The sequence below is a fragment of the Cryptomeria japonica genome, chromosome 7 (genome assembly GCF_030272615.1).
Source record: "Cryptomeria japonica chromosome 7, Sugi_1.0, whole genome shotgun sequence".
Taxonomy (NCBI): domain Eukaryota; kingdom Viridiplantae; phylum Streptophyta; class Pinopsida; order Cupressales; family Cupressaceae; genus Cryptomeria; species Cryptomeria japonica.
This window is the reverse complement of record NC_081411.1, coordinates 114,020,248-114,308,605: the sequence shown is the minus strand read 5'-3', so window position 1 is coordinate 114,308,605 and position 288,358 is coordinate 114,020,248. Positions and strand designations below refer to the sequence as shown.

General features: G+C 37.9%; 1 protein-coding gene across 4 annotated transcripts; it reads left to right on the top strand.

Annotated features, from left to right (window-relative positions):
* Positions 1-89,641: 89,641 nt before the first annotated feature.
* Positions 89,642-255,490, top strand: LOC131061225 (magnesium/proton exchanger). 4 transcript variants are annotated; one of them, XR_009110518.2, is made up of 10 exons: positions 89,642-89,974; positions 90,101-90,380; positions 96,523-96,966; positions 133,808-133,983; positions 145,317-145,435; positions 145,684-145,841; positions 148,980-149,116; positions 217,694-217,824; positions 218,065-218,194; positions 254,942-254,960. XR_009110518.2 is itself a non-coding variant. In XM_057994762.2 (10 exons), the coding sequence occupies exons 3-10, from the start codon at positions 96,531-96,533 to the stop codon at positions 255,234-255,236; spliced, it is 1,668 nt and encodes a 555-aa protein (XP_057850745.2). In that variant the 5' UTR covers positions 89,655-89,974; positions 90,162-90,380; positions 96,523-96,530; the 3' UTR covers positions 255,237-255,490. The 4 variants fall into 4 exon arrangements, 3 of the variants coding, with proteins under 3 accessions (XP_057850745.2, XP_057850744.2, XP_057850746.2); XM_057994762.2 differs by having other exon boundaries at positions 89,655-89,974; positions 90,162-90,380; positions 217,694-217,910; positions 254,942-255,490; XM_057994761.2 differs by having other exon boundaries at positions 89,655-89,974; positions 217,694-217,910; positions 254,942-255,490.
* The last annotated feature ends 32,868 nt before the right edge of the window (positions 255,491-288,358 follow it).

The window sequence follows — 288,358 nt, the reverse complement described above, 5'->3', positions numbered from 1 at the left end:
CGTCTGTGAAGTACAGAATAGCGTCTGTGTTTTGATCAGCATCTATGTCAAACAGAGAGGCGTCTGTGTCAGAAAATTGCGTCTGTGAAGTATACAGAGGCGTCTGTGTCAGGATTTGAAAACTTTAACAGTCAAGCAAACAAAGAAAATCAGTTTCAGCATACTTGAGCTTCTTAGGTTGTCTCTTCAGGTTTCATCTAGCATTCAGCCTGTTCTAAGGTTTCACATAGTCCATCATTGCTTCACATCTCATTTTACATTCACAATTGTCTAAACTTGAGTCAAAAGGTCACTTGCTTGTCCTCATCATACTTTGTCAACACACTACATACAACTACACTTTGCTAAGTGGTCCCTCATCAAGGTTTCTTACCTTTGGGTCTCATTTGGTCTTACTTAGAGTCAAGGTCAGCTTACCTCATCAAGAGAAACTATCCTCTCTTTGGAAGTCACACCTACTCTACTACTTACATACTTGGTCTTACACTTTGGATATTGCAAGTACACCTCAAGATTCACTTACACTTCATACAACTCTTGGTCTTCCATACTTTTTCATTCTTCATCTAGTTTCTCACATCTTGGTCTAACACCTAGTTCATGGTTGAAACACGCCTTCAAAAATCTAGGAGAATAGCTAAAGAAGCTCAAGAATCCGTAAATATGAGTTCTTATGAGTATGACAATGATCTATTCTACAATCCTGAGCACACTACATTACCAGACATGAATGTTTATAGACACAATCCAAATGTGGAAAGCGCAAACACTATAAACAACAATGCTACACACAATGACATAGTGGACAACTCTTCAATATTATCAGCAGACATACAAGAATCCATAATGGATCCTCAATTCAATAGATTGGTTGAAGAGATAATGAGGAGAGATCATCAATACTTTTTAAACATGATGGCACAAAGTGGAGCTAAAATACCGCATGATTTTGACTTATCTCAACTTATGGAAAGTCGACCCTCACAACAAACTCAACCTAACATGGATCAAAGGAGACCAAATAGTGGAGGAAATAGAGGACCGAATAATATGATGCCTGAGTCACCATCAGTTTTGCTTCAAAAGCCAGCAATCCCACATACACAAGCTCAAACATATGATACTTACACTCAAGGACCATCATGGAGGCCTTATGCTCAATCACATGCTCAAGGTATGAATCAATCAAAACAAGTGGATACTCAAGGACATCCTCAAAATTTTGACACAAGGAGACCTCATGTCAAAATTGGGGGCAACACAATGGAAAATGAAAGGCCTATTGAATATGGTATATATGCACAAAATAGATATGGGGTCCCTCAACAAGAAGTTATGCCAAGTGCTCCATATATGTCGCAACAATATAGACCTCCATATGGACATGTCTACGATCAGTATCATCCATACATGCAACAAGCTCCTCCTCAAATGGGCATTTCAAACATGGGGTATGCTACAAGAAATCCATCTCCTCCCAAGAATAATTTGGAGCAACAAATTAGAGATCTACAAAAGAAAATGGAGGACATGAGTACACCAAAACCTACATACACTATGAGAGATATATGTCCTTATCCCTTCGATAAGAGCATTCCAATGCCTCCATTTCCTCCACACTTTGTAATGCCAAAATTTGACAAATATAGAGGGAGAGGAGACCCCAAGGCACACATAAGACAATTCTTCACAGCTTGCATTGAGGTAGCGGCAGAAGAAACATACTTAATGAGGTTGTTCCCACAGAGCTTAGGAGATCAAGCTATGGAATGGTTTTCTCAATTACCTCCTGGTATTAAGTCATGGGGCGACTTGGCAGAGGCATTCATTCAGCATTTCTCTTACAACATTGAAACAGATGTCTCAGTTACTACCTTGTGCAATACGAAACAAAAGGAAGGAGAATCTTTCGCAACATTTTTACAGAGATGGAGAAATTTAGCTAGCAGATGCTCTTGCGAAATCCCACAGAAACAAATGGTAGAAATGTTCACACAAAATGTTAACAAGGCTATTGGATATGATCTCAGGAAAGCTTGTTTGTCTACATTCAAGGACGTTATTGAAAAGGGCCTAGCAACAGAAAAGGTCTTAATTGAACAAGGAATTATCAAGCTATTCAAAGAAAACAAAGAGGACTTTAAAGGAAAGGACAAACCAAAATTTTGGAACAAGAACAAGAACACAGTTAATGATGGTGTTGTTGATGCCAACACAGTGAGACCCAAGTTCGTCTTTTCTGGATCAAGTTCTACCAACAATCAGGTGAACACTCAAACAACTTCTAGACCACGAAGGAAGTACACTCCATTGGGGGAACCACTTGAATCAGTATTCAAAAAGCTTGTAGCAAACAAAGTAATTACAGTTCCAGATTTTCCTCCTTATGAACCAAAGGTAAAACCAAATTGGTGGAATGATGATGAGTATTGTGAGTTTCATAAGAGCAAGGGTCACAAGACAGGTAATTGCCATCGATTGAAAAACATTGTGCAAGATCTCATTGACAGAGGAGATATAGAGATTGAGGGACATTCATCTAATCAAGAGCATGAGATGTTTAAGGAACCATTCCCAAAACATGACAAAGGAAAAGGCAAAGTCACAGATGATCAAGCCAATTATACTAGAGCACCTTACAATTATGATTCTACTATCAATCACATCTCAATGGACAATCATATCTCTACCATTACTATCAAAAACAAAAATCCTGAGAATCCTTCTCAGAGACCCAAAATTGTCCTAAAAGGTGTGGGATCTTCGTCCGAATCTACCTCTGAATGTCATGTTACAACCCGTCGAGGTAAGATCACGTTGCCAGGTGCCTCCACTAAGAATACCAATCTTTCATCAATCAAGCCTGAGTACGACCTTGTAGAACAACTAGGGAAGACACCTGCACTTATCTCTATTCTTGAGCTCTTACGTATATCTCCTGCACATAAAGCTATCCTTGACAAAATCTTGAGAGATACTGCCGTCCCTACTGATCTGAACGTGGACCAGTTTCAAGCCATGGTGGGATACCTATCCGTTCCACACTCCCTCACATTTACAGAAGCCGATGACGCCTCCATAAGTCAGCCACATAATGCACCTCTACATGTTGAAGCCTTCATACATAAACACCGAATAAAGCGAGTCCTGATAGATGGAGGAGCAGGTCTTAATATTTGTACATTGAGCACCATCAGACAATTGGGATATTCTGACAAGGCTGTGAATGCTACAAACCAAATCACCATTAAGGCTTATGATGATGAAGAGCGTTCGTCCAAGGGCACAGTCACCTTACCACTAAGAATAGGGCCAGTCACAAAGGATGTGGTTTGTCAAGTCCTAGATCTTGATCTCACATACAACATATTGCTAGGACGTCCTTGGATTCATGAAATGAGGGCAGTCCCATCAACATACCATCAATGCATAAAGTTCCCTCACAATGGAGTTGAGGTAACGGTCAATGGTGATCCAAATCCATTCATATATTGTATTAACTTGAGATCACATACTGAAACTATCATTCCCAGTAATCGTGAGGCTACTCCTTCTTTAGCATATATTGATCCTGAGTCATTAAAGCCCTCGACATCCAAACAAGGTGAACTTAGAGCCAAGTTTCAAGACAAAGGCATGGGAGAATACACTTTGAATCAAACAATGTTTTTACGACAAGTCATGACCTCTCCCAAGGAATATGGGAGGCCACATCCTAACAAGCAAATCTCCATCATGATGCTCAAATGGGATCCTACCATCTTTCAAAAATGGGGTGAACTAGAAGAAGAAAATTTATATAAAATGCTCTATAAGGACGTTGAAGAGGACACACATGATCAGATTATTATACCCTGTGAGAACTATGGCAAAGGCTTCAAAATTTTGCAAAGATTCGGGTATGATGGAAAAAGCCCTCTCGGACTACGCAAAGAAGGTGTCATGGAGCCCTTACAACCTGAGCTAACTACAAGAAGGGAATGCTCCAAGGGGCTTGGTTTTCTGAATCCCAGACTACATAATAAAAGAACAAAAGAGGTATGGCGAATAAAAGTTGCCGAAGTTCAACAAGAGGATTACTATTCCACAGACTCTAATGAGTGGGAATGGGGTTCAGACAAATCCTCCAGTGACTATGAGCTCACTGAAACATTCAGAGAGCCAGATGAACCCACAGAGGAGGAGGAATTTTACAAAAAGTTCAGAGTTGGTCAAGAACCAACCCATAAGGATCCCGCACAAGCTTCGTTTCAAGGTCCTAGGTCAAAATCACATAGGATGAGGACACCTGTCCCAGAAGGCTCTACTAGTGATGACAATTTGGATTCACTCACGATCGAAACTAATGAGGAGAGTGCCATCGATGACCTCGATGATTACCTTGACATACCTGAATATAACCACATCTTCACTATTAGTCCTGCAAACCCTGAAAGCACTAAAGACCTTCCCCTTGTTCACCCCCAACTCATTGACTGGGATCATGAAGGACCAGCACAATTTGATACATTTCAAAATGATGAAGCTATTGTCAACTACCTTGGCATTCGATATGATCTTCTCCCTGGAGACCACAAAGCAGGATACGCCATAGAGCTCAACAACATAGCATACTTTGGTGAGGGTGTCAGGCCTTCTAGTCGCAAAAATGTGAAAATAAAAACAAAACAAGGGTCTTATGGTGAAAACCACACTGTGGCGCTATCTGACTCCAAAAAAATAAAAAGAAAGGACGTATCTGAGGGTGAAAACCTCTCTGAGGCGCCCGAAGATGGAAGGCTCGACATTCTCCCAGCATCATACGAGGAAAAATCATCCATGTTGGTAGAGGAGACTATAAAGACAAACATTGGTACAACAGAGGTTCCACACAACATATTTTTGGCTCAATCATTGACAGAGGCCGAGAGAGCAAAATTCATAAGCTTCTTTAAGGGACGACAAATCAACTTCGCATGGTCTTATGCGGATATGCCTGGGCTAGACCCAGATTTGGTGATGCATCATTTAGCAGTCAAACCGGGGGCAAAACCAGTAAAGCAGAAATTAAGGAAAATGCATCCACAAGTGGCATTGCTAGTCAAGGCAGAGCTAGAGAAATTATTGGATGTCGGATTCATACGCCCAATTGATTATCCTGAATGGATTTCCAATTTAGTACCTGTCAGCAAACCGGATCGCAGCATCCGAATATGCACAGATTTCAGAGACATCAACAAAGCTTGTCCAAAGGATGACTTCCCATTACCAAATATTGACTTGATCGTTGATCTCATAGCAGGCCATGAAATGTTATCTTTAATGGACGGATTTTCTGGATATAATCAGATCAGGATTGCACCTGAAGATCAACATAAAACATCATTCACTTGTCCATGGGGAACCTTCTGTTGGAATGTCATGCCCTTTGGGCTGAAAAATGCAAGTGCCACATATCAAAGAGCTATGACTACTATCTTTCATGATCTAATGCACATAACCGTGGAAGATTATGTTGACGATCTTTTGGGAAAATCAATAGACAGAGACACACACTTGGACATCCTTTCAGTTGTCTTTGATAGGCTGGAAAAATACAAGGTAAGATTAAACCCAAAGAAATGTGTCTTTGGAGTAACCTCCGGGAAGCTCCTAGGATTCATTGTGTCTAAAAGAGGAATTGAAGCGGATCCAGCAAAATTCAAGGCTATCTTGGACATGCCGCCACCCAAGAATATCAGTCAACTTCGATCTTTACAAGGGAGACTCCAGTCCATACGAAGATTCATAGCACAACTTGCAGATAAATGTAACCCTTTCCAGCACCTGCTACACAAAAACATCAAGTTCAAATGGGATGAGAACTGTCAACAGGCTTTTCAGGCGCTCAAAGACTATCTTTTGAACCCACCAGTTTTGATGCCACCAATTCCAGATCAACTGTTGCTACTTTACATATCAGCTACTCCAACGGCACTGGGGGCACTCCTAGCACAGCAAATACCTGACGGCAAGGAAAAAGCAGTATACTATATCAGTCGCACATTGGTGGGATATGAGCTAAACTACACACCAATCGAGCGTGCATGTCTCGCTGTGGTCTTTGCTTCACAAAAATTACGACATTATATGCTCACTCACAAGACTAGGTTGATTGCTAGAATTGATCCACTAAAATATCTTCTCAACAAAGCTACGCTTACTGGGCGGCTGGCCAAGTGGGTAATGATTTTGAGAGAATTTGACATCGAATATGTAGATAGAAAAGCAATCAAAGGACAAGCAATTGCAGATCAACTGGCAGATGCTCCCATGATAGATGATGCTCCTCTACAGTCAGAATTTCCAAATGAGTCCATTCTAACAATATCACCTGCAAAGCCATGGCAATTATATTTTGACGGCTCATATACACAGCACGGGGCAGGAGCGGGTATACTCTTTATAACTCCCCAAGGCGATTCTATACCAAAGTCATACTGCTTATCATTTCCGTGCACTAACAATATAGCGGAATACGAGGCATTAACAATTGGGTTAAGAATTGCAGTTCAATGGAAGATCCAAGAACTTCGTGTTTTTGGGGATTCTCAACTTGTCATCTATCAAGCAACTGATGATTACCAAACAAAAGATGAAAAGCTAATGCCTTACAAACAACTGGTAGATGATCTGAAACAGCACTTTGCAAAGATAGAGTTTGAGCAGATACCAAGAGAACAGAAACAGCACGGGGCAGGAGCGGGTATACTCTTTATAACTCCCCAAGGCGATTCTATACCAAAGTCATACTGCTTATCATTTCCGTGCACTAACAATATAGCGGAATACGAGGCATTAACAATTGGGTTAAGAATTGCAGTTCAATGGAAGATCCAAGAACTTCGTGTTTTTGGGGATTCTCAACTTGTCATCCGTCAAGCAACTGATGATTACCAAACAAAAGATGAAAAGCTAATGCCTTACAAACAACTGGTAGATGATCTGAAACAGCACTTTGCAAAGATAGAGTTTGAGCAGATACCAAGAGAACAGAATCGCGCTGCTGATGCCATGGCTACAATTGCTTCACTCATTGATCTACCGCAAAATGAGACCTGTTATGAGTTCCTGGTAGACAACCTGCTGCTTCCGTCATATGAGATCACCCCTACGGAAATGATATGTGTTGTTGGTCCTGAATCCCAGTTATATGGTCCCATATTCACATACCTTCGCGACAATATCTTACCTCCTGATCTATCGAACAATCAACGCCGCACTTTCATTCGCCAATCCTCTCGATACGTCATTTTAGCAGATATCCTATACCGATGAGGTCTAGATGGCACCCTTCTTAGATGTTTAGAGAGTGACGAAGCTCAGATTGCGTTACGAAAAGTGCATGAAGGGATATGTGGCCCGCATACTAGTGGTCCTACCTTGGCCAAGAAACTCATCAAGACTGGATACTACTGGCCTACTATGGAAAAAGATGCATATCAGTTTGTCAAGAAGTGTAAGCAGTGTCAAATTCATGGAGACCTCATACATGCACCAGCACAAGAACTACAACCACTTGCATCTCCTTGGCCCTTTTGTCAGTGGGGACCCGATCCCATAGGCAAGATTCACCCTCCTTCTTCCAATGGACATAAATTCATTATTACAGCCACAGAGTATTTTACAAAGTGGATTGAAGCCGTGCCTCTCACACAAGTTACTGGGAAACAAATCGCTACCTTCATCCTGAACTACATCATTTGCCGATACGGGATTCCTACTTCCATTGTTACTGATAACGGGCGTCCCTTCAAAAATCAGGATGTTCGTGAACTCTGTGAGCGCTTCCATATTGCCCACCATTTCTCCACACCATATTACCCCCAAGGTAATGGCCAAGCTGAGGCGTCTAATAAAACAATTCTCAAAATCCTTAAAAAGACAGTCGACGACGCTGGCCGTAACTGGCATATCCAACTCAATCCTGCACTTTGGGCCTATCGCACAAGTGTCCGCACACCTACAGGAGCTACACCCTACTCACTTGTCTACGGCGCTGAAGCCATCTTGCCTATTGAGGTCGAGTTACCTTCTCTACGGGTCTCCTTGAGAAACATAATCAACAATGAAGACTACAGGGTCTCTCGCTTACAAGAACTAGAACGGCTGGAGGAACGAAGGCACACTGCTTTTAATCATCTCAAGGCTTACCAACAATGAATGAGTCACAGTTACAATCACAAAGTTAAGCCTCGCACATTTGAGGTAGGTGACTTAGTACTCAGAGAGAACCCCAAGAATCAGCAAGACAGAGATAAGAAGGGCAAGTTCGAACCAAACTGGCTTGGTCCTTACATTATTACAGCGGTATATGGATCTGGGGCATATCAGCTCTCAACTACAGAAGGTGAACCCTTAGAGGATCCTATCAATAGCATGCACCTTTGCAGGTTCTACACATAAGCTCTTCGGAACATCCTAATTCAAAAATACAAAAAAATCAAAAAATTCAAAAATACAAAAAAAAAAAAATTATAAAACAAAAAAATCGTTACTTGGTGAAAACCTGGCAAACAGGCGCCTTGTGACACAAAAAAATTGAAAAATCAAAAAAGTAAAGAGAAATAATTTCGTCCAACGGTGAAAACCACTTCGGTGGCGCCCTGGGCAAGTACCATGGTGAAAACTGGGTCACCAGTGCCATGCATAGAGACTTTGCTCCTCTCTCCTTCAGGATTCTCTTTCATCCTTTCACTTTGCACACACTCACAACCTATTCATCCATAATAAACTTACCCATTCCCATCATGGCTTGTTATTGATCTACCTAAGATTGGTTAGCCATTCATAATAAACCTCCCTTTTCACATCCCTTTCCATCCATAATAAATCAGATCCTATCTGTGGCTAAGGCAAAATCCTACGTCTAGTGATGGGTGTGGAAACTGAGAACATCACATGTTTTGAGGAGTACAGTTTCTTCCAGCTTTCTTCAATCTATCCGCGCACAATCCGCAATAAAGCAACGTTTGCATCACAGATCCGCAATAAAGTTTCATCTTCTCCGCAATAAAGTATCAGTTTCATGGATTCAGTCAGTTTCAAATGAGACACAGCAGCAACAATGGGCTTCAACAAAATCAAATCTTTCAACAGACTCAGACAACATATGGTTCAGTGTTATCTATCCTTTTTGTGAAAGTGAACATTGTGACCACAATCGAATAAGACTTAAACAAGTGACAAGAGACACTAAACTTGAGGACTACAGTGGATGTTGGTGTCGAGTCTTGGTTTTCTTTTGATTTTATCCTTTTGGTGACATGTCTTTTAGCTTTTCCAGGATGTCTTTAACTAGAGATGCTATCTCCAGGATGTCTTTGACTAGAAAGGCGAGGATGGGGTATCGTCACCTATTTGCATTTGTTGTCTGTGGATTGTCTCTTAGTAATGCTATGACTTGTCCAAGGATATGAGGACACTGTGAGTCTAGTATGAACTGGGGCATTCCTTGTTTGTGACTGTCTTATCTCCATGCAAATAGGTACAATGACTTTCTGGGCCGAACAGATGCCTCGATTGTCATAACCTACTTGCCATAATAAAGCTCAATGATGATAACGCACAAGAAGCTCTTTCACTTTCATATCTTCTATCTTCCATCCCCCTTTCTTGATTGACTTCCATCATCCTTCTCGAGTCCGCGTAGCCTGCTATCACATGACTGAGTATAATGACACACCAAAAACATTTGCATTTCATATAGTTACACCTGCATCACCACATATAAGCATTTCATACATACATATAGATATCACAATTGCATCACATCCTGCATACAACACATGTTAGCACATCTCACATTTTCATTATGTAAATAATCATTTGCATTATCATATTCATTTGCATTACATACATTCACATTTGCATCATGCATCACATATACAACATAAAAGAACAAAAATATATTGCATTGCATCATATAAGCATCCATATCAAAAAACATGCATCACATACGAATATCTCATCACATAAGGTACACATGCATATAGCTGCCGCAAAAATGGATCATCTCTCATATATATAATCAAAAGTGTCATGATACAATGATGTCAAAAGAATCATATGGCTACAAAATCACCCGCAGGTTTCTACAATACAAAAAAATGGTACAAATACTGATACAAGGGAGCCCTCTATGGCTATGATGAACTCCCTCCCTCGGAGCCGCCTGGCCTCGACGGAGTCTGAGCTCTAGATGGTCCCGCTCCAGGATTCCCCTGCCTGTCTGGTGGTGGTGGTGGAGGACCCATGACCCCACTGCTGGATGCCTGCCTCCTACGACTCCCTCCCGTAGCCGTCGTTGTGCGCGACGATCTATGGAAGCTCCTCGCCCGCTGATCCGCTGGCACGGCACCATAGTACAGATCCCTTCAGTAGGCGATCTCCTCTTCGGCTCGCAGCACATATGCGTAGCCTGCCCCTGCATCCTCTGCTGCCCGCCTCCCTACCCTCAGAGCTGTCTCGGCCTCAGTATATCTCTGGATGGCCTGGTCTCTCTCCCGCTCTATGTCCCTGAGCCTGATCCTGAGGCGATCCCTCTCCTGCTCCAAATCTGCAATCTCGTCTGCCTGGCCCTGGCAGATCTCTCTCAGCCCTAGCAGCTCATCCTCCTCAGGATCACCACCCTCAGCCTCTGCCTGTGGCTCCTCCTCTGCAGGTGCCTGCACCTGTGCCTCCGCCTGCACCTGTCTAGGTGCCTGAATAGGTACCTGTCCCTATGCATGTCCCTGTCCCTGCACCTGTCTAGGTCCCTGTGCTCTAGGACCCTGTGCTGCTGGTACCTGTAGGGGCAATCCACCTCGACCCCTCACCACCTAAGCTGCTCTCTCCTGTCCTCCCTCCCTCCGAGGTGCTACTCGCCTCTCTCCCACCACTCCCCTCCGCCTCCGTCGACCCCTGCCTCCATCTCCTCCACCATCATCATCATCATCCCCTCCAGCCTCTCCCTCCAATAGCTCTCCCGGATCTGTCAATCTCGGAAAGGGATGCTCTGCCCAATACGCAGAGTACTCTACGTCCATCCCTGCATCCTCTACCTTCGGCCACATGTCCCATGGTAATGGCATCATCTCTGCCAGCTGTGTCATGGCCTGATCATATGATAACAGCGGCCCGAACTGTACCTGATCTCTGACTGTACGGGCATACATGCCCGAGCCTCGTGGCATCCGCTGAATCCTGCCGAACTGTCTGCATACCCTGTCAACAAGCTGTCTCTCCAGAATATAGGGCGTCCGCCCAATCAGATACCTGCTCCTGAATGCATAGGGTAGCTCCACTACGTCGTCATCCCACTCCTCGCACCCCAGGTACGGCCTCTAGATAACCATATCAATATCATCTATGACGCGTCTCCAATGCTCCAATCGACCAATCCGAGGCTGTGATGTAATCATATCGTACAAATGCACAAAGCTCCATCCATGCCCTCTGCCTCTGAAGTGGATAGGTCATGTGATCGGCAGGTGCTCATATGCCCACACCTGTAGGAGAGTCACTCCGCAGCCCAAGCCCACTGATCCGTGGTAAACAAATTGATGCGGCTCATAGTATAAATGTGCCAGGACACATGGCCCCCATGCATATCTGGTGTGCTCTGTCATCAGTGTCTCCAATGCTCCTCCCCAGCCAACTGCCAATCCCCGTGTAGCCCTGTCTGGACATAAGAAACCACTGATGACTCCTCCGATAACAGCTGGCAACGCTAGCCCTGTCGCGGTCATGGTATCCCATGCCATGTGACCTGCTCTCATCTCCAACCCGGGATCCTGGAATACCCATCTCAGTGCCTCCCTGTCACCATCTTGATCATATGGAATCAACTCTCCATCGATCGGAATATGCAGAATCCTGTAGACGTCCTCCAGCGTCACTGTCATCTCCCCCATAGGCAAATGGAACGTGCAAGTCTCAGAGTGCCATCTCTCCGCCAGTGCAGTCAGCAAACCCATGTTTGCCCGAAACTCAGGCACATATAGCACATGTGTGAGACCCATCTCCTCAATAGAAATCATGTCCTGAATCGACAACTCTGGTCGCAACCTCTGAGTCGATGGGAATCTCTCCCGTGACTCCAACATAGGCAGATACTCCTGTAGTCAACCAATCAATCATGTCAGTTATCGTGGCATTCACTGTTTATCACAAAATGCTACTTGCTATCTAAATGCATACGCTTACCTATCCTAGTGACACTCACTGTTCATTACAAAGTGTTGCTATCTATCCTAGTAGTGCTCCCTGTTCATCACAAAGTACTACGTGTGTGACATTCCCTGTTCATCACAAAGTGTTACTCACATTCGCACTCCCTGTTCATCACAAAGTGCTGCTTATCTGGGTGCTCCCTGTTCATCACAAAGTGTCTTGATCTATCCTAGTCTTCCTAGAGGACCTGCTTGAGTGTATCCTCTCAGCAGCTTATCCAATCGACAGCGTATGTTCATCACAGAACTGCCGATTTGACCTACAAGACTCAACCTATGCATTTTGACACACAAACATGCCTATACCATGCACAAACGCGACCAGGGAACACAGACGTCCCTACATGACATAAACGCCCCTACAGGGCACAGACGCCTCTACATTTCACAAACGCGTCCGTATTCAGCACAAACGCGGTTCCAGGCACAGACGCGCCTGGACCCGACACAGACGCGGTTCCGCGTTTTTGCATATTTCAACTACCCTATTCCTAGTGCATTTATTGCTACTTAGCATGCATTAATGACAAAACTTGAAATGCGTGAAAGTACGAGGAGGTTTTCGGGTACTTACCGGCTCTCCTGCATCTGCTGGTCGCTGGAATCGGCTAACACGGTCAAATCTATGAATGAAAGCCATCGCTGCTGACTGCTGCTGCTCTTTTCTCGCTCTGCACTGTGATCTCGTAAATGTGTAGATGACAATGAGGATGTATTTTCCCCCGTGGTCTATCTTATAGACTACCCCTAGCCTTCATTTCCCGAGTCAGTCTTCCTTATCCCGTGACTTTGTCACTTTATCTGATCAGTCCATTCTATCCCGTCTTTCTTATCGAGAGATTGTCTGCAATTTTTTCAGACATTTTCATCCAATCTCTCGAGGGGGCATATCATTCCCATTCTGGGGCAACTTTGTATCAGTTCATCTTATCTTCTTTGAAACAACGCGACAAGCCGCATTGTCTCAAAGAGGGGCAAAATGTAGACACCCAAAATTGTCATGTCTAATTAAATAAATATTTTATTTATTTAATTATCTAAGCCTAATTCTTCTATTAATTAAATAAATCTTTATTTATTTAATTAATTCATTTATCCTCTTCTAGCCTTATTTTTCATTTAAATAAATACATTTATTTATTTAAATTATCCTTTTCCTAAATTAAATAAATATTTTATTTATTTAATTATCCTACTTCTTCTATTAATTAAATAAATCTTTATTTATTTAATTAATTCATTATCTTTTTCTACACATGACACATGTCATTCATCTCTTAATTCCTACACTACCTACCCCTTTCATTATTTTGGTATTTCTTATACCTACCCTCTAATCCTAGCCGACCTCTCTTTTTACACCTCTCAATCTTAACCCTCCATTTCTCATTGTGTCTTCTATTTAAGGAGATGCTTTCTTCATTGTCTAACCCTAACTACTTGATCAATTGACTACACTACGATCCTACTTGCAACCACATTCCGTTCTTTGTTGAGCTCTTGTGCATATAAAAATCTGAGAGCAAATATATCAAGCAAGATCAATGGAGATAGGAAGAATGGAGATCAAAAACCCTATTGGACATGTGATGGTATAATCTTTGTGATTTTGAGTTATTTGCATTGTCTTAGGTTATCTTCATATGTTATGGTGGATCTTTGTTCATTGTTAGGCTAGGGTTTGGTGGTTGAATTCATTTTAGCCTTTCAATGTTGTTATTATTGTTATCCATTTTCACCATATACACGTCTCTATCCTGAAATTCAATCTCCATAGTTTGTTTTCTTGGTAGCGGTGCTTCAGCTAGTTGATCTCCAATTGTTTGTCCTTTGATAGCTCTTTGTTCTGTGTAGTGGATATCAAATTCACTGAGAATCATGACCCATTTAGCCAATCGGCCTGTAAGAGTTGCCTTGCTGAGTAGATATTTGAAAGGATCAATTTTTGCCACTAGCATAATTGTGTGTGCTAGCATATAATATAGGAACTTTTGAGAAGTGAAGACTACTATTAGACAAGCCTTCTCAATGAATGTATAGTTGAGTTCATAGCCATTCAATGTCCTGCTGATGTAGTATATGGCTCGTTCCTTTCCTTGTTGATCTTCTTGTGCCAATAGTGCCCCCAGTGATATATCTATTGTTGAGATGTATAAAATGAGTGGCTTTCCTGCTATTGGTGGTACTAGAACTGGTGGGTTTATTAGACACTGTTTGATTTGATAAAAATATTCTGCACACTTGGCTTCCCATCTAAAAGGTACATTCTTATGTAGCAAGTGATTGAATGGTAGACTTTTATCGGCTGGTTGAGCGATGAATTGCCTAATTGATTGAAGTCATCCTTGTAGAGAGCGGAGCTGACTGATATTATTTGGTGGTGGCATCTCCATAATGGCTTGTACCTTTGTTGGATCCACTTCAATACCTTTAGCTGAGACTATGTAGCCTAGTAATTTGCCTGATGTAACCCCAAAGACACACTTCTTAGGGTTGACCCTGACTTGGAATTTTTCCAATCGATCAAAAATCTTTGTTAGGATGCTAAGGTGTTCTACTCTGGTGAAGGATTTAGCTAGTAAATCATCCACATAGTCTTCCATGAAGGTATGCATCATGTCATGAAAGATTGTTTTCATTGCTCATTGGTAAGTAGCTCTTGCATTCTTTAAGCCAAAAGGCATAACATTCCAATAGTACGTTCCCCAAGGACAGGTAAACGTTATTCTATCTTGATCTTCTGGGGCTATTTTTATTTGATTATAGCTTGAAAAACCATCCATCAGTGAGAGCATTGCAAGGCCCGCTATGAGGTCTACAATTATGTTGATACTGGGCAAAGGAAAGTCGTCCTTTGGACAGGCTTTGTTGACATCTTTGAAATCAATGCAGATTCTGATACTATTGTTTGGTTTTTATACTTGTACTATGTTGGAAATCCATTCTGCATAGTCGATGGGTCGATTGAATCCAACATCTAATAGTTTCTTTAGTTTAGCTTTGACCATGAGTGCCACCTTTGGATTCATCTTTCGTAGTTTTTGCTTGACTGGTTTAACTCCTGGAGAGATGGACAAGTGATGTATGATCAATTGTGGTTTGATCTCAGGCATATTTTCATATGACCAAGCAAAGTTAATTTGCTTTTCTTTAAAAAAAATCATAAATGCTGATCTTTCCTCTTCTGTCAGAGATTCTACCAGGTGTATGTTTTTGGCTGCTTCTGTAGTACCAATGTTGATTGATTGAGTGGGCTCAATCAATATGGGTGATCTCTCATGAAAATGTTCAGGAAGAGTGTCAAGTCTCCCATCTTTAGGTGACTTAAAAAGGTTTTCACCCTCAGATGCGTCCTTTATTTTTACTTTTTTATGATCTAGAGCTGTCATTGACTGGTTTTCAGCATCAGATCTTTTATTTAGTTTATTTTTGCGACTGAGAGACTTGGCACTCCCTTGGTTGCAGACATCGTTACTTTGTTCACTGGTAGAGCCTATTTCCGGGTTAACGGTACATAGGTAGTGGATAATAGATTCATCGTCTGGGAAAATTGGTATATCATGTATTTCAAGTTCATCCCAGTTAATGAGGTCGGGAAAGATAAGTGGTAAGGAATCGTTTGGTGGATCAAGTTCTACTACTGTAAGTGTCAAGACAGAGGTTTCATCGTGATTGGTTCGGGTGTTAAAGAAGTTCATGATTCCGTTGAGGTCTTCGATGGTATCATCCTCCGTATAGACTTGTTCATAATGTTTTTGCTCGCTTTCCTTAGCGTCATAGATATTCTGTGGTCCAAATTCGAGTAGTCTAATTTTTGCGTTATGCTCTTCATGAGAAAGGGATATGAAACTAGTATTTTCAGTGGTATCTTCAGTAGTATTTGAGCAGCTACCCTATTCATATTCATTGGAATCAGTCTCAGAGTTATCATCCCAGATATTTTTAGTCCTGTAAACAGGTATGTTGTATGGTGAAAATAGATCTTTGATAATTGATACTATTTTGCTAGCTTTTTTTAATTCTACATCAGATCCTGCTTATATTCTTTGCATTTGTTCGTAGACTGTTTCTTCCCGGGGAGGAATAATGATATCAGGAGGTAGTTCTCCTTTTTTAGATATTGGTGCTTGAATATGAGCTACTGCTACAGATATGGCCTTCTTGTGAATGAGGAGTTTCCCCTGATATTGCTTCTGTTCTTGACGTTCATGGTCTTTGCAGATTGTTTCGGCTGACTCAAATAGTGCTTCTTGCTAGGATTCTTCTTTGTACTTCTTCTTTGCTTTCCATTGAGGTTTTGGATTCTTGTGTGGTATCTTTCATGGTAGGAAAGTGAGTTTACAACCCAATCATGTTTTGTCCCTACTGAGCTGTGAAGGAAGGTCTATTGGTTCAGTGACTCCTTCTTTGCATTTTCCAATAGGTCCTTTACCATTATATCTCATTTGTTGCATGATTAAGTAGCCCTTTCCATATAGGTGTGTTGGTAGAACTATTTCCAGAGCAACTGCTCTGTTATCTTCTTCCTCATCTTTGTATAACCAGCTAAGGATGTCCTTTTCCTCTTATTCATGCGCTAGAGTGCCGAGTTGGATGAAGGTACCATCAAATTTGGTGATGGGCTGAGTTACCTGATGTGTTGATGTTGTAGGTAATCCATGAGATCTGGGTGATGTTGGTAAGTTGGCCAAACACATGGGTTCCAAAGAGTATTCCCCCATGCCTTGTTCTTTGATTTGCATTTTCTGCTTGAATTCTCCAGGTAATTATTCAGACTTTGCCTGTTGTAGATCTGATGTTGAGGATTCCTGTTTTTCCCTATTATGGGGAACCAAACTGTTCTGGGCTGCCCCCATTGCATTACAATGTTGAAATGGATTGTGATCAGCAGATATAGAGACCTGTTGTCCGTTATAGGGAAATTTGACACACTGGTGATATGTAGAAGCCACTGCTGACATTTCATGTATCCAGGGTCGACCTAATAAAATATTGTATGTGAGGTCTATGTCTAAGACCTGACACATAATATCTCTTTATATGGGGCCAACTTTAATTGGTAACAATACTGTCCCTTTAGAGGATCTTTCCTCATCATCACATACCTTTACAGTAATTTTTTTGCATGGATCAATAGACTCATCTGAGAAGCCTAATGCATGGATAAGTTTTAAGGTACATATATTAAGTCCAGTTCCTCCATCTATCAATACTCGTTTTACTCGGTGTTTATATACGATGACTTCAATATGGAGAGAAGTGTTATGCGGATGACTTAAGGAAGTATTATCATTCTCTGAGAAGGTGAGATTATGAGGCCCTATCATATGAGCGACCATGGCTTGGAATTTATCAGTATCCAGATCTTGAGGTACATTGGTTTCCAACAACGCTTGTTTCAATATGTCTTTGTGTTTTGGCGAAAATTTCAACAACTCTAGTATAGATATTTGAGCAGGAGTTTTGCGCAATTGGCTGATTAAATCATATTGGATTTTTGGTATAGTGTTTGTTGTTGGTGTATGGCCCTTCAAGACATATTTCTAAGCTCTGGTTGTTACATTGACAGATTCATGATTATGCTAGTCTCGGATTGTGATGACATTTACATGATTGTCTACAGCTGATATGTGATTGATGGTGTTATTGTAGATATGATTGATATGAGCCCCACGGACATCGTTTGAAGTGGAAGCTTCATCTTTGTTGTAGTTTGGAAGAGGATTTTTAAATCCTCCATGGTCACCATTTGTCTTGAGACCATCCACTGTTAAATCACCTCTATCGATCATGTCTTGAACAATGTTTTTCAATCTCATGCAATCCTTCGTTTGATGACCTTTGTTACGATGAAAATCACAAAAGTGTGAGTCATTCCACCAAGGTGGTTTGATTTGTGGTTCATAGTTGTTGATTGCGGGTAAAGAGATAATCTTGTTTGCTAGAAGTTCTCTGAATACTGACTCCAGTGATTGTCCCAGTGGTGTGAAGACATGTTTTTGGAAATTGTTGGTGTCGTCTCGTGAATTGTTATTAGGTCCCCGATTTGTGGTATTGTTTTGAGTATTGTTGGTGTTGTTTGTGTTGGGTTGACCTTGATTGGTATTCGGTGCATATGTGTTAGTGTCTGGGTTAGCACCTTTGGGGTTCTTTGTAGCTTGAGGATTTCCTGATAATGCGAGCACTGGTTGTTTAGATTTTGGATCATGTGATTCATTGCCTCCTTCGTTTCCATTATTTTTGTTTCGAGTCCAGAATCTAGATTTGTCTAAGTTGTTGTTCTTTTGGTTATTGTAGTTTGATGAACCTATTCCTTCTTTGAAGAATTTGAGTGTTCCTTTCTTGACAGATGCTTCTTATACTTGAATGTCATTTTCAATCAGTTTAGCGAAAGACAGTATGCATTGGAGTTTGAGCCTATAACTCATCTCACCATTCAAGTTGTCGACAAAAATTTCTATTCTCTTTTTCAGGAATATCTCAAGGATATCATGAAACCATACGTCACCAACGTTGAAGGAATACCATGAATGTTTCATTGTTTTTCTATTTGGTGTTACAAACGTTTAGCATGGTTATAGCATGTTGAATGTTATAGGAATACTGAGTGATGAATTTGTTGACTAGTTCATCAAATGATCTGACAGGAGGTGTGATTATGGATAACCATTCCATTGTTTGTCCTCCCAAACTTCTTGGGAATAACCTCATCAGATAGGTGTCGTCATGAGCGAATTCAAGGCTCATGGTACAGAATTCTCTAACGTGATCACGGGGATCACTTTTCCCATCGTACTTGTCAAATTTAGGTACGTCTGAATTCGAATGAAAAGGGATCATGTGCAATCTTCTGTCAAATGGATAAGGTCAAATTTCATTTAGTGAATACCATACTGTGGTCCCTTGTTGCATATCTTGCATTTGTCTTTGTAACATTTGCATTTGTTGAGTAAGGGCAACCAAAGGCACATTGTTTTGCTAAGGGAAGAGTTCTTCCCTTGCATTAATCCTGGGTTGAAATGGTGTATGGAATAGTATGTTTTGCTGGGGGATGTGTTGCTCAGGGATGTTTTGCCCTGGTGTATGTTGTTCTAGTATGTTTTGTTCAGGAATATCTTGTTCAAGGTCGCGTGCTTCCCCTTCTCGTTGTCATTCTTGATATTCGTAATGTTGAGATCTTGTTCTAAACATGTTTGTGTCAAAGTTTTCAAGTAGTTTAACCCCTTTGCTTGTAAGCATGAGTAGGTACTTTTCCTTGTCATTTTCCATGAGTCTTTCCACAAGTTTTTGGAATGAAGCACTTTCTTGGCATTCCTGAAGAAGTTCCTCAGAAATTTCAGTATCCTCTAGGTGTGGACCTTCAAAAGGATTTGATAACCTTCGATTCATACTAGATTCTGCTTGTGCCTCACTTTGTTTGTTTTGTTGAGAGCGAGTAACATGCATTTTAGTAGAAGCTTTCTGTGATAAAGGGGACAAAATCCTCTTTGATATGTTGCTCGGGGATCGGTGGTTCAAATCGGGGTGTGTTGTAAGTGATGCACTTGTCGGGAAAGAATGTTGGATTGATCTTTCCTCCACTATTTATGATTTGACTGAATGTGGATTTTTGACAATATGCCCTAGTCTTCAAAGGCTCCTTGTCAAATTCGTTGGATTTGTTCTAGATATAAAGTTTGACGTGATGAAGGAATGTTCGATGAGATTTGAAGAGTTGACGATTGATGTATAAAAATTTATTTCTTTTGACAAATTTGGAAAAACTTGGTTGTTGTTTCTTCAACGTGGTGTTACGATAAATATTCTTTCTTCTCAGAATATGGGGATTAGTCATGCATAAGTGATTTAATGGTTTCCTTTGAATTGTTTTGTATTTATTTGATCTTGTTTTGAAAACTCAATTTTTACTTTATCAAAGTGAAGGTTTAGATGCCCCCTCATGACAAAGCGTGTCAAATGATATGGATAAAGTTTTCCCAATATGGAAACTTGATTTGATAACCTGAGATTTTGAACAAGTTTTTTTGAGATATAATTTGTGAGATAATAAAGGACCTATTCGTCACTTGCGATGATGTTTCCCGATTTTGATAGGATAGATATGTTTATCGTGCGATCAGTTTTGGATTTTGGACAACTCTTGTTTTGACATGAAATTTGCTCAAGAAATAGTTTTTAAAGCTCTATTTTTGATACTCTGGTTTGACGAAAATGAAGCTGATGAAAGGATGTTTCCAAAAATACTTTCTAAATTTTCAAAATTTTCCACTGTTTTGCCCCTTGTGTTTCTGGGTTTGATCACGCGCTAAAATAGAGACCAAATGCGCTACAGAAATTTCTTGATGCGTTAGGGAAACGACCCCATGCGCTAGGCTGCCCCTGTCTACGCGCTAATTGGTTAAGACTGTTAAAATTTGTTTTCTATTTTTGCTTAAAAGATCATGCGCTAGTATGGGCCTTCCACACGTTAACTGATAAACCTAGTGCGCTAGAGATTGACTCCCACGCGCTAAGTTGATGCTTTGACGCGCTAGACTATTTTTTGGACACGCTAACTGTTTAACGTTGTTTCTGAATTTTGGTAAAGTGCTACTGTTAAAATTGGACATGCCAAAGTGAAGGTTTGATGCGCTAAAAGATGTATCACATGCGCTAAGAAGTTGCTCTTACACGTTAGACTACCCTCATTTTTTATTTTTTTTGGTTGTTGCAATTTTTGAAATTTGTTTTGAGTTATTTCAGTATTGATAGATGATTTTATGAAGTAATAAATGCAAACGTAGCACCAAAGAGACAACCATTTTGCTTAATCTAACAATAAGTGTATGTTCTACGAGGATGTGTTCAAATCCCCAATGTTTTAACAGGTTTGGATACAAATAATACACTTCAGAAAGACTCTTTATCAAGGGTCATAAATTATACCACAGCCCACTAGTCTCGATACTCTGTCAACTCAAACATTTGTGTCACCCCCTAGGGGGCGCCCATTTTTTTGCCTTTTGCCAAAAATTAACCCAAAGTGAATTGCTTCACAATTGAGTAGTTATTTTGGGAGATATATGGTGAGTGATCTTGAGGGAGGATTCTTCCCTACCCTTGCATTATGATATTACAAATGTTTGGTTACTGACTCGGCTCAAGGTTTCTACTTCTAAGATTCGTAATCAGGCTTCATGTTCGGTCGTCAGTGATAAACTCCCTCAAGAGGCTTCCCAACCTTTAGAACAAAGGTTTTACGTATCTCAAGGATACTGGGGGAAGGCTAATCGTTGCGCACAACCGTTGAAAAGGACTTTCGTCACTTTCCACTTTTGATTATAGTGGGTTGGAACACTTGGTGTCAAAGTCATTTCCCACTTAGGTCATTCCCTTCACACCGGCCATAAATGGCTTTAAGAGTTTTTCAACCCCTCGGGAAGGTAGCCCTGCTAAAGGTTTTTATTACTTGAAATACCGAAAGCATAAGAGTGGTTTGGCTTTTTGGTCACCCAGTTAAGGGGAGAGCATATACCTTCCACTTTCGAGACAAAGCAAACAAAGTTCTTTTTACCTTTCAAGTCAATGATTTTCTAAGATCTATATGGAGATGTTGCCCCACAAAACATGGTGTTCTTTTTATTTCCTTAAAGCAATGATTATCTAATCTAGCAAAAGAACCTGGTCAACAAAGCAAAATTTCGATTTGGTCAACAAAAGAAAATCGGAAAAGGGGAAGAACTTCCATCTTTTATTGTAAACAAAAACTTTTAAGTGTGGTTCTTTTCCTTGCAAAAATTTAAAATGAATCCATTTATACAGCAAAGGATGGTGAGGTTCTTTTTAAAGCTACTTTTGCAAAAAGGAAAGTTTGTTTTGTTCTTTTTATAGACCAAAATAAAGTTTTTCTCCTATGAAAGCAAGAATTTTTTTTATTGTGGTTCTTTTTATAGCTCAAAAATAAAGTGAGTTCAATTTTATCCAAACAAAAGTAAAAGAATCCCACGATTTAACTAACTTAACTAAGTTAGTAAAAAATAAAATTCTTTGCAATTTTGTCAATAAAATCTAAGCTCCCCCTGCAAGAAACTATTAAAACCCTGCAAAAGTCCGTCAAATTGTTAGAAACATTTTTGGATCTTGTGGATTTCTATAAATCTAAGTTTTGGTTTGGTTACAAATTTTGATTTTGTCTTGGTTTGTGATGCGCTACAGAACAAATTGTACGCGCTACAATATGGCAGTGATGCGCTACAAGATGACAGTGATGCACTAGGTTGTTCTCAAGACGCGCTAAAATGATTTCAGGATGCGCTACTCTGTTTTCCTCCCATGCCGAGACCTATAGGAAAATGTTAGGTGGATAATGTGCTATAGTAATAACTAGACATGCTATAAAATGGACCCAACACACTGAACAGTAAGCGGGATGCGCTACGCTGTTAACCAGATGTGCTAGGAAATGCTTCCCATGTGCTGATTCTTACTTCCCGCGTACCTGCAAAAGGGGTTAAATTCAAAAACCGATTTGATATATGGGGTCGTGCCCCACGGTGGGCGCCAGAAATGCATGTGGGAAAAGCGGGTCGATAGAATTTGAAATGTGAAAAATGAAGCCTAAGGAGCCTTGCTCCCACACCCACAGGACTTCTTGGTGCAAGCTATGGAGTCATGAAGTATGGCTCAACTTCCCAAGGTTGGTTCCATGGTTCTCTATCTCACAAGATTCCTCAAACCAATTTCTTTGCTCTCAGATCACTGAGCAAAGTGGTTTAGAGATGACAAATGCAAGAACGAGGGATGCTTTGGTTGATTTTAAGATGAAATGCATCCTAAGCTATGCATGATCCTATAAATGCAATAAACTAGATTATAAGATGACAAGATTAATAGCAAGACTATCCTAGCATGATATACTAGTCTATGATTAAGCTAAATGATAAGGAAAATACTCTAAACATGCATATTTAGATTAATTCCTATTGAAAAGAGAGGCTAAATGATGAGCACAAATGATATATTAAAGCTTGGATGGATTTTAGTATAAGTATGATGCTAAAGACTTGGATGATTAAAATGGAGGATGGAGAGCTCTATTTATAGCAAAAATAGGGCAATGAATGGCCAGGATTAAAAGAGGTGATCAAGGGTTGACTTTGAAAGTTGGGAATCCATGTTTGCAATTGGCACCAATGAAATGGTGACAAATGTTAACATAAGGCTGGTTGAGAGGAGATGTAAGAAGCATTAAATGCTTGAGAAGACCTCATGGTTATCTTAGGGGGTAAGGGTTATGGTTAAGTTAGGATTACCCATTGGATAAAGGTTTTATCCAAAGGATAAACTCTTGTGCAAAGGATTAAGGATAACCATGGTCAAAGCAATAAATGCTTGAGGGGACCCTTGGGTTAGATGGAGGTTGAGTTTAGAGAAAGTCTCTAATCATGCTAGAGGGTTGAGTTAACCATTAATGGTTTGGAAGAGAATGTTGTTGGAGACTTGAAGCCTTTAATGGTTATCAAAGACTTTAAGGGTTTGAGAAGTGACTTCCCCTTGCTTAGGGATGTGACAATATTTAGGAGATGGGTTAGGTTAATTTAGAAGTGATTAGAAGAGTCTAGAAGGGGTTAGGAATAGGGTTTAGGAAGCAAGTGGGGGATGTAGGATTTGCAAGTGGATGGAGGGATAATAGGATTTAATTGAATAAAATGAATTTAATTCAATTTGGTTGCAATTGGGGAAATTAAATAAATTAGATTTATTCAATTTAGGATAAACTATTTAATTAAATTTGAATTCAATTAAAAAGTGGATAGGGGATTTAATTGAATAAAATGATTTATCCTATTAAATGGTAAAAGAGGTCTAGTGAATTTAATTTAAATAAATGGAGTAATTTACTTAATTAAATAGAGGAATGTGAGTAATTCAATTAAATTGGATTTAACTAAATAGAGAAATGAACATAAGATATTCATTTAGGAATATGGTCATTTTTATACGTCTACAAACATAGTTGGAACCAGTTGAGACTTCAAGCTACATCTGAAATTTTCTAGATCTATCTTATTCCAAAAATAAAAAATAAAAGTGAAAAACTAGAAAATCCAAAAAGATTTTGAAAAACCAAAAAATTTGAAAAGGAAAGGTTTCTCAATGGAGTAGCAGCAACACTAAGGTGAGCAGGAAGTTGATATTCTTCAACTTTTGTGGAGATTGAATGTGCAACTTTATCCACACCGTTTGTTAAAATTTGCATCACCAATGCAGTGTAGAATCCATGAAACAAATGAACAACATGAAATGAATTGCTTGACATTGTTTTCAAGGATGGAATCAACAGTAAAAGGAAAGATCTTCTTTTGGGATGTCCCCAAGTCAAAAGAAAAGGAAGGTGTTTTTAGTTTCCTAATGAGTAATGATCCTCTTTCAAGAATATTAGGGATGATCAAAAGTTGGCTAGCTATCAAAGGTAAACCACACTTATAAAAAATATTGCTACCAACATGGTGTAGAATTCACACTGCACCCCACTCTGAGTTTACTTGCTCATTGTGCAAAATGGCCATCAACCAAGTTAGATATCAGTTTGGATTGCCAGACTTATCCAAGGAAGAGTGTATCATGAATAGATATTCAAGCGAATACCTTGTCGTTGAATTTAGAATGTGGATAACTTTATTTTGTTAGTAGTAATTGTATCGACTTAAGTTTTCACCTCAAAAACTGACCTGCAACTTGTTAGTCCATCATGAAAAATAAAAGCTACAGAAACTCAAGCTTCAACCAATGAAATAACATGAAATAAAATAAATTATACCTTCATGGATTATGTCTCATTGTGTCCTAACCCTATTGTTCTTGGTTGTAAATGATTTTCTCTTAGATAAGAATCAGTAGCTTCCAAGATGGCAAGTGTGGAATGGACTGATAGATGATATGCAAAAGCTATTCTATGAAAATGATTTATGCTAGTTTGATCAAAAACTCTAAAATGGTTAGACAAATGAACTCGAGGATGCAAAGATTAAGACTCCTAGCTAACTTAGACTATCGAGCATTGGGCTCAAAATGAACTAGAACTCCTCTATTTATAGATATTTTAGCACATAAGCTTAGGTAGCAGAGATCAACACTCATGATTAAATCTTTCTTTTTGAATGGCTATGAGCAAAAGGCTAAAGATTGGGAGAAAGGGGGAAGGAGAAGACAAGTGTCACTCATCTCACCTTGACTGAGAGGGAGACTGAGAGAATCTAGGATTTGTTGGAGAGTATTTAGGGAGGGAGGGACAAGTGGAGATGGACTATGGTTAGGTGGACAAAACCTCCTCCAATAATATAGGAGTGTTGAAGCAAAAATAGGGAGGTTTCAAAGATTATGTGCACGTACACATTTTATTCATGAATATGGGAGTTGGAGATAAGTGGCTCATAAATGATTTATTTTTATTTGATTTTATTGATTTAAATTAGCCATATGATGGATGAGTTGGAAAAGGTGGAGATGAAGGGTGAGTTGGAAAGTGGTAATTAAATAATTATGAAATTATTCAACTATAGGATAGTAAATAGTGCACAAATATGATAAGGGATGGTAATTAAATATTAAATATTTAAATACTTGGCTTAGAAGAAAGGGGGATAATGAATTAACTAATTAAATGTTTCAACTCAATTAATTAATAGAAGAATATTAAATACTAATGAATTAAATAATTAATCTTTTCAAATTAATTATTTAATAGAAGAATAATCATTAAATAAATATAAAATATGTATTTAATTACTCATAGCCAATTTTATGTGTATACATTTTGCCCCTCTTTGAAATGATGTTGAAACAACATTGTTTTAAAGATTAAATCAAGTCTCAATGATGCCCCTGATGATGATGATGAAAATCCTGATTGTGTGCCCCCTCAGGAGATTGATCATGAAATTATGAAAATTTTGATTGAGCGATTAATCTCACAATAATTGATTGAAAAGATTTGATTAAAAATAGGCCCTTCAATTAAATAAAATTGCCCCACTTTGAAAAATTAATTACCCATTCAAAAAATCAAATAGGTAATAATAAAATTAACCATGGGCTTTTTTCCTTATTTGCAATTTGAAAGCTTTTGAAGAGAAAAGAGAAATTATCTTGGAGTGTTGAGATGGCAAGATGGTGATCGTATATGAGAACCATAGATTTGAGTTTGTTCATCGATATCAGTGACCTATCGAGTACGGCCCACGGGTGAGTGACCTATCACAAGCTTAGTTTTTTAAATTACCGTACAAGTTTCCATGTTTTCTACATGATTGAAGGTTTTTTTGAAAAAAATTCATTTTGCCCGCTTTTGTTTCACGCTTTTGCTTCTTAGGTTAGCGCTTTCATTAATTATGTTAGTGCTTTTGGTCATTTAGCGCATGCATCTTGTATATTCACTCCTATGTCAGTTTAGTTAGCGCATTTGCTCGGTTAGCGCTTATGCTCGCTAGGGTTGCGCATTTGTTTGGTATGTTAGCGCTTATGCTTGAATTCATGTGTGTGCTTGTTTTGATCACGCATTTATGATGTGGGTTAGAACTTTCACTTTGTTTAGCACCTGTGTATATTATGTTACCATATTTGTGTTGTTGGACAACGTTTTTGTTGAAAAATGAACTTTTTGATTGATGCAATGTTTAAGTTCACTCTGGTGGATTTAATAGAATGTTTGATAGATTGATGGACAATTGATAATGATTGATAAGATTGATCAATGATTTGATTGATTGATGGTTTATAAACAATTTGATTGCTTTATAGATGTTTTGATCGATGGGATAGTTGTTTGTTTGTTGATAGATGGTTTGATAGGAGCTCTAAGAGATCGATTGAGTCTCTGATGAAGAGCGTGATATGTTGATTAGTTGATCGATAGCATGAGTTGCTTGGTAGATAAGATTTTCTTGAAATGTTTGATTGATAGGATAGATCATTGATGGACAAACTTGTCTACTTAAATAGGAGAAACTTGATGTTCTTCAATGTCGGGAGAAATTCTCGATGATGCGCCACTTAGTGTCAAAGTTGTCCGAGGTTGAGATTAGACACATTGATGCTTGTGGCCTACGTCATCTCATATATATGCCTAATATCACACATAAAAGAGGTCCTATTGATAGTGTTGGTTGAGAGATGGCACAGTGAGCATAATACATTTCACCTAGCCACTGGTGAGATCAATGTTAAACTCGAGGATGTGTATAGGATCTTACATATCCCTATTACAAGCGAGCTTATCCAATATGACTACCAAGATTTAGGAGGCACTGAGGCTTACATGAAAGTTTTTGGAGATGAGAGCATTGATGGTGGGGAGATCATATGGGAGGATATGATTATGCATTATGAGGCTCTCCCAGTTATACTTGTGGGTTTGATTGGTGGATTCATCTACCCAAATAGGAGATCACGAGGGTTTGTTGTTGGATGGGGAAACATTCTTTAAAGTATGGTGGAGCACCATACTCGATATGCGTGGGGTATTTGCATGCTCACACATCTTTATCATGATTTATACTAGGTTGTGTATGTTGGTGGGGTTAGTCTGCCTACTAGGTGCACACTCCTCTAGATCTGGTGTTGGGAGCACATAGTTGTCACATGACCAGTACATGATAGAGTTCGAGGAGATGGTCAGCCCTTTGTTTACTTGTACAAATATATCTTTATTTGTTGGATACAGTTATTTGGTGGCCATATGCATAGTGTGAGCCTTGGTTAGAGGATGCTCCTGTGTTACCATTGATCTTGTAGAGAATATATCTGATCAGTTGTACTCCTTTCATCATAGAGAGACAATTATTTGGTCAGATTTTGAGACAGTTCGGCTACATTCAACATATGCCTTTTGGTGTGGCCATGTATGTACGAGCATACAAGGACAAGCGAGATTGGGGTCCTTCCTTATCTTTTGAGGTAGCATACGCAAATTTTATGGTTGTTCCTATTGTTGATTATGATTTGAGACCTCATATTTTAGATGCAGGTATCATAGTTGATTATGCTCAGTATCTTCTTAGTCATCCATTCCTTTGTATTATTGATCTTGTGGACCCTCCTCCCAGCTCAGGAGGTGAGGAGTCAGATTATGATGATCCTATTGTGAGGAGGCAGAGATGGAGGCGAGAGCTTAGAGCTTCCCGAGAGGTTGGGGGAGATGACGGGGATGAGGGTGGTGATGGTCATGGAGGGAGGAAAGGATGGAGAGGAGGCAGGGCTAGAGTCTGAGGAGGACCTTATGGACAAATTGGTCAAATTGGCAGGATAGGGAGGCCACTTCCTATGGCAAGTAGAGATGCAGGTCGGTTTGGTGGGAGGGATGCAAGTAGTGATGCAGGGAGGGATATAGGAAGAGGCAATAGCAAGATAGGATCAGTGAGGCGACTACCTTCTCCTGGTTTGGGTAGAGACGGTGGATTGGACAAAGGTCGAGGGAGGGGGATTGATCTTAGTCAGATCTATTGAACATAATGTACCATTGAGAGGGGGGTGAATCAGTTGTTCCTAAAATCCTTTTCCTTTTTAAAACAACCTTATAATACTAGTTATTATCCTAAGCACTAAACAGTCAAATCAGTCAGACAAAAGAGGATACCAAAAGAGACAAACACACAAATGCAACTCCCAACACCACATATACGAGGAAAACCCAATATGGGAAAAACCTCAGTGAGAAATGTTGTTGGAGACTACTACTCCAATCCAGCCTCACAAGTGAAATAATAGATTACAAAGATTTAGGGCAACAACCCAATGAACACCAAGCTCCAACTTGGTGATCTATATTGAAATACAATTTTGGTACAGTTATAGCTTCTGGTTGCAAATGAGTTATGCAACACTTGATCAAATAGATTTGTGTCGGTTAACAACCTTCTCTACTTCTCTCTCAACCTCACAACACACTTAGTCACACTTGGATGTCTTCTTGACCAATCACACCTTACTTGTTAGCTCAATTGTTAGACCTTCAACAGTTTACCGGTACTCTGTCACTGCCGGCTAAACCCTCTCACCAGTTTTCTTGCTAACTCACTTTGCAACTTTCTAAGAATAAATTCTAATGAAGATGATCCTTCTCTGTGCTCAATCTCTCTTCACTCTCCTTCTTCACAACAAGCATCAACCATTTATGTCTTGAGCTCATACATTTATAATATAGGATTCCCACCAAAAATCACATTCAAACAATGTCGTGTTAGGTTTTGCCTTCTCCAACTCAATCCAAATATGATTTGATTTGATTCTACTTTTCCAGGGATCTGATCTTCATGTCATCAATCAACACCAACAAAGCTTCACATTCCAATGTGTTTTTTCTAAATCTGGAGGTTTGCACCATGCCTTTTTGCTTTTCTCTATCATATGCCATTAATGGCTTTGTTGTTTCTTTCAACAAATGGGTACGAAGATCAAATCTTCTTACAGGATCAGTTCAGTCATCTTCCAGCTTGCCTTCCTCGATCCCCAATCCTCTGGCATCATTTGTGACTTGCGGGTTCTTCATAAAAGTTGACCTGCTTGCTAACAAATTACGTTGATGCACACTCCATCGACCTGTGCAATATCACCATCTGGCATCCAACTATCATGATTGTCGACATCCACCTCTTCTTGGATCTCTATGTCGGTTTGACATTCTTTGTTGACCAAAGTTTACTACCGACTCAATTCACCTATATGACCAACAAACATCCTTTGTACCGACAGCATATCCTCTTGATAATTCATCTTGCCTTTTGGTATGTCTTCATGACATCCTCTCTGTTCTTCTCACCGGGTGTTGTTGTAATTCTTGTAACATTCTGCCTCTTCATTACAAACAAACAATCAACCTTCATCCTGGTTTGTGCCTTACCGGTAAGCCTACTAATCAGTAGATGACATAATTTATGTGTATTGGTAGCTTTCCTTCTGTCTGCTCACTCACATGTGCATTGCCATCATATGTCTTTCTCTTCTTATACCGGTCACCACTTCTTGCTTACCAGTGACCTTGTCAAACCAGTTGACATTAATGATAACTTAATGCCAATAATTCCAACAAGATCCGTCTAGATCCTGGGGTCACAATAGCACAAGGAGGCTTGGATAAGGAGGAGGACGATTTACAGGACCATGTTCCACTGATTCATCAATGGATCATGAGATCCACACAGGGTTAGACTCCAATTGGTGGAGAGGTAGGTGAGGTGGGTGGTGACAAGGCTATTCAGGATGCACCTCAGTAGGATGTGCCTCAGGAGGAGAGTATGGATGATCTCAGAGCATAGATTGATCAGTTGAGAGTGCAAGTACAGGCTCTCACCATTGAGAGAGATAGAGAATTGAGGAGATAATGAGATTTATAGGGTACACTTGATCATATATTGGAGGTTGGTTCTGGTACATTCCCAGTCAATACTATCAGAGCATTATTCTAAGATTTGAAGGAGACTACGCATTGGTGAAGATTATATGAGGATATGGTCTCAGAGAGCCAGAGAGCAGGTAGCTATGTGACCATAATCAGGATGGATACTAGTAGTGGTGGGGTTATGGAGCTGCCTTAGAGAGGCAGAGACAGGGATCCAGGAGCAAGTCCATCTGGTGGGTCTTCTCATCCACCTCCAAAGAGACAAATAGATTTGAGCGGCAGTGGCACCGGACACCCTTGATTTATATCTTTGGAGACTTGATTTGTATCAAGGGACATTATATTTTTGTGATATCATTGTATACTTGGACTTTTTTATTTTTTATGTTCATGATGGTATGCAGACATGAGCTTTATATGATGCTTTGATTCATGATTTAGTATGCATGTTACCATGATGATGATGACCTATATGCATTGATTACATGGATGATGCTATGATGATCATTTCTTTCCTTTATGTTTTATGATGTTATAATGATCTATATGCCTCTATGATATGATGATAATTCAATGATTCTTAATTTAAATGATTAAATGCAATTATCTATATAAAAAATGCTTATAATGATAACTTATGCAATGGATGTTTATTTCTATTTCATGATGTACATGCATATTGTTACCCCTATATTTTTGCTCGTGCCTAAAGCCTCATAATAAGCTAAAAACTAGCTATTGCTAATGTTTTAATGTTGAAAGTGTTGGTCAGCTTTATTCAAACTTTCAAGGACCCTCCTAGACATCCCCTACCTGTCAGTCACAAAGAAATCATCATTTTTCAAATTCTATGAAAGATGACACTGTTAGGATTCCCACAAATACTGAGAGGGGGGGTGAACTAGTATCTAACCAGTAATAAGATTTTCTTGACTTAAAACATGTAGAACATATTAATGTTGTATACCGGTAAACAGAAAGTAATGCAATAAACAGAGATAAAAGCAACCACATGAAAAACACACCACACAATAGTTTAACAAGGAAACCTGGTGTGGGAAAAACCTCAGTGGGATTTGTGACCCACAATATTCACTTACTGGCCAATAAGAGAATATTACTACTACAAGAGGGGCCTGCACATGCAGGAAGGCCAAGTGCCTAGACCTCACTGCTCAATTACAAAATGGGAAGTCTCACTGACTTACAAAATGGATTATATAAATCCAATGTCTTGTACTGCTTCAAAATAGCATCTACTATGTCAGATCCAGTACCGGTTTATATCTATGCTTCTTACATAAATCCTTAACCTATAATTTGCATAATAGGTCTGCCTTATTTCGCCTAATTACATTCCTCCATGCTTACCTAATTGTTCTACAATGATCTCTTATATATATGAGACATTTTACAATTTTCCAAGTCAACTTACAATAATTTTACAATAATAAACAAAATATAAAATAAAATTCATGTCGGCTTCTGTGCCGATATGCTTCCTTTCACTGCCGGTGCTGGTGGTCTGTGTGTCAGTGTAGAACCTAACTTTGCTGGTGCCAGTGGATTGCCTTGCCGGTGTCATAGGATTGTAAGGTTTCCATCAATGACAAAACCTTCAATCACCTACAATGTCTCATTGGAGTGTGTATTTGCCAACAATCTCCCCCTTTGGCATTGATGGCAACACTTATGAGAAAAATTCAAAAGTGTATCCAAAAATTGAAGTCCAAAAATTGTTACCAAAAATGTGTGCTCCCCCTAAGCAGATAAGCCAATTGCTGATTATTTTTCTCATACCACTACTCCCCCTTTGGCATCAATGACAAAGGTTGTCAAAGTGTCAATAGAGTGTAGTTTCCTATTTCAACCTTGTAACCAGTTGGTTACAATCTGAAAAAGATCCGCCAAAACTAGATTCAGGCTTTCAAGAAACTTTTTGCTATCTTTTATTGCGGCCTCTGTCCTCTGAACTGTACTGGTGAGGTGTTGCATTTGCTCTGCCAGTGTTTTCTATCCTTGAACCAAAGCATCTAATATTTCTTTCCTTAAGGAGGCGAGGTAGTCCAGTTTTGGACTTAGTCTCCATTTAAGATCCTTAGCCTTACTTTTTATTTTTTATTTTTCTCTTTCCATCTTTAATAGTTCTTCCTCAAAATATGTTATCTTCTGCTCAAAAACTGATAATGAATCAGATGAATTAATGAAATTGTCAACTAGTTGATTTATTTCCTCCTGTATCTTGCTAATATTTCTGTCTATATCAACTGTCAAAAAGTTAGTCGTACAAGTATCTCTGTACAAATTTTTGAATTTCTTTAATGTGCTACATAATTCCGGTAGAAGTGTGTCAAACTGCCTTGTACACTTCTTTATTTCTTCCTCAAAAATTTGTGTTTTTCCTTCTCTAATCTCTCCTTGAATGCTTCCTCTTTTATTTGTTCAACTGTCACAGTGTTGTCAGTAATATACTTAGACAAAGTGTCAAGTTGACTCAAAGAATCCTTATTATCTACATTACATTTTGGAGCTATCATTTTCAAAATTGGAATTGTATCATCTATGGCCTTGTATGCTTGTGAGCTACAATCTGTTATTTTCTTTATGGAGTCCAAAAGAACTTCTGTTACATTAGTTGATTTGAATCCTACAGTTGAAGGGCCAACACTCTGTATCCCGCCGGTGGGAGCAATATCCTTGCTTGTGGTGACCTCTGGTAGGTCTGTTTGTGTTTCCATTTCCTTAAGCAAAGGTTTGTCTTGCTCAGCTGTTACCGGTGGCACTGACTCTATATTAACCTTTTGTTGTGATGGAGCCTGTTGCTCTGCTTGTTTCTCTTTATCCTCTATCAGTTTACCTTTTGTGTTATCTATTACCGGTGCCTCACTAGCCATATTTGTCTTTCCAATTGTGTCCTTATCTACCATAATGTTAACTTTCTGAGTATCAATGTCAACTGTGTATAACACCTCAGAGTTTGGATTTGTGTCCTCTTGTGGTATATCCATACTCTCATTGGCCGGTTGATCTTCAGTTGTAACTACCGGTGGAGTATCCAGAGGCAGTGGAGGTAGATTATCTGTTATTTTTATGCTCGGAGATCCACCAACCATGCCTTTACCCTTATCCTTATCCCTCTGATATACTTTGAAAGGTTTGGGATTTCTATATTCTTCTTGCTTTTCTTTCTCAACAAGGAATATGTCCCATGCATTAGCAGTTTCCTCTGCAACCTCATTTACTCTACCAACCATAAGTGCTATATGTCGGTGTGTAGTTGAGAATACTAACCGGTTAGGCTCTGAGATCATATCATCTATCTCCTTTGGTGAGTTAACAGGATATACAACAAGTAGTTTCTCAATTTTTATTTTCTTGTCAAGCTCTACAATAGCTTGCCTTCTAGCTTCAAGTCTTTTAAACAGTTCTGCTGGTAATTCATCCACAACTTGCATCAAAAATTTATTATAGATATCCAAGTGTAGAATTACATTGTTTTCAACTTTCTCCTTGTCATCAACTGATAATGTATCATGTAATTTGTTGATGTTCTTAAGCTTTCCTTCCTCTGTTATTTCATCTAAAATTTTGTCAATTGGAGCAATATTTTGTTGAGCCTTTTTCTTTGGTGTTAACTTTTTCTTCTTTGGAGTTATCTTCTTAGCCGGGAGCCTTACTGCCTGTTGTTTTTGTCTGGTTCTTCTAGGCAAAGGTGTAGATACCGATGAAGGTTCTCTTTTCCTCACAACTCTTTTGAATGCAGTTGGCATATCACTCTCTGAAGAAGTTGCTACCGGTGAAAGGTGAGTTTCTGGCTGTAGTGCTTCTAACTCATCTTCAGTGATATCGGTTCTCTTGAGTACATCTTCCTTTATAGCCTTTGCTTGTCGGGATCCTCTTCTTACTATTGCTTCAACCTTTTTAACATTCTCCTTAGATTGAATTTGTTTTTCAATGGTCTTAGCACTACCAAATACCTCTTCCTTAGGTTCCTTGGGTGCTTCTAGGAGGGATTTTGCATATGTTTCAATTATGAGATCATCAGTTTCATAACCCATTTTAGTAACCCAAATTGTTATTGGGATAACTGCCTCCATCCAAATCTCATCCTTTTTAATAACAAAGCATATTTCATCCTTATACTTGTCTACAATTGCTTGTGATAATCTGACTCTAGTCTTCATCCAGGCCTTTAATGCCTGAAAGTACTCATTTATATTATTTTCTTTGTTTTCTCCCATGTTATTCAGTAAATCAGATAGTTGTTTGCCTACTGGTATATCAAAACCTAAATTTTTGTTACCGATATCGGGCACCTATTTTGTTATGTGTAGCATTAAATAGACAAGTAGGTTTCCAAATCTAAATGTCCCCTTTTTGTCTTTCTTCATCTTTCCGAGATTATCAATCAGTTCATCCTTCAACCATTCACACACATCTATTTTTGCATTATCCTTGATCATATCAAAAGCACTCTTTATGCATAAACTAGAAACTGAATTTAACCTATTTGATTGTGTTGTTTTGTAGCCTAGAATCATGCTAATGAATCTGACATTGATGTCGCTTACATCATTTACCCTCAAGGATCTTTTATCAGATGTTGCACCTGTAAGGTTAATCACTAGGTCATTTGAGACCTTCTTTGTCTTATCAGGTCTGTTATCGGTGGAGGGTAACCCTGTTACAACTTTTACTGCCTCTTTAGTGATTTTGTGGATTGAATCCAACCAAAAAAATTCACCATGTACCCTGCTTAAAACTATCCTTATCACTTCCTTAGGGAAATCCAGAATGCTGAGAATTTTAGTGAATCCTAGGGTTTCAACTATTTTGTGTTCAGATTTCACTTTACTGAAATCGTCACAAATTACAGTCTTATACATGTTCTTAATTCCCTCATCACCTAATTATTCTATGTGGCAATGAATGTACATTCTAGGGTCTTCTGCAAAAACTACTCCTTTGGGAATTTGAGAAAATGCACCAACATTATCATCCTTCTTAGCAATTTCAGGAACTAATTGAAATATGAGCCTAGGGCATTTGATTACTTCGACTACAGCAAGGTTTGCTATGAATTTAGGTACAGAAGAAGATGTCATGATTATAAATACCTTTCTCTGCCTTAGGAATGATTGATTGCTGAATTGCTTTGCTTCTTTGCTCGAAATGTCTTTGCTCGGAATTTTCGCACTCTTCGAATGTTTGAATGCTCGGTGAAGTAAAATGGAGCCAAAAACACTAATTTATAATGTTAATTTGCTAACCACCACATTCAATGCTTGTCGGTTAAGTAATCACTTAACTTATTTGCCGGTATAGAAGTAGTTTCAACTTCTTACCATCAACCGAGGGAATAATAGCATGTTTCACATTTGATTGCCAAACCCTCAAAGGAATTTTCTTCAATTAGATGAAGAGTCTCCTGTTGGTGGAGTGCTACTCTATTCTGCCGGTGGAGGCATATTCCTATCAACATTCAGTTCTAATTTCCTGATCCATTTTTTTGAGAATTCTTGCTTTACCTCTTCAACCTTTTCTTTACCTTTCAAACTAGGACCTTTGTTGTTTACTGGTGAGGACTTGCTTCTACAAAATTTAGCAATATGTCCAATCTTGTTACAGGCATAACAAGTCACATAGTTTTTGTAAATAGCTTTTCCATATCCTATGCCGGTTTGTATTTTGCATTGATTAGATAAGTGTCCAAATCTTCCACAAACATAACATCTTACATTCATTCTGCAATTTTCAGAATTATGACCAACTTTGTTTCATTTTGAACATTGACCAGTGGGTGTATTGGTATTCTGATAATTTCTATATCTACATTGATTTTCTCTATGACCATACTTATTACAATTAAAGCATTTGCCATTGAATTTGTAAGCAGTAGGTTGTCTTACCAGTTTGCTATGACCATGTGTATTTGCAGTACCAAAGCTTTCACCAACTTCAAAGCCAAGGCCATTTGTGTCACCATTTGGTTTTTGATTCTTCAGTAAGTCACCAAGTTCTTCTGAGATTTTCTTGAATTTCTCTTTATGTTGATTTGCAGCAGCCAGTTCTCCTTCCAAGATACCTTTCTGTTTCATGAGTTCATTTGAGTCATTCTATGCATGCATCAGATATGTCTTCAACATATCATTTTCATAACTAAGTCTTGTATTCTCATTTGCAGCATCATTCAGTCTTCTAGTCAAATCTTCTTCATTCTTCTTTCTATCTTCAATTTCTTTACAAAACCTCATAGTCATATCCTACATCTCATTCTTTGTTGTTATGTTTTCTTGTTTCAGCTTATTCATCGGATCACTAAGAGTTTCCTTTTCATCATTCTCATTTTGCATCTTTTCACAAAGTTCTCTTCTCTTGTTTCTTGCAATGGTAAGATTTTCTTGAAGTGCTTGAATAATATCCTGTGTTGCCTTTAGATCATCTTCAAGTTTGATATTTTTTAATTTTTTAGTATCATAGTCTGAGAGAGCTTCTTCTAATTGTTTCATCAAGTTTTTCATCTCTACCAGTGTCAAGATCTTCCTCAAGTTGTTAGGCTTCTGGAAATAGAGGACCAAGCTCTGATACCAATTGTTAGGATTCCCACAGATACTGAGAGGGGGGGTGAATCAATATCTAACCGGTAATAAGATTTTCTTAACTTAAAACATGTAGAACATATTAATGTTGTATACTGGTAAACAGAAAGTAATGCAATGAACAGAGATAAAAGCAACCACATGAAAAACACATCATAACACAATAGTTTAACGAGGAAACCCGGTGTGGGAAAAACCTCGGTGGGATTTGTGACCCACAATATTCACTTACTGGCCAATAAGAGAATATTACTGCTACAAGAGGGGCCTGCACATGCAGGAAGGCCAAGTGCCTAGAGCTCACTGCTCAATTACAAAATGGGAAGTCTCATTGACTTACAAAATGGATTATATAAATCCAATGTCTTGTACTGCTTCAAAATAGCATCTACTATGCCAGATCCAGTACCGGTTTATAGCTCTGCTTCTTACATAAATCCTTAGCCTATAATCCGCATAATAGGTCTGCCTTATTTCGCCTAATTACATTCCTCCATGCTTACCTAATTGTTCTACAATGATCTCTTATATATATGAGTCATTTTACAATTTACCAAGTCGGCTTATAGTGATTTTACAATAATAAACAAAATTATTGTCAGCTTTTGTGTCAGTATGCTTCCTTTCATTGCTAGTGCCAGTGGTCTATGTGCCGGTGTAGAATTTGACTTTGCTGGTGACGGTGGATTGCCTTGTCGGTGTCATAGGATTGTAAGGTTGCCATCAATGACAAAACCTTCAATCACCTACAATGTCTCATTGGAGTGTGCATTTGCCAATAGACACAAAATCCATTTGTAGAGATAATTTTCACCTCCTTTTCTCTAAAATGACCAATTTTTATGGCCAAACTCCATGTCGGCTAGGAGATTTTAATGATTTTATTTTTGGGTTACCCATATGCCCAAACAATTAAATCCAAAGTCTTATGTGTCCTATGTAGAAAATTATTTCTAGGTTATTCTCTACTTGGCTTATTTATTCTACAGTTAAATTTTCACAAGAAACAGAGCCCTCAATAAAAAGTTATGAAGGTTTTTGTATGGAAACCCAAAGGAACAATTGTCATTGAACTTGAACTATTGAATCTTTTCAAAAAGTTCAAAGTTCGGGTTCAAGTTCAAAGTTTGAGTTCAACCGGAGTGGGTTGTATCATAGCTTTAGTTTTTATGAGTGTAAGGTCTTTGTAATTTTTGGTCATTGAACTTGAACTTTGAACCTTCTTTGGCTCAAGGTTCAAGGTTCAAAGGTTCAATGCACAGCCAAATATGAAGACAAGATGATAAATGAAGCATATTGTGGGCAAAGTCTGTAATTTTGAACCTTTTGATTAAACCCCACATGTTCAAGGTTCAAGGTTCGTAGGTTCAACGTGCAGAAAAATGGAAAGACAAAGAAATCAATGAAGCATATTGTGGGTGCAGTCTGTGTTTTTGAACCTTCTAATTGAACCTCGCAGGTTCAAGGTTCAAAGTTCTGGTTCAAGTTTCAAATTTCAAAGTTTAGGTTCGCGGGTTCAATTTCAGAGGTTCGAATTTAGAGTTCAAAGATTCATCAAATTAAACAGATGCAGGTTCAGAGTGTGTGAGTTCAAAATTCAAAAAGTTCAATAATACAATAACATTGACATGTATATTGTTTGTAGTTTTCCATGCAACCTGTAACCATGAATTTTCTAAGACAGAAAAATTAGTCTCTATGCGGGGGGCATAACTCTCAATTGAATCGTTGGATCGCGCTGAATTTTTTATATGTTTTAGAAAACCTAGTTTTCTAAATCCTCACCAGAGAGATTGACAAAATATTATTGCGTTAAAAATTTATTAATCTCTGAGTATGAGTCTATAAAAAATTCTAAGAAAAAAGATTATTATGTGAAGCTTACGGTGGGGACTCTTTTGAAATGGAGATCTAGGTAATAATTTATCCTGGAGATATACAAAAATATGTCCACTTGTCAACTCATAATTAGATGTGTTTAATTTAAATTTTCTACAAATATTTATCAGAAAGGAATGGAAAATAAAAAATTTGAAGCTAAAAAAAGAGTTGTCGGGAAGAATATAAAAGATAAAAGAAAAGGATTATTATTAATTAATAATCTTTTCAAGAATCAGTTATTGATAACTAAAAGTCTCTTTTAAAAAAAATAGGTTATATATATGTAATGGAAGAAAAGAGGGGGGTTTCTTCTTCTTCTTTTTTCTTTCTCTTTCTGTTGTAAAAAAGAGGGGCAATATTGTTTTCTGAACTGCATAGTTTTATTTTTCAGAAGTGTTGAGTCTGTGAGCTCATATTTTGGCATTGATAGAATGAAGAAGATTTTGTTGGTCTGTGGAATTGTCAATATTTTTTTTTATTACAATGAGCTTTGTTTCTCTCATGATTACATTTCATTGTCTTTTTTGTTACATTAAACTGTGTATGCATTTAATTCTGAAACTTTGATTCCAGAAATAATTTGTATGAAGAAAGAAATGTGATGTTAGCTCTTTGCCTGGGTATTCTGATCCCCCTTGTCCTTTGAGGCATGAGAGAGACTCGATCAGAGTCTAGAGCATTTTGATCTATTGGAAAGGGTATTTTCTTGGGTGTTGGTAATTAAACTGTGTTTTACTTATTTTCATTCACTTCATTATAAATCTGTTATTTGCATCTATGTCATGGCTATGAGCAGATGTTAGTTGCCTTTATTGCTTTCTCATTAAAAGCATATTCAAAAAATATATATATTTTATCCAACGAAGGGATTTGTACCTTCATATCAAAATTCAGAGAGCACTTGCACTCACCATTGCAAGTGACTCAACTGTTGGTTCTTGTTTTTGTTTTTCATTTTGGGCATTTGGGAGTCATTTTTGGAAGGTATTTAAGAAGAACAAATCTGTCAACCAACACATATGATGATGAAATGATACTAAATGAGATGCATTTGATCCTAATTTGATATTTTGGATACATTATGATGATAATGCACATGCCTATGATGATTAGATGATGAGATAATAATGATAATGATGTAATAATATGGTTAATGAATCTGAATACAAAAAATGCAATTAAATGAACCTAATGCAACTAATAATAATATGATCAATGCAAATTGTACTCTATTCAAACTAATGCAAGTCGAATATAATTAAAATGAATGCAACTAATTAATGATGAATGATGATTATGATAACATGCAAACCTAATGATTGAAAGATGAAATGAACCTAAATAATTGAATGCAACCTAATATAATCAGTGCAAATTATTTTTGTTCATCGAAATATACTCAATCTTTATTCTGACCATTGACCTCGAATTAAATGGGATGAAATGCTTATAATGAAACCACAAATGACACTAATCTAAAATGACCTAACTTAAATAATATTGTCATTCCTCACATGCTTTCTTGTAGCAGTGCTCAATTTCATCATTGAGCTTTTAATTGTTGTAAGAAAATACAAGCAACTTGACATAATGATTCAAGTTGACCTGAGTACTTCTTACATGGATTTTGATATAGCAAGTTAATACAAGCAACTTGATATATGATGAACCAGGTTGACCTGAGTATTTCTTGCAGAACGGACAAGGATTATCCCCTTTCATGCATTACTCGATACATCCTCCATGATCTTTTGTCGATCATATCCTTAGACAAAGACATACATTACTAAGAGATAAACCGCAAACATCAAACAAACAAAATAATCATGCCCTATCATAGCTCCTCTAGTCATGGACATCATAGAGTTGCATAGGGTACATGATTAGCAAAAATCAAGATATAAGCATTGAATAATGTATGTCGTACATATGTTCTCATAGTCATTAACTGATATAATCATTTTGATGAATGATCATTGATAATCCTTCATTACTTGTTGGTTGAATCTTTGTATTCTAAGTTTCACGATTCAATTGTTACAAATGTCTTGATCTTTGTTGCCTTGTTGCTCATCATCTATTTCAAAACCCTAGGTCTTTTTGGTTTTTTTAAGTTTTTGAATACTTTTTGGATTTTTTCGAAGCTTTTAAAGATGCAAAGGTTTTAGGATTTTGCCCCCAATGGAAACAAACTTTATGATGGATATACAAAGGATAATCCAAACCATGGTGGGTTGCAATTCAAATATGATTGAATCTGATAAAATCCAAGACAATGACTACACTAAGTATTCTAAAGATTGATAACTGTTGATAAGCTGCAAATTTCCTGCTAATGGTTCAAAGCAATGGATCTGATAGATGAAATGGATATGCTAGGATGGATAGATGCAATAAGATGGATAAATGAGCAAATAAAATCTCATATATGAAAGAACCCACTTTCAAATATGTTTACCAGGTTTTCACCATCTAAATTTATTGCATTTTTTCATATATTTGGATTATTTTTTATGCTTTTTAGGGATTTTGCCATTTTTCTAATTTATTAGACTTTTTCTGCTTTTTCACTGTTTTTGGGTATTTTATGCTGATACTTTTAAGCATAGAATTTCTTTAGATTCATAATATTGATAGGCTCATCGAACCAATCACCTTCTGGTGTAGCTAATTTGTATGCTCTTGAACCATATGTTGCTACCACGACAAAGGGACCCAGCCAATTTGGCTTAAATTTGCCTTTCTTTTCTCGATCTTGCTAGTTGTGTGGATTTTCTCTTAGGACTAGATCTCCAATATGAAAAATTTATGGCTTAACTATGTGGTTGTAGCTTCTCGCCATTCTCTGTTGGTATGTTTTTAAGTGATTTGAAGCATTTTGGTGACATTCCTGAATTAGTTCAAGTTCTTGAAGCCTAGAGACTCACTGTTCTTCCTATGGGATAAGACCTTTCAAGGACACCCGTAGAGAAGTTATCTCTACTTCTACCGATAGTATTTCTTTTGATCCATACACAAGGCAATATGGAGTTGACCCTGTTGGTGTATGAATGTTAGTTTGTGTGTGGGAGAAAAAGTGACACTAAGCAAACATGCCCTAATCTCACTTTCAACCACACACTTGTGGAATACGAAAGAGCCTAGAGGTATCACACAATTGGCTACTTCTTCTTGTGGAAGAGAGAGCCACGGGCTACCTATTAGGATTTCTATTCCTTTGTTGTAATTGAAAGATGAAATGATGCAAGTTCAATCCCTAACCCCAAAGTGCAAGTACGAACTAATAACAAGATTACAGAATTGAACTTAAATGATGGAAAGCTGTAAACACAAGGACAAGACAAGAATGCAAACGCGTACCCGGAGTTAAAATCTGACTGAAAATGTTCGGAACGGGGGCGCGGGCACCACTGTCCTGATTCTACCCCTGAAACTGCTCCGAAAACTGTTGTTTTTGCACTTTGGAAAAGCTGTCAAAAATGCTGAAAATGCTGTCTGTCAGGAGGACCAGGGCGCCCAGCGCCCCTGTCTTGGCAGGACCAGGGCGCCCCACGCCCCTGTCCTAGCTTTCTGGGCTGGAATTTGGTGTGTTGTTCTGTCTCAGTCTGCTTCTCCCGGATCTGCAACCTGCGGCGTCGTCCGAGTCCCGAAACCTGCACTTATATCTGAAAAGGTGTTTGGGCGGCTATATAGGGTTTTGCCTTAGTCAAACCCCCACTTCAGTGATTTCCACCTCCACGAATAGCCAAGTTGTATTGTAAAATGTATTGTGTGTGCAGACCTAGTGTGTGTGCAAGGTCCTTAAATGCAAGAAAGCAAACTAGAGCAACCTAGAAAGTAAACCCTAATTGCTTGTAAATGATAATGTAAATGCTCTAAATCAAGATGCAAAGTGATCTAAAGCATGCATAAAGGATATATTGAAGCTTATGCAAAGACATGAAAACAACATGAAATCATACCCAACCCTCAAGGGAGGAGTACAAGCCAATCTTTAGTCGATAATCTCCTATTGTTCTTCAATGTCTTCCAAGCCCTAAATGGATGAATGAAATTGATAAATGCTTGATAGATGGATGTTGAATGTTGTTGAAGTCTTCAAAGATCTGCTCTTTCACTGCATAGAAGGTCCTCGAAAGCCAAAAATCCCATCCCTTCAAATGAGGAAAGAGAGCTTTTATGTATGAAACCCTAGGTCATAAATTCGTATTTTGGCCGACCTAGAGATTGAATATCCTGCCAATTTCTTGGGGTTAAGCTTTATTTTATGATTGGATCGTGCTCCCAAAATTTCGGGAAAAATGTCCGGGACCATGTGCACCGGGCGCCACGGTCCCGACAACTTTTCACCAAATTTTCAGGGCCGTCGGATATGATGATTTTAGAGAGAATCCCGAAGTTACAGGTGATTTCGAGATGTTTTGACCCCCGAAATCAAGCCCCCAAGTTCAAAATAGGACCTAATTAGGGTTTTTGATTAAATGATGTATTGGAAGAATAAAATGAAAGGGGCACACTTTAATGAAAGGGCCCAACTTTATGATATAGGAGATGATAAAATAGGACCTTAGACCTAATTAATTTAATTAATTAAGTGCTAAAGGGGAAATGTAATGCAAAATGCAAAATGCGCCAAGGCGGGTGCTAAACTAGGTGTGAAATTGTACCACCCTAGCAAGTGCGTACAATTTACGACGCTACATTTAGCCCCCACTTTAGCGGTCATATGAACACTACGTGCATATGCAAGCTAAAGTACAGAAAAGTAAACATTATTTGAAAAATGATATATCCATAGGTCTGTCGAACGAAGCCCCCAGCGGCATCTGCAGTACACAGTTAGGAACCGCACCCTACAAAACCACATGTTAGATCACAAAATCACCTAATGCTTACTAAGGAAGGTGATGAAAATTCGAGGGTAGCTATATGCCCCCCCCTGTTTCGGCTTGCTAATTTTAGTGAGTTGAAACAGGGTATCATGTTTACCACTTCGAATTGTTAAAGAATATTGATGACAAATCCTCACAAGAAGGTTTGATATGAGATCAAAAACTAATGGAGAATCATTTGGTAAGAAAGAGGACTAAATCTCAATTCCAACACAACAAAGAGTGTGAGGATTCGAGAGTTCTCTAACACAAGATGAAGGATGTAAATGGAAACAAAATGCAAAGAGAAGAAAAGAAAGGAAAAAAAAAGCATGAATACACACATTGGTGATCCATGAGGAGAATAGTGAGAGAGAAAAACATGGACTTCTCGCCCCTAGATCTTGTCTAGGTGATCCATGGGAAAAAGGACATGGAAAACTAGCCCCTAGAGTCTGTCTAGGTGATCCATGTAAGGGAGGAGAGTGAGAAAGTCTAGCCTTATGCCGCTAGTTCCACTCCACCTCGTGCATGTGTGTGTAAGTGAGGTTAGAAGCATCTCATAGGAGTCTATGCCCGAGTATGCTACAACCTGTATATGTATAGTACAAAAGCGTGACATCTTGCTCTAAGAGTCTGTGCTCTGGTTCCGAGAATAATCACCTTGCATAAAAGAAAAATGGAGACCTCTCGCTCTAAGAGTCTGTGCTCTGGTTCCGAGAATGACCCATTGCTCAAAAAGTGTAATGTTTATGTCATAAGAAAATTAGAAAAAGGATACCTACCTTCATCACAAAAGAAGATACCCCAAAAATGCAACAATGTCATAGATCCAAGCATGAGATTTTTGCACTCTTTAAGCAAGGATAAGATAGTTGAAAAGGGATATCTTGTAGTATGTGTAAATGAGATCCTTAAAGGAGAAGAGATCTTTGTGAAAAAGATACCTATCCCCGAGAGGAACTGTCTTAGACAAATATAACATCTTCTAGAATAAGACAAAGAAGAGAATAAGAATGCAATACTTCCTTCTTTTGCGAGGTGAAAGTGATTCTTAATGAAGGATGACGCTCCTTTTAACCTAATTGGGAGAGTGAATTCATTATGGATGTAGTTTACCAAGTGCAAAAGAGGTTGTAGTCAAGGACTTACACCTCTTGTAAGAGAGAATCCTTGAACAAACAACAACAAATGCATACAAGGAATAACATCAAGTAATAAAGTTCACACCATCCATGAAATAGGAAAAAGTGGATCCTTAGATAGAAATAAGGAAAGATCATTGCCTCCCAAGGATAAGGACAATGAGAAAGATTTACACAATCTTCTAGGGAGAGATTTGGACATAAGCAAAAGAAGAGATGTATGAAATCACTCTTGTCCCCATAGGAACAAGAGATAACATAGAGAATTAGGCTATTATGTTGCTTCAAAAATATGATTGCACTTGAAATTGTACTATCATGAATGACAATGAGCCCCCAGTAAATGAGCTACCAATGTCACATAATGATGAGCAACATAATAGCCATTAATGTTATTTAAAGACATGATGGATTGAATGAGGTATTTGAATATGACATGCTAAATGCTCAACTATAAGTGAGATCAAAAACATGTGTAAAATGATAAAAATTGAAGACGAAAATTCACAAGAAATCTTAGAAGAGGGATGAGTGTACTTTATTAGAGCCTTATCCCTAGAGGAAAGGACTTTATGATGAATAGGAGATAAAGATTCATAAGTGGATTTAGAAATTTGAGGGGATTCATAAAGAGATTTGTTCATTGCCAAGATTTTCTTATGAGAGGAATAAGAATTGATAGAAGTAGAAGATGATTTAGTTGAAGTGAGATCATCATCACTACTAAATATAGCATTCACATTGAGAGATGATCTTTTAGATGCTTTAGTGCGTTTGCAGGGATTGTAGCCAAGTCCAAAGGCATAATTGTGAAAATTAGTCTCTAGAGGAACCTTCATCCCTTGTTCATGAGAACCACAACCATTTCCATGATACCCATGCTTAGCAAAAATGCGAAAACCACGACCATAATGATCAGCCATTTCAGAAAGAGAAGGTGATTTTTCATAAGACAAAGAATCAAACTCTTCAGAATTAGAAGTGTGAGGAGAAGAAGTTTGAGAAGCGGCCACAAAATTATTACTCATAGGTTCAGGTAAGACTGATTGATCTCTAGTTTCTTCCTTCTTTTTAACTTTAAGATCTCTAGGAGGAACCCTATATTCACCTACAAAGGTGGGATTAAAATCAAGGGATCCCCAATCGTCTTCTGCGAGAACCTTCTCAGGATCAAAAGCCTTTTCATGTGTAGACTCAAGTCGAGAAGGATCTTCTTCAGGAGCTTTAGACTCATCCAAAGAATTTTTGATTATCAGAGGGTGATGATTCATCCATAGGTATTTTGTTTAAAGAGTCGTCATTAGAAGAGGAAGATTTAGAAGAACTCCCTTTGGAAGTAGATGTTTGCAAACAAGCCTGAAGATTAGTATCACCTATCAAGGTATATGTCTTATTGTTATAAATAAATTTAACTTGTCTATGCAATGTAGAGGGGACAGCTTGCATACTGTGAATCCAAGGTCTCCCTAATAACAAGTTGTATGTTAGATTTCCCGACATAACATGGATAGGAGTGGGCAAAGTAACAGGTCCCACTGTGATGGGTAAGGTGATAATACCTAATGAAGTCTTAGCCACATTGTCAAAGCCTCGAATGGGACGAGAGTCAGGCTCAATAAGGGATGTATCCACATTCATCTTATGCAATAGATTAATGCTACACACATTAAGGCCAGAACCATTATCTACCAGTGTTCATCTTATAACCGTGTCATTTATGATAACCACAATCATCAAGGGATCATATTGTTGTTGAATTTCACTAGTAGGCAACTCATCTTGGGTAAACACAATTTGAGCTTTAGGATTCATCACAGAGTTAACTAAAGATGCTATATTACTAGATGTATTAGGTGGAGGAACATTCAAATCTTTCAAGGCATCTTGTAACATTCCATGATGAACGGAAGAAGTTTGGATCAAATCCCAAAGGGATATCTTAGCAGGGGTAGCTTTAAGTTGTTCTATGAGATCATATTCCTTACCAAGAACTTGTGAAATACGTGGAGCTTGCGGAAGAATTGGTTGAGAAGGAGGAAGTGAAGTTGGGATAACTAGAGGAGGATTAGGTTGCCTATTGTTTCTAGTATTATAGGTATGAGCAACCGCATGATAACTCTCTCTAGTCAGTTGCTTAGCATACTCATAAGGGCTCTTAGTAGAATAACCTCCTTGCACAGTAATAATAGGTTTCTTAGGAGTGCAAAAAGAATCATTAGCATAACCACCTTGAACCACTAAGATAGGCTTATTTAAAGGTTGAGAATTTTGAGAAGGACAAGCACCTTGGACAGTGAAGAGAGGTTTGTTAGGTGTTTCATTCACATGTATCAAATTGATTGAGGATGGTTTAGAGGAATGAAAAAAAGTGTTGGAAGAATTGTTGATGGTCTTCTCTTGCACCAAAATCTCATCACGGATTAAATCAACTTTAGGAGAGAGACAAGGGGTAGGCATTGATGTTCTATTAGGAAGAGGAAAGGTCATATCATCCTCTATCATCGAATGATTTACATGGGGAATAAACTCTCTAGGAGAAGGATCAACATTACTCTCTAAAGTCTCACTTTTGAGAGGGAGATCTCTGAAAGAAATGTTAACCATCTTGCTTTGAACTAGGGTTTCCTTATGAGTAGAACCAAGTTGAGGAAAGGGAGAATAATTGAGATTCAAGGAAGGTGAGGAATTATTAAGGGAGAGAGAATAATCTACACCTTCTTCTAATGGTTCATCCCAAATAGTGAGGTTGTCGAAAGGAATGTTTGAAGTATTGTCAATTTCGGGAGAGGAGATAACATTGTTTATTAATTCCTCATCCTTAGGAGGGAGAGCATAAATAGATGTGTTAAACTCATCCTCTTTCCTCAAAATATGTTCAATATGATCTTTAGGGGAGAGAGAATTAAGGAAAGTGTTTATTATTTCATCTTCTTTCTCTAAGGGATGCTTATGGGTAAGACAAACTTTAGGAGAAGGGTAAGCATTTATCATTAATTCATCATCTCTAGTGGGAATTTTGTTAGAAAAGGAAATGCCATCAATAGGAAATGTAGGGATAATGTCATCTTCTTGCACAAAAGGATCCTCATGAAGGGAGTGTTTTTTAGGAGGAACATGAACATATTTCTCCAAAGATTCATGCTTAGGAAGGAGATCTTTGAAAGAAGTGTTCATAACCTCTTGTTGCACTAACATGCCCCCATTGGAAGGACCAACTTTAGGAGAAAATAATTCAATGTCCATCAATACCTTTTCACTTAGAGAGGCATCATGGAGGGAAGGTGAAGTAACATTAAGAAAGGTGTTTATGATATCATTCTCTTCCTCTAGGATAGCTAAATAGGAAGGGCACATTTTAGGAGAATTGTCAAGATCACTCTTAAAGTCTTCATCCTTAGAGCATGGGAGAGTCTCAAAGGGATCGGTAGCAACTCTTTTAGGCACTAAAATGTTGTTATAGATGGGGGGAGGTTCTTTAGGAGAAGGAAAAATTGAAACAAGGGAAGCTAACCCATTATCACATCTATGAAATGAATGCATCATGACAACAATTTTCCTCTTTCAAATGATAACACATACAAAATAGAAGGAAATGTTTAATTTTAACCAATGCAAGCACTTAGAATGTAGATTTAGAAAATGAAATTTATGATTCAAATGAGTTCCTAAATCAGATTTGAAATTATTGATCCCAATTAAGCTATCCACAAGTTCAACTTTGAATTGAAAAAAATTAGGGTTTTAGCAAAAATTTCCTCTAAATTTTTGAATCTTGCAAGAAATTGAGACTTGTAAATGCAATTTTGAATTTGAAATAGCATAAACACTCAAATTTGAAAACATAAATCAGAATTAGAGAAGATAGGAGTTCACGTCGGGTTCACCAAAATGTGTGGGAGAAAAAGTGACACTAAGCAAACATGCCCTAATCTCACTTTCAACCACACACTTGTGGAATACGAAAGAGCCTAGAGGTATCACACAATTGGCTACTTCTTCTTGTGGAAGAGAGAGCCATGGGCTACCTATTAGGATTTCTATTCCTTTGTTGTAATTGAAAGATGAAATGATGCAAGTTCAATCCCTAACCCCAAAGTGCAAGTACGAACTAATAACAAGATTACAGAATTGAACTTAAATGATGGAAAGCTGTAAACACAAGGACAAGAAAAGAATGCAAATGCGTACCCGGAGTTAAAATCTGACTGAAAATGTTCGGAACGGGGGCGCGGGCACCACTGTCCTGATTCTGCCCCTGAAACTGCTCCGGAAACTGCTGTTTTTGCACTTTGGAAAAGCTGTCAAAAATGCTAAAAATGCTGTCTGTCAGGAGGACCAGGGCGCCCAGCGCCCCTGTCCCAGGGACCAGGGCGCCCAGTGCCCCTGTCCTGGCAGGACCAGGGCGCCCCACGCCCCTGTCCTAGCTTTCTGGGCTGGAATTTGGTGTGTTGTTCTGTCTCAGTCTGCTTCTCCCGGATCTGCAACCTGCGGCGTCGTCCGAGTCCCGAAACCTGCACTTATATCTGAAAAGGTGTTTGGGCGGCTATATAGGGTTTTGCCTTAGTCAAACCCCCACTTCGGTGATTTCCACCTCCACGAATAGCCAAGTTGTATTGTAAAATGTATTGTGTGTGCAGACCTAGTGTGTGTGCAAGGTCCTTAAATGCAAGAAAGCAAACTAGAGCAACCTAGAAAGTAAACCCTAATTGCTTGTAAATGATAATGTAAATGCTCTAAATCAAGATGCAAAGTGATCTAAAGCATGCATAAAGGATATATTGAAGCTTATGCAAAGACATGAAAACAACATGAAATCATACCCAACCCTCAAGGGAGAAGTACAAGCCAATCTTCAGTCGGTAATCTCCTATTGTTCTTCAATGTCTTCCAAGCCCTAAATGGATGAATGAAATTGATAAATGCTTTATAGATGGATGTTGAATGTTGTTGAAGTCTTCGAAGATCTTCTCTTTCACTACATAGAAGGTCCTCGAAAGCCAAAAATCCCATCCCTTCAAATGAGGAAAGAGAGCTTTTATGAATGAAACCCTAGGTCATAAATTCGTATTTTGGCCGACCTAGAGATTGAATATCCCGCCAATTTCTTGGGGTTAAGCTTTATTTTATGATTGGATCGTGCTCCCAAAATTTCGAGAAAAATGTCCGGGACCATGTGCACCGGGCGCCACGGTCCCGACAACTTTTCACCAAATTTTCAGGGCTGTCGGATATGATGATTTTAGAGAGAATCCCGAAGTTATAGGTGATTTCGAGATGTTTTGACCCCCGAAATCAAGCCCCCAAGTTCAAAATAGGACCTAATTAGGGTTTTTGATTAAATGATGTATTGGAAGAATAAAATGAAAGGGGCACACTTTAATGAAAGGGCCCAACTTTATGATATAGGAGATGATAAAATAGGACCTTAGACCTAATTAATTTAATTAATTAAGTGCTAAAAGGGAAATGTAATGCAAAATGCAAAATGCGCCAAGGCGGGTGCTAAACTAGGTGTGAAATTGTACCACCCTAGCAAGTGCGTACAATTTACGACGCTACAATTTGGTATGCCCATAGAGCAGGATTTAGCTGAACATGCCAATCTCTACTAGCTTCATTGACTATTTTCTTCAAGATCTTTAGGATTGTTTTGTTTGATGCCTCAGCTTGACCATTTATCTATGGATAATATGGTGTTGAGAACCTATCAATGTGCAGTCCCTCCTTGCACACACCCCTTTAGCCCATGCGAACCACCTAAGGCTGCAACCCACATGCTCTCTCCCACCAAGCTTGACAACCCTGCCTTTCTTTCCATACTACGGAACTAGGTTGGGCATGTTATAGCACACCATGTTGACCAAGCAAGCCGACCCTTTAGAATACTAGGGCCCTAATATCTAGAATCAACTAGGTTGGATATGGAATCTCTCGCATAGTTCCTTCACGTCTTGATTCTTAAATGACCTCCCATTATTAGTGATGATGGTCATAGGGACTCCATAGCAACAGGTTATGTACTTCAAGATGAATGATGATATTTGCTTTCCTGTCACCTTTGTCAAAGGCACTACTTCAATCCATTTACTGAAATACTTAGTAGAAGTCAAAATAAACTTATGTCCATTAGAAGATGAAGGATTTATCTTACCTAGTATGTCAAGTCCACATTGAGAGAACGGTCATGATCCTGCCATAGGATGCAGTTCTTGTGTTGGTGCATGGATGAGATTCCCATGGATTTGACATTGTTTACATTTCTTGGCATATGTAAATGAATCTCTCTCCATAGTAGGCCAATAGTAACCCAATCGAATAATTTTCTTAGCCAAAGTTAAGCCACTTGAGTGTGTGCCACAAATACCTTCGCGGACTTCGTTGAGAATTTCTCATATTCTTCTTGTTCGAGATGCCTCAGTAGAGTGCTATCTAGACCTCATCTATATAAAGTATCAACAATGATAGTATAGCGAGATGATTGATGGATAAAATTTCTTTTCTGATTGCGGGATAGGTTTGGGGGAAGGATATTCTCCTTTAGGTATCGATAAGTTTGGCTATATAGGGATTGATCAGTTCCAGATATGTGGCAAATCATGTGGGTGTTTTGGGACTCAATAGTAGGATGCAAGATATCTTCCACGAGGAATTCGTAACGTTGTTGATTCTCTTAGTTTTGGAAAAGAGATGCTATTGTAGCCATTGCATCTGCTACTTTATTCTCATTCATTGGGATCTGAGTGAATGATATTTCTTCAAAGTGCTCTTTGAAATCTCAACTAGATTTTTATAGGGCATCAACTTGTCATCCTTGGTTTGATAATCATCATTTATCTGGTTGATTATGAGCTGTTAATCTCCATAAATATGCAATTCCTTAATATTCCATTATATGGCCTTTTGATCCCAATGACCAATGCCTCATATTCTACGATGTTGTTTGTGCATGGGAATCATAGTCTATATAATTTTGTGGCCTTTAGGTGTTATGAACAAGATTCCCGCACCTAATCCATGTTGTGTATAGGATCCATCAAAGCATAATTCCCAAAAAATTATGCTAATTGTCAGAATGTCTGCATCAGGAAATTCAATGTGCAATGGTGTTTCATCTTGTAGGGGTACTTCAGCCAATTCATCAACAATTACTTGTCCTTTGATAGCCTTCCAATCAACATATTCTATATCAAACTCACTTAGTATCATAACCCATTTGGCCAATCTACCTATAAATGTCGGCTTTCTTAGCAAATACTTTAATGGATCTATTTTTGCTATCAATTTCACATAATGAGTTAGCATATAATGTCGCAATTTCTGAGTTGCAAATATTACTGTTAGGCATGTCTTCTCAACTGATGTGTAGTTCAATTCATAGCCTACAAGTGTTTTGCTGATGTAATATGTTGCTCTTTCTTTTCCTTCTTCATCATGTTGTGCTAAGAGAGCTCCCAGTGATACATTTATCGCTAAGATGTAAAGCAACAATGGTTCCCCTCTGATACTAGTACTAGAGGATTCGCTAGATATTCCTTAGTTTAATGAAAGCTTCCTCACATTTATGATCCCATTTGAATGAAACATTCTTGTGTAATAAATGAGTGAAGGGATGACATCTATCAGCTAGCTGAGAAATGAATCTTCTGATCGACTGCTATCTCTCTTGTAGAGAACGCAACTAGCTTATGTTCTTAAGTGACTCCAACTCCATGATAGCCTTAAATTTTTCAGGGTCTACTTCAATTCCACATGCTGATATAATGTACCCAAGGAGTTTTCTTGAGGTAACTCTGAATGCACATTTCTTTGGGTTCAATCTTAACTGATATTGTTCAAGCCTACCAAAGATCTTGCCCAAGAACTTCAGGTGTTCTTTCCTTGTATGAGATTTTGTAAGTATGTCATCCACATAGTATTCCATTAATGTATGCATCATGTCATGGAAAATTATTGTCATGGTTCTTTGATAAGTTGCTCCTGCATTGAGCCCAAATGGCATAGCATTCCAATAGTAGGTACCCCATGCACAAGTGAATGTTGTCTTCTGTTGATCTTTAGGGGTGATTTTTTATTTGATTGTACCCTGAGAATCCATCCATTAAGGAAAACATCTCATGACCTGTTGATAAATCTATAATTATATCACTGTTTGGCAGTGGGAAATCATCTTTGGGACATGCTTTGTTCAAGTCCCTGAAGTCAGTGTAGACTCTTATGCTTTTATCTGGTTTTGACATTGGTACAATGCTCGAGACCCACTCTGGATAAGATACAGGTCTTATGAAACCCACATCTAATAGTTTGTTTAGCTTTGTTTTGACAAGGAGAGCAATATGCGAATGCATCTTCCTTAGCTTTTGCTTAACTGGTTTCTCTTTTGGATCTACATTGAGATGGTGCATGATAAGATTTAGATCAAGTCCTGGCATGTCTGCATAGGACAAAGCAAAATTTATTTGCCTTTGTTTGAAGAAATCTATGTAGTCTTTCTTTTCTTCATCTGATAATGATGCAGCATGGTAAAGGACCTTGGGATCCTTTGATGTGCCAATATTTATTACTTCTATTAGTTTTATCAATATAGCAGATCTCTCCTGAAAATATGCAGGGAGGGTGTCAAACCTTCCATCTTCTAGTGCCTCAAGGAGGTTTTCACCGTTAGATACGTCCTTTATTTTTTCTCTTCACTGATCTAGTGTTGCCATAAAATAGTTTTCAGCACTAGGCCTTTTTCCTTGTTTTATTTCAGTTTTGTGACTGGACAGTTTGGCACCCTCTTGACTGAAAGAAGCATTACTTGATTCACTGGTGGAAGATATCTTAGGTGTTATTGGTTCAATGGCGTTAAGATATATGACTAAGGCATGATCATTGGAAAAGATATAAAATTCAAGGTTTTTAGTGTTTTCCCAGTTAATCAGTTCTAGATGAAGCATAGATAGGTCATAGTCTTCGCGATGTCATAGATAGAACTCTCTTGAGGATAATCTCTCCCAAGTGCTCTCCAATTATCTCTAACAAAGTCAAGATGGGTATTTTGCGATTCACTCTCAAATGACTCATCATCTGATGTTTGTCCCTCAAACGAATGAATTGTATCAACACACACATCTTTGGTACTGCAAGTTCCCTCTAGGTCAATTTCATTAGATTTATTTGTGGCTTTAAGTTGACATACTTGTGCACATGGCGTAGAAGATTCAATTACTATTTTATAAGTGACTTATTGTTAAGGCAAGATGGACAGCTTAGGAGGAAAAATAAGACAATTTTATGATATAATTCACTTTATTCTTTAAACACCATAATACACTTTATCAATGTATTTTTTATAAAGTGTATTTGCCACCAAGTAATGGGCGATTTTGGAGAAATTAAATGATGCAAATTAAGAAAATTGGAATATGGTTGTTTGATCCCATATTGGAGGGAAAAAAAGTTTGACTTGAGAAGGAAGTTATAAATATGTGCATTGGCCTTCATTTGGGACTATCCAAGAATAATTTTCTAACGAAATCCTACCGAAATGCAGAGTGGAAGCTTCGGAGAATGCTTACCTCCTAGCCATAGCTTGATTTCTTGCTTGCAATACAACAACTACTCAAGCCAGAGAATTCTCTTCATTCAGAGGAGTGGATTGAAGATAATGTTGTAGATTTATGTATTAGTTTTATTTTAAATTGGAGTGTTGTGTGTGGCTTTTCAGCTTGTTGGTTTTGGTGTGGTTGTAGCATGTTTTAGTTCATAACTCTCAATTCATGTGTCAGATCATTCTAGGTAGTGGATTGTTCTCTTCCTATGCCACAGGTGATCAAGTTTGTAAGTTTGTAGAGCTTAATGTTGAGTATTTATTTTTTAAATGTAAATCGTACTTCTTTCCTAGTCATACTATATTGGGCTGCCTAGGAATGCATGCATAAATTTATTTGGGGGTTTTGGGTATAGTTTGTTGGTTCTAATCTCATTGATTGTCTTCTATATCTCATTTTCATCTGTTTGGGGGTCATTTTGTTGAGTGTGGATAGAGTTATGAGCATTTTTGTGAGTTTTTAGGTTGTTAGTTTGTGTGTTTCTAGCGTGTGGGTTGCATATGAAAATATGAAAAATGATTAGTTTGGAGTGTGGTGAGCATGGAAGTACTTATCAATAGTGGACAATATCTTTTCTATTCTATGATTCATACTCATTCATTATAAAGTTGGTTAGTAGTACTAACAACTATTTTCTAGATTGTAACATGAGACCCACTGAAAAAGTGGATGAGGTTGGCTTGCCGCCTATATCTACAATTTATAATACTATCCTCCCACTACATAAGCGGTAGAGTATATTGTTTATTTCATTTCCATTCCTCCCGCTGAATAAGTGGTTGAGTGATTGTTTGCTTTAGTTTCTTGGCTTGGTCTTGGCTGGTTTACCACCAAGTGTTTTTCAGCAGTCCTATCACCCGCTTGATAAACGGAAGGGTCTGACTTGTCGTCCATGCATTGTAATATTCCTATTTGTTTGAAGCTAACATTCCACTTAACACCATATGCTCTCACCGTCCCATATTGGGCACTTGGTGATTAGAAAGTGGAAGGGTTACAATTTCAACATTATTGTATTTTTGTTTCCTAACCTTAACGGGTTCATGTTGTGTTATAATTGGAAATTAATTATAAAAAATTGTGGGGATATTATAGTGGTATCAGAGATGGTTTTCCTACTAGTATGTGTGTTTAGTTGATCATAGTACAAGTTATCCCTGCCATCCTCTTGGGTCATGGGTTTTTGGTTGAATATCAGAGTTTGGAAGAATGTCTACAATAGATAAGTTAATGTGTAAGTTAATGCAAGGATTGATTAATTTGATGAAGGATCCAGATATTAAAAGGGCATTTGTAAAGGTTCTTGCAAAATCCAAACATAAGGAAGAGTCTAAAAAATAATATCTTTAACACAAAGACAAATGATGGATTTGGTGCTTTGACACATAACTTTGAGACAATGCTTCATGAAGACTCTTTGGTGATGCATGCAACTACTATTGATGAGGTTTTCATTTAAGAAGAAGAAAAATTAGTAGCTGAGGTTGCACACGATGATCTCCTTAATGTTTCTTATGGAGCTAGTGATGGTGTTGAATGCACTCATGTGCTTCCAAAGGAAGTGTTAATCCTATGAGGATCCAGTTAATACTAAGAGGGGAGGGGGGTGAATCAATATTAAGCCCAACTAAAACTTTAAACCCAAAATCAAACTTATATCAGATGTGAAACCATTTAACAAATATCCCAACTTCTTTAATCAGATCTAACAACCTCTTGATCAAATTTTCTTAACACATTAATCAAATCATTTACCACAACTATCAATACTTTCACCACTTAAGAAATCATATAAATTTGATCATATACCAACTTATCAACCTTATCAATCAGATCAAATACTTTCACAAACAACTTCTTATCAGTACTGGTAACCTCTGATAAACTTCTGATAAAACATCATAAGCAGTGTCTCAGAAATAATGCATGAAATGAAATATAAACAAGAAAATCACATGAAAAATATTTCATACATGAACACCATAAGTTTTTGATGTGGAAACCCAAATGGGAAAAACCATGGTGGGAGTTGGTACCCACAATAATTTGTACTCTTTTGAAGTACACCCTGTTAGGAGCTTAGCCCCGTTAGGAGCTTACAATATGCCTTATTAGTAGCAAGCCCTGTTAGGAGTCACCCAGTTAAGGGATTTTCCTAGTAGCCCGGTTAGGAGCTTGATGACCTATTATGATCAACCTTGTGAGAGGATTTAACACTCTTTTGAGAGATGCCCTGTTAGGGGACTTAAATTTTTAAGGCTTGTTAGGACCTACTCGGTTAAGGGATTTAACCTGTTGCAACTATTAGGGAACAACAATAAGAAAATGATATATTACATGCACTTATTTGCTTACTTGATCAGATCTAGTTATGCACAACACTCTGCAACTCTCAAGTAGATCTCACACTTCACTTGGACGACTCAACACATTCTCTAAGACCACCAACATCATAAACATCAACTATGTCATCCTAAATAGTCATCTCAACTAGATCGGTCACTAAACCATAATTACATCATGAATTTACAATTTAAATCATAAGAGATCATCTCAGATCAATATATAGATCATTAAAAAAAATTACAATGCAATATCAACCATTGGTTGATCGTAACCCATCACAAAAATCAAATTTGTACCAAAGTCAAAACCTTAAAACACTCCATTAAGCATTTTGCAGATTTCCCAAGAAATTCTTTATCTATTTGTGCCAAAACAACATTCAAATATTTTCACGTGGGTTGTGCCGAGTTACCAACTTCATGTAGACTCATTGTCGATCATCGTCATAACAAAAATCATTACCGATTTGATGATATCTTCACCGATCCTTAAACCCTACTAAAACCTTAGCAAAAATTCATCAGAAATTTGAAACACGCCTTCCGGTAATGATCACAAGTTCCGATTCTGGTTAGATACATCTTTTCATAATACAAGTTCACCATCCAAACCGCAAATCACCAAACATTACTGATCATAAGATCCAATCAAAACATTTTTGCTTTACTGGTTAAAGTCATATTTCACAAACTTTAGTTCTCTTCCAGTAAACCTCGTCTTCCAGTAAACCAAATCACTTAGATGACAAAACAAAACATCAAGAACATTAGTTCCCACCAATGACAACACAAATAACTGATCATGTCATCTAACCATATAATCTCAATCTCTTCAACACAAATAGATTTCAATCCTTTACCGATGCAGTCATCAGTCTTCAACTGCATCACCTCATTTGAATCAGTTATGCCAAATACCAATAGGAAGAGCAAACAAATATTGAAGAAAATATTGTCATTAAGATTATAGAACCAGCTATGATAGATCAGCCATAAGGAGGTTTGAATGCTTTTAGTTCCCCTCTAATTGAGTCTAGCATTGTTTCATAACCTTCACCTCATCCTAGTAAGGAGTCAAACCATAGCTTGGGATTTGTTGAGTATGATGATGTTCACCAATTAGCTAAAAATGATGATGAGACAAGCTTTGAAGAGGAGGTACATGAGACTTAGGGTAGCCATGGAATTATTGTTGAAAGGTACGACAAAGATTCTGATTTTAGTATTCATCATAGCAGCAGTTCACTTTCTTTGGAAAATCAGTTTGTGGTTTTCAATAATAACCCATTATTTGAGATGGGTATAGAGAAGACATATGACAATCCACTCTTTGAGTGGGAAGACGGGACATCACTTGGCTCTAGCATCGCTCTTGGTGAGAATAGAACTGTTTGGAAACCAAGAGAAGATTCAAGATCTAAGTTAGATGATACTTGGAGTTATGGTGAGCACTTTTTAACTAAACAAAGTAATCAACCTTTTAGCATTTGAGATCCAAGTGTAAAGAAATTAAGTTAAATGAAGAGGATCCAACATGGGATGAATTTACTTTTGATCCTAATATTGTATTGGTTTTAAAGAACAATGTTTACATGGAAGATGGCATTGATGGTGTTGATGACATGATTGATATATCAATGCATGTTGTTGTTCTTGAGCATAGACATAGTGGCCTCATTGATCTAGATTCAGAGTCCATTGTTGAGGGTGATAAAGAAGAGGCACAAGTGATTTGTGATAGCCTAGAAGACTTTGATGCCCAGTGTGCTAGTTGTGATTTTGGTATTCATTATAATAACAATACATTTGCCTTTCATGATTATGATTGGAAGATTGAACTGTTGGTGTCTGCTGAAAATGAAAGACACACTTTATATATATTGGATGTCATTAGAAGCCTAGTTGAAAAATTCATTTTCGTGACACCAAGAGACCAATGTGAACAAAATGTTCCCCTCGTTGATTTGCACATGATCAAGAACACAATTGAAGGAATAAAATTAGTTTTCTTACACATGATGTATGATAGATATGTTGCCACCAAGTTTGCAAATGAGAATTTGTCTTTGAATAAGCAATTGAGGGGAGAGGTTAGTGAGCTCACAATTGAGCTTGATTTCACTAGGCTTGCTTTCAAAAGTGCCCAGGAGACACTTCATGAAGAAAATGATCAACTTATGAGGCCAAACATTTAATAGAGCAAGAGAATAGAGAAATGGCCAAGGAGATCAATCAGGTACTGGAGGAGTTTGATTGCATTCGGGAGGAGAATGATCTTTCCCTTTGTCCCCTAAGATCAGAAAAAGTGATTTTGGAGAAGTAGAATGTTTGGGCACAACATGACTATGATAGTAATCAGCAAGTTGATAATCCATTGTTTGATACAGATGTTGATTGGACATTTGTTAATCCACTTTTCAAGTTTGATGTGGGAATTCCTTTTGACTTTAGTGATGAGGGTGGATCACATTGCAGAGTTTGGGACCTCGGTGCAATTTTCAACCATGAGACATTGTTTCAAAATTGGAGCATTGATCAAATGTATACTCTTGGGCATCTTCTTTGGAAAATAAAGTATCAAATTTTCAGATTTGGGCTTGTTGATTGGTTACAGATTAGTTACTTCACTTTATGGTTTTCTCTCATTCAAGGGAGTTGGTTCAATTTCTTTAGTCATGAAAGTAATGGTTTTCAATTGGTGATTGATTGGAGGTGTTTTCCAGTTACCTTTGATTTATTTTTGAGAATTGGAATGCTCAACTTTCATTCTTATACTTGGAGAACTCATTGGTACTACTGTTGTCCTCTATGTAGAGCACTTCAATCAGATTGCACTTCATTGATTTCAATCATTTACAACAGTAGTTATTGTTTATTTCAAACTTTCCAAACTCAAAGAGTTATCTTTATGAAGGTTTATGTTGTAATTTTTAACAATTTACCTCCAAAGTTGGTCTAAGGCAGTGAACTTCTTTATGCTACAAGTCATATTTTAGAGAGCTTTGGAGTTGTGACAATGAGCGTTAACACTACCATCCACAATCTGATCAACTTACACGAGTTTAGATTCTGATTAGCAGATGTGTTTGATGGTTCCTTTCTCTCATCTAGTGAAATGGGAAGATATTCTAAGAAAGGGATGGTTCTATGTGGAATTGGAGTCACTAGAGAGGATATTTCTAGCCTTGGACGTGAGAAGATGTGTTGTTTTGGATGACAATTTCCTATGTTGCAACAATTGTTCGTCTTCTTGGACGTCGATTTTCCTAAAATCAGATCTCAAGTCAATCGTTTCAGACTTGGTGGGCTACTGGTGTACTCTTTTTCAGACTTCACAGTCTCTTAGAAGGACAGGTTTATGGTCTCAAGTGAGAGGTATGGCAAGTTGGGGCAATCAGTATCCGTGTATGGGAAGTGTTCAAGCTCTAACTAGAGGTTATCCTTATGCCCTTTCTTCTTCTTATAGTTGGGACAATGAACCTTTGCTTTCTTTGGTTCACCTTTTGGAGTTGCTTGGAGTAGGAATTGTAAGAGTTTTCAGAAGTTTCCATGGTTGTATCAGAATAATTCAATTGAGGCCTAGTAGATTCATGTGGAGTTATGAGAATGAGTTTGTTGATCTCTTGCAAAGGATTGTTCTCCTCCTTGCAGGGAGATTTGGAGAAGTCACATTTATAGTCATGGCTCTACTTGACACCTTGGGGAGATATATTGAGGAGTTTGATTGTGAGTTCAGTAGACTTTATTTTGTATTTCCCAGGTTTGTGATAGACAGTGGCATTGTTGATATCGATTACTCAGAGCCTTATGGGCATGAGATGCTACATGATATTGATTTCAGTCCTTCAAGGTTTTTCAGTTTGAGTATCATAGATGGTAACATTTTGGAGTTACAAGGGAGGTTAGTGCAGTTTTGGTGTGATGTTTTTCACTAATGTGATCAGATTGGTGCAACATCGGCATGATGGGTTATTCTTGAGATAGGCATGGGACCCTGGGATCGTACTTGCTTGGGTGCAGACCAATTTAAATTTTTTTAGAGTTGTGGTGCTATTGCTTGAGGACAAGCAATTTTGGGAAGGGCAGATTGTAATGTCCCCTTCTCCACAATGATTAGTTTACTTGGTCGTTAGTCTATTTCGGAGGCCCATAGGATAGTCAGGAGAAAAAATTAGGGTTTCCTATTTTATAGGAGGATTCTTTGGTGTTTTCAGGGGTGTATGTGGGAGTTTGACAGTTTGGATTATGGATTTCTTCTGGGTTTTCAAAGAGCTGCAGGATGGTTCAACATGCATTTGCATCGGGTGACTTTTTGTGGACTCACTATTTTTAGTAAGTGTGATGGCTACTAAGAATGTGGTTAAAATCACTTTGGAAACACTTACTATTTTTAGCAGTATGCTATTTTTAGTAAGTACTATTTTTAGCAGTTATATTTTGAGTAGGATGTCAACAAGCTTGTTCAGATGGCTATTTCCAGCAGGTCAGTTTGAGTAGTTGTTCTTCCAACATTTTTGGTGCTATTCTTGGCAAGGGTTCTTCAACTCAGTTTAGTGACTATTTCTGGCAAGACAATTCTCTTAGCTTGTTTACCCATATCCTTGGAGATTTTTTTGGTAGGTTTAGTATTTGATGAAAAAATGGTGTTTTAAATTAAATTATAACTAAGGGAGAAGGTTGGATGATTTATTTAAAATGGATTGCTTAAGTTATATTGATATCTAAGTCATTTTCTTAATTATGCGTGGGTAATTTTTGGTTGAGGAAAATATTTTAAAAGTGAATTATTGTTAAGGCATGATGGACACCTTAGGATGAAAAATAAGACAATTTTATGATATAATTCACTTTATTCTTTTAATGCTATAATACACTTTATCAACGTATTTTTTATAAAGTGTATTTGCCACCAAGTAATGGTCAATTTTGGAGAAATGAAATGAAATGCAAATTAAAGAAATTGGAATGTGGTTGTTTAATCCCATATTGAAGGGAAAAGAAGTTCGACTTGAGGAGGAAGTTATAAATGTGTCGTAGCCTTCATTTGGGACTACCCAAGAACAATTTTATAACGAAATGTTGTTGAAATGCAAAGTGAAAGCTTTAGGGAACGCTTACCTCCTAGCCATAGCTTGATTTCTTTCTTGCAATACAACAACTAGTTGAGCCAGAGACTTATCTTCATTCAGAGGAGTGAATTGAAAATAATGTTGCAGATTTATGTATTAGTTTTTTGATTTTGGAGTGTTGTGTGTGGATTTTTTGTTTGCTGATTTTAGTGTGGCCGTAGCATGTTTTAGTTCATAACTCTCAGTTCGCATGTCAGATCATTCTGGGTAGTGGCTCGTTCTCTTCCTATGCCATAGGCGATCAAGTTTGTAAGTTTGTGGAGCTTAATGTTGAGTATTTATTTTTTAAATGCAAATCGCACTTCTTTCCTAACCGTACTATGTTGGGCTGCTTGGGAATGCATGCATAAATTCATTTGGGGGTTTTAGGTGTAGTTTGTTGGTTCTAATCTCATCGTTTGTCTTGTATCTTTCATTTGCATTCATTTGGGGGTCATTCCGTTGAGTGTGGATAGAGTTACAAGCATTTTTGTGAGTTTTTAGGTTGTTGGTTTGTGTGTTTCTAGCGTGTGGGTTGCATATCAAAATCTGAAAAATTGTTAGTTTGGAGTGTGGTCTTGGTGTGGAAGGTTTGGGTTGGTTTGGGAGTTAGCTTTGTGTGTTTGATTTTGCAGAGTGTGGTGAGCAGGGAGGTACTTATCAGTAGTGGACAATATCTTTTCTATTCTATGATTCATACTCATTCATTGTAAAGCTGGTTAGTAGTACTAACAACTATTTTCTAGATTGTAAAATTAAACCCACTAAAGAAGTGGAAGAGGCCGACTTGCCACCTATATCTTCAATTTGTAATACTATCCTCCCGCTGCATAAGCGGTAGAGTAGATTATTTATTTCATTTGTAGTCCTCCCTTTGAATAAGTGGTTGAGTGATTGTTTGCTTTAGTTTCTTGGCTTGTTCTTGGCTAGTTTACCATCAAGTATTTTTCAGCATTCCTATCACCCACTGGATAAGTAGAAGGGGTTGGCTTGCCGCCCAAGAATTGTAATATTTCTAGTTGTTTGAAGCTAGTTATTCCCTAAACATTGTATGCTCTCACCTTCTCATATTGGGCACTTGGTGATCAGAAAGTGAAAGGGTTACAATTTCAACATTATTGTATTTTTGTTTCCTAACCTTAATGGGTTCATATATATATATAAAGTCACAGAGCACAAAATTTTACCCAAATTTCACCAAAAAAAACCCCAAAATCTTTGAAATCGATTTACCAGAATAATTATAGATTCAACTCCAAATTAATTTGAAAATCAAATTCAAAACAAAAAAATTAATATCGATGGACAAATAGACCTTTCCCATAACAACCCCCATTTCCAATTTTTTAACCCAATCTCTGAAAGAAATCAATATCTATATACAAATGAATTCATTTAACAACAGTCCCCAAATTTTTAGCAAAATCCAGTCCAATCCAGAAACCCACATATATTCCAGAACACTATAAAAGTTTTTCCCAAATTTAACAATCTGAAATCCGAAATCTGCAATTTATTTCTACAACTTGAAAATAATTTAACATGCAAGATGTGGGTAGAATCCCTACCTCAAAACGCTATTTGGAAAGAATATAAGAAGACACATAAGCTAAAATCTGAAGATCCTCGATCCAAACCAGACAACCAGCCAAATCCAAACCAACACCTTCACAAATATTTTTGAAGAAATTATAGAATAACTACCGTTAAATCTCAAGCATAACCAGACAATTTTTCATTCTAGAACTTTTCCAAAATCCCCTATAAATTCTTCATGGAAGGGGATTCCTTTTTACAACCCCCAAAAAACACCAAAAATATCCTCCCCTTTCATGCGAGAATGCTCCATAAATAAAATCATTAATTCTCTTTTTGTAACTCCCAACATGCACAAAAGAATAATTAAATGCCCATAAAAATAATTCCATTTATTTACTATAATTTTTTTAAAAAGAAGAGTGGAGGTAATTTGTTTAATTAATTAATTTAATAACACTAGGATTATTTTATGAAAGCCATTATATAACAACTAAATTTTATTATTATATTTTTTTATCAAGAATTTCTTGAGTACAATTACCAAAGTAGATGTTTAATTAATAAATTTAATTTAAAACACTCACTAATCATATTTATTAATTAAAATAAATAATCAAAAGTATAAAGTACTATTTATTATTAAATTATATCTTTTCTTGCAAAACTAATTAATTCAAATAAACCAACCTCTAAGAAGATGTCAACAACAACATACATGAACACACACACAAGGACGAGATTGACGAAACAAGACTAGCTATGACCACAAGGGTACCTGACAAAAAGAAAAGTCTAGAGTCTGATTGATATCTCTGTTTTTCCACTTTACCATCAAGGGTTGAAGAGCACGCTCAAACCTGAAGATTCAGGTAGAGTTGATGCTTGGTACCTACAACTGCATAAGCAAAGAGTCGAACATGTGCATATAAATCATATAGCATCACATCGTGAAAAGGGAATGGAAGCAACACAACTTGCCCATAAAGAGCAGTGTGACGGTTTTCCCCTTCACCCCAAACACATTAGAGATAATATACATTGTAAGATCAAAACAAATAATCATCTATGAGCATCAAGATCAAATTCTATCATTACATAAATAATCTATCTGTATAATCATCTAACGCTCAGAGGATAGATACATTGAATATCATCACATAATCAACAATATGAAAACATCATTATTCTAACCAACCATATAACATAAAGTATCAATGTCACATATGAATCCAGGGGACATAGAAAAACATCACATCTAGAACCAAAATTGACCAACATCAAAGGGGTTGAAACCACACACAGAAGGCTCAAAAACATATAGTTTGAAAAGCCAAAAGAAAGGGGCACTACAATTTTGCTCCATGATAGTTAATGCAAGATGGATTTAGCTAAAATGGGATGCAAGATGGATGTGAGATACTTAATGTATGTGCAAAATGATGAGTAAACAATTCTGCATTATGGTATGAACATGAAAGTTGATGGATTGTGAAGGAAAATGAGGGGATTAAATAGCCTAGAATGAGAGATGAAGAGGCACGAGAAAGAGACACGTATCCCTAAGAAGGGCAAGTGTCATGGAGGCAAATGATATGTGTCCTTAAGAAGGAAATGTGTCATTGGAAGGAATGACATGTGTCCCTGAGGACACATGCCTATTTGGGAATGGGACACCCAAAAATGAAGGTTCTATTCCAAATATGAGGATATTTCCATGTTTTAGGATATTTGGGATATTTTCTCAAATTTTAAAAAATTTCCCCAAATTCAAAGACATTATTCTAAATTATAGGAAATTTAGGATATTCTGGGAATATGCACACATATGGTCAGGGTTAAGGGATAAGGTTGACCAAAACCCTTAGTTAACTAGGCGGGTTAGGTTAGAGGAAAGGTTAGATGTGGGTTAAAGTTAGGAGGCATGTGGAGAAAGATATAATTGATTAATTGAATTAATTAATTCTATGAGAGGAATTAAAAGGAAAAGGTCAACATAAATTAAATAATCAAATTGCGCATTTGATGTATTTAATAGAAGAAAAGGGCAAATTCAATTAATTAATTGATTTAGAATTACCAATTGATTAATTAAGGGAGAACTATATTGTAATTAATAAAATTAATTAGCTAGAAGGAGGGAATACTAATTAATTAAATAATGCGTAATTATTTCATTAAAGGCATTCATGATAGCTAAATTCAATTAATTAAATCAATCAATTTTAGGTGTCTACGATATATTATTAATATATTATATATTAATAAACATTGAAGAGACATGTCAGATCATTCACAATTGACTGGTTTATAGCCAAACACAACATCATTAAAACCAAACCTTCATCGATAAGAGTTGAGTTTCAAATCCAACCATTACTGTGAGTAATATGTTATCTTCACACAAGTGTACACACATGAATATATATTAATTAATTCACATCTACCTACCAAAAGTAAGTGCACATTAGTCATTTAGAGAGTATATTCATTAATGTGATAGTGGTTTTAATTGCTTTCAACAATTTGAAAAACCACATATTATAATATTATATTACATATTATATTAATCATATATTATAGAACATATCATTAATATATTATATATTAATACTTTATTATATATTATATCATATTTATTAAAAAATATTAAAAATCAGATATATGAAGGTATTAGATATATCTGATATCTATTATCTTTGACAAATAATTTCTGCCTTGGTATTTACCTTGAGATTGCTTTTCAATTTGGCTAGGACATGCCAAACTTGGAAAGTAAACACAAAACAAGTGTTTAGGAGTTTTCCTTGATTTTCTAGACTTTGTCGTGGTCGCTGACGACTTTTTTTTACCCGAAATTGATGAAACAAAAAGGGTTTTTTAAGGAGATTCTCACCTTTCCAACAATATAAATTATGTCTTATTTTGATTTTAATAAATAATTATTATTAATTTTTAATTGAATTATGACTAAAGTCTTAATTGTTAGGCTGATTGAAAAACATCTAATCCAAAACATGTGTCATATTCTATGCTTCACATACTATAGGATTTAATGAAAAAAATATTTGCATAAATTTTTGACCAAGTTATGGAGGTTAGACATATGAGTTTTTATATTTTTAAAAAGTTGTAATAAAAAATTCATAATTAATTATTTACTCCAAAAAGATTATAAAAAATACGTGTCACATGCGAGCATGAGTCTTCTAATTATATCTAAAACCTTATAAGCATTATGATTTGATTGTGGTTAGGTTGGTTAGATAGACACCTGCTTCTTATCTTTTTCCTGAAATTTTAGTATTAGATTGCATTGAAATTTCAAATTATCTCCAAATAGTTTTTTTTTTTAGAAAACAACTGGTAGCTTAGAAACTGCATTCAATTTTCTATAGATTTGATTCTTACATATTTTAAAAATATGTTGATAACTTATTCAAATTTTTACGTCAAGTTGCCTAACTCTATTTTTTTGAATTTTCATTGCTACTTAAGGGCCTGTTTGGCCCACCATGATCCTACAGACACCCAACAAGTTCATAGTCTATGAGGATTTTTATGAATCTAGGAAGATCACAACTAGGATTAATCAAGATGAGCACTCTGGCATCCATATGTGGTAGGATAGACTGGGTGTTATCAACCCTTAGTACTTTTCCAACCGACTCCAACAATTGTATAATCAAATTCCATAACAGAGGGTGGAGGTTCTTGATGACAATCCAAGGAGGGCAAGATAAGGCAATAATCTCATCATTGACTTCTTTAGGCGACCATTTGAGAGCCCTAAATGTACAATTGCCAATAGACCAATATTGTCTCTCAACCACAACCTTTTATAATTTTGCATCTTTGAAGAAGATTAGAAAAACCCCTTTCTGTATCATTCTACAGAGTGAGAATTGAAACCCCAACTTTTTAGCCAAATATTTTTTAACCATTCATCCAAGAATTTATGGGCCAATATTTTAGTAATATCCATGGTTGCTAAAAAGATAGTTATAATTTTTAAACTTTTTTCTTTAGATATTGTGTATGGTGAAAATGGATAATAATAACAACAATATTGAAAGACTAAATGGATTCAACCACAAAACCCTAGCCTAACAATCAACAAAGATCCACCATAACATATGAAGATTACCTAAGACAATGCAAAATAAAACAAAATCACAAAGATTATACCATCACATGTCCAATAGGGTTTTGATCTCCATTCTTCCTATCTCCATTGATCTTGCTTGATATATTTGCTCTCAGATTTTATATGCACAAGAGCTCAACAAAGAACGGAATGTGGTTGCAAGTAGGATCGTAGTGTAGTCAAGTTGCATGAAAGATCATTAGCATGAGTGATTAGGGTTTGACAATGAAGAAAGCATCTTCTTAAATAGAAGACACAATATGAAATGGAGGGTTAAGATTGAGAGGTGTAAAAAGAGAGGTCGGCTAGGATTAGAGGGTAGGTAAAAGAAATACCAAAATAATGAAAGGGGTAGGTAGTGTATGAATTAAGAGATGAATGACATGTGTCATGTGTAGAAAAAGATAATGACTTAATTAAATAAATAAAGATTTATTTAATTAATAGAAGAAGTAGGATCAATTAAATAAATAAGATATTTATTTAATTTAGAAAAAGGATAATTTAAATAAATAAATGTATTTATTTAAATGAGAAATAAGGCTAGAAGAGGATAAATGAATTAATTAAATAAATAAAGATTTATTTAATTAATAGAAGAATTAGGCTTAGATAATTAAATAAATAAAATATTTATTTAATTAGAGATGACAATTTTAGGTGTCTACATTTTGCCCCTCTTTGAGACAATGCGACTTGTCGCGTTGTTTCAAAGAAGATAAGATGAACTGATACAGAGTTGCCCCAGAATGGGAATGATATGCCCCCTCGAGAGATTGGATGAAAATGCCTGAAAAGATTGCAGACAATCTCTCGATAAGAAAGAAATGCTAGAATTTACTGACTGAATAAAGTGACAAAGTCACAGGATGAAGAATACTGACTCGGGAAATGAAGGCAAGGGCTAGGGTAGGCTATAAGATAGACCACGGGCAAAAGACATCCTCATTGTCATCTACACCTTCACGAGATCACAGTGCAGAGCGAGAAAAAGAGCAGCAGCAGTCAGCAGCGATGGCTTTTGTACACAGATTCGACCGCGTTCGCCGATTTCAGAGACCAACAGAGGCAGGAGAGCCGGTAAGTACCACCAAACCTCCTCGTACTTTGACGCATTCAATTTTGTCATTAATGCATGATAGTTTAGCAATAAATGCGCTTAGGAATAGGGCACAAAAAAGTGCAAAAACATGCAACCGCGTCTGTGTCGGTGCCAGGCGCGTCTGTGTTGGACAGGCGCGTCTGTGTCGGTGCCAGGCACGTCTGTGTCTGGAACCGCCTTTGTGCTTGATGCGGGCGCGTTTATGTCCTGTAGGGGCGTTTATGTTCCAAAGTCGCGTCTGTGAGTAATTTAGGCACGTTTATGTCAAACAAGCGCATCTGCGTTGTGTAAGCGCGCTTGTGCAGTCAAGAGGCACGTTTGTGAGTTTAAAGCGCGTTTATGTCAGAAAATGCAAGTTTTTAGTCTTCTAGGTCAAATTGGCAGTTCTGTGATGAACATACGCTGTCGATTGGATAAGCTGCTGAAAGGATACACTCAAGCAGGTCCTCTAGGAAGACTAGGATAGATCAAGGCACTTTGTGATGAACAGGAAGCACCAAGATAGAGTACTTTGTGATGAACAGGGAGTACCCAAAGGATGAGCAGCACTTTGTGATGAACAGGGAGTGCTAAATGTGAGTAACACTCTGTGATGAACAGGAAATGTCACACACGTAGTACTTTGTGATGAACAGGGAGCACTACTAGGATAGATAGCAACACTTTGTGATGAACAGTGAGTGTCACTAGGATAGATAACCATATGCATTTAGATAGCAAGTAGCATTTTGTGATGAACAGTGAATGCCACGATAACTGACATGATTGATTGTTTGACTGCAGGAGTATCTGCCTATGCTAGAGTCATGGGAGAGATTCTCATCCACACAAAGGTTGCGACCAGAGTTATCGTTTGAGGACAGAGCTGCCATTGAGGAGATGGGATTGAGACACGTATTATATGTGCCTGAGTTTCGGGCAAACATGGGTTTGCTGACTGCGCTGGCGGAGAGATGGCACTCCGAGACATGCACATTTCATTTGCCGATGGGGGAGATGACAGTGACCCTCGAGGATGTCTACAGGATATTGCATATACCGATCGATGGAGAGTTGATCCCATACGATCGTGACGGAGACAGGGAGGCTTTGAGACGGGTGTTCCAGGATCCCGGGCTAGAGATGAGAGCAGGGCACGTGGCATGGGATACCATGACTGCGACAGGGTTAGCCTTGCCAGCTGTGATCGGAGGAGCCATCAGTGGGTTCCTGTGTCCGGACAGGGCGACATGGGGGTTGGTAGTGGGCTGGGGAGGAGCACTGGAGATATTGGTGACTGAGCACACCATGTATGCATGGGGTCCATGTGTCTTGGCACATCTGTATTATGAGCTTCACCAGTTCGTCTACCATGGATCAGTGGGACTGGGTTGTGGAGTGACACTGCTACAGGTGTGGGCATACAAGCATCTGCCTATCACACGGCCGATACACTTCAGGGGCAGAGGTCAGGGGCGGAGCTTTGTGCATATTTATGATATGATTACTTCACAGCCTCGGATTGGCAGGTTAGAGCACTGGAGGCATGTGATAGATGACATTGATGTAGTCATCTGGAGGCCGTACCTGGGGTGCGAGGAGTGGGAGGATGACGCAGTGGAGCTGCCTTATACCTTCAGGAGCAGATATTTGATTGGGCGGACGCCTTACATACTGGAGAGACAGCTGGTGGATAGGGTTGGCAGACAGTTTGGCAGGATCCAGAGGATGCCACGAGGCTCGGGTATGTATGCCCGCACAGTGAGGGATCAGGCGCAAATCGGGCCATTATTATCATATGATCAGGCCATCACACAACTGGCAGAGATGATGCCCCTACCCTGGGATATGTGGCCAGAGATTGAGGATGCAGGTATGGATGCAGAGTATACAGCTTACTGGGCAGAGCATCCATTCCCTCGACTGACAGATCCAGGGGAGCTACTAGAGGGAGAGGTAGGAGGAGATGATGATGACGGTGGGGGTGATGGAGGCAAAGGCCGACGGAGGCGGAGGGGAGTAGTTGGGGAGAGGAGGGTGGCACCTCGGAGGGATGGGGGATAGGAGGGACAGGCCCAGGTGGTGAGGGGTCGTGGTGGATTGCCCCTGCAGGTACCAGCAGCACAGGGTCCTAGAGTACAGGGACAAAGATAGGGACAGGTGCCAGTACAGGCACCGGGACAGAGACAGGTACAGGGACCTAGGCATGTACAGAGACAGGTACCCTTTCAGGCACCAGCACAGGCATAAGGGCCGGCACAAGTACAGGCACCCATAGAGGGAGAGCCACAGGCAGAGGCAGAGGGTGGGGACCCAGAGGAGGATGAGCTGCTAGAGCTGAGGGAGATCTGCCAGGGCCAGGTAGACGAGATCCAGGAGTTGGAGAGGGAGAGAGACCGACTCAGGACGAGGCTCAGGGACACTGAGCGAGAGAGGGATCAGGCTATCCAGCGCTATACTGAGGCTGAGACAGCGCTGAGAGAAGGGAGGCAGGCGGCGGAGGATGCAGGAGCAGGCTACGCATATGTGCTGCGAGCCAGAGAGGAGATCGCCTACTGGAGGGACTTGTATTATGGTGTTGTGCCAGTAGATCAGCGGGCGAGGAGCTTCCATAGACCATCGCGGACAGTGACAGCTATGGGAGGGAGCCGGAGGAGACAGGCATCTAGTGGTGGGGTCATGGGTCCTCCACCACCACCAGACAGGCAGGGTGATCCTGGAGCGGGTCCTTCTAGGGCTCAGATTCCATCGAGGCCAGGTGGCTCCGAGGGAGGGAGTTCATCATAGCCATAGAGGGCTCCCTTGTATCAGTATATGTACCATTTTTGTATTGTAGACACCTGTGGGTGATTGTAGCCATATGATTTTTTGACATCATTGTATCATGACATTTTTGATTATATATATGAGACATGATTCATTTTTGCGGCAGCTATATGCATGTGTACCTATGTGATGAGATGTTCTTATGTGATGCTTATGATATGGATGCAAGTATTTACATGATGCAATGTAATATTTTTGTTCTTTTATGATGCTATATGTGATGTATGATGCAAATGTGAATGTATGTAATGCAGATGAATATGATAATGCAAATGTAAATTGTGCTAACAGGTGTTGTGTGCAGGATGTGATGCAATTGTGATATCTATATGTATGTATGAGATGCTTATATGTGGTAATGCAGGTGCAACTACATGAAATGCAAATGTTTTTGGTATGTCATTATACTCAGTCATGTGATAGCAGGCTACATGGACTCAAGAAGGACGCTGGAAGTCAATCAAGAAAGGAGGGATGAAAGACAGAAGATATGAAAGTGAAAGAGCTTCTTGTGCGTTATCATCATTGAGCTTATTATGGCAAAATAGGTTATGACCATCGAGGCATATGTTCGACCCAGAAAGTCATTGTACTTGTTTGCATGGAGATAAGATAGTCACAAACAAGGAATGCCCCAGTTCATACTAGACTCACAGTGTCCTCATATCCTTGGACAAGTCATAGTATTACTAAGAGACAATCCACAGACAGCAAATACCAATAGGTGACGATACCCCATCCTCGCCTTTCTAGTCAAAGACATCCTGGAGATAGAATCTCTAGTCAGAGACATCCTGGAAAAGCTAAAAGACATGTCACCAAAAAGATGAAATCAAAAGAAAACCAAGACTCGACACTAACATCCACTGTAGTCCTCAATTTTAGTGTCTCTTGTCACTTGTATAAGTCTTATTTGATTGTGGTTACAATGTTCACTTTCACAAAAGGGATAGATTAACACTGAACCATAATGTTGTCTGAGTCTGTTGAAAGATTTGATTTTGTTGAAGCCCATTGTTGCTGCTGTGTCTCATCTGAAACTGACTGAATCCATGAAACTGATACTTTATTGCGAAGAAGACGAAACTTTATTGCGGATCTGCGATGCAAATGTTGCTTTATTGCAGATTGTGCGTGAATAGACTGAAGGAAGCTGGAAGAAACTGTACTCCTCGAAACATGTGATGTCCTCAGTTCCACACCCATCACTAAACGTAGGATTTTGCCTTAGCCACAGATAGGATCTGATTTATTGTGGATGGAAAGGGAGGTTTATGAATGTTTATTATGAATGGCTAACCAATCTTGGGTAGATCAATAACAAGCCATGATGGGAATGGGTAAGTTTATTATGGATGAATAGGTTGTGAGTGTGTGCAAAGTGAAAGGATGAAAGAGAATCTTGAAGGAGGGAGGAGCAATGTCTCTACGCATGGCGCTGGGAACCCAGTTTTCACCATGGTACTTGCCCAGGGCGCCACCGAAGTGGTTTTCACCGTTGGACGAAATTATTTCTCTTTACTTTTTTCAATTTTCTAATGTTTTTTGTGTCACAAGGCGCCTGTTTGCCAGGTTTTCACCAAGTAATGATTTTTTTGTTTTATAATTTTTTTTTTGTATTTTTGAAATTAGGATACTCTGAAGAGCTATGTGTAGAACCTGCGAAGGTGCATGCTGTTGATAGGATCCTCCAAAGGTTCACCTTATGTAGTTGAGAGCTGATATGCCCCAGATCCATATACCACTGTGATGATGTAAGGACCAAGCCAGTTTGGTTCGAACTTGCCCTTCTTATCTCTGTCTTGCTGATTCTTGGGGTTTTCTCTGAGGACTAAGTCACCTACCTCAAATGTGCGAGGCTTGACTTTGTGATTGTAGCTGCGACTCATTCGCTGTTGGTAAGCCTTAAGATGATTAAAAGCAGTTTGTCTCCGTTCATCCAACAGTTCTAGTTCTTGTAGGCGAGAGACCCTGTAGTCTTCATCAGTGATGATGTTTTGCAAAGAGACCCGTAAAGAGGGTAACTCGACTTCAATAGGAAAGATGGCTTCAGTGCCGTAAACAAGTGAATATGGTGTAGCTCCTGTAGGTGTGCGAACACTTGTGCGGTAGGCCCAAAGTGCAGGATTGAGTTGGATATGCCAGTTACGGCCAGCGTCGTCAACTGTCTTTTTGAGGATTTTAAGAATTGTTTTATTAGACGCCTCAGCTTGGCCATTACCTTGGGGGTAATATGGTGTGGAGAAATGATGGGAAATATGGAAGCGGTCACAGAGTTCACGAACATCCTGATTTTTGAAGGGACGCCCGTTATCAGTAATAATGGACTTAGGAATACCATATCGGCAAATGATATAGTTAAGGATGAAAGTAGCAATTTGTTTTCCAGTGACTTGTGTGAGAGGCACGGCTTCAATCCATTTTGTAAAATACTCTGTGGCAGTGATAATGAATTTATGACCATTGGAAGAAGGAGGGTGAATCTTGCCTATGAGATCGAGTCCCCACTGGCAAAAGGGCCAAGGAGACGCAAGTGGTTGTAGTTCTTGTGCTGGTGCATGTATGAGATCTCCATGAATTTGACATTGCTTACATTTCTTGACAAACTGATATGAGTCTTTTTCCATATTGGGCCAGTAATATCCAGTCCTGATGAGTTTCTTGGCCAAGGTAGGACCACTAGTATGCGAACCACATATCCCTTCATGCACTTCACGTAACGCAATCTGAGCTTCGTCGCTTTCTAAACATCTAAGAAGAGTGCCATCTAGACCTCGTCGGTATAGGATATCAGCTAGAATGACATATCGAGAGGATTGGCGAATGAAAGTGCGGCATCGGTTGTTTGATAGATCAGGAGGTAAGATATTATCGCGAAGATATGTGAATATGGAACCATATAACTGGGATTCAGGACCAACAACGCATATCATTTCAGGAGGAGTGATCTCATATGAAGGAACCAACAGATTGTCTACCAGGAACTCATAGTAGGTTTCATTTTGAGGTAAATCAATTAGTGAAGCAATTGTAGCCATAGCATCTGCGGCGCGATTTTGCTCTCTTGGTATCTGCTCAAAGTCTATCCTTGTAAAGTGCTGTTTCAGATTATCCACCATTTATTTATAAGGCAGTAATTTTTCATCTTTTGTTTGGTAATCATCAGTTGCTTGACGGATGACAAGTTGAGAATCCCCAAAAACACAAAGTTCTTGGATCTTCCACTGAACTACAATTCGTAACCCAGTTGTTAATGCCTCATATTCCGCTATATTGTTGGTGCAAGGAAATGATAAGCGGTATGATTTTGGTATAGAATCGCCTTGAGGAGTTATAAAGAGAATACCAGCTCCTGCCCCATGCTGTGTGTATGAGCCGTCAAAGTATAATTGCCATGGCTTTGCATGTGATATTGTTAGAATGGATTCATCTGGAAATTCTGAATTTAGAGGAGCATCATCTATCATGGGAGCATCTGCTAATTGATCCATGATTGCTTGTCCTTTTATTGCTTTTCTGTCCACATACTCGATGTTGAACTCACTCAGGATCATTACCCATTTGGCCAGTCGCCCAGTAAGTGTAGCTTTGTTGAGAAGATATTTTAATGGATCAATTCTTGCAATCAACTTAGTCTTGTGAGTGAGCATATAATGTCGTAATTTCTGTGAAGCAAAGACCACAGCGAGACATGCACGCTCGATTGGTGTGTAGTTTAGCTCATATCCTACCAATGTGCGACTGATATAGTATACTGGTTTTTCCTTGCCGTCATCAATTTGTTGCGCTAAGAGTGCCCCCAGTGCTGTTGGAGTAGCTGAAATGTATAATAACAGTGGTTGATCTGGAACTGGTGGCATCAGAACTGGTGAATTTAGGAGATAGTCTTTGAGCGTCTGGAAAGCCTGTTGACAGTTGTCATCCCATTTGAATTTAATGTTTTTATGTAACAAGTGTTGAAAAGGATTGCACTTATCCGCAAGTTGTGCTATGAATCTTCGTATAGACTGGAGTCTCCCTTGTAAGGATCGAAGTTGACTGATATTTCTGGGTGGCGGCATGTCCAAGATAGCCTTGACTTTTGCTGGATCCACTTCAATTCCTCTTTTAGACACGATGAATCCTAGGAGTTTCCCGGAGGTTACTCCAAAGACACATTTCTTGGGGTTTAATCTTACCTTGTACTTTTCCAACCGATCAAAGACGACTGAAAGTATGTCCAAATGTGTATTTCTGTCTATTGATTTGACCAAGAGATCATCAACATAATCTTCCACAGTTATGTGCATGAGATCATGAAAGATAGTGGTCATTGCTCTTTGATATGTAGCACCTGCATTTTTCAGCCCAAAGGGCATGACATTCCAACAGAAAGTTCCCCACGGACAAGTAAATGATGTTTTGTGTTGATCCTCGGGTGCAATTCTTATCTGATTATAGCCAGAGAATCCATCCATTAATGATAGCATTTCATGACCTGTTGTGAGATCAACAATCAAGTCAATGTTTGGTAATGGGAAGTCATCCTTTGGACAAGCTTTGTTGATGTCTCTGAAATCTGTGCAAATTCTAATGCTGCGATCTGGTTTACTGACAGGTACCAAATTGGAGATCCATTCAGGATAATCAATTGGGCGTATGAATCCGACATCCAATAATTTTTCAAGCTCTGCTTTGACTAGTAATGCCACTTGTGGATGCATTTTCCTTAATTTCTGTTTCATTGGCTTTGCCCTCGGTTTGACTGTCAAATGATGCATTACCAAATCTGGATCCAGTCCAGGCATATCATCGTATGACCATGCAAAGTTGATTTGTCATTCTTTAAAGACGCTTATGAATTTTGATCTTTCAGACTCTGTTAATGATTGAGCCAGGAATATGTTGTGTGGAACCTCTTCTGTACCAATGTTTGTTTTGATAGTCTCCTCTACCAACATGGATGACTTTTCCTCATATGATGCTGGGAGAATGTCGAGCCTTCCATCTTCGGGTGCCTCAGAGAGGTTTTCACCCTCAGATACGTCCTTTCTTTTTACTTTTTTGGGGTCAGATAGCACCACAATGTGGTTTTCGCCATAAGACCCTTGATTTGTTCTTATTTTCACATTTTTACGACTGGAAGGTCCGACACCCTCACCAAAATATGCCATGTTGTTCTATGGTGTATCCTGATTTGTGGTCCCCAGGGGGAAGATCATCTCGTATGGCAAGATAGTCAATAATAGCTTCGTCATTCTGAAATGTGTCAAATTGTGCTGGTCCTTCATAATCCCAGTCAATGAGTTGGTGGTGAACAAGGGAAAGGCCTTTAATGTTTTCGGAGTTTGCAGGGCTAAGAGTGAAGATATGGTTATATTCGGGTATATCGAGGCAATCGTCGAGGTCATCAATGGCACTCTCCTCGTCAGTTTCGATCGCAAGCGAATCCAAATTATCATTACTAGTAGCGCATTCCGGAACAGGTGTTCTCATCCTATGTGATTTCAACCTAGAACCTCGAGACAAGGACTGTGTAGACTCCTCATGGGTTGTTTCTTGACCAACTCTGAATTTGTTATAAAACTCCTCTTCTTCTGTGGGTTCATCTGGCTCTCTGAATGTCTCGGTGAGCTCATAGTCACTAGAGGATTTGTCTGAACCCCATTCCCATTCGTTGGAGTCTGTGGAATAGCAATCCTCTTTTTGAATTTTGGCAATTTTGATTCGTGATGCCTCTTCTATCCTTTTTGTGTGGATCTTGGAAGTCAGAAAACCAAGTCCCTTTGAGCGTTCTCTTCTTATAGTCAATTCAGGTTGTAGGGGTTCCATGACGCCTTCTTTGCGTAGCCCAAGAGGGCTTTTTCCATCATACCCGAATTTTTGTAGAATCTTGAAGCCTTTGCCATATTTCTCACAAGCTATATTGATCTGATCATGTGTGTTATCTTCAATGTCTTTATAGAGCATTTTGTATAAATCTTCCTCTTCCAGTTCGCCCCATCTTTGAAAGGTAGTAGGATCCCATTTGAGCGTCATGATGAATGTTTGCTTGTTAGGATGTGGCCTTCCAAATTCTTTTGGAGAGCTCATGACTTGTCGTAAATACATGGTCTGATTTAAAGTGTATTCTCCCATGCCTTTGTCCTGAAATTTGCCTTTAAGTTCACCCTGTTTTGATGTCGACGGTTTTAATGACTCAGGGTCAATGTATGCCGAAGAAGGAATAGCCTCACAATTACTGGGAATGATAGTCTCAGTATGTGATCTCAAGTTATTGCAATATATGAACGGATTAGGATCACCGTTAACTGTTACCTCGACTCCATTATGAGGAAACTTAATGCATTGGTGATATGTCGATGGGACTGCCTTCATTTCATGAATCCAAGGACGTCCTAGCAATATATTATAAGTGAGATCTAAATCCAGGACCTGACAAACCACATCCTTTGTAACTGGCCCAATTCTTAGAGGTAAGGTGACCGTGCCCTTGGATGAGCGTTCTTCATCATCATATGCCTTAATGGTAATTTGATTCTTTGAATTCACAGCTTTATCAGAATATCCCAATTGTTTAATGGTGCTCAATGTACAAATGTTTAGACCAACTCCTCCATCTATCAGGACTCGTTTTATTCGATGCTTGTGTATGAAGGCTTCAATATGTAATGGTGCATTATGTGGCTGACTTATGGAGGTGTCATCAGCTTCTGTGAATGTAAGGGAATGTGGAGTGGATAGGTATCCCACCATGGCTTGAAACTGGTCCACGTTCAGATCAATAGGAACGGCGGTGTCTCTCAAGATTTTGTCAAGAATAGCCTTATGAGCGGGGGATATGCGTAAGAGCTCAAGGATGGAGATGAGCGCGGGTGTCCTCCCTAATTGTTCTACAAGGTCATACTCAGGTTTAGTAGATGAAGAAGAGGTGTTTTTAGTGGAGGCACCTGGCAACGTAATCTTACCTCGACGAGTTGTAACATGACATTTAGAGGTAGGTTCGGAAGAAGATCCAACACCTCTTAGAACAATCTTGGGTCTCTGAGGAGGATTCTCAGGATTTTTGTTCTTGATGGTAATAGTAGAGATATGATTGTCCATTGAGATGTGATTGATAGTTGAGTCATAGTTGTAAGGTGCTCTAGTATAGTTGGCCTGATCATCTGTGACTTGGGCTTTTCCTTTGTCATGCTTTGGGAATGGTTCCTTAAACATCTCATGTTCTTGATTAGACGAATGTCCCTCAATCTCAATGTCACCTCTATCAATGAGATCTTGCACAATATTCTTCAGTCGATGGCAATTTCCTGTCTTATGACCCTTGCTCTTATGAAATTCACAATACTCCTCGTCATTCCACCAATTTGGTTTGACCTTTGGTTCATATGGAGGAAAATCTGGAACTGTGATCACTTTGTTTGCCACTAGCTTTTTAAAGACTGATTCAAGTGGTTCTCCCAATGGGGTGTACTTCCTTCATGATCTGGAAGTTGTTTGAGTATTCACTTGATTGTTTGTAGAACTTGATCCTGAAAAGATGAACTTGGGTCTCACTGTATTGGCATCAACAACGCCATCGTTGACTGTGTTCTTGTTTTTATTCCAAAATCTTGGCTTGTCTTTTCCTTTAAAGTCATCTTTGTTTTCTTTGAATAGCTTGATGACTTCTTGTTCAATTAGAACCTTTTCTATTGCTAAGCCCTTTTCAATAACATCCTTGAAGGTGGACAAACAAGCTTTCCTTAGATCATAGCCAATATCCTTGTTAACATTTCTACCATTTGTTTTTGGGGAATTTCACAAGAGCATCTGCTGGCTAGATTTCTCCATCTTTGTAAAAATGACGCAAAAGATTCTCCCTCCTTTTGCTTAGTATTGCACAAAGTAGTGACTGAGATATCTGTTTCTATGTTGTAGGAGAAATGCTGAATAAATGCCTCTGCTAAGTCACCCCATGACTTAATACCAGGAGGTAATTGAGAGAACCATTCCATAGCTTGATTGCCTAAGCTTTGTGGGAATAACCTCATCAAATATGTTTCTTCTGTCGCTACCTCTATGCAAGCTGTGAAAAATTGTCGTATGTGTGCCTTGGGGTCTCCTTTTCCTCTGTACTTGTCAAATTTTGGCGTCACAAAGTGTGCCGGAAATGGAGGCATTGGAATGCTCTTGTCAAATGGATAAGGACATATGTCTCTCATTGTGTAAGTTGGCTTTGGTGTACTCATGTCCTCCATTTTCTTTTGTAAATCTCTGATTTGTTGTTCCAAATTATTCTTAGGTGGCGATCGATTTCTTGTAGCATACCCCATGTTTGGGACACCCATTTGAGGAGGAGCTTGTTGCATGTATGGATGATATTGATCATAGACATGTTCATATGGAGGAGGTCTATATTGATGCGGCATATAGGGAGCACTTGGTATAGCTTCATGTTGAGGAACCCCATATCTATTTTGTGCATATATACCATATTCTATAGGCACGTCGGGTTCTATTGTGTTGCCCCCAAATTTGACATGAGGTTTCCTTATGTCCAAATTTTGAGCATGCCTTTGAGTGTCCAATTGTTTTGATTGATCCATAGCTTGAGCATGTGATTGAGCATATCTATCTGCATAAGGCTTCCATAATGGTCTTCGAAGGTAAGTATCATATGTTTGACCATGTGTATGTGAGACCTCTGGTTTTTGAAGCAAAGCTGATGGTGATTCAGGTACCATATGCGGTCCTCTATTTCCTCCACTATTGGGTCTCCTTTGATCCATGTTGGAGTGAGTTTGTTGCGAGGGTCGGTTTTCCATAAGTTGAGACATGTCAAAGTCATGAGGTATTTTAGCTCCACTTTGTGCCATCATGTGTAAGAAGTATTGTCTATCCCTCTTCATTATCTCTTCAACCAATCTATTGAAATGAGGATTCATTATGGATTCTTCTATATTTGCTGATTGTATTGAAAAGTTGTCCACATTGTCATTGTGTGTAGCATTGTTGTTTGTAGTGTCTGTGTTTTCCACGTTTGGATTGTTTCTATAAACCTCCATGTCAGGTAATGTAGTGTGCTCAAGATTGAAAAATAAATCATTGTCATACTCATAAGAACTCATGTTGGCGGACTCTTGAGCTTCTTTAGCTTTTCTCCTAGATTTTTGAAGACGGGTTTCAACCATGAACTAGGTGTTTGACCAAGATGTGAGAGACTAGATGAAAAATGAAAAGAGTATGGAAGACCAAGAGTTGTATGGAGTGTAAATGAGTCTGAAGTGTACTTGCAATGTCCAAAGTGTAAGACCAAGTATGTAAGTAGTAGAGTAGGTGTGACTTCCAAAGAGAGGATAGTTTCTCTTGATGAGGTAAGCTGACCTTGACCCTAAGTAAGAGCAAATGAGACCCAAAGGTAAGAAACCTTGATGAGGGACCACTTAGCAAAGTGTAGTTGTATGTAGTATGTTGACAAAGTATGATGAGGACAAGCAAGTGACCTTTTGAATCAAGTTTAGACAAGTATGAATGTAAAATGAGATGTGAAGCAATGATGGACTGTATGAGACCCAGAGACAGGTTGAATGCTAGATGAAACCTGAAGAAACAACCTAGGAAGCTTAAGTATTCCGAAACTGATTTCTCTTATTTGTTGGACTCTGAAATTTTCTTGCAATTTTGAACACAGACGCGACTGTATCCTTCACAGACGCGGTTTCCGGACACAGACGCTACTATGTTTAACCTAGACGCGCTTCTGTGATTTTCTTGTTTATGTTTGCTGGACTATAAAGATTTTGCAATTCTGGACACAGACGCGACTATATACTTCACAGACGTGATTTCCAGACACAGACGTGTCTCTGTTCGACACAGACGCTGCTAGACACACATACGCTATTATGCCCTTCACAAACGTGCTTAGATTACTCAAACGCGGTTAAAACAGACACAGACGCGTTTCTGTAAACTTCATGCAATTTTTCCAATCTGTGAAATTGTTTTGTTGTGACCAAATCCGATTGTTTGACTGTTTTTCGTGACAAGAGGACACAATGTTGATGAGGACTCAATGTTTGCTAGTGTTTAGAGTCCAAAATGACTCCAAGAAAAGTGTGTTGTTTGATGTAAAATTGTTTTGCATACACTTGAAGACACAAAAGACACAATGTTTTGTTGTTTGGTCTTGATTGTTTTGAATGTTTAACATAAGTCAAGCATAATTCTTATGGCTGGCCAAGACAATAGTTGTTGATCCCACATAGGGTTTTACCCCCGAGGCTACGCTATTCAGAGCGGATACTTAGATGCTTGACCTCACTGGCTCCACCCTCGGCACTCACTTCTCGGGTCAGCCAAGCATCGGTCCCCATGAAAACTCCCCATGGCGAACTTTGTATCTCTACTAAGAACCGTATGTGTGTGGGCCGCTACCAGAGGTCCGACCTCCTGCCCCAACAACTAGAAGGATTTGGGCCTCTAAAACAAAATGGTGCTAGTAAGGGCATCCGCTCGTGTGGCCATACATGCAGCACTTTCAGCTCTGTAAATACAGAAGGCTCCCAGCTGGTAGGGGTTACGCCCTACAAATGATCAAATAAATTTGATCAAACGGGTTTATGGAGAGACATAGTGTCGGTATGAACTAATCAGCACACGTTATCCATAGTTTTCACCATGAATACATTTGATTATAGTGGTTCAGATGAGGTGGGTTTTCCTCGCTACCACTTGGGTCGTCCTCTTCTCACTAGTAGTCCTAATGACCACACGGGAAGATAGGCCCTCTAAAGATTAAACAAAAAAAGAGCCTATTGCTCAAGACACAAAAGACAATGGTTCAATTTTAGTGCACCAATGGAAGTGTTTGCTAGTCTATGAAAACAAGGCACACAACAAAATTTCAAAACCCTAGCCAAGGACCTGCAACAAAATTTGTTAGTAGTTTGGGTTGTTTCAAATGATCATCCCTTCCTGCAAGCACACAAGTTAGGTAAATTTTAGAAACCCAAAAGACTTTATGAAAGAGGGGCCTTCAACAAAAATGTTTTAGCTTCCAAGGCAAGCTGCACCAACTTGAGTTAGCTAGATCTGAAAGGGTTAGTCCAAAAAAAAAAAACTAGATTTGAAACCCTAGGCGCAAAATCCGAAAACCGAATCAAAGAAAGATTGAAATTTTGAAACAATAAAAACATAGACGTTGTTATACTAGACACAGACGCGTCTTTATGACACAGACGCGGTTCTGTGATGCACAGACGCGGCCAAAACACACAGATGCCCTTCTCGGACACAGACGCGACTATAAGTAACTCAGACGCAATTATGTAACACAGACGCCCCTGTCTGAGACCTGCAAAACAAAATTTGTTGAAAACACAGACGCGATTCCCGCCTCCGCAGACGCTCCTGAAACTCAGAGACGCGATCCGAACACTCGCAGACGTGGAAATACCTAAAATGTCGTCGAAAAATGTCCGATCTGCAACTTCAAAAATGCAAAATCTGCAACAAAAAGGTTAAATGCAAAGGGACAAGAGTCCCACCGGGCGTGCCAAAATGTGTATGGTGAAAATGGATAATAATAACAACAATATTGAAAGACTAAATGGATTCAACCACAAAACCCTAGCCTAACAATCAACAAAGATCCACCATAACATATGAAGATTACCTAAGACAATGCAAAATAAAACAAAATCACAAAGATTATACCATCACATGTCCAATAGGGTTTTGATCTCCATTCTTCCTATCTCCATTGATCTTGCTTGATATATTTGCTCTCAGATTTTATATGCACAAGAGCTCAACAAAGAACGGAATGTGGTTGCAAGTAGGATCGTAGTGTAGTCAAGTTGCATGAAAGATCATTAGCATGAGTGATTAGGGTTTGACAATGAAGAAAGCATCTTCTTAAATAGAAGACACAATATGAAATGGAGGGTTAAGATTGAGAGGTGTAAAAAGAGAGGTCGGCTAGGATTAGAGGGTAGGTAAAAGAAATACCAAAATAATGAAAGGGGTAGGTAGTGTATGAATTAAGAGATGAATGACATGTGTCATGTGTAGAAAAAGATAATGACTTAATTAAATAAATAAAGATTTATTTAATTAATAGAAGAAGTAGGATCAATTAAATAAATAAGATATTTATTTAATTTAGAAAAAGGATAATTTAAATAAATAAATGTATTTATTTAAATGAGAAATAAGGCTAGAAGAGGATAAATGAATTAATTAAATAAATAAAGATTTATTTAATTAATAGAAGAATTAGGCTTAGATAATTAATTAAATAAAATATTTATTTAATTAGACATGACAATTTTAGGTGTCTACAGATATAACCATATTCATATAAGAATTAAGGACAATAGAGAGTCTAGAAATGGTAACAGCAGGTCACTTACCTCCTCCTCTTGGTTCTCCATTACCTTCAAATAGGGAAATGAGGATGGTTTCAAACTTTACATCCTCTAGAACTGCTACTAGTGCATCTATCAAGGCTCCTTGAAGGATTTGGCATCAAATGTTTGGGTATTATGTTTATCAATGCCCGCTCTAGGCAGATTGTCATCCATAATGGTTGAGGATGTCAGAAAGGGCTATGAAGCATTTACTATGCCACCGCACAAACACGTTGTATAAAGATCCTTCTCCTTCCTCTAATTAATTATTATACTATTCATATTGTTATATTAAATTAATTATATTATATTTTAAGATTTATTGTATTATTTATATTATATTAATATCTGACAATTTTTAGTACATTTTCCAAAATGTCTGATGTAAAATCTATTATATACCATTAATATTAATAGTTCACGCCTTTGCCTTTTATTTAACTTTTTTTAAAATTATGTTTATATTTACTATTAGGTTATGCTTTAGGGTTGCATTTTCATATATTAATAATTTAGTATATTAGATCATTTAAATATATAATGAATACTATACTATATTAAGATAAACATAGTTTAATATAAGATAAATAGGGGGTTGTCCCCATATCGTAGTGGTTGTAGGCTGCGCACCTCCGGGTGGAGGTCTTGGGGTCTAAACCCTTGAGCCTCATGTCGCGTTGTCCAAGCTGGGCGGTATGGTGAAGTGGAGGTTTATCCTGCCCCTCATTGACTGTGACTGTCCGTAGGTCCCCCATCTCGAAAAAACATCTGCTTTGCCTCGCTAGTGCCGACAGACCAATATAGTAGTGTGTACCGCAAGGAAGGCCTAGCACAGATGTAGGGTAAAAGTTTGATGTTGACTCTCACTGTTAGCTGCTCGATCAATGGTTTGTCTCTGTTCGTTGGCCAATGAAAATAATGATTGGGGCTCACAAGATGTACATGTGCTTCATTGAGGATGCCTTGGCTCACGAGATGGAGATGAGGTCCTCCTATGTGATCTCACTAGTTCATAGCTCTAGTCAAAAGCGCCTGCCCTATTAAAAAAAAAATATATAAGATAAATAAAGATAAAAATATAATATAAATAATATATAAAAATATATATCTATATAAACATTGTCGAGGACAAAGATTATGATTATCATGACATTTAAAATTACAATTAAGGTTTGGTAAGGGTAGTAATTTACTTAATATTCAAGTACACTTAATTATTATTATATAGATTATATTATATTATAATATATTATTATTAAAGACTGGGATATGAATATTTGAGAAGTCATGTGTCATCATCATGAATGGGGTTTTGAAAATGGCTTTGTATGTCGGGGAAAAAAGAATTTGTAGAATACTATAAAATATTCACATTTACTGATGTCTACGTCATCTCTTTTGTGGCCCTTCTCTTTAAGTGTGTAATTTGAAATAATTTAATCTCTTTTTCTTTAAAACTACTTCATATGAATTAAATTTATCGCAATCTTATATTTTTAATATAGATTTATGCTATTTTACTTTTAATTTTACATCTCATCTAATCCCAAAGTTCACCATACATGTTAGTAAGTCAAGTGTTGTTGGGTGCGTATGCAAACTATCCCATAAATTAGGTAGTTACACATTCTTTTTTTCTTTTTTATTTAGTCCTAAATTGTTATGCATTAAATCCGATTAATATCTCTAAATAACTAAATAGATGGAAACCCATTCTTACAATTTTCTTTCAAAATGAACTTAATTTGCAAACATGGGCTTTTTGATTTTCATTCATTTTTAATCTTTTATGTCGAAGTTAAATTCATTTGTTATCTTTAGAAGGGATAAATTCATTTTTAATCTCATTGATTGCAATAATCCAAGGAAACAAATCAATTTGTAGAAAAGCTTTAGAAGTGGTCGATACATTGACAAGTGTCTCTAGGGATACCAATCGATTCCAGATCAAATGTCTTTAAATTGAATTACCTTCCATTGAGTTGTTAGGGAAACATGGAAAGGTATCTATTGAAGATAAAGTGACATCTAATATGAAATCAGGGAGTCACGAAGAAAAATGTGATTATATAAATGTAGAAGTTGCATAGTAGAAAGGCATTGACCAATTAAGTTTGGAAGGGCTGTGATCTTAGAGCATATTGTAGGTTGCAAAGAGGAGTAACAGAAGCAACCTAAGTGGGATACTGGGCATGGTGGTATATCCAAAGGGAGATGGCCAACATAGTGTAAATGAATCGATCGATAAGAGAGGTGTGGGTTGTGGCCATAGAGAGGAGGCAAACTTTTTGTGAAGAAGACAATTTGTAGAGTTCAGTGGCCAATGAATGGTAATTTTGTAAATGAGTTGTGAATGCCTATAGTAATTGTGTTTTGAGAGCTATGGAAATGTATATTTTCTTCATTGTTGTAGTCCATATGTTCATTTAATAACAAAGCTTGTGATTTTGAGCTGTTGAATTGAGTGTTGTAGGCAATAGTGATTTTTCTCTTACATCAAATCATATCAAAACATGAGGCAAACTATGCTAGGACTTGTAGGTGGGAAGAGAGTGAAGTGGTGAGAGTCTAAGAAGAGCTTGAGAGACTGGTGTAGGTGTGGAGGAGTCCCACAACAATGAGAGCTAGAAAGATTTGAAGCCATTGATGGAGAAAAGAAAGAAGCGAGGGTTTGTGATTGGTTGGGTTTTGATGATTCCCATGTTGGAGAAGGGGAGAAAGAAGATATGGATGATTGTGTTTGAGATAGAAGCGCAAAAATTGAGGCAAGAGGCATGAGATGAGAAGGGGAAAATTTTCAGCAATGGATGTAGTAGATGAGCATAAGGTTGAGATAGAGTGTTCAATGATCCATTAAGGTCTAATATTTAATGAGGAACTTGATGAAGAGTGAGATTTTCTTGAGGAAGAGATAGAGAGGATCAAACACTTGTTCAATACAACAACAAAGAAAGTTGTAGCAATGGTGACTGAAAATGATGAAGTAGATGTGACTACAATGGTGGAATGTGAAAAGGTTGCAAAATATAAAAGATGAAAATGAAGAAGATATTGGGGTAGCAAAAGAGAATAAGGTAAAATATAAAAATGTTGGGTTTAATTTGCCTTTATTTGCAAGACTGAAAGTAGGAGAGAATGTTGTTGGAATCAATGAACATTGAGAGGTGGGGGGGGGGGGGGGGTTGAATCAGTGTTCTGCAATAGTAAACATTCATTAACTGATTTATAATCCACTTGAAGTAATTGAATGAAAGATAGATGGAAAACAAAAATCAAACAATCACCAACATCATAACACTAGGATTAATACGTGGAAACCCGGTTAAGGAAAAAACCATGATGGGATTCTAACCCGTAATATTAATATACTCTGTTAAAAGTATATAAATATTAATTAAGGGGAATGCACCTACGTTCAGGCACACTACCTAGAGCTCACTGTTCAAATTACTAATAAGGGCTATAACCTCGGAAGACTCACTGCCTTACAAAATGTTTGTAAGAGATTACAATGAGGTTTGAACTATGAATTAACATCAACAAATGCCTATATATAGTTTCAGTTAAGGACAAAATATTGTATCTCACACAACTCCACAATACTACTATGTTCTAATACACTACTTCAACCCGGAGCACAATTCTAACACTTGTGCACATGAAACTGTGCATAATCAGTCATACCCATCTCTCATATCATCATCATCCCTTAAAATGATCAAATAAACCTTTCTTATATATCTGCATCATAATTTAAGAACCCTTTCATGTCGACTTCAAGAATAATAAATAGAAGATGAAACGTGTAAATAAGTCGACTCAAATCCATCTCCAATGCATATGCGGACCAAAATAAAATGTCCACATGCTTCCCACATGACATCTTATCAAATTCAAACACGTAAACACCCATCAAAATCAATTCGCAAAATAAATTATCACACATTACAATTGATATGGATGGATCTTATCAATAACCACTTTACTAGATCTTCCAACTTACATCAAACTCATCACCGAAGGCCACAATCCTAAAATAAGGTAAATCACATGTTTGCAAACCTTCCCTTGAAATCCGCAAAGCAAACTACTTTAACCAAATAATCCACCAACCAAAACATTGAACATTTTGCCGGATGTCCTGTTTTCTTATCGAACCTCACCAGACTCAATCAATCTTCAATCAATCTTCCAGAATAATCACATCATGAACTGCGAATACCAAATATGATATGAGTTGCCATCAATGACAACATCCCATCATACATGCAGTGTCTTTTGCCAACAAATGCAATTGCAAAATTGCATATGGATGTTGAGTGTTTGTGTGTGTGGAAGCATTAGAGGGTACTGCCAATGAGATTTGGTTTAGGTGGTTAGTTTGCGGTTGATTGAAATCCACGAGAGAGGGGAAGAGTGGAGAGGTTATTTGGTGGAGGAGGTCGGTCGATAGTGGGTTGGATCCCATGAATGAGAAGAGGGTCATAATGTATTTATTTGCTAGTAAAATCGGGTTACATATTTGAGGATCACAAAAAAGGTTGAAATTCTCATTTATGTATTCTTTCTTTATAGTCAGTGCAGACCTTGATTTTTGTAGCAACCATTCTTAACACTCATTCAATATCTTAAATTTGATAAGGAACACATGATTAGAAGTCTCTTGTATAAAATTTTGATTTATATATTCTGTTTCAAAAAAAAATATTAAAAAAATAATTCTAAACATTCATTCTATTTCTTGAACATGATTAAAAATATGTAATAAAGAAACATTTGTAAAATCTTTTATTTTTATATATTTAATTTCTACATATTTTAAGTCATAATTTTTATTAATATGTATTTTTAAATTTTTAAATTTTCACAATAACTTCTAAAATAAATATTTACACCCATCACATTTTATTTTGTCATTATGAAACACGTTACGTATCTCTAAATAAATAAATTTATTTAAATATAATTAAATTATAAATCACGAGTTGAAAATGCTGTGCTCTTTATCATCCGTTGATACAGAAAATATTTATTTAAGACGTAACCTTAATAAACACATGCCTAACAAACAGCAAAATGTATTTAGACAGCTAGAATATTTCGCGCCTTGGATTACTAGGCTGAAGTCTCCCACCAGATGGGACAGCTGTCTTTTGTTTGTCGTCATCTGGCCACCGGAAGTTCCAGTTTAAATTTCAGTTTCGTGGACGTTTTTTTTTCTATTCTATTCTATTTATTTATTTTTTTCCATTTTCTATTGGTTTTCGAAAAAGGATCATGTGATAGGTATATAGATATTAAAAGATTCTTCCAAATATTTCTGTGCATAAATTCAAGGGAATTGGATCTGTGGTCATCAGTATTTTTCAGTGGCTTGACTTTTCAATTTATTTTTATATATTTTATATTATTTTAAGATAAATAGAATTAAAAGTAGAATTGTCAATTTATTTATATTATTCATAATTTAGTTTTCAAGGAAATTGGACCTGTGACCACCATCATTTTCTGTAATTTTAAAAAAATTTCTGTGATAGATTATAGAATGTAACTGAGACATGATGTAAATTTTTTAATGAAAACCATATACCAGAATTTTACAATCTATAAAATTATTATATCGTTAATTTAAATAATTTTTGGGCAATAATCGTGAGAAAAAATCGTCTTTTCAAACAATTCTATTATATTATCATTATAATCGCGACAAGAGTGTTTGTTTTTTGTACTAACAATATTGACTAGAAAAGAATGTGTTCGAGTGGAAGTGGACTTGGATCCTCCACCTCATGTAATGGTGGAGGCAAGGAGGTTCGATAGTTAGACCTGTTACAACTCTTGGAACTTGCCCTCGATATATATTATACGGTAGAGTTCATTAACCTTGAGTTTGTACTTGTACAAGTTGTTCTGTTTTCGTATTCCATTTTCATTTCGTACAAGTTGTTCTGTTTGTATCCCTTTTTCATTTCATTTTATATGTCTACGTTACAGTCAATCGTTGATAAGAAACTCGCTGAAATGACATATTATCATTTTTGCCACGTTTTCACAGCCAAAGAATGTGTAGAGAACATGCAAACAGATGACGAATAACAACATGCCGGGCTTTTAGTGTTTCACGGTTGTTGAACTTTAGAGCTGCACAAATATTTAGAGATGAGCGATTTCTCTCTTTGTATTATTCACGGACCCGAACTTTAGCTTGGAAACAGTTAGAAATTATCACCCCGAGGAAGCAAATTTCATTGACATATACGATCATTCAGTGAAGGTAAGAGGTTTCCTTATATTAAACCTGTTTATGTTTTTCTTCTCTGTTGTTTGTTTAATGGATGCCTTAATTTAAATAACTTTTAAAGAATTCACTTGATATTGTTGTAGAGTTTAATTCGCCATTTTGTGGTATAAAGATCCACAGGTAACTGCAATTTAAATTATCTTGTGGTATAAGACTGTTTGAGGTCTAGTGTGTTTAACCCTTTGGAAATTTGGAAATAGAGTCTTGCAGGTATTAATGTCAAGCTCAAATTTGATATCAGTTTCCAATTGTTTTTGCTGATCCAACTTCTCAATTATTTAAGATTCAACCCTATTCAATGTGAAATTGCTTTGTAGTCCTATTTATTGCATACTTTTCACTGTAATTTCTGCATTAGTGCTTCAGTTAACTCCTTTAGGTCAATGAAGCCCTGGTTCCACACTACTGATCATCAAACCCTGCAACGAACTTTGTTAATCTGCCATGCCCCTCATCTACTTCGGAAAAATTGGCCTCATCTACTTTGGAAAAATTGTCCGCATGGGTGGTGGAATAAAATGAAAATAGGTCAGCTGTAACAGTAGATATAAATACTCATCAATGAAGCCCTGGTTCCACACTACTGATCATCAAACCCTGCAACGAACTTTGTTAATCTGCCATGCCCCTCATCTACTTTGGAAAAATTGTCCTCATGGGTGGTGGAATAAAATGAAAATAGGTCAGCTGTAACAGTAGATATAAATACTCATCAATGAAGCCCTGGTTCCACACTACTGATCATCAAACCCTGCAACGAACTTTGTTAATCTGCCATGCCCCTCATCTACTTTGGAAAAATTGTCCTCATGGGTGGTGGAATAAAATGAAAATAGGTCAGCTGTAACAGTAGATATAAATACTCATCAATGAAGCCCTTGTTCCACACTACTGATCATCAAACCCTGCAACGAACTTTGTTAATCTGCCATGCCCCTCATCTACTTCGGAAAAATTGTCCTCATGGGTGGTGGAATAAAATGAAAATAGGTCAGCTGTAACAGTAGATTTCAATACTAATCTTCCGTTTTACTTGTTCAGGGGCGGTACCTGCTCAGTCATACAGGGGATATTTAATGTACTGCGTTTGTATTGGTATGCCAATAAGAATTAGTAGTAGTAGTTTAAAAGAGGTTCCCACGACTTGGAGGATGGGGTAAATTCTTATGCACACATGGTAGCACAATTTAACATGTTTAATTAATGCTGCACTGAAATAATAACGTGTTAGAATGTAATGTCCCCTACTAGGAGTTGCCTGTTTTCCAGTAATTAACATACATCATTATACATCATTATGCCCCTAATCCTTACTCCTTTCCTAATCATCAACCCTAATAGAGGATGGGGATTACTTGTTAAGGCGCTAGGAGACCATCATCACAAATAGGTCCAAGGGTTTTGGGAACACCCGTCTATACCACCTCTTGGAATCTGTAAGGGTTTCAGGAACACCCATCCATACCACCTCTTTTGTTTGTATTGATCAAAGCTACAAAAAATAGAATTACAATAGAAATAAATAGCAGTCTGAGAAGGACTGCAGAAGAAAATAAAAAACTACAAGGCTATTAAGAACCGTCACAGAACTAGCAAGATTAGCAGATTACAGTACAAAGTATGATTACCGACAACAATCTAGTTACTAAGACTGCCATATACCACCACCTGAAACAACCCAGCTATAAAACATGGAAGCTGGAAACTCAATATAAAACAAAAAATATACAGCTGCAACAACAAGCTATATTTGGATGGAATTACTCCGCCTTTCCCTTAACAAAACCAACCTACCCTCAGAAGGGGCAATATAGAATAACTAAGGATTAGGTCATTAATATGCTAATCTCTCTGGTATTATGATTATATAAGTAAATTAATGAAATTAAATATAATTGTTATATAGATCTGATTACAGTATTACTAACACAAATAAATCTATTAAATGTATATATGTAAGAACAAATGAAACATTTTGTATTATAGGCCATATATAGAATTTAGATGTTATATTACTGTAAATAAACATTTAGTTCATAAGTAATATGCATCATACCAATCTGCTGTTACCAAATGATTGTCAGTAATTTAATACGATCTGCCCCTGAAATGGCCCACCCTGTTCTAAGTATGCAACTGCTGTTTTTTTTTGTTTCCTTTCAGTTTTGTGATTTTTGGTGTTTGTGTAATTTTCTGTTTTTTTATTTTTGTTTTTGTGTAAAGCTAGATCAAGGAACAAATACTTGGAAATGATGATACGAACTGAAATAAAAATTCCAGAAAGTACACAATTGCTATACACCCTAAACTCCAATTTATTACAATGAAATCAATGAACATATTCAATCTGCAACAGGCATGAATAAATTTTCCTAAAATTGCAGATCTGATGCATAAACCTGCGCCTCAAATCAACCTGGCACTAATGCTCCAATGTTCCACTGTGAAGGTTGGAAATGTTCGTGGTGATGGCAGCTAGCCGTGTTAGTGTGGGAGGGCCTCTAGTTGAGCCACAGAGAACTGAAATGCCTCTCATGAAACCCTACGCAGTCCTCTAACCCCAGTACGGCCTGACCAAGAAGTGGTACGTGTTGATGTAGGAAAAGTACGCGTTAATCCTTTGTCAACACAGAATAGAATGCCGAGTATCCTATCCTTCCTTGAATAAGGAAATCCTTAATGCTGTTCAGACTAATCAAAGGGGACAACCTCAAGGTTCCAAATGTCACTATAGTAACTAACTAAAATAGCGGATTATCAAATAGTATACTCACTTGAGTCTCAAAGATTGATCCGTCTCATCCATCAGAAAATCATGGATTGATCTTATAGTAGATGATATCGAGTAAGCTACTCAAAATCCTACTATCAATCAGAAGCGGCTTCAGAATGGAGTTGATTGGGTTTGGTACCTGCTTGGCCGACATAGGATTGTCTTTCCCCACTAGCCCCTCCCCACCCCAACATTCTTGATTTCTTCATTATTAAATTATCGAATGGCTATTTGTTCCTGGGTTCCTTGACGCTTTTTTGTAAGAACCCTCTCTTATTCTGATTCAAATTTTCAGTTTTGCTCCTTATGATGTTTTGGCAAACACTTGTCATGTAACTGATCAAATCACTTCAGACTTCAAAGGTCCTCAAAAGATACTTGTTTTCAACAATAAGAGGGCTGTTCTAACATAATATGATCGCTATAGAATGACTGATTAACACAATATCCCAAATGTATGAACATATGATGATTAAAGAGTCCATGAAACAATGGAACAGCAAGTAGACATTACTACAAACAGCTGGCAAACAATCTTCTAATATAGATATTAAGCAAGATATCCTTCAGACTGTTCATTCATGTGGCGAAGGCTTTATTATATGAGCTGATTACAACTAGGCATTATTCTGAAACATGTACATATTCAGGTCTTGTCTGAAGACAATGACTGATTTATTTATTTTAACCTCTCAAAATGCAGCATGGAATAAGCAATAAGAACCTGGACAAATCTGCAATGAAGTGGGGAGCTAAATCGGTAGTCCTTAGGCCTTCTAATAGTGAAATGTGCCACAAGAAATGATCACCATGACTGCTGTAGATGGAGCTTCAGATCTGCCATTGTCACTGTTGATGAATGTCACCAAAAATGCCTGAAAACTGATTGGATCTCTGCCTTTTAACAGCGCCTAACCTCTTCTAATGATCCTTGGGCGATGAGGGATGTCTATGTATGAAATCTTGGTCCAAGGTGGAGGTGGACCTGATATAGTTCGGCCTCCTCTTATAATTAATTCATGCACTCTTTACACCAACAAATGCACCAAACAGCATCGCCTTGGTTAAATCTTCAATCTGCAATCATTAAATAGAGGAATCGATGCAAGAGTGGTGAGATATGAGTGAAAACAAGGGTACCAAGAGGTCTGCAACCTCTGTCAACAGCAAGCTATTCGTCCCTTGATCTGCCTCCAATTTGTCTCCAAAATCTCCAAATGAAATCAATAGGTATTGCCAAGTTTCTAGAATGAATATTGCTGATGTAGAATACCTTGAACAAAGTGGTCTCTAAATCTGAAAGTCTGAAGCACCACCACCATCAAACTGATCTGAATCTTCAATAAACCCAATGTGAAGAGCTGGGTGCTCCTCACTCACAAGCAACCCCTCGGTAGGTCTTTCACTCCCTCAGTTATGCGATCTATGGGAGTTTTCATTCCCAAAGATTCTAAGTCTGCAGACACCCTCTAGGTTCTACAAAACCTTTTAATCCTTCAATCCTTCAATCCAAGTCTGCTTTCACCTCAATCATCCTCTTCTATTTATCTTTTCCATAACCCATCATGAGAGGCTTCTAGAAGAGGGTAGGTACACTTTATTTATTTTATTAAGTGACTTTAAAATTATTATTTTATTTTTTATACTTTAGTCACTTTTAATTAAATTAATTAAATATAAAGTCACTTTTTAATAATTAATTTATTTTAATGACTTTATAAGAAATTATTTAATTAATTTCTCCTTATACCTCCTTTTAGCCAAAAGACTAAAATCGGGGACATTACATTTTTCGAAAAAGTGTCTAAACTTAATTAATTAGCTTGCTAGAATAAGCAATAACCATAATTCGCTGGGGTTCAGAATTATCTACCCATCCTAGGATAAGGGCGTTGATAAATAGCTACAACCTCAAGACAAACTTTATTTCAACATCTCCTTTATTATTTAATTTTTCCATTGTCAAAAGGGGTGGCTACTTAATGGAAATATTTAGGCGACTTTATAAAGTCACTTTATTATTTTAATAAAGTTACTTTATTGTTTATTTAAAAGTCACTTTATAATAAACTAACTTTAATTTATTCGAATAAAACATTAAAGTTAACATTATATTAACTTAAACATTTAAATATTTATTCAAAATCAACTCCCAACCACTGAAGACTGTCAACAGACGCTGCACTTGTGGGCCATTGGTGATGCCTAAAAATAGCAGTACCCACTAAAAAATAGAAAGTTGGCTTTGAGCCCCTGAAATGCCACAAATGACCCCTTGCATGGTCCAACAGTCCTTGGATGGGTTCCCTACCCATTGTATTAGCCTATGGGAACCATTGTTGATAGGCTAACCTTGCTAAAAATAGAAGGTGCGTAGGAAGGGGACATTACAGTCCACCCTCCCCGAGAATACTTTCCCTCAAGCACTTTTAACTCTTGATGCTGTAATATCTACTCACTCTCCCATGTAGCATCCTCTATCAGCAAGTCCTTCCACTTCACTAATACTCCGTGATGACTCTCTTCCTCAGTCTGTGCTTTCTGGTGTCAATAATAGTCTTAGAGATGAGAATCAGTTTCCCCTCTTCATCTAGGGGAGGTAAGATTGTAGAAGGAACCACTGTGTCCCAACGCCCCCTTATGCAAGACACATGAAATACATTGTTCACCCTACTCTCAGCCGGTAGATCAAACTCAAAAGCCACCTTGCCAATCCTCAATGACAATGCAATATTGTCTTACAACATTAAAGACATAAATTTGAAGAAGCTGGTGGTGAATGCAAGGGTAAAAATTATAAGTGGGGATGATTTTATGTATTTATGAATCCAATTTTTTAGCATATTATTGTTGGTCAATGAGGAAATTATTGATCGAATGCATGATTTTCGACAATCCATGAAATTGAGTATTATTTTTTCTAGATCTGATTGTGTATGAATTTTTTGCATCTCATAAAAAATCATACACAATCAAATCTAGAAAAAATGGTACTCAAAACATTGAAAGTTTTTATCTCTGTACATTACTGATTTGATTGTTTAATTTTAGTCCTTTATTCAATATTAGGGACTTTTGAGCTATTTATGATTTATATTTTGAGAAAATAAAACAAAATCATACATTTTATTGTAAATTCTTTAGAGTTTTGTTTTGTTGTTCTTCTTGATTAAATTTGAACCATTTTACTATAATCTATTTAACTAGTGGATATGTTTTTTGTCTGATAATAATAATTTTGATTTAGTTGCAATATTTTGTTCAGGATATTGTTATAGTAATTTATGATTAGTGATGACAAATTTCTGACTTGGATTTATATGCCAATGTGTTCTTTTGCAGTGGTAACAATGCATTTTAATACACAAATTTTCGATTCGAATAGGAAAGGATATTTTTATGCAGTTACTTTTCTTTCTAAGCTTGTTACAAACAACTCAACAAGTATCCCAGAGATTAAGTGCAAGAGCTATCTTTTGTTCTATGCTGAGACCAACATGGGAAATGGAATTCAAGCATCTATATATTTTTTGGGCCTTATATATTGCTTTTTTGGATTGTCTGTCATTACCGGTTGCTTTTTTCGTTCAATGGCAAAAGTTGTGCAACAAACCCGGAAGATTGTTATATTGGATCCTGACACTGGGGCTGAAGTGGTCACAAGAGAAAGGATATGGAATTATACATTGGCTGATATCTCTTTGCTAGCATTTGGCACAAGCTTTCCACAAATGTCACTTGCTATCATTGATGCCTTTCAAAACCTTGGTCAACTTTATGCTGGAGGTATTTATTCCCCCCTTGCCTCTACACACACTTTGTTACAACACTTATTTTTTTAATTTTCTTCCTTCTACAGTAATAGGATGTTTTATTTGCTAATTTTGATGTCATGTTTTGCTGAGTTTTGAGTCACTTTCGTTTCAAGTTTTGGTTGGTTTTAAGTTGCGTCACCATGCTTGATGCTAATTTGGTGTTTCTCTCAAAATGAAGGGGATTCCTCCACTATCTCAAGACTAGGAATATATGTTCTCTCACAAGATTTGTCATTGGTAATTACATGGTTGTTTTGATGATCTTGCACAACCTTTGAGTTTCAAACATTTAATGAATATGAATAACCTGTTTGTCACTTCTTCTAGTCCAAATATTATCTTATCCTTAGCTCATTAGCTAGCTCATGATACCTCAAATGAGCTTCACGCCTAGTGAAGTTTGGTAACTGTTATTGTATTTGACTTCAACAAAGAGGTAAGGGAGGTAATAATTCTATTTAGTTAGCCTCTTGGTCACATACATTTGAGTGATGCATTGAACTCTTTGATTCACCTGCTTTCTATATTTAATACATCCATTTGTTTCTAGGTAAATTTTAATGAAATTCATCTTGGTAGCTGTTGATGTGTTTTTTACGCACATGCGAACACAAAATAAAGTATCTTATCCTCTCTTGAACCAAATCTCTCGGATGTTGAAGACTAGCTTAAGGATTATTCGAGACGACTCCAAGGTTCATGAATGTAGGGTCTCTACATGTGGATAAGCTTTGTTGGTTTGATGTGATTATGTTGGAATCACAAGGGGACTTACATTCGAATGCCTGAATGCTTGATTTGCTGGAACTTAGGTCCTATATACTCAATTGGAAAGATAAAAAAAAGCAAAAAGAGGTAGGGTTTGAGAAGTCTATTCTAGGACCTAGAATGTAAGAAGATGAATGAATGACTAGGTGGAATCCTACTGGGCAAGGTCTCACCATCAAATTGAACAATATGACACAAGCTCAGTGCAATCTTCTAAGGACGTTTGAAAGATATTTGAATCAATACCATCAAACATTGATCACCATTCAAGTTAATGCATAAACAATGAGTGTAGGACGATTCGAGGTTAAGCTCATGTTATTCCAGTTGACCACACAAGGCACGCTCACAAGCAGCAAGAGGCCAATGGTATGGATTAGGCGGATTCCGCATGAATACATTCAACAACTTCTTTCATTCAATCTAATCAACATGAAAATAAATTGAGAAGTAGAACCATGAGGCTTGGTGAAATAACAAATTTCATCATAACTTCAATGAAAGAGTATCTCATTTACAAGTCATACCAACAATTCTTCCTTCTCTTAATCTACTCTAATTGCTATTCTATTTTCTCCTAACTATCAGCTATTAATTATTAACTATTAACTATCAACTATTAGCTATTCTCCAACTATTAACTATTAGCTATTAGCTATCAACTATTAGCTATTCTCCAACTATTCACTATTAGCTGTTAACCCTTTACAAATGAAGAGCCTGAGCCTTATATAGTGCTCTCAATACAATTCAACAGCTCAGATCAATTTGAGATCAATGGACGAGATTTTACAATGAAAACCCTAATTAGGGTTTGTTACAACAAACTAAATTCGGCCAATGAGAAAATTACATTCCATGAGTGTGAACCAATAGATATCAGGGTAGGTGCCTCGGAGTTTGTGCCATCACTGGGTGAGTCTGGTACATTGAACTTGGATGTGTTGATGTGGACTTCATTGACTGGAGGAATGGTGATTGGAACGCCATCTGGGATGCCACTTCACTCTTGTACTTTGTATACTTGAGTTGATTCACCTTGAAGGAATATCTCTTGATACTCAACATTATCTAGCTTCAGCGATGATGATGATGATCTTTTAACTTTGATTAACTCTTATGAAACTATTTGCTCTTGAAGTTCTTAGAATGAACTTTTGATGTCATCTTTGCATCTCTCCTTCATAATTCCTTCTCTTGTGACTTCTTTCATGTTGTTGATGTTGTAGATCATGTCTTCGCGCAAGTGAACGCTTCTTGTTTGATCCCCTTATTTCCTTCTTCATTTCCCGCAAAACAAACAAGCAAGTATCAAATACACTTAATATGTAAACTTAATAAGATCATACAAAGAGAATTCGCCCTTAAAGGCCCCTACATGAAGTTCGCTTATCTCAAACATGAAGTTAAAATTCGCTCATGTATCTTTTGAAGATGAAGATCACTCTAGTTTATTGATTCATGAAGTACTCTTATTATGAACTTCACTTCATTTTGTTGATTCATGAAGTAGCTTGAAGTTTTAGACTCATGAAATAACAACTTCGCTCTCTTTGTTCAATACATGAAGTAAAGAATTTCATTTGAAACTTGCTGCTGCTGACAAATTCGCCCCAAAAAAGATGTTGCGGTTAATGAATTCGTCTTGTCCTAGCTGATAAATTTGCTGATCTGCACTTGAAGCATTTGCTGATTACTAATGCTGCTGATGAATTTCGCTGACTGTTGACAAAATTCGCTAATTAAGGAAGTGTTAATTGTTTTGATTTGATGTTAAAAAGATCGTTTTAATTGTTCCTTTATAGGTGCTCAATGATTAAAATGATGCATCTTAGGGCCAACTTGTCTTATTGAAAATTTAGAAATAATTGCTTTGGCCGACTTTCCTTTAACAAATTTTGATTTATTTGATTGGTTTTGATGCATTTTGCTTAGGCATGCTTGGGAATAGGAATAATTCTTGATGCCACATCGCCCTCTTCCTTTGAAAACCAAAGCTGTCATATCCTTTTCCTCTTTCAACTTACGATGTTGCCATAGATTAACTTCGAGGTGATAACTGCTTCAATGAAATTTGTGATTTCACTTATCGTTACTTGATCATTGGAAATCACTATTGCCTCTTATCTCATGAAAGAAAACTCACTGCTCAACCACCTTTATTTATGAAGTTAAAACATCGCTCAAATCTATCAATACGTGAAGCAAATTATATCGCTCAATCACTTTAATTCATGAAATTGATGAAATCGCTCTTTTGTTTTAGAGCATGAAGTTGATACATCACTCTTATGCCTCGAAACATGAAGATCGCTCTTTACCTTTTAAACATGAAGCAAATCATTGCTCATCTTGCTTGACACCCGAAGTGAATTACATCGCTCCTTTCCTCTTGTGCATGAAATAAATGATATCACTCATCTCTATTGATGTATGAAGTAAACTTGACCGCTCAGCTTTCCCAAACATGAAGTTAGCATTTCGCTTACATCCTTTAAAACACGAAGTGAATGACTTTGGTCTTCTCCATTAAGACATGAAGTGAATCTCATCACTTATCTTGGAAAGATCACAAGGTTTAGAAATCGCTCCTCTACATTCATAGGTGAAGTAAGATCATCGCTCATCACTCTCAAGGCATGAAATGAAATCATCGCTCTCCTACTCCAATGCATGAAGTTGCATATCGCTCTTTTTCTCTAAAACATGAAGCAAGTGCATCGCTTACTTACCTCAATTCATGAAGTAAATACATTGCTCTTCTTCCTTAATGCATGAAGTAATTTTATCGCTCATATCCTTTGGAGCATGAAGTTAATAAATCGCTGATCTCTCTTGAAACATGAAGCAAATTTATCGCTGATATCACTTCCAACATAAAGTAGACTGATCGCTCATATCTCCTCCAACATGAAGTAGACTATATCACTGTCTTTGCCTGATACATGAACTTGGGCATCGCTCATCTTTCCCCAAACATGAAGTTGGACATCGCTCATCTCTCCCCGAACATGAAGTATAATTCACCACTCAGCTTCCTCAATGCATGAAGTATATATTTCGCTCACCTCTTCTAACTCATGAAGTAGAGGATATTGCTCCTTACCTTTGAAACCTGAAGTATGTTGATCACTCACATGCCTTGATACCCGAAGTTGAATTATATCACTCATATGCCTTGATATATGAAATGAATCTCATCGTGGCATGTGCTGGGATATTAGGATCCAAATAGAATGATGAGGTGGCTCTTTTCCTTTTTTAAATATGCCTTAAAACTTTTACCTTCTTTCATCTTTAAGCTTTGGTGGGCCCAAACAATGATATGGTAGGAAGTCAAAAGAAATGCTCTAAGCTTTAAAAGAACCTTTTTAAAATCTCCACTACAGATTTGGTGAGGCCCAACATGTGATAAGGCAAGGATGGATGAAGAAATGTGAGGTGTTGAGGAAAGGCCATGGGTGAAAGGGAAGAAGAGGATGTTGAGGGAAAGGGAGACATAAGGGGTATGGATGCGGGAGATAGGGGATACGTGGGGGAAGGCAGATTTAGGATGTGGGAGGTATAAGGGATAATGGAAGGAGTTAGGATATGTGGGAGTAAAGTGGAGTGGGAGGTATAAGGGGGTGCTCCGGTAGACGGTAAAAAGGGTAAAGGGGAGTTATCAATGACGTTGGGAGTTATAAAGGGTACGAAAAAGGTAATTAGGAATAAAGGTGGGAAATAGGAATAATTAGGTAGGTAGGGAGGTTAGGATAGGGATAGGATATGTAACCTACATAAAAACTCAAGCATATAACGGCTAGTTAAAGAACATTAAATAACAGGAAATCAAGTAACGGCTAGTTTAACCTTTTTTTTTAAACAAATAAATGAACGTGAAAGCTGATGCCATTATCAAATGTTTTTTTTTATAATAAAAACAAAATTATAGTGCAGGAAGAAAAATATTCTTCATTGAACAAAATAAACATTAGTTCTTGGAAACATGAACATAAAATACGTTTGCAACTAAATTCTATATAAAGGAAAAGATGAAGGGTTTAGAATGTACTTTTCATTTATTTTCTGGCAAACTTGCTCATTTTTAAATTCTTTCAGAATCTTGGAGGGGGAAAAGATATCACCAAGGCGTTTATCCACCCATTCTTAGATCGTTTCCGATCCCCCTTGCTCACTTCTAATTGAAGTGGCCTGGCCCTCCGCAAGGGTAAAGGAAAATGGTTACGTCAAGTCATGCTGGAACTGGTGTAAGATCCTACAGCCATAATCAAATTACGCCCTATATATACCTGCTAACTGGTATAATTTCTTGACTATGACTGTATCTGGAATCTCAGAATTGACAAGCACTACATGCAGCTAGTGCACCCTGGCCAAGGATTTGTCTACAAGATTACATGTGGCCAGTTCCACCCTATCCAAATTGCACTCTTAGGTTTAATAACAGAAAATAGAAACAATAACTCTTAAGGATTCTTCCTAATTTACTGGTGAGGTTGACACTCTTTTCTGCATTAATTATATTCTCATTTTCTGAAATGCTGGAAACCAAAGTCCCTACCGTACAGTAAATAAACAATAAAACACCAGCAGTAGTTTTCACCAAACGTCTCTTTCAAAACAATTATGCATAAGAAGAAAGAAAGAAAGGAAGAAAGAGCTTTTGTTGAGCTGCTTAAGGAATTTATCTGGCAAGTTTTCCTCAGGGGAACACTAAGCTAAACTGAAGAGCTCTTCAAGTCGTTATCAATGCTTCATTGCAACAGTAATATGCTTCTTTACTGAAATAGAAAGTTAATAGAGAGACCACGTGCCTGTAATAAGAAGAATACTGCAACAACTTGACTGATTGAGAAGTTATAGCTACTACGGTGGCTGGTATGCACTTTCTTCCACTGCAGAGGAACCAGGAAATACAGTGCCTTCCCCTTCTGTTTTGTTAGTTCTTCTGTCCAGCCAAGAAGAATAGAGCTGAAGGAAGAAGAAGTAAAAATAAGAAAGAAGAGCAAAAAAAATATATCCCGCAAAGAATCGTTTTTCATTCCCTAAATGCTTTGCCAACCTAATGTTTAATGGAGGAGTTGCATCAAATCCGCCATCTCTCGTCATGGTTCCAGAGAGAAATCTCCGTGTTCCAGGAGGAAAGAAAAGAAAATCTCCAACTCTTAAGTCACACCCCCAAAAATTAATACCATATCTCCTTCGAAAAGAATGAATGAATCCTCGATAAAGAGTATCGAATAATCTTGGTAATAAACCTTATAATGCCAAACGAACTTATGTTATATAGAATTAAATTTTATGAAAAGCGTAAATAAGTTAAAGAGAAATCAAGATAACTAAGTCATTTTTTTCTAATAATTACATTAAGTTAATAATAAAGGTAAATAAATATTCCTTTTTAAAATCAATTTAAATTTAATAAATAATATACCTTTATTAGAATCATTTAACAATTGATCAAGATATATCAAAATATATATTTTAAACATGAATATATACGGAGTCTACCTTCTTAAGTCGAAAACATTTCTAAATAAAGGTATTAATTTAGACAATACTAGAAGGTACATTTAATGATAATGCAATGCCAGTACCAAGGTTAAACAAACGAGCATGGGGCAAGTTAGAGACACTAACGAACATATTTCCCATGGTCCTAGTAGGGAAACCTAGGTTGACAAGGTCACACTAATTGACACCAGGTAGTACATACCAGTCTTTGTATACCATACAATTACTGACTATAACCATGTCTCTTCCCTCTTTCCCGGTGATATCTTTTCCCCTTCTTCTTGGAGGCCAAGTCATTCCTGCATCGACTTGTCCAAACTAGAGTAGTTAGTTCGACATCTCGATAATTCAACCTTAATATTTATATTCGTTAAATCAAAATATGAGTTACAACATTACTTTACGTAATTGAAACATCACAACATTTCATATATTTATAATATTCAAAAATAAGAAATAAAGCAATTTCAAGTAGGGCATCATTTAGGCTAAACCACTGTTTCTAACATTCAATACCATTTAGGGCATCATTGTTAAACCGAATACCACTGTTAGCAAAACCAAAATCTTGTAGGGCTTCAAAATCATTGTTTAAGAAACCAACATCCATCTAAGGCATCAACACAACTAAGTATCAAAATAAGAGTATATAGGAGGGGATGTGACATATCCTCCCCTTTGTGAATCATCGTCCTTGATGATTGAAGTTTTCAAATTATTTACAATGTTTACAACATCAAAATATTGCTAAGCTAAATTAACTGATTATAAGCATTAAACAAGTAAGGAAATTTCTGATGTATCTCATCATAGTCTTCCCAGGTAGCACTGTCTTCAGAGAATTGGTCCCACTGGACCTTGCATTGTCTAACCTCTTTGTTTTGTAAGCAGAGCTTACGTGTCTCAAGCACCCTAATGGGTTCGATCACGACCACTCCCAGGTCCTGCACTTGCAAGGAATTCCAATCAATTATATGGTCAAAATCCGTTACATATTTCTTAAGATATGATACATGAAAAACTATATGTAATGGGGCAAGAGACGGAGGTAGAGCAATTCTATAAGCGATTGGGTTGACGACTTCTAGAACCTCAAAAGGTCCTACATATCTGGGAGCTAGTTTGGAGGATTTTCCAAAGGTGATGGCACTTTTTGAGGTTTGACTCGGAGGAGCACTTTCTCTCCTGCCTCAAAATGTTTGGGCATTCGTTTTGCATCTGCATAACTTTTTTGCCGATCGTTAGCTTCTGTTCACCTTTGTCAGATTGGTTTAACTTGCCCTTCCATTTCTGAAAGCATCTATGGACCGAGGACTATCCTATCTTCCATCTTATCCCAGCTGATAGGAGTTCTGCACCTCCTTCCATACAAAGCTTCGAATGGAGCCATTTTGATAGATGATTGATAAGTGTTGTTATAAGCAAATTCTACTAAGGGTAAATAGTCCTCCCACTTGTACTGCTGGTCCATACAGTACATTCGTAGTAGGTCTTCCAATATTTGGTTGACTCGCTTTGTTTGACCATCAGTTTCCGAATGGTAGGTTGAGCTAATATTCAATTGAGTGCTCAATGCTGCAAAAAGTGTCTACCAAAATCTGGACGTTATTCTCGCATCTCTATCAGATATAATCTTCTTTGGAACTCTGTGAAGTATAAAAATTTCCTGCACAAACTCGCGGGCTAAAGTGGGTGCTCCGTGTGTGAGGTTTCTTGGTATAAAAAGGGCCACTTTTGTAAGTTTATCTACTACCACAAGGATGGTATTGTGTTTATTCCGTGACATGGGTAAACCTTGAACAAAGTCCATACTAATCACCTGCCACTTCCATTCTGGTATGGCATGTTGATGGAGTAATCCTGTTGGGTGCAGGTGTTTTGCCTTGACTTTTTGGCATTCGAGACAGCTGGCTACAAATTTGGCTGCATCCCTTTTCATGCCCTTCCAAAAATACAAAGGTCTAACATCTGCTAAAAGCTTGGTAACTTCGGGATGACCTGAGTACGGAGCAGTATGTATTTCCTTCCACACGAATTTCCTTAGCTCCGGAGATTTTGGAATATACATTCTGCCCTCAAATTGTAATAACCTGTCGGGTTCAAATTTAAATCCGTCATACCTATGATCCTGTGGGTTATTTTGGAGAGCTTCTTTTACTTGGAGATAGAATTTGTCATTTTTTGAACTTTGAAGGACCTGCTGTCTAAAGCTCGTTTGGATGGAAGTTATAGCCGATATATGTCATCTACGACTTAGGGCATCCGCCACATGGTTTTCTTTCCCTTTGATGTAATTGATTTCAAAGACATAGGTGGAAATTAATTCCAGCCATCTTCTTTGGCGGGCATTCAAATTTGGTTGTGTAAATATATACTTTAATCCTTGATGGTCTGATCGTGACTCAAAGGGCTTTCCCACTAGGTAATGATGCCATCTCGGTAAAGCATGAACTATAGTAGCTAGTTCCAGAGATCATGGGGTGCGTAGTTCATTTCATAATTCTTGAGTTTCCGAGACTCATATGCAACTACTTCCCTGTCTTGCATTAACACTCCCCCTAAACCTTCTCCTGAAGCATAAATTACTACTAAAAATTGTCCTTCGGGGTTTGGCACCTTCAAGATCGGTGCCGAGGTTAGCTTGTCCTTAAGGAGTTCAAAGGCTTGTTGACACTTTTTTGTCCATTGAAATCGTTTTCCTTTTCTTTGGAGGGAAGTGATGGGATGAGTGATTCGAGAAAAATCCAAGACGAACTTTCTGTAGTACCCTGCTAGGCCCATAAAACTTCTGACTTCTTGTACATTTCTAGGAACCGACCACTCGGAAATGGCTTTGATTTTAGCTGGATCTACTGCAATACCTTTTGCAGAAATGATGTGCCAAGATATTGTACTTCCTTCTGAAAGAAGGTGCATTTGGACAATTTGCCATACAATTGATGTTCTTGTAATCGTTGCAATACAAAGCGAAGATGTTTCAAATGTTCTTCTTCGTTCCTGGAATATATAAGGATATTGTCTAGAAAAACTAGAACAAATCGATCCAAACATTCATGGAACATGTTGTTCATAAGGTTCATAAATGCAGCTGGTGTGTTTGTTAGTCCAAATGGTAGGACGGTGAACTCGTAGTGCCCATAACGAGTTCGGAAAGCCGTTTTAGGTATGTCTTCTTCCTTGAGTCTTAAGTGATGATACCCAGACCGCAAGTCGATTTTAGAAAATACGGTGGCCCCCTGCATTTGGTCAAAAAGGTCATCGATACGGGGTAAGGGGTACTCATTTCTGATTGTTATTTTATTGAGCATCCTGTAATCTAAACATAATTGGAGAGTTCCATCTTTCTTTTTGACAAAAAATGACCTGTGCTCCCCATGGAGACACGCTAGGTCGAATTAGACCTTTATCAAGCAATTCTTGTAACTGTGCTTTCAATTCCACCAGCTCTACTCTCGTCATTCTATAGGGTGCTTTAGATATGGGAGCGACACCAGGTACGAGATCTATAGAAAAGTCAAAGGCTCTTTTTGGGGGTAGTCCTGGCAACTCCTCAAGAAACACATCACGAAAGTGTTGACGTGTTTGAAATCATTGGACTTGCAACTTCATCCGGCCAACGCAGAATAGAATGATCTCACCGAGTATCCTATCGTTTCTTGAGATAAGGAAATCCCTAATGCTGTTTTTTGTGTTTGATCAAAGGGGATGACCTCAAGGTTTCGATTGTCAGGTCTTGACTGCAGGATAGCTCAACGGTCGATGTGATTTGCTGGGAGCACAAGGGGTCTTACGTTTTGCAACAAGGTGGTTTGCTGTGATTCTCAAACTACGAAATAAAATCAAAAAGGGAAGGGTTTAGGAAGCCTAAGGACAAGGATGATAATAGCTGATGCAGCGGGTAGACAGATTTCTATAAACCAGTTCTTGTTTCGCCAGAGATACCCTCACAACTAGACAAAAACGACGCAAGCTCCAAGGGATGAAGGATTTTCAGACCGGAGACACTCGTTTTAGGCACCCAATTTTGGCACAGCCTAAGACGAACACCTGCAGTTGAACTAAGCACAGTTTAGGTTCAGACTAACCTTGCACGGTGACCTACAATCAGCAGATCCCCAATGGTATGAACCAGAAATGCATCAAATACCCCTCCACACTTCACCATTAAAATCCCTGCATTCTAAAATTAACCAGCTGAAAGAAACCATGCAAACAGACTAAAACAAAGGCAACAAACACCATATTTCAATGTTCATATATTTGCTTCAGCCGCCATTACAACAATTTCTGCAGCATCTCTATGCTATGCTTAAAATCTAATCTATTCTAACTTCTAAAAATCTAACTACAAAATTCTAACCAACTGTCTGACTATCTAACAAAAATCTCTAAAACCTTTACAAAAGAAAGGCCTCTGCCTTTTATAGTTTTTACAATATTGAATCAGAGGCTAGGATGGACTGCATCCAAGGGTCCTGATCTGCCTTCCAGAAGCTGGCAGCTTTAACCTATGCCCAATCAATTCTCTGTTATCCAACCAACCACAATTCCAACTATCTGCCACTATTTGGCTTTAATTCAGTCAATTTGGCAGTTGGACATAACTGTCCACAAAAATATCTTGCACGGGACCCATAGGCAGTTTTACAATAAAATAGTTTCAGTTTAAAACTGAATTCTTGGAATTAAATCCAGCTGTGCACTTTTCCTGAGAATGCATGATTGTTGCATTCAGAGTGTTCTTCGGTCTTTGGTGGTGAACTTTAACTTTTGCCCGGGTAGCACGCTTCCCAATGCTTCATCGCTTTGATCCCGTGCTGCATCTTTTCTCCTCCAGCTTCTAGTGCCTGGTCTTGGTTGTGATCCTTCTTCGATTTGCATTTTCAGGCCTTCGCCTGGTTCTCTGTGATGGCGCCCTGCGACCTGCAAACCATTAATCCCATTTTAATAAATTAATTCGAAAAATTAAACAATTTTATTTAACAAACATCAAATTTAACGCCTGGCTCGAGAAGCTCTTTCTAAGATGTATCTTGAAACCCGATCTTTTAATTTGCTATCTTGAACGAAATTCAAGCGAATCAAACCTTTGAGAGATTTTGCTTTATTTAAGTGTCAATGCCCAACTTAGCCTTTCGGGCCCTTTGGAAGCCTTTTGCGGGTTCATCATCTTGGCCATGAAGTGATATGAGCGAACTTTGTTTTAAGTTGAACGTCCTTATGCAAACTTCGGGCCTTTGGGGGGCGATTGCAAGGTTTATATACTTCGCGGTTTTACCTCCAGTTGAATTTCGGGGTTTTATATCATTTGAAATCCTTCATAAATTCCATGCTTTAGGCACATCGCGAACTTCGGGGATTTATGTGGTTTGCAAACCTCTTGAAAACTTCTTGAGTTTACCCTCTTTAGCGAATTTCGGAGAATGAGGGGGTTGTGAAAACTTTAAAAAACTTTAACGATTTTCTACTTTAGTTCGCAAACTTTGGGGTTTTTATGTGGTTCTTTTCAAACTTTAAAACTTTAACATTTTTCCTTCTTTATGGCGATTTTTGGGATTTCATGTTGCTTTTCAAACTTTTGTTGCAATTACCCTCTAGATCGCGATTTTCGGGGTTAGGAGGAGTTTTGAAAACTTTTCTAACTTTTCGAACTTACCATTTGGAATGCGATTTTTGGGAAATGGAGAGAGTTTGCCAATTTTTACTTCTTGCATTTTATACAATACTGGCGAATTTCGGGGAATGGGGTGTTCTTGCAAACTTTAAAATCACGATCTCCTTTAGTCGCGGAACTTCGGCGATTTAATACCTTTTGTAACTTTAAAACTTCGCGACTTCGCCCTTTCTATAAACCCTCGATGAAATGAGAGCCTTTTGAAAGCTTGTATCCTGCGATTTACCCTTGGAAAGTGGATTTCGGAGGTTTTGCGTGGATGAGATTTTGGTGATTTTGCATTTTATGCTACCTAATACCTCCGCGATTTTCTTCAGGTGGTGAACTTTGGCGAAAATAGAGGACTTTGAAAACTTTGTCAAAAATTGCGATTTAATCTCAAGATGCTGAATTTTGGCGATCTCAGCCACTTTGCAAACTTAGAACTTTTGCCATTTCACTCTCCGTTAGTGAAAATCGGGACTTTAGGTGGTTTTGAAAACTTTTAAAATTTATAAAAATCGCGATTTTGTCCTTTGAAAACTCGGTGAAATAGTCTTTTGGAAACTTTTAAAAACATTTTGCAATTCTCCCTTGTAATGCGAATTTCGGAGTTTAGGGGCTTTTTGCAAGGTTTTACTATTTCGCGATTTTCCTATTTTATTTTCGGCTTACAAGCCGAGTTTGCAAGTTTCGGGATACCAGGGTAAAATGCGCGAATTTAATACTCCTACGCTTTTGGCCTCTTGGAGAAATCACATGAGTTGGGTTCTCGGGCCAAATAGCCTCTATTAAACTTAAAATAATGCCTTCCCCTTTCGTATTTTTGCAATTTTAAAGCTTTGCTTCCCTTTGGCGAGAATGCTGATTAATGCTGTTTCATACTTCGGGCTCTTAGGTCGATTTGAGAACTCGCATTCTCGGGTTTTGAGGGCTCTGAAGATATAGAGAAGAATTGGTTTGACCGAACCCTGCATCACCACAGGCCCTTTCGAAAGTTATTGGGCAGACAGACACAACACGGGGGGTCCCTGTCAATGACGGGGGCGTGTGTGCAATATGCACAACAGAAAGTCACGAAGATAAGGGTATTTATCTTCAAAGGACTCCTTCCATTCTCCATTACTAACCATTTCTTCTATCTTGATGACAAACAGTTGACATCCCTTTTTTTTACTGCGCCTCAGCTGAGATGCGGAGAGTTGTCTCAACTTAACTTCCTTCTTGATACTTGCTGATTTGTTTTTCATGCACATGCAAACACAGAATAAAATACCAAGGTATCTTATCCTCTCTTGAACAAAGTTTCCCGACTGCTGAAGATCTTGCCGAAGGATCAATCAGAGTAACTCCAAGGTTCTTGTATGTAGGGTCTCTACGTGTGGATAAGCTTCTCGTGGTATGATGTGATTTTGTTGGAATCACAAGGGGACTTACACTCGATGACTTGAGCGTCTGATTTGCTTTGGATATTACTGGAACGTGGAATTTCACTGGCCCTTGATTTTGAAAAAGGAAAAAAGGAAAAGGGTTAGAGAAGGATCTAATTCTAACACTAAGAATGTAGGAGCAATGGATGACCTTTGATGAAACTCTAACTAAGTCTTGCTTTGACATGCTAGGATCATCTCCACAAGGTTAGTGCGATCTTCTAAGGATGGCTTTATGATGTTCAGATCACCGCTACAAGCATAGACACCGTTAGGTTGATGCATATCAATGAAGAAGCGATAATTGAAGTTAAGCTTAAGTTGAATGATTCTAGTTGACTATGCAAGGCAAGTTTGAAATCAACAAACCGCTAGTAGTATGGATATACAAATTTCACCATTGATCATGCAAATTTCTTCCATTCATCTAATAACATGAAATTAAACTTGAGAAGTATAGAGACCATGCAAATTGTAGAATCGACACATAGAATTCACCATTCCTTCAATGAAGTTTACATGTCTTTTGCAACAATATCCTGACAACAATCTTTGCCTTCTCTTTCTATTCTACTGTAAAATGCTATCTACTAATTATTGACTATTCTCTCTAACTATTTCCTATTCTCTGACTATTAACCTTTACAAATGAAGAGCCAGGGCTTTATATAGAGAACCCCTTTACAAATAGATGGCTCTGACTGACTTAGAATCGATGGCTAGGATTACAGGATAGAAACCCTAATTAGGGTTTGTTACAACAAACTTCCTTAGCCAATTAGAAAACTACATTCTAGGAGTGAGGACCAATAGGAAGCGAGGGTAGGTACACCGAAGTTTGTGCCACCTCCGATGAGTCAGGTACATTGAATCTGGACATGCTGAGGTGGACCAATCCGACTGGAGGAGCAGTGACTAGGATGCCACCTTGTTTGACGTCTGTGTCTTGGTCAATCCTCCTCTGTCCTTGATGTGATGAATGATGTACCTCTTTAACTCCCAAGTGCTTGATGAGGTTTCCTTCTTGTCAAGTCTTCCTTCTCTGGTAGCATACCTTGCCTTGAAGTGCTGGCAAAGCCTTTCTTTGTCATCTTGTGGTTCCTTAGTGTGGCGAAGTGAAGGTTTTGGAGATAGTTGGCAACTCCTTGAAAAGTTGAAGTCTTCTAATGCCTTAGAAGCACCTCGAGTCCTCCTTTATGCATGTGGAATGCCCTTGATGATAATGGACTGGAATAGGTCGTCCTTGTCCTGGCCCGATCTTCTCCATCTGCCAAAACAAACCAAAAGGTGATTAAGGTCACATAATAAATTCATTCTAACATAGCATTTTCTACCTTAAATCATCAACAAAAAGGCATTAGAATGAAATTCGCTCAAGATCCTCCCCAGGGATAGGCCCTATAAGAATTTCGCTCTGGACCCTTTGGAAGGGTCAGGAGCAAAATTTGCATTTTAGCTCAAATTTCATCATCTCCTTGCCTTGAACTTCTCTTGACCTTTGAATCGCTTTCTCCTGAAGACATCATTGATTTGACCTCCAAAAAGACCAAAAAAGAGGATTTCGCTTTGGACCTTGGCCAAGGACAAGACCTATAAGGAATTTCGCTCTGGACCCTTTGGAAGAGTCAGGAGCGAAATTTGCACTCCAGGACAAAATCTTCACATTTCGTGACCACAACTTGTTCAAATGCATGCTTAGAGATGTTTCTAATCTCAATCAACACCAAGTTTGATGCAAAATTGGAGCAAAATAGAGTTTGTAAGGATTTCGCTCTAAACACTTTGGAAGGGTCAGGAGCGAAATTCTTGATTAGGCTCAAATTCTATTAATTTTCTACTCCAAAATACCTCCTAAGACAAGCACATGCTATCCCTCTCTCCACCAAGGCCTAGGAATTCACATTTTGGCCTTCTTCATGAGCAAATTAGGTGATTTTGGGAATTTCGCTCTGGACCCTTTGGAAGGGTCAGGAGCGAAATTCTTGATTTGCTTGTTTTCCTTCACCTAGATCTATCCTTCTCACTTTCTATACTTGGACTCTCATCTTTGGATCCCTCTTCCATGTATGCAACACTTTGTTTGACCTCAAAATAGCTTGATAGGAGAAATTCGCTAAAAATCATGGCCAGGGACAGAACCTATTTAGGATTTCTCTCTAGACCCTTTGGAAGGGTCAGGAGCGAAATCCTTGTTCTAGCTCAAAATCTTCATCACTGGTAGCCACAATCCATTCAAAGGCACGCCTAGGGATCTTTCCAAGCTCAATCCACCTTGATCCACACTTGGCTTGACACAAAAATGGAAGGAAAAGAGGGATTTTGGGAATTTTGCTCTGGACCCTTTGGAAGGGTCAGGAGCAAAATTCATGTTCTAGGCTTGACTCTTCATTCCTTCAACTCCAATCCACCTCAAAAGGAAAGGACACATCACTCTACTCCCATCCATGCCATAAAAACCAAGGATTTGACCTTCTCCAAGGAAAAATAGGCGTTCTTCAAGAATTTCGCTTTGGACCCTTTGGAAGGGTCAGGAGCAAAATTCTAGTTTTAGCTCAATTCCTTCACATTTGGTGATCACAAGCAACTCAAAGCCATGCTTAAGGACATCTTCAATCTTGATCAACACTTGGCTTGACACAAAATTGAGAGAAAAAGGTTGATTTTGGGAATTTCGCTCTGGACCCTTTGGAAGGGTCAGGAGCGAAATTCTAGTTTTAGGCTAAAATCCTTCACATCTTCACATTCCATCACTTCAAAAGGCAAAGACATGTTAATCCACTTCCAAATACGCCCAAGGAACAAGGTTGGTGGTCTAAGCAAGGAAGCAAATGAGGCCTATGAAGAATTTCGCTCTGGACCCTTTGGAAGGGTCAGGAGTGAAATTCACAATCTTGGACAAAATCCTCACTTTTCAATGCTTTCAATTACTTCCTAAGGCAAAAACATGTCAATCTACCCCCACTATGTCCAAGGAACAAGGATTTTAGTCTAAACAAGGAAGAAAATAGTGTTTTTAGGAATTTCGCTTTGGACCCTTTGGAAGGGTCAGGAGTGAAATTCTCATTCTAGGCTGATTTTCACAATTTCGTCGCCTCAAACCTCCTTTCAAAGGCAAACATACATCAAAGCCCTTCCAACCATGTCTTAGAAGTCAACAAATTTGGTCATAACAAGGAGCAAAATAGAGGATATGGAAATTTCGCTCTGGACCCTTTGGAAGGGTCAGGAACGAAATTGCTCTTCTAGGCTCAAATTGACTTCTCTTCCACTTGGCTTTGCCTTAGACTCAACCCTTGATCCCTTTCCTTGGCATGTATGTCCATTGTTTGATGTCCTTAGTGAAGAAATAGGTATTTTGGGGAATTTCGCTCTGGACCCTTTGGAAGGGTCAGGAGCTTGAAATTTTTTTGCTCTGGACCCTTCGAGAGGGTCAGGAGCAAAATTTGCATTCTTGCTCAAATTCCTTACTTTTCATCACTTCACTTTGTTTCACACCTCAATACTCTCTCAACTACGCCATAAGGACAAGGTTTATGAGGCAAATTAAGACCATGAAGGGAGATATTAGGAAATTCGCTCTGGACCCTCTAGAAGGGTCAGGAGCGAAATTGAAATTTGCTCTGGACCCTTTGAGAGGGTCAGGAGTGAAATTTGTCTTTAGTCTCTCTGTCAGGATCCATATATGGAATATAAGTGACATTTCCTTATATCTTTCTTCTTTCTTGTACTTTAAGTTAAATTATCTTTCTTCTTTCTTATACTTTAAGTTATATTCCATATATACTGTCAGGATGTTTGAGAGTGGTTTCGGACCTCCAAGAGTTATAATGCAAAATCTAGTTTTTGGAGGATTCTTCAATTTTCCAGACTTAGTCAAATTTCAGGATCAGGATGACATTCCAGACTTAGCCAAATTTCAAGACATTTGAGGATCAGGATGACATTCTAGACTCCTTAAGGAGAATTCGCTCTGTCCTTGATGTAAGGGATGGGACCTAGGAGGACATAATGCATTCAACCAAGGTTTGATTTAGCAACTTGAAGTGCGACTGGATAGTACACAAAAAAACACCCTAGGAATGATCTAAATAACCCCTAATCACTGAATTGACCTGACCTTTTGAGGAGACCCACCTGACTCAATCCCTTTTACTTAAGCAGAGCCTACTATCCTAATGATCTCCCTAACAACTCTCCAATGCAAAGGCTAAAAGCCAAGACTAGACAACCAAGCAAAGAAAAATAACCCTAAAAAGCAAAAAGTAGGGGTCCCCTTTTACAATGGGGCGATGTGTGAATATGTCACAACAATACCCTATAAGGATACTGCATTGCCTAAATCATCCAAACATTCCACAATTTTATAGAAACAATCCACCCTTGCACGATGTTGCCACAACCACTTCATTCCTAAGATAATGTCATACGATCCTAAGGGTGCTACAAACAGGTTAACCTCTGTTGTGAAGCTTGGTAGCTCAACCTTGGCCTCAAACAAACACTGCTCTACCTGGGCTCTAGACTGATCCGCATATTCAACTGTCCATGCATTAGCCATATACCCAGTCCTTTTTGGAAATCTACTAAGTATCCTAGATGAAATAAAATTCTCTGTGGCTCCTGTGTCTATTAAAATGGATACTGGATTATCATAGAGCATACCTGTCATCTCAATGGGAGTGATTTGATAGTCTGCCTGCCTGTTATCTACTGTTGCATGGATTCTTTGCTGGAAAGCTGTCTGTTGGTTAGGGAGAGAGTTCCTCTGAGCTTGTCCCCCTTGTGTCCTAGTGGGACACTGGTTTGCATAGTGTTCTCCTCCACATGTAAAACATCCTCCTGGGGGTCCTCTTTTTTCAATTGCCTTACGACGTGGATCATTGTCTTTGTTATTATTAGAAATGGGCTTTTTGTCTCCATGGAAATCCTGACGATAACCTTTGAACTTCTTTTCCCCTTTGACGACAATTTCCTCTTTGTCAGTTCTCTTCTTGAAGGACTGAAAAGATTGAAACCCCTTTCCTCTTTTTCGACTTTTATCTCTGATGGAGTCATCCTTCTTGAGTTTCAATTCTTGACGGACGGCCTTTTCATAGGCTTCTACAGTAGTCGAGGGAGCTAGGACATCTACCGGTCCTCCAATTCTGTTGTTAAGTCCCATAATATACTTCCTTAGGCGAAATGTTTCATCTGATTGCAATTGCGGAACATATTTGAGTAACCGATTAAACTTCTGTGTGTACTCATTAACTGATAATTCTCCTTGTCGGAGATCTTGGAATTCTGCTAGTTTCTGTTCATAGAAGAGTTGTAGTAGCCACCTCTGCCTAAACAACTCCACAAATTTGGTCCAAGTCAAACTAGATGGTTTTAGTTTCAATTCAACTTTCTTACTCTCCCACCACCCAACAGCTTCCCCTGTTAGCTGACAGGAACCCCATATGGCCTTTTGGGTTTCAGTGTAGTCCCTAATGTCATAATATTTGTCCATACCGGTTAGCCATGCTTCAGCGGCATACCCGGTCACAGTTCCATCGAATTGAGGAGGTTTGACCTTCTTCATATCCTCTGATATGATGCCAATTCCAGAATTCTTTTCTGAACTTTGAGTTCTGATATGAGAATATTCCTCCCTGCACTCACTAAGTGTTCTTGCTTGGTATCTCTCTCCCTAGACTGATTTTCAGTTTCCCTACTGTTGTGCGAATCGCACACCCATCCTCGTCTTGGACAGGGACCCCTCGGTTTGTGCCTTTCTGTCTTTGCAGAAGAGGAAGGGGATATGAAGGGTGAAGTGCCGCTAAATCCAAATTCGGCCTCTTGGGGCTGTTGTGACGTATTCACACATCGCCCCATAAATGGGACCCCTGCTTTTTTGCTTTTTGGGGTTTGTTTTTCTAGTTTTTTTTTAAGGTTTTGTCTGTTAGCCTTTGCATGATGAGTGCTGTCAGGGGAGTCGCTGGGATGGCAGGCTCTGCTTGAGCCAGGGTGAGTCAATAGGGCCCCAGAATTAGGGTTTCTTTGAGAGTCTTCCTTAGGGCCTGGTTTTGCTCTTGTTGCTCATTGTGTCTTGCTTGGTGAGTGAATATCATCCTTGAAGGTCTGAGTTAAGTCAAGTTGGTGAGTGATGGAGTCGGGAATGTCATCTTGATCTTCAAATGCCCTGAAATTTGGCTAAGTCTGGAATGTCCTGATCCTGAAATTTGACTAAGTCTAGAAAACTGAGGAATCCTCCAAAAACTAGAATTTGCAATATAACTCCTGGAGGTCCGAAACCACTCTCAAACATCCTGAAAGTATATATGGAATATAAAAATGTCACTTATACTTAAATGTTATATTCCATAAAATGATCCTTCGGCGAGATCTTGACAAACTCGCCCAAGTGCCCAAGCTCGCACTTCTTGAGGAAAAAGTTTAAAATCGCTAAAATGCCCGATTTCGGACCCCAGGGCAAAAACTGGAAAATGTGAAATGTTGCAAAAAGACCCTTTAGGTCCGAATTTCATTTAGAATGCCCAATTTTGGACCCTGGGGCAAAAATTGGAAAAAGTAAAATGTTGCAAAAGGACCCCAATAGTCCGAAAATCACTTAAGTCTTCCAAATTCGGACCCTGGGGCCGAAATTTGAAAAGTGAAAAAGTTGCAAAAAATGCCAAAAGGTCCGAAAAGTGAAAAAGTTGCAAAAACTGGCTAGAAGTCCGAAATTCACTTAAGTTGCAAAAACGTTGAAAAGTTCGAAAATGCCTTGATTTAGCAAAAGCGTGGAAAGGTCCGAATTTATCTTTAAAATCGCGAAATTGCCTAGAGGGCCAAATTTCGGACCCTAAGGGCAAAATAAAAAACTTGTTGAAATTGGCAAAAAACAGGAAACGTCCGAAGTTCGCAATTTCCTTGTGAGTGCCGAAAATTGCTAAAAAGGGAGTATTGCGGGAGAGTTAAGTTAAAGAGTTTAAAAATTTGCAAAATAGCCAAAACCTCTCCAAGGTCCGAAATTTGCCATAGTGCCTAGAATCGCGACGCACAGGCCCAAATATAGGGAATTCGAAATTGATAAACCCCCCTCCCCCCCCCAAATTCTTAATTCACCAGAAAGGCATGAGTGTTAGGATTTTAAAATTTGTAGGAGCTCTTCAAAGCTCCAGAGTCGCGCTATAAGAAGTTTTCAAAATGCCCAAGACTCCAAAGGTAAAATCACGTAGAAGTAAATCGCCCAAACACCATCAAGACCAAGGATCAAATTTCACATTCAAAGAGAAAGGAGAAGCATTTTCAAGATACATCTCACAAAGGGCTTCTCAAACCAGACGTCGTAATTAAATTTAATATTTGTTAAATTAATTTAATGAAGTGAAATTGGTTGGTTGATCACAGGACGTCATCGAAGAACCAGGAGAAGGCCTCAAACACAAATCAAGGAAGGATTGCAATCAAGGCTAGGCGCTGAAAACTGGAAAAAAAAAAGATATGGGAATGCGTTGCAGGAGCGTGAGAGCAACCAAACATTGGGAACCGAGCCGCTGAACAAAGATGAAGTCCACCATCGGCAATATTGAAGACAAAGACCAAAGAACACTCTGAATGCTGCAAGTTTATGCCTTCTCGAGAAAAAGCACACAGTTGGATTTAATTCCAGGAATTCAATTTCTAAAAAGCTGAAATTGTTTTATTGTAAAACTACTTGTAGGTCCCACTTAGATATTTTGAAAGAAAGGGGAAACACGTCAGTTGTGGACAGTTATGTCCAACTACCGGATAGACTCAAATTGAAGCCAAATAGTGGCAGGTAGTTGAAATTGTGGTTGAATGGATAACTGAGAATTAATTGGGCATGGGTTAAAGTTGCCAGCTTCTGGATGGCAGGTTGCAGTCCATCCTAGCCTTCGATTCAAAATTGTAATATCTATAAAAGGCAGAGGCTTTTCTTTGGTTAGATGGTTAGATGGTTAGATAGTTAGAGATTGTTGGATAGTTAGACTCTGTTGAGAGAGTTAGATTTTAGAGTTAGAATAGGTTAGATTTTAAGCAGTAGCATAGAGATGCTGCAGAAATTGTTGTAATAGGCAGTTGAAATCAATATATAAGCATTGATTTGGTGTTTATTGTCTTGTTTTCATCCTGTTTGCATGGTTTCTCTCAGCATTTTAGATAGATCTTTCTATTTTGGGTGTGCAGGTATTTGATAGATTCAGTCTCATACCATTGAGGATATACTGATTGTGTATCCTTTTGTGTGGTTAACTTGAGCCTTCGATTGTGCTTAGTTCAATTGCAGGTGTCTGTCTGAGTTGCGCTTGAATTGGGTGCTTAGCCGTGCGTCTCCAGTCTAAAAATCTTCCAAGTCCCTTTGAAGATTGCACCGTTCCTACAAGGTTGTGAGCTATTATGGCTAAGCAGGAATTGGTTATGTTGAATCCGTCTACCCGCATACCTGTGTTGTTAGTTTTAGATCTCCTAACCCTTTCCTTTTGCTCTTTATTACGTAATTCGAGACTCACAGCAGACTAGCTTGTTGCAAAATCGTAAGTCCCCCTTGTGTTTCCAGCAAAGCACATCGACCACTGAGTAATCCCGTAGTCAAGACCTGACAATTGAAACCTTGAGGTTATCCCCTTTGATCAAAACGTAGAAAATAGCACTAGGGATTTCCTTATCTCAAGAGAGGATAGGATGCTCAGCGAGTTTATTCTATTTTGTGTTGGCCGTATGGAGTTTGCAGCGATGCGATTTCAGACACGTCAACACCTACCCTCAGTTTCATCCAAAAACTGAACCCTTTGTTCCAAATTCCCTATTCAGTTCTGGGTTTCTTGCATCATCGACAAGAGTCTATCTAACTTTTCTGTTGGAGATCTAGGTATTTCAATAGGGTCACCACTCCTTTTGTCTTCCATTTTGATAAATTTTAATGCCTGTTGAATTTTTTTGATTTAATTATATATATATATATATATATATATTTTTTCCAACATAAGGTAAAATATCGATAATTTATAGTAAACAAACATTCAGAAATTGCCAAAAGATTACACACAACAAAATTTCTTTTATATTCATTCCAAAATTATGTTTACATTGAATTTAACAAGTTCAAGCCAAAATTGTATTTACACTGATATATAAACACCTTATCTAAGAGTTGTTCTCATTGTCTTCACTGCACTCACTGTCTGTAATGGGCTCCTCCTGTTCAGGAAGTTTAGTATAGGGTAGAAGTCTGTAGCCTGGAGTAGGCTCTCATTGAACAACTGGTGGATCTAGTATAGTTACAACAGGAACATGAGCTAGCTCAGCTTCTATGGTGGTAAGAAAGATTGGTTCTTCTGTTTTTCTTGAAGTCTGCACAATTTCTTTTATGTTTTTGAGGTTTTGCCATCCTGTCTTTGTTTTAGTTAGATGTCTGTGTTTTGCTAGGAGGGCTGCTTTAACTTTAGCTTGTATTTCGGGCGTCCATTTGTGCCTCTGCTGTTTGATCCTCTCCCAAGCGGCTGCAAGGGTTTCATGATCGCCCAAGGGTGCACATTGAGAATAATCGTAATCCTTGTAAAGGGCATTCACTAGTTTTATAGAAAGAGGGTCTTAGACTCTTTTCCATTTAGTGTGGATCATTATTGGCATCCTGGCAAGAACAAAAATGTTTTGATCATTTTTGTTTTTGTTCAAGCGTTGACGAGCCCAGGTCGAGTGTTGAACCTGGTAACTCTGATACCATATGTAACATACATAAAAACTCAAGCATATAACAGCTAGTTAAAGAACATTAAATAATAGGAAAGCAAGTAACGACTAGTTTAACCTTTTTCTTTTAAGGAAATAATGAACATGAAAGTTGATGCCATTATCAAATGTTTTTTTTTATAATAAAAACAAAATTAAAGTGTAGGAAGAAAAATATTCTTCATTGAACAAAATAAACATTAGTTCTTGGAAACATGAACAGAAATACGTTTGCAACTAAATTCTATATAAAGGAAAAGATGAAGGGTTTAAAATGTACTTTTCATTTATTTTCTGGCAAACTTGCTCATCTTTAAATTCTTTCAGAATCTTGGAGGGGAAAAAGATATCACCAAGGCGTTTATCCACCCATCCTTAGGTCGTTTCGGATCCCCCTTGCTCACTTCTAACTGAAGTGGCCTGACCCTCTACAAGGGTAAAGGAAAATGGTTACGTCAAGTCATGCTGGAACTGGTGTAAGATCCTACAGCCGTAATCAAATTACGCCCTATAGATACCTGCTAACTAGTATAATTTCTTGACTATGACTGTATCCGGAATCTCAGAACTGACAAGCACTACATGCAGCTAGTGCACCCTGGCCAAGGATTTGTCTACAAGATTACATGTGGCCAGTTCTAGCCTATCCGACTTGCACTCTTAGGTTTAATAACAGAAAATAGAAACAATAACACTTAAGGATTCTTCCTAATTTACTGGTGAGGTTGACACTCTTTTCTGCATTAATTATATTCTCATTTTCTGAAATGCTGGAAACCAAAGTCCCTACCATACAGTAAATAAACAATAAAACACCAGCAATAGTTTTCACCAAACGTCTCTTTCAAAAGAATTATGCAGAAGAAGAAAGAAAGAAAGGAAGAAAGAGCTTTTGTTGAATTGCTTAAGGAATTTATCTAGCAAGTTTTCCTCAAGAGAACACTACGCTAAACTAAAGAGCTCTTCGAGTCATTATCAATGCTTCATTGCAACAGTAATATGTTTCTTTATTGAAATAGAAAGTTACCAGAGAGACCACGTGCCTGTAATAAGAAGAATACTGCAACAGCTTGACTGACTGAGAAGTTCTAGCTACGGTGGCTGGTATGCACTTTCTTCCACTGTAGAGAAACCAGGAAATACAGTGCCTTCCCCTTCTGTTCTGTTAGTTCTTCCGTCCATCAAAGAAGAATAGAGCCGAAGGAAGAAGAAGTAAAAATAAGAAAGAAGAGCAAAAAAAATATATCCCGCAAAGAATCGTTTTTCATTCCCTAAATGCTCCGCCACCCTAATGTTTAACGGAGGAGTTGCACCAAATCTGCCATCTCTCGTCATGGTTCCGGAAAGAAATCTCCGTGTCCCAGGAAGAAAGAAAAGAAAATCTCCAACTCTTAAGTCATACCCCCCAAAATTAATATGATATCTCCTTCGAAAAGATTGAATGAATCCCCGATAAAGAGTATCGAATAATATTGGTAATAAAACCTTATAACGCCAAACAAACTTATGTTATATAGAATTAAATTTTATGAAAAGTGTAAATAAGTTAAAGAGAAATCAAGATAACTAAGTCATTTGTTTTTAATAATTACATTAAGTTAATAATAAAGGTAAATAAATATTCCTTTTTAAAATCAATTTAAATTTAATAAATAATATACCTTTATTAGAATCATTTAACAATTGATCAAGGTATATATTTTAAACGTGAATATATATATAGAGTCTACCTTCTTAAGTCGAAAACATTTCTAAATAAAGGTATTAATTTAGACAATACTAGAAGGTACATTTAATGATAATGCAATGCCAGTACCAAGGTTAAACAAACGAGCATGGGGCAAGTTGGAGACACTAACGGACATATTTCCCATGGTCCTAATAGGGAAACCTAGGTTGACAAGGTCACACTAACTGACACCAGGTAGTACATACCAGTCTTTATATACCATACAATTATTGACTATAACCATCTCTCTTCCCTCTTTCCCAGTGATATCTTTTCCCCTTCTTCTTGGAGGCCAAGTCATTCTTGCATCCACTTGTCCAAACTAGAGTAGTTTGTTCGACATCTTGACAATTCAACCTTAATGTTTATATTCGTTAAATCAAAAGATAAGTTACAACATTACTTTACGTAAATGAAACATGACAACATTTCATATATTTATAATATTAAAAAATAAGAAATAAAGAAATTTCAAGTAGGGCATCATTTAGGCTAAACCACTATATCTAACATTCAATACCATTTAGGGCATCATTGTTAAACCGAATACCACTGTTAGCAAAACCATAATCTTGTAGGGCATCAAAATCATTGTTTCAGAAACCAATATCCATCTAAGGCATCAACACAACTAAGTATCAAAATAAGAGTATATAGGAGGGAATGTGACGGGATAAGGGTAGGCTAAGGGGTATAGAGGTAGGAGGGTGGAAGATGTAGGTGTGGGAAAAGGTAGGGAAATAAAGGAGGTAAAGGCTATAATGGATTGGGTGAGGATAGGTGAGTTTAGGGGAATAAAGGTAGTAGATGAGGATAGGTAGGTGAGTAAGGAGGTTAGGAGGGGATATGTGGGAATAGTGAATGAAGTTTTAGGATATGATAGGAAAAATGGAAAGGTAGGGGAGGTAACGATAAATGTAGGCGAAGGGTATAGGTGATGAGATGGAATGGGGAAATGGGGACGACAATGGTGAGGGATGGAAATGAGTGAGATCGGGTTTGGGCGCCCACTGACAGTGCTGGGAGAAGTGGAAGGGATTATGAAAGATTTGGGCAGCTCCTGAGCAACTACAAACAAAAGGCTAATAGCAAAGACTCGACAACTACCAACAACAAGCTAAGACCACTAACCTAGAAAGCGAAAAAGTGGGGGTCCCCATTTGCAATGGGGTGATGTGTGAATACATCACAACAATAGCTATCTCCTTAGTGTTATATCCAATAAGTAATAAAGAATTTGGTGTCCTTGCATTAAATTATTTTCTTGGAGCTTGCAACTTTGGGTAATATGTTGATAGATCTCTCTTATTATTTGGAGAATGAACGACATTGAAGTTACTTGTGTAATGCATGTGGTTTATTTTAACATGACGATAGCCTTTCATTGTTCAACTTCTACATGTGATTTGCTAGTGAGGTTGTGTTGTAAGTTTATATCGAGTTTGTTTATGTTTGATGTTTGCATATCTCGTGCTTGTTTGCAAGGAATCCCTTCTCCTCTTGTCCTCTTCCTTCTCATTGCCCCATCATATTTAGGTGTTTAGAAAAAGATATAATAGGTTTTATAATAGACGCGTTCCTTTATATATAGGAAAATCTCACTCAAATGGCTTTTAGGATTTACATTTTTTGCCTAACACAACAATATTATTTTCTAAATAATATTTAATCAGTCACCCAATATAACATTAATCAGTAATAAAATAATTAAATATTAAACCTTAGGATAAGGAAATAATATTTAATTAAATCACTTATGATTCCAATACTAATTATCAACAAAAACCAGGATGAAGCTGAGCAATGAAGACCATTGAACTGCTACAGGATCAAGACCCTATCCAAACTGCTAAAAATAGAATTGCTCAATATTGCCACTTACTAAAAATAGTAAGTCATGAAATACTCCTCCGAAAAACATGATCTTGCACCCGGAGAAAAAGCTTGGAAAGCTCAGTAAGATAGCATCATCCAAACAGCCAAACCCTAACTTACTAAAAATAGTAAGTCATGAAATACTCCTCCGAAAAACATGATCTTGCACCCGGAGAAAAAGCTTGGAAAGCTCAGTAAGATAGCATCATCCAAACAGCCAAACCCTAACTTACTAAAAATAGTAAGTTCTCACTTCACCAAAGAATCAAATACATGTTATGCCACCCTGGAGCTCATGAAAAACCCAGAATGAAACCATAGACAAAACTGAAGAATTCCCTCCTGGTAAACCCTAAAAAGCTCATGCAGAACTCCACAAAAGTTGGAAACCCTAATTCTCCTTTCCAAATAGCCTACGGGTCTCTGGAATAGGCCAATGGACCATTGAACTAATCACTGCAGAGAAGGGGACATTACAGGGAAGGAGAACTTTGGAACCTCGGGGTTTCGGAGTTCCGGAGAAGAGGGAAAGGCAGCAAGGAAGGGACTTTGGAACCTCGGGGTTCCAGAGTTCCGGAGAATAGAGAAAAGGCAAGGAGGGAAGGAACTTTGGAACCTCGGTGTTCCGGAGTTTCGGGGAAAAGAAAGGAGCTAAGGGAAAGGAACTTCAGAACCTCGGGGTTCTGGAGTTCCGAAGAAGGCAAGGGAAGGGAACTTAGGAACCTCGGGGTTTTGGAGTTCTAGAGAGCTGAAGAGGAGGGGGAAGGAAAGGAAGGAACTTCTGAACCTCGGGGTTCCGGAGTTTTGGGGAAGGAGAAAGGAGAGGCAGCAAAGGGAAGGAACTTCAGAATCTCGGGGTTCCAGAGTTCCGGGGAAGGGAAAAAGACGAGAAGGGAACTTCGGAACCTCGGGGTTCCAGAGTTCCGGAGAAAGAGAAGAAGAGAAGGCGAAGAGAAGGAACTTCGGAACCTCGGGGTTTCGGAGTTCCAGGGAACATGAAAGAAAAGGGAAGCAAAGGGAAGGGACCTCTTCCAAACAAGACAACACTTCTTACCTCATAATTCTTCTTCTTTTCTCCTTGATCAACTGGGGCAGTGCTGGTCCATGGATCGTATCTCTGATCGGTTCTTACTGATGGACCAAGGGTGTCATAAAATGACAACAAAACCCACGCCCAATTCATGAGATTTTTAATTTATTTTTAATTCTTTATGCCTCTCTTACTAGGCATCGACTTTTGGAGGTTAATATTTGGCCTTTGAAAAAGAATTAATAAATCTTATTCCTACGCATTCCATAAGGACATAATGGGCCCCCTTTTAAAAATAACGTTGTGCAACTAGGCCAAGGGGTACAAATCACTTAAGTCATAAAGTGACAATATCAGAGACTTAGGTGATTAAAATTAAAATATATTTCCTTGAACATAATGAAACTTCATCCAACATCCAAATATGAAATATTACATTGCTGGTGAAATAGAGGTAGGCCCAATTGCTAAAAATAGACACGTACTATAAATAGAAACTACTAAAAGTAGTGTGTCCTGTTGGTTGAAAATTTTGTACACTTGGGTAAATATACAAAATTGTGGTTTCAACCACAGTTTGTGAGTAAAACTCTCCTAATTAAGGGAAGGCTCCCTCTATCTATCTACAACTTAAAACTAAAATAGGATGGAATAACAGTGTTTCTTCTTCTTTCAAGAAATCCAATATCCTTTTCACTTCACAGAAAAGTGATAGCAATTTAACATAAACAATAGTAACTACTTTTGAAATGAAATGAGAGAAAGGAAATGAAGTTTCCTGAAAGCTCAAAGACTTTCGTCACTTCCTTCAGGATGGGACAGCAATGTCAAGCTCAAAGTCTTGATTATGTGAAGTCTTATCTACTCTTTTTCTATATTAATGATATTCTGAACAAATTATATCAGCACAAAGACTGAAATACCTTATTCTCTAAAACAGTAAGAACTAGTACAAGCTCAAAGACTCACAACTATTTCTTACAAAATCTACTTCTAAAGTCTCTTAAGAACAAGTGCAAGCACAAAGTCTTACAACTCCTCTCAAAAGAATATTTACTCTAATTTATATTAACCTCCAATACTTGTAGCACAAAGACTACTAATCAAATTTGATTAAGCTCTTAAAGAAACACTTGCAAGAAAGATAATATGGAACACAAACTCAAGAATGTAGCACAAAGACTCAATTTTTGAATTCACACATGAAAGCTCAAAGACTTCTTTGCTGTAAATTTGGCAGAGTTTTTGCTTGCTTTTCTAAAAAATAAAGATTACAATAGACCCCTAAGTATTTATAGAAGAGGAGTCTTGAGGAAAAGGTGGGAGGATGCTAACTAACTTGAGAGATTCTCTCAACCACCAAGACTTATTCAATAACTAACTATGACTTATTCCAACTACAGTCCTAATTGAACACAACTTGTAGTTGGTTTACATGTAATTAGAAAAGTGCAAGTAAAAACTTGTCTTGCAATTTACAAAATGTTTTTACATGTAATTTGTCAAAAGAAAAACTACAACTAAGAGATTACAATTCTGGAAAAAACGCAACTAAGTGTTGAAAAACACTTAAGTTGCAGCATGTGAAGACATGAATCCTTCGAACTTCTGGATGATCATTCGTAGCTTAGTAGGATTCGGTTTGTGGGTGTTCTTGGGAACAGCCATGGTCTTCACGATGGTGTCATGGCATCAAAGAAGCATAGAGTCATTCTTCTCCAAAGTGGACTAGATTTCGTGCAAAAAGATTTGATGTTTCATCAAAACCTGAATTGAGGCAGCTGAAAATTGTTCGCTCCTCCACTCATTATGAATCTTCATCTGTAAATCTGCGAGCACTTCTTCTGGTATCAACTCTCCATTTTGACCCATGATATTGCAAGAGGCCTTCTCACAATGAGAAACGACACCTTGGAATACTTCAACTCGCAATCTCATTGCATCATCAATCTCCTCAATGAGGGATTTGAGAACAAGGGATTTGTAATCTAGAAGTTCTTCAAATTCCAAATACATGACCCTGGAAGGAATAATGGCATGCTCCTGAAGAACATTCAATTGTTGTCGAGGCATTGTGCACCAAATTGTCAAGCTAACTTCAACCCTTTCCAAATTCTGTTTGAAAATCTTGGAGGTATGATTCAATTTTTCTTCAATGGTCTCCAACTTAGACATCATTTGGAAAATGTCTTTCAGCACTTGTGCACACAGATCATGAAGTTGATCCACCCAAGAATCCAACGCTTGTACTTTCTGAGCAACTCTTTCAACTCCCCGAATTGATTCTTGTGAACCAGAAGAACTTGTAGGATTACTCCCTTCACCAACAAGTTTTGCAATTTGATGAACAGCTGCAACAAGTTGCCTATTCTCCTCTTCTAGCTTGTCTTTCTTTGCTAGAAGTTCATCATACCGCTGTACTAGTGAAGCTATAGATTGCTGGGCATCATGCTTGACCACTTTATGCATTTGTTTATCCAATTCTATCCTTGTAACCTTGTAATCAGCAACTTGCATTTGCTCATGTGGCTTATCCGCAAGGGGTTCAACAATTTTTGCCACTTTCATCTTGTTGCTATCAACAATTACTCTTGAGATTGTCTTGTCTTATTTAGCAACCTTGGGCCTAGACTGCTTGAGTTGTTGATAATCAAAGACATCAGAAGAGATTTCCTGCTTCTTCCTCTTTGGGGTAAAAGAACTAAGCCATGGAGGTAAAACGACTAGTTCTCCTCTAGTAGCTATCGAAGACAAAGGAGAAGCAATTTCTATTTGAACAACCGTGGTCACCCTGGGAGGAGTATTTGTTTGGATGACAACCATGGTTTGCTCGGTAACCAAAGGGCATGAAGATTGCCTCATAAATTCTTCAAAGCCAAAAGTAGAGGTATCAATCTCTGACAAATGGAATATATGCAGGAAACTCTCTTGTTGATGATCAAGAGGTGGCTCAACTGCTGAAATAGGAACAACATTTTGAGGAGACTCCTCCACTATTATTTCAAGAGGAGATAGAGGTAGCTCCATGGAAACTGAGGAGGGAATCTCATGAGGTGACTCGGAAGTCAGTGACTTAGGAGCATCATTAGATTGTTGTCCTTCCTCCGGATTATTAGGATCAATCACATGAAAGTGACCCTGGGATTTTTCTTTTCCGCGAACTGTCGCCTCCTCAAGAGGAAGCACTATTCCTCGACTAACCCTCAATTTGATCCTAGTGCCTGAAGATGATGCACCTTCCTTGTTGTCAATCTAAATCTTAGACTTACGTCCAAGAGGCCCTATAGAGTCATCTTCTTTTCCAACCTTGATCTTGATGAGTCTAACACCATTACCTTTGAGCCAAGTGTTGGTGTTAGCTAATATAGGCTGAAATCTTTCAAGAATGTAAGTGCATTCTTTATGTGACCATTGGATTAAAGGAGGTGGGGCTTCCTCAACCCTTCGTGAGACAAACTCTGTATCAAGCACATTACCATCATCAATCATTCCTTGCGGAATGTCCACCAGGTTCAGATCAATAATCTACTCAACAGTAAGCCTGCAGTAGTTCATCTTGAGAATCTCCATTTTTGTACGGAGATCTACCCAGATATCCTCAATACGATGCACATGTACGAAGGACTTTTTGATCTTTTCCTTCATACCCCGATAGTCAAAATCTGCCCTTGACTTAAACCTTTTGAGTTTAATCTCCTGCATCTCAGTCTGCATAGCTTTGGCTTTGACGGATGTGACAAGAGAATACCGACCAATCTTCAATGGGTTAGTTGTAGAAATCCCCATTCCAACCTTATGTTTGACAGATTGATGAGCGTGCACAACCATGATCTGTCTTCCCAACTCCATAAGAATGATTTTATCGGTCGGGTATCTAGGAAGCATGTATGGCTGCCCACTGTAGCATCTGACTCTTACATAAGTGAAAGTCGGGAATTGAATAAACAAGCACCCATACTCATTCACTCTTTCCCATGCTTCATCTGACACCCTTCTATTTTTTAGAGTCTTGTCAAACTGGCACATGAAGTAACCAAAGAATGCATCTTGAACCCTTCTGAAATGTAATTTGCTGGGTCTCAAAGGCAGCTGATCATAATATTCCCACACAGGTATAAGTGCGCGATCACCCTTGGTAGAAAGACCAGGGAAATGTCTGAGTGATGCTGCCAAATACACTGTATAAATTCATGTAGAAAGTCATGGTAGTAGGGACTGCTGCAAGTTGTTCGCACAAAGCATCACTGATAATCTCTCCCCATGATAGGATTGCCTTATAAACATGGTAAACTGATACATCCAGGGCTCAAACACATTAGAGTGTTCAAGACCCATCATCCTGCTGAGGAGAGTAATGATGTCTCCAATTTCCCACTTAAAGTCACAACGGTACAACTTCGACCGCCTCGTGAAGGCGGCCCATGGCTCATGAATCCACCTATTAATGTGGCGTTTGCAGTCCTTTTCCCTTTTGACATAGTACTCAACTGCACTATCCTTTGAAATTTCCATATAAATAGGTGTTGGTGGTATTCTAAAGACTTTCTCAATAGTATCCACATCAAGGCGGATTATTGTCTCACCATCATCATTTCTAATGGTTCTCGTCTCCTTGTCGAAGTGGTGAGCGCAAGCGAGAACAAATTCAGGTTCTAGGGCAGCCACTGGAAAAGAAGATGCATGATGAATGTGGCTGTCCAACAACCGCTACTTATTACTATCCTGCAGATCCTCCACCCCCTTAATGAATTCTAACATGTCCACATGCTCTATCTCCGTATCCTTGATGTGAAGGTGAAACTTCATTTTGGTACTTGTCATATTTATACTTCATCTTCTTCGGAATGGGAGATTATGGTAAATTTGACATTGAAGAACAACCTGACATACTGCGATGAAGACTTAAAAGTGTTAAGGCAATATCATAATCAGCTACAACTAACATTTTACTTCTTCAAATGGGAAGAACTCCAGCCCTTGAACTTCACAACTTTGTGAGAGAAAGATGGGAAATAAATGGGAATGCTGGAAACTTTACTTTGACCAATTTCAGATCTTGGGGAAAGTTTTACAAGTATACAAGTGGGGAAGAACGAACATGCAATTGGATTTTTAAAACCTGAATGTAAGTATACTTGTAATACGGAAAATGGAGAAATGAGTGAAAAATGAGATTTGGACATGTGGGAAATGACGTGAATGGAAACTACGGATATAGGCAATGAGTATGGATAAAAATGGGAAGATTTTGGGAATGTCAGTTTCAAGAAAATGGGATGAACTTTCAACATGCAATCCGGTTCTAAAAACCCTTTTTTGAAGAAAGGGTGTTTTTCATCTTTGCAACTTGGAATTTCAACAAAAGATGGTTAAAGTCTTATAACCATAAGGGAAGATCAATTATTTTCATCCAACTTCTAATCGGGATTTAAAATCTCGAATACAAGTAAAGAGGGAAAATGGGGAAGAACAATGCAATTCACAAATTGCTTTGAAAAGGGGAAAATCTCTCTCAAAGCTGATTTTAGGGCAAAAACAACATATATACAAATTTACAACTAGAATGGAAAAACAAAAAGACAAGAAAATGGAACAAGAAGAAAAGAAAACATACCTTGCTTCAATCCGAAATGCCTCTTCAAAAGATGAAACAATCTTTGAATGAAGAAGACAATCCCTTAAATAGAAAAAGATTCCAAAACCCTTGCCATGTTTTTCCAAACTCGGATTTGGAGAAGAACAGCAAAAACGTGTTTGAAGATGCAAGAAAATAGGTCGAATCTTTATCCAAACCCCACGCCTAGGTGAAGGAAGCAAAAACGGCTTAGGAGAGTGTTGAAATGGTGACAAATTTCAAAGAAAATCGGGGCATTAATAAACACGTTTTTTTGCTGTTCATATTCCATTAAAACCTAACGATTTGAACCTCCAAATGGCGTGGGACGTGTTCATGAATGCATAAAAATAGGAAACAATCCAAAACGCCTCTTACCTCCTAAAATTCCTCCACAAAATTTGCTTGAAATCTTCAACAAATCCGCCTTCTTGGCTGGTCGGGTTCTTAGAAATGAAGAACAAGTTTCAATTTTGCATGCAACAATGAAAATCGGGTTTTTGACTTCATATTACATGTTTAAAATGTCACTTTTCATTCCACAAGGCAAAATCGGGTTTAAAAAACCCTTTAGCAAGTTTAAAATGTCTTTATTTTAATTCATGGAGCAAATCGGGTTTTTAAAACTCAATTGCAAGTTATAAAATGCCACTTTATCTCCATTCTAGGCAAAATCGGGTTTTTGAGAGAGAAATACAAGTTATAATAACTTGTAAGGGGAAAATAAAATCCCCTCAACAAGTTTTAATAACTTAACACATGTAATAGGGGAATAAAATCCCCATTACAAGTAAAAACACTAAAATAGGAACTTTATAAAAGAATTACAAGTGACTTTTTAAATTTGCAATTTGCAATTAACTTGTAACTTATCCAAAAAATCCCTATTATGACTTAAAAAACCAAAAAGCATCAAGGGGGAAATAAAAAAGTAAGTTACAAGTTCTTTTTTCATAAAGTGCACTTGTAACTAGCTAAAAATTTCCCTACAAAGACTAAAACAAAAGAAAACATTAAAACTTGCAACATAAGGAAAATTTCCCACCTGCAATCAGGGAGAAAAAACCCGAAATTGAAGGAAAAACATAGCAAACAAACCCAAAATGCAATGAAATTTGAAACGTGGTTCGAGGATGACTGAGGATTAAGCCAGTCCAAGGGCGAAGCAAAATTCTTCCTCGGGAAGTGTGCCATAGAGTAATTTTTTTTTTTTTGACAAAAAATTTATGTAATGGTCCATCATTTTTGAAAACAAAAATGAGGACAACATGTCCAAACACCAAACTAGCCCAAACGGAGATACACTGAAATTTTATATAAATATTAAGTGCTAAAAATGGTCACTACTAAAAATAGTAACCCGTCCCAGAAAGCACAAAAAACCACCACCAGGCCTTGCACAGGCCTTGAGTGCCCTAACAAATTCCACTTAGCCTACGAGAACTTTGTAATAGGCTAATGGACTACCAAATTGATTAGGTGCAAGAAGGGGGCATTACATTGGATGAGAGTCTTTACCAAGGACAATATTGGCAAGGCATCTATACTAAAAAATACTCAACATACATTTCTTCCACATTATATTTTTACTAAAGAATCTTTGGTTTCCTTTTAAGACAATGTTGGGTTATGAGGCCATTTTTCTATAAATACCTCCTTTTTGCAAAATTGGGATTTCAATAGACCCATTGGTTGAAAAATTTGGCACACAAGCTTGGGATTTCAAGTGTCCCTTTCACACCACAATTGGTTTTACTTTTCCTTTCAACCAAATTGCATGTCCTCTACTAATAATTTTTATTGGAAGATGTCGACTGTCAAAACCCTCTGTACCCACTATCCCTTAGTGTAGGACATTCCTATATCTCATACTCAATAGTCTCTTTTGTTGGAGGACATTCAAACACACTCTCATATAGGACACGACCTATTTGATACCATTCCCTCTCATTGCTCTTTGCAAGTGTAGGAATTTCTCACACTTGCAACACATCTCATATTGTCACAAAACAACCTAGTGAGTTAAATGTTGTTTTTATGCCATTGGATGCAGTCTAGGTAAGGGGAAGGGTCCATTGAACAACCACCTAAATCTAGAAGTGACACACATTGCAAAAAGAGAACATGCCAAGTGGAATCAAAACAATGACATCATTTAATTATCTAAAATCTGCCTTCGAGGTTTACAAGAAAGTGAAAAGAGCCTAAGCTAGTTACACATAAATTGGCAAATAGGCTGATCTATGCCTAAGGCTGAAATCTCCTCAATTAGGTCTTCCCATTTTTCCTGCCCACTTTCTCTTTCTTTTTGAGCTAACGTTTTGAGTCTCTTTTGAAGCTTACTCTCTTTGTCTCTTTCTAGCTACCAATATCTCTCTTTCTTGGAGCCTTTACTTCTCATCTGCTTCCTTTGCATAGGAAGATAGATGCTTTTGTTCTCCTTTCGAATCACTCAATAGCTGCCCCAACCATTTCCCTTACTTCTTGCCTAGAAATTCTCTTCTTCCCAAAATTTAAGTCACAATTTTTGTCCAAGGAAAGTCTGCCCACACTTTTGCATATTCTTGTGCCCATTCAAGGGTTTGGATTTGACTTATCAGCCTTAAACTCCACATGGTTGATTGATTAAATTCCAATAATCAAACTAATCACACACTTCCAAAATGACTCCGGTCTTGATAGATCATAGAAACAATTGCTTGATGTTTGTAACTGCCAGTCTGCTTTATTTCAAACAAATCCAAAAGTAGTTTTTATGTATGCCAAAGTGCCTGCATGTAACCAAGAAAAACATGAGATTCATAACATAAAATGAGTTGATTTGGACAAAAGATATTGCTAGGTGTCCCGTGGAGTCAACACCATCATTAGTCAACATTGTGAGTAGTCATTTTTGTTTTGTTGCTAAAGTCGTCCTAGATACTGCAAAAGTTGTTTAGCTAATCCCAATTGCAATCGAATTCAAAGTATACCATAGCGGAATCTATTATTGCTGAAGATGCAACAGTGTTGTTGAAGATGTCATAGGGTACTGTCAAAGTGACAATGCTGCTGCTGAAATAGAACAAGTTGCTAAGATGCAATTGTGTTCTACATTGTTGCCAAAGTCAGCCAGAACAATCTCCTAATCTCTTTGAAAATCTCTCATGCAATTTACTAAAAAATAGGCACATGAAACCAAAATCCTTTTTATCACCTGTTATTTTTGTTTTTCGTGATGCAAGATTACTCATGGACCTAGATGCTCTTGCATTGCCTTTTATGTTGGTAGTCTTTTCACTTACATTCTTCTTTTGTTTCATTTTCTTTTGAATTGTACTATGCTTGGACAAGACATGCTTGTATACAGGAGTTGTAACTTCCATATTCATAAATGTAAAGTGGTCAGATTATTTGAAATTCAATAAGATTATTTCTAATTTATGTTAGATTTAAATGTTGGCAAGATAAATAACTCGTGTTTTTTTATATTTTTGTAGGTTTGGGCCCTGCAACACTTGTAGGTTCTGCTGCATTTGACTTGTATCCTATTCATGCTGTTTGTGTGGTTGTTCCAAAAGCGGGCACAGTGAAAAAAATCTCAGATTTAGGAGTATGGCTAGTAGAGCTTGTGTGGTCTTTTTGGGCATATGTCTGGCTTTACATAATAGTACAGGTATTTGGGATGTTCCATATGTTAATAATTGGTTGATTTATGGTTTCTTTAGCTATTGTTAAGATTAACTCTACACTATCATAAATAATTTTTGGTAAAACTATCCACACATATTATTGATCCAATTTTTTATTTATTAATCTTTTGAGTTCTTGGTCTTTTGGTTTTTCTTTTCATTTTTTGTTCTAATGAATGGTGCAACTTAGGTACATATTCATTTAATATAGTTTTTTTTTCATGTAGGAAAGGGTGTTTATGTGGGTGTTAGTGTTTTAATTTGTCTATTACTATACAACACAAAATGGACATGCACAGTAGAATCATGTAAAAATCCTCAACTAATGTATTTGCTGATAAATGAAGTTCTCGGAGTATGTAAGGATGCGCTTTGGAAAAAAAATTTAAATGTTGTTTCATTGAAACTCAGACATCAATATTTCACAATTCTGTAACTTCAAACTGATCAGTTCACAAGGTTTAATTCTGTATAAATTTTGCAGTAGGCATACATTGTCTTTACACTCATTGCACATTAGGAATCTGTACATTTAAATTAAGCATTTGAACAGTTAATTGAAAAGGTTCATGGTGCACTTGGTAAATAAACCGTGGTCGCCAATCATAGATTAGATGTTGGTGCCAAAACTTGTTGCAGAACTCGACAACAGGGACGTCATATATTCTTCAACGAACAGGACAGAGGAAAGCACCCACAGTTGCTGACAGATTACCCAGAGTTTGATCACCAAGTTTGCACTGTAAAATCTTCATATACGGAACATTTCAATATTCTCCAGTGAACAAGACATAGGCACGGGGTCTTCACGGCATGCGTAAGGTTTGGTAGCACTCTCCAGAACCTCCACACGATGACTGCAGCCTCCACGTCACTTCACGGCATTACCAGTTCAGATCAAGCTTCAATATTTACACGCTATAATCCCGATATCGGGTTAGGAAACACGGTTTGTGTTGAGTGCCAAGTTCGGTTCATAAACCAAGGTCTTCGACGGTAATGTATCTAGTATCGTGGTGTACAAATGCACATATCCGCACCACAACACACAGGAGTCATTCCGTAAGAAATAGTATACGCTGCTTCAGTGAATATTAATTCCGCTCCAGTCAAAGATGAAATCATACGGACCACTAGGCCAGTCTTCCAACTGACGAAAGGCAAAATAGACTAAACGTGTATCCTTACACGCAAGCTTCGCAAGCTTCAATTTGCAGATATCGTCCCAAATCTTCCGTTCACCCACCTCCAGGGAAAGACCTCCCTAAATCAAACCCAAAAGGTAGTTCGAAGAAATCTGTTTCCAAACCGAATAGAACTAAATTGAACCAACCAATAATTCCATTTCCATTATTTAGAACTATCGATAAACTATCAAATAGTTTTAGCCTTTAGGAACTTATTAATTAATATATATTAACAAATGGACAATTAATATAAAGTAATTAATGTTACAAAAATCATTTATTAATTAATTTATATTAGTAAATTGAAAACTAATATAAAAGAATTAATATGCTAGTCTAGTCTAGACTTAGACTAGGAATTTATTAGGGAATATTACAAATCATTCTTCAAATTAAATTCCTTGAGATCTAATTAAACCTTGTCATGTCCCCTTTTTGAGTTATCAAAATAATTTATAATTTAATATTAAGTTGCTTGAAGTAATTTTATTTTATAAATAAAGTGCAACTAATATTTTATTATTAAACTAAAAAGCCTCTCAAGGTGAAATTTCAATATTAAGTTCAAAAAGGTGACTAAATGGAAAAAGAAATATCAAATGAAAAGAGTTGGAAAAGTCGCTTTATTTTATTATTGAGGGGAAAAGTGAAATATAAGAGATTATTTTAGTTACCTTAAAAGTGTGTATAAAAGGAGTTTTTGGAGAAATTAGGGCATTCTTGACATTTTATTTTTACAAAGCCTAGTTTGAATAGGTTGAACTTGGTTCAGTCTTTAGCTAAAGGATGAAAACCATTGTTTTTTACTCCTATATCTGATAAATTAAATATAAGAAATTTTTTATATAGATTACAATGCATACTAGATACAGGAGTGAAATATATCTTTATTTGCACATGAATTATTACAAAGAAGAAGACCAGAGATGGTTGGCCAAGGATTACAGTTGATCCCACTCTCTTCTCCTCCCTTCCTTGACGTACAAAGTATATTTAAAGGACCCAATAGTTGCCAAGAGGAACACAATCATCAACCAACTGATGCTTATAACTACCCAAAACTGACAACCCACTTAATACAATTAATTAATGCATTGGCAGATAACCAATATCATCAAACATAATAGTAGGCATTGTATGCGACTACAATATCTTTTGGCGTTAGCCTTCATCCTTGGCATGAGCGGGGTCTCTTCCTTGTGTGGCGTGAGCTTTTGCAACATTTTGTGGAAGTTTGTAATGTCCTCTACCTGATCTATTTCAATATATTAAAATTGATTGATATTCTTCAATTAGTTATTATCAAGTGCTTATCTATTTTCCTCATTAGATGATCAATTTCATTATTCACATTTCTTAATATAGATATCAGACCTTGCTACTATTTCAGTTTTAAGGGATAAGGGTTTACGTATGTTACCAAAGCGCTTAGAGACCAACTACAATAGGTTCCCTCAAAGTTTACAGATCCAAGCCCTTACCTTCTTGGGTCTATACCCTCAAGGCTTATGGGTCACTGATCCCCACCCTATCTTGGGACTTAACCTATTGCTTGGATTTAGACTGCCCCTCTTTGGAACATCTCATTCCCATCTTCTTAAATACGAACAGTAATAACATGATTTAGACTATAAGTATAAATATTTCTTATGTATTATGAATATATATGTGAAATTACGTATGATTGTCATACATATTGCAATCCATATTAATATTACTATCAATTCCGCATAAGAATATTATTGGGCTTCATATATTAAGCATACTTATTAAACATATCCCATGCATACCACCAAGAACAATGATGTTACTGCCTGTAACTTAATAACAGTTCTGATCTGATCTGATCCATTGTGACGTCACTAGATGCTTTTGATTGCTTCCCTTTATATCTCTCAATTTGAGGGAGAGGTCACACCTGTTCATCATGTATGCCCTTTGGCAAGAGACATACCCTTTCACCATTAGCACCCTCTGAAAGACTGCAACTCTTCATTATTTCTACCCTTTGAAAGGGACACAGCCTTTCATAATCAGATCTGCACTTATTATTTAAATCAGATCTGCACTTATCATTTCCAAATTATCCCTCCTCTCAAATGAGGTTCTCTTCTCCCTTTTATATCACATTGTTGAGGGACTCACAAATTTTCCTTTCATGTCTTTTGACTTTTCATTAACTTAATTATTATTATTATTTTTTTTGATCGATAATAGGCCGAGGCTGCAGTATTTTGAATTATTATTATTATTATTATTATTATGTTTGATTAGATTGACCCTAGACCTTCCCCATTTTTATGGAAGGCCAAGAGTCACAGCTTAGAATTCATTTTAGATGTCCATATTGGGAGTTGAACCTGGGTCTCCACAGTGAGAACCCATTGTTTTAACCAATTAAGCTCAACCCCTTGGACAACTTAATTAATTTTTAATTAATCATATTTAATTCTTTAATTTTATATTTTAATTTAATTTTTAATGTTTTAATTTTATTATTATAATTTATTATTAAATTCTATTTCAAAGTGGGGACATTATAAAGTTTATCTTTGGTATGGAGAGTTATTCCTACGACTTTATTTGAAAGTGATAATATACATTTTGTTGGAGTTTTGTTTCTGTTCAAGTGTGAATTCTCATTCTCATCATGCGTTCCACGTATTGGAGGATTGTTGCGGAAAAGTCCAAATCTGTAATTGTTGATCTTGTCTTGTTGTTGATATTTGAAGATTATTCACGATAAGAGGATATTGCGAATTTGGAGGCATTTCTATAATTTGCAGTGGCTTATGCATTCTTCCTGAAGTGTGGAGTAACATTATTTCTGGCTACAACACTGCTATTCTTCATTTGACAATTGGTTGTTGAAGATTTTTGTAGTGACCAATCCTAGTTTGCAACCAAATCTTTTTGCAATAATTCTACTTTAATGGATTAGACAATTCATCACACAGTTTTCTGCTCTTAGTAATGTCTTTGGCTGATTGAGATTGTTTGCACATATGCTCATATGATTGTTAAGAAGTCTCTCATTCATACATAATAACATTAATTACTCAAACAAGATTGCAAAAATACCACTGTAAGAACCCCAACTGTTTCTGGTATGATTTTTTTTGTTTAGTAGGTTTGACATTTTGTCAAACACTTGGCATGCTATCTCTTTGATGTCTGATTCCTGAGTTTTTTATTGTGGTTGATGTTTGTATTCAATTCCAAACATAGAAGAATAGACATAATTAATAACACAAAGTGCGTAAACCAAAACAGCAATTTCTCACAATCAATTTCACTTTATTATCGTCATATCAGATCTGAGTACAATGTTTATCAGGTCCGTTACAGTAATTTTCAGACATACAAAACTCATAGAAATGTGTTAACAACATGCAAATGCATAACATAGATGGGTCATCAACATACCCAAAGTTCAATGTGTCCTTTAGGCACAATTTGATGACATCAATGGCTGAAGATAATGTCTGAAACCCCTTATGTAGGTCTGATATTTTCTTCCCTTCGTCTGAAGATTATGACAGCTAAAAATAATCCCAAACTCCTTCAAAGATGTGTGTCCAAGCCTAGGAAAGGGTGTTGAAACCCTAGATGCAATATGTGTCAATGAAGTGCCAAGTAGATCATAAAAATTTAGTGGACAGCAAGCTGATATAGAAGTTGCAGAGGTCCGAAACAAATCAGCCAATAGAGGAATTTATACCAAACATCCAAGCCTTCACAAACAACTCAATTCCTCCTCCAAACCCTAGCAGAATGATCAAAAGAAACAAAAAAGTACCTTACAACAATAGTACCTACATTTCTAGAAATGTGAAACACAAGTGAGATACCTAAATCTCTAATTGACAATGGGTTTCCATCCACTGCCTCCAAGCCCAAGGGTTTCCATCCTCAAACCCGTTGAAAGACAAAGCTCCCAATCCTCCAAGAGAAATAATAAAACTAATTAGAAAACCAAACTTCCAAGCATGCTGGAAATGAACTCTCAAGAGCCTTCTATAACATTCATAGGAGTGCCCACACACTTCACCAGTCAATTTGGAATAAATAGAAACACTTTCTTTGTATTTTAAATCTCTTTTGCCCAAGTGCAATTAAATAAGGGAACATCTAATTTTAAATAACTTCCTTTTTAAACCTTAGTCCCCTAGCAATAAAGTTAAATATTTTAATTTAACTTAATAATTTAACTTTATCGTTAAATAAATAATATCAAATGATTATCAAAGTCTCTAGCCAGTATTAAACAATTACCACCGACATAAATGCCATTCAAGAATTCACTAGTGAACTTGACTTGACCCAAACTGACTTACTATAAATAGTAAGTATCTCAAAACCACACCAAAACACCTTAAAATCGCTTGAAACTGAAATTGTCTATGCTAAATATCTTCAAGATCCCTTAAATGTCCTAGTTAGCCTTCGGGACCATGGAGAAATAGGCTAATGACAACATCACACTACAATTGCTAGAAAAGGGACATTACAATTTTGAACACTAATTTTCAGCTACTACTGGCTTAAGAGACTTAAAGGTTAAAGGTTGTAATTCCATTTTTGAAATGAGAAATTCAAACTATTTTGCAATGAAAAGTTTTATGTTGTTTTAGTTTAAAGTGCAGATAATGTATGATGTTCAATTTGATCAAGGAGTTGCATAAACTTGTTCCAATACTATCTTTGAAGTTTCATGACTGCCACTTGAAGTGCTCAAAATACCACCTCCACGCTTATGAATATCATTAACCACCGTAGTTGTTAAAGGAATGGTATCATGAGCATAAAATCCCTTGTATCCGGCCTCGATCCCAATGATACCTCAAATCTCATACATATAATATAATCCATATGCATTTTCTTGAATGGCAGTATTCAACCTTGGGTATAATCCACCGCATGTCACTACAGAGGTGTGCACTTCATCTGATTGTAAATACACCCTTTCACATGGCCCTTCTTGACGGAAATGAAGTGAAGAGCACACGGTTATACTGAGAAGGGGGGGGGGGGGTGTTGGTGTACATTTTATCATATATCGAACATTAGAATAAAATATCCAAGGACATTCTATCCTCTCTCGAACAAAATCACTACTTGTGCCAAGATTGTGAGAAATACCACAAGGTGACTCCAAGGTCTATATGTGCGAACGGGCGACTTTGTGATGGATAGCTACCCTGGTTATGTGTGCTGAAATACAAGGGGGACTTACGCTTGACCAGTGTCATTCACAAGGTAAGACTTAAACAAATATGGCAATGAATGCTCTCTTCTCTTTTTTTTTTTTTGATTTTTTGATTTTGGACTTCTTAAAAAAAGGATAAAAAGATAAGGGTTCAGAGGTTCTATGCTACTTCTAAGCTAATCCTATGAACTCAAGAGACGGTAAAGATTGGGTGAAACCAATAACAATACTTTGTTTCGCCACACTAGGACAATTACGCAAAGCAAGTGTAATCTTCCAAGGGTGTACTCAAAATTTTCATACTTGAATAATACCATCAATCGAACAACAATTACTCAAAGCCGAAGTTAAGCATCCACATTATAAGCTCAGGCTAACTTTACACATTGAACGGAAATCATCCATCCAAAGAAAGTATGAGCAAGATTTCACCAATCCAAACTATCAAATCCTTTGTTCATCTAACAACTTTGAAAGTAAAACTATTTTAATCAAATTTATTCTATTCTATTGTTGAAGAAAGATATACAACCATGCAACCACTTAATAACAATAAGATTTCAAAGCAAACTCTTGCAAATGAACTTTTATTATTCAAGTATCTCTAAGCAATAATTTCATAATTCTCTCCACAACAACAGTGAAATGAGAGAATGAGAGTTTACATAGAGTTTTGAATAATGAATGAATGGCCGAGATCGATCTAAGATCAATGACAGAGATCAAGACAACACAACCCTAGATGAAGTTTCCAAAAATAAAATTGGAGACAAATACATGTTGGACAGGTGGCGTTATTAGCTATCTCCTAGGAATGGACATCCTTATCCTCATGAGCAACATTGCGTTCGATGAATCTGGACACAATTGAGTCGACCTCTTCCATGGTGACAAGTGGCAGCATATTGATCCTATATTCCCATCCGTCCAAATCATCTGCGCAAGCGGCAAAAGCAATCTCCCACTCTAGCTCCTGTTTTTGGAAGGTATCTCGGATGGACAAGAATTCTGATGCCTTAGCCAAATTCTGTTTCAAGACTACTAATCAGCTTTATAATGCACAATATGGATTTTCAGATTAAGAGATGTCATTGTCCAAAGATAGGCGGCTAAGCTAGCCTCTTGCACTTATGCAGTGGGACTAAGAGTAAACAAGAAACTTGTTGTTAGTACTACTAGCCAGCATTACAAATGGATAAGAATTATAAATCAAGTGCCGATAACAAGTCCAACAGCTGCAAATAATAAAAGATATTCACTACCAAACCAAATAGACCAGCCATACCAAGAATGTACTCCACACTAACAACTTCAAAATTTGTAAATGCAAACCACACACTGGGAAAACACAGACCAGCAAGCTAAGAACTCACTAAAATGCTCACAACTTTGCCCACAACCCCCAAACAGTTGCAAATAATTAAATCTTGCACACATTCCCAAGCAGCCCATCATGGTACGATTAGGGAAGAAACTGAAGGAACTAGGAGGTATGCATCCCTCGAAGCAAGGGTTTGACAGTATTTCGATAGCACTTCGTTATCATAGCAAATGTATAGTCTCAAATGAAGGCCAAGGCACTTATTTATAACGTTCTCCCAAATCGAACCTCCTTTTCCCTCCAATGTGGGACTAAACAATGACATTCAAATTCACTTTTAATTTGCATTTCATTTCATCCCTTCACCAAATAGTCCCATTTTGCCTAGACAAGACACTATTAAAATGCAAATAACACATAATGTGAGCGCCCATCATATAATTGAGAAAATGACTTTAATATAACTTAAGCAATCCCTTTAATAAATCGTCCATATTGCCTTAAGTTATAATCCAACTTTAAACAACATTTTCCAACAAATTGACCCCCTCAAGGTAGCAAATATACTTCATAAAAATATCAATAAAGTGTGTTATGGCGTCCAAGGTAATAAAGTTAATTATTTCATAAAATTAACTTATTTCTTTCTAAGGTATCTGTTTGTTTACATTTGCACAACATCCATCATACCTTATAAATAATTCACTTATTAAATATTTTTCCTCAACCATGAAGTCGCACAACATAAGCTCAAACTTGCCAAAATATCTCCAAAAATGCTGGAAGACCAACTGCTCAAACTAACTTGCTGGAAATAGTCATTTGAATTGACCTGCTGAAACCCTGCTAAAAATAGCACTTACTAAAAATAGCATATTGCTAAAAATAGTAAGTGTCTAAATGCATTTTAAACACATTCTGAGCAACCGTCACAACTTACTAAAAATAATAAGTCTGGAAAAATCTTCAGATTCGTTTGCATATCACACCAACTCGATGCTCTCTTAAAATCCATAAAAATAAGTTGTCCTCGCCCCCACTTACTAAAAATAGTAAGTTCAGAAAATTCCGTAGATTCAGTTGCATGTCACACCATCGCGAAGCTCTCTAAAAACCCAGAAGGAATCCAAAATCAAAACTGTAAAATTACTCCTAGAAAATAGGAAACCCTAATTTCTGCCCTTATAGACCAACATGTCTCGGAATTGGCCAACAGTCCCCAAAACCAACTAGAGTGGAAAAAGGGACATTACATGGACATACTTCATGGCTGGGTGGATTTTGAGGTCTTCATGCCAAGGCGGACTTGGCATATGTTTGGCCATGTCCAAGGCGGGGTATAGGCTGCCCTTGCCATGCTTTTAGTTGCTGACTTAACCTCATGTTTGGATTTCCTCTTTGACTGCAAGTAGAAGTTTGCTTAACCTTGGCCATCCTTTCTAACTGTAGGTAGGAGTTTGCTACTTGTTTACCAACTTGTGTTTGTGCATGGGCGGACTTGGAAGCTCTCACGCCATCCTTGCTTTAATCTTTGTTTTCCCAAGTGTTTGCCATCTTTACTAGCTGTCAGGCGGACTTGGAGTATGCTTAGACAAGGTGGAGTTTGAACTTCATAGGCCAAGAAATCATGCCTTGGGCAAACTTTGAGGAAGTCTTGCCATATTCCACTGGCTTGCTTGACTTGGGTGGACTTCAAGGTCCTGCCATTCCTTCTCCTGGATTGGACTTTGTCTTCTCTTGGACATTTCTTCCCCTTGGATGAATTTTCATCTTCATGCCATCCATTCCCTCCAAATCATATTCATTTGAGTTGCCATGTTCAAATTGGATTTGTTATGTTGATGCTGGATCTTCTGGAACAAAACCCTAGATTAGGGTTTTTACCTTGCTTGTTACACTTAGAGGCATAATTTTTCAATTCTGAGAACATGGGCACTGATCTTATGACCCGAGGGACCAAACCCTAATTCTACTTTCAAAAAAGCAGAAAAAAGAAAAAAGCAAAAAGGCTAAAAGAAAGCCAAAAAAGCTACTTCCCAGATTGGTCCCAAAGTGCCAAAAATAAAAAAAGCAAAAAAGCAAAAAAAGCAAAATTCCTTAAAAATAGGAAGGTGTGAGAATTGACTCAAAGCAATTGTGATATTCGTCCTTCAGACCTTCTGAGTGCTTTGGCGGTATCTAGACACTGATTAGGGCAAAATTCTCTATTTGGCTCAGGATGACTTCTCAAAAACTCTAATCTTAAACTCTCAATGAAAAGACTTAATGAAATTGCAGAGCTAAGACCCAATATGCTCAATATGCAATCTATGGGAGTTTTCGTTCCCAAAAACCCAAGTCTGCAGACACCTCTCGGTTCTACAAAACCCAATCAATTATCAAATCCAATTCCAAATTTGTTTTGAAGCTTCATCTTCATCTCCTTTAATACTTTTTTACCCCAACATCCAAAAGCTTGTAGAAGTGACTTTATGAAAAAATATTTAATTAGTCACTTTATTTAATTAATTAAATATAAAGTCATCTTTTAATTTTCAATTTATTTGATAACTTTATAAATAATTAACTTAATATTATTAATTAAAATAATTAATCAAGCTATCCATAAAATATATCAATAACTTGGACAACTTAATTAATTAAATTAATTAATTAATTCTTCTTCAAAATGGGGACGTTACAAATGGAGATAAAATAGTTGAAGGTAGAAGTTCTTGTTACTTTAAAAACAATTTCTATGCCAACATTAGGTCATATACAGTGTATATTTGTAAGGTTTTGAAGAAAATAAATCTCAATGCTCAGTCATACTCCTTTTGAGGGAGTAAATTCGATCAAGTGATGGCCATATGAGATATCTGAACTAGAGTAAAAGGTGACTTCCAATTGATTGAATTGGCAGTACATATAGTTGGCTCAGACAAGGTGTTGTAATAAAATAGCATAAAGGGATACAAAACTGAGAAGTCATTTGATATCTTGTTTTTTTTGGTATAGCACCCCCTATAAACTGCAGTGTGTCAGGTAAACTTTTTAACGTGACTGGTGACGCTGGCGCGACACGTCCTCCGGTACCATGTGGGCTGGGGGGAGACTAGACCTCGTGACCTTGTGCTTCACTACTAGAAGCTCTTGGCAATTGAGCTAGGCCCCCAGCCCCATTTTATATCTTGTTGAACTCTAAAATTAATTCTCATTTTTTTACTACATCAAATGCAGAGCATTTAAAGAAGATGTAATATATTAAAAAATACAGTGGCTAATGATGCTAATAACTCAGAATAAGTTGATTGTAATATATTGATGAAACATATAAGGAAAAAATATGAACAATATATAAGATCTTATTTCTCATCTATGAGCAACAATATAATGTTCTGAAAGGGGCTGATGTATTAATTGCTAAGGTCCTAATATGTTCCTACATGTAAATCCCTGATTCATATGTTTCCAATATGTTCCTACATATAAATCCCTGATTCTTTAAAGGATGAAACTATGGCAACTAGGATACGTAATTGCTTGGATAGGATTTGTCTGAATACTGTTAACTTGTTTGGTATATGTCAATCTAATGTAAGGTTCTTTGGAATTTTGTAGGTGTGGACTCCAAATGTGGTGACTATTTGGGAAGCAGGATTGACTGTATTGCAATTTGGTTTGCTCTTGTTGCATGCATATGCACAAGATAAAGGGTGGCATTATTTCTCACTTCCATTGTATGCATATAACATTTAACAAGAGGCTTTTAGCCTGGTCCTCCTAAGAATTGATTGCTTTATGCACCACAGCCATGCTTCTTTTGAATATAATAACATAATCACAGTAGCCCATAAGAGAAAGTGATTTGATCTGACTATGTTAACAAGGGCTTAGTATTACCAAAGTTCCGTTGGTCACATAAAGCAGAAGTTTCCAGCAGATTTTTCTTAAAATTGTTACATAAATCAGTTCTTTTTTATTACAGGCCAAGAGAAGATAGACCAGAAGACTGGGTGCCAGCTGAGACTAGATACAGCAGCTTACAGGGAGGAAGTCATGGAGATTCTTCTACTGCTCTATCTGAATTTGCACCACGAAATCGTACTGTTGATATATTCTCAATTCATTCTAACGAACAAGCTGGTAGGTATGAAAATGTCAAAAGCACATATCTAGTCTAGTTGAGATCATGTGCATCCAAAATTTTACTGTTGGTTATTTTCAATTGTCTTTATTCTGTTGACAAAATGGTTGAAATGGGTATGTAATGTAGTTTCCTAAAATGTTAACGCATGATAATGCTCAATTTTAATATTGTAGAAATGATCAAAACTGAGCATGAATGTTAAATTTCTTATTATAGTAATTGAAATTAGATTGCAAGAAAAATAATGATATTTCTGAACTTGTACATAGGCAGTATTGCTCATTAAGCATTAATATCAGCTCACTTTGATTTGATGACTCCCTAACACATTTCCAGTCATAGACTAGACCTATAATTATTTCTGGAACACTGTTGTAGCTGTTTCATATCACAAGGTTACTTGCCCGGTATTGCATCCTTAACACCATGATTATCTCCTACTAATTTCTTCTTGTAATTGCACTTAATTGAGAATGAGATATTGTAATTATCTCGCATCGGTGTCTTCTTTTAATTGTCCTCAACACTTTGATTCGCAACAGAGTGCCTAAAGCAAAAGACTTACTGCAGTAGAGTCAGGATATCATGAGATCTTTGAGAGAACAATCAGCATGATCAAAATCAACAAAAGTTGTTTGTAGACTAGCACCATGTTGAGTGTGCTTTTAAGGTGGGGAACATGTTTTACTTACATTTGCAGCCTTATAGACAGTTCACTCTCAAGAAGAGTGGGTGGAGAAGTTGAATCCATGGCTTTATGAGTCATTTAGAATCTCCAAGAGGATTGGAGAGGTGGCGTATGAGTTAGAGCTACTTGAGAGTAGCAAGGTGCACAATTTATTCTACGTATCTCACCTCAAGAAGGCTCTTAGGTATAATGTGGTTCCCTCTTCAGAGTTGCTTCCTATGGATGAGGAAGGTGAGTTGGTGTTGATTCCAATGGTAGTGATTGATGACAGGGAGCTTACTTTGCGAAAAGGACTATCGGGGAGTATCTAGTGAAGTGGAAGAACTTGCCAATGGAGGATGCTACTTGGAGAGTGAGCAGATTTTATAGCATCCAGATTCGCAACTGCTTGGGGACAAGCAATTTTGGGTAGGGAGGACAATAATGCCCCCTTGTTGGACCTAGTCAGATAGTGCTTCGCAATAGCCTATTCTTGGGTTCTTGTAGGCTATTCGGTGGTGGTTAGGGGACTCCAGTTTTCTTGGAGAGCTCAGTTTCAACATTCATTGCTTCCAACATCAGTTTTGGTGTTCAGTTGGCGATCTTGTTGTTGGCAACGCTCTTTGCAGCAATTTGGGCCCTTTTGGGTTGTTCTCCACAATTCTTGGAGAATGCTACTATTTATAGTAAGTGCTCGTTTTGGCACCTGGTAGTATTCTTTAGCTTCAGTTATGTTCCAGCATGATTGTTTTCTATTTTTGGTGCGTTGGTAAGGCCTTTTGTAAAATGGTTGGAATTATTTTAATATTTGTACTGAAGTTATAAAGTAATGCTTTAATATTTCCTTTAGTGTTAAATATTATAAAGTGATGTTATATTCCCAAGTTGGATACCCAGGGTAATGAAATATGGGAAGTTAACTTATTTTAAAGTGTTAATGGGCCCTTTTGTGGGAAATTTATATAATTTGAAAATTTAAGTTGCCCTAATTCCCTCCAAATTCTATATAAAGGGAGTTTGGCTCTCATTCTTTTCATCCAGGATTGCACACATATAGATATGTTATCGGAGTTAACATTGAGGTCTTCCAAAAGTTGATTAAGAACGCAAATCCTCATCAATCTGCACTAGTTTCGATGGTGAAAGATCCATCCTAGCTGGTTTGGCGTTTTCATTTAGGGAACACATTGAGTTTAAAAAAAGTTTTGAAATTTGGGGTTTGAAAGAAATGAGGATTTCCAATTTACATTGTGTTTTGATTTCAGAGTTTGGGATTTGTTTCCTATTCCAAATGCAAAGATTTCTTGGTGATTTTATATGAGTTTTCTTGAAGTTCTTGTTCGGCCAATTTGGGTGCCTAAGTAAAGGTTGAACCCTTGTAGTGAAGAGAAATTGTTGATGTTACTCCTGAAATTTCAAATCCTTCGTGGGTTATTTCCATCTTACCTGGGCCATCATGTTTGGACAGGTTTAAGGTTTGTTGCTGCAGTTATTAATTTTTTAGATTGAATTGCCTTTTCTATGCTGGTCAAACATGCATTTTGGGGTGGGCATGAAACTTTTAAAAGGGATGTTTGGAATTTTCAAGGACTGCCACCTAAGGGAAGTGGCCACTAGTCACTAGGTATGAGTTGCAGGTGTTTTGGAGCAGGTTTGAGACATATGAATGCTGCTGCTAATTTCTGAGTGAATTGTCCCAGGCCCTGGCGCTAGGACTGAGGTGTGGGGCTGTCTATTGTGAATTTCTGAGCCAAATAGGCCTTAATTAAATCAGTATTGATTGGTTTTTAAGTGGTTTAATTTGCTGGGAACCCTTTATTATCATTGGCTACAGCTGGGTATGCTAAACAAACTAAGGAAGGGACTTCAAAGGTGTATGAAGGTGGCTCATTCTCTGTGGCCTTTGAACAGCAACTGAATCTTCAATCCCTGGCAATATATTCTGAATTGGAATGTCATTTTCAAGCATGTTTCCAGGGTACTTCAAATAAACAACTTTTTTAATGTTGCTTTTGATATTTGGAGCTTTAAACGTTCATATGTATTCTTGATGAAATCTCTTCCAGCAATTTATGTTCCTAAACTTCAAACTGAATATTTCCAATAAAGAAACTCTATTATGATGTTTATGTGATATCCCTGTTGGCAAACTTTAAAAAAAAAAATTAGGGGGTGGTTTTACAAGAAATGCCATGGAATATAGCTGCCAATTAGTATACATTTTGAGTCGGAATATCTTAGTAACATTGAAATTTTATTGATTTCATTATGGAACTAGAAAATGATGAGGGGTTTCTTAGCTTAAAATTGAGCAGGAGTTAAGTTATAATTCTCCATTGCAGGTTTCATGAAACTACAAGGAAGAAATCAGATGTTTTGTGTATCGTTTCATTGCTTCCAAGACATACTTTTGCATCTATTTCTATCAAATACATGTTATATATCCTTGGTTCTGAATTTTGTGCAGATAATGTCTCTGAGCCTGTACGTCAGAGAGAAAATATTGAAACTTTTTCTTTGGATGGGGATCTCAATGTTCCAGCTGGTAGAAAGGGAGTAAAAATTTATTTGGTCTTCCTTCAACAGTTGAAGGATGCACTCACTGTAAGTTAGATTCTGTAAACAGTTACTGAAAAATGTTTTAATCTTATTGTGAGTAACTTGGCTCTTGGTGACCATGACATAATGATCTAGAGCTATTTTTATTTGGGGAAATAAAATGAGATTATGCACAGGGAATAAAATGATATTAGAAGAGTACAAACTGCAATTTGTTGGAACAAATGCTATGTCTGTCATCAATATCTTTTAGCCAGTGAATTAGAAATGGGAAATCATTTACACTTTTCTCAAGCCATCTCTAAGGGCAAGGAAATAGCAATTTGGCTAATTATATGGTAAATCTAAAATCTTAAATGCATATCTGAATTAACTAGAAAATAAGAATGGTCTAATGGAAAGAGATTGGTGTATAAGCTTCAATGATATACAATGATAATTTCCTGAAATGAAGTGAACACATGGGTGTGATGCAAAGGGATTGGTATGTATATCAATGCATGCATTTTTTTATGACCAAATATCTATAAAGTATACTACGATAGAAAGATCTCTCCATTGGAAAGAAAGAGTGATAGGTTGGAAGAAAGAAATCCTGATACAGAGCACTGGATTCTAGAACTATCTTCTGAAGCCAAACCAAAACGCTTCTGGTACTAATCTTGGTGCTTGTTCTCCTTGGAAATGTTCTGGATTCTTCAGAAATGCCCGTTCTTTTCCTACAACATTGGTATTTCCTATAAGGGCCCTACAGTTCTTGGAAAAACCTGCATAGGGCCCTGCTAAAAGCCCTGAAAATAAATAAAACAAAATAAACCAGAACCGAATTAACCTAAATTATACATCATAAATAAAATTATACAATTTCAGAGTTGTATTATTATTTTGTTTATTTTATTGCTGATTATGCATGTAACGTTGATAGTATGGTAAATTTATTCATTTTTAAAATTTTTTATGTGTAGAGATTTCCATGACAATAATACAGTGCGAAAACACGCAATGGATTTCAAAGAATCGATTGAATAAACAGAATGAGCAAAACGCTCATAAATAATACAAGTTATTTACAAGAATAGCAAGTTTCTAAAAAGAAACTGCTGAGAAGATCGAAGACGATCTTTCTAAAATAGAATGTACACTGAATGAGCATTAATACTAAAATTAACATATTTTAATATTCTATTACCCTCCCTTAATGCTCAATCTATTAACTACACCTATAGTCCCCCTGAATTTTACAAATTTATCAGGACCAAGGGGCTTGGTGAATATATCTGCTGGCTGCTCCGAGGTAGGAACATACAGCAACTGGATGGATCCGTCTTCAACCAGCTGTCGAATATAGTGACAATGCGTTTCCACATGCTTGGTTCTTTCATGGAAGACTGGATTCTTGGCGAGTTTGAGCACTCCCTGATTATCACAGAACAAGGGAGTAGGACCTGCCTGGGAGACATGCATATCCGCAAGCATTCGCCGAAGCCAAACCGCCTCACAAGATGCCTTAACTGCTCCCCGATACTCTGCTTCCGTCGAGGAGAGAGCCACTGCCTGCTGCTTCTTACTAGTCCATGTGACAGCACCAGATCCCAAACTAAACACATACCCTGCTGTAGACTTACGGTCATCAACCGAACCTGCCCAGTCAGAATCTGTGTAACCACTGAGTATAGGATCAGAACTCCGAGTGTACAGAAGTCCATAATCAGAAGTGCCACTCACATAACGCAGCACACGCTTCGCTGCTAACCAATGATCAGCCTTGGGAGCTGTCATGAAGCGTGAAATGTAGCTCACTGCAAAACTGATGTCAGGTCTAGTAGCAGTAAGATAGATGAGACTGCCCACTAGTTGCCTGAACAGAGATTCATCCACAACTGGTGAGGATGACTGAGCTGAAAGTTTGAGCCCGGGTTCCATAGGAGTAGAGGCAGGTTTGCAATCCTGCATTCTGAACCTGTCCACAAGACTTCTGGCATACTTGGACTGAGAGAGAAAGATACTGGTCTCAGTCTGCCAAACTTCAACTCCTAAGCAGTAATGTAGAAGTCCCAAATCTGTCATATCAAAAGTGCGGCACAAATCCTGTTTGATCCCAGTGATCAAATGTGCTGAACTGCCAGTAATGATTAAGTCATCCACATAGACAACTACAAACAGAATATCATTACTAGTATGCTTGATATACAGGTTTGCATCAGATGGACTCCGCTGAAAGCCATGATCTGTCAGGTACTTATCAATTTTCATGTACCAAGCCCGAGGAGCTTGTTTCAGACCATAGAGTGCTTTGACTAGTCTACAGACCTTCTGTTCTTGACCAGCAACCTTGAATCCTGGGGGTTGCGTCATGTAGACTTCTTCCTATAAGTCACCATTCAAAAAGGCACTCTTTACGTCCATCTGATGGACTTTCCAACTGAACTGGGCTGCTAAGGCAAGAACGAGCCGTATGGTACTCATTTTGGCTGTAGGAGCAAAAGTCTCCTCGTAGTCAATGCCTCTGTGAGAACCCACGAGCAACAAGACGAGCCTTATACTTGTCTAGGGTTCCATCAGCTTTGTATTTTACTTTGTACACCCATTTGCAGCTAATGGGCTTCTTCCCTGAAGGAAGATCAGAAAGGGCCCAAGTGTGATTCTTCTGAAGACTCTGGAACTCAGCTTCCATAGCCATGAGAGCAAAATTGACTGTATGCTGTTGTTTGCTCTTATTACGGGAGGTTCTACCCTCAATGAGCTCAGTATCCCTGAGATCACCAATAGTCTTGGCCCACCATTTAGGCCGGAGAGTAGAAGTGCTAACATCTGGAGGAGCTGGAAGAGGCTCAGGATCAGGGACAGGAGCAGCAAGAGGAGGATTATTCTCCGGAGGGAACTCAGGTAGTGCATCATCGAAAATAGATTCTGCATCATCCCTCCCATCAGGCGAACCTAATGGGATAAGAACACGGTGACGCTGATCCTCAGAATTCTGCTCAGAAGAAGGGGACTGAAAGAATCCTCTGTCTTCATCAAATACAACATCACGACTGAAGATAAGACGTTCAGTGTCTATATCTATCAGTCTGTAGGCCTTATGGTGATCACTGTATCCTGTCATCATGAGTTTCTGACTTTTGGAATCCAACTTGGAGCGCTTAGCATCTGGAATCCAAACATAGGCAACAGAGCCAAAAACCTTCAGGTGGCTGATCTGAGGCTTCCGACCAGACCAAACCTCTTCTGGAGTCTTCCCCTTAACAGCCTGAGTAGGAGAGCGGTTAAGAAGGTAGACAGCAGTAAATACTGCTTCAGCCCAATACTTATTCGGAACACTCCGGTGTTGTAACATAGAACGAGCCATCTCAACAACCGTACGATTGCGACGCTCGACAACACTGTTTTGCTGAGGAGTGTAGGGTGTAGTCAACTGGCGTTTGATGCCATGGGTATCACAGAAGTTGGAGAATGCAGAAGAACAAAATTCCCCCCCGTTATCGGTCCTAAGAGTAATGATACTTTGTCCAGACTCTTTTTCAACAAAGGACTTAAACTTCTGAAAGATACTAAATACATCTGATTTATGTTTAAGAAAGTACACCCACATCTTTCTACTAAAATCATCTACAATAAGCAAAAAATATTTGCAACCAGTAACAGAAGATGTATTCATAGGACCACAAATATCAGCATGAAGTAGTTGAAGTACCTTAGATGCGCGCGAAGACTTTCCATGTGAGAATGAAGTCCGATGCTGTTTGCCAGCTTGACAGGCGCCGCATACTCCAAGATGCTGAGTCTGAATATCAGGTAACCCTGAAACAAGTCCCTCCCGAGATAGCTGAGAGAGATACTGAATGTTGAGATGTCCATATCTCTGATGCCACAAAGTGCTAAGAGGAGAAACACGAGCTGCCAGAGCCACTTCAGGAGAATCACCAGTGTCAAGGAGCCTATATAGGCCATGATCCTCTAGACCAACAGCAATAGTAAGACGAGTCTCCCGATCAATGATGGAGCACTTGTGAGCACTGAACACCACATCTAGTTGAGGAGAATTCCTCATAATCTGGCTGACAGAGAGCAGATTAAGTTCCATTCCAGGAACATAATACACATTCAGAAAAAGGAGAGTCCTGCCACCAGACTGTATCTGAACAGTGCCTCTGCCAACAACTGTATACTCCTCACCTCCGCCAAATACAACGGAATCACTGAAAGGTGAGAAGTCTGTAAACCAGTCACGCCGATGAGAAAAGTGACGTGATGCACCAGAGTCGATGTACCAAGCAGAAGACCTGGCATGATCTGAAGACCTCTTAGCCATAAAAGCATAAAAGGCAGACTCCTTCTGCTCGGAATGTTCCGCAACATGCGCCTTCTGGTGTGATCCTCCCTGCTTCTTTTGTTCAGAAGCGAGCCTCTGACGGCAATCTTTCTTCATATGGCCGTACTTGTGACAGTAATTGCACTGCACATTTTTCTTCTTAGCTCCATCCTGTGTCTGAGAAGAGCCTTTCTGCTGAGAAGACTGAGAGGACTGAAATTTGCCTTTATCCTTCTGAAAGGATTGAGCTGTGAAGGCATTTTCCGAGGAGGCTGATGTAGTACTACTACCAAATTGCTGTTTCCAGCGATCCTGCTGTAGAAGTTTGGTGCACAGTTCTGAAAACTTCAGATCAACATTAGTGGAAGTAATATTGAGGGTTTCAATGAAGTGTTCATATGATTTCGGAAGACTTTTTAAAGTGATTACAACCATGTCTTCTTCCTCCATAGTCCGACCAATAGCTTCGAGTTGATCTCGAATGTCCTTAATCCTCGTGAGGTGCTCTTGTAAGGACATACGTTCGTCCATCATAATGGAGAACAACTGATTCTTCAGAAAGAATGCTCGGCTCTTGTCGGATGTCTCATGCAATTCCTTCAGATGCTTCCAGATGTCAGAAGCTGTCTTGCCGGAAGGAATCTGCGGTAACTGATCATCAGTTACTGAGAGTTTGAGAAGCATGACTGCCTCCCGATTGCGTTCATCAAACTTATCTTGATCTGCACCAGGTGTACCAGGACTGAGTTCTTTGCCCAAAACAAGCTGGTCAAGACGCCTATATTCAAAAATGGTCAACATACGCTGCTTCCAGATGTTGTAGTTATGACCATTAAAGCGTTGACTGCCTTCTAGCATCAGATTGGTGAGAGAAGCCATTTGCACGGTTCCCAAGAAAAATTCCTGGCTGACCCAGAAAAATCCATGGACAACCCAGAAAAGCGTGCAAAAAACCCAGAAGGATTCTCCTGTCAGAATCTGGATTCGTGGGCTCGAAAATCGAGGTACGAAAATCGAGGCACCCAGAAAAATTGAACAACAACCCAGATTAGGTTTCGAAAAACCCACCAAGAATCTGTAAGAAAAAAATATTTTCGATAAAAAAATGGAGGTAAACACCTCAATCGAAAAATGCAGAATCCGTGGGCGCCATTGTTTTCTCAGATACAGTGACAAGTTGCAGGTGACTGAAGAAACCTTGGCCCGGAGAAGGAAGGCACAGTCGCGTCACCCGAACCGAGCCCAGAGTTGAAGTCGCGATGCTGTGTGTAGAGAGTTTCAGGTCGCGATCAACGCCGAAGACAAGTCGCAGGTGCCGAAGTGACGCAGGTCGCGACGCCGGAGGTCACGAACAGTGGAGGTTGCAGGGCAGATCGACGCCGAAAATAGAACACGACGCCGGGAATAGGTTACGAACCACGAACCGAACACAAATCGCGAAAAAACGCGACACCCCTGCAGCTCGCGCCAAAAAAACGATCTCGCCCAGAAGCCAGAAATTTTTTTTTTTCCAAAATAATTTCGAAAATTTCCACTAATTGGAAATTAGGATTAAAAAATTTTCGAAAAAAATCCCTGTAGCTCTGATACCATAATACAGTGCGAAAACACGCAATGGATTTCAAAGAATCGATTGAATAAACAGAATGAGCAAAACGCTCATAAATAATACAAGTTATTTACAAGAATAGCAAGTTTCTAAAAAGAAACTGCTGAGAAGATCGAAGACGATCTTTCTAAAATAGAATGTACACTGAATGAGCATTAATACTAAAATTAACATATTTTAATATTCTATTAGACAAATTATATCTAGGGTCCCAAGAAATTCAGCATTTCCCCTACTGGTACCAATATCCATACTTGTTTCGTAGTAACTTAGGTTTTAAGTGTAGTAACATATTGCCAGTTTTTTTTTCTATAACTAAGGTTGTATGAATTTACAAATCTCACAATTACATCAGGAAAACATTAACAGCAGCTAAAAACTATACCATCCATACACCAAATTTTCACATTTTTGTTTTAGAAGAGTAAGGGTACACATACCCAATATGAAGAAACTCTTCCCACAATGCCTCATACTCATACCCCAATACATAGAGTAAAACCCTCACTAAATGAGTCTCCTCTAATCTATCCCCCAACCCAAAAATGTACCATTACACTACACAACTATATTACAACATGATATGATCTAACAAGAACAACAGTAAACACATTCACATAAATATATTCACATTGTAACAACTGTATTGCAGCGTTATATTATTTGACAAGAACAAAAATAAACACATCCACATGAATATATTCTCATTCACAAGCAAGAGTGATGAACAAGAGGCCTACCTTGATTTATCTCCTCTGAACCTTTCCTTCCAGCTCTTCCCTCTCCAAATTCACCTCCTCTCCTTCTCCCTCACTACTCTCCACTCTACAAAAAAATATGGACAGAAAAACTATGGACTCGAGTTTCCTTACCAGCTAGAATGAGTACTCTCTCTCCTTTTCAAAACTAAGTAAAAAGAACCACGTTTGCTCACACACAGGTGAGCAATTTCTTCACGAGTCCACATCTTTCTCATGTTCTTCTTTCAAGCATGTGGACATGATAGTGGAAGAGATGCCTTATATAGGATTGTTCCAAGTGTCCCCCATTCTCTGATGCCTTGTTTACCAATTTGCCCATGTGGTCCAACTCATCACATTTGAAAGTGGCCATAAAAGAGGGGTCAAAACTCACATATAACCAACTTTAAGGTTTCCAAAAAGGTCCTATGACCTAAGGGGTTAGGAAACACATAATGTAGTGAAAATGACTCAATAAACTCACTTAAACATTAGATAAACATTAGTGGCTCACCAACAACTAAATTACACAATCTACTATTGAACTAACTTAAAACATTTCGTTGGCACAACCTTACAATACATCACGTACTTGACATCACATTCACATTTTACCACACATAATTTTTTTTTATTACAACATAAACACCTAACAAAAGACGTCAACCTCTCCAAATAGGCTAGGTTGGCTTAACCGGCTTAGGACAAAGACCGCCATGTTACCTCCCCGTCCCATTGACCATGGGTACCTGCACACTCCATTTAAAATGTTAGCCTTATCATGTAAGTTTTATGTCCAAAGCAAGGGAAACATGAACACCTAGAAATCATATACATCATAGCTAGCAAATATCTATAAATCATGTCATTGTTGATTGATTTTTATTAGTAATTCATTAGTAATTTAAGATATGCATAAAGTAAGTATCATGACAATCCATATGTGAACATGTGCCCCTAGATAGTGTTGATGTGTCTTTTATACATGATCAAACACATAATAAAATACCCATAGGCATCTTATCGAGGCAACTCCAAGGTTTTGGTATGTAGGTTCTCTACGTGTGGATAAGCACCAACGTACATTGTGTTTGTTGTTTCATCAAGGGGCCTTACGTACTTTCTAAAGCTGGTTCTTGCAACTTGTTGTCCTCATTTTTGTTTCCAAAAATGAAGGACCACTACGTTAAAATTTTTGTAAAAAAATGAAATTTTTTACTCTATGGCATGCTTCCCGAGGCAGATTTTTGACGAATCCTTGGATTGGCTTAATCCTCAGTCTATCCTCGAATTACGTTTCGAATTTCGTCAAATTCTGGGTTCGTTTGCTATGTCTTTCCTTCAATTTCGGGTTTTAAAACCCGACTGCAGGTGGAGAATTTTCTTCAAACTGCAAGTTTTAATGATATTCATTGTTTTGGCTGTTGTAGGGGAATTTTTAGCTTATTACATGTGCATCTTTATTAAAAGATGTTACTTGAAATTTGTTTTAAATTTCCCTTTTTTGTTTTTGTCTTTTTTATTGTTTTTTTGTCTTTTTTAGTTAAAATAGGGATTTTTTGACTCAATTACAAGTAAACTTGCAGTTTGGTCAAAAAACCCCTACTTTAATGGTTTTTGCATGTAATAGGGATTTTAAATCCCCATTACATATGTGCAAGTATTTCTAACTTGTTGTAGGGATTTTATTTCCCTTTTACAAGTAATTAAAACTTGCAATTTGCTCCAAAAAACCCGATTTTGCCTTGCAAGTGCATTTTTGACAATTTTAAACTTGTCATTTGTCCAAAAAAACCCGATTTTGGCTTGGCAAGTGAAAAAGTAAAAAATAAAACTTGTCATTTGTCTAAAAAATCCCGATTTTGCCTTGTAAGTGGAAAAAGTGAATTTCGAACTTGTTATTTCCTCCCCAAAACCCGATTTTCATTGTTTCATGGCAATTCAAACTTGTTGTTTGTCTCCCAAAACCCGATTTGCAAGAAAAACGGATTTGTTGAAGATGTCAAAGCAATTTTTTGTGGAGATTTGTTGGAGATGCAAGGCGTTTAGGATTCTATCCTATTCTCATGCATTTACAAACACATTTTTCGCCATTTAGGGTTTATTGTTACTGGTTTTTTGAGCTAAATCAGCTAACACGTGGTTCCTTCAATCCACATTTTGGGCGTTTTTTACTCCAGAAATCTGCATTCTCCTAAATCGTTTTCCCTTCTCTCACCTAGGCGTGGAGTTTGGGATAAGATTTAAGCTATTTAATGATCCATCAATGATGCATTGAATACCACGTTTTTGCAAAAACGTGATTCCTTTGGCTGCAAATTGGACGGGTTTAATGCCACGAATCTTTGACAAGATGAATCGTTTTTGCTTTCCATGCTAAGGCGTTGGGATTTGAGGAAGATTTAACCTCTTCTTGTGCCTCCAAGTTTGCATTTTGCTGCCACGTTTTTCATATAAGACATTCTTGCAAAAACGTGTAAAGGGTTTGGCATTACGGTTTGGGTTTATTGATTGATTTTGCTTCTTCATTCCAAGGATTGTTGCATTTTTGGAGAAGCATTTGCATTTTCAAGAAAGGTATGGCTTCTTTCTTTTCTCTCATTTTTTTTCTATTTTCTTGCTTTCTTTGTTGCTTTTTTGTAAATGTGTTGTTCTTCCCCCAAAAATCGGTTTTTGTGAGAGGATTTTTCCCCTTTGTATGCAATTTTCAAATTGCATTGTTCTTCCCAAAACTCCCTCTTTACTTGTAGTCGGGATATTTAATCTCGATTACAAGTTCGCTGGAAATTCTTGTTCTTCCCCTACAGTTAAGGAATTTAACCATTTTTGGTTAAAATTCCAAGTTAAAAAGTGTGAAATACCCCTCCCTTGCAAATTCAGGTTTTGAAAACCGGATTACATGTTGAAAAGTTCTTCCCATTTTCATGAAAATGACTTTCCCGGATTTTCCTATTTCTATCCATTCATGTTCCCCATATCTGTACTTTCCATTTCAATTATTTCCCGCAAGTCAAAATCTCATTTTTCGTCCATTTCTCCATTTTCGAATTTACAAGTGTATTTGTATTCGGGTTTTAAAACCCCGATTGCATGTATGTCCTTTCCAACTTGTATACTTGCGAAAATTCTCCCAAGATCCGAAATTGGTCAAAGTCTAGATTTTCCCATTTCTACATATTTCCCCTCTTCCTCTCACAAAATCGTGAAATTCAAGAATCAAAGTTTTACCCATTTGGAGAAGGAAGAATGATATTTGCAGTTGATTATGATGTTGCCTTAACTCTTTTAAGTCTTCATCACAGCATTCCAGGTTCACAATCAATGTCAGATTTGCTGGCATCTCCAACTCCAAAGAAAATGAAATACAAATATGACAAATATCAGAATGAGGTTGCACCTTCCCAGGTTTCTTCTCCTTTGGATCGCATCAGAGACACGGAGATAGGGCACGTTGATATGGTAGAATTCATCAACAGGGTAGACGAAGATCCACAGGATAATAACTTGCAGCGGCTGTTGGACAGCCATATCCATCATGCATCTTCCTTCCCAGTGGCTGCCCTAGAACCTGAGTTTGTTCTTGCATGCGCCCATCATTTTGACAATGAATCAAGAGTCATAAAAAATGATGATGGTGAAGCTATAATTAGTCTTGATGCGGATACAATCGAGGTCTTCAGAATACCTCTTGCACCTGTTTATATGGAAATCACCAAAGAAAGTGCAACGGAATATTACGTTAAGAGGGAAAAAGATTGCAAGCGGCACATCAATAGGTGGATCCAAGAGCCACGTCCTTCCTTCTCAAGGTGGGCAAAGTTGTACCGTTGTGATTTCAAATGGGAGATAGGAGACACCATCACTCTTCTCAGCAGGATGATGGGCCTTGAGCATTACAATGTCTTTGAGCCATGGATGTATCAGTTCATTATGTTCATACGGCAGTCACATCACATTTCATGGGGGGAAGTCATCAGCGATGCCTTGTGCGAACAACTTGCAGCAGTTCCTACCACCATGACCTTCTTCATGAATTCTTATTTGGTATATTTAGCAGCATCACTTAGACACTTTCCAGGTCTTTCTACCAAGGGTGATCGCTCGCTTATACCAGTTTGGGAATATTATGACCAGTTGCCATTGAAACCCAATAGACTGCATTTTAGAAGGGTCCAAGATGCATTCTTCGGATATTTCATGTGTCAGTTTGACAGAGATCTCAGGAACAAAAGAGTATCAGATGAGGCATGGGTCAAGGTGTCTGAGTATGGGTGTTTGTTCCTGCAATTTCCCACCTTCACCTATATGAGGATAGGATGCTATGATGGTTAGCCATACATGCTTCCAAGATACCCAACCGATAAGATAATTCTTATGGAGTTGGGAAGACAGATCATGGCTGTTCACACTTTTTAGTCTGCTAAGCACAAGGTTGGAATGGGGATCTCTACCACAAACCCATTGAAAATTGGTCGATACTCCCTTGTCACATCTGTGAATGCTAAGGCCATGGAGGTTGAATTGCAGGAAATCAAGCTTAAAAGGTTCAAACCTAGAGCTGATTTTGACTATAGAGGTATGAAGGAGAAGATCAAGAAATCCTTTGTGCATGTTCATTGCATTGAAGACATTTGGGTAGATCTCCGCATAGAAGTCGAAGTTCTGAAGATGAATTACTGCAGGCTCACTGTTGAGCAAATTGTTGATTTGAACTTGGCGGATCCCACAAGGGATGATTGATGACGGGCATATACTTGATCCTGAATACTCTTCACGGAGGGTTGAGGAAGCTCCACTTCCTTTGATCCAATGGTCACACAAGGAGTGCATCTCCATCCTTGACAGATTTCAGCCTATCTTGGCCACAATAACGCATGGCTGAAAAGTAATGCTGTTAGACTTATCAAAATCAAGGTTGGTAAAGAAGATGACTCTATGGGGCCTCTTGGACGGAAATCTGAGATTCAGATTGACAACAAGGAGGGTGCTTCATCTTCGGGCACAAGGATCAAGTTATGAGTCAGTCGTGCAGTAGTGCTCCCTCCTGAGGAGATGACTATTCGTGGGAAGGAAAAATCATGATTCCATGTTCAGGTGATCAATCTGGATAATCCAGAAGAGGGGCAGCAATCTGATGATGCTCCTAAGTCTCCAGTTTCAGACTTGCCTCATAAGGTCGTTCCTCCAGTTTCCATCGAGACGCCTCTTTCTCCTCTTGATTTGCTTGCAGATGAGTCTCCTCAGAATGTCATCATCTCCTGATCATCAACAAGAGAGTGTGTTGAAAGTTCCTGAGAATATTCCTACTTGCATTCAGTTATCAGAAATTGATACTTGCACTTCTGGTTTTGAAGAATTCATGAGACAATCTTCATGCCCATTGGTAACTGAGCAAACCGTGGTCGCTGTCCAAACAGATATTCCTCCCAGGATGACCACACTGATTCAAATATAAATTGCTTCTCCTTTGCCTACGGCCGTGACTGGAGGGGAGTTGATGACTTTGCCTCCATGGCTTAGTTCTTTTACCCCGAAAAGGAAGAAGTAAGAAATGTCACCTGATGCCTTTGATTACCAGCAACTCAAACAGTCCAGATCCAAAGTTGCTAAGAAGGCCAAGACTATCTCTAGGGTAACTGTTGATAGCAACAAGATGAAAGTAGCTGAAATTGTGGAACCTATTGCAGATAAGCCACTTGATGAAATGTCAGCTGCTGATTATAAGGTTACGAGGATAGAGTTGGGCAAGCAAATGCATGAGGTCATTAAACATGATGCTCAGTTTTCTGTTGCTTCATTGGTGCAAAGGTGTGATGATCTTCTTGCGAAGAAAGACAAGCTAGAAGAGGAAAACCGACAGCTTATGGCAGCCATTCATAAAATCACAAAACCTGCTGCTGAAGGGAGTAACTCCATAGGTTCTTCTGGTTCCCAAGAATCGATTCGTGGAGTGGAAAGGGCTGCTTAGAAAGTACAAGCACTGGATTCCTGGGTTGATCAGCTTCATGATCAATGTGTACAAGTAATGAAAGACATTTTTCAAATAATGTCTAAGTTGGAAACCATTGAGGAGAAATTGGATCAGACTTCTAACACTTTCAAAAAGAATCTGGAAAGTGTTGAGAAAAGTCTGACAATCTGGCGTACCATGCCCCAACAACAACTGAGTATTTTGCAGGAGCATGCCATCATCTCTTCTAGGGTCATGCACTTGGAATTTGAAGAACTCTTGGAAAACAAGACCCTTGTTCTTAAATCCCTCATTGAGGAGATTGGTGATGCAAGGAGATTCCGGGGTGAAGTTTACCGAGGTATTATCTCACATTGTGAAAGGGCCTCTTGCAACATAGTAAGTCAGGATGGAGAGCTGATTCCAGAAGAAGTTCTTGCTGATTTACAGATGAGGATTCATAATGAATGGAGGAGCGAACAATTCTTGGCAGCTTCGATTCAAGCATTGATGAAACACCAAGCCTTTCTGCATGAAATCCAGTCTATCCTGGATAAAAACAATTCCGCGCTCCTCCGCTGTCACGACACTATTGTGAAGACTATGGTTGTTGCCAAGAACACCCATGAACCAAATCCCAAGGAACTACAAGCGAGCATCCGAAAATTTCAAGGATATGTGTCTTCACAAATTGCAACTTAAGTGTTTTTTAACACTTAGTTGATTTTTCCTTTTTTTGTAATCTTTAGTTGTAATTTAGTTTTGACAAGTTGCATGTAAAAGTATTTCTTGTAAAATGCAAGTTACACATTACTTGCACTTTTGTAATTACATGTAAATCAACTACAAGTTGTGTCCGATTACGACTGTAGTTGGAATAAGTCTTAGTTAGTTGGAGTAACTCTTAGTTAGTTAATGAAGTCTCAGTTATTTATTGAATGAGTCTTGGTGGTTGAGAGAATCTCTCAAGTTAGTTAGGATCCTCCCACCTTTTTCTCAAGGCTCCTCTTCTATAAATACTTGAGGAGTCCATTGTAATTATCATCTTTTGGGAAAGCAAGCAAAAACTCTGCCAAATTTACAGCAAGAAGTCTTTGAGCTTATGTATGTGAATTGAAGGTTTTGAAGAATAATAAAGAAGGGTTACTCAAGTTTTGAGCCTTTGAGCCTACATGTTTGAGTTTGAATCTTTTTATTTCTTCTATGGAAAGTATTTCTAAAGGAGCTTAGTCCAATCTGATTTGAAGTCTTTGAGCTGCAAGTAGAGAAAATTAATTAAAATAGGAAACTCTCTTGAAGGAGCAGCAAGTCTTTGAGCTTGCATTAGTTCTTGTCTTTGTATTGAAAGAATAGATTATTCCAGTCTTTGAGCTGTTATCTTTTATTCATTGTAAAATTTAGTATAGCAAAAGGTAGATAGGACTTCCAATAGTCAAGTCTTTGAGCTTGATATTGCTGTCCCGTCCCGAAGGAAGTGACGAAAGTCTTTGCGCTTTCAGGAAACTTCATTTCCTTTCTCTCATTTCACTTGAAAGTAGTTAATGCTGTTCATATTCAATCGCTATCCTTTTCTGTGAAGAGAAAATGATATTGTCTTTCTTGAAGAAAGAAGGAAGACTACTGTACCATCCTATTTTTATTTTAGTTTTAGTTAGATAGGGGGAGCCTTCCCTTAATTAGGAGAGTTTTTACTCATGTGCTGTGGTTGAAACCACAATTTTGTATATTTCCCCAAGTGTACAAAATTTTCAACCAACACAACTACTTGACCAATGAGGAACTAGATTTTCCTAATACTAATCGATGTTTCAAAAAAGGAAAAAAGATAAGGGATTAGGGAAGACTATGCTAAACTAGGCCTATGAATGACTAAATGGAGGGCAATCTTAGTGAAACTCTACCAATTTCAATATTGCCATAGAACAACAACTCTACTAGAATCGGTGCGTTCTAAGGAACTTTTTGGGTATGTTCAAATCATTACCATCAGACATTGATCACCATTCAAGTTAATGCATGAACAATAAACGCATAACAATTTGAAGTTAAGCTCATTCAATGCCAGTTGACCATGCAGGGCGCACTTATAATCAGTATGAGGCTAGTGGTATGGACTAGGCAGATTCCACATGAGTGCATTCAACAATTTTCTCTATTCAATCTAATTATCTACCATCAAACTTGAAGATCCAACAAGAAACCATGCACATTGCAAAGAAACAACATATTTCATCATATCTTCAATGAAAATGGAGTCTTTTACAATTAAGGCAACAATGTCTTGCCTTCTCTTCCTACTCTACTCTAATTGCTACTTTATTCACTATTTTTCTGCTACTGACAACTCTACTAACTATTAACTATTGACTATTAGCCAACTATTCTCCTTTACAAATGAAGAGCCAGAGCTTTATATAGAGAGCTCTTTACATCTCAATGGATTCGATTAATTTACAATCAATGGCTAATATTTTAAGATGAAAACCCTAATTAGGGTTTGTTACAACAAACTCCTTTACCCAATGAGAAAATTACATTCAATGCATGAGAACCAATAGGAAACAAGGGTAGGTACATCGGAGTTTGTGTCTCTGTGCATAAGTGTGATTCACTGAATCTGGACATGCTGATGTGGACCCTTCTGATTGGAGGAATAGTGACTGGGATGCCACCTTGTTTGGCACTTGTGCTTGGTTAAGGAATGTTGAGCAATGTCTCTTGATACTGAAAGTGATGATGATGAGAAGAGGATTTTGATTAACTCTTCTGAAACTATCTGCCTCTTCGATCATGTTCAACGTACCCTTGCGATGACCTTGGTTAATCCTCCTTTGTCCTTGGTATACTTGATGAATGGTGTACCTTTCTTTGACTCTCTTGTGCTCGATGAGGCTTCTTCACGGTCAAGTCATTCCTTCTTCTCTGGAAGCTCATCTCTCTTTGAAGTGCTTGTAAGATCCTTCTTCTGATATCTTGTGATCTTGATTTTTCTTTCATGCATTCGAGGCGTCCTTAATGAAGATGAAGCTTGAAGAGGTCCTCCTCGTCCTGGCCTAATCTCCCTCCAACTGGATCTTGTTGATCTGCAAAACAAACAAAAGATGATTAAGTATACATGATATTTCTCACTTCAAACCATTAATAAGAAAATACTTAAATCAATTTTAGCTCGAAGTTGAGGGGAAAGGACACCCCTTTCAAAGAGATTCGCTTTGGTCCCTCATAGAGGTACAGGAGCGCAAATGGTAAATAAGGATTAAGCTTTGATAAGGTTTCCACTTAGCTTGCTTGTTTAAGTGATTTAAGCTTCAAATCATCTTAGGAAAAGACCTTGTGGGCAATTTGCTTGAAATTGGGGGGAAAGGACATGCTTTTGAGAAATTCACTCCTGTACCTTTGGAAGGGTCAGGAGCGAATTTGAAGCATAAACCTTAGGTCTTGGTGGAAACCTCAATGCTCTCACTTCATTGCCTTGGCTTTAAACTTCAACTTCCTCTCACATGAAGACATCACTAAAATTGATCCCAAAGAAGGTCTAAGACTAACTTTGCTTTGGACCCCCTGTAAGGTATGAGGCCCTCAAAGAAATTCGCTCTGGATCCTTTGGAAGGGTTAGGTGCAAATTTCCTCCTTTAGGCTCAATTCACACTCCTTTTCACTTAGCTTTATCTTAGACTTGACCTTTGAATCCTTTTCTTGCCATGCTCAAGTCAACTTGTTCTTACTATTGCTCAATATGACAGCCATTCAATGTCTTTAGTGAGGAATTAGGTTCTTTGGAGGATTTCGCTCCTGTACCCTTGGAAGGGTCAGGATCGGATTTCTTAATTCAGCTCTCATTTCTTTCATTCCACCTTTTACTTATCTTTCCAATTAAGATCATGCTAATTTGCCCTCAAATCTGCTCCAAGCGGGATCTATTCAATGTTCTAGATGAAGAATTAGGTCTACTCAAGAATTTCGCTTTGGTACCTTTGGAAGGTACATGACCCTTTGAGAAAATTCGCTCCTGTACCCTTGGAAGGGTTAGAAGCGAATTTGGCAATTATGCTCAAATTCCTAACATTTTCATCACTTCACTTTGTTTTAGCTTATTCCAAAGCCATGTATGAATCAAGTCTCCTTCACTCAAGGCATAGGATCATAAATTTAGTCCAAATAATGGGCAAGAAGGTGCTCTTGGAGAAATTCGCTCCTGTACCTTTGGAAGGGTTAGGAGCGAATTTGACCTTTCAGTCAAATTCCTTACTTCTTATGGTCAAAGGGTCATTCCAACATTGTGTCTAAGCTATTTCCACCCTAAATCAATGCTTTGGAGCATAGGTTTGATCCAAATTAGAGGCACAAAGGAGGCTTCACGAAAATTCGCTCTTGTACCTTTGGAAGGGTCAAGAGCGAATTTTGGCTTCATAGCTCAATTTCCTCATCCAATCTTATTGCAACTTACCCCAAAGGCATGGATAGATCAATCTTCATTCAATCAAGGCATAGGAGCAAGATTTTTGATCTAAGTTAGGTCCAAGAGAGGAGATCAAAGGAAATTCGCTCCTGTCCCTTTGGAAGGGTCAGGAGCGAATTTGGCAATCTTGGTCAAATTCCTAACTCTTTCAAGGTCCAAGTGCATTCAACTAGGTCTGAATTCACTTTAAGTCATTAATCTTCTTCCAATCGCCATGGGAGCAAGGTTTATGGTCCAAACCAAGTGTAAGGGAGGATTCTAAGGAATTCGCTCCTGTACCTTATAGAGGTACAAGGTCCTTAGGAAATTCGCTCCTATACCTTAGAGAGGGTCAGGAGCGAATTTTGCAATTATGCCCAAATTCTTGACTTTCTCTCCAATTTTTCAAGTCTAAGTCTGTCCAAAGGTATCCCCAAGGGTGAATTCAAGCTAATTCCTTTCCAATCCATGCCTTAAAGTGAAGGTTTTGTCCAAAATAGGAGGGCGAAGAGAGCTAAGGAAGATTTCGCTCCTGTACCCTTGAGAGGGACATGAGCGAGCTTGGTGTTCTAGCTCAGATTCTCCATTTGTCTTCAAGCTTGTGCGTTCAAGTCTCATTGATATGCTTCTCTTAGGGATAGGTAAGTGGATATTACGTCAAACAAGGCCCTGAGATAAAGTATTTCATCCAAATTGGGGGGGGGGGGGGAAGCTTTCTTTTGAAGAATTCGCTCCTATACCCTTGAAAGGGTCAGGAGTGAATTTGAGGTTCTCACTCAAATTCCTCATTGTTTCATCAAACCTTCAAGTTTAGACTTAGCCATAGGTGCCTCCAAAGGATAAATATGTCCATCTTTTGTCAATCGAAGACAACAAACAAAGAACTTCATCAAACTAAGGTAAGAAATCTTTAACTCCCTTCACTCTCTCCTTCATGATTGCACTTAATCTTTACTTCGTCATCCCTAATCAAGATTTAACCCCAAAACTAGACCAAGGCCAGACCTGAAGAAGGCTTTCAAAGAGACCCTGGCCTGGGCCACCCATTGGTTCATCTCAACTTAACAAGACCATCCTATTCAAATAATCTCTCTAGCAACTCTTCAATGCAAAGACTAATAGCACAAGCCCAAATGACTACGAAGGAAGACTAACCCTAGAAAGCAAAAAGAAGGGATCCCCATTTGCAATGGGGCGATGTGTGAATACGTCACAACATATAGTAATTGAGTTATGCACTCCATTCCAAATAAGAATCTCTAACTAACCACAATTGATATCATCCACATAATCTCATCCTCACATATAAGCATACTCATGTATCAACATTGAATTGGATAGCAATAATCAACAATCAATAACAAAATAGTAGCATCATGATAAAAGTCTCAATGGCATAAAAAAAATCAAAACATAGATTATAAAGTCTATCACTATGGCGTGGGCATCACAGTTGGAGACTAGAATTTAAAATTCCAAAATCAACCACAGGTCCAAGGCCCAAGGCCATAAGAGTCCTTGAAGGTTTTCACACCACATGGTATATGCGGATAAATAAGAATAAATATATGAATATACACAAAAAATTACATTGGTAGGAAAGAATATAAAAAAATATGAGATTAGATAGGAAGAGTGAGACTGGATATTTATGATACTAGATAGGAAGAGTGGGCACGAGTATTTCTTGTACAAGTGTGAAAAGGATGTGTAGACCGTAGTTACAAGATTCAAACTCGGCTCAGACTCAACAAGTTGATTTTGGACTTGGATTCGAACTCAACAAATTAAAAAGCCCAATAAATTTAGAGATTTTTATGAATTTAAAACTTGTTTCATGTACCCTTTTCTAAATAAACTTTAAAGACACAATAACCTCATCAAATAGAAGCTAATTTGATCACATGCACAAGTATACATCTATCACGTAAGTACAAACACAAATTTTAGTTGAAGGAAATATCACATTTAGATATATAAATATTGTCAAATGTGTACACTACTCATGGAATATGAAATCCATGGCATCAAACGTTTCAAACAAATATCAAAATAAAAGCTAGAAGTCTATGGCTCAAAGGATCTTGCATCATTTGGTGGAGGCCTTCTTGCATGGGTCTCTAAATAGGTCAGGGATGATATTATAGCCATAATATCTGCCTTTATCTTGGTGACAACCACACCAACATCCAAGGTGTTTGCTTGTGCTCTATCCTCCTCTACCATGGTTACTGCCTCATTCTTTCTATCCACCTGGTTAACCCAATTGAGGTCCCCATCACTAAAGATAGAATCCTTAGCCTCAATGATCCAATTAGATTGTGAATCAACCTGCTCTAGTGTGATGGGGGATAAGTCACATCCCAAGATCTTTTTGTGGTGAAGACAAAGGTTGTAATGAACATAGATTATATCATTCATGTTAGTATAATGTATTGTTTCTTTAATGGTCATCTAGTTGTCTTTGTTAGTTTAGAAAAGTTTCCTTTTCTGCATTTTGTTAACGATTGTTTCTTTTAGAAACATCGTCCTTGCAAATTCTTTATATAGAGCTTTCATCTCTATTTTTAATAATATTGAATATTTGAACATAGTATCAGAGCAGGTCTGAGCCTGTCTCCCTCACGGAAGGGCTTAGGTTTTTGGGAAGGCTTTTCCGACTCTTTGTTTTGGTATAGATTTGCAGAGGCAGGTTTCTGTGTTCTAACCCATGAAGGGTTTTTAATTGTCTTCTCAAAGATTGTGTAGGGTTACTTTTTTGCTTTGGATATGATTTTGGCCGCCTTGGTTTGTGGGACATTTTTCTACATCGTGCGATGCCTTCTTTATAGCCTCCGAAAGTTTTTTTTTGGAGCCTCTTTTTTGCAGAGTTGAGGGTTTTACTGGGCATTGTATTTTTTTTCTGGATGTCGTTTCTTCCTGTTGATGCACTGCTATTTTGCTTGCGTTTTTTCCTCTGTGTGGAATCGCGATATCAATCTGTAAAATTTGTGAAGCTTTCTGTTTGCCAAAAAGGGTTTTCATCTGAGATTTCTGCATGTTCTGAATGCATTGTGTGGGTGTTGGTTTTGGGCATCGAGGGCTTTTTGCAATTGTGATGGCAATAGATGGTTTTCTTTCCCGAAGACAAGGGTTTACGTGGGCATTTGAGCTTTGTGCTACTCGCGTTTTGGCAAAATTCGCAACCTCCTGCTTTGGGATTTAGAGATCCGTGACTGTTTCTGTTTGTTCATCGTTTTTTGCTCCTTAGCTTTTGCTTTTTTGAGATTTCTATAGCCTGTGCGACTTGTCTAAGCGACAGTTCGGTGGCTAGGGTTTGTGGATGTAGTGTGAGGTGGAAAGGTTTTTTTAATTTTTTCCCATAAATCAAAAATTATTTGGTGGGTTTCAATAATTTTTCCCACAAAAATTAGTGGATGGGTTTTTAATAATTTTTTCTACTTAAAAATTCTAGATGGGTTTAAATCATTTTTTCTTTGAAAATTTTTGGGAGGGTTTTATAATATTTTTCCATAAAAGATTGTTGTGGGTTTTGTGCAATTTTTTTGCCTTAAAAATCATTGTGTGTTGGGTTTTATCGTTTTTCCTCAAAAATGAAGTTTTGTATTTTGATCCATGTCTCAAATTGTGTCTTGGGTTTTGATTGATTTTTCTCCTATAAAATTGTGTTTGGTCATCTATAATTTGCGATGTTTGCATGGGATCCTGGGTTTTGCTTAATTTTATCGTAAAAAATTATGCGTACAAGTGTTCTTGTCTTAGGGTTTTTACTGTAAATTTTTCCGAAAAATGATGCTTTGTAATCTTCAATTTCTGGGTTTGGTGATTTTTTCCTCAAAAGTTGTGAATTCTTGCAGTTTTCTTTGGGGCGTCGTGTTCATTTGCAAAAGTTTGTTGCTGTTTTTTTGAAGCAGTGGAGGGTTTGCCTAGTTTTCCTCAAATCGTGGTTTTGGTGGCTGTTCTTGGTGTCTTTGGCTACAGGGAGGGACAAATTTGTCACCCAACGTTAGGTTGGATGATTTGTGGTGATATCCAAAAGTTTTGTAGATTCTGGGAGGGTCGGTGGTAGGCTCTTTGTCGCAGAGTGTTCTGAGAAGGATGCAGTATTCTCTATTTTTCTCTCGGTAGTTAGAACAATGACCATTAAGGGAGGGTTTTAGCATAATGTATTGTTTCTTTAATGGTCATCTAGTTGTCTTTGTTAGTTTAGGAAAGTTTCCTTTTCCGCATTCTGTTAACAATTGTTTCTTTTAGAAACATCATCCTTGTAAATTCTTTATATAGAGCTTTTGTCTCTATTGTTAATAATACCGAATATTTGAACAATTCAATCTTTGCATGGACAATCTGTTTTGCTTCTTGGAGTGTATGTGCTAAAACATACTCCAGTTGCATTCACAACTTGAAGCACTACTTCGAACTACAATCCTTTGAAGATTTGCTACCTTACCACCAAACCTTTTCCACCATGCATCTAAGATGAGAAAAAGAAAAAAGAAGAAAAAATCAATCTCATTATCCATCTTTTAAGTTTCAATATTTAATAATAATCATAATTACCAAGAGACGAGGGTACTTGGAGATGCCAAAGATTGTGTAATATCCCTGGTTGATTATGATGAGAAATTCTGATTTCTAAGCTAGAGATATTTTGTCAAACACTTGGCACTAGACTGTCATAAAGTTTCAGACTGAGTTTTTGGAGCATTAACCATCAAGAACAACTGAGACATGACTTGCTAACAACTTCTAAATAGCTATTTAAACATCTAGGATGAATGTGCAACTAGTTTATAATGTAATTACACCTATTTTGGATGCAAATCATACACTTACAGCTGACTGCAATTTCATCAAACAATTAGCATGAAACCAAAGGACAATGGGCAATTGATATGCAAACTTAGACTCTTATTTATTCTTGAGACAATATGTTCATTACAATCCTCTAACATGTATCCAAAGTCCTAGCAACCAATCACTGAATACTCAGAAATCCTGAATACACATGGCAGCCATGGTGGTCTGCATACAACATGAAATTACAAGGAGAATGATGCCAAAAGGAACCTGATTATAATCGCCTTGGACCGAGATTGAAGAAGCAATCAATATCCAAGTTTTTGAACCCTCACAAATGCTAAATCAAATTATTCTTCAGAAATGCCCTTGTTGCAAATATAGGTCTGATAATAAATTATTATCAGCTTCTAAGTCTTTTCTTCCCTCCTAAAAATGATCAACACCTCCTTCCAAATGTAGTGCTACCTTCAAGGGTGGAGTTCGATGCTTCTAACCATCACAATAAGCCAAATCGAGGGTATGGGAAGAGATCCACGATTTTGTCTCAGGTCTGAATTTGCACCAGCAACAACAAATATTAACCTTGAATAATCACAAGGACTGAATCACCTCTTATCCTCAATTGGAATTGATGCACTTAAGAGACCAAAAGGTGATGTGCTGAATACACCACAACCAACTACCATGGAGATGTCACCAAAATTTAGTAAGCACAATATGGAAGACTGAAATTATCTCCCACTCTTAGCTGCAACCCTTCGGAGGATCTTTCATGTAATGTCCCCATTTTAGCAGACTTGGATTTTGTGAGATTAGTCTATCATCCTGACCCTCGTAGGCTAATGTGTTGGATAGAGGGTCTTTTGAGGATTGGTATCATCTCCAGTGTTCAGAGTGCTTCAGTTTGGTCTTCGTTTGGCATCATTCGGACATCATTTGCTCTACTTCCTATTTTTAGTAAGTCTTGGGATGTTAGAGATGGACCCCTGCTATTTTTAGTAAAGGGGGTATGGTCATATGCAGCTTCATCATGTCAGCTCCCAGTTCAGACGGCATTCAAAAATGTTGAATATTAATGGAGATATTAATGTTTATTTAGTTTAAATAAACATTAATGTTTTGAGCTTATTTATTAAGTTATAATATAGCTTTATATTATAAAGCACTTAAATGAGGGTCCAAGTATCATTAAAGGGGACCATTTAATTAATTAATTGTGGCTCTTTTACCAAGGTGAAATATTAAATGACAAAGTGAAAATATTATATCATTAAATGCCATTTAATATCATTAATTGATTTAATGCCTTATTGGAGAAATCAAACCTTCATGGGAAATATATATAAGGCTTTTGAAAAGAAGAGAAGGGGATTGATTATGTGATTGGAGTTTTTGATTGAAGTTTCTCTGGAGCATTGAAGTGTAGAATACCAAGGGTTTCTGCAGGATTCAAGGCTTGTCGGCATTGGAGAGCGTGGCTTCTTCATTGTAACAACATATAGAGGGTGTGCAATATCATCTGATTATGCTTGTGAGAGTTGGCTTCATTCAGAAGTCAATATTGAGCTGATTGGAGGGTTTATTTCAGAGTTTGTTTGCAGATTGAAAGAGACTACAGTGCGCTACAGTGCCGTGAATAGTGCGCATGAACAGTACACTACAGTGCCGTGAACAGTGCGCATGAACAGTGCCGTGAACAGTGCACGTGAACAGTGTGCTACAGTGCCGTGAACAGTGCGCTACAGTAGTTTGAATTCTATAGAAGGGGATTTAGAAAGGTGAACAGCTATATATATTTGACAAGGGCTTTGCGTATGAGGAGAATCAAACCAATATATCAAGGCAGCCATTGAAATTCCAGCCTACAAACCCAAAGAAGACAAATAAAGAATTCACTACAGCGGCTTCAAACATTGTATGCCAAGTGTTTGACAATATTCCTTGGGGTTCAAATAAGCGAAACAGGGTCAGATTAGCCAAGGGATATTACATTTCACCACCTCAAATATGCGAATCATAGGGAGGTATCGTTCCCAATGATCAAGTCTACATAAACCCTAGGCTCCACAATATCAACTCAAGAGAAGATGTCAAATAACCGATGATGCACAATGAGCCAGCCCCCTCTATTTATCCTTTTCACTCCAACCGATTGGTTCCTTCAAGCAGATTCTTCTCTAACAAACTTATACCCCTTTTATTACACTTTATTAATTAAATTGCACTTTAAAATTAATAAAATAACATTATGTTATAAAGTGCAATTATAACATCAGATGTGTAATCCTCCTTGTTTCACCAAAATCATGTAGAAATAAAATGTGAAGCCATCAATGTCTGCCAAATTGACCCCCTAATCAATTCCTTACCCTACGAGGGTCAATTAATAGGCCAACCTCGTGAATGTCTACGTGCTAATGAGAAGGGGACATTACAATCCGCCCTCCTTGAAATTGCTTGTCCTCAAACAATCTCAATGCAGGATGTTGCAAAATCTCCTCACTCTGCCAAGTAGAATTCTCAACCGGAAAATCCTTCCATTTGATCAAATTTTCCTTGATGACTCGTCCCCTTAACCGCTTCTCTCTAACATCCGATATAGCGTCAGGTACTAAAATCAGCTAACCTTCATCATCCAAGGGTGGTAAAGTCGTGGAAGGAATCACATGATGTCCTAGCGCCTTTTTGAGGCATGAAACATGAAACACATTATGCACCCTATTGTCTGCCGGTAACTCAAGCTCGTCAGCCACCTCTCCAACACGCCTGATAACTCTGTAGGGACCATAATATCGTGGCTTAAGCTTCTCGGCACCATTCTTCTTGATAGTGGACTGTCTATGCGACTACAACATCAAATACACCATGTCACCTACCTCAAATTAACGCTCAACTCTCTTTTGATTTGCGTATTGCTTCTGCTGATTCTATGCCTTCTGGATATTCTTGCGAAGAGCCGTCATGATATCCTGATTCTCTTGCATCATGTCTCCAGCACTAGGTAGTCTACTCTCACTCAACAACAAATCAAGAAAGCTAGGCGCCTCATGCCCATACAATGCCATGAATGGTGTCATTTGAATAGAAAGATGGTAAGTGGTATTGTAGCAATACTCACAAAGAGATATCCACTTGACCCATCCAATCTGCTGCCCTACAATGTAGTTCCTGAGATATCCTCCATCCACTTATTAACTATCTCTGTCTGTCCATCAGTCTACGAGTGCTAGCTGATGGTATGATGAAAGAATAAGTATCTGGTCAACTACTGAGGGGGGGGGAATCAGTAGATAGAAAAACTGATACAAACTTCACCAATCTCAAAAATCAATCTCTCAAAGTAAACTTAGAACTATCAATGTAATACCACTGTCAAGATAAAAACTCATAAGATAAACCGGTTGACTATTACAACAAATTAACAATAAACAACTTCATTTCTCAATGCTTCCGGTTATCATGACTTATCAAAATAGTTAAGTAAATCGACTATAAGAAACATAACCACAAAAACATTCACCATTTGACACAAATAATTTTGACGTGGAAACCTGTTGTGACGTTTTCACACATCGCCCCATTGCAAATGGGGACCCATGTTTTTTTGCTCGTTTTGCTCGTTTTCGCTTTGCTTTTTCTAGGGTTTTGTTAGTTTGTTAGTTGTCTGGATTTAGGGTCAAGCCTTAGGGTTTTAATTATCGTCTTTTCGGACCAAAATCCAGTCGGTTTTGGGAGTTTTTTGAATTTCCTTTTCTAGAATGCAAATTTTGAATGCAATGAATTCGCCAGAATGGTCTAATTTTCAATTGGAATGTTGATGCAGAGCTTAAATTTGTCTAAGTGTTGAAGATGAAATATGATTTTTTGTCCAATTGAATATTTTTGACCAAATTTTGACTTTTTTGAATTTTGATCCTAGGCATTTCAAATGATTTGTTTTCGCCTTGTGAAGTGATAAAATGTGTAAAATCATGATATTTTGGCTTGTAGGAGCAAAATCGCTCCTGTCCCTCAGTGAAGGACGGGAGCTCGTTTTCAAATATCTTACTATTCTTGCAGGGTCAAGATGAATTACGAATTGGAAGTGATGGAGAAAGGCGAGATCTTTCCATTGAATATAAATTGAAGATTTTCATGAGCACAGAAATGCCTCCAAGGGAAAAATCGCTCCTGTCCCTCAGTGGAGGACCGGAGCTACAAATCCAATTTTGCTTTGTCCTTGCAGGATTTTAAACGTCTTGACGATGTGAAAAGGTCCAGAGAGGTGCATTTTATCAAATGAATATAACTTGAAGCGTCGCCCAGGGGATCACATAGGATAGCAAGTCCGGCCTGAGTGAGGTCCTGATCCTGAAATTTGGCTAAGTCTGGAATGCCCTGATCCTGAATTTGACTAAGTCTGGAAACTGAAAAAACCTCCAAAAACTAGATTTTGCAATATAACTCCTGGAGGTCTGAAACCACTCTCAAACATCCTGAAAGTATATATGGAATATAACTTAAAGTATAAGAAAGAAGAAACATAGAAGGAAATGTCACTTATACTTAAATGTTATATTCCATTAAAATTGTCCTGATTGAGAGTGCGAAAAGTCAAATTTCGCTCGTGTCCTTCTCCAAGGGTCCAGAGCGAAAAGCGCTCCTGTCCCTCTCCAAGGGACCAAGGCGAATCGCTCGTGTCCCTCACCAAGGGACCAGAGCGAAAATGATTAGTTGAGCCATTCCTGACCTTGTTCGGACGAATCGAGACATCAAAGGCATGGTGAAGGACGAAATGAGCATGATAAAGCATCCAGACTTGATCAAAACAATAAAATGCTTAAGTTCGCTCCTGTCCCTCAGGAAGGGACCAGAGCGATTTTTGTTATAGATGATTTTCTCGCCAAGTTACGACCGATTCCAAGGCATGGATGAATGGAAGGACGCATTATGAACCCGTTGAATATAAATCTGGAAGCTAGCAAAGTGAAGTGAAGCATACAAAGCCAAGATCGCTCCTGTCCCTCTCCAAGGGACCAGGGCGATATGATGATTATATTGCCGTCCCTCCAAGATCAGGACACTCCAAGGCGAAGAACAAGGTACCAAGGACGTTTCGAAGCATCTCCATCAAGCACAAAGTTACAAGGATCGCCACATTGAGGGATTTGCTCTAAAATATCCTAATTCGCTCCTGTCCCTCAGGAAGGGACCAGAGCGAAATTTCCATAAAGACCAAGATTTTGAAAGTTTAACAAGTATCAAGCCACCAAGAGGAATCAAGGGACGTCATTTCACGCATTGAAGGTAATGGCAAGTTGAAGAACGCAAGGACAAGCTTAAAAACTTGAAGTTCGCTCCTGTCCCTCAGGAAGGGACCAGGGCGATATTACATCCATAGGCACTCATTCACACATGCAAGTCAATCTAACTCAAAGGACCCAGCTAAAATGGCGATTTGGACGTAAGGATGAAGACCTTGGACGTAAAAATTGCAAGAATCATGACCAAATTGATGGATCGCTCCTGTCCCTCAGTCAGGGACCAGGGCGATGAGGTACGTATCTTCTTACTTTTTCATTTTGGCGCTTAAAACACATTTTTTAAAATTTATTTAAATGCTAGAAAAAAATCGATATTTAATTAAAAGCATTTAAATAGCGCATGGTATGTATTTATTAATTATTTTTTGCCTTTGTAAAAAATCGAAATTTATTAATTAAAAATAAAGGCATTTAATAATTAATTATTAATTTAATAAAAATCAAAAGGGAGCGCTTGGGTTTATTTTGTCAAGGTCGGCCTTTATTATTTATTTAAAAATCGTTTTAATTGCTATATTTTGCAAAAAGTCGGCCTAAGGTCAATATGAAGGTGAGCGCCTATAAAGGAAGGTGTTTATTTCATTTTCACATCATCATTTATCATCTCTCATATGCAACTTGGAGAAGGCAAAAGAGGAGCGAATTTCATACAAAGGAAGGGCAAAATTATCATTCAAGAAGAGGAGCGAATTCAATCAAAGGTGGTGCGAAACTACTATCCAAAGGAGAGGCGAACTTGAAGTTTCCATTTGAGCGAAGTTGCCTAGGACGTCAAAGACATATTAAAGATGGCGAAATTGCTAACTTGAAGAGGAAATCACGTCCAAGACTTGAAGGGTGGCGAAGTTGATAAGAGGAACGTTCTTTTGAAGATCACATCAAGACTATCGAATTTCAAATTTTGCCTAGGCGAATTCCTTTATTTTGCATTTTAGAGTTAAGCTCTCAAAGAGGTATGACGATATGGATTTATTGTTTTGATTTTGAACGTTGATCGTCATTTCCTTAATTTTGGATTTTGAAATTTTGTTTTGCCTTAGCAGTTGTTTTTAGGAAATGATTAATAAAGGACTTATCATTAAGTTTCCTAAAATTTGCTCTCTATCTATTCATTGCAAAATCATGTTACTAATTTTGAAATGTTGTGTAGGCATCAAATGGAGGTCTCTTCAAGGAAAATCAAGCCGGATCAAGGACGGTCTTCGCCAGGACGATCAAGCCAAGACAAGGGCGACCTCTTCCAATCCAGCGTTCCAAGGCGAGGTACATCATCCTGCACATCAAGGACAAAAGGAGTTAGAACAAGAGTTAATTAAAGATAGCCTCTCAACGACATCAAATTGAATATCTAGCAAGCTTCAAGTGTCAGATGAGGTGGCATCCCAGTCATCACTCCTCCAGTCAGTGAAGCCCACCTCAGCATGTCCAGATTCAATGTACTTAACTCATGGAAGGTGGCACAAACTTCGATGTACCTACCCCGGCTATCCATTGGTCGATTTTTCTAGAAGGGACATGTGTCCAAGCAATACAATTTTATCATTGGTCAAGCATTAAATGTTATGTAATGGTTGTAACAAACCCTAATTAGGGTTTTCATTGTAAAATCTTGGCCATTGATCTTGAATTGATCTAAGCCATCAAATTGTATTGTGGGCACTATATAAGCCCAGGCATTTCATTTTGTAAAAAAGGGAATTTTAGATAGAATTAGAGAGAGTTGTAAATAATTGATAGAATAGCAATTAGAGTAGAATAGGAGGACAAGGCAAGAAATTGTTGCCATTGATTGTAAACAAACTCCATTTTCATTGAAGTAATGGTGAAATATGTCGTTTTCTTGCAATTTGCATGGTTTCTTGTTGAGTCTTCAATCTTAGATGGTAGATGATTAGATGAATGGAGGAAATGTGATTGATTAATGGTGGAATTCGTACATCCATACTACTAGCAGTTTGTTGATTGCAGACTTGCCTTGCGTAGTCAACTGGAATCATTCAGCCTAAGCTCAATTTCAATTTGTTGCCTCTTCATTGATATGCATCAACTTGGATGGTATCTATGCCTGCGGTGATAATTTGAACATCATAAAGCTCCCCTTAGAAGATTGCACTAGTCTTGTGTAGATGTTCCATTGATGTCAAAACAAGATCTAGTTAGAGTTTCATCAAAAGGTCAAGTCATTGCTCCTACATTCTTAGTATTAGGATTAGATCCTCTCTTCGCCCTTATCCTTTTTCCATTTTTTTTAATCTAAGTTAGTAAGAGCCTGTGTCCAGCAAAGCAGATCGGAAGTTCAATGTAAGTCCCCTTGTGATTCCAGCAAATCACATCATACCACTGGAGCTTGTCCACACGTAGAGACCCTACTTCAAAGAACCTTGGAGTCTACCTAACTGATCCTTTATGCGAATCTTCAGCAGTTAGAGACTATTTTCTCAAGAGAGGATAAGATGCCTTTAGGTATTTTATTCTGTGTATGATTGTGTACAAAATACACGTCAACAAAACCCAAATAGGTAAAAACCACGGTGAGATGAGACTCACAAGATAACTGCTGAAATCTTTTGAAGTTTGCCCTGTTAGGAGCCTAGCCTATTAAATCTTTTACAAAAGTCTTGTTAAGAACTGATCCTGTTAGGAATCACCTGGTTAAGGGATTGACTACAATGCCTTGTTAGAAGCAATACCCTATAAGGAGTAACCTCGATAGAGGATTTGAAAATCCAATCTAATGGATCACCTTGTTAGAGGATTTGAATAACACCAAGCTTGTTAGAGCTTACCCGATTAAGGGATTTCAATTCTACTGTAATTGTTAGAAAACAATAGGAGTTTGCTGATCTGTTTGAATAACACTACACTTGCTTGATCATATCCATTTCATGCTCCTATTTGCCTTTACTCAAACTGCAGATACATCATCCGGTTCGGCAACCACACACTCAACTGCTTTGTGCTAACTCTTTGCCAACTCATTAAACTAAACAACTTCATTGACCTTATAAACAAATCAATTAGGTTGGTAATACAACAAAATCCTAATTCTCATAGAGATTACAAACAAATCGGTTCAAGTATGACTATTGGATTACATAGAAATCTCTGCACATCAATCAAGAAAACCCTAATCGCTCCTTGATCACTGCTTCATCGAACTTAGTAACTCATCACGCGCTTTGCATTAGATGCAATACATTTGCTCATTCCCTAGACAAAAACCGTTACAACAACTTGCCAAAATCTCTTCAAATTGTCTTCATACAATAATTATATGTGTCATTATCATTACCGCTCATCATCAGATCATAAACCAATATAACCAATTTACCATACTTAATCAATTAGGGTTTATCAAAAACAACAGGTAGTGTTTACCAGTTACATCAATAGATAGGGTTTACACTGGTTACCGGTTCTCCTCACAAATTCTTTCAACGGTTATAGTAGCAATATTACAACAATATCATTACCGGTTAATTGACATCAATGACAACATAACATATCATTAATGCAATCTTCATGCAAATGCCAACAATCTCCCCCTTTGGCATGTAAAGTTATTTCAATTTCAATTAAAGAACAAGTTATGAACTATGAATGCTATATATGGATATGAGGAATTATGTCAACGTCTAATAATTCTGATTTTTATCTGCAGGTCTGAAGGAGAGAGATCATTTAATATTTTCTATGTCTTCTCCAAATGAATTCAATTGGCATATATATCATTTAGGCAACCGGTCAATTGGTGTATTGACCGGTCATGCCTTTTAGGCATGACCGATCAATGCACCCATTGATCGGTGCCTTTACAATTATACCATTAACACAATGCTGATTATCGGTTCAAAAACCCCCGATAGCATATTGTAATATCATAATATAATGACTGATCAATATAATGAATCAGTTCATATAAACACCGATGATTCAAAGTGCACGATGTATATAATCCAACCGGTGCATTTGTTAACCAATGTTAATGCCAAATGAAGCGGTGTATTCATTAAACCCGATAACAAATATGCCCGATATAATTAAGCTCGATAACAGATGTGAATCGGTGCCAATGTTTATGCACCCGATAGCAAGTATGTATCGGTGAATTTAACCCGATAACTTATAGCATTAATATGCTATCGGGTTGTTAGCCCGATAGCATAATGATAAGCAATGTTTGTACAATCCGATGATCATATGCAATATAAATCAGACATGAAGCATGTAGATAAATAACAAAACAAGGAAGGTTAGGAAGATCTTATCTTGCATAAGCTACCATGCATTAACACTCCCTCTTAGCTTTGGAAGATAGATAAGGCAACCTGCATCACATTTCCTTTTCATAACTAAGATAATATCAGTCAGCAAAAATCATTTATACATGAGAAGTACCATCAAGACATATGATACAAAATAGAAGAACATCACCTGAGAATGTGACATAAAGTATTATTTTAACATGTGATAAAAGTAAGAGAATCATCACCTGATCATGTGAGAAATCAGCAAAACATGTGATCTGTAAGATTCATCAAGATATCACCTAACACGTGATATTAGTATTGCCTAACACGCAATACTTAAGGATAAGTCTATGAGAAAGGTTAGTTTCTCATCATATCCAAGTTGTGATAAGTGCAATAACATTTATAAATGTTTATCACAATATAGTCATGGCACATCCATGACTTACCAGAGATCCAACATGATCAATGGTTGAGATATCACCTACATGTGATATCAGTATTGCCTAACACACAATACAAGGATAACCATATGAGAAGTGCTTAAGTTCTCATCATATCCAAGTTGTGATAATGCAATAACATATGTACAAATGTTATATCACAACATAGCCATGGCACATCCATGACTTACCAGTGATCCAACATGATTACTGGTTTGACTATCATAAGATCGTCACCTTATGATGTCTACATACAAGTGTTCAGTATCTGAGAGATCGTCACCTCTTAGATATGAACACAGGTGGCAAGAAGCCAAGAGATAGTCCAAACATGACAAAGAAGTTTACACATTAAACATCTTAAATATATGTAAGTATAGATTACAAAGCAGATTACCTTTCTATCATACCTAAACCCTTTTTGAAGTGATCAACCTTCACTCTGGAAAGTGGTTTGGTCAGAATATCTGCAGTCTGATCTCCTGTACACACATATTCTAACTTTATCACATTCTTGTCAACCATATCTCGTACATAGTGATATGGAATCTCAATATGTTTGGACCTGTCATGAAATATTGGATTTACAGAGAGTTTTATACAGCTTTGATTATCACACTGAATGACTGTAGGTTTCATAGGTTCTCCAAATAATCCCACGAGCAATTTCCTTAGCCATACTGCTTCTCGGGCAGCCATTGAAGCTGCAATATATTCAGCCTCTGTGGAACTTTGAGCTACTGAAGATTGTTTTCTGCTGATCCAGGATATCATGGCTGACCCTAAACTGAAGCAGCACCCTGAAGTGCTCTTTCTGTTAGTTACATTGCCAACCCAATCTGAATCTGTAAATCCATGTAGATCTATGTCAACCTTTTCATATTTAAGACCAAGCTTTAGGGTACCTTGTAGATATCTCATTATATGCTTTACTGCAACCAGGTGTATCTCCTTAGGTTCACACATGAACTAACTCAAGGCATTAACAGCATAGCAGATATCTGGCCTTCTATTTACTAGATACATCAGGGACCCAGTCATCTGTCTGTATTGAGTGGGGTCAGTAGGTCTTGATTCTGCTGCTGCTTCTTTAAGTTTATGGAAGTTGGTTTCCATAGGAGAGGTCATGGGTCTGCAGTTGAGCATTCCAAATCTTGTCAATATGTCCAAGGTGTACTTCCCTTGGTTCAGTACAATATTATTAGAATTCTGCCATACTTCCAATCCTAGGAAGTAATGAAGAAGCCCCAAGTCTTTCATATCAAATTCTGTGGATAGATCTTTCTTGCATTGATCTATTGGGTGATCATCTCCTGTGATTAATAAGTCATCAACATATAAAATTAATATTAACATATCACCTTTATTTCTTTTGAGGTAGAGATTAGGATCTGCATCATTCTTAGAGAAACCCAGCTTTGAGAGATAGGTGTCAATTCTTTCATACCAGGCTCTGGGAGCCTGTTTGAGCCCATAGAGAGCTTTCTTGAGTCTACACAAATGAGACTCTGCATCATGAATTTCAAACCCTTCAGGTTGCTCTAAGTAGACTTCTTCCATGATCTCGCCATTTAAGAATGCTGTCTTAACATCCATCTGATGTACCTTCCACCCCTTTGCTGCTGCAATGGCTAGGACAGCTCTTACTGATGTGTACCTGGCAACAGGTGCAAATGTTTCTTTGTAATCTATTCCTTCCTTCTGTGAGAACCCTCTAGCTACAAATCTGGCCTTGTGTTTTTCAATATTGCCATCTGCAGCATGCTTGATTTTAAACAACCATTTAGAAGACACAACAAACTTCTTGGTTGGCCTAGGAACAATCTCCCAAACATCATTCTTCATAATGGACTGATATTCTTCAGTCATGGCATCTATCCATACTTGATGTTTGAGTGCATCTGAAGCATTGTTAGGTTCAGCTTTAGAGAGATCATTCATAAGTGCAACATAGTTGATGAATTTATTAGGCCTCTTGCTTTCCCTAAAGGTTGCTAAAGGAGCAGCGAACTTCTAAGCTTCTGCTACAGTTTTGGTGGCCCATAGTGGTCTTTTCTTGCGATTATCTATAGGTGGGTCTTGTGTTTCACTTATAGTTTCCTCAAGATACTCCCTCTGAAGCTCAGGAGTAGGTTCTTCTTCTAGGTTAGGAGTAGGATTATGAATTTCAGGTTCTATTGTATTTTGGGCCCTTTTGAAGGCTAAATCTTCTTCGAACATTACATCCCTACCGAGTTCAATATTTCTCTGCCCTTGTACATAGATTTTGTAGGCTTTAGAAATTTCACTGTATCCTACAAGTATTCCCCTTTTTCCAGAGGGTTCTAGTTTTAGTCTTTTCTCTTTAGGTACATGAATATAGACCGGACACCCAAATATCCTAAGATGGTTGATATCTAGTTTTGTCTTGGCAAAGACTTCCTCAGGAGTTTTATCTTCAAGGTGTGAATGAGGACATCTATTTTGTATGTACACAGCAGTGTTAGTTGCTTCTGCCCAAAGGTTCAAGTTTAGATTTTGATCTAGTATCATGGCTTTGGCAGCTTCTACTATGGTCCTATTTTTCCTTTCAGCTTCTCCATTTTGTTGTGGATTATAAGGTATTGTCAACTCCCTCTTAATCCCAGAATTTTTACAAAAGTCTTTAAATAGTCCTGATGTGTATTCCCCCCCATTGTCAGTTCTTAAGGTTTTAATTTTGTTTTCAGAGAGATTTTCTGTTAATGTTTTAAACTCTTTAAACCTACTTAGGATCTCTTCTGATTCTTTACATTTCAGAAAGTAGATCCACGTCTTCCTAGAGTAGTCATCAACAAAAATTACATAGTACAAAAATCCCGCTAGCGAGGGTACGGACATAGGTCCACATACATCAAAATGAATTAACTCCAAAACTTTGCTAGTTTTCCTAGTACTATTCTGAAATGCACTTTTGGTATTTTTACCTAAGGCACACCCTTTGCATGCCTCTGAATGATATTGCTTCAAATTAGGTAGACCTGTGACAAGGTTTCCCATAGTTGACAAAGCTCTATAATTCAGATGGCCTAATCTCCTGTGCCATACTTCATTTGCATTAGTTGCTTCATGGATCAATGCTAGATTGGGCTCTGTACATAGCTCATACAAATAGCCTTGTCTTCGACCAATGACCTTAGCGTCTTTGATGGAGGATCTCTTTGGCCAAGCCAACACCTTGTTTTCTATGAAGGTCACTTTGTATCCTTGATCTTCTAGTGCTGATATGGAGATTAGATTTCTTTTGATGCCTGAAACATATAGTACTTCTTCAAGTCATAGTGACATGCCTGTCTTCAGTTTGATGGTGCAGGTTCCAATTCCTCTGACTGGATGTGAAGAATCGTCTCCGATGGTCACTTCCTCATCATCTTTCTCTATCATGGAGTCTAGTATTTCTCTAAAGCCGGTGATGTGTCTGGATGAACCACTGTCGATCACCCATGAGTTAGACTTGTTTGAAGCATGGCTTGTAAGTGCTGAGTAGAGGACATAGTTCTTGGAGTCATTTTCTCTTCTAGATTTCCTCACTTTTGCAAATGTGGCTTGCTTCCCTTTCTTCGGACAGTTTGCAACATAGTGTCCGAATTTGTCACACCTATAACATTGAACATGTGATAGGTCTTTCTTAGAAGTGTTCTTGCCTTGTTTAGCTTTTCTTTTCCTGAATTGCTTCTTTTTGTACTTCTTATTGATGTTTGTATTTAGGACTTGCAAGTCTTCATCTATATTCTTCTGTTTTATTCCTACCTTGTTCAATCTGGATTCTTCTTGTAGACAGTCATCTCTTAGTCTTTCAAACTTAGGATATTTGGACCTAGCATTGATGCCTTGGATGAATGTGTTCCATCCACTAGGCAATCCATCTAGAGCAATGAGTGTTAACTCTTTGCTTTGGATGTCGTATCCAAGGGAAGCTAGGTCATCTCTTAGGCTTGATATCCTCATGAAGTAGGAGTTAATTGTCTCCCCTTTGTTCATACTGATATGGTTGATCTCTCGTTTTAATGCCAGAGTATGACTTGCATTCGATATCTCAAATGTCCTTTCAAGTGCCTTGAACATTTTATAAGTCGTCTCCTGCTTTCTAATGATGGGCATTATATTATTTCTTACCCCATCCACTATTATTTTAATAGCCTTATCATTTCCCTTGATCCATGTGGATTTCTCGGTTTCATCTTCTGGTTGTGCACTTTCATTTTGGACATATGAATCAACTTTGTTTTCTCTTAAAATCATTTTGATTCTAAACTTCCAAGCTGAAAAATCTTCGCTACCTCCGAGTCTATCTTCGAATCTGATAGCGTTGGCCATTATGGAAATGTGATGTAGTTTGTAACTTAGTCCTTGAATTTTATCAAAATTGGATAGCCTTAGGTTCGATAACTTGGCTTTGATACCATGTAAAGTTATTTCAATTTCAATTAAAGAACAAGTTATGAACTATGAATGCTATATATGGATATGAGGAATTATGTCAATGTCTAATAATTCTGATTTTTATCTGCAGGTTTGAAGGAGAGAGATCATTTAATATTTTCTATGTCTTCTCCAAATGAATTCAATTGGCATATATATCATTTAGGCAACCGGTCAATTGGTGTATTGACCGGTCATGCCTTTTAAGCATGACCGATCAATGCACCCATTGATCGGTGCCTTTACAATTATACCATTAACACAATGCTGATTATCGGTTCAAAAACCCCTGATAGCATATTGTAATATCATAATATAATGACTGATCAATATAATGAATCAGTTCATATAAACACCGATGATTCAAAGTGCAAGATGTATATAATCCAACCGGTGCATTTGTTAACCAATGTTAATGCCAAATGAAGCGGTGTATTCATTAAACCCGATAACAAATATGCCCGATATAATTAAGCCCGATAACAGATGTGAATTGGTGCCAATGTTTATGCACCCGATAGCATGTATTGGCGAATTTAACCCGATAACTTATAGCATTTAATATGCTATCGGGTTAATACCTCGATAGCATATTAATGCCAATTAACAATTGACATTAATATGCTATCAGGTTGTTAGCCCGATAGCATAATGATAAGCAATGTTTGTACAATCCGATAATCATATGCAATATAAATCAGACATGAAGCATGTAGATAAATAATAGAACAAGGAAGGTTAGGAAGATCTTATCTTGCATAAGCTACCATGCATTAACATGGCATTGATGGCAATACAAATATCAATACCATTGATTGCTGCGTGATTGTGAATAGGAATCCTGGTTTACATTACCAAGTATTCACCATGCTTGAATCCTGTCTTTAGCTTGTCGTTGGTTCTCCTTCCCATAATCACATAATTCTTCTCCCCCTTTGACAACAATGCCAAATTGAAAGTAAAACATGTAATGTCAAATTCCACTATGCATCATCAACAATCTGCAGCTTAATGCTCCCCCTGTGGAATAAATCCACTTCTACATCAATCCTTCTGTAAAATTCTGCAAGTAGCTTCGGGACTGATGTAATCTACATCATACTTAACTGACCTCATGAAGAGGGACAACCCCCAGCTGACTTCTAAGATACTCAAAAGTAGTCTTAGGTAGAGGTTTAGTAAAAATATTTGCAAGTTGCTCCTTGGTAGAAACATGCTCTAAGATCACATCTTTACTTTGTACTTTTTCCGTCAAGAAATGATATTTCAATTCAATACGCTTGGTTCGTGCATGCAAAACAGGGTTCTTGGAAATATTTATGGCACTTGTATTATCACATTAAATCTTTTTAGGTTCTGAAAACTTCATCTTAAAACCTTCCAAAATGTGCCTCATCCATATAGCTTGTGTACAATTCATGTAAGCTGCAACATACTCATCTTCAGCAGTAGATTGTGAAGTACAACTTTGCTTTTTACTACTCCATGAAACAAGTCTTCCTCCAAGAAAAAATGCTCCACCGGTTGTGCTTTTCCGGTCATCAACATTTCTTGCCCAATCTGCGTTTGTGTACACGTTCAAGTCAAAATTTCCTCCATATGGATATTGTAACCCATAATCAACAGTACCTTTCAAGTATCTAAAAGTTCTCTTGGTTGCTATTAGATGTGTTTCCTTAGGATTCTACTGGAATCTAGCAACTATGCCAACCACATGAGCTATGTATGGTCTGCTGTGAACAACATAGTGCAATTTTCCAATTATTGACCTGTATTCCTTCTCATCAACAGATTTGGACTCATCTTCCTTAGACAACTTACAACCTGTAACCATTGATGTCCCAACTGGTTTACAGTCACTCATGCCAAATGTCTTCAAGACCTCTTTCACATACTTAGACTGTGTGATGAAAATACCGTTCTTCATTTGTTGTATTTGCAAGCCTATGAAATTTTTTATTTCTCCCACTAAAGACATTTCAAACTCATTTTTCATTTCATCTGCAAAACTGTTGCTCATGTCATCATTACCTCCAAATATGATATCATCAACAAATACTTTACTGACTAGTATTTTATCTCCTTCAGATTTGAGATATATGTTACTATCATCATTGGTTCTCAGAAAGCCTATCTTCATCAGATGTGTATGAAGCCTTTCATACCATGCTCTCGGTGCCTGCTTTAATCCATATAAATCTTTATGCAATCTGCATACCATGTCTTTCTTATTAGTCAAAGCATAACCATCTGGTTGCTCAATGTATACTTCTTCTACTATCCCATTCAAAAATGCCGACTTAACATCCATCTGGTATACCTTGAATTTCTTATGTGTTGCAAATGCAAGTAAAGTTCCGACACCTTCCAGTCTCGCCACTGGTGCAAAAGTCTCACCATAGTCTTCTCCTTCCTCTTGTAGCATAACCTTTATAAACCAACCTAGCTTTGTTGCGAACTACAACACTATCTTCTTTCAACTTGTTCTTGAATACCCACTTAGTACCTATCACATTTTTATTTATTGCTCGGGGTAATAGGGTCCATGTGTTGTTCTTCTCAATTTGATCTAATTCCTCCTCCATATCTTTAACCCAATGATCATCACCAAATGCTTCCTTAGCAGTTCTTGGTTCAATAGTGGAGATCATGCAAGAATTCTCTCTGATTCTTCTTCTGGTTAGTACTCCAGCATCCTTATCCACAATAACTTGTTCAGGATTGTGATTTAGTCTCACATATCTTGGAATAACATGATCATTATCTTCAGGTTCAGCTTCTTCATTATCATCTTCTTCTGAATTTATCTGTTCTCGTTTAACTGGTACATCAATATTTGCTTTGCCGGTTTCAGATTTCACAGTTTCTGGTTCCAAAAACAAAATGCAAGGATCTTCATCTTTTTTCTCCAAACTGGTTTCCTCAGAGACTTCAGAATATTCATTCACTCGAACATCAACACTCTCAATAATTCTTTGTGTCCGGTTGTTAAAACACTTGTAGGCCTCACTCTTGGTTGAATAGCCAAGAAATATTCCTTCATCACTTTTAGCCTCAAATTTGCTAATATAATCACCTCTCTTAATAAAACATTTGCTTCCAAATATTTTGAAATAACTAACATCAGGTGATCTACCATACCAATATTCATAAGGAGTCTTGTCCTTACCTCTCTTTACCAAAATCCGGTTCATAGTTGTTGACGTGTCTAAAGTCGCATCGCTGCAAACTCCATCCGACCAACGCAGAATAGAATGTACTCACTGAGTATCCTATCCTCTCTTGAGATAAGGAAACCCCTAATGCTGGTTTTGTTGATCAAAGGGGACGACCTCAAGGTTTTGATTGTCAGGTCTTGACTGCAGGATTACTCAGTGATTGATGTGATTTGCTGGGAGCACAAGGGGTCTTACGTTTTGCAACAAGGTGGTCTGCTGTGATTCTCAGACTACGAAATAAAATAAAAAAGGGAAGAGTTCAGGAAGCCTAAGGACAAGAATGATAATAGCTGATGTAGCGGGTAGACAAATTTCGATAAACCAGTTCTTGTTTCGCCAGATATACCCTCACAACTAGACAAAAATGGTGCAAGCTCCAAGGGATGAAGGATTTTCAGACCAGAGACACTCGTTTTAGGCACCCAATTCTAGCGCAGCCTAAGACGAACACCTGCAGTTGAACTAAGCACATTTTGGGTTCAGACTAACCATGCACGGTGACCTACAATTAGCAGACCCCCAACAGTTTGAACCAAAAATGCATCAAATACCCCTCCACACTTCACCATTAAAATCCCTGCACTCTAAAATTAACCAGCTGAAGGAAACCATGCAAACAGACTAAAACAAAGACAACAAACACCATATTTCAATGTTCATATATTTGCTTCAGCTGCCATTACAACAATTTCTGCAGCATCTCTATGCTATGCCTAAAATCTAACCTATTCTAACTCTAAAATCCAACTACAAAATTCTAACTACAAAATTCTCTCTAATTGTCTAACTATCTAACCATCTAACCCTTTACAAAAGAAAGGCCTTTGCCTTTTATAGTTTTTACAATATTGAATCAGAGGCTAGGATTGACTGCATCCAAGGGCTGCAACCTACCATCCAAAGCTGACAGCCTTAACCCATGCTCAATCAATTCTCAGTTATCCAACCAACCACAATTCCAACTACCTGCCACTATTTGGCTTTAATTCGGTAAATTTGGTAGTTGGACATAACTGTCCACAAAAATATCTTGCGTGGGACCCACAGGCAGTTTTATAATAAAACAGTTTCAGTTTTTTTAAAAAACTTAACTTCTGGAGTAAATCCAGCTGTGTACTTTTCCTAAGAATGCATGATTGTTGCATTCCGAGTGTTCTTCGGTCTTTGGTGGTGAACTTTAACTTGTTGCCCAGGTGGCACGCTTCCCAATGCTTCATCGCTTTGATCCTACACTGCATCTTTTCTCCTCCAGCTTCCAGTGCTTGGCCTTGGTTGCGATCCCTCTTCGATTTACATTTTTAGGCCTTCACTTGGTTCTTTGCGATGGCGTCCTGCGACCTGCAAACCATTAATCCCATTTTAATAAATTAATTTGAAAAATTAAAATTAATTTAATAAACATTAAATTTAACTCTTGGGGTCATTTGAAAATTTCCCAAGTTTTAACGTTTTTACTCCTTCCGCGAATTTAGTTGTTCCTGGCAATTTCGGGCAAGAGGGGCATTCGAAAAGTTTTTAAAAAAGTTCATACTTAGATGTTTTCAAAATTCGGCCTAAATGGCACTTCTGCAAACTTTAAGTTAATGCCTTACTATTTTATTTTCACATTTTCGAGGGGTTTGAGAGCAATTGCAAGGTTTTAAAAAACTTTGACATTTTCGCCCCTTTATGGCGAATTTCGGGATTTTGGGCACTTTTGAAAGGTTTAAAAACTTTGACATATTTACCCCTTTATGGCGAGTTTCGGGATTTTGGGCACTTTTGAAAGGTTTAAAAACTGACATTTTCACCCCTTTATGGCAAATTTTGGGATTTTGGGCACTTTTGCAAACTTCGGAGATTTTAGCCACTTTGCAAACTTTGAGGATTTTAGCCACTTTGCAAACTTCATAAACATTTCGCACTTTTAGAGCCTTTTGCAAAGTTCTGACATTTTGACAATCTTTTCTCCTTAGAGAATTTCGGGATTTTCAGACTTTTTGCAAAGTTTTAAAACTTCAACATTTTCCTCCTTTCAATCTCCCTTTGGCGAAAATCGGCATTTTGGGTCCTTTTGCGACCTTTAGACGCTTCATAATATTTGGGGAATTTTGCAAGCTTCTGCCATTTCTCACCTAACTTAGGCGATTTTACAAGTCAAAAAAAAAAAAGAACACTTTGAAGCTTCAGACTTAGCGTTTTACCAGCTTAAGCGATCTTTTGAAATTTTAACGCTCGAACGTTAAACTCACCCTGCGGATTCTTAGGCTTACGCTCAAAAAAGACTCAAGACACCTTGTGCAGAACTCAACAAGGCGAAGGCGAAAAGACCAAAAAGAGGGGGACCCTGTCGGCGACAGGGAGCATGTGCAACACACAACAATAGTGTAGACAGCTTCTCTCCAGAAAGTTTTCGCTACACCGATGTCCTTGTATCAACATCGACCTAGCAGCTTGAACAACTGACTGGTTGTTTCTCTCTGCGATACCATTATGCTGTGGTGTCCTTAGTGCAAAAAGCTGCCATTTGATACCATTTTCTTCACAATACCTAGTGAATTCCTCAGAAGTAAATTCACCGCCTTGATCTGTCCTCAGACACTTTATCTTCTTACTGTTCTTCTTCTTAGCTAAGGCCCTGAATGCCTTGAACTTACCAAAAGCTTCAGTCTTATCCTTCAAGAATGTGACCCACATCATCCTTGAGTAATCATCAGTGAAGATCATAAAATTATGTCACCTTGAATACTTTTTGTCATTATTGGTCCACAAAAATATGTATGAACCAAATCTAACAAATGTTCTGCTGAAAAAGATTTGCTCTTGAAAGTTGAGGATGTCATCTTTCCCAACTGACATTGTTTGCATAGAGCATTAACCGGTTTGTCCAACTGAGGCAAACCTCTCATTGTCTTGGACTTACTCACTTTAACAATGTTATCAAAGTTTATATGACAAAATCTCCTATGCCAAAACCAACTATTATCTATCTTTGCAATTAAACAGTTGCTGACTCTAGGATTAAGGTGAAACAAGTTACCTTTAGTTTGCTTCCTAGTTGCAATCAGTTCACCTTTGCTGTCATAGATTTTGCACATACCATTTTTAAACTCCAATGGGTATTCTTTGTCATTGAGTTGTGCCACACTCAAAAGATTGTGCTTTAGACCTTCAACCCAGTAGACATCATCTGCACCACTCTTTCCATTAAGAGAAATAGTTCCCTTACCTTTAACCATGCAGGGTGAGTCATTACCAAATCTTACAACTCCGCCATCAAATTCCTTCAAAGAAAGAAATTTGTTCCGATCATCGGTCATGTGATGTGAACAACCACTATCAATGATCCAATCATCAGAGTTATCCATCCTGGATACTAATGCCTTCTAGTTTGGTATCTCTTCTTTAATAGCTACAAACACAATGTCTTCATTAGCATCACCATCAGATTCCTCATCAGTGATACCACCATCAACAACAATAAGACAATCTCTTTTGCCTTTACCCTTGTACTTCTTGAATTTCTCTCATTTGTGCTCATTATCAGCATTAGGATAGTTAGCAGCAATGTGTCCAATCTTGTTGCATGCAAAACATTTCAAAGGTAATTTACCTCTATATTTACCTGTACCTCTAGGCAACCGCTTGGCCAACAATGCTTCGAGCTCAACTAAACTGTCTTCATCATTAGCTTCTCTGCTGGATCTGGATTCATAACTGTGACTGGCATCTCTACTTTTCCTCACAGATGGGTTAGAAACAGAAGCTCTAAATGCAGACTCGGATTAATGTACACTACCATCATAACCATTTAATTCAAAAGCAGTAAGCTTGCCAATGATGGAGTCAAGAGTTACCTTAGTTTTGTCAATGGACTTCAGATCCTGAATAGCTGCAACTCGGATAGCGTACACTGGTAGCAAGGTTCTCAGTACCTTACTGATCACTATGGAATCTTCCACTTTACCTCCTGCACTCTTAATTTCACCGACTATCTCCTTTATCCTTTGACCATACTGCTGGATATTCTCACCTTCAGCCATCTACATGTCATCAAACTTTCTTCTTAGACTCTCTTCTTTAGCAATCTTAACATGTTCATCACCGCTATAAATCTCTTCAAGTTTTTTCCATAACTCATATGCAGTCTCAAGACCATGAACATCTACATACTTTGCATCAGACAAAGAACTAATAATAGCCTCTAATGCTTGATGATTTTCTTGTTGCTCTTTCTTTCTAATCATCAATCAACATCCCAGTAGGTGCAACATATTTAGTATTGACATGTTCCCAATATTGGCTTCCCAAACTCTTGATATAAATTTTCATTCTGCCCCTCCATATCCTATAGTTCTCTCTATTAAACTTCAAACCTTCCTTCTTCATCATGATCTGCAAGATCTTTACCTCAAGCTGTTAGGCTAAGACCTTAGAGGACTTGAAATGCTCTGATACCAATTGATGGTATGATGAAAGAATAAGTATCCGGTCAACTACTGAGAGGGGGGGGGGGGAATCAGCAGATAGAAAAACTGATACAAACTTCACCGATCTCAAAAATCAATCTCTCAAAGTAAACTTAGAACTATCAATGTAATACCACTGCCAAGATAAAAACTCATAAGATAAACTGGTTGACTATTACAACAAATTAATAGTAAACAACTTCTTCATTTCTCAATGCTTCCAGTTATCATGACTTATCAAAATAGTTAAGTAAAGTAAATCAACTAGAAGAAACATAACCACAAAAACATTCACCACTTGACACAAATATTTTTGACGTGGAAACCCAAATAGGTAAAAACCACGGTGAGATGATACTCACAAGATAACTATCTAAACTTTTCTGAAGTTTGCCCTGTTAGGAGCCTAGCTTGTTAAAGCTTTTACAAAATTACTATTAAGAACTAATCCTGTTAGGAATCACCCGGTTAAGGGATTGACTACAATGCCTTGTTAGAAGCAATACCTTGTAAGGAGTAACCTCGGTAGAGGATTTGAAAATCCAATCTAATGGATCACCTTGTTAGAGGATTTGAATAACACCAAGCTTGTTAGAGCTTACTCGGTTAGAGAATTTCAATTCTGCTGTAATTGTTAGAAAACAACAGGAGTTTGCTGATGTGTTTGAATAGCACTACACTTGCTTGATCAGATCCATTTCATGCTCCTATCTGCCTTTACTCAAACTGCAGATACATCATCCGGTTCGGCAACCACACACTCAACTGATCTGTGCTAACTCTTTGCCAACTCATTAAACTAAACAACTTAATCGACCTTATAAACAAATCAATTAGGTCGGTAACACAACAAAAACCTAATTCTTATAGAGATTACAAACAGGTTCGAGTATGACCGTTGGATTACATAGCAATCTTTGCACATCAATCAAGAAAACCTTGATCACTCCTTGATCACCGCTTCATCGAACTTAGTAACTCATCACACACTTTGCATTAGATGCAATACATTTGCTCATTCCCTAGACAAAAATCGTTACAACAACTTGCCAAAATCTCTTCAAATTGTCTTCATACAATAATCATACGTGTCATAATCATTACCGCTCATCATCAGATCATAAACCAATATAACCAATTCACCAAACTTAATCGGTTAGGGTTTATCAAAAACAACAGGTAGGGTTTACTAGTTACATCAATAGATAGGGTTTACACCGGTTACCGATTGTCCTCACAAATTCTTCCTACCGGTTACAGTAAAAATATTACAACAATATCATTACTGGTTAATTGACATCAATGACAACATAACATATCATTAATGCAATCTTCATGCAAATGCCAAAAATAGCTAGTACTCAGAGTGAGCTCAGTCCCACAAAGTCTAAAGAGCTTCTGCCAGAAATGGCTGTTGAACCAACTATCTCTATCACTCACAATACTTCGTGGTAAACCATGCAATTTTAATATCTCACCAAAGAAAAGCTCTGCTACCTACGTAGCTGAATATGTAGTAGTGATTGGAAAGAAGTGGGCATACTTGGTCAATCAATCGACCACCACATAGATGCAATCTCTACCTTGAGCCTTTGGTAATCTAGTGATGAAGGCCATGGAAATGCACTCCCACTTCCTGTCGAGAATTGGAAGTGGCTGAAGAAAGCCTACAAGGTATGTGTGGTCCTATTTATTCTGCTGGCAAACAAGACACTCTCTAACATATCAGAGAACATCTGATTTCAGACCCTTCCAAGTGAACCTCTCCCGTATCTGTCTGTATCTCTTGAAGTAGCTGGGATGACCTGCCATAGGTGTATAATGAAAGGTCCTCATTACCATGTTCTTCACATCCGATCGTGGGGTCAAAAATATCCTCCCCTTGTAAATGATTAGATCATTATTAACAGAGTATCTATCATCATGTATCAACCCCTCTACTATACTCAAAGTCCAAGGGTCCTTGGCATATTCTGCCACAATCAAGTGTCTCCAATCCTCTGAAACCTCTACCATGGAGCTCAAGTGTGGATGGCGAGATAGTGCATCAGCAACTACATTCTGCGTACCTTTGACGAAAGAGATGTCAAAGTCATATGATTGTAGCTTACTCACCCATTTCTGCTGCCTATCATTAAGGTCCCAGTGTCCAAGGAATGTCTCAAGCTATTATGGTCCGTCTTTACAATGAATTTGCTGCAACATTTCCTTATCGTATATACTGTAGCTCCTCTCAGGGCCTCTCAGCTTCTTGCTCTCAAATGCGATCGGATGTTTGTTTAGCATAAGGACAACTCTAATTCCCTCACCTGAAGCATCACACTGTAACTCAAAGGGTTTGGTGAAATCTGGCAATGCAAGTACTGGGCAAGTGGTCATAAGTCATTTGAACATCTCAAAGCATTTCTGCGCCTCAGAAGTCCAAACAAAAGCTCCTTTCTTAGTCAAATCTGTGAGTGGAGTTGCGTGCTGTGAGTAACCAGTAACAAACTTGCGGTAGAAACCACATAAGCCCAAAAACCCTCTAAGCTGCATAAGATTCATAGGTGTAGGCCACTCTACAATTGCCTTGACCTTGTTAGGATCCATATGCACTCCTTCGGCATTGATGATGTGACCTAAATAAAGTAATTCTATCATACCCAAGTCATACTTGGATTCCTTCGCATATAGAGACTCCTTGCCAAGAAAATCCAAAACTGTATCAAGATGTGCAATGTGCTCCTCCCTGTTGTCCTCAATTTTTGATTTCAAAAATTGGACTATCACATGGAAATTTTTATTAAAAAATGAAAAATTTTACTCTATGGCACGCTTCCCGAGGTAGAAATTCGCCCCATCCTTGGACTGGATCGATTGTTGATCCATCCTCAAGCTACGTTTCGAATTTTGTCGCGTTTCGAGTCCGTTTGCTATGTTTTTGCTTCAATGTAGGGGAATTTTTCGATAATTACCAGTAACTGGTAATTTGTTTTTTAAAACCCCCTTGAAGCTTTTGGTCTTGTAGGCGAATTTTTCTCCAATTACAAGTTTTGGAAACTGGTAAAAAGGGTTTTAAAACCCCTTTTACTAGTAGAATGACTTAAGTGTTTTATAAAACTTGTAAATGGGTTTTTAAAACCCCTTTACATGTTTTTATGACTTAAAGTTTTTATTTATTTTTAAATAGAATTGTAAATGGGATTTTAAAATCCCTTTACATGTTTTAAGTAAAATCACTTGTAAAGGGAATTCTATTTCCCTATTACAAGTAATTTAACTTGTATTTCCTTTTCTAGAACCCGAAATTTGCCTTAAGAGGCAAAAATATGAACATTTTGAAAACTTCTTGTTTCATTTCTAAAACCCGAAATTTCTCCCATGCCTTTGCAAACTGATTTGGATTCGAATTTTTTGGAGGAAAGATAGGGATTCCTTCCAAATGTAGATTTGCTGCAACTTTGAAGGATTCAAACCCTTGTTCTACGCATCTATCAAACTGATTATCGCCATTTTTCTTCTTCAATGTTTTTTTTTCTGAATCATGTATTTGTGCCATTTGCCATGGTTTGGAGGTTCGAATCTACTCTTTCCTAAGGCGTTTTTGATTTAATCATAAATGCGTTGGATTTCAAACTTCATTCAAACCGTTTTGTGCGCATTTTGGGGAATTGATTTGCAAAAACGCCCTAAAAACCAGTCACGTTTTTTGCAAGTTTAGCACCTTTCTCATTCAAGGTATGCTTTCAATTCTAAATTATTTTTGCTTTCTCTTGTATTTAATGATGAATCAAATCATTTTCAAACTACTTCCTTGGCATTTTTCATGGCATTTTTATAGCAAATCGGTTTTTCTTTGGTCACCATGCGTGGCTAAGTTTCTTCCTTTGTTTAAATTCTATTTAAAGGGTTTCATCTTCCATGTTTGGTTGACTCTACAAGCTTGGATCTCTCCTCATCTTTTCAAGGTAATTTTTATTTTTGTATTTCTTTCTTGTTTCTTTCCTTACATTTTCTTGTTTAAGTTTTGGTTTTGTTCATGTTCATATTGGGTTTATGAGAGGAAATTCCCCATTTTACAAAGAAATTTGTAAAGTAATGTGTTCTTCCCCATTGAAAATTCTCCTTCCTTACTTGCATTCGGGTTTTAGAAACCCGATTGCAAGTAAGAGGAAAATATGTGTTCTTCCCTTTTTTTTTTGGACAAAGACTTAACCTTCTTTGATCCAAAAGATCAAGTTTCAAAACAAGAAAAATGTGTTCTTCCAAATATGTTCTTCCCAATTTGCAAAGAAATTTGCAAGTGTGAAAAGTTCTACCTCAAGATGCGTTCTTCCCTTTTTGGACAAAGACTTAACCTTCTTTAGTCCAAAAATCAAGTTTCAATGACGAAAAAATCAAGTTCTTCCCAATTTCTGGTTTTGAAATCCGGATTGTAAGTTGAAAGTCCTTCCCATTTTGGCATGACAAAGTTCCAAGTGATTTTCCCGAAATTCATTTTTACCTATCCGCTTCCAATTCCCTCATCCGTACTTATCATCTTCGTCATTTCCCGCATGCCTAAATACCTTTTTTTCGTCCATTCCTTCGATTTTCAGTTTGGAAATAAGTTTGCATTTGGATTTAGAAAACCAATTGCAAATGTGTTCTTCCCAACTTCCAAACTGAAAATTCATTCTCCTTCCATTTATTCATGCTTCGTGTTTCGCAAGTATAATTGCATTCGGAATTTAAAACCCGATTGCATGTTTGTACTTCCCTCTTGTGTACTTGCGAAACATGTTTCAAAACCCGAAATAAGTCAAAAGCTTGTTTTTCCACCTCTTATATCTCCTCTCACAAAGCCAAAATACGAAAGTTGAACTTTCTCATTTGTGAAAATGTCTAAAGATATTGACTTTGATATTGCCTTGATACTCTTGGATTTACATTGCAGCATTCCCAGTTGTTTCCAGATGACAGATGTATCATCATCTCCCACTCCAAAAAAGTTGAAATACAGGTATGATAAATACCAGAATGAAGTTCCGCAGTCACAGATCTCCTCCTCCCTTGATCATATTAAGGATACTGAGATAGGGCATGTTGACATGTCCGAATTCATACAAAGAATTGAATATCCGAAGGAGGGTGATATGCAACGGTTGCTGGACAGCCATATCCATCATGCCGCATCCTTTCCAGTTGCTGCCTTGGAACCAGAATTTATTCTAGCATGTGCTCATCATTTTGACAAAGAGTCACGAGTCATTAGAAATGATGATGGGGAAGTGATCATTCGCTTGGATGCAGAAGCTATAGAGAGGGTTTTCAAAATACCTTCCGAAACCATTTATATAGAGATCTCCAAGCAAAGTGCAGCTGAATACTTTGCTAAAAGGGAGAAAGACTGTAAGCATCATATCAACAAATGGATTCATGAACCCTGCACTGCGCTTACCAGATGGGCAAAGTTATATCGGTCTGATTTCAAGAATGAGATCGGTGATACTATTACTCTTCTTAGCCGTATGATGGGATTGGAGCATTCCAATGTTTTTGAAACTTGGATGTACCAATTTATTATGTTAGTAAGGCAGTCTCAGCACATCTGTTGGGGTGAAATCATCAGTGATGCTTTGTGTGAGCAACTTGCAGTCGTGCCTACTACCTTCACCTTCTACATGAATTCATATCTCGTGTATATTGCTGCGTCACTTAGACATTTCCCAGGTCTTTCCACCAAGGGTGACCACATGCTTGTACCGGTTTGGGAATACTATGATCAGTTGCCTCTAAGATCAAGTAGGTCTCATTTCAGAAAGGTTCAGGACACTTTCTTTGGTCATTATTTGTGTCAATTTGACAAGAACCTGAAAAACAAAAGAGTCTCAGATGAAGCATGGGAAAAGGTGAAAGAATATGGTTGTTTGTTTCTCCAATTTCCAACTTTTACCTACATGAGAGTTGGATACTATGGCGGGCAGCCTTACATGCTCCCACGGTACCCAACAGATAAGATTATTCTCATGGAGTTGGGAAGGCAGATCATGGCTGTGCATACACACCAGTCAGTTAAGCGCAAGGTTGGCATGGGTATTTCTTCCAACAACCCATTGAAGATTGGTCAATATTCTCTAATGACTTCAATCAAGGCCAGGGCTATGGAGACTGAGTTGCAAGAAATCAGACTGAAAAGATTCAAATCTAGAGCTGATTTCGATTACCGAGGCATAAAGGAGAAGATCAAAAAGACCTTCATCCATGTACATCGGATAGAAGATATCTGGGCTGATCTTCGTACCGAAAAGGAGATTCGCAAGATGGATTACTGCCGACTCACTGCAGAACAGATTGTGGATCTAAACCTCGTGAACATGCCACAAGGTATGATTGATGATGGTAACGTTCTTGATCCTGAGTTTGTCAATCAGAATGTTGATGAGGCTCCGCTTCCTTCTATCCACTAGTCCCACAAGGAAGGCACTTCTATCTTGGATAGATTCTAGTCAGTTCTTGCCAATACCAATATCTGGCTAAAGAATAATGGTGTCAAGCTCATTAAGATTAAGGTGGGGAAAGAAGATGATTCTACAGGTCCCCTTGGGCGGAAGTCTGAAATTCAACTAGACAACAAAGAAGGTGCATCCTCTTCTAGTATGAGGATTAAATTGCGAGTCAGCCGTGCAATGGTGCTCCCTCCTCAGGAAATAACAGTTCAAGGCAAGGAGAAGCCACAGTTGGAAATTCATGTGATTGATCCTAAAGCTTCAGAGGAAGAAACTCAATCTGATAATGCTCCTCAGTCACTTTCTATAGAGTCTCCACATAATTCTCTTTCTTCACTTCCTATTGAGGTACCCATGTTTCCTCTTGTGATAGATGTGAGCTCACAATCTGCCCCTTTAGTTTCAGAATCTTCGCAGAACGTCCTCCCACTTTCAGCAGCAGAACCATCTCAAGGCCATCCTCAGGAAAATTTGTTGAATATCTTTTCAGAAGATCCTTCATATGTACCTGTGTCTGATATTGATACTTCTATGACCTGTTTTGATGAGTTCATGACATCTTCATCACATCCTGTCGTCACTCAGCAGACTATGGTGGCTATCCAGACGGACACTTCTCCCAAGGTCACCATTGTTATTCAAACAGAAACTGCTTCTCCCTCTATCCCAGAATCAGAGTTAATGGCTTTACCTCCATGCCTCAGTTCCTTCACTGCAAAGAGGAAGAAGTAGGTGATCTCACCTGATCCCTTCGACTACCAACAGTTGAAACAATCAAAACCTAAAGCTACTAAGAGGGCAAAGACAGTTTCAAGGGTGATCGTTGATGAAAACCGGATGAGAGTGGCAGAGATTGCTGAACCAATATCAGATAAACCAGTTGAAGAAATGCAAGCAGCTGATTATCGGATCACCAAAGTTCAACTGGGTAAGCAGACTCATGAGGTTGTCAAGCACGATGCTCAACACATAGTGGCTACATTGGTACAACGGTATGATGAGGTGTTGACCAAGAAAGATCAACTGGAAGTAGAGAATCAAAGACTCATGGCAGCTATCCAAAGTATTACTCAACCTTCAAGTGGAGAAGGCCAAATACCTATTTCTTCCAGGGTCAGCGAACCAATCCAAGGTATCGAAAGAGCCGCCCAAAAGGTTCAAGCCTTAGACACCTGGGTTGATCAACTGCATGACTTATGTTCACAAGTCATAAGACAGGTATTTGAAACGATGGTTAAATTGGAGATCATTGAAGATAAGTTGAATCAAATCTTGGGTGCTTTCAAGCTAAATCTGGAGAAGGTTGAGGGAAATTTAGTTTCTTGGCGAAAGATGCCTCAACATCAGTTGGGCGTTTTTCAGGTGCATGACGTGATTCCTTCTAGAGTCATGTATATTGAATATGAGGAACTCCTGGAGAACAAATCTCTTGTTCTCAAATCACTCATTGAAGAAATTGATGAAACCTTAAAGTTGCTTGAAGCAGTCTTTCAAGATGTAACCTCCCATTGCAAAAAGGCATCCTGCGACATTTTAAATCAGAATGATGAGCTGCTGCCCAAGGAAGAAGTTGTTGCAGACCTGCAACTCAAGATTCATGATGAATGAGGAAGTGAGCAATTCGCAGTCGCTTCCATTCAAATATTGATTAAGTATCAAACTGAGTTGCAGGAAATCCGGTCAGCATTGGAAAAAGGGAATTCCACGCTATGCCAATGCCATGATGTCATCGTAAAAACTAGGGTGGTGGCTATGAACACTCATGAACCAGATCCTGATGAATTGCAGAAAGTTATTCAGAAGTTCGAATTGTTCATATCTTCAAGAGTTGCAACTTAAGTGTTTTTAACACTTGCTATAAAATTTTAAAATTGTAATTTCAGAATTGTAGTTTCCCTTTCGGCAAGTTGTCATCACTTGCATTTTTGTAATTGCAAGTTGTCATCACTTGCATTTTTGTAATTACTGGTAAGGCAACTACAAGTTGTGTCCGATTAGGACTGTAGTTGGAATTAGTCTTAGTTAGTTAATAAAGTCATAATTAGTTGTTGAATAGGTCTTGGTGGTTGAGGGAATTTCTCAAGTTAGTTAGGATCCTCCCACCTTTTTCTCAAGGCTCCTCTCCTATAAATAGAAGAGAGGGTCCTTTGTAATCTTTATCTTTTGGGAAAGCAAGCAAAAACTCTGCCAAATTTACAGCAAGAAGTCTTTGAGCTTATGTATGTGAATTGAAGGTTTTGAAGAAATAGTAAAGAAAGATTACTCAAGTTTTGAGTCTTTGAGCTACAAGTTTGAGTTTCATTCTTTTTATTTATTCTATGCAAAGTGTTTCTAAGGGAGCTTAGTCCAATCTGATTTGAAGTCTTTGAGTTGCAAGTAGAGAAGATTAATTAAAATAGGAAATCTCTAGAAGGAGCAACAAGTCTTTGAGCTTGCGTCTGTTCTTGAGAAAAAATTATTGTTTGATAAGAAATAGCAGCAAGTCTTTGAGTTTGCATTAGTTCTTGTCTTTGTGTTAAAAGAATAAATTATTCCAGTCTTTGTGCTGTCGTCTTTTATTCATTGTAAAATTTAGTATAGCAAAGGGTAGATAGGACTTCCAATATCAAGTCTTTGAGCTTGATATTGTTGTCCCGTCCCGAAGGAAGTGACGGAAGTCTTTGCGCTTTCAGGAAACTTCATTTCCTTTCTCTCATTTTACTTAAAAGTGGTTATTACTGTTCATATTCAATCGCTATCCTTTTCTGTGAAGAGAAAAGGATATTGTCTTTCTTAAAGAAAGAAGGAAGATTGCTGTACCATCCTATTTTTATTTCAGTTTTAGTTAGATAGGGGGAGCCTTCCCTTAATTAGGAGAGTTTTTACTCGTGTGCTGTGGTTGAAACCACAATTTTGTATATTTCCCCAAGTGTACAAAATTTTCAACCAACACTCCCATGTCCTGCTATACACCAAAATGTCATAAAAGAAGACTAACACAAATTTCCACAACTGTGAATGAAACATCCTGTTCATCGTGGACTGAAATGTAGCAGGTGCATTGGTTAGCCAAATGGCATAACCACAAACTCAAAATGTCCACAATGACAACGAAATGCCGTCTTCTCTATATCCATCTCTCTGACTCGAATCTGATAATATCTTGACCTCAAGTCAATTTTAGAGAAATATTGTGCACCATGTATCTCATCAATCAATTCATCAATCCTAGGGATAGGATACCTATTCTTGATAGTCTTCTTATTGAACACCCTGTGGTCAATGCACATTCGTAACGTACCATCCTTCTTCTTGACCAAAACCACGGATGAAGCAAATGGTGACTTACTAGGTTGGATATGTCCCATAGCTAGTAACTCCTTAATAGTTTTTTTCTATCTCGTCCTTGAGCCGCTTAGGGTGTCTGTAGGAGGTGACTATTATGGGCTTAGCACCTTCCTCCAACTCAATGATGTGCTCAATCCCTCTATTTGGAGGTCTACTAGGTGGAATCTCGGTGAAGACCTTATCATGCTTGATCCTCAACTCTTGAATGTCAGGTGGATAGATAGGTTTTTGCTGCTCCTCCTGTGTTGGTTTCAAAACACAACCTACTGTCCACTCAACCATGTCATGCTGCAAGAGATGGTCCATCCTCCTAAGTGATATAGTTCTGCAACTAGTGTCCTTGAGTGCCTTCAACACGTGTTTTTCCATCCTTTTCAAATCTCATTTCCATCTCACGGAGGTTGAAGGTGAATTTTCCTATATCATGTAGCCATGTCATCCCTAAAACCATATCTGTGTTCCCCATGTTACCACATAAAAATCAGCCTTGAATTCAAAATTATTCAAGCGCATGGGAAGGTTGGAAATCATCTTGTCACACTTGAGAGTGTAACCATCAGCAACCTTTACTCGAATTCCCTCAAAATCCTCAGTGCATAGGCCACGTCTCTCAACAAGTCTAGCATCAATAAAATTATGTGTTGCATGTGTCAAGTAGAGTGATGATTTGTTGACCAGCAAGGACTCCTCTCTTCCTAAAAGAACCCTCACGCTGAATGCTAGTGAGACGAGCCTCCTTAAGCTTCACTTCAGTCTCAACTTCCCCTTCTTGTTCCAACTTTTCAGATTCTGAATCTTCATTATCTGATTGCTGGTCAGAATCTGAGCCTTCATAAAAAAACCCACATAGCTCTGTTTTCTTTCCCTTTAGGCCTTAAAGGACAGTCATGATTAGCATCATAAGACCCCTTACAATAAAAGCACATTTTCGTCTTTCTCAAGTCATTGAGTGTCTCACGGTCTAGTGGAAAAGTTGACTTACCCTTTGCCTTATCTTCCTTCTTCGGAAATTTCTTGTTGACACGGTAGGAAGATGATCCTTTGGATGTAAACTTGCTGGTAGGTACTGCAAATTCCATGCCACGGGCTTTCTTCATAGCTTCCTGTAAAGATGGAGGATCAAAGGCTTTCGACTAGCCCTTCAATGGTTCCATTAGCCCTTCAATAAATAAAACTACCAATCTTCTTTCGCTGATATTAGGAACCATGACTGATAATTGTTGAAATTCAGCAACATATGCTTCAAGGGAACCATGTTTCTTTAGTTGTGCTAGCTCACAAAAGCTTACCTCGGGGTCTTTAACATCAAATCTTTCAATCAGCTTTTCAGTGAACTCATCATAAATGGTAATTAGGTTGTGACCAAGAGTGATCAACCCGTGGTACTACCACTTATGAGCAACCCCCTCCAAATGCAATGTGGCAAATCTTATAGCATCCTCTTCAAGCATAGGTCTTAATGATAGATAATTGTCAAACTTTTTGTACCCAAGACCTAGCTGCACATTTGTTACTTCCATCAAAATATGGCATAGTGAGCTTACTAAGTGTTTGCTGATAATCATTTCTTGGCGGGATGTAATGGTCATTTCTTCCTCCTCCTCTCCTATTCCTTTGATTCATAAATTGATCAAAGGTCCATTGATCCTTTAAATCAGTAGGTAATGTGTTGTACTCTTGGTAAGCTTGCCTTGCTTCATATCCAAAAATAGTGGTTGTTCTTCCCTTGGTGTGAAAGTAGGGAAAAGTGGTCTAGAGGCTGAGCCTCTTGGAGTAGCTCTATGGATAGACCTTTCCCCTTCTATATTCCTGATATTTTCATTGTTTCCACTATGTGCAGCTTCATGACATTGATTGAGGTTGTTATTAGATTGCTGTTTTATCTTTCCCAACAAACGTGACATCATGTCAAGCATGGTGTCAAATTTCCTCTCAATCCGTGCATCCTTGTCTTCCGCCATAGTCTGAATTGTTTTACCGGTGTCTCTTTCTCTTAATGCTGCTGAAAATGTATCCACTTCAGGTACCTGTGGATTTTGATACTGCTGTATCCTTTGTTCCCTATTATAGTACCTGCTTTCTCTTGCACTCATCCAACATAAATCTGATCAGAGGATGGCAGGATAAAAGCTCGAATACCACTGTAATATCCCTGGCTGATTATGATGAGAAATTCTGATTTCTAAGCTAGAGATATTTTGTCAAACACTTGGCACTAGACTGTCATAAAGTTTCAGACTGAGTTTTTGGAGCATTAACCACCAAGAACAACTAAGACATGACTTGCTAACAACTTCTAAATGGCTATATAAACATCTAGGATGAATGTGCAACTAGTTTATAATGTAATTACACCTATTTTGGATGCAAAACATACACTTACAACTGACTGTAATTTCATCAAACTGTTAGAATGAAACCAAAGGACAATGGGCAATTGATATGCAAACTTAGACTCTTATTTATTCTTGAGACAATATGTTCATTACAATGCTCTAACATGTATCCAAAGTCCTACCCATCAATCACTGAATACACATGACAGCCATGGTGGTCTACATACAACATGAAATTACAAGGAGAATGATGCCAAAAGGAACTTGATTATAATCGCCTTACCTTGAGATTGAAGAAGCAATCAATATCCAAGTTTTTGAGCCCTCACAAACGCTAAATCGAATTATTCTTCAGAATCGCCCTTGTTGCAAATGTAGGTCTGATAATAAATTATTATCAGCTTCTAAGTCCTCTCTTTCCTCCTAAAAATGATCGATGCCTCTTTCCAAATGTAGTGCTACCTTCAAGGGTGGAGTTCGATGCTTCTAACCAACACAATAAGCCAAATTGAGGGTACGGGAAGAGATCCACGATTTTGTTTCAGGTCAAAATTTGCACCAGCAACAACAAATATTAACCTTTAATAATCACAAGGATTGAATCACCTCTTATCCTCAATTCGAATCGATGCACTTAGGAGACCAAGAGGTGATGTGCTGAATACACCACAACCAACTACCATGGAGATGTCACCAAAATTCAGTAAGCACATTATGGAAGACTGAAATTATCTCCCACTCTCAGCTGCAACCCTTCGAAGGATCTTTCACCACCTCAGTTATGTGAATCACAGGGAGGTATTGTTCCCAATGATCAAGTTTGCAGAAACCCTAGGCTCCACAATACCAACTCAAGAGAAGATGTCAAATAACCGATGATGTACAATGAGCCAACCCCCTCTATTTATCCTTTTCACTCCAACCGATTGGTTCCTTCTAAAAGATTCTTCTCTAACAATCTTATACCCCTTTTATTACACTTTATTAATTAAATTGCACTTCAAATAATAATAAAATAATATTATGTTATAAAGTGCAATTATAACATCAAACGTGTAATCCTCCTTATTTCACCAAAATCATGTAGAAAGAAAATGTGTAGCCATCAGTGTCTGCCAAATTGACCCCCTAATCAACTCCTTGGCCTACAAGGGTCAAGTAATAGGCCAACCTCATGAATGTCTACGTGCTAATGAGAAGGGGACATTACAGATTGGTACCAGTACCATTACGACTAATTTTCAAAAATAGGAGATGGGGGTACCTGGAGACTTCTTTTTTTAATATTAATAATTTCTAGAAAATATCATGACTTAGACCTTTGAAAACAAAGCCAATAAATCAGTTATACAAGAATAGTAAATAGTAAAGGCAATTTCTCTTCAAATCATTACAATGACAAGAAATTAATCATACAATTGTTTATGTTCCTCTCAAAACGTCTACATTGATAGTAGATTCGATTACTATAACTTTGAATGGATTTTTGTATCATCCAAAATGTCAGCATGAAACATTATGCCGGCTTAATTTATTTATTTGCCTTCATTTTTTTCCTTTTCACAAGTTGTTTCTCTAAATTTTCTAGCGGGAGATGTCAATTTCTAGTCACGAGACTTAGAAGACGATGAGAGATGGTAGCAAAAAGAATCTTGTGCATTAGGACATTCAGAGGACATGTCTGGTACTAGAGACACGTCTGTCTCTTAGACATGTCTCAAGGAGTGTGAGACGTGACTCCCAGTTACCATGATAATAATATAAAAAGAGGAAAAGTTTTTAGTTTTAAACTTAAATTATACCCTTAATTAATTTTTAATTGGCTGCAATGAGATCCGAGTTGCCTTGCATATATCATGAGAAAAAAAGATTGCCTTGTGCAAGTCTAAAGATTTCAATCTCTTGGATTATCTGTGATCCAAAACTAGAATTAGGTGTCATCCTCTCTATGACTATGTAGAGCCTGTTTACCCCGTGGGGTGTGTTAGTAATATTGCATATCAATAGTCAGATAATAACCATAGGATAAAATAGTAACCAGAAACTCAAAGCAATGCTTTCATTAATGCCAAAATGTCTAGTACAATAATCATTCTCTGCATAAGTGTCTCCAACAACAATTACAAGAGCATATATAAAGACACGGTCGAGGGTTGCGGTTACCACCCGTGGGGAACCGTCGTGCAACGGACAACTACCCTCGACGACACTAACATACTTAACCAACGTAGCTTAACAAGTAGTACAAAGCCCATTTTACGACCAACAGAGCCCACTCAAAACCTCCTCATCCACCTTGAAATCGGGGAGGAATTGGAATGTCGGATTGAGAAAATAAGAAGCTACGTGTAGAGGCTTATGAAGATGCTTGTGCCATCGCCTATCAATAATTTCCCAAATGGAAAGATACTTATAGTCAACACTTGCATAAATGGAACTAATGGCCTTCTTGGCCCTATCCATGCCCTCATATATGTAACCCATTGCGGGCTTCTCCCCATTAGCAACTCATAGGAGAATTACCAAAGACTTTGTGAACTACATTCTGAAACATTAACAAAAGTGTGAACAAAAGTAAGCAAATAAAAGAAAAATGTGAATAAAATATAATGTAGAATCAGATTTACCTTTATAATCTCTATAGTAGGTACTGTTGATGTGTGTTTTATGCACATAACAATTTAGAATAAAATACCAAGGTAATTTACCCTCTCTTGAACAAAATCACCTTAGATGCTAAGGATAAGATCAACTAAAATGATTCCAAGGTTTCTACATGTCAGGTCTTGACGAGTGGGTAACTGAATGGTCGATGTGAATTGCTGTGTTCACTTAAGGACTTACGTAAATGTTAGGATTATCTTCTTCGATCATGAAGATGCGGAATAGGTGTGCTGACAACTTAGGATTTAACAATGAAGCTCCGGATTTAATTCTTACTAAAAAAAAGGCAAAAGGAATAGGGTTCAAGAAATCTATTCTAAGCCTATGAATGTAGGAAATGATGAACGAATTTAGAATAAAATACCAAGGTAATTTACCCTCTCTTGAACAAAATCACCTCAGATGCTAAGGATAAGATCAACTAAAATGATTCCAAGGTTTCTACATGTCAGGTCTTGATGAGTGGGTAACTCAATGGTCGATGTGAATTGTTGTGTTCACTTGGGGACTTACGAAAATGTTAGGATTATCTTCTTCGATCATGAAGATGCAGAATAGGTGTGCTGACAACTTAGAATTTAACAATGAAGCTCCAGATTTAATTCTTACTAAAAAAAAAGCAAAAGAAATAGGGTTCAGGAAATCTATTCTAAGCCTATGAATGTAGGAAATGATGAACGAATTTAGTGGAGTCAAACTAGGCAAGGTCTCACAAACAGGTATTGACACAAGCTTAGTGCAATCGTCTAAAGTATACTTAAAGATTTTCAGACTATTACCATCACACATTGACACCATCCAAGTTGATGCTTGTCAAAGGTTGCATAATAATTGAAGCTAAGCTTACTCAAATCTCCAGTTGACCACACAAGGCGCACTTACTAGCGGCAAGAGGCTAGTGGTATGGATTAAGGATTTCACACAAATATATTCAACAAATCTTTCACTCAATCTAACATACATGAAAATAAATTATAATCTAAAATTCTAATCTAATTTGGAGGAATTGAGAACCATGAATGCAAAGACAACATTTGAAGAGAAAAATCACCAACAATTGAACAATGATTATGATTCAAATAGCTACAGCATATACCAACAATTCTACAAAAACTCTCTCTTACAAATGAGAGACAAGGAGGTATATATAGTCTCTTACAAAATGGATGGCCAAGATTGATCCAAGATCAACGGCCAAGATCATGCCAACAAAACCCTAGAATTGCCCTAATTAGGGTTTACATCAAAAATGATGCCACCAACATATGGCCCAATAAAAAGATACCTAGTCATCAAATAGAGAATCTTCTAGAAGATTCCTTCCTACATCTCTCTCTCTCCTAGCATACTCCAAGAATCTAGCCACTATAGAAGCTAACTCCATGGAAATGCTAGGCAAGGTATCCTGCTGCAAATCAATCACGTCCAGCGAATCCGAGCAAGCATCCAAAGTGTTCTCCCAATCTGGCATGAGCTTCTGCGAACTATGAACATGAATCAACATAGAGACCAAGTCGTCTATCTGACTCTTCTTCATAGAGTCCAACTGGCAAAAATACATAAATTTCATCTTGTCTCTTAATTCGGCTAAGCGTAAACCACTAGCATCACTAACATCAACACCCGAAAAATCCTCAATTGAGGCAAGGATCTTCATTTGAATGTCCTGAATCAATACCTCCATCTCCATACAACTCGACTGGGCATTCTCATAAGTTGATCTTTTCACGGCTAATGAACAATTCCAGCCATGGAAATCGTATTTGTTTCCACTGTGCACAATGTTCTTGCTGACCAAGGTGGAATTAGCAATCCTCTTCAAAGCCTTGAGGCGTGGAATAGTCTTCTCTTGAATAGGCCGAAATTCTTCCCAAACTCCCTCCAAATACTGGATTCTAAACACGAGTCCTGTTGTCCTATCATATGCCTGGACAAACTGAGTAAGGAAATCATCCGCCTGTTTTCTTGCACTTTCAATCCACTTTTCCACCTCTGAGAGCGTATCTCTTGCTGCCTCATAGTGTGAATATATTCCATGGTCAACTGCAATAGGGGAAATAAGGGTGGGATTCTCACGCCTTATCCCCGCAATATACTCTCTAAGTTTGATATTCTCTTCTCTGTACTTCTTTTTCTCTGCAATTTCTCTGTCTAACCTTGCGTCGATCGCCTTAAGGTTATCACCAGCCTCCTGAAACTCTTGCTCTCTTGATATACGGCCAAGGGCAACTGAAGTAATTTGGAAATCCATAGGAGTAGCAATGTCCACTGTCATGCTTGCAATAGGAACAACAACCTGCGCAATCTGCATTCCTGTCTCATCTCTAGCTATCTGCGACAAAATCTCAGCTCTCTTGGGTTCCTTCTCCTTAGCACTCCTAACTAGGTAGTCATCAATGTTATCAATAGGCTATACCTCTATCATTTTCTTACTTTTCTCCATACTTCTCATCAACGGATCAGGAATAGCGGCCATCTCCATACCATCATCGAGACACCTCTCGATCAAGCCCTCTCAATGCCGAGATAACATCATCATCATCATCATTAGGATTATTCCTGGTCAAATCATATATCTCATTTCCCAAACTAACTTCCAAAATGACAGTAGGGGATCCCGACTGATCATCATTCTCATCCAGTGGTGCAGATGTCGCTGTGGTATGTAAGTCCTGAATATTCTCTGGTAGGATCACTGTGTTGGAACATTGTTGGGTTTCCTTATTCTGTTATTTTAATCACCTTAATTGATGAGACATTGAGAGGTGTTGAAGGGATGATAGGTGAAGGAATGATAATTTTTTGCTTCTTCTTCACCTCCTCAATCTTCTTCCCTCTGGCCTTGACTCCTCCTGGCGTGCTCTTCCTTCTCTTGGGAGCTTGACTCTCTTTGTCTGCATGAATCCTGACATCGTTGATAGTCCTCTGATCATCTTCGGAAGTAGACTCTTCCGGCTTCATCTTTTCATAAGTGAAGGAAACACCCATATCAACTAACTTATTCATCTGAATATCTACCCATGCACAGGAGAAACTCAAGACCTCTCTCATCAATACATTCAGATCAATCTCTTCTGACTCTGACCAATTAGGCAATAAGATTGTCTTCTTCATTTCATTCTCATACTGTGGATGCGTATGATCCCTGTCGTCTAACACCTGATTAGGAATAAGGAAAAGTCCACACTTCCAATCCACTGACATTCTGGACCACATTCGTCTCTTCATTGCTTGCTCGTCCATTAGGTCAGCCCAATAATCTTCTATGTCTACTCTTTGTGGATGGACTTCTCTCCCCAGATCCTTCCAACTTTCTTATCTGGATCAAATCTTTCTCTTTTCTTGAAGGTTGCAAATCGGTAGAATGCAAGCTCCTCACTCGCAGTGCTGGCGGCTAAGGCAGACTGGCAAACCTCCGATGTCTTCCCAACTCAAATAGGGAATGTCATGCCTGTCCTATGTTTCTCTCTCTGAATGACATCAAACTCTAGAAGTTGTCTCACTACTTCCAACAAGATCATTCTGTCGGATGGATACCTAGGAAGCTTGTAGGGTTCGGATTGAAACCCATGAATCCTAAGGTACGTGAAAGTGGGAAATTGAGTATACCATGATTCATATTTCTCTATTAGCTCTGTTGCCTCCTTGGACAATCTTCTGTGGATTCCGCTTTGTAGCATCCACATGATGTACATGGTGAATACATCATTCACTCTCTTATAATCTTCAATTCTATACATGTTTAGCTGGGGGTAGCACTCATGACTCCTGAATTGTCCTTGCCCATTCCCGACTTCATCTCTGCATATCAATCCTTTGTATGAAACGAACTGTGCAAGCATGTATACCAAGTAGGAAGTCATGGCCAATGACTTGGACCGCTCTACATTCCTCAGCTGACAGTCCAGATTGTCACTTATGATTCTAGACCAATTTACCAATGTTCCTCTAAACAATCTTGGATGAAGTAGAACATCCATCCATCGAATATTGCACCCTGCGGCATCCCCATCACTCTGTTGAGCAGGAATACTAAGTCACTATACTCTTTGAAGTCTGTGCACATGAGTGTCTTGGGAGCCTTGGAATGATGAAGCCTAGGCTCAATCATCCACTCTTTGTTTATCATATTCTTACACGCACTCATGACTCCTGAATTGTCCTTGCCCATTCCCGACTTCATCTCTGCATATCAATCCTTTGTATGAAACGAACTGTGCAAGCATGTATACCAAGTAGGAAGTCATGGCCAATGACTTGGACCGCTCTACATTCCTCAGCTAAAAGTCCAGATTGTCACTTATGATTCTAGACCAATTTACCAATGTTCCTCTAAACAATCTTGGATGAAGTAGAACATCCATCCATCGAATATTGCACCCTGCGGCATCCCCATCACTCTGTTGAGCAGGAATACTAAGTCACTATACTCTTTGAAGTCTGTGCACATGAGTGTCTTGGGAGCCTTGGAATGATGAAGCCTAGGCTCAATCATCCACTCTTTGTTTATCATATTCTTACACGCATCCATCTTCTTCGTGTACCGCTCTTTATATTCATCCTTGGTTGCATCCTTAATATCTGTTCTGCGTGGAATTCCGAACACCTCAGCAATCGCATCCTCAGCAAGGTCGGCAATAACAATGCCCTTAGGAGTTTTGATTATTCGCGAGCAAGGATCATAACATCGTGCACACTCCAGGATAAGCTCACTGCATTGTATGGACTGTGGAAATCCAGTGGCATGAAAAATACCACTCTTCATAATGTTTACATACGCTGGGGAAGGAATTTGATTTCCGACTCCGAACATTCACTGTCGCATTAGGTTCAGGTTCAGGTTCAAGTTTAGGAAATGCATGTTTGTATCCGTAATCTCCTTCCATCTGGATGATATCTTAGATTTTGGATAGAATCCAGTCTCTAGTATCTTCTGTAGTTCTTTTCTTTCATTAAATCCGGACTTCGACATTGCACATGTACGAAGCTTGAAGTTAGAACTTAGAAAAATAAATAATACTCTTAATAGAATTCTTGACTTCCTAATGATTTTAAGCTAAATTAAAGCATGAAGTTAGGAACATAGTCCACTCTAGGTAGATCTTGACAATTAGATTCGAAATGTGACAATGTTAGGGTATGAAACCCTCATGAAATTCATTAATACCTCCTTATACTTAGAAATCGTGTAAACTAAAGTGCAAAGGAGTATACCGGATCAATGGTGACTAAGGAAATGTGTGAAAGGTTGTGTTTTCACACAAAGTATGTCTGAGGACACCTTCCGCAGTCAACAATGGAGGTCAACAAAATCTGAAGACAACCTGACAATTAAACTTTTAAAACATGTTGCAATCACCTAGATATGCACAAATTTGATGAGAATCAACCTCTCAAGGCAAACATAAGAAAATCTGAGCATGTATGTAGGGCTAGAAATGAAAACTTAGTCTGAAGACAAATCTGAAAATGAAGTTTTCAGACTTATCAACACTCTTAGGAATGATAAAATACTCAGAAATAAACTCGGGAATGAAGCAAGAATGCTTCCCAAGGGAAATCGCAAGGTAGGCAGGTGGCTGGAAAACTTTATTTTCTGAAGACAACCCCCCTACAATGGAGTTTCAGAGCTACAACGAAGGAAGATAACTCTAAAAATTGATCAAGAATGCCTACAATCAGCCCTTCGGATAAAATCACTTAAGGCACAAATTAGATGGGAACAAGATATAAGTCTGAAAATTGATTTTCCAACCAGCTATGGAGGTTGAACCAGCTGCAACAATGGAGGATAAACTCAGATCTGCAACACATCAGCAAGTAGGGAATGATGGCAGCCACCAAGTGTGAAGGGAATTCACCAAAGTAATGGCACAAACACTTGCCAAATCAAAATCATAATTTCCAGCTATGGCGCCATCCTTGAAAAATCTGAAAAATGTCTTCGATGCACCTCCAATCTGCAACTAAGATCTGGGAACAGCAAGCAATAATGGTGGAAAATCGCCAAAGTTCTTCAATCACCAAAAATCGCCATCCTTCACAAAATCGTGATTTTCACCAAAAATGGTGGACTTCACCAAAATCGAAAATCTGAAAACAATGGAGGTAATAAGCCTCAATGGTAGCAATGGAGAGGATTGCCAAGTTGGAAAAAATGGAGGCCTTCAATTAAACACTTCACTTCAACACTTTGCCAAAACTCGCCAATTAGAGAGAAAAATCGCCAAACATGGAGACACCTGACAAACTTAACAATAAAATAATGCTGGAGACTCCTCTCTTATACTTGCTTTTGCCTCACTTTTACCACACAAGCAATGTGGGATAAAACACTTGCTTTTATACTTGTTTGGTAAAACTAACTTGCTTCTAGAAGGGTAAAAACATTAAATGCTCATTGCAAGTTATTTAATTTTGTTTTTTAAATTTTAAATAATCGTCAATCATCATTTATAAACAATTAAAATAGGGCTCATTTATTAAAATATTTCAATTTAAGTCAAAATGAGCCAATTGGGGAAAACCGATTTCAGTAGGGATTAAAAAATCCCATTAAAATCATTTAAAATGTCGAAATTTCCCCCCCAAGGGAAAATCGATCTCCGTGTGGACAAAAATCCTCATCAAAATTCACAAAAAATGGGCTAGGGGAAAATAGGTATGAGTCTGGAATGAAAATTCCACTCAAAATTTAAGTCATCACCCAAAAATACCCCTCTGTTGGAAAAATGACCTCAGCCTGGATGAAAATCCGGACTCAAAAATATGAAATGCAGTCCCAGTGGAAAATCGCTATGAGTCTGGATAAAAATCCGGACAAAAATCCTCAAAAACTTGTCACAAATTCCTGGTTGAAAATCGACCCGGGTGTGGAATGAATGCAAACATCATCAACAACCTTGTCCATACCTCCCTGGTGGAAAAACATGGGTAGTCAGGATAAATCCTGACACTTAGTCAAATTTTAATGCTTCCAAGGGAAAAACGACCTTAGTATGGATAAATAGTGGTGGAAAAATGAGGCAAGAATGGATTTAAGGGGAAATCCATGCCCAGTCCGGATTTTGAGTGGGGAAAACCATGGGTAGTCACCGACGAGGACATTAAAAAACATGTTAACGCTCCAAAAAGGGTCTACACTTAGACAAAAACTAGGATCATTTAGAAATCTCAATTTTACGCGCTTGATCCTATAACTTCAAAAAACCTAAATGGCACTAGGCATGATCAAAACTCCAAGACTCGGGTACGAGAAACACAAAATTGCCCACTAAGCAACCAAAATCCTAACCTAACAACACAGAAAGCCGAAAAAGAGGGGGTCCCCGTTAGCAATGGGGCGATGTGTGAAAAGGTCACAATAGGTACCCAAAAGCCTTGTTCATCAAACATCCAATTTTCCACATCAACCTATGCATTGCTCTTAGCATACAATGAGGAAGTCCACTTCTCACTAACTATCATGATCTCCCTTTGCCAAAAGCGAGGATTGTAATGTGATGAAATTGGTTGAAAATCAGGTTATTCCAAGACAAGCCAACCCCTTTTGCCCCGTAAATTGCCTCACTAGGTTGAGGATCCATGTGTGATTGTATATGAACTTACAAATATTTTTTGCTATCATCGCACATGCTTTGATCCATGGAATCTTGCCAAGATGCTCCAATATGAGTTCAAGGCAATGAACAACACAAGAATCCAAAACAATGATGGGTGCCTATCCATCAGTAGTCTACCTTCTGCAAAATAATTTGTTGTATTATCCATAACCACTTGCACCACATTCTCCCCACCCACCTCAGTTATGACTTCCTCCAAAAATTCACCAATAAATACAACATTTTTGGTGTATCTTGAAGCATTAATAGATTTGATGAATACCACCCGAGGAAGAAACAAAATCAATGATTCAATAAAACATAAATTAAAAATTATTAATCACTAAATCAATGCATTTTAGGAAGTACAATCACGTGAAGAAGAAACAATAAAATTTAGCAATGTTCTATTTCTTCTACTCATGCAACCATCGGTCATGATGGTGCAATCCTTCCTCCATATCATTCGTTGCTCCTCTATTGTGGCTTTCACATCAGTCAACTTTTGTGACAAAATTGTACCCTTTATTTCCTCATCATTAGGGGCTTTGAACCCTACCCCACAAATTATAATGGCATCAAATCATGTTTTTCCAATGAGGACACTTAACACATCACAAATAAATTAAATAAAATAAGTATTGTAAAATAGAGAGTTTAAATTTGAATACAACATACCTATAAATATTAAAATTCAAGAGACAAAATTGAGCTATAAATTTTACAAGAAGCTAACAAAAAAAAGAATTACTTGGCTACATGGAATGGAATGTTGCAATAGAAACAAAAGTCTCCAATTGCTCATTTAGCTGCATCATGTTTGTCTCCGTTCCAACCCATGCTCTCAAGTGATGGTTGGGACCCTGGAGTAGTGTGTGGTAAAACATATGAATCCAACCTAGATGCACAAACTTTAGGCCCAATGCTAACACTGCCATTGCTACTATCACTACCACTACCACTACCGCTAGCACCAACACCACCACCACCACCAACACTATCAACACCTAAAGATGGACGAAATGGAGGCATGGAAGAAGACTCTCCACTAACACCAATGGCTTCCTTATACTCTCTTTGCCTGTTTTCTAATTTTTTTGGTTGCTCAAAGGTTTCTAATTGCACTTGCACTTCATGCATAACCCGAGGACGCACTTTTGTGCATGGATTAGCATCATGGACTGGTATATTTACGAGATGTATTTAATCTATTAATGCGTCCCCCAAGAAAATTTGTTTTGCAATAAAAACAAGTTATTTCTTGTTTCTTTTGCCTAGGGGTAATAATAGCATGTTTCCAACAAGGGTCCCTTCTAACTACGGTTTGGAACATTGTGATAAAGACAATTTATAAATCTCAAGAATGTTGCACTAACATATAAATAGAAAAATATTAACATTTGTGATTTATTTAATTAAACTAATATAAAAATGTAGGGTTTGCAACTATTAAACTAGGTTTTTTTACTAAAACACCTAGGGTTTGTTCAACAAAAAAATCACACCTAAGGTTGGTTCTTTGATCTACTAAAATAAAAGAGAAAAAGAAAGAGGAAATATAAAAGAAAAATGATTTTTTTATTATAAGAAACAAAAAATAAAACCTTCAAAATACAAACATACTCTTGAAATCAATAGTGCGCTCTTTCCAATCCATCATAGACACCTCTAGATGCACCAAAAGCAGCTACAAACCTGCCAATATGTGATTCAACAATTGATTTTTGCCCAAACAGTGACAATTGACAACTTATGATTACTAATTGGGTTCACTACAATAATTAAAAATGCATATATTCTCGTTTTGAGTCTCTAGTACAAGCTATTCTGTAAATGCAATTGAGAAATAAATTGGTTGTGGTTGCTAGTTAAAAATTGCTTGTATGATGGGACATTTTCTGGTTAGGTATGGTTCTCTAGGGTGCAAATCCATGATATCATTTTCCTTTGGACTATGTCCTATTTTGTAGATGCTAATTGGCAAAGGACTTTTTAAATTAATTTTGAGCACAAACTACTTTATATATGAAATAAATACATTTATACGTGCAATTTATGTCTCATTGCCTGTAGGCCAGTCCTTTGAGAAGAATGTTGTGTGTTCACAGTTGCTTCCATTGAGAAAGTCAAATTTTAATATTTATACAAATGCTTATTTCTATGTTTTTCTCTGTTAAAAAATATGGTGACACTGCCTTCTATATGATAGAATATAATGATAAGATCAGATGTAATCCAATTTCACTAAATCTTTATGTTTTTCCTATAAGCAGATGGAAGACTATGAAAGAAGTAAGAATAGAAGTGTTCCTCTTCGATCATTAAAAATACTTTGGCGATTCATAAATCTGCCCTGGAGGATTTTGTTTGCTTTTGTTCCCCCTTGTGACATTGCCCATGGATGGTTGGCTTTCACTGTTTCCCTGTGTTGTATAACTGGGATTTCATATGTTCTTACTAAACTTACAGATCTGATAAGCTGTGCAACAGGTTCCTTTTCTGTTCTTCCTATATAGTTTATCAATTGCATATCATCTGCAAATTTAGTAGAATCTTTAATCTACTATGCATTAGGAGTTTATCTATTCCTTATAGCATGATTTATATAAAAATTACATATTTTTGCACTGTTTAATATCTGCAGGAATAAACCCATATGTCATAGCTTTCACAGCTCTTGCAAGTGGAACCTCATGGCCTGATATGGTTGCAAGTAAGATAGCTGCAGAACGGCAAATGACAGCAGATTCAGCCATTGCAAACATCACATGCAGGTTTGCTTTCTTAGGAATCTCATCTCAATAACACGCACATCATCTCATTTTGTTTACCAAGTTTACTGTTATATAAGCATATACTTCTATGATCTTTATGAGAGCATATGCTTCTTTCATACCATTTCATTAAATCTGCTTGAAGTCCATTGACAGATATTATGGTAATATGCTCTTTCTTGAGCACATACTTGAGAATAAGAGTTTAAAGTACATTAACAAATATTTATAGTTTGCAATTATTTATGCTCAAAGAAGTTAGACCAATATTACACACATCTACCCACACACCATTCAGCAAATAGTTTCATTCTTGGAACTATGCAGTCCAAGATATTCAATATGTATGTATAATATATAAGTATTTATTTCATCAGTCTATTCTGTAAACTTGCACTCAACTTTCAAAATGATCAAAAGAAGCAAAATTAAATATGCTTGTCTACGCAAGTAAATTACTTTTATCAGGAACATCTAAAAATGCATGCAATCAACTAGCTAGTCCTCTTTCCCCAAGGGTGGCTGAGGATTAAAAAACCATGGCTAGATTTCTTACATGTGTCTAAAGTCTTAACAGCTTGCCCCATTTATAAAGGTACAAAAATACCATTTGTGAGGGATGTTCAACATTAGCTCCACATATGAATTGCCTTCTGTAAGAAATAAAAAAATAAATCATCCAATGATGTTTGTGGGTAATAAAAATGGGTCAGTGGGACTGAATGTGTGTAGTTATCCTACCATAAAAGGAACACATTGAAATATCTAGAAAAAGAAAAAGGAGGAATTAGAGAATGCAACCCTTATCAATCCTCCTCACTATTGTGCCTTACACACACTCCCTGTCGCCGATAGGGACCCCCTTTCGTTGTTAGCCTCGTTGAGGCCCCGAGTAGGAATTTTGTCTAGTTGGCATAGTAAGATGCAAAAGAAAGAGAAAGTCTAATTGGAGGATGCCATAGAACTTGAAAAGAGTCGTTCAGGCTAGAATTTCAAATCTCGTCAAAATCCAGGTTGCTAGGATGTCCCTGAAATGGCAAGGTGCAAGTCAGGCTTCAAACAGGAAAAAGGGGGAGTTTGATGGGATTGTAGGATATTTTAAGATGGCACACAGCATTTCTGTGATATTTTAAGATCTTAAAATATCACAGAAATGCTGTGCGCCATGGACTTTCGTATGCCCCTCGACCCCGCGGGGGCGCTGCCCCTCGACCCCACTGGGGTGCTGCCCCAGACCCAGCGAGGGGCGCTGCCCCTTGACCCCGCTGGGGGCGTTGCCCCCAGACCCCTAGTTTATTTTTGAGCTACAGAATACCACGGGAAGTGTTGTGGTTGTCCGTACTGCGAGAAAGAAGCCTGCAGCTAAGCATTGGCGGGGAAGCCATAAGCTGTAGAGGGAGACAGATTTGGAGGTTGGGAACAAACAGAGTTCGAGGGAAGGCATTGCAAGTCCGCGCAGTTGTATGACACCAGGGAGTTATTCAGTTCAGTTTTTAGCCTTTGGGGAGTGTGATGGAGGATTTGAGGTGTCTCCTAGCATTTGTGCCAGCAGATTGTGGCCACCTCCAGGCATGACTGGTACGCTTTGAGGAACTCGGAGTATGTCTCGGCTGGACGTGAGGTTGCCTTGGTGGATGCACAAAGGGCTCGGGAGGAGCTGACCACCAGGTTGGAGGCAATAGTCGCGTGAGACTTAGCTCAGCATACCCAGGAGTTGGATGTCGGGAGAGCAGCACGGGTGGCTATCGAGGACAAATTGGCTAGGGAGATGGTATCAATTGAGTAGTAGTTGGTGGAAGCTGAGATTGAAAAACATGTTTTGCAGACAAGTTTGGGTTAGGCACAGGAGGACTGTGATGGCAAAGGAAGCAATATTGGTGAAATCCACACTTGAGCATCGGATGGTAGCAGAAAAGGGTTTTCAAGCGAGGACGCAGCAAGTGTATAAGATCCAGGCCCGACTGGCGTCAGTAGTTCCTGCCGTTCATCTCTATTTTGTATTAAGTCGTCGGAGTCGACTTCTTTTCTTGGGGGGGATGATGTTGCTGGGAATAATCATTATGTTATGTTGTTATATTATGTTTATGTTGTCGTTGGTAATAATGAGTTATTGCGGTCAGTTAGTTAGCCGACGGGTAGGTAGTTGGAGTCGCGACGGTTGTGTCGCACCCCTTCGGGTATTATATATTATGTACCTTTTCTTCGAGTTGTGGTTTACCCTTGCGTTGATCAACCACGCTCTCCCCAAGATGGCGTCATAACCTTTCTTCTTCGAGGGAATAACCACGAAATCTAACAAGAATGGTTGTGTACCAATTGTCACTTGCTGGGCCATCAACAGGCCGAGTGGCTTAATGCCATGTTGGTTTGCTCCCACCAGGTTGAATGTGGGTGGCCACAGGGTGGGCTTCCCCAGCCGTTTCCATGTTTCTTCTGGTAGTACATTCACCCCAGATCCCCCGTCCACAATGGTGTCCTTCAGAATGGTCCCACGGATACCCATTTCTACCACAGCTGGGTGTCTACCACTGCTCAAGGCTAGTAACATTGGGTCAGTCGAAGGGCTGACGAAAACCTCCACCTGTGGTGTACTCTTCGAAGCGGTGGCGGGAACCCCTACCTGTGTGTTGACGTGTATTTTGTACACAATCATACACAGAATAAAATACCCAAAGGCATCTTATCCTCTCTTGAATAAAGTCGCTAACTGCTGAAGATTTCGCAAGAAGGATCAGTTAGGATGACTCCAATGTTCTTTTTAGTAGGGTCTCTACGTGTGGATAAGCACCAGTGGTCGTTGTGATTGCTGTGTCATCAAGGGGCCTTACGTTGCCGAAGATTTTGCTAAACTAAACAAGCTTTTCAAAAATATCAAAAGGATAGGGTTTGCAAGAGGTCTAATCTAGTCTAACCCTAAGAATGACTTGATGTGGACTAGACTTGGTGAGATTCAACCAACTTCAATATTGCCATAAATTAACAACTCAATTGAAATTGATGCGATCTTCTAAGGTAACAAATGATTTTTCAATACATCAAAGATCAGGAACACTACCACGAAGGTACATATCCAAGACACAACAATGATTGAAGGTTTGAGTGATTCCAATAGCTCCAGTCGACCACGCAAGGCGTTCCTACAATCAGCAAGAAGCTAGTGGTTTGGAAAGCGAATCCTACCAAAGATCAAGTCCAACACTTTGTCCTTCAAATTAACACACTACTTTGATTGAGAGTGATTCAAGAAAATGTACAACCATGAAGATAACCAAGAGAATTGCAACAAAACACCATAACTTCAATATTTTATTGATCTCAAAGCCATCATGTACAACAATTGTTTGAATTCCTTTCTCCAAGCTCAATCTTGCTACCAAAGTAAATTGCTTCTAAACTCTAATCTCTCTAATACATCAAGAATTTCTAGCTCTCTCTAATTTCTAATTATAAAATGAAATGAAATGAGGGTATAAATAGCATCCTCAGTTACAATGAACGGTCCAGATCAAAAAGCAGATCAACGGTCAAGAGCATGACACCTAAACCCTAATTAGGGTTTGTTACAAATAGCCTCCTTTTTACTGAACAATATTAAATGCATAGCCAAATATTAAATTTGGCACAAAAACCTAGGAGACATAGACCAATGACAATTAAGATGCCATGTCATCTATAACAACCTTTCATCTAGAATCTTATTCCCTTTCCAATGCTCCTTTTTAGCATATGCAATGAATCTTGATACGATTCCTTCGATCTCAGCAATTGGAATCTTGGGAAGATTCTTCATTCTTTCTTCCAAGTGGATGACCTGATCAAATGCCTCGAGAAGAGCAGCGTCCCATCTAGGTTCAAGTTCCTTAGTCTTTTCAATCAAGAGCATGGTAGCAAACATCTGGTCCTGTTGCTCATCTGTGATATTAGCATCCTTGCAAAAGATGACCTTGATTCTATCTTCTAATTCCTGCAAATCCACATCTGTCTCAACTTCGATCCTCCTGCCAAGAATGGTACGAAGTACCTCAAATACTCTGTCCTGGATCGGGTTGATCACCTCCTCAACATGGCTACATCTAGTACTGATGTCCTCGAAGAGAACTTCCTTCATCTGGAGTAAGGTTGACCACTGAAGTAAACTGTGAGGTCCTCCATCCATGATCTTTTCCTGGGCTAAGACCTTCCTTGATGTTTGTCTGATTACTCGCAAGACAGGGATGATAACATCTTTGGTATGAGCAAAAGCGGCCATTGTTATCATCAAGTTGTGGATGATCTCAAGAACCTGAATAGCTCGGTGAATGGTCTGCATCATCCTTGTTGCAAATTCCGTGGCGACTGTATGAGATTTATCCATCCAAGTGCTCATACGCTGGACCATACTCCTGAATCTCTCTGCCTCACCAATTGATTGAAGGGGAAGTGCCTGTATGGGTGATCTTGCTGGATCCTGACATCCTAAAGGCTGATTGAGATGACTGAAATATGTTCTCCATGCACCAACTTCTCTCTCAAGCTTTCTATTTTTCTCCATTTCTTCCCTAAGCTTATCTTTCAACGCCTCAAACGAATCGGTGGCATCATCTAGTGTCTGCTCGGCTGTGGATGGACCTAGCTCAAATGTCTCTATATCATATTCCTCTGCTAGGATCTCACCTTCGTACTTGTCCACAGCCGGTGTAGCTATCTGTAATTTTCTGGATCCAGTCTCATCTCTAATCATCTTGGACATCTTGGTAGCCTTCCTCTTCTCTGTCACTTCCTGGGAATGTCCAACAAGGCTCTCTAAATCAATCACATTGTCTTCGTCCTCTATCACAATCACCTTCGTTAATCTTTCCTTCAACCAATCCGGGATGGCCGATCTGGTCTCTTTAACCTGTATCTCCTTATGCAATGCTTCTTCTTCTCTAGGAGGAGATGTTACCTCATCATTGTTCTTGTCTTCATGTAACTCATAATCTTGGAGAGATCCACCTGGTGACCCTTGAGATGCCTGCCCTTCTTTATCATTCTGTACCATTGACTCCATAGACTCTTCTACTTCAAGTGTCCTCTTCTCTTGTCGAGAAGATGTGCCGGATGAGCGATCTCGGTTGGCCCCTTGTTTCTTCTTGGAAGACTCTTTCCTCTTTGAGCCTCTTGGAGGGGGATTGCCCTCACTTACACTTCGAAGGTTGCCTTCGCTTGCATTTCTGGGATTAGGATTACCCTCACTTACACTTGCTCCTCCTTCAATTGGTCTCTCTTCCAAAGTGAAAGTCATAGCTATGCCCTGTTCTCTCAACTTCTGATGCTGCACATCAACCCATTTGCGAGTACAAGACAAGACTGGAGCCATCAAAGCATCTAGATCCACAACCTCAGGCTCATTCCAATCTAACCTTACTGATTTGCTTTCTCGATCATAGGATGACTGGAGATGTCTGCCACTGTCCTGAGCTTGGTCGGCCACTCTGTAAATCTTGCATTTCCTGATGAAATCCAAAGGCAATCTAGAATGCATCTTTCTTTTTACTTCAAGATCGTCTAAGAGATTCATCATAAAATCTTCTATTTGAAACTCATGTTTAAACTTCCTACCGACTGTCTCCTCTATATATCCATGTGGATCAAAGCTTTCTCTCAAGGCAAAGAATGAAAAAGAATACAAAGCTAACTCCTTCTCTGCGTCAGCCATGGCTAAAGCATTAGGACATACCTCAACTGAATTGCCTAAGATGATAGGTACCGGAACTCCATTCCCATGCCTGTGTCTGAACGCCTTCGCATAAGCTGCCAATTGTCTTGTTACCTCAAGTAACACTATTCTGTCTGTCGGATATCTCGGCAACATGTATGGAGGTGAAGGACATCCATGAACTCTGATATAAGTAAACTTCGGAAATTGGATAAACCAAGCACCGTACCTCTTTACTACCTCTTTACTAGTTCCTGTGCATCCTGAGATAATCTGTTGTGAATCCCGCCTTGCAACGTCCTCGTGATGTTCATTGTGAAGGTATCATTAACTAACTTGTAGTTGCTTCCTGGCGGATGATGCAAGTGAACATAGGAATCACAAACTCTGACCTCGCCGGGTCCTCTTCCAATCACTCCTCTGTAAGGTAGTCCTGTGTACTCAAAACTCCTGATCAAGGCATATATGACGTATGAACTCATGTGGAAGGACTTGGTAGCCTTGAGTCTCCTCAACTGTACGTCCAAGCAATGGCTAATCATTCTAGCCCAATGTATTATTCCTTTTCCCTGAACTATCACCTGGATAAAGTAGAACATCCACTTCTCAAAGTAGAAGGCTTGAGGTGCTCCTGTGACTCGGTTGAGCATTGTAATCAAATCTCTGTACTCCTCCTGGAAATCAATCCTATGTGGTGTGTTTGGAATCTTGCTCAGGCGAGGACGACTCTTGAGTAACCAGTTCTTGTTGATGATGCTTAGGCAAGCATCTGGATCATCTTCGTACATGGACCTGGCTCCTTCTATGCTCTTGTAGACCATATCTCTGTGCTCTGGAAGATGGAAAGCCTCACCTATAGCTTCCTCTGAAAGATAAGCTAAAGTGTTTCCTTCCTTGGACACGATCGTTCTGGATTGAGGATCATAATGACGAGTGCACTCGATCATCAACTCATGGCACTGTACTGCTGGAGGGAAGCCGACCGCCTTAATGATTCCACTTTCAATTATCCTCCGGGCGACAGGTGATGGCTTGCCAATGTAAGGGACCTCTCGAAACTTCTTCGTACTGAAGTTGCCCAAGTTGGTATCTCCAATGTTGCTCCACTTAGACACGATCTTGGTCTCCACCTCTTCGGTCTTTTGATCTTCCTTCATGAGAGCTGGACGACTGGTGGATACTCCCGCCTTCGGGGTCGCCATACCTACACAACATTTCATAATAAGAACTAGATTTTGCAATGTATGACATAGATTAGATTAATTTTAGGAAACTTCATGATAAGTCCTTGAGTTATCATTTCCTAAAAAAAACGATTGAGCCACTGAAATTCAAAATTTCGAAATTCAAAAATTAAGGCAATGACGATCAAAAATTTAAAACAAAACAAGACTTTGCCATACCTCACTTAAGAGCTTAACTCTAAAATGTAAAATAAAGAGAATCGCCTAGGCAAAATTAATGCTTGAAGCTTTTCCACGTGATCCTTCTTCAAACGAACGTCCACCTAACAATTCGCCACCTTTGGGGGGGGGTCTTTAACGTGATCTTTGACAAGTTCGCTCAACTTTAATCAAACTCGCACTCCTTTGGATGATGTTCGCACCACTTCCTTTGCTAAATTCGCACACTCCTTTGTCTTCTCCAAATCGCATGTGAAGGATGTTGAATGATGGTTTGAAAATGAAATAAACCACTCCCCTTTATAGGCGCTCACCCTCTTCATTAACTCTAGGCCGACTTGGTAATTAAAAAACAAATTTAAAATAAATTTAAAGGCCGACTTTTGTAAAAACAAGGGATTCAAGCGCTCCAAAATTAATTATTATTTAAATTAATGCCTTCGTTTTTTAATTAATAAATTCGATTTTTTTTAAAAGGCAAAAATTAATTAATAAAATGCCATGGGCTTTTTTTTAAATGCTAACTCTTAATTGAATTTTTTAAATTTATCGATTTTAGCATTTAATAAAATTCAAAAAATGTATTTTAGCGCCAAAACTGGAAAGGTGGAAAGATACAAACCATATCGCTCTGGTCCCTGAGAGAGGGACAGGAGCGATTTGTCATTTTAGCTTGGATTCTTGCCTTCGATGTTTAAAATCACCATCTCCACGTTGAAACTGGCATTTTTGCTAGGAAACCTCGAGTTTGATTGACTTGATTTTGTGGATGAATGTCTGCTAAGGTTAATATCGCCCTGGTCCCTAGGTGAGGGACAGGAGCGAACTTTGTGTTTTCTCCTTGACCTTTGTTTCTTCGATCACCAATCTTCATCATGAGGCAAGTAACAACGTCATCCCTCCATTCCACGCTTACTTTATTCGTCCTTAACAAGGCATTTTGATGTTTGAATGGTTTTCGCCCTGGTCCCTTGGTGAGGGACAGGAGCGAACTTTATGCTCTAGCCTAAATTTGTCGTTTTTACGCCTTGGCTTCTTGTTCATCGCCTTCCAAATGACGTTTTCAACCTTATATAATCTCGCTTTGACATGATTTTTGAAGGAAAATAGGTGATTTAATGAAAATCGCCCTGGTCCTTGCCTGAAGGACAGGAGCGATTTAGCTTCTTGACCCAACTTGATCATCATTTGACGCTTGGTTTCTTTGCACATCATCCTCTTAAGGACACTTTAACCTTTTGCAACCTTGCACGTCCTTGACTTAGCATGATTTTTGAATGAATTGGCTAGTATAGTGAATATCGTCCTGGTCCTTGCCTGAAGGACAGGAGCGATTCTTGGTATCCTGGGCTTATCTTTGTTCTTATCAACTTGCAATTGCCTTCATAATGTAAAACGGTGTCCTTTGATCCTTCTTGAACATACGAAATGTGATTAATATTCAAAATTTAAGCCTCCATGAAGATTTCGCTCTGGTCCCTGACTGAGGGACAGGAGCGAATTTGGCCATTTGGTGCAAATCGTTCATCATATTAACTTGTAATTGTCTTCAAAGTGCAAAACGATGTTCTTTACTCCCTTTCAAACATTTAAAATGTGAATGGTAACTTAAATTTGGCCTCATTTAAATATTTCGCTCTGGTCCTTGGCTGAAGGACAGGAGCGAACTTGGGCATTTCAGTGCAAATCTTTCATCTTTGGCGGTCTTTGATACTTCGTTCTTCGTCGAGACACCTCAAAATGTCCTTGCCACCTTATACTTTGACTTGGAATGACTTGAATTTGGGTGGAAGGTAGGATAGCTATCATTTCGCCTTGGTCCCTGGCTGAGGGACAGGAGCGAATTTTCACTTATAGGCTTCATCACACTTTGCTAGCTTCCAAAATTATCTTCAATGGTCTTGTAGTACCCCCTTTCATTCATCTTTGCCTTGGAGTTCATTCTAACTTGGTGAGAAATTGGTCTAAGGCAAAAATCGCTCTGGTCCCTGGGAGAGGGACAGGAGTGCCTAGGCCCATATGGGGTTCACTTTGATGTCTGGCAATCTTCAATTTGTCTTCAATGGGTCCATTGCACCACCCTTACTTGCCTCAAACTTAATGTACACTTGATCTTTGCCCAAAACATGCCTTATGAGGAGAATCGCTCTGGTCCCTGGGAGAGGGACGGGAGCTACCACTGATTTTCGCCCTGGTCCCTGACTGAGGGACAGGAGCGATTTAGCTTCAAAGTCATGTTTTCCTCATGTTTGCACTTCCAAATTATATTCAACTGACGAAACATATCTCCTTTGATCTCCTCAAATCGTCAAATTGTTCAAATCCTGCAAGGACAAGGCAATGTTTGATTTCGAGCTCCGGTCCTTCACTGAGGGACAGGAGCGATTTTTGCTCCTGGCACATTTCCATGCTTGTGAAATTCTTCAAATTATATTCAACGGAAAGATCATGCCTCCCTTTATCACTTCCAATTCGAAATTCATCTTGATCCTGCAGAGATAGTAAGATTTTGAAAAACAAGCTCCGGTCCTTCACTGAGGGACAGGAGCGATTTTGCTCCTACAGGCCAAAATATCAAGATTTTGGGAGTTTAATCACTTCACAAGGCAAAAACAAGTCATTTCCAATGCCCGGGATCAATTATCAAAATTTTCAAAATTTGGTCAAAATTACTCAATCGGACAAAAAATCAAAATCCCATCATTCACACTTAGACAAATTTGGACTCTGCATTCAAAATTCCAATTGAAACTAGACCAACTTACTTAGCCACTGGTGAATTTACTTTATTCAGAATTGCATTCCACGAGAGGAAGCTCAAAGCTCAAAATTGGACTGGACTCTGGCCTGAAAACACAGTAACAGAAACCCTAAGGTTTGACCCTAGTCCAGACAACTGGCATACTAAACCAAAACCCTAAAAAGCAGAGAGAAAGGCGAGCAAAAACGAGCAAAAAGAGGGGGTCCCCATTTAAATGGGGCGATGTGTGAAATGGTCACAACACTGTGGTGCACTCGACGATATGGTGGCGGGAACCCCTACCTGTGGTGCACTCGACGATGCGGTGCTTTGCACATTGGTGAGGATGGCAGTCCTCAATTGTGGCATAGAGTCTAGAAGGTCTTTTACCTTTATCGACACCTCTATCTGCAAGATTTGCCCAATGATGTTATTTTCCGCTTCTGTACGGGATGATGTACTCGCCACCTCGTTGTCCCGTCGTTCGGTCGTCATCTCACGTTCAATGTTGGCCTTTGCCTCCCGTAATCCCTCCTTCTCCGTACGAGGGTCGGGATAAGTGGCTTTTTTCGTCTGGGCGTGGGTGATCGCCAGTACTTCTTTCTCACCAGTCTTCTCAGCCTTCTCAATGTTGAGGAGATTAACCCCTGCCTGCGAGCAATTTGCGTCCTCATGGTCGCCTAGCCCACACCAACGGCAGAGGTGCTGAGGGGTGGCTTCCTTCGTGCAATCACGGACGAAGTGCCCCCACTGATTACAGGCCCTACATTGGATAATTGGCCGGCCCTTGGCGTCATACTGGATACGGCTTCCGTTATTGTTAGCCTTTGCCTCCTGTAATCTCTCCTTCTCCGTACGGGGGTCGGGATAAGTGGCTTTTTTCGTCTGGGCGTGGGTGATCGCCAGTACTTCTTTCTCACCAGTCTTCTCAGCCTTCTCAATGTTGAGGAGATTAACCCCTGCCTGCGAGCAATTTGCGTCCTCATGGTCGCCTGGCCCACACCAACGGCAGAGGTGCTGAGGGGTGGCTTCCTTCGTGCAATCACGGGCGAAGTGCCCCCACTGATTACAGGCCCTACATTGGATAATTGGCCGGCCCTTGGCGTCATACTGAATACGGCTTCCGTTATTGTTATTGTTGCTATTCCTCCCGCCGCTGCGTCTGTTGTCCCGGTATCCTCCAGATGATGTCGCCGTGTTAGTATGTTGGCCGATACCCGCTGGTGCGGATGTTGTGGCCTGCTCCGTGAACAACACCTGGTTCATTTGCGTACTTCGGGTTTTCATGTTGTATGGGCACTCCTTGGTGGAGTGTCCCATTACTTGGCAAATCTTGCAGAATGCCTTCTTTTGGCAAGTACCCTTTGTGTGCCCTTCCTCTTTGCACTCAGTGCACCATATGTCCCCTTCGTTCCAACCAGTGCTTCTCATTATTTATTCTTTTCTCATTCACTCCATGTCTTTCTGGAGCACTTGCACCCGTTTGCCAGCCTCGTCGTCGCTACTGCTTCTTGTGAAGAGTCATCATCCTTGGATGAGGATTTATTACTTTTCTTCTTCTTTGATGTTTTGTGTTCGCTCTCCAGGTCCATCGCCCTATTATAAGCGTCGTCATATGACATTGGGGGTACAATTTTCATCTTCCTCCGTAGGGAGGATTTCAACCCTTCAACGAACCATCGTTTCTTCAATCCATTTGCGGGTTGGCTTTCCATGCTTACCCAACAGTTCTTTCAGCCTCCGACTGTATGCCCGTACTGTCTCCCTGGTACCTTGTTTGGTACTGTATATCTTCGTTACAATTTCATTGTCATCACGGAGCAACCGAAACTCCCCCGTGAATTCCTTTTGTAGATTGGCCCACGTGGCCACTTTTTGCTTGTCCACATCGGAGTACCAATCTATGGCAACTCCTCATAACGTGGCTGGGAACTGTTGTACCTAGTCATCCTGGTCTGTTACTCCGTTGGCGGACCAAATGGTTTCACAGGTACGGCAGTGCCGTAAGGGGTCTTCCTTGCCCTCCCCTGTGAACTTTGGCAATTTTTGTTTACTCGCCATCCCACCGCTGGGTCTCGCTCCTCTAATTCCTTGTGTACTTGTACCTGGCGATCCTCCGCCTTCTGCAACTGAACCTCCACTCGTGGGTCCTCCAGAAAAAGTTGCTGACACCGAACCAAACAAATTGCCTCTCGTACGGTACCCTTGTGCTCCCTCGGCACCTTCGGTCGTACCGTCACCTTCCGTTGTCTCCCTCCGGTTGTCCTCTGAAATGGACAAATTCTTTAGCAAGTCTTTGGTAGCGTCGATCAGTTTTAGACTTCGCCTTGTTTGTTCCGCCAACTCTTCGTGGCTTCTTACCCTACGGTGGTATTCTGGCGAACTGTAGAGTTCTCCTTCGGCACCCTCCGTGACTCCTTCTGGAAGCCCTACAACAGTGTAGACAGTGTAGTTCTCTCTGTCTATCTCTGCCTCCGCAACCTCCATGACACCTCCTGGGTTCCCTTTGGGCAACCCCTCGGCCGGTCGTCCCTCGGCAAGTTGCCTTAGCCTACGCCTTCGTTCTATCTGCTGTTTGAGATTCAACGCGGTTTGTGCCACTTCCCATTTGTCACTCTGTATCTTTTTATTTTTGTCCTTATTTAGTCTATTGGGCATAAGTCACTTCCATACATAGCAAACACACGCCATGTACACAAAAAAACTTTTTTATTTTTTTTATTTTTCCCTTTCAACTATAATTTATATCAACATTGTGTCGGGATTCTTACGGGGTTCAATTTCCCCTTCGCCTCTTGGTCCATGTGCACGTCGTCGGTCTCTGGGTTCATCTCACCGACGGGTAGGCCCATCGCGTCCGTGCGCCATCCGTTCCCGAGTACGTCTAGGCAACGGCGCCAAATGTTTGCCCTCTCGGGTAAACGGTTAAATGCAGAAAGTAAATGCACAGAACATAATGGAAATATATTAAATAACCAGCCTCTGTATTAATTCTACAGTCCATGGACAATAAGTGCTTATAACATTACATCTGACACAACCATCATGATCCTACTTCGAAGAAAAGGTACACAATATATAATACCCGAAGGGGTGCGACACAACCGTCGCGACTCCAACTACCTACCCGTCGGCTAACTAACTGACCGCCGTAACTCATTATTACCGACGACAACATAAACATAATATAACAACATAACATAATGATTATTCCCGGCAACAAAGCTTTTTGCACTTGCACCCTTTTTCACCGAAGTTTCTCCTTTGAGTGGCCATGTTAAGTTGAACAAAATGAAAAGTGGCGTTTTAAAACATGTTGCAATTTTCCTAAAATCGCCGAACTTATTCCCCCCCTGTAACGACTCAAGGCAAAGTTGCAAATTTTGAAGGGAAGAGAAAAGCGTTTCCTATGTTTTTCCCTAATATGCCTTGGTTCCATCCTCAAAAGGCTCGAAGTTTTCACCAAACTTGAACCCCAAGGCAATTCATAGGGAGATTCAAATGGTAATCGCGCCAAGTGGAGAACGCATTTCATATTTGCTTAAAATATCCGAAAATATGTCAAATAGAAGCGTTGTGCAAGAAGGAGATCAAAGCAAATAAAGACGTCGGACCTAAGTAAAGCAAACAAAGCAGAATTTAGGCTTTTAGCGTGAAAACGAATAGGGTATCTTAAAGTCATATCCTCCCAAGCCCGATAAAGCACCAAGAGGGTGCCAAGGCCAAATGAAAACGAGTGAATTCAAATCATTTCTGTTAAAGCCCCAAACACTTATCCGTATCTGCAACTAGATGCAAAGGAGGTCGAGTCATTTGATTTTTTGAAGAGAATACTTCAAACCTAGATGCTAGGAGAGGAGAGACATAGCATCTAAAGAAGCCTTGCACACTAGTGGCTAGATCATTAGAAGGGAGGGAGTTTCATCTAGCAAGAAGAAAGCAGAGTGCATTCCATCCAAGGTTGCTCCAGCCAAGACTCTGCTTTCTTGGTATGTTTCTGAACTAGGTTGCCATGCCAATAAGAAATTTTTCTTTAAACGCATAATGACGCATTGCCATTCAAACCTGTTGACGTGTATTTTGTACACAATCATACACAGAATAAAATACCAATAGGTATCTTATCCTCTCTTGAGAAAATAGTCTCTAACTGCTGAAGATCTGCAAAAAGGATCAGTTAGATGGACTCCAAGGTTCTTTTAGTGGGGTCTCCACGTGTGGACAAGCTTTTTAGTGGTATGATGTGATTTGCTGTTTCCTCCAAGGCGTCTTACGGATTCCAAAGGCTCGAAGATTTTACTAATCTAAAAGGAACTTTCAAAAAAAAAAACAAAAGATAGGGTTTGAAAGGTCTAATCTAGCCTAACCCTATGAACGACTTAGCATGAATGAGATTTGGCAAGACTCAACCAACTTCAATTTTGCCATAAGATAACAACTCAATTGAAATTAGTGCGATCTTCTAAGGTAATAATGGTGTTCAATGCATCAAAGACCAAGGACACTACTACGAAGGTACATATCCTAGATATGAAAATGCTTGAAGGTTAAGGACTCAAAATGTTTTCCAGTCGACCACGCAAGGCGTTCCTACAATCAGTAAGAAGCTAGTGGTTTGGATTGCGAATCCTACCAAATATCAAATCCCACACTTAGTCTTTCAAATTAACAAACTACTTTGATTGAGCGTGATTCAAGTACATCCAACAACCATGAAGATAACTCAAGAAATTTGCAACAAAACACCATAACTTCAATATTTTATTGATTTCCAAGTCATCATATACAACAATTGCTTGAATTTCTCCCTTCAAGACTCAATCTTGCTACAAAATAAAAATTGCTTCTAACTCTAATCTCTCTCACATTAACTATTGACTATTACTCTATTCTTCTATTATACTATTCACTATTACCAAATGAAATGAAAAATGGGGGTATAAATAGCATCCCCAATTACAATGAAAGGTCCAGATTGAAAGTAAATCAATGGACAAGATCATGACACCTAAACCCTAATTAGGGTTTGTTACAAATGACCTCCTTTTTACTGAACAATATTAAATACATAGCCAAATATTAAATTTGGCACAAAAATCTAGGAGGTATCAACCAATGAGAAATAAGATGTCATGTCATCTGTAACAACCTTTCATCTAGAATCTTATTCCCTTTCCAATTCTCTTTCTTAGCATATGCAATGAATTTTGTCACGATTCCTTCGATTTCTGTGTTTGGAATCTCGGGAAGATTCTTGATACTCTCTTCTAAGTGGATAACCTGATCAAATGCATCTAGAAGAGCTGCATCCCAAGTAGGTTCAAGTTCCTTTGTTCTATCAATCAGGAGCATGGTGGCATACATCTGATCATACTGCTCATCTGTAACATCTGCGTCCTTGCGAAAGATGATCTTGATTCTATCCTCAAATTCCTGGATATCCACATCTGTCTCGACCTCGATCCTTCTGCCAAGAATGGTACGAAGTACCTCAAATACTCTGTCCTGGATCGGATTGATCACCTCCTCAACTTGACCACATCTAACACTGATGTCCTCGAAGAGAACACTCTTTATATGGAGTAAGGTTGACCACTGAAACAAACTGTGAGAATCACCCTCTAAGATCCTCTCCTGCGTTAAAATTCTTCTGGATGTGTGTCTTATTACTTTCAAGACAGGGATGACAACGTCCTTGGTATGGGCAAATGCAGCTACTGTTGCCATCAATCTGTGAATAATCTCAAGAACTTGGATAGCTTGATGAATGATCTTCGACATTCTTGTAACAAACTCTATGGCCATTGTATGAGATCTATCCATCCAACTACATGTACGCTGGACCAGGTTCCTGAATCTTTCTGCTTCACTGATCGATTGAAGGGGCAATGCTTGCACTGGTGATCTAACTGGATCCTGACGTCCCAAAGGTTCATTGATGTGACTGAAATAAGTCCTCCATGCACCGACCTCTCTCTCAAGCTTTCTATTCTTTTCTACTTCTTCTCTAAGCTTGTCCTTCAATGCCTCAAATGTGTCGGTGGCATCATCTAAAGTCTGCTCTGCTGTGGATGGTCCTAACTCAATAGTCTGTATATGATAGTCTTCTGCTAGGATCTCACCTTCATATTTGTCTGCTGCCGGTGTAGCTATCTGCAGTTTTCTAGATCTAGTCTCATCTCGAATCATCTTGGACATCTTTGTAGCCTTCTTCTTCTCTGTTGTCATATGTGAACGTCCAACAAGGCTCTCTAAATCAATTGCACTGTCCTCGTCCTCAATTACGATCACCTTAGTCAATCTTTCCTTCAACCAATCTGGGATATTCGATCTTGTCTCTTGAACTTGAATTTCTTTATGTACTATTTCTTCTTGTCTGGGAGGAGATGTTACTTCATTATCCTCTTCTAACTCATAATCTTGGAGAGATCCATCTGACGAAACATGCTGTGCCTGTCCTTCCTCCTGTCTGTCATTCTGTACCATCGACTCCATGGACTCTTCCACTCGAATTGTCCTATCTTCTGGTCTGGAAGAAGTACCTGGTGTTTGATCTTTGTTGGCACCTAACTTTTTCTTGGAAGACTCTTTCTTTTCTGATCTTTCCTTTCTCTTTGAACCTCTCGAATGGAGATTGCCCTCACTGGCACATCGAAGGTTACTTTCACCGGAATTCCTAGGATTAGGATTGCCTTCACTAACACTGGCTCCACCTTCGGCTGGCTTTTCTTCCAAAGTAAAAGACATAGCTATGCCTTGTTCTCTCAACTTCTGATGCTGAACGTCTACCCATCTGCGAGTACAAGACAAGACTGGTGCCATCAAATCATCTAAATCCACGGCCTCGGGCTCATTCCAATTCAAACTTATTGTTTTGCTTTCTCTATCATATGAAGATTGGATGTGCCTGCCGTTGTCCTGAGCTTGGTCGGCCACTCTGTAAATCTTACATTTCCTGATGAAATCCAAAGGCAATCTAGAATGTATCTTTCGTTTCACTTCGAGATCATCTAGGAGATTCATCATAAAATCTTCAATTTGGTGCTCATGTCTAAATCTTCTACCGACCGTCTCCTCTAAATGTCCATGTGGATCAAAACTATTCCTCCAAGCAAAAGATGAAAAAGGATACAAGGCTAACTCCTTCTCTGCGTCATCCATGGCTAAGACATTAGGACATACCTCAACTGAATTACCCAAAATAATAGGTACCTGAACTCCATTTTGATGTCTGTGTCTGAATGCCTTCACATATGTTGCCAACTGCCTTGTTACTTCAAGTAACACAATTCTGTTTGTCGGGTACCTCGGCAACATGTATGGAGGTAAAGGACATCCATGCACTCTAATGTAAGTGAACTTGGGAAACTGAATGAACCAAGCACCGTACCTCTTGATGAACTCCTGGGCATCCTGAGATAATCTGTTGTGAATCCCTCCTTGCAACGTCCTTGTGATGTTCATCGTGAAAGTATCATTGACTAACTTGTAGTTCTTCCCTGGTGGATGATGCAAGTAGGTATAGGATTCACAAGCTCTGACCTCACCGGGTCCTCTTCCAATCACTCCTCTGTGAGGTAGTCCTGCGTACTCAACGCTCCTGATTAAGGCATAGATGACGTATGAACTCATGTGGAAGGACTTAGTAGCCCTGAGTCTTCTCAACTGTACGTCTAAGCAATGGCTAATTATCCTAGCCCAATGTATCGTACCCTTTCCTTGAACAATCACCTGGATGAAGTAAAACATCCACTTCTCAAAATAGAAGGCATGAGGTGCTCCTGTAACTCTGTTGAGCATGGTAATCAAATCTCTATACTCCTCCTGGAAATCAATCCGATGCGGTGTGTTCGGTACTTTGCTCAGACGGGGACGACTCTTGAGTAGCCAGTTCTTATTGATTATGCTTAGGCAAGCATCTGGATCATCATCGTACACTGATCTGGCTCCTTCAATGCTCTTGTATATCATGTCCCTGTGCTCTGGAAGATGGAAGGCTTCACTTATGGCTTCCTCTGAAAGGTAGGCCAAAGTGTTTCCCTCATTGGACACAATTGTCCTGGACTGTGGATTGTAGTGACGGGCACACTCGATCATCAACTCGTGGCACTGAATAGCTGGAGGAAAACCGGCCGCCTTGATGATGCCACTCTCTATTATTCTCTGGGCGACAGGTGATGGCTTGCCGATGTAAGGGACCTCTCGGAACTTCTTCGTGCTAAAGTTCCCCAAGTTGGTATCTCCAATGTTGCTCCACTTAGACACGATCTTGGTCTCCACTTCTTCGGTCTTCTGATCTTCTTTCATGAGAGCCGAGCGGCTGGTGGATGCTCCCACCTTTGGGGTCGCCATACCTACACAACATTTCATTATAAGAAATAGATTTTGCAATAAATAACGTAAATAAGAGAGATAAAATTTTAGGAAACCTCATGATAAGTCTCTAGAGCTATCATTTCCTAAAATACAACGATTGAGCCAAGAGATTCAAAATTCAAAATTTCAAAACTTGAAATATGACGATGAATGAATAAAGCAATAATAATAAATCGCCACACCTCGATAGAGAGCTAACTCTAGAATGCAAAAACAAAATTCGCCTAGGCAAAAATTGAGGTATAAAATAATCTTCAATATGATCTCCTCAAAATTGACTTTGCCACCTCTGGAGAGAACGTGATCTTCAATTATCGCCTTTGGCGTGGTCTTAAATGATCTTCAAATTTATCCTTGACAAATCGCTCAAACAAATCCTCCAAGTCTTTAGCAAATTCGCCTTAATGTATCCTCAAGTTCGCACTTGGTGTGGTCTTCAAATTCGTACCACCTTTTGATAACTAAGCGCCACCCTGGTCTTCAACGTAATTCGCATTCCACACAAGATGATACTAGCGCCACCTTTGGTTTGAAATCGCACCACCTTTGAACACACTTCGCACTATATTCGCCTCTTCTTGATTCGCATGAAGAAAGGTAAAAATGATTATGTGAAAATGAACATTTCACTCCCCTTATAAATAGCGCGCTCACCCTTTCACCCCTTAGGCCGACTTGACAAATAAAACCATTTTTTAAATGATTTGCAATAAAATAACAAGGCCGACTTGCTTAATTGGGCGTTTCAAATCGATTTTATATTAATTAAATAATTAATTATTAATGCCTTGCGTTTTTTAAATGAGAATTTCGATTTTTAATAGAGGCAAAAAATAATTAATAAAAGATAACGCCATATTAAATGCTAAATAAAATGGATTTTCAATTTTTTAATCGATTTAGCATTTAAGGAAAATTTGAATTGTTTAATTTGGCGCCAAAACTGGAAAACAAAGGGACGTACCTCATCGCTCTGGTCCCTTGGAGAGGGACAGGAGCGATCCATGATTTTGGTCTTGATTTTGCATTTCTTACGTCCAACTCCTTCATCTTCGCGTTGAAAATCGATCATCATGATGAGTCCTTCGAATTTGATCATCTTGCATGCGTACTTAAGGCTTCTTGAATGTTCATCGCCCTTGTCCCTTGGAGAGGGACAGGAGCGATCTTCAAATTTCTACGTCCATCTTACATCTTTTAACTTCGATCTTTATTGTAGGGCGAATAACACCTATGCTTGTTCCTTTTGCGTTTGTTTCATTTGTTTGCACGAAGTGTTTGGACGCTTTGAGGGATCATCGCCCTTGTCCCTTGGAGAGGGACAGGAGCGATCCACGTTTTCTCCTTAACCTTGGCAACTTTACACTTTGATCTTCGTTGCAATGTCCTCTAGACGTCGTCCTTCACTCTTCCTAACCTCGCTTTGCTTTGGTCTTGAAGGAACGTGAGCGCTTTTGGTGATATCGCCTTGGTCCTTGTCCAAAGGACAGGAGCGATGTGAGGCTTTTACATTATTTGGCGATGTTTGGACGTTCAAAACCCTTGCGAATTGTCTTCAAACGATGCCTTGGACCATATGCTATCTTAGGACGTCTTGACTTAGCTCGAACTTTGAAGCAAAACGAGGAATCTAAAGCAAATCGCCCTGGTCCCTTGGAGAGGGACAGGAGCGATATAGTCTCCATGCTCAAAATGATGATCATTTTACGTTCAAAACCCTTGTTTATCATCTTTTTATCATACCATGGACCCTCCAAAACATTGCAACGTCTTGTCCCTACGCAAATTTTGCATGAAATGGCCAATGCATCTAACATCGCCCTGGTCCCTTGGAGAGGGACAGGAGCGATCCTTCCCTTGTGGCCACTATCTCACTTTGCCAGGTTCCAAGTTTATATTCAACGGATTCGTCCCTCTTCACTCTATTCGTCCATGCCTTGACATCATCTGTAACTTTGCAAGAAAAGCAATTATATCAAAAATCGCTCTGGTCCCTTGGAGAGGGACAGGAGCGAACTAGGCATTTAACACTGTTATGGATGTCCCAAAAATCTTCAATTTATATTCAACGCATTTATCTCATGTTTTCCCTTGTTATTGAACGTAAACTTGCCTTGACCTTTGTCTGGATTTTGCATAATGAAGGAAATCGCTCTGGTCCCTGGGAGAGGGACGAGAGCTACAAGGTACCTCGCCCTGGTCCCTTGGAGAGGGACAGGAGCGATTTGGTCAATATAGGTCATTCTCCTTCGTTTTAGCATCTCAAATTATATTCATTTGGCAAAGCATCTTCCTTTGGACGTCCTTAAATCATTAAGTTTTCGAAATCTTGCAAGGACAAGGCGAAATTTGAATTGTAGCTCCGGTCCTTCACTGAGGGACAGGAGCGATTTTCCTCCTGGAGGCATTTCTGTGCTCATGAAAATCTTCAATTTATATTCAATGGAAAGATATTGCCGTTCTCCATCACTTCCAACTTGAAATTTGTCTGGACTCTGCAGGGACGATGAGATATTTGAAAATGAGCTCCCGTCCTTCACTGAGGGACAGGAGCGATTTTGCTCCTACAGGCCAAAATAACAAGATTTTTCACATTTTAACACTTCACGAGGCGAAAACAAATCAATTCCAATGCCCAGGATCAAAATTCAAAAAAGTCAAAATTTGGTCAAAATATTCAATTAGACAAAAATTCACATTGACTGCCAACACTTAGACAAATTTAAAGCTCTGCATCAACATTCCAATTGAAAATTAGACCATTTTGGCGAATTCATTGCATTCAAAATTGGCATCCTAGAAAAGGAAGCTCGAAAACTCTCAAAAACGACTGGATTTTGGCCTGAAAAGACAAAATTTAAAACCCTAAGGTTTGACCCTAAATCCAGACGACCGACTAACTAACAAAACCCTAAAAACGAAAGCGAAAACGAGCGAAAAACAAGCAAAAAAGAGGGGGTCCCCATTCGCGATGGGGCGATGTGTGAAATGGTCACAACAAAACCCTAGTTTTGCATTTGGTTTGTACTTTTAAAAGTTTCATTTAAAATCAAACCCTAGGCTACCCGAGCATAACCAAGGCTTATAATGCACTTTGCAAACCCAACCTGGGAAAATTTCAGGGATTGCAACCAGAATTGAAAACTTCAAAACAACACTCCAAAAGACCCTTGAAATGCCGAAAAGCCTCCTTGTTTTGGTAAACAACTATGAAACCCAAAATGTATTAAGCTAGCAAATTCAAAACTGCCAAAATGCATCCAAACCGTGGGGTTTTAAATTTTTAAATTAGAAAACCGTGCCAAGCCGAAACTCCCAGCAAGTTATAACTTTTTTAAAAATTTCGCCATTATGTTCTTTTATCGTCATTATGCTGGTGATTTTACTACTAACGCCATTGTTGGGCACCGATAACCTTGTTTACGCTTTTGAAAATACCTCGTAATTCATGTCCCAGTGTGCAAGGTAGATGCCTCCCAAGGTGGATGAATCCTCTAAGGCACCTAAAGCACTAGGGACGTCCCAAATGTCTAAAGGCCGATAACCCCCTGTAATGTTCCCAATTTTTCAGGTTTTCTAGCAAGCTTTAGTATCTGATACTCTAGGTTCACGTCATCTTGTTCAGATGGGTAATCTGATGTTTTCGCTGAGCTCAGTTGTTTTATTGGAGGTATACACCAACTTTCGAAGTGATTTTTGGTTGTTGGATTGGCCTCCAAGAATCTTGGAGAAGCCGTCTATTTTTAGTAAGTCGCCCGATAGGCCTCGTTTGTTATTATTCATCATCAGGATCACTCCGGTGCGATCAGAATTTGATTCCAATGTGTTCTGACTAGTTTTCGCAAATTTGGTGCATTAATGAGTTATTTTAATTATTTTACTAAGGTTGGTTAAATTTAATTAAAATATGCAATTCCAACCTTAGTGTTATAGCTCGTTAGAACCGGGGCGAAAAGTTTTAAATCCTGGGTGCATGAAATACTCACCTCAAGTGTCAAAATATTATTATATTATTGAAAGGGTCATTTTTAGAGGAAAAAGGGAGTCTAAATTAATAAAGTGACTATTAAATCAAAGTACAATTATTTATAAAGTCACTTTATTTTAAAAGGTACACTTTATTCACTTAAGTGAGAAGTGATATTTTTTTAAAAGGAAATTATTTATCCCACATTCAGAGGGCGGTTGAGCAACTATTAAGATGAAGCTATTAAATGAAGTTGAGATCTCTCTTACAAGCATGCTTGGTTGAATTTGTGTTTGAGGTTTTGAATTGAAGAGATTTCCTGTGTATTGCAGGAGTTCTCTCATGGTTTGTGGGGACATACCCCCTCATAAACAACACTTTTCACGCTATTGAAAGACATAGTTTGGAGGGTTACTGGTGTTTCCATACAGGCAACACAGATTTAGCTTTAATTGATATCACAGGTTGATTGGAAGCTGATTCGCCAACATTGTTGAGGCTGGGAAAAATTCGTTTCGGAGATGTATTTGGAGTTTGGTCGCAGTTCTAATATTGCTGGGCAGTTCTTCCTTCCCTGGTCCGTACTTTTGTTTTGACTGGGTCGTACTTGCTGACATAGGTATATTATATTTGCTGTAAGTATCACTTTGGAATAGATTTCCTTGACTGAACGTGCACACCTGTAGCTGCCATTGTATTTGAAGCTGAACGTGGAGGTTATTACCAAGAGCAGGCTTCACACTCAGCTGGCTGTATTATTGTTCCAGACCATCCTTGGCTGCATATTGGATTATGTGACGTTTGGGGGTTTGAAGGGGCTGTTGGACACACTGTCAACATGGATTAAAACCTGCAACGTTGGGGTTATATTCTTCTAGGTTTGGTGTGGAGTTATGCAGGTTCATTATTGTGCTGGGCATAATACATAGTCGCTGAAGTTTGTACAGCTGGTGGAGATGTCTGGACTGAATCTTGGCAAACTGAACTTACCTTGTTATAGCTGCTGCTGAGCGGAGTTTTCAGACATTATTACTACTGTTGTAGATTGTATTAATGCAGCTATTGAAGACAATTATTATCACAAAGGGTACCTTCCACGTTCTAAATGTTCTGGGCACTTCACCTCTTAATGTTAGGCTTCTAAATCCTGCTGTGATTTCCTTAGTTTCTTGAATGAATCAATGTAATGAAACCTGAAAAAAATCAGTAGTAATTGCTCAATGACATTTCCAATTTGGTGCAAATAAGTTATATGTTTGCTTATGGATTGTTTATGTGCGTTGACATTACTTATGAATTGAGATGACATTACAAACCTAAACCCACCAGGTACCAACTTAACAACAGTCCACTGGTTAAGAAGTTAGAATCAGTACACAGAAGGAATGCATGGCAACTGTTTGACAAAATTCTTGAAGACCGTTTGGAAATTAATTGTATCAAATAAGGGCAGCCTATTACAGTGGTATCAGAGCTAAAGATTCTACCAACTTGTAAGGTAGAATTGGTTTGTTTTCCGCTATTCATTGCTGTCCGGACATTCAGTTTGGGAAAAAACAAAAAAACAAAATGAAGACAAAGGCAGAGCAGAAAAATGACATTTTCTCAAAAGAATTCAATGACACATTTAAAGGTGATCAGATAAGGGATTTGCCAAAAGAAAAGGAAATAGGAAATGGGTTCTTTTTACTGGGACTAGAATTGGAGCTTATGGGAAATTTAGATGATGTTCTTTCTCGAGTGGAGGAATTAGATTAACATTTGTCCAAGGTAGATCAATCAGATTGGAGACTTTTAAATTGGTCTTTAAAACCATCAATGCTTGCCTTGGTCCAGCTCAGGTTTTCGGAACATCCATGTGATGATGTGAGACTTTCAGTTGCCTCTTGTCACAGTGAGATCATAAGAATAACAACTCCTGTAGCGCCTTATAATGATGACATACTGAAGAATGTTTTGCAGTCGATTGTGGAAAACCTTCAGGGGTTACATGATGACAAGGCCCCTACTTTTGGTAGAAGGACTAAGATCTTAGAAATTATGGCAAGAGCTCGATCATTCATCCTTATGTTGGATCTACAATGTGATAAGATGATTCTTCATATGTTTCATTGTTTCATTGTTGAAATCAGGAAACGACATCCAAATAAGGTGAAGATAGCTATGTTCGACATCTTGTCCATGATCTTGGACGAGAAAGATGCTATTTGTGAGCAGATGCGATCTGATTTGCTAGGCATTTGGAGAACAAAGTTGCATGTTTCAGCTGCAGCCTATGACCTCTCAAGAAATTTGATAGAGCTGGAGGTTGAGAAGTTCAGGGAACAATTGACTTCAGAAGAACTGATTATGGGGGGTTTACAAGTATCACCTCCTCTTCAGGTGAGAGACAATCTAGATGTTGATGGGAACGTTTCAGCTATGATTACACCTATTACCTTGCCTGAGGATAACAATAAGGATAATGATTGCCATACAGTTAAGGATGAGTTTATGGAGTTAGAGTCATTCACTGCAGGTGAGGGGTTCACGGAACTCTTCATTGGTGATGTGCAGATTTTCATTGATAAAACAGTGGCAAGGAAAGACTTCCTTGAGGAGTCTACTTGTGATCACACTACTGCTTCAATAGAATTGCATGATGAGAACATACCATCTTCTAGTGAATCAGCTAAGTTGGAAGTTGAGCGTATGGATCGAATAGGAATTCCTTGTATCGAGACTCTTAATTTGGGCATTGGCAAAATTTCTTTAGGTGGAATTAGTGCTGATCTGATTCTAGAGCATAATGTGTGCATACAGGACATTGCAGAAGAAGAAATTCAGTCACAATCAGATGCTTCACACAGTCTGCACAGTTTGTGGAATCAGCTGAAGGTAAATGATGGGATTGTGGCAGCCTTATGCCATCATGATGAGAAGCATAAGTTGGTTGAGAATTACTTTTGGATGGTTTAGTTAGAGAGAAGATAAAAGGGAATTGAAGTTGAGTCTTCTCTTGATAGTTTGCAGAAGATCAAAGAAGGTATGGGAACAATGAAGACAAACTATTTACACCTTTCAAACCATGATCACCTTCTCAACTTGGTTGAGATCTATTCAGATGCCTTGAGAAGGAAAGAGGACAAAATTGATGAACTTTGTCTACAGTTGAGCATGGCCCATTCTCCCTTAAACAAAGCGGAGAAACCTATTGCTGGTCCATCAGTAATCCATAAGCATGATGTGAGAACCTTAGAGATCAAAAATATTATTGAGGGAATTGAGGAAATCTATAAGAAAGAGATGACACAACAAGACTTCAGCACCTTTCCAGACGATTTCAGTTTACAATTTGGAGAGGAGCATGTCGGTTATAGTTTTCCAGCACCTTCCTCATGGGTTTTATCTCCTATTGCATTGATTGATAGCTGTCCTGCATTGCTGATCAGAATTATATCAGGTTGCACTTTAAGGGCAGCAGCTATGGTTATGGAAAGGAGTGATTGGGATTGTCACTTTGGAGTGAGAGGATTGGGAAATGATGAGTTCTTACCCTCCTTGGGTAGTAATGATTCTTTTTGCCTCATTTTGGATTTGGTTTATTGGTTACATGGTGCTGTTATGATCTATACCAGTTTGTTGTCAGGGCTTGGAATTTGTTTCTATGCACCTTGGTTGGGTGTCATCTGTATTTGCAGGAGACCACTATGGGTGGAATGGACTGTTGATGACTCAGACACTACAAACTTGGTCACAGGTTCAGACATCCTTGGAGGATTGAATGGTTCTCATGTTGATATTGTTGACGGAGTAGATCTTTTTGCATTGAGTTGTGAGCCGCCTTTTGTTGTTGCTAGCATAGAGGGAATTTCACATGGTTACTCTGACATTTCATTGGGGCAGACAGGAGTGTTTCATCTCGACTGCATATTGAGGTGTGTTCACCAGTTTACCTTTAGCTCTCATACTCAGGTTTTGACTATGTCATTGACAGCAGGGAAAGGTGAATTGAGTATGGAGCATATGGGTCAGCATTGGTATGACATATTTCCGATAACAGGCGGTGAGTCCGAGTTTGGCAAGTCTCTCACCTTGTTCATTCCAGTTAGTTGCTTACAGAAACAGGTGTCTGAGACTTGGTTTGATTGTACTGTAGAGGGTGACAGAGTAGTGCAGCGTCAGCATGGTGGATTTATTCTTGGTGATGGGGTCTTAGAGTGTGGTCGTATTGTTGTTGTTACCCCTTATTTCAATATATACAGGAGACCATTACAACTGTTACAGGTGGATTGGAGGGAAATTTTGGCTAGGACTTGGCTTTTGGTTGATTTGATGTTGCAGTTTGAGGTTTCGGTCTTGCTTGCTTACCTTTTTTAGCACTTCCTGTCATCTATGCAGACAGTTGTGGAGGATTTCTTCGGTATAGCTCAGTTACCTTCCATCTATACTTGTGGGAGCATTAGACACTACAGTCGTCGCATGATGTCAGCATACATGCCCCTAGATGGTGATTGGTTGATTGCAATGAGTTGGGTTGGTTGGTGCTCTCGAGTTTCTTTCCGAGACACTAGGAGATTAGGTGACGGTGAGGGAATCACGGTCTATGACTGGAATGTCATTGTCATGATATATGATTCTAAGGTTGACTCTATGGTTACCGACTTCTAGACAGGTACTGATTGGCATCACTTTTGGGACATTTTGTTGAGAGATGCTGATGGTTATCCTTTGAGGTGGAGCAGTTTTCATTTCCTGTTGCTTAGGATTGAGTTAGGCAATAGGGTTTTAGATATGGATCACACTGAGGCACCTTCACAGGATATATTGCATGGGATAGATCTCAGTTCACTCAAGTTTTTCAGTGTTGGTTTTGATTGATAATTTGTTGATGGAAACCCCAGAGATGATAGTGCAGTTTGAGGATGAAGGTTTATCAATTTTGATCAGAGGAACACAGTGACAACACAGTGGTTCAATTCCGAGTTCGATTTGGAAACCTGAATTCTCTTTGATTAGTAGCTCTGTAGTTGATAGGAGTGTGAGAGTCTATGTGGACATTCCAGAATCTATTCCTATGGTTTTGCAGTTTGATTCTTTGGGAGAGGAGTTTTTTGAGGAGATGAATGAGTTTACACAGTATATTTTTTCTCATCTTGTTGGAAGTTTTTAGGTCTTTGATTGGGGCACCTTTAAAGACAATGCTTCCAGTCTATGGTGCTGCAGATTTCTTAGGCTGGTTTGGGACCTCGGGATTATTCTTAGTTTCAGTGGATCAATCAGAAGATTGGGGGTTGTATTGGCATTGCTTGAGGACAAGCAACCTTTTGGCATGGCGGACTGTAATGTCCCCAAATTTTCAAGTTCTCTAGCAAACTTGAGTAGCTAATACTCTGGGTTCACGTCATCTTGTTCAGATGGGTAATTTGATTTGATGTTTTTGTTGAGCTCAGTTGGTTTATTGGAGGCATAGGCCACTTTTCAAAGTGATTTCTAGTTGCTGGATTGGTCTCCAAGAATCTTCGAGAAGCCGTCTATTTTTAGTAAGTCGCCCAATCAGCCTCGTTTGTTATTATTCATCATCGGGATCACTCCAATGCCACCGAAATTTGATTCCGATGTGTTTTGACTAGTTTTTCGCAAATTCGGTGCATTAATGAGTTATTTTAATTATTTTACTAAGGTTAGTTAAATTTAATTAAAATATGCAATTCCAACCTTAGTGTTATAGCTTGTTGGAACCTGGGCGCATGAAACAGTGACCTTAAGTGTCAAAATGTTATTATATTATTGAAAGGGTCATTTTTAGAGGAAAAAGGGAGTCTAAATTAATAAAGTGACTATTAAATCCAAGTACAATTATTTATAATGTCACTTTATTTTAAAAGGTACACTTTATTCACTTAAGTAAGAAGTGATATTTTTTAAAAAGGAAATTATTTATCCCACATTCAGAGGGTGGTTGAGCAACTTTTAAGATGAAGCTATAAAATGAAGTTGAGAGCTCTCAGGAGTTCTCTCATGGTTTGTGGGGATGTACATCCTCATAAACAACACTTTCCACGGTATTCAAAGACAATCTGGAGGGTTACTGGTGTTTCCATACAGGCAACAGAGATTGAGCTTTAATTGATATCATAGGTTGATTGGAAGCTGATTCGCCAACATTGTCGAGGCTGGGAAAAATTCGTTTTGGAGGTGTATTTGGAGTTTGGTCTCAGTTCTAATATTGCTGGGCAGTTCTTCCTTCCCCGGTCCATACTTTTGTTTTGACTGGGCCGTACTTGCTAACATGGGCACATTATATTTGCTGTAAGTATCGCTTTGGAATAGATTTCCTTGAGTGAACGTGCACACCTGTAGCTGCCATTGTATTTGAAGCTGAACGTGGAGGTTATTACCAAGAGCAGGCTTCACACTCAGCTGGCTGTATTATTGTTCCAGACCATCCTTGGCTGCATATTGGATTATGTGACATTTGGGGGTATGAAGGGGCTATTGGACACACTGTCAACATGGATTAAAACCTGCAACGTTGGGGTTATATTCTTCTAGGTTTGGCGTGGAGTTATGCAGGTTCATTAGTGTGCTGGGCGTAATATGTAGTCACTGAAGTTTGTACAGCTGGTGGAGATGTCTGGACTGAATCTTGGCAAATTGAACTTACCTTGTTATAGCTGCTATTGAGCGGAGTTTTCAGACATTATTACTCAAAGGGTACCTTCCAAGTTCTAAATGCTCTGGGCACTTCACCTCTTAATGTTAGGCTTCTAAATCATGTTGTGATTTCCTTAGTTTCTTGAATCAATCAATGTAATGAAACGTGAAAAAATTCAGTAGTAATTGTTCAATGGCATTTCCAATTTGGTGCAAATAAGTTATATGTTTGCTTATTGATTGTTTATGTATGTTGACATTACTTATGAATTGAGAAGACATTACACACCTAAACGCACCAAGTACCAACTTAACAACAATCCACTGGTTAAGAAGGAAAAATCAATACAAAGAAGGAATGCATGGCAACTGTTTGACCAAATTCTTGAAGACTGTTTGGAAAGTAATTGTATCAAATTGGGGCAGCCTATTACACCCGTGCAAGTTGGAAAAGATGAAATATGAGCATCAGGGGTTGATGCAAGAGTCAAAGGTCCAAATGAATTGGGATAATGTGGGTGACACTAATTTTGGGCACATTGATATCCAATAGTTCAAAGACAAGGTATACGCAAATGCCCATGGGAGAGTGAAAAGAATGGTGGAAAGTGGAATTGCATAGGCCGCTGGATTCTCTTAGGCTTTTCAGAATTACGAGCTTGTTGTTGAAATATCGAAACACTACATGCTTGATAGTAGGGTGTTGGTGAATGGGACAGTGATGGCGGATCTCACTTCTGAGACTATTGGAGAAACTTTTGATATCCCCTTGCATGAAGAAGCAATTGTAGTAACAATGGAGGAAACTCAGGCCATATATGATCATAATCCCAATAAGTGTAAGGGCAAAATGAATGAAAATTGTTTTAAAGAAAAGAGACCCCCTAGCACCAGGATCCTCAAGAATGTCTACCAGAGTGAGTTCAACGAGGAATATAGAGACATGGTTACTCTACTCAGCCGAGTCATGGGGCTCCCCCACTCCAATATGTTTGAGGAGTTGATTTTTTACTTCATAAAAGAGGTCTTCATAGGGAAGGTCCAGTTTGACTACGGTCAAATCACTAGTGACAACATCCATACACAACTAGTTCAACTTGCAGAGAAGAGGTACTTCATGATGTCCTCTTATATGGTGTATATGTATGCAAGACATCCTAGACTATCGAGATTGATCTGCCTAGGTGACATTGGAAATGGGCCAAATCAGATGAAAGTATATGATTGCTACCCTCAGTTGCATTTCTACAACATAAATCAGAGGGAAAAAACTAACATAGCCTATGCAGTAGGCCAATATGAGTGCATGAACGATGTCTTCACCATGCGCATGGTTAGGACGATGCAAGAGGGACTGCAACAAAGGTTATCCAAGCAAGCCACCACGCTAATATGGAAATATGGGACATGGTGTATTTAGTTTCCCTAGTTCTCTTACTTGAGAATCTCAAGCTTTTAAGGCACTCCCTATTGGCTCCCCAAATATTTCACTGATAAGATGGTTCTTCTGGAGGTTGCCAGATAGGCGCATGCAGCCGGGCAGGTCCTTAGAGACAAGAAAATGGTTGGAGTCACATTTCCAATGGCAATAGGAGATAATGATGTATACTTCAAAACCCCTGCACAGGTTGAGCAATCAATTGAGGAGATGGTGTCCTATTGCCTAAAAGAGCATTCCTGTAGAAAGAACATTAATCCTACATTACTAGGACGGAAAGCTTATGGTGTCCACTATAAGCATAAAATGAACATAGAGGACTACTGGGCTAGCTGCGTAGATGATTTCGAGGTTCTACTCTAGGTTCAACTTACATCAAATCAAAACCTTTGAGTATACCCATGTCCCAAATCAATTAGTTGACTATGGGGACTGCATGCAACATCAGGCCTATGAGGCCATAAAGGATCGTCCACCTTCTATCAACTGGTCTCAGGATTCGATCACCGATTTGGGAATCATAATGGAAGGTCCTATTGTGAGGTATTCATACATCGCCCCATTGCAAATGGGGACCCCCACTTTTTCCTACTTTCTAGGTAGTATTAGGTAGTATTAGAATCCTTAGCTATTAGGCTTTGTATTAGAGAGGTGTAGGTAGTCAAAAGCTAGGAGTCAAGTGGATAGTCTTGTGTAAGGTGTGAAATGAGTAAGTTTGTTAGAGCCTTCACTTCATGTGCATGCCCTTAGGAACACACTTCATGACCATCACTGTTGGAGCGAATTCCCCTAAATGCCTTATTCGAATGTGAATTAGAGCATTTGAATGAAGATAGTGAGCATGATTTTGATTTGAGATCACCTCTTCTTTAGGGCAAAGTTTACTTAATGTGCTCCTTGATAGGAGCGAATTTTGCATTTTACGTCTTCATAGGGAATGTTTGACATGGTTTTGTGAATGAAAGCTTGAGAAACCTAAGGATTGAATTGATAAAACAATGAAGTATTGAAAGAAGGGTTCATTTTGGTTTTCACTTCACCTTCAAGGCAGGAAGAGCAAACTTCAGGAATCAGAGGAGATGAGCATAAACTCGAGCATATGAGCGAACTTCACAAATTGAGTAGGGTGAGCGAACTTCACAAAATGAGGGAACTTCATGAACTCAAGCATATGAGCAAACTTCACAAATTGAGTAGGGTGAGCAAACTTCACAAAATGAGCAGGGTGAGTGTCATATTCCCACTATTTTTTTCGGGTTTTGAACACAACAAATACTACAATGCACCCATTAAAGTTAGGAAATATAATCTCAATACTGTTGAAAGTAACCCTTCCACTTTCTGATCACCAAGAGCCCAATGTGGGAATGTGGGAGCATACAGTGATAAGGGGCTCATTAGCTCACTGATTTGCTAGAAATTACAACGCAAGTACAATACTGGGCGACAAGCCAGCCCCTTCCACTTTTTAGCGAGATGAAGACCAAGAACTTGGCGGTAAACCAACCAAGGCAACAAGAGCATAACCAAAACCAAATCACTCTACTCTACCGCTTATGTAGCGGGAGGTCAATATCACTCAACCACTTACTCAGTGGGAGGACAAAGCTGAATTACAAAACATGAAGGCGGTTAAGCCATCCTCTTCCACTTGTTTAGTGGGAAATACAATATAATGCAACTAGAATGATTGATTAGTACTACTGAAGCAATCTTACAAAGATAGAGATGCGAGAGAAGATAGAGTGAAGTACATATCTCCAATATTCAATATCGAATTCACACAACAAAATCACTACTTGCTGTTCTGAAATCAGATTTGATAAAACGCAGAACTAGCCACACCCAAATCCACTAAAATGCTCGTAACTTTCTCAAAACTGAATGAAATCATGCCAAACCAAATGCAAATGAATAGTATAACTTAGGCAATCGGTTCAATACCTTGAAACAACAGCTTGAGAGCCACAAGGGTGATGCACGCAACCCAATGCAATTCTGGAAATGGCGATTTAGCTGAATATTTCGATTTGCGACCATAAATTGGAGAGTTCCCCAAATGCCACGCCAATGTAGAAGAACTATTGTCTCTCCAATACACTTCTAATGAGCCTTCACCCAGAACAATGCACCCAACACGTAGATAGCTACGAACAAAATACACTTCCAGCCAACACACACTAGCAACACCAAAAACGCTGCAGCACACAACTCTTCAAAAAACACACCCAATGCAATCCCAAGTACATTCTAACCCTAGGCTAACTATCATGACCATTTTGCACAATTTTAATGATTTGAAGGAGAAATTTGAACGAACTTAGTGAAAATAGCTTTGTCCAATGGAGAATGATTTTTGGCCAAATGTTGATGTTTTTGCAATCTCCGAAATTTTTGACGCTTTGGTAAATGAACGATTAACCCCACGATTTTGCAAAGACTTGAAGATTCTTGGGAAATGATGGTTCGTTGCCTTTGCAAAGACTTCAAACGCTCCCAACAAACCATGCAAAGGAATTTTCGGAAACTTGAATGCTTTTACAAACCATGTTTACTACGCGATGTAAAGACTTGAGTGCCTTCAACAAGGCAGTGTTCTTTGCGCGACTGTGGACATTGAAGGTTCTTGGCTAAGGAATGCCCTTTGTGAGACCTTAACTTGAAGATTTTCGGCCTTCCAAAAGATTTTCTACGTGACCTTGGAGATTTTGAAGATTTTCGGCCTTCCAGAAGATTTTCTACGTGACCTTGGAGATTTTGAAGACTTTTGGCCTTCCCCTTTTTGGCTAAAAGTCCTTCCTTTGTGTGATTTGTATGATGTTGTTCTTTGCTTTATTCTTCGGATCATTAGCTTATAACGCCATTTCCTATTTGAATAAGTTTCGGGCCAAATGACCCTTTTGCGCGATGTAAATACTTGATTTTATTTTCGGGAAAAAGGCCTAAAATGCGTGATTTCTTTCTATCAGCCATTTTCAAGTGATGAGGACTTTGCATGCTTTGATGAATGTTTCTCCCTTCTCGACTTGCAGGCCAATCTTAATGAATTTCTAATTTCAGCCCAAAAGAGGAGTTTGAGAGTTTTAATGAATTTTGGCCTGCGGAGCCCTTTTGAGAGCTTTTGAAAGTTGTCAACAAATAAGGTGATTTCGCGAGATTTGGATCTTATTTGAAGTTTTCGTCTTAAGAGCCGATTTTGTGAACTTGGATAGTTTTCGGTCTTTTGGGCTCTTTTATGAACTTGAAATCGCTTTCACCTTTTTCGACAAATTGAGGAGTTTTGCGAGATTGAACTTAAGTCTTTTATTTCAGCCTACAAGCCGGTTTTGAAAGTTCCCTTTCAACTTTAAAGTTTTCAGGCAAATAAGTGAACTTGCGCGATTTTACACCCTACATCCTTTCAGCCTGAAATGTGCGCTTTGATAAATTTTCTCGATTTCGGCCTGAAAGGTTTTTGCAAGTTTTTCTTATCATCTCCCTAGACTTTATTTCCTCACTATCAACTATACCTTAGCCTTTCAATCATTTGCGGGTCTATAATGTCCATGTCTTTACAAATGCATATTTCCAACTTTCTCAAACCCGTCATTTTACTATGACCATTGAGATGACTGTACTCTTCAGTGTTGTACTCTTTCACCATTGTGACCTTTGGGATTGCTTCTTGGACTATCAAAGATAATGGCTCACTAAGTATTGTCTTTCATCCATAGCTTGCTTTAATTGCCATGATTGTATCTGTGCCAACTTAGTTTAATTCACATCCGTTGATGTGTTTTTAAGGACACCTCAAACAGAGAATAAAATACCAAGTATTATATCCTCTCTTGAACAAAGAAACCTCATATGCTAAAGAATATGATCAAACGAGACAACTCCAAGGTTTACAATGTGAACAATCAACTTTAAATTTTGGATAGACTCAGTGTTTGATGTGATAATGTTGGTAATTACAAAGGGACTTACGTTTATGAATCTTAGCTGGAAAGTGTAACTACTTTGAAAATAAAAGACAAAAGTGATAAAGGGTTTAGGGAGTCTATGCTAATCCTAAGAAAATGATCATAAAGGATGATGCTTTGATAGACAAACTCCTTCAAACCTATCTTTGCTTTGTCATGATAACAACAACTACACAACTCTGGTGCAATCTCCAAACGTAATGAAAGATTTTCATATTGCGAACTATTCATTCAAATACCCAATGTTGGCGTAGTCTAAATGAACATTCACAATTGAACTGTTGCAACAATGAGGTTTAGGCTAACTTTACACCATAGCTTACAATTAGCAAACCACAAAAAAGCATGAAACAAGGAATTCATCACATATGATTGCATTTCTCCATTAAGACCATTGAACTTTAACTAAATTTGAGAAGAAAGAAGAAACCATGCAAAATGTAGAAACAACACATAAAGATCCACGATGCAATGGAAATTATGTATTAATTTCAACAAGTCCTGGCAACAACTTCGTGTTCCCTCCTACTCTACTTCTAACTGCTAATTGCTTATGTTGCTAACTATTAGCTATTATTTTTTAACCTTCGCAAATGAGAAGGCAATGCCTTATATAGGCCTCCCAATTACAATTCAAGGGTCAAGAATGATTGAAGATCAATGACTGAGATTACATGATCAAACCCTAATTAGGGTTAGTTATAACTAACTTCACTTTGACTAGGTAGAAAATTACAATATTGTGGACACATGTCCTTTAAATGTGAACCAATGAGAAAATAGGTTAGGTATATGGAACAATATTCAATGTAGTGCCACATGTCACATGTGTAGTTTCCTTTGAAGAGTCTGCATCCTCATTGGAGTGAGAATCTCCATTAGGCCTTTCATGATCTTCATTGATTGAGAAAGGTTTGGTGTTGTATTCTCTATCTTAAAGAACCTTAATTCAACATTCATGCATTCTTTCCCCTTAACATTCTTTTTGATACACTTCTTCACTTGTGAGATTCTATTTCTCTTTGCCCTAATAAAATCTTCTTTCCACTTGACTTTGTTATGGACATGAACCTACAAAACACTCGCAACAACCACTTCCCAACTTGTTCTAATACCACTTTATCATAAGATGTTAGGGATATTCCATACTTATTTCCCCATTGGATTTCAATTGAAAACAATTAATTCGGTGACTTGCAAGAAAGGAACAAAATAAAGAGAATCAACCACAAAACTTAGTGACATCAATATACCTTGAAGAAAGATGTGCTTTGCGTTAGAGATCCAACAAAAAACATGAGTATATCTCATTAAGGATCACTCATAAATCATATAGAACGTAGTTCAAGCTTCTTTGACTTTAACGACATTAACAAACTAGTATACTACCTTAATACCTCAACAACCTCAACAACCCTACAACCCTATACAAGTTGCTATAGTCTCTAGGAACTTAGGAGCATGCATAAACTATTACTACATATCCCCCTATTTCTCTCCTTGGATGCTCAATTCAAGCCAACTTTACATATTTATAGAGTTAAAATGACTCAAGAAATCCTTGGAAGTCAAAAAATTGAAGATATTGAAGAGACAAAAAAACTGCAATGTCTTGGGACATTTTTTTATTAACTTAGGTGAAATTGCCCCTCTATAGAAGTGATTTTGAAACTACCTTGACACTTTCAAAATTCCTTGGCACACTTGAACCTACTTTGAGACATTAAAACAATCACATTTGACATTTTTTGCTCTCCAACCCTTGAAAGACATAACTTTTGCATACAAACTCAAAATGAGGTGTGTTTTCTTTAAATTACATTATTTTTCAAGAGGAATTCAAATATGCAGAAATATTTAGGGAATGATACCATTAAAGACTTTTTTGTGAACCTATGACAAAATTGTTCTTATTTTTTCATGATGTCTAGAACGAAACCATATTCTTTTATGCATCATTGTACTAATGTTTTAATATATTTAATTTGATTTTCTCTAGTGTTCTAGATTAATATATAGTATCAACATCATTTGTAGCGATCTTTTGTTTTTGTAAGGTCTTAGGAAATCCTTGTATTCTTTAGCAATAAGTATTTTGGCCGTGCCAATGATGTACTTCCATCTAGAATGGATTTGTTCTATCATTGTTTTGGTTGTTCTTCATTTGAGATTATACTTTTCTTGCCAATAATTTGGAGACCTTGGCTTTCTTGGATTTGAATTTGGGCTTCAAGCATGGTGGTGCATTGCCTAGAACATGAATCAACTCATCCTAATTGACAAAATATTTAATATTATTATCCATTGTATAAGAAAAATAATACCACATATAATAGAGAATATAACAAAATGTTACAAAATTTTTATCATTAACTTGTGATATTTATAATATACATAAATTGACATGGCTTGATTTATTATTGGTATTTTTTTAATCAAAGATTGTGGCTATGTATTTCTTATCATTATTTGGAACTGTTTTAAAAGAATCATTCTACTAGGTTAAGTCGATGTTTTCATCTCCTAAATGATTTTTCAATATGTGCAGCAACTCGGCAAACCTCTTTATTGGCATAGGGGTACCATGGTTGATTGGTACCGTATATAATCGAGCTGCTCTTGGAGAAGCATTACGTGTTCATGGTGATGGATTGAGTTTTTCGCTTGTTATATTCTTCATCACATTTTTTTTATGCATGCTTGCTTTAGTATTAAGGCGTTATTTCTTTGGTGGTGAACTCGGAGGACCAAGGTTATGGGCTTGGATAACATGTTTCTACCTCATGTTTCTTTGGATCACTTTTGTTGTGCTATCTTCTCTCAAAGTTTCTCATATAATATAGGACCTCATTCCTTGAAATTAGAGGGGTTCGAAGTGATTTTCAATTTTTTTCAATTAGCTATGCAATTTGGTTATAAGAATACATTCCTTAGAAGAAGAGGGGTTTCAAGTGATTTTCCTTTTCTTTCAATTGGCTATGCAATTTAGTGTAGGATGGGAAGCCCTAGCTTCAATTTTTGTAAGTTTGGATTTGTAACAACTGTTATTTAGTGGTCATTATTTATCTTTCAACTATTGAAATAATAGTGTTTTTTTGTAATTGCAAAAATTAATGAAAATAATAGAAATATAGTTAAAATAGAGTTTATTGTCTTCTTTTTTTAGCTATTATTTTAGAATATTACAAATTTACAATTACATGGAATGAGAAAAAAAAATGTTATAATTACACCAATACATCAAAAAATTAAAAAAGACTTGTATTTTTTATAAATAAAGCAAAACTATAAAATAATTTTGAAGTAAATAAAAATAAAAGAATAATTATTCAAAAGTTATAAAAGTAAAACTAGCATATGCAGAGACAGATCATTTTGCAGATGTCTAATTTTTTAGTATTTTTATAATTGAGTGGACTACATGCATGAGAATAATAATTTTAAGTGCCTTATGTATGGATCTTTCTAAAGATAGGTATAATGTACTGGTAACTAATATAATTCCACCAATTAATTATTAACTAATTATAAACTTCCAGTAAATAAATATGTATAAATATATTGTATTCGTACTAACCATTATTTAATAATTTACGCCAATGGGTTATATGTAGTAATTGATTAATTAATTTCCACAATTCCAAATAACAAATTAAATATAAATCCATAAAATAAACATTAGTGAATAATAATTCTCCAATAATGATAATCGCACATTAACATTAAATATTAATGTCATCTATTGATTTAATTTAATATTTATAAACTATATAAATCGATTAATTATTAATTAATAAAAATCGTAAACTCACAAAGCAACCCAACATAAGGTTGAACAACATACCACATGACGCAGATCAAAGACTCAAGCCAAGGCACTAATTGACAAGGGTATCAACTTAAGCCTAGAGTATGAAAGGGAAACACATGCCATCTCCAACAACTTGCCATTGGGATAAATACACGCTTGGACCTGTGAGACCAAGTGAAGTTGATGTTTAGTACTTGCAATCTTACATCCACCATTAAACGCAATACAACACATATATATGATAAATGATCAGGCAAGTGATAAAGAATCACAACGTCATATTGTGCTCGCATTGAGTGGTATGAAATCATCTCTAATCACGAAGACACTAGAAGACAATCACAAACATCGTAGCATCAACTCATTCATCATAATCACAGAGTAAGGTTAACATAATCATAATGCCATCAAAATCTCATAAGCAATATGATCCATCATGAATAATGATCAAATATAGATCCATCATCATATCCAACACAATCATGAAATATGGTTAGTACATAACATGATACCAAGAAATCATCATAAAGTAGACTAAACTAGATCAATATATTCCTTTGATGTACAAAAAGACAAGATGAATCAATGAGGGGCACTACATCCTCCCCCTCTTGGGCTCGACTTACTCCTAGAAGTCATCAAGGGTTAAGTTGAAAGAATACACACATCAGTCCAAAACTTCTTAATTCAAACATTTCCTAGCCCAAAGTAAGATAATGACAACAAGACTTTCATTTCTATGCTTCAATTATCCAAAGTAAATATGTTACACAAGATAAAAACAAGTCACAAAACTCTTACTAGTTACAATAAGCATGTTGAATTATTAAAATTTCTTTGAGGAAACCACATTTTGCAAGACCAAAACTATAATTCTTGTCACTGAGGTAGTATTTATAAGGAAAAATCACAATAACTCACACCAATTCAAGCATGACAACACTCATTTAGCATCTAGTTGCACACAATTTAAGAAGACAAAATATACATTGTACACAATACTTTACACATAGGCACATCTTTATATTATTTAAGAAATAACATGTTATACACCTATATGAGAAAAATTTGAATAATCTACCTTGAAGACCAAATTTAATCAAGATAATCTCGCAATCACTAGAAATCTATATCCTTTAATATCAAGAAAAGCAATATTTTCAATATCCAAACTACTCACTCTACCATGCTTGCACTATGCTACTCTGATACAAACATCCATGCATCTTTCATCCAATCAAATTATTCAAAAACACTCTAATCCATTAATTATGCATGATATATATACAACCTTCTCAAATCCAAATGCATTTCTATCTAACATTCCATAAAATCCTAAAAGTTACCCGTACATTTCATCTCATTAACATATTTCATTTATTCAACTAATACTGACACTATCTAATTGTTCCTTAAGTCTAGTGCACTTTTCTATAGTGTCCTCCCTTACACACACTATCAAAGGTTTGAAATGAACATGATAGAAACAACACTTGACTCATGATGAGGGCCCATAATAGTTCAACATTCAAAATGACCACTATGGACAAAAAAAGAAAGAAAGTCAAAGGAAAGATCATTAAATCCAATATTAAATTATGAAAAGAAAAAAAATTTGCTACTGAAATCAATCAAGAAAAAAAGTGTGACAAGTGCTACCACAAGAACAAAATAAATGAAAGAAGAAATTAGTGGGCATTCCTAAAGTAAAGAAATCCAAAAATCCTCCAACAATACTTCACACAATTTACAAAATAACTCAAAACAAAATAACCAAATCATCCAAATCTACATCATGAGGTGACCAATATCAGTCACACCAAAGGGAGTAACCACTACACAACACCCAAGGGTACAACACCCTGAATGTGTTAGAGAGTGTGTGCCAAACATTTAAAACCATAAGTTTATTTATCTATATTCATTTTAATGCAATACAATCCTTTACAAAATTCTAGACAAGTATCCTTCATGAAAGATAACATATGCAAGGACGAAATAAGGTGTCTCATACATTCACAAGGAATATAGTCATACATGATTAATGTTCAAGATATCCTATCTATAAAGTGATCATATTTACCGAGTTATAATAGAAACAAATGTTAGAACTTCAATTAATCACTTGATGATATACTATAACATACACCATTTCATCTCTAAGTAATGCTTCATTTTGATTCATTCGTCTTCACCTAGCTCTAGTAACAATTTTTAGGGGACTATTGATAGTGCTCAACAATTTTTTAATGGCTCCCATGACTGTGAACTCTCCCGCTTTGGAGATTTCAAACTTGACCACTATTTGCAATGACTCGACTACGGGCCTGGGTGTGGACTCTTCCGCTCATGCTGCTAGGTTGGAGCGGGATGCTCCCCTGATGGGTGTTGAGGCCCTTCGACACCCCCCTCCTACTGTGACTGGCGGTTTGACTTGTGTTGAGGGTTCTGCTGCTACTATTGTGAACACTCCTGTGACTGTGAACTCTCCCACTCTGGAGATTTCAAACTTGACCATTGTTTGCAACGGCTCGACTGTGGGCCTAGGTGTGGACTCTTTTTCTCATGTTGCTGGGCTAAAGCGTGATGCTCCCCTAATGGGTGTTGGGGCCCTTAGACGCCCCCTTCTTGCTGTGACTGGCAGTTTGACTAGTATTGGGGGTTCTGTTGTTGTTGCTGTTGTGGATGCCCCCAAGTTTGCTCCTGGACGTAGCTTTGCTCGTGTGGCTAGAGTTGTTACTCATAAGGGTCCCCATCCTCTTCTCTATGCCAAGACTTCCTCTGTTGTGGTCTGTGGCTCGGAGGTTATGGAAAATGTTGAGTTCTACCAACGCTACGCTTTGGTATGTAGATTTACTGGGTTTTGGCCTTCTCTTCCGGAACTTCATCGTTGGGTGAGTGATTCCTAGAAACCTCTTGTTGCTCATGGCATTGAACTTTTTCCTTGTGCTAAATGCTTTTTCATTGACTCCTTTACTTCTACTCTTGATCGGGATTTGATTTTGAGTAAATTGTGGTTTTGGGGAGATCACTCTCTTTCTCTTAAACCATGGACAACTTCTTTCAACCCCCTTACTGAATCTCTTATTATTCGTTCGATTTGGGTCCGCCTTCGTAATCTTCCCCTCCATTTTTGGGAGCCTTTTTTCTTCGAGGCCATTGGTAACTCCATTGGCAATTTTTTGAAAGTTGACCACGTCACAACTTCTATGGGTCATTCAACCTTTTTTCATTTGTTAGTTGATATTGACATTTCTCAGCCCCTTCCTAGGGATGTGGTTCTCATGGTTGGGGATAGGCCTTGGACCCAATCATTGGATTCTGAGGGCCTCCCCTTTTGCTGCCGAAGATGCTTCTCAACGGTTCACTTAGCTTCGGACTGTTCCCTCTCCCGACGTAGATGTGTTGCTACTTGGTGGAAGGATGCTATTGAAGATCACTTGACGATTAATGCTTTTGAATCTGCTTCTGTTGACTCCTCTTTAGAGGATGATTTCTCCTCCCGTGATGAGGTGTCCCTTACTGCCAATGATGCCTTTGCTTATGTTTTTGTTGTCATGGAGGCTCCTACTTGTATTTCTCTTTCTCCAAAACTTCTCTCTTCTTCTGGCAATTCTTCTCTTGTTGTTGTTCGTCAACAACAGTCTGTTGTTGTGTTGCAGTAGCAATCTGGCAGTGTTTCTACAAGGCCATCCCCTCCTGTTTTTTCTTTGAATGTTCCTAATGACAGTGTTGCCCTGGACGGTTGTTTTTCGCAGGCGGAAGGGAAGATTTGGCTCCCTTTCCCAACCCCCCTTTGTCAATTTTTGGGTGTTTCCCCCCACTCTTGAGTTTGGGTTGGGTTGTTGCAGGTTTGACAGGTTTTTTGGCCTGTCTAAATTTATTTGTTTGGGGTTTGTTCCCCTGTTTGGTCTGTTTGCCACCTTTGTGTTATTTTTCCTCATAGGCTCTTGGCTTTGTAAAGGGTCAGTGCCTTAGTTAACGTTGTTTAATTTTTTGATAGCCTTTTGGCCATGTAAAGGGTCAGTGCCCATGTTAATGTTGCTTTTTTTATTAAAAAAACATACACCATTTCAAGATCAAAGCTCAATAAATACCATGCAGATGATCAAAATGTTCTACATGATGTCATTGAAAAATCTAATCAATCATATATTCACAAAATTAAATTACTCATAACAAATAAATCTCATTATTTTAGGTAAAATTTAATATCATATTTCAATCCCCACTCCAACCACCTATGATCATTTACCAACATACCGTTAGCTAATCAATTGTCTACATTAAGCATAAAAATAGATATCATAGCCTTACAACTTACTTTATCTCCATTTTCATTTCATATCACACAAATTCAAGTACATGCTTGCATTATTCTATTCAAACGCATCTCTTATATCATCGTTTAACTATAATCATTCGTAGACTAAGTATTTTCTGCAATTCAAGGAAAATTATCTTTTAGAGTCACAATACAACTTCATACAATTTATTATCAATCCATCCTAATAGAATTCGTTAAGCAAACACTTTCTCAAAATTCAAATAAGGTAAGGATATAGCATCTTTTCTTAATCTATCCATTTGATCAAGCAAAATATTTCATCAAAACCACACAACTCCTACTCAAATCTGATTTTTATCTTGCCAAACCAAATAAAGACACAATGGTATGATTTCATTTTCCTATAAATGCAATGCACCAATCTTTACTTTGTTCAACACAAATATTATAACTTGATCTGTTAACGTATTAGTTTGTAAAAACTTTATACATTATTTATGAAAAGATATTTTATCTAACTAATTCTTCTTCAAACAAAAAATCTTGAATGCAATGCATAAATTTTGATCTTCAATGCAAATTTATTCCATCCAAACTTCTCTTTTAATGTATTCAAAATCGTATTTGTCATTGAGTATTCAATGCTTCTACTTAGTGTTAAGAAGCTCTTAAGTTCTATAAATCTTTTATCCAAATAGAGAGAAGAGAGAGAAAAGCATTGTCAAACAATCAATATATGCACACCAAAATTGTACATGGGAAATTTTGAATTTTCCTAGACATGCCATATTTATCATATCATGCAACTATTTACATCATTTTCTAGGATATGCAAATTCAACCTTCCATGAGGTCTCCTAACATTACAATTGCAGCTAGAAATCTCAAGTCCTTATTGAAAGATATGATTTACTCAAACAATCTTTTCTTAAATACAGATTCACACATATATATAAACACCCGATAGTTCTATTTGGTACCCATGCAACACCAATGAACTCTTTACATTTTATGAAGAAGGGAAGGGAAGGAGAAAGACATTGTTAAGCTATCATTTCCTATCTATTGATGCAACTCATGCAAATTCTTATATTTTTTTATCATGATCTACACTAAATCATTCTTATATGCATAATACAAACACTTCATCTTACTATTCATAAGAAAATCGACATAACAACCTAATTAGTTAAGAGAACACATAATTTTCTCTTGTTCTATAGTATAATCATTTATATAGGGAAAACAACCTCTAATACTCAAGTAAGCACTAGAAATTACAAATCAAGTAAGACTGCATAGAATCATATATACATCACTCACATGCAGGAGACATGCATAAGAAATGAATACGCACATTGCACACAAGTATGATTTCTAGAAGAGATTAGGGAGAAACACAAAGCATAAACATATAAGATCTCCTAAGTTCCAATGACATTTTCCTTCACAAATCTCAAAGAACAACTCAAGTCAAGAGAACATTATAGTACACCATGCAAAGCCAAGAGAAACAACCTTGACCAGAGATCCCAGTGTTTGCAACACGGTCTCTGATACCAGATGTAATGCCCACCAAAATACCCTAGAGAAATAAACTAAAATCTACTAACAAAAAGAGAGTTTTTTTTTTTTTTTTTTTAAGATAACCATTACAACTATGCTATTATTAGTATTTATTAATGCAATGTTACTACCATTATTCATCAATGCATCGTTAATTATATACATGAATACATAAATCAACAAGAGCATAAGCATAGAATCATATTACGTAAGCAAAATAACCATTAACATAACTCTATATAAACTCATACAATGTAGATCCATTCCCTAGGGTATCTCAACATCACTACTTGACAAAATCTTAACACATCACATATTCATCTTAGAACATCATATTCTATTATCCATCTATTCATTTACTTTCCATACAACTATGATAAATCCTTAACACTTATTCATAACTTAGTCACATAACATACTCTTTAGATTTGTTTAGAAACTACCAAATCAAATACTCCTAATATACATTCTTTCATTCATCATAAAAGCATCAAAGATTACATAACCATTCTCTTCAATAAGACTATATTATCCTTTAAGTTTCATTACATATCTCTAAGATAACTAGCTCATTCACCTAAGCAACATAATCCATTTCATCTAGATAATTTCCATAAGATTATACATACAATTCCATCTTATAATTTCAATACAATAAAAATGTATAAATACTAACTCTACCTTTTCCACAAAGAACTCATAATCTAATATTACATAATGAATACCCAATACATCAATGAACGTACAATGAGGACTCCTCCTAAACTACTACATCATATTCCCTTTTCAATTACATCCACAAATACATGAAGATACATAACTTAGGGGCACGTAATCTCTTCTATAAATAAAAATCATCATGATACAACGTTTTCTATTCCAAGAACATAGAAATCAACTCCAAAGAATATCCACATAATGAAGAGTTCAAGAATCCAATCCACACATGCTAACATCCAAGAGAAGAATATCCCAATGGAAGAAGGCATCAAACCACCGGACCATGTGGAACCATATAGGAACCACCCCTTGTGCTAGGAGATGACATAAGGTTCCAACCCACACTCAAGACCTAAGCTGACACCTAACAACCATAGGATACAACATGACATCACAAGACTACAACATAAGAATCTTATCACATGGCTAAATCAAAGCAACCAAACTTCCAGAGGCATAATCAACAAATCAAAACATATGGATAATAGACACATGTAGGGAAAGAATGCCATCACATGCTATCCTCACAAAAGAAGGGCCCAAGCCTCACCCTGATAGACATGTGGAACCATCTCAACCTTGGAGCCATTCAAGGGAGATTGGTTTACCACTCCAATGGTCTTCCCAAGCTCATTCCGAGCATGCACGCTTCTAGGGCTATGAGGTGGGGCCACAAAACCAATTATTATCTTGTTTAGTGAATTCCTAGATACCCAAATCCACTAATCAATTATTAAGATTATCACTTGTAATTACAAGAAAACTCTTTGTGTGGTTCCAACAAGTCTAGACCCCCTCCTAGAGGCCTAATGCTCAAGACCCTAGTCCACACATGCAAGAGCCCACTCTCCCAACCATGGACCATAACCATAGGGTAAAACACAACAAAATACAACACAATAACAACATGATCAACATGGAAAGCATCCAAAATTCATTACAAAACCGATACAACTGAATCACAAAGATAGCCATCAACATACAACCAAGAGCCACTTAACAAGGATCAAGCCATAAGATCATAATCCCAAAATGCAACAATAAAGAGAGCCTCAAGAATGTCAAATACACACAAATAGGGGCAATACACATGAATCCAATAACATAGAATGATCATCCACAACGAGGCACAACATAACCTCTCATTGGAGCTACATTTAACCATCCTCAATAACAAGGAATCACTCAACTTGTTGGAGCAACGTATCAAAACCTCAACGGACAAGCACAAAACCATTTGTCAGAACCCAAATAGATTCACATAAAAAATGATTGGCACAGTGCCCGAAAACCATCAAACATAACAAAACAAGCCTCTAGAATGAAGACCAAGTAGAGAAATCAACTGAGAGACTCAAAAACCAACCCAGAAATCTGCTGACACTACTTTGGTGCTATTGTAGCCCAGAGTACCGCTATTGTTATTTGTTTTAGTTCTATTGTAACATGCAAACAACTCACAAAAAATGGGATACAAAGATACTCAAATTAGCCCAGATTTGGGCATGGGCCTTACAATGGCATAAATATGACCCATAAGTCACTAAAAGCCAATAAGAAACCAAAACACATCCTTGTTAAGGCCAACAATACAACACATCCAAGAATTCCAACATATACCGTCAATAACTTTCATATAAAAGATTACAAACATAGTCACTCCAGATCTAATCAAACCAAATGGACACAAGGCAAGGTATGCAACAACAAATAAACCTCATAAAACAAACCATTACCACAATGCATCAACATATCAACATACACAAATGCCCTTTTCTGGCAATACAACACATATATTCATAAAATCATATATAAATCTTTTTTCCAAAAAATTAGTCCCAATTACTAATAATAGAATAATCATTCATTCCCAAATCTCCCCAAACAATCTTTTAGCAGTCACGAAGAAAACATCTCTTTTCAAAAATCAAAATGCAAGAATGAAAATAGATCTCCAACTTGGAAGTAGAGTGATGGTAATGCAATCATAGAAGAACAAAAATCCAAACCAACAAGCTTTCCAAAATCCAACCCAACCAAACAATTCTCACTCCAAGCAATTCTAAAATCCAAAAGTCGTAGAAAGATATCCAGAAGCACACCCACAAAAATGCTCACAAAGCTAATAAATAGAATCTCATTCAAAACTATAGAAGAATATCCGCCAATCAAAATATTCGAATAAAATATATTCTATACCAACCCCCCTTCCAAAAATGGAGGTAAGAATATAAAATAATATTATTTACTTACCCTCAAATCTCAACTAATAAAAAAATAGGGTAGGTATAAACATAATATTTAATTACTCAATTAGTAATAAGAGAATGTAATAATAATAATATAATAAACAATAATAATAAATTAAAGCCCAATAAAATAAATCAAAGGCAATATAAATAAATGCTCCAATTAAATATAAAACCATAAATAATATAAATAAATAAACAAACAATTAAATAATATTATCCTCACAATCGCAACTCCCAAGAGGGCCAATCATAACAAGGGGTAAGTACATGAATAATAACAAATAAATAAAACAGTAGTGCAATTAAATAAATAAATAATCAAAACAATAAATAATTAGATAAACAATAAATAATCCAACAATGAATAAATAAACAATAAAAAAGATAAATAAATACATGTACGAACAAACATAAATACCAATCTAGTAATTAAACAATAAATAAATAATAATCCAATAAATTAAAAGCTCAAATAATAAATCAAAACCAATATAAATAAATAATAAATAACCAATAAATAGATGAGCCAAAAATAAATAAACAAATAATTAAATGTATAGATACATATAAATGTTCTAGCCAATATAATTTAAACTCAATACTATAAATAATCAACTAATATAATTCCACCAATTAATTATAAACTCCTAGTAAATAAATATGTATAAATATATTGTATTTGTACTAACCATTATTTAATAATTTACGCCAATGGTCTATATGTAGTAATTGATTAATTAATTTCCACAATTTCAAATAACCAATAAAATATAAATCCATAAAATAAACATTAGTGAATAATAATTCTCCAATAATAATAATAATCGTACATTAATATTAAATATTTATGTCATCTATTGATTTAATTTAATATTTATAAACTAAATAAATCGATTAATTACTAATTAATAAATAATCGTAAACTCACAAGGCAACCCGACATAAGGTTGAACAACATACCACATGACACAGACCAAAGACTCAAGCCAAGACACTAATTGACAAGGGTATCAACTTAAGCCTATAGTATGAGAGGGAAACACATGTCATCTCCAACAACTTGCCACTGGGATAAAGACACGTTCAAACCTGTGAGACCAGGTGAAATCGATGTCTGGTACCTACAATCCTACATCCACCACTAAACGCAATACAACATATATACAACACATATACATCATAAATGATCAAGTAAGTGATAGAGAATCACAACGTCATATCATGCTCGCATTGAGTGGTATGACATCGTCTCTAATCACAAAGACACTAGAAAACAATCACAAACATTGTAGCATCAACTCATTCATCATAATCATATAGTATGGTTAGCATAATCATAATGTCATCAAAATCCCATAAGCAATATGATCCATCATGAATAATGATCAAATATAGATCCATCAACATATCCAACATAATCATGAAATAGGGTTAGTACATAACATGATACCAACAAATCATCATAAAGTGGATCAAACTAGATCAATATATTCCTTTGATTTACAAAAAGATAAGATGAATCAGGGAGGGGCACTACAAGGGCAGTAATGGAAGGTTATTGGGATGGATATCACCTAGATTTTGAGTAGTGATGGACAAAAATCCATCATTTTCTTTAAGGCGAGATAGAGAAAGGGCAAATTTAAAATGAAAAATGACCATAACATTACCATTTTTGAGATGTAAGTCTATGAAGATAGTGCCAAGTACATTTGGGAGTTTATTTTAAGGAACTTGCGACTACCATTGAGTCATTCCAAAAATTGGCATTGTGAGGAGAGATGGACACCATATTGTTGTTAATTTGCTAGTGCAAACAAATGGAATTCATAGGGGAGATCTCAGAGAAGAGGCTTAAGAGCATCTTTAAGACAAGTCATGGATTGATAATTCATTTGATGGAGTGTTAGGGGAAGAGTCTCTAAGAATCGACCATCGGTATAGGGTCAATACCGATATTTTTTAGGTGAGTTGGAGGACATATTGGAGAATGTAGTAGATGATGTCAATATTCTCATGTTGAAGGATTTCTACATCATCAATGTAAGGAGTTGAGAGGTGTATAAATTCCTACTATTTTTTGCTTCCTCTCCTCCATGCCTTCCTAGGCAGAGAGGGGTTGTAATATGCTGCCCTGTTTTTCCTTTGAATTTTCTTGTTTCGAATGTGTTTTGCAATGGTTTTTAGATGAAAATTTAAGTGTAGATGATAAAGTAACTTGCAAAAAATAAACAACTCAGAAATATAATAATATTCATAAATATATGTAGCAGAAAATTCTAGGTTTTATTTCTGATCTAAAAATACAAATTTTCTAAAATGTAAGGGCAACCCAAATCATCAAATAACATTACATATATATTTCAAACATAACCAAAAAATGCAACAATGAAATATATTAAACTGGTATTGATATCAACTAACTAGCACTTGTAGTTCGGACAACAATCTTCAATAACTTCTCCAAAGGTCATGAAATCGATAGAAATGGTAGTGCATACTCAAAATGCCTCCAAACAATAATGAAAACCTCTTCAAACATAGAAAAATACCTCAAAAATTCCCATGTGCCAATACCCAAGTTGCGCTCTACCTACAAAGGGTGACTTTAGCTAGAAAAATAAATGCCAAACCAAAACCACATATTATATATGCATCCTCATCACCTAGCCATAAGAAAACCTTTGAGATAATACCCAGAATAATATATTACTTATTTTCAAAGATATGAGAAAAAATGTGAATCTCGGGATAGCTAGAATGATACGATTGACACTGGAAAATGTCTCCAAAAACTTTTGAAACTCAAACATCACTCAACAAAACCAAATTAGAAATGCATTGTGAGATACCTATAAGATATATCCAACAAAAATCAACCAAAGTAGATCTTTCACTACCATAGCTAGTGTTCTTCAAGAGGGATTTCATCCTAGAAAGGCTAAGATGGGCCGAGTCCAAATCTATAGAACCACACAAGGATTTCTTAGAAAAAAATATCAAGAAAAATATACTTAACATACCAAATGAGCTCTCGAATCACTTCTTTAAGCCTTTTAGGGAAGTTTCTAGAAACTCCTTTTTAAAATCACTTTATTAATTTATTAAGCCTTTTAACTCCAAAAAGTGATTTAATTTATTTTAAAAACGTATGGCACTTAAAGTCACTTTTAAGTGTCCCATCATTTAAATTTTTTAATTGTCTTTTCAATGAGCTATAATACTGAGGTGCACGATAAATAAATTTAATTAAAAAGGCAATCTTAGTGAAAATAATTAAATATAGTTCAATAATGCACCAAATTAGTGACAAATGTTGAAATTCATCAGAATTGAAATATGATTGCATAGGAGTGATCTAGATGATGAAAGATGATAAACAAACATGATTAGGTGACTTACTAAAAATAAAAAACTCCCTCTAAGAATCTTGGAGCCCAAACCATAAGTCAAAAATAACATCTGAAAGCATCATATGACTCCTCTAACTCATCTAAGCTCATTGGTAACATCAAATTACCCCTCTAAACAAGTTGACCCAAACCTAGAAAGTTTGGGATAACAACACTAATGGAGAACCTAAAAATGGGGACATTACAATATGTCCTTCCCAAAAGATTGCTTGTCCTCAAGCAATGCTAAAGAAATTGCACAATTATCAAATTGATCCATCCAATAGCCAAACATGATCCTAGGGTTTGAAGTCATTCTAGGATATCTGTAGTACCATCTTTTGAAAACATTGTCCAACAAAGTACCCAAACAAGTGACCTCTTGAAAACCTCCTAGAAGAAGAGCAATCAAAGATTGCACCAACTCTATCAACTCCTCATGGAACTAGTCTTTGAAAGAACTAAACTGAAAGACCATAAGCACAAACTTGAGAAAATCAACATTGATTCTCATTTTTAGCAACAGTTGGACTTCAAATTAAAGTGATCTTAGGGTTCCAATTTAATCTCAGAATGGAACCACCATGGTAATGGTACACCACTTTGATCACAACATGAAACATCTCTAGCTGAGGCATTCAAATAAAATCTATAACTGTATTTTGCATAACTAACATGATCCTGGGCAATTGAAAAAAAATACCTACTCGACTCAAAACCCTAATCCTCGATATATCTCCTCATGAAGTCCCAAACAAGAAACTAATCTTTCACAGTCAAGGGACTGGTGACGAATATGTCTACATCTCCATCTTTAAAATCTGCTAACCAGGTAGTGTCTTTGTGATCACCAACTGAAATCATATCATCGAAACTTAATCTCCAAGTTTCAAGGGAAGAAACTCAAGTATGCCAACAAACACAACACACTACCATCATCCAATCATTTGTTGGATATTGTTGGAAATATGTTGCAAATATGTGCTTAAGAGATATATGAGAGATGTGTTGTAATTGATGTCAACATATTTCTCTATCTGTGATAGTGATGCAAAGAAGTTAAGTGAGTTGGTTTGTTTAGCATGATGAAGATCGGAGTTTACAGACTAAAGGGTTTTTAGAGGGTTGTCTATAGTTGATTCAGTGCAAGTTTCATGGGTTCACATGAAGATTTGATTGAGTTATGGGTATATGTATTGTGACTGGTTTTTCAATTGTTCAGTGGTGACAAAGTGTCAATATTTTGATCTATATTGCTTTGCATTGTAATATCTTGATTTACAGATTTGGAGGAATGTTTGGGACGTTGATGTGTGTCCTCAATTCAAGTGGTTCATTGTTTGGAGCTCTACAAGTTATTTTCAATGTTGACAGTCGTTACAGTTAGTGTTCTTGAAGTTCAGTATGATGATGTTGATGAGTCTAGTAGTTTGTGTTGGCATAGATGTTGTGGTGGTAATTCATGACGCTTGTGGATGTTTTTGGATCATGTGCCTTTTGTGTTGGTGGTCCGCATTGATTGTTAAGCTCGTGATTGATGTTTTTCTCTGGTGCGTTAGAGTTCTTCACATTTTTGGCCGATCAGATGCTTGTAGAATGTTGCAGATGCTTGTGGTGTAATTTTTGGAGGTGTAATGTGTTTGAGGTGAAATATTTGGGTTCGTGATGTCTTGACCGACATTGCTTGGTCTACATGTTATATTGCATTGTGTATGGTTACGTTTTTGTAATTAGGTGATGAATGCTCAACCAACCTTGTTGATTTCTCCAAGGTAGATGTCATATATAAATAATTGTAATATCTTTGTATTTGAGTGTGGTTGTGGATGAGTGAGTGAGTGTATATGTGCACTGAATGTATACATCTTTCTGAGGCAGAGAAGAAGTGTGAAGAAGAAATTTGTTTTGTGCTTGAAAGGGATTGAACGAGACATTAAGGAGAAGTTATTTCTCAGTTGATGATTTCCGAATTTGATCCGTCATTATTTGTATAGGCAGTGAGGCTTCTTCTTTTGTTTTTGAGCAGTGTGCTTAAATGCATGTGCATTCCCCATTGTAATACTTCTAACAGAGTATGTGGGTTCATCCCCACCATGGTTTTTCCTTTGACCAGGTTTTCCACATCAAAATCTTGGTATTATGTGTGTTTATGATGTGTTGTTGATCTATGCTTTCATGTTTAATTATCAAATCTGAGAATAAGTTTAATTTGCATAAGTTTTTGAGACAATTGATTCACCCCCTGCCATCCTCTTAGTTGTTTTCCCTATTGGTATTAAGCTATTTTCATCATCATCATCTAGAAGAATACATATGAACATCATTAAATAACTGCAATGACCAATATTCTCACAAGTGGAAGTGGAAAATAACTTAACTGCACCCTAAAAATCTCCCACAACTGATTGCATTGAAATTTGGAAAAGCTCAAAAGAAATATGCCAATAGAATGAAGCCACCATAAACAATATAGAAAAGAAAGGGTACTAGTAAAGAATCTAAAATCTCACTAAAATCATAGTAGACATTAGTATGAAAGTAGCTAAAGAATCATCTCCTACGTTCAAAACACCTCTACTAACCAACCACATCCATAAAGTACTCAACTACTGATCATAAGAAACCATCCAACTCATATGTCAATCAAGGACTAAATTTATGTATAGGCTTATTAGAAAGTAGAAGGTGGTGCTAACACTCATTATTACAACTTCAAGTGCCTCTAATAGATGAACCATAGCATACGAGGGTTCACTATCCTAAACCAACTCTGAGGGTAAAATGTCAAAGCTTACAACACAAACCTTCATAAGATGAACTCCCTAAGTTGAGAAGGTTTGAAATAAACAATAACTACTAATGTTCATGACTAAAATTAGTGAAGTTCAATCTAGTTTAAGTACTCCACATAGAGAACAACATCAATACCAATGAAATCTCCGTGTATAATCATGAAATTTGAGTGTTGCAATGCTAAAAAAATAACTTAAAAGTGGTTGGAAAACACCTCTAAGCAATCTCCAATAGGTGAGGGAAGACACAAAAGGGAATAAGAGATTATTTAAAGGGAGAGTGGTAAGGGGGAAGGGAGAGAACTAGAGAGGGTACACATAGAGAGATGAGATACCTATAGGGTAAGAGAGAGGTTAGAAACCTAGATGTGAAGAGACGGGTGAGATATATAAAGGGGGATAGAAGACTAGAGTTTAAGACTTAGGAGAATGAGAGAGAAGAGGAGGGAGAGAGAACAAAGAGAAAGAGAGTGCTAAGGAGGAGGGGAGGGAGAGGCATACATGGAGTGAGAGACCTAGAGAGGATAGAGGTAGATAGGTGAGGGATAAAGAGAAGAAAATGATAGAGAAGTTCAATGTGAGAGAGAGGGATAAGAAGGTAGGGAGAGAGGTGGAGAGGGAGGGAGAGAACTAGAGAAGGGTTATATATATATATATATATATATATATATATATATATATATATATATATATATATATATATATATATAACACCTAGAGGGTGAAAGATAGGTGAGAGACCTAGGTAGGGAGAGAGAGAGGTTGGTAATGAGATATGGATTGAGACGTAGATAGGTGGAGAGGGAAAGATGGAGAAACCTTGAGAGGGGGAGAGAGGGTGTGATGGAAATTTTATGATGTAGATAGTAGAGAGAGAATAAGAATTATTAGGGAAGGAAGAGAGACATGGAGATAAGGAGGGAGAGGTAGATAGAGAGGGAGAGGGGAAGAAAACAAGGGGGATACCTATGGAAGAATAAAGAGAGAGAGGAGTAAGAGGGGATTGAGGGAGAGGTAGAAATGGAGGGAGTGAAATACCTGGGGAAGGAGAAGATAGAGAGGTGAGGGGAGAGAGAGATAGAAGAGAGGGAGAGAGTTCAAGAAAATAGGGGTAAAGGGGGAGGGAGATAGAGGAGAAGAGAGAGGGAGAGAACTAGAGAGGGGACAAAGAGATGGGTGAGAGAACTAGATGGGGAAAGAGATATGAGAGACCTAGATGGAAATAGAGAGGATTGAGATAGATAGAGGGGGATAGAGAGATGTTATTAATGAGACATGGATGTAGAGGTAGATAGGTGGAGAGGGAGCAATAAACCTAGAGAGGGGAGAGAGGTGATGACCTAGACTATAGAGAGAGAGAATACAAGAGGAAGAGAGAATAACAAAGAGTGGGGGAGTGAGATATATATGGTGGTATGTATGGATGGGGAGATAGAAAGGGAGAGGGGAACAAAGGGAGGGAGATACATAGAGAGGGGTGGGATGTAGAAGAGGAGAGACAAAAGAAAAAATAGAGTAAGAGGGGATGAATGGAGAGGTAGACATGGAGGGAGTGATAGACCTATGAAAGGAGGAGATGAAGAGGTTAGGGGAGAGAGATAAGTGGAGGGAGTTCATCAAGGGATAAGATTAAGGGGGAGGGAGAGAACTTTAGAGGGGACATATAGATAGGTGAGAGACCTAGATAGTGAGAGATGAGTGAGATAGATAGAAGAGGATAAAGAGGGGTGGGTAATGAGACCTATATGTATAGGTAGATAGGTGGAGAGGAAGGGAGGGAGAAAAATAGAGAGGGGATAGAGGGTGGGATGGAGAGGTGATGAGCTAGACAATGGAGATAGAGAATAAGAGAGGAAGATAGAATACGAGAGAGTGGGGGAGGGAGATAGAGAGGGATAGGGGAAGAAAGGAAGGGAGAGACCTAGAGAGTGGAGGAAGGGAGAAGAGAAGAGATAGAAGAACAAAGAGAGGAGTAAGAGGCGATGGATGGAGAGATAGACATGGAGGGAGTGAGAGACCTAGGGAATGAGGAGATAGATAGGTTTGGAGAGAGAGAGAGAGAGAAGAGAGGGAGAGTTCATAAATGGATAGGGGTAAGGAGGAGGGAGAGAAAGGTGGAGAGCGAGGGAGAGAAATAGAGGGTGGACAATTAGATAGGTGAGAAACCTAGAGGGGGAGAGAGAGGTGGGTAATGATATAGGGAGGGAGAGGTAGTGAGGTAAATAGGGAGGGAGGGAGAGCCCTAGATATGGGGAGAGAGAGGATAGAAGGAATAGGTAGTGATCAAGAGAATGGAGAGGGAGAGAAGAGAAACAATAAGAAAGTGAGGGAGAAGAAAATAAGAGGGTGTCAAAGATAGAAATGGGGGTAAGGAAGGATTGAAAGGTAGAGAGGGTGGGATATACCTAGAGAGGGGAGAGAGAAGTGAGAGAGACAAGAGAGGGAGAGAGATAGGTCTAGAGTTTGGGGAAGACAAAGAGAGTGAGATATAGAGCTAAAGAATGCTAATAGAAGCATGATGATTACTGAAATTTGATTGTCTAAAATTTTATATGATCCTCTAAAAACTAGAATATACATTATAACTCCTATAGAGCTGAAACTACTCTCAAACATCCTACCAATATATACATCAAATATAACTTAAGTATAAGATATATTAAAATGTGACTTATACTTAAATTGTTATATTTCATTTATATATTATTCTTCGGGGGTGGGTATAACTTGTGTCCGAATTGGAAAAATTTTCCATTCACAAAACCTTCAATTTAACAATGTAGAACATTTGGTGAGTTCCATATTGGGTGCTCGCCAAATTGTTTGCATTGAAATTTACGAACCCTTTGGGTTGGATTGTACTTATTAGAATATTAAAAAATTCACATATTTTTTGTCGTGCTCTCCATCAAGTTTGTATGTGTTTCAATGCAACTAAAAAAACACCATGCAATATCTTTAATATCTCTCTTAGCTATCCAACCATGTAATTTTTTTCACATTTTGATTTTGTTAAGGCTTTCATGTGTAATTTATTTTGTTAGTGTGTCCATTTTTGGTAAAAAGCCAACATGTGCTATTTTGGGCATATTGTTTTACACATTCATCAAATTTTGAAGCAACTTACATTTTTAGAAACTAAACTCCATTCTACACACTTTGAATTTTTTAAATTTTTTTTTGATTATTTTTCAATGATTTTAGGGGGGAGCACACTCAAATTTTTGTTTTTTCAGGATGTGTCCACTTTGAAAATTAGTAAAAAATCATATACGCATTGAAAAACTAGTTGAAAAATCCGGCATAAACTATTGGGTGTTATCTAATTTCTCATCGAAGAGATTTTAAAATTTCTAAAAAAGGTCAACATTTTAGGGGGGCCACAACAGACACTATGTTATGGTCTTTGCATAAAAACAAGACCACTTTTTGTGGTCCCCCTTTTTCAAGCCCTTAATCTCCACATATTAAAAAAAAAATAGTATTTTAGAAAGTAGACTCAGAGAACTTTGACTCTTGTTCTTGTTGCATCTTCAAATTTGGATTTTACCTATGTTCAATCTGTCATTGAAGTTCAGACTTTGCTGATTTCAAGAAAAAAGTGGCATCTTAAGACCCCCTTTTGGTACCACATCTTGGTGCACATACACTATATCCCTCTATGTCCCGCTCTCTATCCTTAACTCCCTATCTCTCTATATATTTATATAGATGCATTTACCTTTCTCTATCTCTATATTTATTTGTCTCTCTTTCCCTTTATCTTCCTCTCTACTTTTCTATCTCTATATAGGCCTCTCTCTCTCTCTCTCTCATATCTCTCCTTAAATTTATCTTTATCTTTATATATCTCTATATCCCCCTCTCTCATTCTCCCCCTCTCTATATATTTATCTCTTCCTCTCCCTCTCAACCTCCACCATCTCTATCTCTATTTCATCTATATTTATTTCTCCCTATTAGTAATGGAACTTGATTAACCTTCAAATTTAGATGTTTATGTGTTAGCTATATTTGTGTCTTAGTTCTTGATGGATTGTGTAGGTTATATTTCCCCTTTAAATTATGTTACTGGGAAGGGATAGAGAAATAGGGAGTGGGTGTGTCTGTGTATGAGTAAAAGGGATATATGGTGATAGAGATATAAGGTGTAAGAGATATATAAATAGAGGGAGAGAAATAGAAAGATGAAAGTAGAGAAATGTAGAAATAAAGAATGATGGGGAGAGAAGGATATAGAGAGAGAGATATATATCTAAAACATGGAGAGCTAGAGATAGAAAGGGATAAATATGACCTTGTGTGTATGAGCTTGAGATAGATATGGAGATGGAGATATAGAGAGGAATAAGGATATAGATAAACAAAAGGAGAGGGAGGGAGATAACTAGAGATATAATTGGAGAGATATAAAAAGAAAAAGCAATATGGGGAGAGAGTGAGGGAGACATATCTAAAGATAGATATGAAGTGGAAAATATAGAGGGGGGAGAGAAAGGGGGAGAGAGGGATATGAAGAGGAAGAGGGAGAGGGAGAGGGAGACATATAGATAAATATATAGAGAGGCAAAGGAAACAAAGAGGGAAAAAATAAATAAAAAAGATGTGTAATTTCATATTGAAAAAGTAGAAATATCAATGATGTATCAAATGTTAAAATAAAACCCTAATGTGGTTGCCAAGGATGGGTAGGGTAAGTAAAAGGTATTTCACAATTAAGATACTAGAAAAATATGTAACAATATGAAATCAATGAAGAACTCGTCATATAAATAGTTTCAAATATAGAATTGAGATGCAAATATCATAAAAGTATAGATCTAAGAAACCTTAACATTAATAAGAAACCCAAGAATAAGGCTAGGTTGTATAGGATTGATTTGGTTCAATAAAATGTACAAAGAGCTCTAAAGATCTAGACAAATAGAAAGGAAAGACGGGTGTGGAGGAGAAATAGAGAGACAGAGAGGGAAGGAGAGGTAGGTAAGGAGATTGTGAGAGGGGAGAAGGAGATATGTAGAGAGATATGTAGAGGGATTGGGAAGAGAGAGAGGGTTGAGATTAAGAGTAGGGTGGGAAGGAGGGAGGGAGGGAGAGTTAGTGAGAGAGAGAGCTATAATGAAAGACAAATAGAAAGGAAATGAGAGAGGGAGGGAGAGGTAGAGGTACTAGTCTATATCTTAGGGGAGAGTGTGTGAGATAGAGGAGGGAGTGATGAAGAGGTACAAATATAAGTTTAGAGATTGAAAGAGAGAGAAGGAAGGAGAGATTCAACCAAAGTTAGCGAGATAGATCTAGAGAGAGATTATAAAGAGGGACAGATAAAGGGAGAGGTGAAGAGATATGTTTAGAGAGAGAGAGAGAGAGAGAGAGAGAGGATGGTTTATCAAAATTTATTACTCTCCTTGGTAAATGCCCAATTTATCTATTATTATTTACTCATTTAATGTTTCAACTTTTTGAGATGATTATTACAAAAATAATAATGAAAGAGAGAATTCCTATGCAAAAGTTGTGAGTATTTGTTGTTTCTAAAATGAAGGATAAATTTAAATTAATTATAATTATTTTTTTATGTATAATATGGTTACACTACCTATTCTATTGTGTAGAGCTTTGAACCACATTTTCAACATGTGTAAATAATCAAAATTTCAATAAGAAATGTAAAACTTAAGACCATTTTACTAAAAATTATTTTTCTAGGCTTTTTAAAATGGATATCCATTTTGAAATTATAATTTAGTTGAAAAAAAACAACTTAAGAAAATGGATATCCATTTTTTGACTTTTAAAAATGGATATCCATTACTAATAGATATCTTTTTCTCTAACATAATTTGTTTCTCTCCATTTTTCTTTCTGGTTTGCTTTGGGATTTGGCTTGGGGGTGTCCAACATGGAAATTCAATAGCAAAAATGTGTTTAAAATTTTTCCTTAGTTTTTTCAGACTTCACCCATGTGGCTGACACCTTTTTTTAATCTGAATTTGATGAAATGAAAAGGGTTTATTAGAGAAATTGTTATCTTTCCACCAATATAAATTTCATCTTATTTTGAACTTAATAAATAATTATTTTTTATTTTTATATGCATTATGACTAAAGTCCTAATTGATAGGTTGATTGAAAAACATCTATAACTTTCAAATGTGAAAGATGGACCACACCTTATCTTTTGCATACTATGGGATGGGAAAATTGAATCCATGCAAAAAATTACAAAAATATGTACGACACATCTTGGCATGTGTCCTCTACTTATATCTAAAGTTTCATAAAAAAATATTATATTTTTCTTGTACTTAGGTTGGTTAGACATATACCTAACTACATTCAACTTGCTACGAATTTTGTTCTTACATATTTTTGAGATTATGTTGATAACCTATTCAAATTTATATGTTAAATTGTCTAATTCTTTTTTTCTTAATTTTCATTGCCATTCAAGGGCCTAGTTCAGTCTCTCATGGTCATACACATACCCAAATTGTCTAATGCTATTTTTCTTAATTTTCATTGCCATTTAAGGACCTAGTTCGACCTCTCATGGTTCTACACATACCTTATGTGTGATGTGATGCAGATAGATGCATGTCATTTACTTTTAAGAAGACCATGGAAATTTGATGGACAAGTTGTTCATCATGGTGAATTAAATATATACACAACAAAGAAAGTTTGAAAAAGTTGTCCTTTGAATCCATTGAAGGATACAGAATAAGAAAGTAAAAAAAGTAAAGACAAATCAAAACTATGCTTGATTTCTGAAAAGAAGTTTGTGAAAGAGTTACAAGAGGAGGAGTCATGCTTTCCAAGTGTCTCGAATTTTGTAGTAGTTGAGATTGCAAAGAGTGATGAAGAAAGTAAAAAATTAGGTAAGGTTGAATTAATACATTCATCTCATAAAAATTATTCAAAAGTTACATTATGCATATAACAAAGGAAAAATAGGTTGAAAAACAACCATGGTAGAGAGCTTGTTGGAGGACTTGACCATATTGAGTAGTGCAACTGAGAATGGAAAAGACATTTCAATGGTGACGAAGGAGGTAAAGTTGAAATCTTCTAAGTTTTATATGAAAGTTGATGATGATTTGCATCTAGATGAGGTAGTGTGAGTGGAAGAAGACGAGGAAATAAAACAATGTGAAGAAGAAAAAGAAGTGAACGCAAAGGGGAAAGAGGTAAATGATACTATGCTTGAATTGGATATTGAAGCTAATGTCGATTTGCCTTTTTATTGAAGTGGTAGGAAGACAAGAAGGTTGGAAAATTAGAAATCGTGAAATAGAGAGGGAAGATGAGAAGATGAAAATCTTTAATTTTTATGAAATCAATCATGTCAATTTGTGTAAATATGAATTAGAATGGGATGAAATTTTTTGGAGGGGGTTGGTCAGTGGTGGACATAGGTCCATGGGAGGAAGAAGTAGTGAAGGAAAGATTTGGTAGAAGAAGAAAGGGAAATGCTAGAAGAGAAGGAAGAATTACTTTTCAGTTTTGGAGTTCGTTGCAGCTTGTTTTCAATTTGGAAGAGTGATTCTATCACTTAACTTCATTTTGTGAATTATATATGTGGTGTTTGATGTTGGACTTCATCAATCCAATTTTGTCAATGTTCTCTGGTTTAATAGCATTTTGTCCAATTTGTCCAACATTTGTTTTAAATGTTAATTATCTCTATCTTTTAGTGTTAGTGATATAAATGTTATACATTCAAAGCCAAACATGAGGATACGCATTTGGAGAAAAGAGATTAAAGAGATAGAAAACCAAAATGTATTTCTAATTACCTAGAACTCTTGCGTTGAGAAAAAACAAATTGCCTAAGAAAAAATAATGTTCTTTTCTGCAACTGCGTACGATAGAGAGGTAAAAGGAATGTGAAACGCAGGGATTATCAAAGCTATGCAAGTGAAGAGTGCTAAAAGAGAGTGTAGATGCGTGGGAAGTGAACAAGGGTATTAGAATGGTTATGAGCAAAGTATGAAGAGTGAACATTAATTGGTCATCAATACTTCATAGCAAATGAATGTGGTCGTGGGAAGTGAACAGGGGTATTGGAATGGTTGTGAGCAAAGTATGAAGAGTGAACATTAATTGGTCATCAATACTTCATAGCAAATGAATGTGTGATCTGATGTTAGGATCTATGACTGTTGCACGTGTATGATTAACTATTATAACGATAAAATAGAAGGTCTTAAAAACGTAATTACATGCTTAAAGAAACACAACAATAATAAAGTGATGAATTTAACTAAAGAGAGAAGACAGGAACACGAGTTGATAACGGAGTTCACCAATATGGTTACGTCTCCGGGTCCCTCTCCAACAGAGTGACCGATCCTTGATTATGCTCCAATAGTGGTTACAAGGCCTTCAACTGGACAAAGTTCCAAGTCTCTGATTACAAAGAGTTACAAAGTTCTCCTCCTTCAAGTGCAACAGTATGAATCTCCTCTGATGCACAAAGTTGAACACTCAAACTCTCCAAGAAAATTCTCTCACAACTCACCACACACTCAAACTCCTAAGCTACCCCCTTTTATACACATTTTTTTTTGCCAAATTTGGTTCATAACCATATGATTTTTGAAAATCTACCCTATCTCCCATTTACAACAATAAATCTTCAAAAATCCCCTTTAAACAACATTAAAATCTTTTAAGAATAATCATAGCTCGTTAAAAATATGTCTTGATAATATATTTGGGTTTATATGTTTTATTTTAGAGGGGCTCGAGCTTGACCTGAGACCTCCAATTTCGGCCTTATCCCAACGTGCTTCATTAAATAACTTATTTGCTACTTAAATGTCGAATTTATCGCATGCCTTAATGGTTTAGAGCCATCTGCGGGAGCTCGGAGGTCGGGGGTTCAATTCTCATGCATCTCCTTTTAGCGATTTGCTAGTCATTAAAACAAACCAGCCTCCTATATTAGTCAGCGGTGATCTCGCGGTTGAGTGGTGGAGCAAAGAACTTGTATGTGGCTGATCACGGGATCAAACCCCATAAATATCTTTTTTGGTAACTGTTACCGAAACTGTTGGAGCATTGTGAATTTTTGGTGGAAAATATATCCACCCGGATCAATGTGGTAGTGAAAATATTTAACTGTGATTGTAAAAATCCTAGCAATTTCAATAAAATTTGGAAGATTTCATTCTATGGTTTTAATTTTGTATTTTGTCTTTTAAATTTGTTTAATTAGCTGCAATATCGCTCAGCCTGATCTCAGACTTGCATCAAAAACCCACTTTTTCATATCAAGTTATATTTATAAAAAGAGAAAATATTACAAAAATAGAGACTTCAGCCGCCTTCAAGAAAGAGAGAGGGGTTAATTGGGGAAAGAGAGAATGAGAAAGAGAGTTGGAAGTAATTAGTGGGTAGGAGCGGAGGCTGTTAAAAAAATGGATGGGGAGAGATGGGGAGAGAGATTGTGAGCAATTGATTTAGAAATCTTGTAAATGTTACAAATATTTATGTTTTGTTCACTATTTTTAATAGGCAACTTTTGTAAGAGAAGCAATCATGTGAAACATTTCTTTTTGGGCATAACATTACAACCCCATAAGGTAGAAAAAACATTTTGCCACTCTTTGCTAGAATGATTGAGATTCCACACACTATTAAGGTGAGATAATAATTCTTTATCGCAACATTATGATTCATAAACAAATTTAGATTTGATGTTTAGAAGATGAGTATTAGATCCTTCCATTTGAATAACTTGAATTTATCATCTACTAAAGAACAAGTCTTGGGGAGCAGGAGACTAGAGCACGCTCCCTCATAATGGATTAAGTTCTCTAATTGGAGGGGGAAAGTTGGTAACATTGGCCGATAGCATTCCACAATATTAGTTGTCCATCATGGATAATATCATTAAAGCAACTAATGCCTTTGATATTCCAACTCTTAGTCGAACACCCTTGAATAAGGGCAAGAGGCCTTCCTTTTTAGGTAAGGTTCCACCAAATGGACCTCTCCCCACGTGGAGTTTATCCTCAATGTGGATCCCATTGTGAGAAATTAGGTTCCGAATGACCTCCCACGTTTTCCATATGGCCTTGAGAACACTAGAACCCATAGGGGAAACATGAATTTTTTTAGTGATCCAAGTCACTAAAGGGGAGAAACTTCCAGGTCTTGGCTTGTTTGGGAACAACTAACTTGATGTTGCTCCTAATGAGAACCTTCCATGGCTTATCACCATCTAGAGCATGGAAAATCCATTTGGAAGCAAAGAAAATACCCTACAGCTTGAGACCCTTAAGTCTCAGGCTTCCCATGTTCTTTCCTAGAAAGCACCACTACCATTTGACTGAATGCCATTTCCTATTGCTTTTGCCATCAGCCCATAAAAACCTCCTAATCTATTTTTGAATTTCATTGATTTTGTAGTTACTGAATTTCCAAACCGAAGCATAGTAGATATTGTAAGATGATAAAATATTCTAACATACTTGCACCCTCTGAGCCATACATAAGTATTGCTTGTTCCATTTTCTAAGCTTGTGGCTAAACCTACTCTTAATCCATAGCCACATGTCCTTCAAACATGGGTTGACTACAAATGGAATACCAAGGTATCTTGCTTGTTGGGACCACCCCATTAATATTTATATTTGTTGTACCATTTGGGGGGATTCATCTGATCCTAACAAGATAGACTTGGCTGCGAATTCTTTTGCCCTGGAGGCTTCACAAAATAAATCTAATTTTTTAAGCGGGGAATCCCTATTTTCTTCCTCAAGCTCTAGGAAGAGGGCAATATCATCTGCAAATTGTATGTTAATAAGGTCTTCATTGTTAGGAAGAGAGGTACTCTTAATCCTTGGGGAATATGAGTCTTTAAGAAGGCAAAAAATTTAATCAGACACAATGATAAATTATGCTAGTGCAAGGGGGCATCCTTATCTGATGGATCTACATTGATCAAATTGGGGTCAGTTTCAATATTTTCATCCCTAGTCTTTAGGAGGCCTAGGGAGGTAAATTCTTGATTTCCAAAGTTATGGAGATTGGGATTAGGGATCATAGTACTAAGAAATTGCTTAGGGGTGGTGATTTGATTCTCCTCACGGGGAGGGGAAGAGTAGCATTCACCAAGATCATTGGGGTGGGTCTCCTCAACAAAAGAATTTGTAAGAGCATTGAAATTGTGGGACAATTTCAATGAGGAAGTTTTCCCCTTGGTGTTAATCAAACCATCAGACCCATTCAACCCGATACTATTATGGCCCTTATTCTCGAAATCGCTAACCATAAACTTAACAAAAGAATCGCTACTATTCTTAGACACATTATTCACATTCGGTTGTAGGCAAGAGACAATATCCAATTGGATGGTGTCACTTCCAGTATGGGCGACGTCACTTCCAATATGGGAAGTGTCAATAATGACATTATTTGATGGATTCACCTCCATCATGTTAACCATATTCTTCTTTGTAGTCTCCAAAGCCAATTGTTGAACATTTCTTCTCTTAACCTTATGAGGTTTGGGCATATAAAACTTGCCAAGTTTATCTTTTGGGTCTTCCCTGATTTGGGAAAGAGAAATGAAGACAACAGAGTGGGGAGGAGATCAACATTGAACCTCCCAATCTCTAGAGAGTTGTCAAAGGTGAGTATCTTAGCAAGAGGGTCCTTAGACACAACCTGAATGATGTCTTGCAATGATTTAAGCTTTTCAATGAGGATTCCTTGATCACTACCAATGCCTCAAGTGACAGAGGTCAACGATGGAGGAAGACTTGCCTAATTGGGTGACATAGCTTCAAGATTAGCCTTGCTAGGAAGATTAGGGTTATCCCCTTCTAAAACATTGGTAGGCGATTTACACCATGCAAGCATAGGGCGATTTCTCCTAGTGTGGCCCTCACGACAACACAATAACAAGAATTAATTCCACCATGCACTTCTACAATGCAAGTAAAATTTTCGTCATCTATGAGAATTTCTATGAGCTTGGGAAGGTCACAACCAGGATTAATCAAGATGAGCACTCTAGCACATATGTGGTAGGATAGACTGGGTGTTATCAACCCTTAGTACTTTTTTAACTGACTCTAGCAATTGCGGAATTAAATTCCATAACAGAGGATCGAGGTTCTTGATGGAATTCCAATGAGGGGAAGATAGGGCCATAATATCATTATCGACTGCTTTAGGTGACCATTTGAGAGCCCTAAATGTACAATTGCCAACATACCAATATTGTCTCTCAACCACAACCTTCTGTGATTTTGCATCTTTGAAGAAGATTAGAAAAAGCCTTTTTTGCATCATTCTATAGAATAAGAATTGAAACCCCACCTTTTTAGCCCAAACATTTTTTAACCATTCATCCAAGAATCTATGGGTTGGGATTTTACTAATATCCATGGTTGCTAAAAAGATAGTTATATTTTTTAAACAAGTTTTCTCTTCAAATATAACAATATTCATATCAGCATTAAGCACAATAGAGAGTATGGAAATGGTAACTGTGTGTTTCTTACCTCCTCCTCCCGATTGACCATTACCTTCCAATAGGGCAACAAGGATAGTTTCAAACTTTGCAGCCTCTGGAATTGCTACTAGTGCATCTATCAAGGCCTCATTGAACGATTTGGCATCAAATGTTTGTGTATTATCTTTATTAATGTTCGCTCTAGGCAAATTGTCATCCATAATGGTTGAGGGTGCTAGAAAAGGCTATGGAGTATTTACTACACCAACACAACAACATGTTGTATGAAGAAAATGCAAAAAATGTAGAAAGGGAAATAAATGCAAAGTGCCAAGGTAGGTGGCGAGTTGCTTACCTATGTGGAGGAGGCCAAAGTCCTTCTCCATCGTATGCAGATAACCCCTTTATTAGGGTTCCACTCCCTTGCCATGTGCTCTCCTATTTTTGCTCCCAAAAACTCCTCCTCCTCCTCCCTCTAATAAATTATTATACTATATTAATATTGTTATATTAAATTAAGATTTATTGTATTATTTATATTATATTAATATATGATAGTTTCTAGTGCCTTTTCCAACTTGGTATTGAATGTCTGACATAAACTTTATTATACCATTAATATTAATAGTTCAAGCCTCTGCCTTTTACTATAAAAATAAAGAAATTAAATTATGTTTATATGTACTATTAGGTTAGGTTTTAGGGTTACATTTTCATATGTTAATAATTTAGTATATTAGATTATAAATATATAATGAATATTATATTGTATTATATTAAGATAAAAATAGTTTAATATAAGATAAAAATATAATATAAATTTTGTATATAAAAATATAGATCTATATACTATATATAATATACAGATAGGTTGGGGTTAACGTTGTTCAAGACAAAGATAATTATTATCATGACATTTAAAATTACAATTAAGGTTTGGTAAGGGTTGTAGTTTACTTAATATTCAACTAGAGTTAATTATTATTATAGATTATATTATAATATAATATATTATTAAAAAATATATGGATAGGAATATTGGAGAAGTCATGCCATCATAAAATGACTTCATATGACGAGGAAAGAAGAATCTCTAGAATACTATAAACTTTTCACATTCACGGATGTTTATGTCATCTCCTTTGTGGTCCTTCTTTGTTAATGTGTAATTTGAAAGAATTTCATCTCTTTTTCTTTAAAACTATTTCATATGAATCAATTTTATCTCAGCCTTATGTTTTTTATATAGATTTTATGTTGGTTTACTATTAATTTTACATCTCATCTAATCTCAAATTTCACCATACATATTAGTAAGTCAAGTATTGTTGGGTGCATACAATTACACATTGTTTTTTCTTTTTATTTAGTCCTAAATCATTATGGATTGAATCCAATAAATGTCTCTAAACAACTAAATAGATGGGAACCCATTCTTACAATTTTGTTTCAAAATGAACTTAATTTGCAAACATGGGCCTTTGATTTTCATTCATGTTTAATCTTTTATGCCAAAGTTAAATTCATTTGTTATCTTTAGAAGGGATAAATTCACATTTAATCTTATTGATTGCAATATTCAGAGGATACAAATCAATTTGTAGAAAGGCTTTAGAAGTGGCTAATTCAACAACAAGTGTCTCTGGGATACTAATTAGTTTTAGCTCAAATGTCTCTAGATTGAATTACCTTCCATTGAGTTGTTAGGGAAATGTAGAAAGGTATCTATAGAAGACAAAGAGACCCCGAATATGAAATCAAGGAGTCATGAAAAAGAAGATGATTATATAAATGTAAAAGTTGCATGGTAGAAAGGCATCGACCAATTAAGTTTGGAGGGGTTGTGATCTCAGAGCATATTGTAGGTTGTGAAGAGGAGTGGTAGAAGAAACCTAAGTGGGGTATTGAGTGTGGCAGTAGATCCAAAGGGAGAGGGGGTTGAATAGTGTAAATAAATCGACCAAGAAGAGAGGTGTGTGTTTTGGCCATAGAGAGGAGACAAAATTTGTGTCAAGAAGACAAATTGTACACAATTGAGTGGCCAATGAATGACCATTTTGTAAATGAGTTATGAATGTCTATAGAAATTGTGTTTTGAGAGCTATTGAAATGTATATTTGCTTCATTGTTGTAGTCCATATGTTCATTTAATAAAATATCTTTTTATTTTGAGTTGTTGAATTGAGTGTTGCAGGCAATGGTGGTTTTTCTCTTACATCAAATGGTATAAGAGCTAAAGATTTTTCTCTTACGTCAAATGTGAGACAACCTATGCCAAGACCTATAGGCGGGAAGAGAGTGAAGTGGTGAGAGTCTGAGAAGAGCTTGGGAGACTGTGCAGGTGTGAAGGAGTCCTACAACAGTGAGAGCTAGAAAGATTTGAAGCTATTGATGAAGAAAAGAAAGAAGAAGCGAGGGTTTGTGTTTGGTTGGGTTTTGACGATTCCCATGTTGGAGAAGGGGAGAAAGAAGATATGGATGAGTATGTCTAAGAGAGAAGCGCCAAAATTGAGGCAAGAGGCATGAGGTGCCTTGGAGGAGATAAAACAAGAGATGAGAAGGGAAAAATTTGTAGTAGTGGATGCAACAAATGAGCATAAGGTTGAGATAGAGTTTTCAATGATGCATAAAGGTCGAGTGTTCAATGAGGGACTTGACGAAGAGTGAGAGTTGCTCGAGCAAGAAAGAGAATAAGGTAAAATATGAAAATTTTGAGTTCAATTTGCCTTTATTTGCAAGGTTGAGAGTAGGAGAGCATGCAATTGCAAATTTGCATATGGATGTTGAGTGTTTGTGTGTGTCCAATAGTAAAGGATGTTGGCAATGAGATTTTATGTTGGTGTTTAGTTCGTGGTGGATCGAAATCCATGATAGAGGGGAAGAGTGGAGAGGTTATTTGGTGGAGGCGGCCAGTTGATAGTGGGTTGGCTCCCACGAAGGAGAAGGGGTTCAATAATGTATATTCTTTTTATTTTCTAGTAAATTTGGGTTACATATTTGAGGATCACAAAAAAGATATGTATTCTTTCTTTATATTCAGTGCAAACCTTGATTTTGTTGGTGTTGGAAATAAGCCACACCTGGACCGACGATGGACTGGTCCAAGAGGGGCCAGTAGCTCAGTGGTAGAGCACTCCAGCAACGTATGGAAGGTCCTAGGTTCGAGTCTTAGCTGGTCCATGTCTCAACATGGTATCAGAGCCAGGTCCAGGCTAGGAGCTCCAAGCACACGAGAGGTGTGGCTTAAGGGGGGGTGTTGGTGTTGGAAATAAGCCACACCTGGACCGACGATGGACTGGTCCAAGAGGGGCCAGTAGCTCAGTGGTAGAGCACTCCAACAACGTATGGAAGGTCCTAGGTTCGAGTCCTAGCTGGTCCATGTCTCAACAGATTTATGTAGCAAACATTCTTAACATTCATTCAATATCTTGAATTTGATAAGGAACACGTGATTAGAAGTCTCTTATATTTGATTCATATGTACTCTTTAAAAAATAATTATACAAATTGTTTTTCTAAACATTCATTCTATTTCTTGAACATGATTAAAAATATGTAATAAAGAAACATTTGGTTAATCTTTATTTAAATTTTTTATTTTCATATATATAGTTTCTACATATTTTACGTCATTATTTTTATTAATATTTATTTTTTAATTTTCAAAATAAATTCTAAGATGAATATTTTAACCTACCACTCTTTATTTCGTCATTATTTTACACTAATTTGGAAACAAAGACAATGAAAACCTAAAGATTGATTGAATGAATGAATGTATGTTTGTTTGTTTTTAATAACATCCACTAGGCCAAACAGCCTATAAGACCCATGGATAGCTAAAAGAAAAACAAAAAATTAAATATAATTAAATTATAAAACACGCTACGTATTTCTAAATAAATAAATTTATTTATATATAATTAAATTAGAAAACACGTGTTACGTAATCCTCCCGATAACAAGGAAGGGTTGAAAATGCTAGGCTCTTTATCATCCGTTGATGAGAAAATATTTATTTATTTTTTAAGACGTAACCTTCAACACATGCATAACAAACAGCAAAATGTATTTAGACAGCTAAAATATTTCCCGCCTTGGATTGCGTTGTTTCATTTTCTATTGGTTTTCGAAAAAGGATCATTTGATACGTATATAGATATTAAAAGTTTTCTGTATATATTTCTGTGCATAAATTCAAGGGAATTGGATCTGTGATCATCAGTATTTTTCAGTGGCTTGACTTCTCAATTTATTTTATATATTTTATATTATTTTAAGATGAATGGATTAAAGGTAGCATTGTCAATTTATTATTTATAATTTATTTTTCAAGGCAATTGGACCTGTGACCACTATCATTTTCTGTATTTTTCAGTGGCATGAATTTTCATTTTTTATTATTTATTTTATTTTTCAGTGGCATGAACTTTCATATTTTTATTATATATTTTATTTCTGTGATAAATCATAGAATGTAACTGAGATGTCATTTTCTGTATTTTTTTTAAGTGCCATGAACTTTCATATTTTTATTATATATTTTATTTTTCAGTGGCATGAACTTTCATATTTTTATTATATATTTTATTTCTGTGATAGATCATGGAATGTAGCTGAGACATAATGAAATTTTTTAATGAAAACCATAATACCAGAATTTTACAATCTATAG

Coding starts and splice junctions, on each gene's coding strand:
- LOC131061225 (XM_057994762.2), top strand. CDS start 96,531: ATGCATTTTAATACACAAATTTTCGATTCGAATAGGAAAGGATATTTT. Junction 145,842..148,979: donor TCATTCTAACGAACAAGCTG/GTAGGTATGAAA, acceptor AATTTTGTGCAG/ATAATGTCTCTGAGCCTGTA. Junction 218,195..254,941: donor ATTGCAAACATCACATGCAG/GTTTGCTTTCTT, acceptor CAATATGTGCAG/CAACTCGGCAAACCTCTTTA.